This window comes from Odocoileus virginianus, unplaced genomic scaffold, assembly GCF_023699985.2.
Source record: "Odocoileus virginianus isolate 20LAN1187 ecotype Illinois unplaced genomic scaffold, Ovbor_1.2 Unplaced_Scaffold_6, whole genome shotgun sequence".
Lineage (NCBI taxonomy): Eukaryota > Metazoa > Chordata > Mammalia > Artiodactyla > Cervidae > Odocoileus > Odocoileus virginianus.
Genome location: NW_027224268.1, coordinates 1,530,710 through 1,819,067, shown reverse-complemented (window position 1 = coordinate 1,819,067; position 288,358 = coordinate 1,530,710). Strand labels below are relative to the sequence as shown.

The 288,358-nt window shown below is 40.3% G+C and overlaps 2 protein-coding genes, 1 non-coding gene and 1 pseudogene across 5 annotated transcripts; 1 reads left to right on the top strand and 3 right to left on the bottom strand.

The window, feature by feature from the left end:
- Positions 1–59,834: 59,834 nt before the first annotated feature.
- Positions 59,835–62,995, bottom strand: LOC110127420 (cardiotrophin-like cytokine factor 1 pseudogene; annotated as a pseudogene).
- Positions 62,996–63,898: 903 nt separating this feature from the next.
- On the bottom strand, positions 63,899–63,970 carry TRNAG-CCC (transfer RNA glycine (anticodon CCC)). Its single transcript has one exon. It is a non-coding gene; the product is annotated as a tRNA-Gly (tRNA).
- Positions 63,971–65,616: 1,646 nt separating this feature from the next.
- On the bottom strand, positions 65,617–95,901 carry FANCB (FA complementation group B). 2 transcript variants are annotated; one of them, XM_070462614.1, is made up of 10 exons: positions 95,723–95,901; positions 91,902–91,925; positions 84,455–85,519; positions 79,948–80,100; positions 78,740–78,829; positions 73,357–73,485; positions 70,306–70,472; positions 69,049–69,479; positions 68,693–68,930; positions 65,617–67,914 (listed from the first exon to the last, which is right to left on the bottom strand). In XM_070462614.1, exons 3-10 carry the CDS (start codon positions 85,385–85,387, stop codon positions 67,506–67,508), a joined length of 2,550 nt encoding a protein of 849 aa, XP_070318715.1. In that variant the 5' UTR covers positions 85,388–85,519; positions 91,902–91,925; positions 95,723–95,901; the 3' UTR covers positions 65,617–67,505. The 2 variants fall into 2 exon arrangements, with proteins under 2 accessions (XP_070318715.1, XP_070318716.1); XM_070462615.1 differs by lacking the exon at positions 91,902–91,925.
- Positions 95,902–95,991: 90 nt separating this feature from the next.
- MOSPD2 (motile sperm domain containing 2) lies at positions 95,992–178,395 on the top strand. Of its 2 annotated transcripts, none has more exons than XM_020877625.2 (15): positions 95,992–96,238; positions 96,399–96,468; positions 117,096–117,251; positions 119,170–119,256; positions 121,124–121,278; positions 125,532–125,592; positions 128,182–128,220; positions 137,505–137,629; positions 162,941–163,117; positions 163,910–164,022; positions 166,044–166,140; positions 166,917–167,013; positions 167,386–167,515; positions 175,212–175,314; positions 177,488–178,395. In XM_020877625.2, the coding sequence occupies exons 1-15, from the start codon at positions 96,212–96,214 to the stop codon at positions 177,527–177,529; spliced, it is 1,479 nt and encodes a 492-aa protein (XP_020733284.2). In that variant the 5' UTR covers positions 95,992–96,211; the 3' UTR covers positions 177,530–178,395. The 2 variants fall into 2 exon arrangements, with proteins under 2 accessions (XP_020733284.2, XP_020733283.2); XM_020877624.2 differs by lacking the exon at positions 177,488–178,395 and adding an exon at positions 175,870–177,301.
- The last annotated feature ends 109,963 nt before the right edge of the window (positions 178,396–288,358 follow it).

Sequence of the window (288,358 nt, the reverse complement as noted above, 5' to 3'; positions counted from 1 at the left end):
ATCCCACTCTTCCCCATCCTGCATGCCCCATCCCCTCACCCTTTTCTCCTGAGAGCACTTCCTTAAGAAATCACTTACACACAAATCCTTGTCTCCAAGTCTGCTGCTAGGGGCACCTAATGCGTAAGAAGAGATAGTGTGGAGGCCAGGGAGGTTGGAGATGCTTCTCAAAGTAAAAGGATGTTGAACTGGAGGATCATGGGAGATAAGCTCAGCAAGATAGGTGGCATCCAGGACCAACCAAGGAATCTGCATGCAGCCTGTGGGCAAGGGAAAACTATCCTCAATTGTTTTTTTTTTTTTTTAGTAATAAGGGTGAGCATTCTCCATGAAATGGAATCCACTACATTAATAAACCTTAGTTGATACTGAAAGTAAGTTATTGGATATTTTCCAAGTGTATTAGTAAGTAATGGGGAACTTGCAAGTACAGCAAAATGTAACAAAATAAAAAATTCTTACAAAGTGAAACACTTCTCTCTATAACGAGTTAAGTTTCTAACATCAAAGGAAAACTTTGGACACTTGGTCTCTCAGAAAAGTATGGTCATTTTTTGTTTGCTTTACTACTGACTATTCCCTACCTGCCTACTATGTGCCAAGCATTCAATAAGATTAGTTAATAAGTAAATCTTAAGGTTAAACACTGAAATCATTTTCTGGGTTTTTTAAGTCTATGTGCTATACATATAATGAGAAGAGAGGCATTACAACATTAAATTTTAGTCTGAGGCCTAAAAAGTTAGTTATTAATGATAATTGGATAGAAATAGGTCTAAACTTTTTAAATGCCTGAAATATTCTGAAATAATTGATTTTGATGTTACATAGAAGGTTAGATTTTAGTGTATACTTGATAGTGTTACAATTCGATTTTAGTAGAACATGTATTGCCCAGATTCATTGGTCAGCAAGCTTTTACCGTAAAGAGTTAGATAAGAATTATTTGAGGTTTTGTAGGTCAGATGGTTTTTGTTACAATTATTCAACATGGCTCTGCAGTGCAAAAGTAGCTGTAGATAATACAAAACTTAATGAGTGTAACCGTGTTCCAATAAAACTTTACACTGAAATGTGATGTTCATGTAATTCTCATAAGTCACAAAGTATTTTGATTTTTTAAAACCACTTAAAAACACGAAAATCATTCACAGCTCACGAGCGGGCTACAGAAAAACAGGCAGTGGGGTGGGTTTGCTTCAACAAACTAGGGTCCTAGTTTTGGGTGTCCCCAAAGTAGGGCTAAGGCAAAGGTTTGGGGGTGCAGGTAGTTTATTTGGGAGGTGACCCCAGGAAGTGGGAGTGAAGGAGTATGAAGAGAGAGAAAGACTGGAAAAGAGAAACAGCCAACAAAGGATGTGGAATCCTATCCATTACTGAGGGCAGCTGGACTCTGTCACTGGGGACTCTCTCAGAAACCAGTAAAATGTGCTCAGACATTCCCCTCTGAAGAATGGGAGGCTCCAGATGGCAGTGCCAAGCTGAAAGCATGGAGAACAAAAACCTCATATGCCTAAGCTTTCACCTTGAGGTACAGATTAAAATCAAAGACTCTCTGTAACATGGTTTAAAACATTCTCTCTTAGAGCAATAAAAATAAAATACCCAAAAATCTAACTCTGACTTTGAGTCTGATCACATTCAAGGTTGCCTGCTGAATCACAGTAGCAGTTGGATTCATAGCCCTGCCATGTCTTTAATGTGAGTGAAGACAGTGCTCTGGAATGAGTGCAATTTTAGCAATTCGAATGGAAATATCTAGAACACTTTGATGAATACTCTGAATCCCCAATTCCCCGGGAAGTGCTTCCCACTGGGCCTTGTGAGTCTGCAGAGCAGTTCTCCTACCCTTGCTTAGAGGAACTCTTACTACCTTGCCTGAGTGTGTGCCTTCATAGAACAAATTAATATTTTGTAGCCCACCAATCATTGTCACTCAGTCAATAACCATAATCAGAGTTCAGCATGCCCTGGGAGAGAGGCTGAGGATGGCATCAAACTTAAGAGAAGGTTTCAATAATGGAAGACCTTTAGGAATTTGTTAAATTATAGCAATGAAAATCAGAGGGATATTTTTGGGAACAGATCTTGAGGATTTTGAACCCAAAGGAAAGAATGTATAAAAGAAGAATAAAAAAGAATGTAATGCACAATAAAAAACAATACATATTTCAGGATGGGAATGCTGGGGCATAACTAGAGGAGTTATTGACTAGTATTCTGGAGTAGTCAGACACTTGTCTGTTCACTGTTCAGCTGTTTGCAGCAGCTTCAAATGCCCATGGATGCAGATGTTCTACGTTAGCAATACACGCGTGGGTCAGTATGAGTCTCCTATTGCTGCTGTAAGAAACTACTACAAACTCGGTGGCTTTTAAAAACACAAATCTATTCCCTTACAACTGTGGAGGTCAGAAATCTGAAATGGGTCTACTTGGGCTAAGATCAAAGTGTCCCCTGGAGCCTTCAGACGAGTGCTCCCAAATCAATACCCTCTCCTGGATCCAACCTTTTGCTCTCTCCTCCTGAAGCCAGCACTCTCAAGCTCCAATACCATAGTTCTCTTCTGGATCCTAACACCATATGTTGGCTGGCTCCTGCAGCAACTTTGGGACACAGTCCCCTTTCTCCCTTGGAAGGTCAGTCCTTCTGGCAGGGCTATGCTGTGACATCACCCCAATTTCACTCCTAACTGGCTGCAGGATATAAAAGCATTATATCCCTGTTTGCCACTTTTGAAAGTTTTAACAATCCCACCTTCCAAGTTGTTTTAGAGTGAGCTTCCTCAGATCATTTCTGGCACCAGATCTCTAGGTTGTAGGAGTGCTCTTGGGAACACACGTAAAGGTATGAGGAAAGCAGGTTTGGGCACAAACAGAAGTTAACTGCAATGTTTTCACAACCTTGGCCTCAGGCGAGCATATCTGAAGCAATCTGAAACTGAGACGGTCCCTTAAGTGGTCCTGCCTCGAATGGCTGCTATCCAAATGTCTACAAGCAATAAATGCTGGAGAGGGTGTGGAGAAAAGGGAACCCTCTTACACCGTTGGGAATGCAAACTAGTACAGCCACTATGGAGAACAGTGTGGAGATTCCTTAAAAAACTGGAAATAGAACTGCCATATGACCCAGCAATCCCACTGCTGGGCATACACACCGAGGAAACCAGATCTGAAAGAGACACATGTACCCCAGTGTTCATCACAGCACTGTTTATAATAGCCAGGACATGGAAGCAACCTAGATGCCCATCAGCAGACGAATGGATAAGGAAGCTGTGGTACATATACACCATGGAATATTACTCAGCCATTAAAAGGAATACATTTGAATCAGTTCTAATGAGATGGATGAAACTGGAGCCCATTATACAGAGTGAAGTAAGCCAAAAAGATAAAGACCAATACAGTATACTAACACATATATATGGAATTTAGAAAGATGGTAATGATAACCCTATATGCAGGACAGAAAAAGAGACACAGATGTATAGAACAGACTTTTGGACTCTGTGGGAGAAGGCGAGGGTGGGATGATCTGAGAGAACAGCATTGAAACATGTATATTATCAAGGGTGAAACAGATCACCAGCCCAGGTTGGATGCATGAGACAAGTGCTCAGGGCTGGTGCACTGGGAAGACCCAGAGGGATGGGATGGGGAGGGAGGTGGGAGGGGGGATCAGGATGGGGAACACATGTAAATCCATGGCTGATTCATGTCAATATATGGCAAAAACCACTACAATATTGTAAAGTAATTAGCCTCCAACTAATAAAAATAAATGGAAAAAAAAAAGGGTCCTGCCTCAAGGCAAGGGGGCCAGGGATTCCTACTGCATCAGCTAATCAACAGCTGTGGCTGTCCCTGAGGAAGGGCCGTGACCCTTGCGATGTGGCTCTCTTCAGAGAAGGGCAACCCCCGAAAAGGGACTTTGGCATTCAGCAGATGAGGGGATTGGTGCTTCAGTCCCCAAAGAAATCTGGGTGATAGATAGCATCTACTACCAGGAAATGGCAAACAAATGAACAACAACAAAAAAAAAAAAAACAAAAGTTTTTCAAAGCATTGCCCCGGCAGCTTTGATATGTTGAGAGGACTTTTCCTGGCCCCAAAGTGGAAGCTGTGGGGTCTTGGACCTAACATCGAACAGTGGTGGGATCTGGCCCTTCTCCTTGTCATTGCTTGCCAAGAATGGAACCTGACAAATCAAAGGACCTCCCCCAAAGGAAAGGAACTATTTTAAACTCCCATTTGTGCTAATGACTGTTTCATCTAGTCTCTCTCAGGCCCTTGTGGCAAGGGAAGGGAGCTGAGGAAAAGTGTACCTTGAATGAGCCTTATCAATGTCCCTCATAAGAAAGTGAGAACAAGGAGCTCCATAATTAGTAGGCAGGCAGCAGACTTGGGTAAAATTGTCCAAGAAGCAGCCACATAATCTATTATCGGGCTCCTACTGGCATCAAGTTCACGACCACCTGAGGACACCATGAGTTTATCCTTGCCCCGGTTGCCAACTCCTTAGCGCCAAGTTCTCCACGTTTGTGACACCAGAAGGCCTTGTCACGAATCCAATGATAATATATTTCATAGATAATGGATCTAGAGCCCAGTGAGTTGAATGATGAGAAAGGTTAGCATGCAAAATACTTCACTGAAGAAAATGGGTCAAAGGCAAAATGGGGGTTATGATTCTGAAGAGCGGTAACTTATATATGGCCTTGGTCAATGTATGGTGAATTTCTTGGGAGAACATGCCTCCCTGGGCTGGGAGTTCCATTAGGGAGAGTCAGAGAATTAAATGCACGGATGTGAGAGGGAGGAACACCTCCATTTCCTTCAGCATTTAAAGTAATCTCTCATCGGTGCCCTCTGACACTCCCTCAGTTCTTGCTTTCTTCATGAAAAGTCATTCAAAACATATATGAAACAGGACTTCCCTGGTGGTACAGTGGATAGGAATCCACCTGCCAATGCAGGGGACATGGGTTCAATCCCTGGTCCGGGAAGATTCCAAATGCCACGGAGCAACTAAGCCCTCTAGCCAAAACTACTGAACCCATATGCCACAACTACTGAGGCCTGGGCACCTAGAGCCTGTGTTCCACAAGAGAAGCCACTGCGGTGAGAAGCCCATGCGCTGCAATGGAGAGGACCCCTGCTCGCCACAGCTAGAGAAAGCCCGCGCACAACGACAAAGACTCGGTGCAGCCAGAAACAAATAAATAAAGCGTATGCGATGCACACTCCTGTTCACAGCAACATTATTCAGCACAGCTCAAATGTGGACTCAATTCATGTATCCAATGACAGAGCAATGGATACACACATTATGGAGTATTGTTCAGCCTGTAAAAAGAAGGAATTCTACAATCTGCAGGAACATGGATGGACCTGGAGAACACTATGCTAAGTGTAATAAGCCAGTCACAGAAACATAAATATTGTAAGATTCCATTTATACAAGGTACAGAAAGTAGTCAAAGCAATAACAATAGAAAGTATAATAGTGATTGTCCACAGCTGGGGGGAGGGGAGAATATGGGGTTATTGTTTAATGGGTATAGTTTCACCTTTTACAAGATGTTAAGAATTACAGGGGTGGGTAGTAGTGAAGGCTGCACAACAACGTGAATGCATTCAATACCACAGATCTGTGCACTTAAAAATGATTAAGATGGTAAATTTTACGTTGTATGTATTTTACTATGATATTCAAAAATAAAGCATATATGAAGCTGAGAACAGAGAAAAAGCATAGACAAATCGATAAATTAAAAATAAAAGAAAGTTAATTTGTTCATTTTAAAGCTTTTTTAAAATAAATCCACTCAAAATAAGTAACAGGAAGGATAAGTACATGAAATAGATGAGATTTTAAATGAGGAAGTCAAGAATAAGACAGGAGAAAATAAAAAGACAAAACAAAAATAGTAATAAGTAAAAACCCAATATAAAGAAAATGGAAAATTACTATGAATAACAAGCTGAGATCCAGTGAGAAAAGCAACAAAAACAGAAACTGAAGGTGGCATGGTTAAAATAAACCTTAAATTTTTTTGGTTAAAAGGCGAGGTTAAGAATTAGTAGAAAAAAAGGGGGAAATCTGGCTGGATTGTGTCAGAGGTGAAATTCCAGGTGAAGTCCCAGGGCTGGAGTTGCATTTAGCTGAAATAGCAGGAGTATGACCCACAGACTGAGATCCCAGAAGGCTGGTATCAGGCAAGGTGCATGCCAGGTATTTTAATAGAAAAGATTTAATCTAGAGAACTGACTGAACTGTTGTCAGAGAAACCATAAGAGAAAAGTAGGAAAGTAAAGCAGCAACCTGTCCTTATAGAAGAGGTTAGAGTTATTGGAATTTAAAGGTTTTGAGTCCCACGGAATTGGAACCCAGACCTGGGGGCATGGGTGGAAGGGGCGGGCACTGTCCAGCTGGTCCTGATGAGCTCTGAGGAGTCCAAACGGGCCTCCTACTAGGAGTGTGGCAAGTACTGAAACCAACTGCCACTGTCAGAGTGAAGAACCACTGCTGTGGTGACTAACTGACAGGAACAAGTGGACAGGAAAAAACAGGTGCCTTCTCCTCCCAACTTTGAAGTCTCCCTCTAGTGCCCCCTACTGGCAGAACCTGGCAAAGGTTTGCAAAGTCTCATCCCCAGCATATCGAAACACAGCGCGGTCCAGTCTGGTTGTCACTGGAAACAAGCAGCTATTTAAGTTTCAGTTTAAATCATGAAAATTAAGTGAAATTAAAAATTCAGTTCCTCAGTTGCACTAGCTGCATTTAGAGTGTTCAAGAGTCACGTGTGGCTAGTGGCTACCATGTTGTAGGAGATGGTGAGGCCCTAAATCACCTAAGAAGGAATGCAATTCATCTGGATTAGTTTCACTTCCTATGTTGTATCTTCAGACCCAGAGGAACCATTCATACTGTAGCAAAGGCACTCTTTCTTCAAAAAAAATAATGGTCTTATGTCACTGAAAAAGAACTTTTCTTCAATATGATGATGGTGGTGGCGGGGCAGTGGCAATATTTTATTAAGCATTTACATTTAAGAGCCAGGTCCTGTGCAAAGTATTTTGGTTTCAGGATTTCATTTAATAACACAGCACTAACAGCTGAGTACTTTTATGATACAGACATAGAAGAATTTAGGGTGGGTAAGGAACTTGTCAAAGCCACACAGTTGACAGCCAAACTCTTGACTTAATATCTGGAATATGTTTTCTCAGGCTATAAAATCGTCACAAGGAGATTTTATTTGCTTGCTATTGTTTGGTAGAACATTATTTTCTCAGAAAAAAAATAATTGGGCCAAGAAAACCAACAATTAATAGTGGTGTTTAATAACATAAGGAATTATGACAATGAAAGTAATTTTACTTTAATAAAATTCACTCCTAGCAGACTTACAACAACCCAGTGAGGAGAAATAAAGGCTCTTTCTGGTTTTTTGTTGAGTCATCACACTCCATCAGATTCAATGTTTAGAAATATCTTGGATTGAATCATACACCTTTCAATTGGGTTTCCCTAGTGTCTTAGATGGCAAAGAATCTGCCTGCAATGCGGGAAACCCATGTTTGATCCCTGGTTCAGCAAGATCTCCTGGAAAAGGGAATGATTTGTTTGCAAGATTTTTGCTTAATTTATGAATAGAGATTAAACCTCCTTATGTCCTCATTTTCTATTGCATTAACAACACAGTTATCTAAGTTACGTTAATCAGAGGCCACATGATCAAAACATGATTGGGTCAGTCATTAGTTTTGTGATATTAAATAGCTATGAAGTTTCTCTAAGCCTTAGTTTCATTATCTCATACAGATATTGTGAGGATTAAATTAGATCATAGATATATGTAAACAATGTTGAACATTCTTGGACATGTATGATAGTGCTATTATTAATGGATGTTAGGTGGTCCTGTAACAGAAGGCAAAAGAGACAGAAACAATTATTTCTTGTCTTTCAAGCATGTCTACAGGTATTTGTTCACTCAACAAATGTTTGTCAAATGCCTACTATGTGCCATACACTATCCCAGGTTCTTCGGACATATCAATGAACATATCAGACAAAAATCTGTGCCATTATGGGACTAACATTATATATAGTCACCATCCATTTTATAAACGACATTACCCCATTTGTCACAAATATAAATAGGAATCCTCCCTGTCTTTACAAATTTTATATTCCATTACGTTAAAAAGCATGTAAAACACCCTCTAAAAGGAACATTTATGAACATATGAAGTATTCCTGGCAACAGGAATTAAACATGTAGTGGGATATGAGAGTTGGACTATAAAGAAAGCTGAGTGCCGAAGAATTGATACTTCTGAACTGTGGTGTTGGAGAAGACTCTTGAGAGTCCCTTGGTCTGCAAGGAGATCAAACCAGTCCATCCTAAAGGAAATCATCCATGAATATTCACTGGGTGGACTGATGTTGAAGCTGAAGCTCTAATACTTTGGCTACCTGATGCGAAGAACTGACTCACTGGAAAAGACCCTGATGGGAAAGATTGAAGGCAGGAGGAGAAGGGGACGACAGAGGATGAGATGGTTGGATGGCATCACCGACTCAATGGACATGAGTTTGAGCAAGCTCCAGGAGTTGGTGATGGACAGGGAGGCCTGGTGTGCTGCAGTCCATGGGGTCACAAAGAGTCAGACATGACTGAGCAACTAACTAGGGAAAAGATGCTAATTTAGGTATCAGAGAAGCTAGGTTCTAGTCCTCTCTCTGCTTCTAGCTTCTTGTATTATCAATTACACTCTGTGAATTTCAATTTTTCTCACCTGCCAAAATGGGAGTAGGTATTATCAGCAATAAAGTTATTTCTACACATCTACAATAGTCATACTAGCAAGATGCCACATTTATGAAGGGTAGAAAAATATAGTTTTTAATAGTTAATATAATCAGAGGCACTGTTGTCGTTTTTCAGTCGCTAAGTCGTGTTTGACTCTTTGCAACTCCATGGACTGTAGCTCGCCAGGCTCCTCTGTCCATGGGATTTCCCAGGCAAGAATACTGGAGTGGGTTGCCATTTCCTTCTCCAGGGGATCTTCCCGACCCAGGGATCGAACCTGCATCTCCTGCATTGCAGGCAGATTCTTTACCGTTGAGCCACCTGAGAAGCTCCAATCAGAGGCACTACTATCATGCATAACTTGAGATGTAAGCTTTTAGGGGATTGCTTACTTTTTCTACTAAAGATTGAAAAAGCAGCTGTTTGGATAGTCCCCAAAGCAGAGTTTGAGACAAAGAGATCATGTCAGCAGAGTGTTGGTGATTTGTTTGAGGGAATCCCAAGAATTTAGAGTAAGAGAAAAGAACAGTGAGACAGGGGAGAAAGTCAGCGTCTGGGTGTGTTAATGAAGTTGCTGTTGTAGCAATTGGGACCCAGTCCTAAAAGGACTTTTGAGAAAAGATGGAATACCTGCCAGAATAATCCATCAAAATGAGAGGAGTCTGGTGCATTTTTTCACTGGGTCCTGTCCCTGACTGATTGAGGACTGCCCCAAGGGTGTCACCTTCTGAGCCCAGCAGCTTCCACAGCTTTAGCTCTGATAAGGCCATGAGACAGAAAGCAAGGTGTATTTAAGGTGTGATGCTGCTATGGGTTGAACTGTGTTCCCCAACAAACTCTGCATGTTGGAATTCTAACTCCCAGCACCTCAGAAGGTGACATTATTTGAAGACAGATTCTTCACAAAGATCATCAAATTAAAATGAGGTTATTAGGATACGCCCGAATACAACATGACTGGCATCCTTAGAAAAAGGAGGAAATTTGGACACAGACAGGGTTTCCCCGGTGGCTCAGTGGTAAAGAATCTGCCTGCCCATGCAGGAGATGCGGGTTTGATCCCTGATCAGGAAGATCCCCTGGAGGAGGGCATGGCAACCCACTCCAGGATTCTTGCCTGGAGAATCCCATGGACAGAGGAGCCTGGTGGGCTACAGTCCATGGGGTCCCAAAGAGTTGGACATGACTTAGCAACTAAACAACAACAATAAGCACACAAGGAAAATATCACGTGAAGAGGGAAGTTCTGCTGCCACAAGCCAAGGAGCTGCCAGATCCTGGGAGAGCAGCCAGGAACAGACAGACCTTCCCTAGCACCTCTGGAGGGGGCGTGGCCTGTCAACACCATGATCTGGAATTTCTAGCCTCCACAACTGTGAGCCAATTCATTTCTGTTGTGTAAGGCACTCAGCTCACGGGATTTTGTTACTGCAGCCTTAGCAAACTAATATAGGTGCTGCTGTGACACATCTGCACGCGCAAGGAATGGTGTGACACAGAAATGGCTGAAGTTAGAAGCAGGCGAGGGAAGTGACATGGGTGCTAAAAACATCTTGTAAAGAGTTCCTAGAAGGTGGACGTGCTGGAGCTGAGAGATGACCCTGTTGCTTTTCAGCTCCCCTTCAAGAAAGGGTGAGAAAACTACAACTTGCAATGGCTAAAACTATAACCCAGACTGTCAAAAGCTATGTTCTGTGTGTTCATTATACTTAAAGCAGTGATAAACCCTCCTATAATCCTCTCAGTTATTAATATAACTTTTGTTCCTAAGGCAGCTATTGAGATTCCATGTCCTCTTTTATATGAATGAATTACATTTGTTAACACATTCGACAAAGGGACATTTTAATAGCCTGGTTTCTAGAGCAGCCTCCATTCCTTCTAGGGTAAGAATGGCAAAAACAAAAAATGGATGACAACCATGTTACACCTAAAAATCTTACATTTATATTCATATTTTTTATTGGGAAAGGTTTAAAAATTGTAATGCATCCACTCAAATGTGTCATAGAACTGCCGAGGAAATTGGGAGCATGGATTTTTGCCCAAAATTTGAGTCTCTTTAACTGGGTCGGGAATATCCTGCTAAAACTGCTGTTCTCAGACACTGTCATTTTGTACTTTCCTTCCAAAAGCATCAATCTCAAAAGAAATATGTGCACAAATTAGTGAGAAGAGTTTTTCATGACACTGAATGTTTGATCTGAAGAAAAAGCAAGGCTATCCATGGAAGTCATCATGCCCTACTTTGGTTAGAACCTGACTCTCCCTCCCCACCTGGCTGACCTGTCCTTCCTGAAAGTAAGCCATTTTCTGGGATGAATATATACACTGAACCCTGCTGGCCAACAGAGATCAAGGGCTGGGTTTCAATATCAATGCCTCATTTAAAAAAAAATTAGACCTATTGCCTCATTGTAAAAGGAGTTCTAAAAAAAAAAAGGAGTTCTAATTTGTCAAGAGTTTAAAACACAAAAAGTAAGTTGGAAGTAATTTGGACACTTCATCATAAATAATACTTCCATTTGGAATACTGTAAATTAAAAAAAGGAAATGTGCCATTTAGGATCTATGTTGTTGGATAAGGAACTTAAAGTTCAGATTTTTCTTACATGAATTCATTTTTCTTTTCTGGCCACGCTCTGCTCACCATGTGGGATCTCAGTTCCCCAACCAACCAGGGGTCGAAATCACGCCCCCTACATTGGGAGCATGAAGTGTTAACCAGTGGACCACCAGGAAAGTCTCTCTAACATGAATTCTCATTCCTTCTTTTTTTCAGCTTTATTGAGATATAATTGATATATAACACTGTGTAAGTCTAAGGTGTATCATGTGATGATTTAACATGTATATATTAAAAAATGTTTACCACAATAAGGCAAGTCAACACATTCTTCACCTCACGCAATTACCATTTTGTTGTTGTTCTTACAGTGAGAACATTAAAGCTCTACTCTTGCACTTTCAAGTATAAAATACAGTATTTTTAACTATAGTTACAGTGCAGTATATTAGATCCCCATAACTGATTTATTTTATAAATGGAAGTTTGAATGCTTTGACCAACGTCTCTCAATTTCTTCTGCCCCTCAGCCCCTGATAACTTCCATTCCACATTGTTTCCATGTTTGTAGATTCCATATATATAAGTGAGATTGTACAGTATTTCTCTTTCTGTTTCACTTATTTCTCTTAGCATAATGTCCTTAAGATCTATCCATGTTATCACAAATGGCAAGATTTTCTTTTTTATGACTGATATTCCATTGTATACATATATACTACGTTTTGTTTATTCATTCATCTGTCAATGGACACTTAGGTTGTTTTGAAAGTAAGGTATTAAACTCTTATTATTTATCATTGCTTATTACTCCCTTCAGATATTACCACTTGCTCAACATATTTAGGTGCTCTGCTATTGGATTGATACATATTTACAATTGTTACATTCTCTTGCTGAATTGATCCCTGTATCATTATATAATGACCTCATCTCCTATTATAGTATTTGACTTAAAGTCTGTTTCACTTGATGTAAACATAGAGACTCTGTCCAATTTTAGCTTCTATTTTCATGGAATAACTTCTTCCATCCTCTCACTTTCAGCTTATCTGTGTCCTTGAAGATGAGTCTTTTGTAAGCAGCATATAGTTTGGTCTTATTTTTTATCCACTCAGCTGCTCTGCACCTTTTAATTGGAGAATTTAATCCACTTAAATTTTATTATTGATAGGTAAGGACTTACTATTGCCATCTTGTCAATTTATAAGCTTTCATTTTAGCTTGAAGAACTCCTTTCAGCATTAATATAGGGGGCTGTAGTGGTAAGTCTTTATATTACCTTCATTTCTTTTTTGTAAATTAATTTATTCATATTTAGTTGTGCTGGGTCATTGCTTTATGCAGGCTACTCTCTGGTTTCAGTGCTCTTGGGGTGGAGCACAAGCTCTACGGCACATGGGCTTCAATAGCTGCAGCATATTGGCTCATTAATTGTGGTTTCTGGGCTCTAGAGAACAAGTTCAGTAGTTGTGGTTCAGTTTGGTTCAGTTTAGTCACTCAGTCATGTCCAACTCTGTGTGACCCCATGGACTGCAGCACGCCAGGATTCCCTGTCCTTCACCAACTCCCAGAGCTCACTCAAACTCATGTTCATCGAGTCGGTGACGCCATTCAACAATGTCATCCTCTGTCATCCCTTCTCCTCCTGCCTTCAACCTTTCCCAGCATCGAGGTATTTTCCAATGAATCAGCTCTTTGCAGCAGGTGGCCAAAGTATTGGAACTTCAGCTTCAGCATCAGTCCTTCCAGTGAATATTCAGGACTGATTTCCTTTAGGATGGACTGGTTGGATCTCCTTGCTGTCCAAGGGACTCTCAAGAGTCTTCTCCAACACCACAGTTCAAAAGCATCAATTCTTCAGTGCTCAATTTTCTTTATAGTCCAACTCTCACATCCATACATGACTACTGGAAAAACCACAGCTTTGACTAGACGGACCTTTGTTGGCAAAGTAATGTCTCTGCTTTTTAATATGCTGTCTAGGTTGGTCATAGCTTTTCTTCCAAGAGCAAGCGTCTTTTAATTTCATGGCTGCAGTCACCATCTGCAGTGATTTTGGAGCCCCCCAAAATGAAGTCTCTCACTGTGTTTCCCCATCTACTGCCATGAAGTGATGGGACCAGATGCCATGATCTTAGTTTTCTGAATGCTGAATTTTAAGCCAACTTTTTCACTCTCCTCTTTCACTTTCATCAAGAGGCTCTTTAGTTCTTCACTTTCTGCCATAAGGGTGGTATCATCTGCATATCTGAGGTTATTTATTGATATTTCTCCCAGCAATCTTGATTCCAGCTTGTGCTTCATCCAGCCTGGCATTTCACATGATGTACTCTGCATATAAGTTAAATAAGCAGGGTGACAATATACAGCCTTGACATACTCCTTTCCCAATTTGGAACCAGTCTGTTGTTCCATGTCCAGTTCTAACTGTTGCTTCTTGACCTGCATACAGATTTCTCAGGAGGCAGGTCAGGTGGTCTGATATTCCCATCTCTTTAAGAATGTTCCACAGTTTGTTGTGACCCACACAGTCAAAGGCTTTGATGTAGTCAATAAAGCAGATGTTTTTTTCTGGAACTCTCTTGCTTTTTCGATGATCCAGTGGATGTTGGCAATTTGATCTCTGGTTCCTCTGCCTTTTCTAAATCCAGCTTGAATATCTGGAAGTTCTCAGTTCACGTACTGTTGAAGCCTCACTTGGAGAATTTTGAGCATTACTTTGCTAGCATGTGAGATGAGTGCAATTGTGTAGTTTGAACATTCTTTGGCATTGCCTTTCTTTGGGATTGGAATGAAAACTGACCTTTTCCAGTCCTGTGGCCACTGCTGAATTTTCCAAATTTGCTGGCATATTGAGTGCAGCACTTTCACAGCATCATCTTTTAGGATTTGAAATAGCTCAACTGGAATTCCATCACCTCCACTAGCTTTGTTTGTAGTGATGCTTCCTAAGGCCCACTTGACTTTGCATTCCAGAGATGTCTGGCTCTAGGTGAGTGATCACACCATCATGGTTATCTGGGTCATGAAGATCTTTTTTGTATAGTTCTTCTGTGTATTCTTGCCACCTCTTCTTAATATCTTCTGCTTCTGTTAGGTCCATACCATTTCTGTCCTTTATTGAGCCCATCTTTACATGAAATGTTCCCTTGGTATCTCTAATTTTCTTAAAGAGATCTCTAGTCTTTCCCATCCTATTGTTTTCCTCTATTTCTTTGCATTGATCACTGAGGAAGGCTTTCTTATCTCTCCTTGCTATTCTTTGGAACTCTGCATTCAAATGGGTATATCTTTCCTTTTCTCCTTTGCCTTTCACTTCTCTTCTTTTCTCAGCTATTTGTAAGGCCTCCTCAGACAGCCATTTTGCCTTTTTGCATTTCTTTTTCTTGGGGATGGTCTTGATCACTGCCTCCTTAACAATATCACGAACCTCCTGTCCATAGTTCTTCAGGCATTCTGTCTATCAGATACAATCCCTTGAATCTATTTGCCACTTCTACTGTATAATTGTAAGGGATTTGATTTAGGTCGTAGCTGAATGGTCTAGTGGTTTTCCCTTCTTTCTTCAATTTAAGTCTGAATTTGGCCTTAAGGAGTTGATGATCTGAGCCACAGTCAGCTCCCAGTCTTGTTTTTACTGACTGTATAGAGCATCTCCATCTTTGGCTGCAAAGAATATAATCAATCTGATTTCATGTTGACCATCTGGTGATGTCCATGTGTAGAGTCTTCTCTTGTGCTGTTGGAAGAGGGTGTTTACTATGACCAGTGTGTTCTCTTGGCAAAACTCTGTTAGCCTTTGCCCTGCTTCATTTTGTACTCCAAGGCCAAATTTGCCTGTTACTCCAGGTATCTCTTGACTTCCTACTTTTGCATTCCAATCCCCTATGATGAAAAGGACATCTTTTGGGGGTGTTAGTTCTAGAAGGTCTTGTAGGTCTTCATAGAACCATTCAACTTCAGCTTCTTCAGCATTTGACTGGTTGGGGCATAGACTTGGATTACTGTGATATTGAATGGTTTGCCTTGGAAATGAACAGAGATCATTCTGTCATTTTTGAGATTGCACCCAAGAACTACATTTTGGACTCTTTTTTGACTATGATGGCTACTCCATTTCTTCTAGGGGATTCTTGCCCACAGTAGTATACACAATGGTCATCTGAGTTACATTCACCCATTCTAGTCCATTTTAGTTCACTGATTCCTAAAATGTCGATGTTCACTCTTGCCATCTCCTGTTTGACCACTTCCAATTTACCTTGATTCATGGACCTAACATTCCAGGTTCCTATGCAGTATTGTTCTTTACAGCATCAGACTTTACTTCCATCACCAGTCACATCCACAACTGGGCATTGTTTTTGCTTTGGCTCCATCTCTTCATTCTTTCTGGAGTTATTTCTCCACTCTTCTCCAGTAGCATATTGGGCACCTACTGACCTGGGGAGTTCATCTTTCAGTGTCCTATCTTTTTGCCTTTTCATACTGTTCATGGGATTCTCAAGGCAAGAATACTGAAGTGGTTTGCCATTCCCTTCTCCAGTGGACCACATTTTGTCAGAACTCTCCACCATGACCCATCCATCTTGGGTGGCCCTACATGGCATGGCTCATAGTTTCATTGAGTTAGACAAGGCTGTGGTCCATGTGATCAGTTTGATTAGTTTTCTGTGACTGTGGTTTTCATTCTGTCTGCCCTCTGACAGATAAGGATAAGAGGCTTATGGAAGCTTCCTGATGGGAGAGACTGACTGTGGGGAAAACTGGGTCTTATTCTGATGGGCAGGGCCATGCTCAGTAAATCTTTAATCCAATTTTCTGTTGATGGGTGGGGCTGTGTTCCCTCCCTGTTGTTTGACCTGAGACAAAACTTATGGTGGAGGTAATGAAGAAAATGGTGACCTCCTTCAAAAGGTCCTATGCACACACTGCTGTACTCAGTGCCCCCAGCCCTGCAGCAGGCCACTGCTGACCCACACCTCTGCCAGACTCCTGGACACTCACAGGCAAGTCTGGGTCAGTCTCTTGTGGGGTCACTGCTCCTTTCTCCTGGGTCCTGGTGCACACAAGATTCTGTTTGTGCCCTCCAAGAGTCTGTTTCCCCAGTCCTGTGTAAGTTCTGGTGGCTCTATGGTGGGGTTAATGGTGACCTCCTCCAAGAGGGCTTATGCCACACCCAGGTCTGCTGCACCCAGAGCCCCTGCCCCTGCGGCAGGCCACTGCTGACCTGTACCTCTGCAGGAGACACTCAAACACTCAAAGGCAGGTCTGGCTCAGTCTCTGTGGGGTCTCCTGGTGCACACAAGGTTTTGTTTGAGCCCTCTGAGCATCTCTGGTGGGTATGGGGTTTGATTCTAAACATGATTTTGCCCCTCCTACTGTCTTGCTGGGGCTTCTCCTTTGCCCTTGGATGTGGGCTATCTTTTTTTGGTGGGATCCAACATTCTCCTGTTGATGGTTGTTCAGCAGTGAGTTGTAATTTTGGAGTTCTCGCAGGAGAAGAAGAGTATACATCCTTCTACTCTGCCATCTTTCTTTATCTTAGTAGTTTTGGTGCACAGACTTAATTGTTCTGTGGTATGTGGGATCTTCCCAGATTAAGGACTGAACCCCTGTCTCCTGCACTGGCAGGGGGATTTTTTTACCACTGAGCCACCAAGGAAGCCGTCACCTTCATTTCTTAAAGACAACTGTGCTGGGTAAACTATACTTGGCTGGTAGGGTTTTTTTTTCCTTTCAGTCCTTTTAATAGATTATTTCATTCTCTCTTGGTCTGCAAAGTTTCTACTGAATAATCCACTGATAGCCTTATGGGGGTTCACTTGCATGAGAGAATTTTTTTTCTTCTGCTGTTTAAAATCTGCCGTCTTTGACTTTAGACAGTTTTATTATAATGTATCTTGGAGAAGATCAATTTGGATTGAAATTTGAGGATTTCTGTTAGCTTCATGAGCTTCCCCCATGGCTCAGCAGGTAAAGAATCTGCCTGCAATGCAGGAGACACAGGTGACAAGGTTAGACCCCTGGGTCAGGAAGATTCCCCTGGAGAAGAAAATGGCAACACACTCCAGTGTTCTTGCCTGAAAAATACCATGGACAGAGGAGCCTGGTGGGCTATAGCCCACAGAGTTGCAAAGAATCGGACATGACAACAAATAAGCGTAACATTAGCTTCATGAATTTGAATTTCCAAGTCTCTCCCCAGGTTTGGGACCTTCTTGGCCATTATTTCTTTAAATAAGCTTTCTACCTCTTTCTCCTTCTCTTATTCTTTTAGGACTCCAATGATGCATAGATTATGTCTTTAATGGTGTCTCTAAGGACCATAGGCTTTCTTCACTTCTTTTCATTTTTTTTCTTTCTCACTGTTTTCTTTTTTCTGGTCACGCTGTGTGGCTTGTGGGATCTCAGTTTCCTGAGCAAGGTTTGAACTTGGGTCATGGCAATGAAAGCCTGGAATAATAACCACTAGGCAACCAGGGAAACTCCCTTTCTTTTTTCTTTTTGTTTCTTTGATTAGATAATTTCAAATGATTTGTCTTTAAACTGACTGATTCTTTCTCCTTTTGGTCCTATCTGCTGTTGAATCTCTCACTGAAGTTTGGTTCAGTCATTGATTTTTTAGCTCCAAAGGTTCTTTTCTTTTTTTCCAACTTTTCATTGAACTTCTAATTTTGTTCTTGTATTATTCTCTTGATTTCAGTAAATTAATCATTTATGTTGCTTTATAGTTCTCTGAACATGTTTAGAATAATAATTCAATTATTTAAAGAATTATTTCATTATTTATTGGGCAATTCCTGTATCTTCACATCTTTGGGGTCAGTTATTAGAGGTTTCCTATATTCCTTTGGTGGAGTAATCTTTCCCTGAATCTTTTTGATCTCAGTAGACTTCCACAGGTATCTACACATTTGAAGAAGCAGTCATGTCTCCCAGACTTTACTGGCTGCCCTTCGTAAGGAAAGACCTCTAATGTGGGTGGGGCATACTGGTGTATGCAATGACCCTGTGCCTTGTGGTAAAAGGTACCAGGTGCAGGCGTAAGCAGAGACTCTGTCTCTGGGGGGGCTGTGGTGACTTGGTGGTTCTGGGTACCAGGGACCACAGCATCAACTGAGATCCCACAAGCCACACAGTGTGACCAGAAAAAAGAAAAGAGTGAGAAAGAAAAAAAAATGAAAAGAAGTGAAGAAAGCCTATGGTCCTTAGAGACACCATTAAAGAAATAATCTATGCATCATTGGAGTCCTGGAAGAATAAGAGAAGGAGAAAGAGGTAAAAAGCTTATTTAAAGAAATAATGGCCAAGAAGCTCCCAAACCTGGGGAGAGACTTGGAAATTCAAATTCATGAAGCTAACATTACGCTTATTTGTTGGTCCTTGGTGAACAATGTAAAGGGACCACAGAAGTTACAGGAGACGTTGGGGTGCTTAAGGACACTGTTACAAATGTGTCTTGTGTGTAATCAAATGAGAGGCATGCTTTTGTTTACATAGAACCAGGCAATGGTCCAGGTTGAAGAATCCAGGGTCAGAATCAAGGCAGAAGCAGGGAGGAAGAGGACATGTTGTAATTTTAAAGGCTGAATCAACAGCTTCTTGACTGACAGATCCTGGGGATTAAGACTGAGCGAGAGGAAAATTAAAGCTAGAGGATAATGCAAAGGTTTTTAGATTGGATGACTGAGTGATGTTGCTGTTAATTAAACTAGAGAACAACAGAGGAGAAAGGATGAAAAGAAAGATAATGAGTTGAGTTACTGTGGTGAAGAGGCCTTTATGAGATACCTTTGAGATATGCAGTTACAATCATGGGTTTGGATGTAAGGAGAAAAGTGAGGCTATATAGATTTGTAAGTCATCTGTGAATATAGAAGGCAAAGAAATTGCCACCGTAATAAATGTTTTCAAAATTATTTCATTTAATGCCCATGACAACTCTGAGTTGTACATTATTTTTACTGATGAGGACACTGAAATTCTAAAAGACTAAATCACTTCCCCAAAGCTATGTAGCTAGTTAAGCAGCAGAACCAGGATTCAACTAACTCTTATTAAATACAAAGTTTACATTCTTTCCTCTGTGTCTTGCTGACCCTCTCTAAGTCACTGACTCTTCCATGAAAAGCCTATAGAGTGAGGAGAGAGTAGGTACAGTATTGGGTGTGATGGAAAAATCAAATGTAGCCAGTCTGTAGTTTACATTCCACAAGGAGAATGTAAGAAATGGTGTGATTGAAAGAGAGAGACGGTAGCCACCCTGATAAAGTGATTCTCACACCTATTAAGGGCTGTCACTCTACTTTCTAGGAAAAGTTTCATCAGGCTCTTTGAGTGAATGTAACTTTCAGACACTGCAAAGTAAAGAGAAATCAAGAACACTTAGGTAGCAATAAAAGAAAGAGTATCTTGGGTCTTCAGCTTCTCAGTTTCAATATGATCCTTTAAATGCTGTAGAGTGGCCATTAGATTGCCAAATTGGTAGCTGACCACCATCCAGACACATCTCTATTTTAATACCTTTCTAGCTTCCTTTACTATATCTCTGGAGAAGAGGCTATAACTTCCATCTTAGTTTTTCTTTCAAGAAAATGAAATACAAATTTTGGGGTAGACAATGAAAAAGAGTAACTATTATCTATTAAATGCTTCAGTATTTTCAAAATTAATACATTCACTCACGCATTCAATGACTCTTCATTAACAAGACACTGCTCTTGCCTTCTAGAATACTACAGTTCAGCTGCGGAAAGAGTTCAGTCTTCAATCACAAGTAGTTTCAATGAGAAGAAGGTACTAGAGAGGGAGCAATGAAGATGCAGACCTGCCCTTGAGACAGGGGGAGACAATGTGATGCACAGCACAGGTGGAAATATTAGCCTATGAAAAGAGGACATCTCTTTAAAAATAACAGCCAGAGGAGAAGAAAGATTGGGTACAAAAGCAGTTTGATGACAAGAAAATTAAAGGAATTTGTGTCTAGTGGCATCTATTATTTTTCTTGTGGAATTTTCTTCTGAAAATCAAGAAGAAAGTTTCAAATCAGCAGAAAATTTTAGAACAATATTAGGTCTTTCATAGGGCTTTTGCCCTGTCCCAAACACAAAGATGCCTACACCCAAACATGAGGTAACAGAATTACTGGAGCTGGGAAATCAATTCTGACTACAAAGAGACAAGGACCAAGGAATTGTAATATGGTCCAGGTATGAAGCTCACTGATGGGAGGGTTTGCTTGCACATAAGGATAAAAATGGAAAATATTGAGAAGCAAAGAAAAGTCAGCACTACAGATCTGTGGCTTTACCTAGACATTTGACAAGCCCCTTACAATATAAGTAAGTGCTCAAGATCCCTTTGAGTGCCTAAAAGGCAGGTATTTCGTGATTTTTACTGACAGAAGAGTAAGGTAGTGCTCCTTAAACTTGGCTGCATATTGGAATCACCTAGTGTGGTAGTCATCTATTGTCGTATAACAAATTACCACAACACTTAGTAGCCTAAAACAAAGAACATTTACTACCCCGTGCAGTTTCTGTGGATCAGGAATATGGGAATAGCTCAGGTGGGGGTTCTGCTTCAGCATCTCTCATGAGACCACAGTCAAGATGTCAGCTCAGGCTACAGTCATCTGAAGGCTTGACTGGGGCTTCCAACATGGTTCTCCCACATGGCTACTGGCAGAAGGCTGCACTATACAAGATTCTCCAGAGAGGAGCCAATAGGATATAATGTATATATAAAATGGAGGATTATCTTGCACAGTTACAGAGGCTGAGAAGTCTCAAGATCTGTAGTCGAAAAGTCAGAGATCCACAAGAGTCAGCGGCAGTTCCAGTTCAAGTACAAAAGCCCAAGACCCAGGAAAACTGAAGGTGTCAGTTACAGTCCAAAAGCCAGCACGCTTGAGACCCCAAAAGAACAACTGCTTCAGTTTGATTCTGAAGGCAGGAAGATGTATGTCCCAGCTCAAGGACTTAGGCAACAGGAGTTCCTTCTTAGTCTTTTTATTCTAGTCAGGTCTTTAGTTGATTGCATGAAGCCCATCCACATTAGGGAAGGCAATCTCCTTTCCTCTATTCAAATGTTAATCTCATCCTGAAACATCCTCACAGACACACCCGGAATAACTTTTGTCCAAATGTCTGAGCACCTGTGTCCCAGTCAAGCTGACACATAAAATTAACTATCACAAAGGCCCCAGTTCCTTGCTGGCTGTTGATAGAAGGTCTCATAACATGAGACTCTAGGGCTGCTTGGGTGTCCTCATGGCCGTGGTAGCTGGTTTCTCCAAAAGTATGTGATTCAAAAAAGAAAAAGCCAGGAGGAAGCTTCACAGTGTTTTATGACACAGTATTACTGGAAGTCACATACAGTCACTGTGGCCAAATATTCTTGGTAGAAGCAAGTCACTAAGTCCAGCTCACTCTCAATGAGCTGAAGGAATTAAGTTTTGCCTCTTGAAGAAAGGAGGGGTGACTACCTACCACCCCTAGGCCTTCTGATTTAATCAGCCTGGGATTTTTTTTTTAAGCTGTCCAGGTAATTCTAATGGGCAGCCAAGTGTTCCCTCTAGCATATGCAAACACCCTTCTGTCTCTTAATAGTAAGCCTTCAGCAAGCAAGCACACAACCCTGTGATTTGCACTTTACCAGCTCTAATGTTGCATAATATCATGCCAGTGGGTGCGAAAACTTCCTCTGATAAAGAACTCAATTTCATTAAATTTTTTTGAAATAATCAAAATACTTTCTTAATGAGAAAAACCAAGCAGTGTATTTTACATAGAGGCCTGATACTCAAGAGAAGAGCATTTAATAGCTAGAATTTTCAAAATCATATGTATCACAAAGGAAGGCTATAAAGTAAAACAAATATAAAGAGACTTCTGGTTAAGTATGAAGCCTCAAACTTATTGTTGTTATTCAGTCACTAAGTCATGTCCAACTCTTTGTGATCCCATGGACTGTAGCACCACCAGGCTTCCCTGTCCTTCACTATCTCCCGGAGTTTGCTCAAACTCATGTCCACTGAGTCAGTGATGCTATCTAACCATCTCATCCTCTGTCACCCCCTTCTCCTTCTGCCCTCAATCTTTCCCAGCATCAGGGTCTTTTCCAATGAGTCGGCTCTTCACATCAGGTGGCCAAAATATCAGAGCTTCAGCTTCAGCATCAGTCCTTCCAATGAATATTCAGGACTGATTTCCTTTAGGACTGACTGGTTTGATCTTGCAGTCCAAGGGACTCAAGAGTCTTCTCCAGCATCACAATTCAAAAGCATCAGTTCTTCAGTGCTCAGCCTTCTTTATGGTCCAACTCTCACATCTGTACATGACTACTGGAAAAATCATAGCTTTAACTATACAGACCTTTGTCAGCAAAGTGATGTCTCTGCTTTTTAAATACACTGTCTAGGTTTGTCAAAGCTTTTCCTTCCAAGGAGCAAGTGTCTTTTAATTTTGTGGCTGAAGTCACTCGTCTGCAGTGATTCTGGAGCCCAGGAAAATAAAATCTGTCACTGTTTCCACTTTTTTCCCTATCCATTTGCCATGAAGTGACAAATGTGCCATGAAGTGCCATGAAGCGATGACATCCAATAGATGCCATGATCTTAGTTTTTTGAATGCTGAGTTTTAAGCCAGTTTTTTCACTCTCCTCTTTCACCCTCATCAAGAGGCTCTTTAGTTCCTCTTTGCTTTCTCCCATAAATAAACATATTAGCAAATGACACTTCAAGTTTATAAAGGATCAGATACCTAGTGATAATTCATAACAGAATAAGACCAAGTCTGACTTTGGGGGTGTGATGGCTAGTTTTATTTATCAACTTGGCTAGGCTACAGTTATTTAATCAAACACTAATTTAGATGTTTCTGTGAAGGCATTTGTAGGTGTGACTAACATCTATCTATAATCACTTGACTTTAAGAAGGTTACCCTTCATAATGTGATTGAGTCTCATCTAATGGATTGAAGATCTTAAGAGCAAAAACTGAGGCTTCTTGAAGAAGAAATTCTGCCTCAAGACTGTAACATCAACTGCTGCCTGTGTTTCCATCCTGTGAAACTAGATAGATAGATATACATATATAGATGTGGATATTTGATATTTAGATACAGATTAACATATCTGCAGGCTTCCCAGGTGGTGCTAGTGGTAAAGAATCCACCTGCCAATGCAGGAGATGCAAGAGACTTGGGTTCAATCCCTGGGTCAGGAAGATCCCCTGGAGGAGGAAATGGCAGCTCTCTGTATCTTGCCTGGAAATCCCACAGACAGAGGAGCCTGGTGGGCTGCAGTCCATGGGCTCACAGAGTCGGGCATGACGGAGCACACGAACACACACGTAACTTATCTGTATATATCTTACTAGTTCTGTTTCTCTCCCTGACAGATATAAATTTTGGTATGTGGAAGTGGGGTGTTACTGTAACAAATACCTGAAAATGTGGAAACTGTTTGAAATTGGGGAATTTTGAGGAGCTGGACAGAAGAAGCCTAGACTGCCTTGAAGAGATGGTTGGTAGGAATCTGGACATTAAAGGTGATTCTGGTGAAGGCTCAGGTGGATGTGAGCAACACAGTAGAGAAAGCTTCTATGATCTCTGAGAATACAGTGTCATCATGAACAGAATGGTAATAGAAATATGAACAGTAAAGGTCCCTCTAGTGTGGTCACAGATGGAAATGAAGAAAATGTTATTGCACAGTGGAGAAAAGACATCTTTGTTCAAAAGAGGCAAAGAACTTGGGTGGATTGTGTCCTAGAGTTTTATAGAAAGAATTTGAAAGTGATCAACTTGGATATTTGGCTGAGGAGATATCTAAGCCAAGTGTGAAAGGTGCTCTCCTTGCTGCTTCTGATAAAATGCTAAAGAAAAGGGACAAGTTGAGAAGAACTGATCAGCAAAAAGCGACCAGCACTTGATTTGGAAATTGTTCAGCCAATTCAGAGAGCAGCAGAAAATGAGAAAGTGTGTAAGAACACCAAGAGTGTGGTCGGACAACAGTTTGTTAAAGGGACCGGACATATGATTTATGGATCCAATCAACCAACTCAGCAAAAGCCAGGAATAGAGGGGTTGTGATCCAGGAAAGGTCTGTGGAGGATTCTCATGTCTAATGGCTCAGACGCCTGTGATTTTCACCTGAAGGCTGACAAATTTTTGAGAATTTTATACCAGCAAAAACACTGTCACCCTGTGCTGAGAGGGACAGAGAGACGAATACCTTGGAGAGACAGAGATTCACAGGGGAATGGCACGTGAAGACAGGGGCAGATACTGGAGCAATGCATTTACAAGCCAAGGAAAGTCAAGGACTGCACAAACCACCAGAAGTCAGGAAGAGGCAAGGAAGGACCCTCCGCTAGGGACTGGCTGACACCTTGATTTCAGGCATCCCGCCTCCACAGTGCGACAGAACACATTTCTGCTGTTTTCAGCCACCTGGTTGGTAGTTTCTGGTTACAACAGCTCTAGGAAATGAATACAGGAAGCATGGAAAATAGATACTAACTAAAATTTCCTCTTTCACTGAACTTATATACATTCTGTACCTGCTTGGCAGAACAACAGATACATGTTCTGATCTAATAAATAGATTAACTAATGATTAACTAAGTTCATTTATGACTTGGCTTGAAAGTTCTACTACTTGTTATTTTGCACTGTTTGCCTCTGCTTTGATCTCTCATTTCCTTTTCCCCTCTCACGTTGTTGTGAAAATACCAAACAAGATTTCTGCAGGTGAAATCCAGTGGAATAAACAACAGTGTTCTCTTGACAAACATCACTGCTCATTAGTAAGGGGTTTAAATTCTGCCTGGGCTTTGTTTACATACTCAGACACTAATTGTCAGTCAGCCTGGTATGCACAGTGAACCACAGCAGTGGAAATTACCAAAACAGAGGCACAAGACTGATGACACTGATCCCCGCCCAGTGTGGCTGCTGGAAGCGGTCTCAACTGCCGGAGCCATAGAGGAGGCTTCCAGATCCCTAGGACCAAAGGGTCAGTCGTCGGCCGTTCCAGTGACTGAGCTCACGACCTGTTAATCAGGCAATTGTATTCTGCTCTGGGGAGAGCCAGAATTGAGCCGCACTGCATATTTCTTTCAGTTCTCTAAAACTGCAAGGAATTCTCATCCTCAGTTTGATACTGATGCCACCAACCATGCGTGGCTCCCTCCCACAAACAGCTGTTTGTCAGCAGGGCCTCTGGGAATGTGGCTGTCTTCATCTACATACAAGCAGGTACCTGAGTCAGAGAGAGGCTGCATTGGCAACAGGATTCCTCAGAATAGGCATCCCGACCCACTGGAGAATTGAAACATCACTTGCTAGGTCGTAACCAGAATGTTTAAAAGACAAAATAGACCAGGCTAGACTAATTAGAACTGAAACATCAGAATGCATGCCGTATAGGAAAGGTAAACATGTCTTCTTCACTTGTTTTTTTCAAAGTATGTTTGTGTATGTGTTTATGTGTATTAAATCATAACAAATCTGCGTATCCTTCTGATGGGGGGGGGATCATGTTTTTAAATGTTTGAAAAACAGAGCTAAAGCATAATCATGATTCTCAAATTCCCTTTCATCTAAAAGAGCACTAGCCCCTTGCACAGTTAACTGTGCATCTCCACTTCTTTTTAGTAACACTATGTCCCCAGGCCACTGGTGCCTGCTAGGGAAAATAAAGTGCAAAGACTCCAGTCCCTAAGAAACACAAAGAAAAGAGCATGATGGACAATAAGAAGAGCTTCGTGGCTTATTCTCCTTTCACAGCTTGGTAATTTGCTTGAAACCTTTGGACTGTGGCCACATGACCTGTCTTAGTCTCTTTTTGTGGCTATTTAGGTAAGAGGGTCAAAGAGAAATGGATCATGGCTTCTCCCGAAGGTGTTCCCAGGCTGACAGCAAAGCAGGAAATTTCAGATAGTACCACTGTAAGGTAATGTGAGTGCTTTCGAGAAAAACAAGGTAGTTGCTACCAAGGATAGGATGTTCTTAAAAGATAACTAGGAGTCTCCCCATCAGAGAGGAGGAGGAATGACCCTCCAGGCAGAGAATGGAATATGCAGGGTACATGAAAGGAATGGTGAGGCAATGGGGCCTGGCATGTCATAGGAGGGCATGGCATCATATGATGTGGCTGAAACGTTGGGTCACATGGCAGAATGTCAGACCATGGGGTAAGGAGTGAAGGCAGAGACCAGGTCATAGAGGAAAAGCCTTGGCAGTTACACTAGAGTTCAGACATACTCAGTCGTCATTGGAAACCATCGAGGGGTCTTAAGTTGTAATAAAACAATCAGATTTGCAACATAGAAGGGTCATTTTGTAAGGACCACAAGGCTGATTGCTGAGATCAGGGATGGTAAGCTTTTGGAAGCAGGAAAGTTTGACAGAACACTATTATCTTAGATCAGGTAAGACATGGTGGGGACTTTAATTACATTGGTGTGGGAAAGCAGAGGAGAAAATAAGAGATTAAAGAGACAGAATCAAGAGAATCTAGAGGACTTCCCTGGTGGTTCAGTGGTTAGGAATCTGCCTGCCAATGCAGGGGATCCCTGGTCTGGGAAGATCCCATATGCCATGGGGCAACTAAGCCCATATGCTACTACTACTGAAGCCCATATGCCCTAGAGCTCGTGCTCCACAACAAGAGAAGCCACCACGATGAGAAGCCTAAGCACTGCAAATAGAGAGTAGCCCCTAGCAGCAACAAAGCTCCAGCACATTCAAAAGTAAAAATAAACATTTTTTTTAATGAGAGAATTTGGAGACTGGTGAAGAAGCAAGCAGAGTCTCAGATAATTCCCATTCTTTCCCACTGGATACGTGCATGGGCGGCTGTACTATCTATTAGGACAGGAATTATGGGAGGAGAAGCAACACTGGAGAGAGATGACAAATTCTGTTTGGGCTAAAATCAATTCATGTGACTACAGGACATCCAAATGAATAAGGATATTAGATAATAGAATCTGGTACCCTCTTTTGCTTTCTAAGCTGAAATGCAATCAAACAACTCAAGAAATGTATAGGCGTTAAATCAATGAACGTTTTCCTTTAAAGTCGCCAGGCAGTGGTTCCTACTATAGCCCTTGAAAATATATTTCAGAAGAAGAAAAGATTTGGCGTGCACTGAATACAAAAAATTCTGGAAAAATTAGGGCACCAATGCTGTTATCTTCAGATCGAGGTCCTGCTAAGACTTGAATAAATTCTCTTCATTCCAGGATATGAAAACCAAGCTTCATTTTGAGAGCCAAGACATTTGCACTGGTGGAAAAGAGTCAGTCACGAATTTGTCTCTGACTCCAAGAAAACTACTATTTTGTACACACCAAAAGGACTGGGTTATGACTCATTCAGCCTTGAGCTCTCCCAAGGGGAGTGATATTTATTCCTAGGGACAAGATGTACAGGTCACCCAGCGATTTCGAGAACTGTCTGTTGATTAGCCATGAGCATGTACGGAGCTGAGACAAAACAAACATGCCACTGGGATTTCAGCAATAAACCTGGTCCCAGCAAATGTTATTGCAGAACAAGACTCCAGTTTAATCTGTTGTCTTAAAGACTTCAGGAATTCCTTTGCCACTCAATATTTTAAAATGATCACCATGTATTTCCTCATCAATGAAGAAATTACATTTTGAAATGCCTTTCTGAATTAAATTACCCAGTAATAACTTAGGATATGTGTAGGTAGGGTGGGGGTGTGGTTGGGGGCAGAAGAGTGTTGGAGAGGAGAAGAAACTCATGCAGAGTTGTTTTTTTTTTTTTTTGGTGGGGGGGTGGTGCTGAAGCGGAGGAAGGCACAGGGAATATTATGTAAATATTAGTAAAGTTAAAATCAGAAAAAGTGTCAGAAGTAAAAAAATTAATATGCTTCTGGCTTCAAACACAATGCTTGCTTTTCATCCTTGGCACACAGACATAACAGATATAGTTCTGCTGACTTGAATTAGATTTCATCCTCTTTTCCAAGTTCGTTACCTCAATCTCCCTGCAGATTGTTAAACAACTACCTGCCTCTGCCAATTGTGAGGAGTGCCTTGAAGAAAGGTAAGCAAACTCAAAAGGTGAGGGCCTGCTTCTTGGCTCCACACAGTTTAGCAGAGGTGAGAAATAAAGACATCAAAGGCTGCAGTCCGGCAAAAGGGATCCCACTTCTGTTTTGCTAACCTACAGCTCCAGTCTTGATACCACCCAAGCTCCAGTGCTGACTTTATAGTGGCTTTTCTATGTCACTCTGTCCACTCAGATTCCATAGGCTCAGATGGTATTTATTGTCTCCTCCTTCTCACTGTACTAGCCACCACTTCTGACTTTTCTCTCTGAACCCATCCTTCCTGAATTCTCCTGATCCCCCAAAAAGTAGATGTGTGAGTGTCACTCCAGGGCCACATGATTCACCCTTAAGCACCAGTGATTCACCCTTAAGCATCGCCCATCACTTTCTGATACATATCTGTGTTGTAGAGCAACGTCATGCTTGGTGGTGGTGGTGGTGGTGGTGGTGGTGGTTTGGCTGCTCAGTCGTGTCTGACTCTCTGTGACCCCATGGACTGTCACCCACCAGGCTCCTGTCCATGGGATTTCCCAGGCAAGAATACTGGAGTGGGTTGCCATTTCCTTCTCCAGGAGATCTTCCTGACCCAGGAATTGAACCTGGGTCTCCTGCATTGCAGGCAGATTCTTTACTGCCTGAGCCCCCAGGGAAGGCCTGTCATGCTCCTTAAGAACATTCAAAACCAAGCATACTAAGCCCATGGGCGCTAGTATCTGAGGGTCTACAGCTGCTGATTCAACATCTTTGAGAGGGTGGCACTGGTACCTCAAACATACCATGGGCATAACTGAATCCATGGATTCCCCCACCCCCGCCCCCCGCAGAGTGCTCCTCCTTCCATGTTACCTCACCTCAGAGAGGGCACCAGCACCCCTCTTCTGCTCAAGCCAGGTTCATCCTCTCACTGATTCATCTGCCCACACAGTTGCAGAGCCCCTTCAATCCCACTGCACAATAGCTCTCAAATCCACTTCACATCACTATCGTTGTCCTGCAACAGCCCTCTCATTTTATAGTTCATTCTTTTTTTAAAAAAAATTTACTTATTTATTTGGCTATACTGGGTCTTAGGTGCAGCACTCAGCGTCTTCAATCTTTGATCTTTGTTGCAGCATGGAGAATCTTCACTGAGCATGCAAACTCTTAGCTGTGGAACGTGGGACCTAGTTCTCTCGCAAGGAATCGAACCCAGGCCCCCTGCATCGGGAGCACAGAGTCTTAGTCACTGGACCACCAGGGAAGTCGCTGTAGCTCCTTCTGCGATCAAAGTCTTATAACTGTTTTCTCTGACTCGACACCGTGGCCCCCTGACCCAAGCCAGAGTGATCTTTCTAGAATGTAGTTTTGAGCATGGCATTCTGCTCCTTCACTTCTTTCAAAAGCTTTCTTCTGCCCACATGATACTTCCCAAGAGCCTCCATGCACTGGCCATTCTGACCACTCTGACCCCATAAACTACAGATCAACAAGCCTCTTGTGCTCTCACATGCTACTTTTTCTTGCCACCAAGTCCTCTACTCCTTCTCACGCTCCTCAAATGCCTGGAGGCCTCATATAGCTTTCTCCTTGTTCTAGAAATTAGGAACTTCCATTTCTAACAATGTGCTAGATAAAAGAAAACACTAATCTGAAAGCCTGTAGTTCCAAAGGGTGTATACACAGAGTAGAGGGCCTCTATTTGGCAGAATCTCTGGCTGAAGTTTAACAAATAAAGAAGCAGGAGAATTCCCTGGTCATGCAGTGGTTAAGCCTCATGCTTTCGAATTCATGAATTATCATCATATAATTAATAATGAGTATTATCATGATTATTATCAACATATCATTGTTATTAGCAGGATTCACCAAACTCTTCTGTATTCTATTCTTCAAGATGAACAGAGGATAAAATTAAAACACAATTTTGTAAAAGCAATTTTATGAAAGTCAGATAATATAGCATAAGAATGTAGCTTTCAGCAGTCAAGATATGAATTTCAAAACATCTAAAGGAATATCAATAAACTGCATGTTTTTGGACAATCCTTCTTAAATAAGGTTTATGATGAAGTTACAAGTTGGGGTTATATTTCCTGAATTCAGTTGGAAAATAGCTATTCTATGCTCCTATGAAGGATACAGCTCTATGCTTTGGTTCAACTAAGCTGGGTTAAGAATTAGAACAAGGAGTCGAAAAATCAGGTATTCCTGAAAATAAGTTTTGATACTTGCAGAGACAGGCCAAGAAATAAATCCCAACCAGAGCTAAGATTTTGCTCAGAAAGAGATTAGGTGCCATGTTAACATAAAGACATTTATATGATGTTGGTGCCAAAAGTATAGATCAATATCCCTAAAAGACTTTCACTTAGACAAAATTTAAAGCAGGACACCCAAATATTTACCTGATCCACATGATATTTTAGTAAGATTCCCACAAAGTAACATACCCTTTCAATATATTCTAATTACAAAATGTACCCTTAAATAAGCAAGTAATTAGCTTGCTAGATAGGGATGCTTTCCATAAGGAATTTAATATGGAGAGATGTTTACATATTTGAGTATATTAGTTTGATAAACAATGCTCTGTAGCAATTTTTCCTGAAACTATTATATAACAGAATCCATTGTCAATCCAAGTCAGTCCTGGTTGTTGATAATAAAACCATATACTGAGCATTGAAAAAAAAAATAAGACTCATGTTTTCACTCCTGAGAGCAGGGGTTCAGTCCCTGGTTGGGGAACTAAGACCCTGCAAGCTGTGTGGCCAAAAATAAACAGAATAAAAAATAAACTACAGAAGCTGGACTAGGGTTGAGTTAAAGGTTAGGAAAGTCAAAGTGCAGGACATACTAGAGGGGGGAGTCTGGGCTTCAAAGGAGTGGGGTGAGGCGAGCTTGAGAGAGATGGAGGGAGGGTCCTGAGAAGGAGCAGGGTAGAGACTGTGTTAGGAGAGTGTGAAGATGAAGGAGAGCCCAGTATCACAGTGACCTGCTAAGTCTGAAAAGAAGGACACCCACTGAGCAATTCCCGGTAATGCGGATGGCCCCTGCATGCTTCAGAAGCGGCGTGCCCGTGATGCAGTGTTGCATGGCTCGTCTTGACTGTCCTGATGGGTGTGTGCACAGACCGTGCTGCCCCGTCTGACCAGGTGTGACAGGGGAACAGGCCACAGTGTGGACCGACCACAAGAAAGTCGGGTGCACAGAAGAGTCTGGATGTCTTTAGTCAGCATGTTAGATTTTCTCCCACCCAAGGGACTGCAATTCAGGGCAGTTTACTTGACATCCAAGGAAAAGGAGGAGAAGAAACTCCTATAGGCAGTTGACCCTTATGTTACAGTTATAGCTCACAGTAAAGTTAAAGGAGTGCTACGAAGTACATAGATGCTTCTGAGCAGGTAAATAAATGCAATAATAAATATGTTAAATATAAGTGAAAATGGATAAACTTATAGAAGGAGGGTGGTAAAAAGCATGCTGGATCATAGATATAAAGTAACATTACAAAGGACTGACGATAACCTAAAAAGATTGGTCTTTGGTTTCTGAAGACTTACCTTACCAAAAAAAGGTAAACCGTTTCCAACAGGTGAGAGAAATAATGACATGGTTTTGATTCAAATTAGGGAGAAAGAGAGAAAGAAATGTGTGGAACAGAAGATGAGAGGTTGATTACCATTGTCCTAGAATTTTCACAATCTCTAATCTAGAAACTCGGGTAAACGAAATAAGGTTTTATATTCTAGCTTACATAACGGAATTTATATAATGAGTAGGTAAAAGCCATCAAGCTTGAGATGTCACAATTCAGGATATATTTTGATGTCAACAAAAATCATTTCAGACATAAAAATGTATTTTTCAAAGTCTAAAAAATATACTCTTTCACATGCAGTCCCAGAAACTATGTGAGAACATTTGGAGCTTACTGCAGACTCACTGGATTTTTATAAAGACTAACATCTTTCTAGGACTTCAACGCTAATTGGAATTTGAGAAAGCAATGTGAATGAATCCGTATGTAAAATATCAATACATCCTGAAACCCTAGGCAGAAGCAACACCCCAGAAATTTGGCGGGACTGGGGATGGGGTGGGGTTCAAGAATCCCAGAGTACTTGCTAATTAACTTGGATGTATTAGGATAAGTTAGAATACACTACAATAATAATTTCAAAATTCTCAGTAATATAGCACAAAAAAGATTGGTTCTTACTAATGCAAAGTCTAGCAGACCTGGAGACTGGGCGGGATTGCTGTTCTCCATTGGTGCAGTTTTCCACATCGCTTAGATATTATGATTTCTCCATACCAATATACACTTCCATGGTTGCTGTGGTCTAGGATGACAGCATGAAAAATCATGAACAGGCTTCCACCCATAATTCCCATTTCAGCCACATGACTACACCTAACTGCAAGAGGCATGTGCTGAACAGGCCCCCCACCCCTTAGCACAGCCCCAGAAAAGACCAGTAATCTCAGTGGCAAATATTAGTATTGTTTGCTACAGAAATGTAGCAGATCTTTAGATTTTACTCGTATTTCCATAGAAAAGATAAAATAAAAATGTGTCCAGGTATTTTCAAGCTCTTTTCCACCTTCCTCCTACTTGTTCCTTGCTTCAGTATGGTGTGACCAAGAAAAAAAAAAAGAAATAAAAACAGACTTCAAATAATTATTTGTTTTAATGCAATCCACAGTAGAGAAGGACTAAGCTTTCTTTCTACCTATTGCAAGTTTTCTCACCCTTGGCATTATTGATCTTTAGAGCTGGGCCATCCTTGGGAGCTGCCCTGTGTTGCAGAACATTTAGCAGCATCCCTGGTCTCGATCCACTGGATACCAATAGCATCTCTCCCACTTCAGTCTGGAGAACCAAAAATGTCTCTAGACACTGTTAAATGTCCCTGGGGGGTAAAATTACTACCGGTTGAGAACTGCTTTTCTATTTGCTTCTCTGGACCTCTGAAAATGTTCAGATCATTTAACATATAATAGGACTCAGTACTAAGGAAGGGGAGAAACAGACCAAAAATAATACACTTTCTCTCAGATCTACCATGGAGACTTTAGGCAAATCTCAGAACCTTTCTTTGTCTAATCTATGAAGTGGGGAGAATAGTGTTACCTGGTTCACAAGGTTTTTTTGTAGGAATTGAATGAGACACTAAATAGCCCATGCTTTTCTCTCTGTCTTGGGACACTACTTTTTTATATATCCAGTTCAAGCACATACATGGAACCTATCTTGACTTTCTGTTCTGTTCTGTCTCTTTGCATACTTCTGTGAGAGTTCCTCACTGTGTTGATTAACCATTATTATCATTAGGCCCTCTATTATCTATAGGTGACCTGTATGGGAAACTTAGCCATCAGGACAGGAGCTGGAAACTAACAAGTGAAGAAAAGGCCTACAAAACCCTCTGCACTGAAGTTCAGACACTTTTCTCACTGTGCAGATGGTTCACAAATGATTTCTTCTTCAGCCCCTGCACCATCTTGTACTTTGCACACAGGTACAAGGACCCAATAAATGGTTGTTGAGGGACTAAATTCCCAATTTCAGACAGAAGTCAAACAAGCTCCTCATGATCGGGTTTCCCAACATCACCTTAGGTTAGGAATCCCAAATTACATGGGATGAGGACAGGGAAGGTATTAATACAGGCAAGACCAGCGTTAGCAATAAGTGACAGGTGACAGTCTGACATTAAAAGAGGACATTAAAGGGCAGACATTAATTAACAAATACAAACCACTGCTCTGGAGAGTAAGCAGTCATACACATCACAATAACCCCTTAGCTGCATTACACTGTCAGTGTATAATAATTGACATCCCTAATAATGACTCTGACATTTTAAAAAATGCTAATTTCTGCTCAGCATGTTCTATTTTAAAAACTCAGAGTAGTATGCAAGGCATTTGAGAAAGATTTCCATCACAGACTTATAAAACATGCTATTTGCAATGTATCTTAGAGCTTATCTGTTTTCTATATGAAGAAAGTTCTGGAAAGGTGAAGTACACTTGTCCAAGGTCAGGTGCCCAGAGAGGCAGGAATAGAACTAAAATCTTAGCTTGCTGACTCCATGGCAAACTCCTTTTCCAGTACAGCGCATCTTCAAAATTATAAATATATTTCCTTAATTTATTATAATAGCCAAGTTTAATATTTGGCAACTCGGTAAGGGTACAATTCAACTATATGGAATATTCTTGCACTGGTCCTTATTGAGCCTTTGTGTTGCTCAAAACGGAAATCATAGTTTAAATCTGGTAGATGGGTCAAATGAAAGAGAAAGCATGATGCTTGACTCAGTGATTGAACTTTCTAGAAGAGAAGGGAAGTTTTACATGTAAGTCAGAACAATGCCAAGTGGTGTGGAGGGTGGCAATGAATCTGAGTGTGTAGAAACTAAATCTGGATGCTATGGGAATTAAGAGATAAGAGACATCAACCCATGGCATGTGGTCAAGGATGGTCAAGGTGAGGTGGGACAGGTCACCTAAGTTGGATGTTCCAGATGCAGAGAACAATGTTAGAAAACACTAGAAGGGGCTGGAAGCCTAGATCATATTTTCTAAATCATTCACTCGAACAGGTTATCTAACAGTTATGAATTATTTATGAAGATGGAGGGGGTGGCTACAGGAAATATTAAAAATTTAACCTGCCCTGGAAAATCTAAATTGAAGAGAGAATAAATAAAATGACCCAATTGTTCTAGACTAGCACTGTCTGATAGAAATATAATACATGTTATATGTATAATTTAAAATTTTCTAGCAGCCCTATTAAAAAAAAGTAAAAAACAGATTAAATTCACTTTTAAAATATATCTTATCTAACTCAATACATATAAAATATTATTTCAGTATGTACTCTCTATATAAAAATTATTAATGTCATATTTTACATTTTTTTTACTAAGTCTCTGAAATCTAACATGCAGTCCACACTTACAGCATACCTCAATTTGGATGTTAAACTCATCAGAAATAATCTGCACTTAGATTCTATAAAATTTACAATTGAAAAGAGGAATTCACCTACCCTAGCAGTTGCAAATACATATACATAAAAGTTTTCCCATAACTTAATCAAATACTAAAAATCATTTCCTGTTAATATTCCCATCCACATTGACAAAAGTGCTTCAGTTCTTAAATTTAAAAACAAATCAAATAAAACTAAATAAACTAAAATTGGCTATGCTTTAGGCTCTGCAGGTCTAGATGTGGGCGTCAGGAGTGGGAAGCAGAGCAGCCAGGTGACCCCGGGCCCTTGGATGGCTGACTCAGTGCCTGGAGGGAGACTCCGCCTATGAGTTAGCACAGCAAAGGGTGCCACCCTCTCCTCCTCGCCAAGAAGAAAGGAGATATCAAGATAAAAATAGATCTCCAGGGAGACTAATCTGCAACAGAACAGAGAAAACAAAAGAGAAAAAAGCAAAGTCAGGAAGACCAAGGAACAGTTCACTGTAATAAGTAAAATGTGAGATAATGAGGACTGGAGCTGGAAGTGGGAAGGAGTTGATCTGAGAGGCTGTTTGTTAAACACAAGAACTGACAGGACTGAAGAATAGATGGGACACAGAAGAAGGGCCACTGGCTGAAGAAGTCAGAGGGACCGGGGTTTTGTTTCCTGGTTTTGTGTTTTGTTTGGGTTTTTGTTCTGTGTTTTTTCTCTATTCTCTCTTCTATGAGGATTAGCAGGAAAAATTATAGTCCAGAGCAGTTCCTAGGAGTTCATGGATTCTTGAGATGGAACGCCGGGGAATGCAAAAGGGTCTATTGTTAGGAATGAAAGAGAAAAGAGGAGGGGAGGGGAGGAAAGGGGGGAGGAGACATAGAAGGAGAAGCGATGAATTCCGAATTTAGGATTTACCAACAAATAAATAGATCAAACCATCTGAGTGACAGAGATCAATTCATTTTCAGGGACAGAGAAGCCTTCAAAGGAATGTCTCCAATGTGGTAAGCGACTGAACCAGACAGGTTAGGGGTCTGTTCCAGGGCCTCATTCACTTGGTCAACATTTACTGAGACAAAGTACTCAGTGTGTGCATTCTAGATTCAAGTGAGGTGAACCACCCTGGGAGAGAGCCCTGTTAGGATCTCAGCCAGGACTAAAGCTCAGATACCCTCTGTCCACAGCAGAGTCATGCCCTGTGTCACTGGCAGGGTTCTGGCTTCAGAGATGGGTCATTCTAAATCATATTCTTTCCACTTGATGATTCATTTGCCACCTCTAACAATGCTCTTCAAGGAAGATCTTACTGTTACTACCAACAGTAAAGTAATTAGATTCATATCTTAAAGGGAAAAGAGAAGATGGGGCTGTGGAGAGGTGGGATGACGGAGAAATCTTCTTCATGGTGGAGATGGTGCTAAAGGCAGCACAGGACTTGGGAGAGGGAAGTTAGTGTTGGTCTCTCATCCATTAGCTGATACAAAAATATGGGTGTGGAGGTATAGAAATGACATAAATTTTGATGCAAGAAAATCCAGAGGACATCCAATTCAATATGAACAGATGGCATGTTATACCAGTTAATTTTGGAGAGGAATAGTGCTCAAACTGAATTAGGATAGAATGGTCTAACTTTGTAACTTCTCTTCGCATAGAAATGTCATAATATTTTTCCACTAAGGATCAACGGGACCACCATATTTTCACTTGCTCCAAATAGATTTCCATTCTACCCTGGTGAACAGTTGTGATTTTTTCATTTGTTAGTTATGAAACTTCTATTTCCTCTGCTTTGTAATTTGGAGGAATGTTTAGTATTCTGAGTTCAAACTGTGAAATACAATAGAGAAAATTACCCATCTTGGAAATGTAATTCCTTTTATTGCATAGCTGACATTTTAAAAAAGAACTTTAAAGGAACAATTTATTCATTAAATTTAACCATTTGCATAAAACAAGGCTTTACCTCAATTCAGTCCTTCTTTCCAAATTTTTCATAAAAGGTAAAATTCAGTCTCATTAACTCCACACTTTTCTCCGTGATATTCAAGATTCTGAAATCAGAGAACCATAGAGCATGCAGTAAGAAAAAGCAGTTGCCCAGCGTGTCTTTCTTCCCTCTTCATCTGACATCTCCTACAAATCACTCACGTGAACTCCTCTGCACCCTTACAAAACCTCTACTCTTTTGGAGAAATCTACTTGTGTTTTTCTTATGTATGAACACATCTGATTGTGCCAGACCTTCAGGGAAGGACCTTCATGCACATCTTTGTATCTCTGGAGAGTACCCGTAACTGGTCTAGGAAGCATCCAGTAAATATTTCTGTAAGAAATAAAGAATGGATGTATAAATGATCAAGCAAACGAACTGGAAGCACTGGATTCGATCTTCAGGTGGTAATATTCAGTTGGAATTCTTACCACCTTGAGCAACTCACTCCACCTCTCTGAGCTTCAATTTCCTTATCATAATAAAGAGAAATAGTGGACTGCCCAGTGAACTTGTAGGACACTGGAAAGCACCACATTTGATAATGTGTGAAAACTCTTGACAAATGGTAATGCACTATGCAAATATTAGTTACTAACTGGTGTCTGGATAGAGACATAAAAACCTAGCCAAGTACAGGACATAGATAGAAAGTAAATTCCACATGTCTGGGAATGGTGCCATTGTTGACTCAGATCCCAAAGCAAAATCCTAAGAAACATCCTTTATTCCTCCTTCTCCTTCACTCCTAACACCCAATTAGGACCAGTGTCACCTGTTTCACCATCATAGAAGACAATACAGACATGAACAATTATACATTCAAGGCTCTACCCCTGCTGGTAACAGCAAGTCCACTACCTCCCTCCATATCACATCTCCCCACAATTGACCACAGCCTCCAGGGCCTTACCCAATTCCAGAGGTGGGACCAGGACACAAAGTATGGTATTAATTTTTCATACAAACACTCTCTAGAGAAGCAAGTAGAGAACTGCTTTCTGTCAGAGTTCTCCCACAATTTTACAGTTGTAAACAAGTTCCGTACAGTTGACTTCTGCTGGAAAGTCTGGTCAACAGCCCATCTCAGGCTACAAGGATTGCCACATAATGGACCGTAATAGCTCGCGAGGTTAGGTCTGGAGGAGCCTCCAGCTAAAGCCATAGACTATGCCTAAACCAGCCCTTCTCCATAAACTCCAAAACCTGCCCTGGTCTCTGTTCACAAGCCCCCTTTCCTCACTCACTGTATTTATAGGGTCCCATTGTCTGTCTCTACCACTGGTTTGCAGAAGAGATCTTTCTGGCCCAAGTTAATAAGTCTTCCTAACTTTGAATCTTGGGAAGCACATATGCAGTTCCCACATGTCTTCCCACACAGAATAAAAGTGCTTTCTCCTCTTATATTTATATCACCAAAGGATTCAGTAGCTTTTACACAACAATGAACATCAGTTTCAAGGGTATCACCCACCTTGGGCACTCCATTCAACATCTGCCTTAACAGGCAATCTATTACACAAGCAATCACAAAGTTCTGCCCTTTTCAATGCCAAAATGTTTCCCATTTCCCTTCATTTGCGTCGCCACCACCTTGTTCAGGCCACATCTTTCACCTGGATTGTTGTGGTGGCTTCCTCACATTGCCTGCTTTGTAGTGCTAGGGTCCAATCTATATCCCAAAGAGTAACCAGAATACTCTTTCCAAATGCAAATCAGATCTTGTCACCTCCTGGTTCAACACAAGTCAGATGCTTCCCACTGACCTCCTAGTGAACCCCTTGACATGATTTTACAAGACCATCGTGATCTGGTCACTATGTATAATACTTCTTCAGAATTATGTGATATCTTCCTCTGCCTCCCCCACTGCTCACTAATCATCCCATTCCTTCTTTCCTAGCCCTATGCTCCCATTTCCCCAAAGGAGTTTCTTGTTGCCTCCTTGACCTCCCTGACCTAACTTTGAAGGAAGAGAGAAGAAAACAAAATATGTTAAGAAAACAAAAATATCAGGTTGTTCTCATTGCTTTTCATTTTGAGAAATCTCTAATTTTTCTAATAAGTCTCTCTGAGTTTCTCCTGAATAAGCTGGAGGTAGGAGGTGGGCACTGAACCAACCACTTATGTGATTCAGTCATCACCTGCCAAGAGAGTGACTAGACATTTGACACCTGTTGGTCTCAGCTCTGGGGGGCTTCATGGGACACCCCAGACAATAAGAAAAGCCCCCACTTAATATCACTTGACATTAGTTTAACATGGCCTGGTTATGTGACTACACGAATTTGTAGCAGACTAAAAGAGAACCTTCTGGAATAATCATCTGTTTAAATAATTAGGTCATATATGTCATATATCACATTCAATGTTTTATCTTATTCTGTTATGTTCTATGTCATGTCATGAAAGTGTAAGTGTTAGTCTCTCAGTAGTGTCTGACTCTTTGTGACCCCATGGACTGTGGCCCCCCAGGCTCCTTTGTTCACGGAATTCTCCCAGCAAGAATACTGGAGTGGGTAGCCATTCCCTTCTCTGGAGGATCTTCTGACCCAGGGATTGAACTCAGGTCTCCCACATTGCAGGTAGATTCTTTACCATCTGAGCCACCAGGGAAGTCCCATGTCATGTCAGATGTCATCATCATTTGTCAACTGTATGACAGAGGGTTAATTTGTTAGATGGCAGCATTTTTGGAATATACATATATATTGAAAACATGAAATTAGATAGATGTCTTTTCCCCTGTTTTACTGGCTTTTATCAAGCTTATACCCTCAGTATGGGGCTTCACTTTTCATGTGATTTTTTTTCCTCTATCAAGGGTTTTCTGTAATTGAGGCATATAACCTACTACTGGATTGTGGTAAAATTGTAGTATATTTCAACTAAATTGATGTGGCAGTTTCTTACCTAAATAATATTTTAGCCATTGTAGGCATTATGGAATTTTGAGACTTAAAGCTGCTTATGGTAAAAATATCAATTTTCTGTATATGCATTTATCTTTATAGCAATAAAAGAAATTTGTAACAGATCAAAACAATTATACTTTAGTAAAGCAATGAATAGAATATTTTAGGTACTTCAAATATCTATATCTGAATTGCTAGATCAGTATTAATTTTGAAAAATGTTCTTTTTTGTCTTGACGTATTTGTGGAATTCATTTTTTTGAAGGGGATTTCATAGCTAAGGAAAGAATGCATGCAAAAAAAGCATTTTAAAAACTTTTAAATTTGAGTTCCTGTATGTGCTTAGTCAATCAGTTGTGTCCAACTCTTTTGCAACCCCATGAACTGTAGCCCACCAGGCTCCTCTGTCCATGAAATTTTTCAGGCAAGAATATTGGAGTGGGTTGCCATTTCCTTCTCCAAGGGATCTTCCTGACCCAGGGATCAAACCCACATCTCCTGCATTGCAGGCAGATTCTTTACCATCTGAACCAGCCAGGGAAGCCCTGAGTTTCCATATAGAGTTCCTGTATACCAGTCCTCCAAACCCTTCTTAACATCTTATATAACTGTAACAAAATGCATTTTAGTAATAAAATACTATTTTATGTAAACATTTAGACAGCTGAGATTATTGCCATCTACTTTCTCAGTTGTCTTTTCTAGATTTAATCTTCAAGGAGGTAAAATCTAGGTCTAATTGGATTTGCACCCTAACAAATGCTATTTATTACCACTTCCTTGCATTGAATAGTTCAGTTAATTTTGATATTAAATTCTATTAGGTTTTATTCATGTATGTGACCTCCAATGATCACATTTTTATTCTGTACCTCCTATTGATTAAATTCTTAAAAGTCCATGCCCTCAGTGAGCTTCCTTTCTAGTTGGGAAACAAACAAACCGAAAAGAACAAATGAGATGGGAAATTATAATTCCCACATGATGGGTATTACAATACAATAAAATTAGTTCAATAGTTGTGGGAATATATAAAACATGACTCTAACCTAGTCTTGAGGGATCAGCAAAGACTTTTCCCATCAACTGGCTTTAAATTGTGACACAAAGAAGTAGGACGTATACCAGTAAGGAATGGAGGGAAGATTACGCCAGGCTAGGGAACAAGACGGGGGAAGGCTGGGAGGGGAGCCCGGATAGAGAGAGAGGAAGAAAGAGGTATTGATTGATTAGTATTTGCAAGAAAGGGAAAATAAATAAGAGGATAGGACTAGGAAAGAAGGAATGGGATGATTAGTGAACAGTGGGGGAAGCAGAGGAGGATGCCACATAATGCTGAAGAAGTATTATACATAGTGACCAGATCACGATGGTCTTGTAAAATCATGTCAAGGGGTTCACTAGGAGGTCAGTGGGAAGCATCTGACTTGTGTTGAACCAGGAGGTGACAAGATCTGATTTGCATTTGGAAAGAGTATTCTGGTTACTCTTTGGGATATAGATTGGACCCTAGCACTACAAAGCAGGCAATGTGAGGAAGCCACCACAACAATCCAGGTGAAAGATGTGGCCTGAACAAGGTGGTGGCGACGCAAATGAAGGGAATTGGGAAACATTTTGGCATTGAAAGGAATTGGGAAACATTTTGCCCTTTTTTTGGCATTGAAAAGGGCAGAACTTTGTGATTGCTTGTGTAATAGATCACCTGTTAAGGCAGATGTTGAATGGAGTGCCCAAGGTGGGTGATATACTCTTGAAACTCATTTTCATTGTTGTGTAAAAGCTACTGAACTCCTTTCGTGAGGTAAATATAAGAAGAGAAGGCAGCACTATTCAGCCTGAGAAGACTTGTGGGAACTGCATACCAGCTTTAAGATTCAAAGGGAAGGAGATATAGGGGAATCATAGGAAGTCATTTCTTACCTTGTCCTGGAATGTGGCAGGGCGAAGGCCTCCAAAGAGCTCATGCAAACAAGAGATGAGATGAAAAGCCTGTAGTTGGGCCAGCTGCCTGGACAGAGGTACCAATAGCCAGACTGTGCTAAAGCCAAGCTCTTTGTCTTGAATCTCCACGTCAGGAGCAAGCCAGCACAGCAGAGCAAGCGGAAGTCCAGAATACTGGCTACTCCCCTTCCTCACAGTGGTCTGCATGACTAGGTTCCCAGCCTGAGCTGTGAAGAGAGGAAATCTTTGAATTAAAGGAGAGATTGATGGTTTACATTTTAAATGTAAATGTACTCATCCTGTTTGACAAAATAGATACTATAAAAGGATCATCGATGAAAAAATCTTATTCCGAACTCTGTTTCAATCACCTAATTCTTCATAAGGGGTAATTTTATTAGTTTCTGAATGAGTTTCTTCTGGCTACTGAGTCATACTACCACAAACCTGGCTGCTGGAATCCTTTGACCTCGGCTGCATCACTCTATTCTCTGCCCTCGTGGCCACACTGCCTTCTCTTCTCTTCAGTGTCTGCAATCACTGAAACAGACACAGGTTCCAGAGATTAGGAACTAGCTCTATCTGTTGTTGCTGCTGTTTAGTCGCTAACTCCTATCCGACTCTTTTCCGACCCTATGGACTGTAGCCCACCAGGCTCCTCTGTCCATGGGATTTCCCAGGCAAGAGTACTGGAGTGGGTTGCCATTTCCTACTCCAAGAGATCTTCCCGACCCAGGGATGAAACCTGCATCTCCTGCATTAACAGGCGGATTGTTTACCACTGAGCCACCAGGGAGACTCAGGTTCAATCCCTGGGTGGGAAGATACCCTGGAGAAGGAAATGGCTACCCACTCCAGTATTCTTGCCTGGAGAAGCCCATGGACAGAGGAGCCTGGAGGGCTACGGTCCATGGGGTCACAAAGAGTCAGACACAACTGAGCGACTGAGCACACACACATAAGCAACTACAAGTCTCTTGGATTTTTGGACCCAATTTCAAAGTGTGGGGGGGGGTGGTTTCCACACACCTCCAAGAAACAATTCTCTGGACAACTACTGGGTGTCTTATACTGTGTCCTCCCACATCAGACACCAGTCACAAGCCCAAGTTATTAGACTTTCGTACAGAGAAGGAAATGGCAACCCACCCCAGTATTCTTGCCTGGAGAATCCCATGAACAGAGGAGCCCGGCAGGCTACAGTCCATGGGATTGCAAGAGTCAGACATGACTTAGTGACTAAACCAACAACAGAATTATTATTCCTCTTACCAACCAGTTATATATCAGATGTTCCCATGACCCCCTCCTTGGGTTCCATGAGTTTGCTAGAGCAGCTCACGGAACTCAGGAAACCCATTTACTCCCTGGTGGTTTAGTTGCTAAGTCATGTCCAACTCTTGCAACCCCATGGACTATAGCCTGCCAGGCTCCTCTGTCCACGGGATTCTCCAGGCAGAATATTGGAGTGGGCTGCCATTTCCTTCTCCAATTTACTCCCTAGCTTACCAATTCATTATAAAAGGATACAACTCAGGACCAGCCAGGTGAAGGAAACACATATGGCAAGGTATAGGGGAAGGGCACAGAGCTTCTCTGCTCTCTTCAGGTGCCACCTGCCCCAAATTTCCACATGTTCACCAACCTGCAAGCTCCCCAAACCCTGGAGTCTTCATTAGGTAGGCATGGTTGATATAATCACTGGCTACTGGCAAAGGAACTCAATCTCCAGCCCCTCCTCTACAGGGGAGGGGGTGTTGGAGGTAGGGCTGAACCTTCCAACCCTCCAATCACAAGGATGGCTGCACTGACAACCAGCCCCCATCCTTAAGTGCAGCCCAAAGGTCACCTCATTAACTTAGCAAAAGACACCACTGGATCTCTCTTTACAGGGAATTCCAAAGAATAGCAAGGAGAGATAAAAATAGCAAGGAGAGATAAGGAAGCCTTCTTCAGTGATCAGTGCAAAGAAACAGAGGAAAACAATAGAATGGGACAGACTAGAGATCTCTTCAAGAAAATTAGAGCTATCAAGAGAACATTTCATGCAAAGATGGGCACAATAAAGGACAGAAATGGTATGGACCTAACAGAAGGAGAAGATATTAAGAAGAGGTGGCAAGAATACACAGAAGAACTATACAAAAAAGATCTTCATGACCCAGATAACCATGATGGTGTGATCACCCACCTAGAGCCAGACATCCTGGAATGCAAAGTCAAGTGGGCCTTAGGAAGCATCACTATGAACAAAGCTAGTGGAGGTGATAGAATTCCAGCTGAGCTATTTCAAATCCTAAAAGATGATGCTGTGTGAAAGTGCTGCACTCAATATGCCAGCAAATTTGGAAAACTCAGCAGTGGTCACAGGACTGGAAAAGGTCAGTTTTCATTCCAATCCCAAAGAAAGGCAATGCCAAAGAATGTTCAAACTACCACACAATTGCACTCATCTCACATGCTAGCAAAGTAATGCTCAAAATTCTCCAAGCCAGGCTTCAACAGTACATGAACCATGAACTTCCAGATGTTCAAGCTGGATTTAGAAAAGGCAGAGGAACCAGAGATCAAATTGCCAACATCCATTGGATCATTGAAAAAGCAAAAGAGTTCCAGAAAAAAAAAATCTGTTTTATTGACGACACCAAAGCCTTTGACCATGTGAATCACAACAAACTGTGGAAAATTCTTAAAGAGATGGGAATACCAGACCACCTGACCTGCCTCTTGAGAAATCTGTATGCAGGTCAGGAAGCAACAGTTAGAACTGGACATAGAAAAACAGACTGGTTCCAAATTGGGAAAGGAGTACGTCAAGGCTGTATATTGTCACCCTGCTTATTTAACTTATATGCAGAGTACATCATGTGAAATGCCAGGCTGGATGAATCACAAGCTGGAATCAAGATTGCTGGGAGAAATATCAATAACCTCAGATACACAGATGACACCACCCTTATGGCAGAAAGCGAAGAACTAAAGAGCCTCTTGATGAAAGTGAAAAAGTTGGCTTAAAACTCAACATTCAGAAAACTAAGATCATGGCATCCGGTCCCATCAGTTCACTTCAGTTGCTCAGTTGTGTCCGACTCTTCACGACCCCGTGGACCACAGCACGGCAGGCCTCCCTGTCCATCACCAACTCCCAGAGTTTACTCAAACTCATGTCCATTGAGTCGGTGATGCCATCCAACCATCTCATCCTGTCATCCCCTTCTCCTCCTGCCCTCAATCTTTCCCAGCATCAGGGTCTTTTCAAATGAGTCAGCTCTTTGCATCAGGTAGCCGAAGTACTGGAGTTTCAGGACATCAGTCCTTCCAATGAACACTCAGGACTGATCTCCTTTAGGATGGACTGGTTGGATCTCCTTGCAGTCCAAGGGACTCTCAAGAGTCTTCTCCAACATCACAGTTCAAAAGCATCAATTCTTCAGTGCTCAGTTTTCTTTATAGTCCAACTCTCACATCCATACATGACTACTGGAAAAACCATAGCCTTGACTAGATGAACCTTTGTTGGCAAAGTAATGTCTCTGCTTTTTAACATGCTGTCTAAGTTGGTCATAACTTTCTTCCAAGGAGTGTCTTTTAATTTCATGGCTGCAGTCACCATCTGCAGTGATTTTGGAGCCCCCCCAAAATAAAGTCTGACACTGTTTCCACTGTTTCCTCATCTATTTGCCATGAAGTGATGGGACTGGATGCCATGATCTTAGTTTTCTGAATGTTGAGCTTTAAGCCAACTTTTTCACTCTCCTCTTTCACTTTCATCAAGAGGCTCTTTAGTTCTTCTTCACTTTCTGCCATAAGGGTGGTGTCATCTGCGTATCTGAGGTTATTGATATTTCTCCCAGCAATCTTGATTCCAGCTTGTGCTTCATCCAGTCCAGCATTTCTCATGATGTACTCTGCATATAAGTTAAATAAGCAGGGTGACAATATACAGCCTTGACGTACTCCTTTTCCTATTTGGAACCAGTCTGTTGTTCCATGTCCAGTTCTAACTATTGCTTCCTGACCTGCATATAGGTTTCTCAAGAGGCAGGTCAGGTGGTCTGGTGTTCCCATCTCTTTAAGAATTTTCCACAAATTTATTGTGATCCACACAGTCAAAGGCTTTGACATAGTCAATAAAGCAGAAATAGATGTTTTTCTGGAACTCTCTTGCTTCTTCTATGATCCAGCAGATGATGGCAATTTGATCTCTGGTTCCTCTGCCTTTTCTCATCACTTCATAGCAAGTAGATGGGTAAACAGTGGAAACAGTGAGAGACTTTATTTTGGGGGGCACCAAAGTCACTGAAGATGGTGATTGCAGTCATGAAATTAAAAGACGCTTGCTCCTTGGAAGAAAAGCTATGACCAACCTAGACAGCATATTAAAAAGCAGAGACATTACTTTGCCAACAAAGGTCCGTCTAGTCAAGGCTATGGTTTTCCAGTAGTCATGTATGTATGTGAGAATTGGACTATAAAGAAAACTGAGCACTGAAGAATTGATGCTTTTGAACTGTGGTGTTGGAGAAGACTCTTGAGAGTCCCTTGGACTGCAAGGAGATCCAACCAGTCCATCCTAGAGGAGATCAGTCCTAGAGTGTTCATTGGAAGGACTGATGTTGAAACTCCAATACTTTGGCTATCCGATGCAAAGAGGTGACACATTTGAAAAGACCCTGATGCTGGGAAAGATTGAGGGCAGGAGGAGAAGGGGATGACAGAGGATGAGATGGTTGGATGGCATCACTGACTCGATGGACATGAGTTTGAGCAAGCTCCAGGAGTTGGTGATGGACAGGGAAGCCTGGCATGCTGCAGTCCATGGGGTTGCAAAGAGTTGGATATAAGTGAACAACTGAACTGAACTTACAGGAAATCCCAAGGATTTTAGGAGCTCTGTGCCAGAAATGAGGCTTATGTTCATGCTAAATCACTTCATTCCCGTTCGACTCTTTGTGACTCAATGGACTGTAACCTGCCAGGCTCCTCTGTCCATGACATTCTCCAGGCAAGAATACTGGAGTGGGTTGTCATTTCCTTTTCCAAGGGATCTTCCCAACCCAGGGAGCAAACCCACATTTCATTATGTTTCCTGCATTAGCAGGTGGGTTCTTCACCATTAGCACCACCTGGGAAGCCCACCAGAAATAAGGATGAAGACAAAACACAGTTGACCCTTGAACAATGCAAGGGTTAGGGGCGCTAACTCTTCAAAGTAAAAAATCAGAGTGTAACTTATAGTCATCCTTCCATATCTTTGTTTCTGAATTCTCAGATTCAACCAATCAAGGATCACGTAATACTGCAGTGTTTACTATTGAAAAAAATCCTAGTATAAGTGGACCCTTGAGGTTCAAACCTATGTTGTTCAAAGGTCAAATGTACATATATACAAACACACACACATATATATTTATATATATATACATTTCTTATTATATATCACAACATCACAAGTAAGGAGTTTTAATTCAAGGGTAACACTAACAACACTAAAATAATAGACACTTAAGAATTTATCATGTACCAGGAGTTATCCTAAACATTTTATATGTATCATGCCATTTTTTTTTCTTCTTTGCTGGTCCATATATAGTGTAGGATCCCAACTACCCGACCAGAGATTGAACTCATGTCCCTTGCATTGGAATTGTGGAGTCCCAACCACTGTAGCGCTAGGGAAGTCCCAATCATTCCGTTTATGATCCCCCATTTTACAGTCAAAACTGAGGAGTCCAGCTTCTGGCCAAAAACCTACACGTGATTTTCCAGACCCAGCAGAGGCAGGCAGTCCTGATGTGTATCTGACTTCCTAGTCCAGGCGCCTTCATTCAAAGGCCTCCTTCTTATCTGGGGCCTTCCTCTGGTGTCTCCCCTAAGACCTCTTTATCAGAGGAAGAAGACAAGATCCTTGAACACACTTTCCTCCACTCTGACTCAGTCCTTTTCTACTCCTAGCCTTTCCCCTCTCCCTTCCCCTACTCCCAGGTCCATAGAGCAGCAGCAGCCGCTTGTGTGGGCCTCCCTCAGCAGGCAGGTGACCCGTCTGCCTGTGCTGACCCACCTAGAAGGCCCTCCCTCGGTGGGAAATGGAACCACGGGCCGCTGGTGCTCTCTCTCCTCTTGCTTATACTATCACCGTAGGTGAGTAAATGCTTGAACGCTACTTTTCTTTTGGCTGGCTGTCTTCATCAGCTATTCTGACACCTGGCAGCTCAGCTCTTCGTAGTTCAGCTGAGCTGCAGACAGAAACTTGGGCCCCTGGAGGCTAAATAACTAGCCTAACGTGCCTGGCTATAAAGTGGTGGGTCCCAGACTTGAATTTGGACTGTTTTCTAAAATCAGAATAACATACACGATTAGCTGAGAGTAAATAAAGCCACGATGAGCCATGCAGGGTTCACAAAAAATAGCAAACTTCACCACAAGGACAGAGAAGCGTGGTGGGCTGCAGTCATGGGGTCGCAAAGAGTCAGACATGATTTAGTAACTGAACAGCAACAACCATAAGACTTGATACTCATTGCAAATAATTCACAGGGTTCTGGCAGTATTAATTTTCGATCTGAGCCCTCCTAAAGCCAGGTGTGTGGTTGAGAGAAATGACTCTCCCAGTTCTACAAACTCTAGAAAATTCCCATTAACTATATTTCTAAGTTTGTTTCCCTCTAATGACTGCAAAACACTGCTTGCTCTTTTCACCTGAAAAGAATGCTCTCACAAATCTGACCCATGGTAGTTTTTCACTGTGAAAATGGGGATCACAAAATATTCGGTGTTAACTTTATATGTGGGTATATTCTACGGTTTCTAGACAACATGTAACCTGAAAAATTATTCTATTCTTACTGTCTGCAGATTAACATCACTATGCTAGCTTGCTTTGGCTTAATGTTGGCATGGTATATCTTTGTCCATACTTTTACTTTTCACCTTTCTGTATCTTACTATTTAAAGTGTATCTCTTATATGTAAGACAGACAAACCTAAACTAAGAAATATACAAATAACGATAACAACTTGTATCTTTTATCTGGAATACCCAATCCATTTACATTAAATGCAATTACTGATATTGTTGGATTTATATCTACTATCTTACTATACTATCTACAATATTTTGGCCACCTGACATGAAGTGCTGACTCACTGAAAAAGATTCTGATGCTTGGAAAGATTAAGGGCAGGAGAAGGGGGAGACAGAGGATGAGACGCTTGGATGGCATCACTCAATGAACATGAGTGTGAGCAAACTCCAGGAGATAGTGAAGGAAAGGGAAGCATGGCATGCTACAGTCCATGGGGTTGTAAAGAGTTGGACATAAATGAGCGACTGAACAACAACAAAATCTTACAACTCTATTTGTTTTCTATCTGGCCCATCTGGTTTATGTTCCTTCTTCCCTTTTCACTTGTGTTCTTTTTAATTAATAACATTTTGACAACTCTTTCCCTAGTTGTTTTAGCAATAATTTTTTATCAAGGTAAATTTACATAAAATAAAATTCACAGATTTTAAAGGTATAGTTTGATGGTTTCTAACAAATGTATATTACACACTTATGTAACCATCACTCTAATCAAGATTTACAACTTTTCTATCTTGCAAAGAGTTCATGCCCCTTTCTAGTTAACATCTTCCCCAGTCATAGATTAATTTTGTCTGTTCTAGAACTTCACATAGATAAAATCATAAAGTATTTACTCACTTACGTTTTTGTTCAATACAGTATTATGTTTATGAACTTAATCTATATCATTGTTCTTTTTTATTCCTGAATAGTATTTCATGGTAGGGATATAATACCACAATTTGTTTACCTGTTTTCCTCCTTTTTTTTCTCCTTTGGATTATTTATTTATTTATTTTCCCAATTATTTTTATTAGTTGGAGGCTAATTACTTTACAATATTGTAGTGGTTTTTGCCATACATTGACATGAATCAGCCATGGGTGTACACGTGTTCCCCATCCCAAACCCCCCTCCCACCTCCCTCCCCATCCCATCCCTCTGGGTCATCCCAGTGCACCAGCCCCGAGCACTTGTCTCATGCATCCAACCTGGGCTGGTGATCTGTTTCACACTTGATAATATACATGTTTCGATGCTGTTCTCTCAGATCATCCCACCCTCGCCTTCTCCCATAGAGTCCAAAAGTCTGTTCTATACATCTGTGTCTCTTTTTCTGTCTTGCATATAGGGTTCCTGTTTTCCTATTGAAGGACATGTGGGTTCTTTCCTTCAGGGGTTATTATAATGAAGCCACATAAACACTGGTGTACAAGACTTTTGAGGGATATATTTTTTAGTAAGTACCTAGAAGTGGAATTTCTGAGCCATCCAAACATCTATTAATCTTTAGTGTTTAACTTATAGATTATAAAATGCTTTTTTTTTTTGCTTACTATAGCCTAATGCAAACTATTATTTTTTCATTTTCCTGATATGTTTAGAACCTAATACTCATTCTTTAAAAAACTGGGAGTACAGTTGCTTCACATTGCTGTTTCAGTAGAACCTAACAGTCTTAAAATCCATTTCCCCTCCAGACTGCTTTGTAATTGTTGCAATGCATTTTATATTACTGTTTTAATCATTTATATACTTATTTTTCTCAAACGAAAATCATATTTTAAGATGTACAACATATTTTGATATATTGTGAAGTGATTACCACAATCTAACTAACATTTCCATCACCTCCCTGTAGTTAGTTTTTTCTTCTATGATCTACTCTTTTAGCAAATTTCAAACAGACATTAACTCCAGTCACCATGCTGTACACTAGGCTCCCAGGACTTATTCATCTTATAATAGAAAGTTTGTGCCCTTCGATCAACTACTTCTCTTTTTCCTCTATCCTTCAGGCTCTGATACACACCAATATACTCTCTGGTACTATGAGATCAATACTTATCTTTTTTTTTTCTTTAACAATTTTACATATAAGTTAGATCATGTGATATTTCTCTTTCTCTGTAGGCTTATTTCACTTGGCATAATGTCCTCCAGGTTCATCCATGTTACTGAAAATGGCAGGATTTCCTTCTTTATTAATGCTGAATAATATCTGATTGCATATATGTAACATTTTCTTTATTCATTCATCTATCAATGGACATATCTTGCCTGCTGTGAATAATGCTGAAATGAACATGAGATTGCAGATGTTTCTTCAAGAAACTGATTTTATGTCCTTTGGATATATACCCAGAAGTGAGAATTGATGGATAATATGAATTTTTTATTTTCAATTAAATTTCCATTTTGAATTTTTTGAGGAAAGTGACTGTATCAATTTACATTCTCACCAAGAATACACTGCTTTTCCAGTTAATGTTTTTGATGTGACAATTTACATCTTTTATATTGCATATCCAATAACAAATTATTTCAGCTATATTTTTAATTCTTTCATTATTTAACCTTTACACTAAAGTTATAAGTGAGCCAGATACTATCATTACAATATTAGTGTACTCTTAATTTGACTATATATTTACCTTGACAGGTAAGTTTTATACTTTCATATGATTTAATGTTACTACTTAGCATTCTTTCTTTTCAATTTGAAGAACTTCCTTTAGCATTTCTTGTAAGTATCCAGTTGTGATGAATTCCTTCAGCTTCTGTTTGCCTAAGAATGTAATTCTCTCTCCTTCATCTCCTTCATTGCTCTGTGTGTGTGTCTGACTCTTTGTGACCCCATGGACTGTAGCCCACCAGGCTCCTCTGTCCATGGGATTCTCCAGGCAAGAATACTGGAGTGGGTTGCCATTTCCTTCTCCAAGGGATCTTCCTGACCCAGGGATTGAACCTGAGTCTCCTGCATTGCAGGCAGATTCTTTACCATCTGAGCTATAGGGAAGTCCCTCAACTTTGCTGGGCAAAGTATTTGTGGCTGGCAAATTACTCTTTTACCAATTTGAATATATCATCCTGCTCTTCCCTGGCCTGCAAGATTTCTGCTGAGAAACCTACTTATGTTGAGGGCTGGGCGTTGGGATGTGGTTTTTCTTGTATGTAATTAGCTCCTTTTCTCTTGCTGATCTTGCTTTCTCTGGAAAGATGCTCTCTTTGTCTTTGATTTTGACAGTTTTATTACAATGTTTCAATGAAGTCTTGATTGGGTTGAACCTGATTGAGGACCTTTGACCTTTATATACCTGGACATCCATATCTTTCCCCAGATTTGGGGCATTTGGAGCCATTATTTCTTTAAATAAGCTTTCTACTCCTTTTTCTTTTTAGGATTTCAATAATATCATTTGGCTTGAGTTGTCCTGTAAGCTTTCTTCATTCCTTTTCATTCTTTTCTCTCCTCTGACTAGATAATTTCAAATGAAATGTCTTATAGTTCACTCCTCTTGATCAAGTCTGCTGTTGGAACTGTCTATTGCATTTTTAAATTTCAATCATTATATTCCTCAGCTCCAAAATGTGTTTGGTCTTTTTAATTTTTTTTTCTCTCTGTTGAACTTCATTTTGTTCTTGTATCTTTTTCTTGCTTTTGTTAAATTGTCCATCTATAGCTCTCTGAACTTTAGACCAATTATTTTGGACTACCTGTCAGGCAGGTTGTGGATCTCCATTTCTCTGGAATCAGTTACTGGAAGTTTACTGTATTCCTTTGGTGGTGTCATGTTTCTCAACTCATTGTGATCTGTGTAAACTTGTTTGTCTGTGTACTCAAAGTAGTCACCTCTTCCAGATATAACAAACTGATTTTGGTAAGGAAAAACCTTCACCTGTGAGTCAGGGCATGCCAGTGCATGCTGTGGCATTTGGTCTAGTGGTGTGAGGTGCCAAGTGTGGGGGCATGTGGTGTCTCTGGGTCTGGGGCGGTGCAAAGCTGCTCCTCGACTCAGTCAGTCATTGATCACAATGTTGACAACTCCAGGATCCACTGTGGTGAGAGCTGCAGGGTATCTGGTGGCTACAATGGATGCTGGGGTCCTTAGTGATACCTCCAGGTCCAGAAGGGAGGGTCTGGGGTTGGTATTAGTTCTGGCCAGAGCTGGTGGTGTGCACATGCTTGACTATGGACACTGGCTGTAGGTGCCTTTGTGGGAGTGGAGGCCAGCTGAGGGGACACATGCAGTGACAAGGGCCAATGTCAAGGGTTGGGGCCAATGGTGGACACAGAAGTACCTGCAGGCTTCCAGGCTATTTAATGTGCCCTCATGTGGCTGCAGGAGCTAGCTGCAAGTACACGCATGGCAGTAAGGTCCAGTCAAAGGAGGCAGGGCCAGCTCCAGGCATACAAGCAGCTGAGGTGCCTGGACTTTTGGCACACCCTCATGCATCTACTGGGGCTAGCTGCAGGTAGCCACAGGGTGGTACTGCATGGACCTAAGCTGGCATTATGCACCCATACAGTCACAAGTGTGTTAGTCGCTCAGTTGTGCCTGACTCTTTGTGACCCCATGGACTGCAGCCCACCAGGCTCCTCTGTCCATGCAATTTTCCAGGCAAGGATTACTGGACTGGGTTTTGTGGCTAATTGCCAGGGCAGATCCTGGGTCCTGGACATCCTGCAGCAAGTTCTGGGCGAAGACAGAGGAAAACAGAAAGGGACTCAGGCAGCTGGCGTCTGTCTGCAAAGGCAAAATGAGGCCCTCAGGAATAGAAGCCGCAGGGGGCCATGGTGGCTGTGCTGGCCATTGGTTTCCTTAATGTCGAAAGTTTTTGGGACCTTCTGTGGAGAGGTCTGCTGAGGCCTGTGACGAGGTCCTCAGTGATGAAAGCTGCAGGGATCTGCAGCATCCTCAAGGCTTGTCGAGGTCCTCAGTGGCAAAGGCTACTGGGGTCTTTTGCAGAGCAGGTCACTGGGAACCACATTCACTCCCACTGCATGGCTGATACTAGTAGCCCCTGCCCATCTTCCATATTCCTAGCCATCTCCAGATGTCACAACTATGCCAGTCTCTGGGTAGCGTGAAATGAAGTAGGTCTTTTGTGCAGTATCCTGAAAGGCTGGGTAAGCTGGTCACTCATCACTCGTTCCTTTCTTTTCCCAGCAAAGGGAACTATTTTGGGCCAGGAAGCTCCCTCCGGGCACTGACCAGTGTTCACTTGGGACTGGGATGATGCAGGCAAAATGGAGCTGTTCTTCCTACTCTTTTTTTTATACAGTTATTCTCAGGTTAGTGGTCCACTGTGTTGCTGAAGCTTCCTAAGTGGACTCCTGAATACTCCCAGAGCTATTTTTGTTTGTGGATTGCTCATTGTTGTTCTCTGGAGGGAGACAGAGGCTTGGGTGTCCTGCTCTGCCATCTTGCTAATATCACTTTTCTGTCATCATGTACTTTAATTCTACAAATAATTTGAAGACATAGCAATAACTGTTTTGTACAATATTGATTCATATATATTGACTATTTATCTTTTAATATGCTCTTCATTCTCTCCTGCAATTTTCATGTTTTCATACAGCATCATTTTGTTCTTGCCTGGGGAAATGCCCTTAATATTTTAGAGCAGGTCTGCTGGCAATGAATTCCCTTAGTCTTTGATTGAAAATGTATGTATGTTATCTTCATTTTTGAAGCATATTTTTACTACATCCATGGTTTTCAGCTCAGTTATTTTCTATAAGCAGTTTAAAGGTGAAATTCCGTTGCTTTCTGGGTTTCAATGTTCCTGATAAGACACTGACTGTTGGTTATACTCTTGTTCTTTCGAAGGCAATGTATTCTTCTCTAACCCTTTTTCAGATTTTACATTTGACTTTATCAGCTGTTTTTCCTTAATGCACATTAAGTGCAGTTTCCTATTTGTTTCCTGAGTCTCTGAGTTGATGTCTTGCATCAGTTTCAAACAAATTCTCAACTATGACCTCTTCGAATATTGCTTTTGCCTCATTCTCTTTTCCTATAGAATGTGAATTGCATGAATGTTAAACCATTTGAGTAGGTCTTACATGTCTTTTATACACTAATCTTTTTTCCATTCTTTCTTCCTCTGCTTCAGTTTGAGCATTTTCCATTGACCCATATCCCAGTTCACTAATCCTACGTCCTGCCATGTCCCCTCTGATGCCAAACTTATACATAATGCTTTAAATTTTAGATACTGCCTTTTTCAGTTCTAAACTTTCATTTTGATTATTTAGACATCCCAATCATTTTAAATTATCTGTTCTTTCATCTCTTTTGTCCTTATTCTCTATTTAGAATATATTCTATAACATATTTTAGAGTTCTTATAAGCTAGCTTCAGTATCAGCAACATCCATGGATACACATCTATTTTTTTTCCTCTTAATTGCCAGTCTTGCTTTTTGTTCATCTAGAAATTTAACTGTGTGCCAGATAGTGTGAATAGGAAAACCATAGAAGTTTCACAGAAAAGAGGGTTTCCCTTTTATTATGCAGTTAAGGTGAGTAGCTAATAAACTCAATCCAATCAGAAGTTCAGCTTGATCTGGAACATACTGCAAACTTTGTAAGGCCCTGTCTCCTGGTATATTTCTGTTCATAGGTTCTGGAAATACAGATCTCCTTGGCCCTAGAAGCTAACGGATAGTTCTGACTTTCAGAGGTTTTCAGCCTCCATTAGCCTCCTACTTAACGCAGCTTTAAAATTTGGGAAATATCTTTAAGGGGAAACTCACCATGTGTTTGAAGCAATGCTCCTCTCTGGCAGCACTGTACAATTGAAAGATATTTCAGGTATTTGTCTTTTAAAAGTTTTTGTGCTAGCTCCTCCATTTCTTGTACAGCCACCACTGATGAAAATATTTCAAGGTGAAAACTATGCGCCTTTAGAGCCCCTTAATATTTCAATGTCATTACAGTACTATGCAACTGCTAAAAGGCTGCTGGCTTCTCTGTCTTCAAGCGGAAGCCCTTTGCCTGGAACAAGCATGATCTACAGCCTGCCCCGAGATAAACAAAGGACCGGCAATTATTGAGTCATTTTGGAACAACTCTCCATTTTCTGTAATTTCAGGTCACCCATTTTGTTTCCACAGCTCTCTGAATCCTTTAAAATGTGACTTTTGTAGTGCATCCAGTTTTGTCTGGTGGGAGACTGGCAATGTATTTCATTTCACTGTTAAATGAAAGTCAGGGTTTGCTTTTTCGTCACTAAGTGTATTTGCTCTTTATTTTCATTTATGGACTTTGAATTTTAGGTACAAAACTTCCTACCAGTCTGAAAGCTTCTTCCAGCACGCATCTCAAGGTTTAGGCTTGCTGAAACAATCTGCAAAGTTTACCGAGATCACAGAGCTGAAAGTTGTTAGTGAAAGTCCAGTTTTATGTATGCATTTTTTTTTTTTTGCTTTAAGTTGCACATGTTGTTAAAATGTTTATTTGCATCTCCTTCTCCATTAGTTTTTTCTTTACCATTTTCCCTATTGACATGTTCCCTTTACCATTTGCAAGATATCTTCTCTGTATTGTAGGTGTTAGTCCTTATTTTAAGCCATATCACAAATAACATCTTTCCCATGTTGTCTTTTGACTTTATTTTTTAATAAAGATGTTTTGAGTTTTTCTTTTTATATGACTGAATGTTACAGCTTCTGGACGTTGTGAAATAAATTGATAATCTTTGGAAGTTATCCCTTATTTTCATCTAGTTCTTTGTTTCCTTTTTTTACACTTGAAACTTTGATCCTGGTAATGGGCACATTCTCACATGTCTTCTCCAGATGGCTCCTTGGATTTCCTAAGATCACCTTTTACTCGCTGAAGTGGAATGCTGTCAATGTACAAATTCTTATATGCATCTGATTCTATTTCTGAACTTTCTGTTCTATTCTGGTGTGTCTATGTGTACACCAGAAACACATTTTTGCTCATTGATATTTTACTACATGGGCTTCTCTGGTGGTTCAGTGGTAAAGACCTTGCCTGCAATGTAGGAAACACAGGTTTGATCCCTGGGTCATGAAGATTCCCCTGGAGAAGGAAATGACAATCCACTCCAGTATTCTTGCCTGGGAAATCCCATAGACAGAGGAGCCTGACAGGCTACAGTTCATAGGTTGCAAAAGAGTCAGACACAATTGAGTGACTGAACAACCGCAATTTTACTATACATCTGAATAACCAATAGGGTGACTCTGCACTTGCTTTTCTTTTTCAGAATCTTCAAGACTTTTCTGGCTTGCAGATTTTTCCACAAAAACTTTAGAATCAGGATGACTTATTTCAAAGAAAATCTATTGGTATTTTTATCAGAACTGGATTATATCCAATAACGAACATAGAGAGAACTGACAACTTAATGACATTGAGTTTCTATTTAAAAAGATTGTGTCACTATTGATTTTTTTGGAGGGGAGGGTCCTTTAGCAGTATTTGTTTCCTTCATTCTGGTCTTGCACCTTTCCTGTTAGGGGTACTTTTTTGTTCTTACTATAATTATGTTATATTTGCTTTCTTATATAGTCTCATTTTGTGGATAATGGATTGGAATGAATTTTTCAACACTTGAAAATGAGATTGCTCTTCAGTATTAGAAGTACCAAAGAAGCTATAGGGATGTTCCAGAAACAAGAAGACTGCCCACACTGAGTTCAGCCTATTCAATAAAATACTGTTTTCATAAAATAAAATAATTTTATTGAAGGAGTTCAAGCTATTCTTTTCCACGATTTCTATCATTGTTGTTGTTCAGTCACTCGGTCGTGTCCAACTCTTTGTGACCCCATAGACTGCAGCACACCAGGCTTCCCTGTCCTTCACCATCTCTTGGAGTTTGCTCAGATTCATGTCCATTCTATCATTAACTCAGAAACCTGGGAAGCACTCCTTGGCTACTCCCTCTCCTTTTGTTGACCATCTATGAATTGGTTTTTAACCAATGGTGAACATCGGACTCATACTTGTAGCTTTTAAAAATACATACAGCCAGGTTGACCCTTCTGATTCAGGTCTAGGGTAAGTCTAGGCATGTGTATATGTGTGTATACACACTCAACTCCAGTGATTGTGATGCCCCTGCTTTTAAGAATTATTAATAAATCAAAAACTAAGTCCTGTTGACCATACATTCTAAATATCTCTGCCACATACTTTTCCATTTTTACCTTTGCCAATGTTTTTTTCTGAGGCAAGCATTTTATTGGTTAATAATACAAGGATAGAAATTCGGCAATAAATATCACCTAATATATTTTACTCCTTGGAAGGAAAGTTATGACCAACCTAGATAGCATATTAAAAAGCAGAGACATTGCTTTGTCAACAAAGGTCCATCTAGTCAAAGCTATGGTTTTTCCAGTGGTCATGTATGGATGTGAGAGTTGGACTGTGAAGAAAGCTGAGCACTGAAGAATTGATGCTTTTGAACTGTGGTGTTGGAGAAGACTCTTGAGAGTCCCTTGGACTGCAAGGAGATCCAACCAGTCCATCCCAAAGGAGATCAGTCCTGGGTGTTCATTGGAAGGACTGATGCTGAAGCTGAAACTCCAATACTTTGGCCACCTCATGTGAAGAGTTGACTCATTGGAAAAGACCCTGATGCTTGGAGGGATTGGGGGCAGGAGGAGAAGGGGATGACAGAGGATGAGATGGCTGGATGGTATCAGCGACTCGATGGACATGAGTTTGAGTAAACTCCGGGAGTTGGTAATGGACAGGGAGGCCTGGCATGCTGTGATTCATGGGGTCGCAGAGTCAGACACGACTGAGTGACTGAACTGAACTGAATATATAACATCTTCAAATAAATAAACTGAAGAGTCATGAGTGGGTGGGGCTGAGGCCTAGGGCTTGGGGAGCTGCCCCCACACCTCAAATTGCTATTGCAATATAAACTTTGAGGAAATTCTGTGGCTATGGCTATGGTTGCCCTCCTCAGCCTTGACAACTCATATACTCTGGGAAAGAGGGTGGAGGGGAAGGGTCCTGAAGCTGGCAAGAAAATCCTTAGCAATGTCCTTTTGGTTGCCACCCTGTGACATTGACTGCCTTGGTGACCCCTGTGCCTGGTCTGCCCCTCCCATTCTGCTTTCAGTATTACCTCCAACGCAGACCCCAGCTCTTCCCTTTTTAATCCCATCTCTTCCTGTTTCGACTTGCTACCATGTGTGTTTCCTGAATTGGATGTGTTGAGTTATTTGGGGGTAAGCGGAGCAACACCCATCTAAGGAGAAGTTGGCAGCCAAAAGGTTTCAAGCCAGAAAGGTACAGGAGACGGTGGCCCACTCCCTACCTACAGGCATGCTTCCTGGAAGCGCCACTTGAGGGCTTGGGTGGGTGCTGGCAAGTAGTGGGCAGGAAGCATGAAGCTCTGAGAGCCTTGCACCAATCATTTTGGGCTCCTTTGAGGATCACATCAGGTGGAAATGGGATGGGGCCTACTGCACCTCTTCCCCAGGCCTGGAGGAGTCAGGAAGGCTGGGAGTGGATGGGTCTTATTGAATCACATCCTTTTCCAAGTCCAGGGAGGGCTAAAGGCTCATGGCTTCAGCCTCCTGGCTCAATGAGCGTTGGCGTATAGGTTTCTCCTTCCCAGCATGGGAGCAGGGTTTCAAGGGGGAGGGGAAAGAGAAGGTGGTAAAGGAAGGTCAGAGGTTACAAGTCACAGATCTCCAGGGGCAGGGTGACTACAGTGGCCGGAGGCTGCATCTTCTTTTTGAGCCCATTGAAGTCCTTGGCCGAGTGTCACAGGCAGATCTGCAGCCCCTTCAGCCGCCAGAAGCTGTCCATCTTCTGGAAAAAGTCACTGTGGGCAGGGCTGGGGGCCCAGGTGGGCTCAGTCCCAGGCAGAGGCTGGGCAGTGGGTAGCCCGGAGCTGCCACAACACCCACATGTCTCCCAGCACACCCTAGAGGCTGGTGCAGAGGTGGGCCCGGCTGTGGCACTGTTTCACAGTGATGGCCTTGGAGGTGGGGCCACTCAAGTAGCACAGGTGGTGGCTGTAGGTGTCATAGTTCTGGGTTAGCAGCAGTTTGTCCTTGAGGTTTTACCACACCTCCAGGATGACAGAGGGCCTGAGCAGAGTCTCTGCCCCCAGCTGAGGTGTGCTGAAGTCAGGCTCGTTGAAAGGGGGGGGCTCAGGTAGTTCAGACCAGTCCAGGCCAAGCTGTGGAGCTGGTATCCAGGTATCCGGTGAGATCACAGGTTTTCTAGATGGAGAGGCCAGGCCCTGGGTTTCCTATGCAGATGAGGGCTAGGTGGGGGTGGGGGTGGGGTGGGGGACGCGCCAGAGCAAGGTTCACAGGCTTGCGAGCATCCCCAATGAGTCCCCTGCCACCGGCTCCCCGACATGGACAGCTTGGCGGGCTCCAGCCAAGCACCAAGGAAGCAGCGACTCCAGCTGCCTGGCCCGGCCCAGCCCAGCCTGGCTCAGTTCTACTTATCCCAATTTAAACCAATACTTCATTATCTCATGCCTAGACCACTCCAGCAATCTCCTCATTGCGACTCTACAATCTACTCTTTGTCCCTTACAATCCAGCCTCTAAACAGCTAACAGGGCCATATATGTAAAAGAAAAAGCAGACTGTGCCACATGCTCACATAAATTCCTTCAAAACTTCCCATCTATGATTCTTAAACATTGACCCACTGACACGTGCCAGTCCCTAAGTTTCCATTGGTGTGTTGTACAATGAGATTGATAACAATTAAGACAACATGGTGATTTTTTTATGAAACTAAATTTATTCAGTTTAAATAATGTGCATTCTATGATTATATTCTTAGCATCAGTATATTCTGTTCTACAAAATGATGCAGGTGTGGGAGCCATTTTTAAAAACATTTTTACATGGTATAACAAAAATCTATCAATTCCATGCTAGTCTCCACAATTTAAAAAATTACACCCACTCACATGGAACAATGGACTAGTTCAAAACTGGGAAAGGAGTAGGTCAAGGCTGTATATTGTCACCCTGTTTATTTAACTTATATGCAGAGTACATCATGCAAAATGCCAAGCTGGATGAGCACAAGCTGGAATCAAGATTGCCGGGAGAAATATCAATAACCTCAGATATGCAGATGACACCAACTTATGGCAGAAAGCAAAGAGGAACTAAAGAGCCTCTTGATGAAAGTGAAAGAGGAGAGTGAAAAAGCTGGTTTAAAACTCAACATTCAAAAAACTAAGATCATGGCATCCGGTCCCATCACTTCATGGCAAATAGATGGGGAAACAATGAAAACAGTGACAGACTTTATTTTCTTGGGCTCCAAAATCACTGCAGATGGTGACTGCAGCCATGAAATTAAAAGATCCTTGCTCCTTGGAAGAAAAGCTATGACCAACCTAGACAACATATTAAAAAGCAGAGATGTTACTTTGCTGACAAAGGTCTGTTTAGTCAAAGCTATGGGTTTGGATGTGAGAGTTGGACCATAAAGAAAGCTGAGCAATGAAGAATTGATGCTTTTGAACTGTGGTGTTGGAGAAGACTCTTGAGAGTCCCTTGGACAGCAAGGAGATCTAACCAGTCAATCCTAAAGAAAATCAGTCCTGAATATTCATTGGAAGGACTGATGCTGAAGCTGAAGTTCCAATATTTTGGCCACCTGATGTGAAAAGCCAACTCATTGGAAAAGACCCTGATGCTGGGAAAGATTGAAGGTGGGAGGAGAAGGGATGACAGAGAATGAGATGGTTGGATGGCATCACTGACTCAATGGACATGAGTTTGAGCAAGCTCTGGAAGATGGTGATGGACAGGGAGGCCTGGTGTGCTGCAGTCCATGGGGTTTGAAAGAGTTGGACATGACTGAGCAACTGAACGACAATAACTAGTCACATCTGTAACAACTCTATTTCCAAACTAAGTCACAATCTGAGATACTAAGGATTAGGACCTCAATCTATCTTGGGGAGGGTGGGGGAGGTGAGGGGAGGACACAATTTAATCCATAACAAATGCCTACGTAAAAACATTTAAATAGTAGTAAACAGGAAGCAGGTAAGTCTCCTTTTCATAACCCATGCTTGAGCCAATCAATACAGGATATTCAAATGCCCACAGGCCATCTCAGGGCCGAATGTGGACAGCAAGACATGAGGGGAGATTATGCTTTGGAAAAGAAGGTTCCTCACTCTTCTGTACGCTTCCTCCTTCTGGATGGACTGGTGTGTGGAGACGTATACTGTAATATACTGCTGAGCTGCTGAATCAAGCCATCTCAAGCTTGCACACCTCTCACCAATTATAGTAACTATGACATCTCCTCCACTGGTAAGTTTGTTTTGTGTTGGATGTTCCTTTAATAGAAGACCTAATGGATAAAAGGTGTCATCTGGAATTGTACAATCATTGTCTTTCCATTGTTTCAGTATTTGGCATAAGTTTTCATTCTTTGGAATGAAAGAGAAGATACCCTTCCACAATGATTATGGATATAAGGCATTGAAGATAATCTAAATTGGGAAATGTCAAAGGAGAAAGTAAGAGTAAGCTAATGTATTCTTTGGTTTTCCTTTCATCACCAGAGCTGTTGAGACATAGACAATGCATGGCAACACTTTTGTGTAGAATCTGTACCAGTGGAAGCACAATGCGAGAGATGGATGACCTTGTAGTTAGCTAACCTCACGTTAGACTGTGAGGATTTTATGGAAGGAAAATAAGATATGTGAAAACTTCCATTTTCCCCAACACAAAAGTCCTGACTTTAACAATACCATAAAGTTGCTTATCACCTTGCCTTTCAGATTATGGTCATGAACCAGCAGCATCATGATCACCTGTGAGCTTGTTAGACATGCCGTCTCAGGCCCCACCCCCGCCCTGAGACCTGCCAAATCAGAATGTAGAGTTGAACAAGATCCTCAGATTATTTGGATGTATATGAAAGCATGAGAAACAATGGCATATTACATTACGAAGAGAAAGATGACAAAGAGAAATCTGTGAAGCCGTGCCCCCTGAAACGGTCAAGCTGACTTTCTGCTCGTTGTAAGGCACTGGCTCTGGCTGTATATCGGAATCACTGGGGGAGGTTTTAAACTGATGCCAAGGCCCAAGGCAGAACCCAGACCAACTGCATCAGAATCTTTGGAGTGAGGCTTACGAAGTCATTAGGTGGTTCTTATCAACAACCACGGCTGAGAAGTATTAGTGTAAAGCAAGGGCTAGGAAAAGGAGAACTGAGAATTCATACTTAATGAATAGAGTTTCAGTTTCACAAGATGAAAAAGTTCTAGTGATCAACTGTGCAACAACGTGGACATACTGAACATGACTGAACTGTATACTTAGAAATGACTGAGATGGCAAATTTAATATTATGCATTTACCACATAGGTAAATAATTCAGATAATCAATTTCAATTCATAAGTATTTCAAAACTGCATGATTTAAATGTTTTAGATCCCTTCTTACTGTGCCAAATGCTCTGGTTTGAACTTCTTTCTTTGTGTATATGTAACTCTCTGAGCATGTTCTTTTTCATATTTTTTTAAATAAAGTGTTTTTTTAATTATTATATTTATTTATTTACTTTTGGCTGTGCTGGGTCTTCACTGCTGCACAGGGCTTTCTCTAGTTGCAATGAGTGGGGGTTACTCTCTAGTTTGTTTATTCAGCTGCACCAGGTCTTAGCTGTGGCACGAGGGATTCTCTATCTTCCCTGCAGCATGGGAACTCTTAGTTGTGGCGGGATATAGTTCCCTGACCAGGATCGAACCTGGGTCCCCTGCATTGGGAGTGCAGAGTCCTGGCCACTGGGCCACCAGGGAAGTCCCTCTCTGGCCCTTTCTTAATGTGACAGCAACATGTCTGGAGGATGATCGCTGAATCATCAGGCACAATACCAGTATATGATAATACCACTTTAGTCCACAACCACCCCAACAAGAATATCCTTAATTTATCAGATCCCTAAAGAGTCCTGTCATGTAAAATGAAGAACTCGTGCTTTCAAACACTGTCCCTATTGGGTACAGTGCCCCAGAAGGGTATTCCCATAAGACCCCAGGAATACTTTTATGAATTAGTATAGCATAGAGCTCTGTGCCACTGTCTCTCCCATTAAGACTGCAAGTTTTTTTCAAGCTGCAGAGAGTCATATTTATCTTTAGATTCCTAGCAGCTACTTATACACTTGGGCAGGACATGTATTCGATGAAATATCAATAAACACTGAGTAGATGAAAGATCTCCACATCCTCCCTCTTCCACGTCATACACCATTGATATTTTGAAAGAGACAAAATGTTTTCTATAGGCACATCATTGGGAAGGATTAGCGCACACAAAGGATGAAAAAAGAAACCAGAATCCCACTCCTTTTCTTCTCAAGTGATGTACTAATGTGGAATAAAGACATTAAGTTTCTAAAAGAGCTAAGTTTTCCTGGAATTCCAAGCTCTACTGCAGTGACTACCAGCCAATGACAAACACTGCAGGGAATCTCAAGACTTTCTAGAGATGTTTCAAAGAGAAGTTATTTAAGGATTATCTAAAGAATTGACACTTTCATTTAAGAAACTCCCAAATATAAATTATTATCCAATAATTCTACACAGTTATGGTTCTAACAAAGATAAATGAAATGAAATAAGAAATAGACAGTCAAGTATTCAGATAGAACTGAAGGTAATAGTCAAGAGAGAAAACTTGGCTGGGACCAGCAATCACCTCTAAGAATTCACCTATTACAGGATTTAAGATAACGTGGCCCACAACAAAGGAAACCATGATAAAATGAAAAGACAACCTATTGAATAGGAGAAAATATTTGCAAATGATATGACTGATAAGGGGTTAATATCCAAAATATATAAACAGCTCATACAACTCAATAACAAGAAAACAAACCATCTAGTTAAAAAGTAGGCAGAAGACCTGAATAGACATTTTTCCAAAGAGGACATGCAGATGGCCAACAGACACTTGAAGAGATTGTCAAAATCATTAATCATTAGAGACATGCACATCAAAACCACAATGAGATTATCACCTCACATCTGTCATCACGTCTACCATCACCTCACGTCTACCATCATAAAGTACACAAATAATGTTGGTGAGGATGTAGAAAAAAGGGAACCCTTGTACACTGTTGGTGGGAATATAAATTGGTGCAGCCACTGTGGAAAACATTATGGAGGCTTCTCAAAAAATTAAAAATATTAATAGAACTACCATGTGAGCTGGGAATTTCACTCCTGGGTATGTATATCCGGGGAAAAACCAAAACAAACACCGGTTCAACAGATAACTGGATAAAGATGTGGTGTGTGTGTGTGTGTGTGTGTGTGTGTGTGTGTGTGTGGACTATTACTCAGCCATAAAAAAGAATGAAATAATGCCATCTGCAGCAACATGGATGGACCTGGAGGGCACTGTCCTAAGTGAAATAAGACATACAGAAAAGGACACATACTGTATGAAATCATTTATATGTGGAACCTAAAAAACACAACAAACTATATATATAACACAAAAGAAGCAGACTCACAGATACAGAAAACAAACTCATGGTTACCAGTGGGGCAAGGGAAGGGGGTAGGGGTGACATCGGAGTAGGGAATTAAGAAGGACAAACTATTATGCATAGAACAAGTTATAAGGATATATTGTACAATGCAGGGAATATAGCCAATATTTTATAACTATAAATGGAGTATAACTTTTAAAAATTGTGAATTACTATATCATATCCCTGTAACCTACATCATATTGTACATTAACTATATTTCAATAAAAATATTAAAAATAACATGTCCCACACTTCCCCTGATATTGCAATATTAATAAATTTATACTTTTATTGAACTGCACATTTGTAAATTTTTTAAACAGTAAGTGCATTTTGTTAATATAAAACTGTGAGAAGACACGGCACCATTTTGTTACAAACTGACTTTATTACAAACCGAGCTTTGCTCTTTCACTACAATGAGGATAGTGGTGAAAGAGCAAAAGTCCTAGAGCTACACTGGATTTCAATCTTGGCTCAGCTCCTTACTAGCCAGATGACCTTGGGTGTAGTACTAAACCTGTGTGAGTCTCAGTTTCTTGATTTGTACATAAGACACAGTTAATAGAGGATATCTTACAGTGTAGCATTGTTTAATAAAACTTTCTGAGACTATGGAAATGTCCTATTCTGTATGGTCCAAATGATAGCCACTAGCCACATGTAGCTATCAAGCATCTGAAATGTGGCTAGCACAACTAAGAAACTTTAGTTAGGATTTTACATTTTAGCTTTGCCAAGAGTTGGAATTTCAGATGGCTTAAAGGCATTTTCAACTTTTTGAAAATAGTGGCCTGTGAGGTATACTTAGCCTTTTAAAAGAGATGCTTTTCAGAGAAATGCCCCAAAATTTTCACATGCTTGTAGACTTACAGTTTCAGAGAGGTTTTCTAATAAAATTGAATTTAAAAAGGGTTTCCACCATTTTCATTTTAGTGCTATCACCTAGACACTCTGCCATTTAAATTTCCACAGGGGCTTGATATTTACAAAACCTTCTGAATCCTGAAAACCTTGTTTATCTGTTTGAAGTTGATTTTTATATGCTAGGTTTTACTAGGGTGCTTCCCTGGTGGCTCAGCAGTAAAGAATCCGCCTGCCAATGCAGGAGACCCGGGTTTGATCCCTGGGTTGGGAAGATCCCCTGGAGAAGGAAATGGCAACCCACTCCAGTATTCTTGCCTGGGAAATCCCATGGACAGAGAAGCCTGGTGGGCTACAGTCCATGGGGTTGCAAAGAGTTGGACACAACTTAGCAACTAAACAATAACAACAACAAGATTTCAGTAAGCAGAAAATAATAAAAGGACTATTTAAGTTTTTTTTGAAGATTTAAAACAAAATATCACTCCATCACTTGTGTGTTAAGTGGAAACGCTAAGGCAGGATTTCTCCACCCCAGCAGTACTCACATTTGGGCTGGATCATTCCTTGCTGTGGAGCTGTCCTGGGCAGAGTAGGAAGTTTAGCAGCATCTCTGGCCTCAACCCACTAGATTCGAATAGCACCCACCTCTTGCTCTCCCCACCCGCCACTGCTACTTTTGACACCCAAACAGTATCTCCAATTACAGCCAAATGTCCCTTTACCCATTTTGGGAGGCAAAATGAGCCCAGGTGAGAAGTGCTACTCTAAGGCAGGCTATTTTATGCATCTTCAAAACCAAAGACTCTACAGTGAGCCTCAATCCTCATTTTACAGAGGAGGCATATAATATAAAATGAAAAAGTAGGACCAAAGCACTATGGCAGGGAAAAATATTCTAAAATATAATCAAACTGAGAATATAATTATAAATCTGTCAGTTGCTTGGCAGCAAGGTCTGATTTCAGCTGAACTTCAGCTAATTTTAAAGTCATTTCTCTGTAAAGAGCAGCACTCACTTTTAAGTTCGTCCCCAACATTTGCTCCTTTTCTCTCTGAAGTTCTTTTCTGTAGAGATGGATGCTTTCCTCTGATAAAGCAGCCACATTATCACTACTCTTTTCTTTGCTTACTTCACAATTCTGCACCAAGCTCGTTTCAACCTTCACTAAGGCAGAAGAAGGAGAACCAAGGGTGACCAATTCCTTCTCCAAAGCTACTGCCAAATGACCAACTAGAAAATCCTCACTTTCTAACTCTAGATATTTGAAGAAACTGTTCACAGGGAGAACTGTGCTGAGATCATGAAGGCACTGGAACAAAACTGTTTGATTCCTGGAATGAATAAAAAAAAAAAAACAAACACAATATTACAAAACTTAGTGCAAAATGGTCATGTACAACATATTGTAATAATCAGTTACCACTCATTTCTACATCCTCTAGTAATGAATAGAACCTATAATGCATGCAGGTGGTCACTGATACAATTCAGACAGTAGTAATCAGATACAGCCAGCCCTGTGGTTGGTTGGATCTGTGGATATGGAACTCATGGATATGGAAGGCAGACTGTACTAAGCCAGCTTATAAAAGGAACTTCAGCATCCATGGATTTTGGTGTCCATCACAGTCCTGGAACCAATCATCTGTGGATACAGAGGAACAACTGTATACATATCCTAATCAACTCAGTTCAGTTCAGTCGCTCAGTCGTTTCCGACTCTTTGCGACCCCATGAACTGCAACATGCCAGGCCTCCCTACTGACTAATAACCTGATTAGGTTGCTTCCTGATTAAAGTTTTTCTCTGAGTCATGAAATCAAAATTATATTTGTAAAATTCCATTGTGGGGGAGCAAAGGCAAATCCTAAAATTATTAGGCCCTACCTAATCAACCCCACCAAAAAACCAAAAACAAACATAATTAAAACAGCTTCAGTTTCTAAATGAGACCACCTGTTTATTCACCTTGTACCAGGTGATGACCTGGACATGTCCTACAATGGCACAGAACACTACTAGAGGGATCCCTGTTGGAATACACACACACACACACACACACACACACACACACTCTTCCCTGGACCAATTCCAATTGATGTGAAATACCTGGAATAGACTACTAAAATTCCTTCAAATGGTGTCCTTTGTTTCCAATTGAAGAGTGTCCCATAGAAACTTCCCGGCCTTTTGCAAAAGCAAATTTCTGGAAATTCTTTGATGACTTCACACTTCATGTGTTCTAACAGCCATAGCCTCACTGAAGTAAGAACGAACATGGGTGATGTGATTTGAAAACCAGCTCTGTGCCATGCTGCAAGAAGTGTAAAGAGATCTTCCATGTGTTCTACGGCAAAAACATCACAAGCACTGTCATTAGACTCTGTCCAGGATCACATAAAAGGAGTTCTTAAAATTCTCTGATTCAATTAGGTATATGATTAAAAAGGACCCACAAAAATTACCTATAGGTTTCTTCTCTGGAAATGTCAGCACATATTTCCCACTTGAAAGATCTTCTACACTTAAAAAAATTCTGCCACATTGAACATAATGAGCTTCAGAAGAGTTACCATTCTCTCTCATTTGTAGCAGCACAATGCAACAAAAATTACTGAATGTTAAAAGTGGTGGAAGAGCTGTTACAGCTGTAATCATCTGTACATATTCTTTCTTCAAGGGTCGTTCACAAACAACGCTTTCCTCTTTCTCTTCTTTACTATCAACACTCAACTTGATTCTTTTTACCTCTGATCCTACTTCATATGGCACTGAGCTTAGTACTGGAGAAGAATTCCTAGTCAACTTAAATATCCTATTTTGACACTTAATAAGTGGAAAGGTAGAGTTAGGGCCTTGATCCACTGACAGCGATAAAGTCACATGATTCAGAGACCTGTAAAAAATACAGAGCTCAGTTAAGTCTAAAAGGTCATCAACCAGATGATTAAATGCCTTAAAACGGTAAAAAAAAAAATTGTTTATTCTCTCCTTCCCTCTCATTTCAAATGTAAAATAGATTTGAAAATTAAGTATAAAAGCAAGTATTTCCTCTCATTTCCTCTCATTTCAAATGTAAAATCATTTCAAATGTAAAACAGATTTGAAAATTAAGTATAAAAGCAAACATAGTTCCAAAGATCCTGTAATAGCACTTCTCTTGAAACCGGAAAGCAAAAACATTGTAAATATGCTGGACTTTACAAAGGGAATTTTTTTTTTAAGAGACAGGAAAGGTAAAATAACGTCAGTATTTTCTTTCTGGGGTAGATTTTTCACCTTTCTTCTTAAATAAGAAAAAAAAACCCTACTCTCTTAAAAAAACATTTATTTATTTTTGGCTGTGCTGGGTCTTTGTTGCTGCGCATGGGCTTTGCTCTAGTTTAGGCGAGCAGGGCTGCTCTCTAGTTGCAGTGGTGCACAAGCTTCTCATAGCACTGGCTTCTCTTGCTGCAGAAGACAGGCTATGATGCAGGCTCAAAATAGCTGTGGCTCACAGGCTTAGCTGCTTCCTGGCTTGTGGGGTCTTCCCAGATCAGGGATCAAACCCGTGTCTTCACTGGCAGGTGGATTCTTTATCACTGAGCCACAAGGAAAGCCCTCTATTTGTATTTAGTATGACGACAAGAACATTTAGATTACTATGTGGCATGCATTATACTTCTGTTGGACAGTGCTATTCCATAGAGCAAGATGACATTATCATGTTAGAATTTACTTACACCTTCAAAGAAGATGTGGGTTTCACTCCAACAACCAAGTTATCTTCTATTACCCGATACCATATCTTCTCTACTAGCTGCTCTAAATCTTGAAAATGGTCTGATAACTTTTCATCAAAGGTACAGACAGGATTTTCTTCTTCACCACAAAGAGTAACAAGACATTCCTTATGGAAAAATATGTTTAAATAACTGATTACAAAAATATACCAAATGTAGCAAAACAAAAATACAATGTAAACCAGTTTTTGGCTGGGCCTTATGGCTTACATATTTTAAAGTAAATTATTATCAATGAAATAGATAATACATAATTCACTAAAATAAAATTTAAAAAACATACAATTAACTATCTACTTGGAATTACCCTGAATATTCATTAGAAGGACTGACGCTGAAGCTGATGTTCCAATCCTTTGCCCCTGATCTGAAGAGCTGACTCACTAGAAAAGACCCTGATGCTGGGAAATATTGAAGACAGGAAGAGAAGGGGGTGACAGAGGATGAGATGGTTGGATGGCATCACCAACTCAATGGACATGAGTTTGAGCAAACTCCCGGGAGATAGTGAAGGGCAGGGAAGCCTGGCGTGCTGCAGTCCATGGGGTTGCAAAGAGTCGGACACAACTGACCGACTGAACAACCACCACCCTTGGATCAAGAAGCATGGCCTAACTGTAAATAAGGCTCTGGATACCCAATACAGAGCCAGCAGGGATGTAACCTTGAGTCCATTTTGAAAAATAATCTGACAATATGTGCCCAAGGCATGCTGAAGACAATGCAATCTTTATTTTATCAGTGACTAACACTAAACTTAGAACTGGAAATTTTTGTATGAATAACACTGATTAAACTATATTTGTGAAAATTTCCTTCATTTTTTTTCATTCAAGTATAGTTATTGCTAAAATTTTCTTCTTTTTCCTTTTTTTTTTAATTCAAGTACAGTTGATGATAAAGTTTTCTTCTTAAAAGTCCAGGCCACACTCACTCACTTCCACACACATATGGATTTATAACACAAATGTAAATAGGAGGAGGAGTAACGATAATAAAAAAAAAACCAAAACACTTACTGAATGCTTACTATATGTCAGGCACTGTTCTAAATGCCATTCACGTATAAATATGTTTAACCATCACAATAACTCTAGTACCCTAGGTTGGTAGTATTATTATCTACAGTTCCCAGATAAGGAAAAGTTGAGGCAGAGGGAGGTTAAGTACCTTGTCCCAGGTCACACAGTTGACAAGAGGCAGAGCTGGGGTCTGAACCGGAGCCAACTGCTTCCAGAGCCCATGGTGCATATTAACTATTACTCTATACTGCCCCTCTGCATGGTAATTACTGAAAAAAGATACGGGCATCTACATTCTAGTAAACTAAATGTGTTCCTAGGAATTTGATACTTCTGCCACTAGCTGTGAGATTTGAGGCAGGGTATTCACCTGAAACAGAAATTTTTATTACCTGCCAGAATAGATTTTAAAGATAACAGTGTTAAAGGGCTCAAAACAGTGCCTTACAGACAGTGATTTCACCGCATTAGTTTCCAACCTTTCTTCCCCTTTTCTAATACCAGCAAAATCACTGGGTTCAAGTAGGGAAGGGAAATGGGGAGACCGAACAATGGCTTTCAACAGCACTTACACGAGGGTCCCCAGGAGATGAGAATAGTAATACAGAAATGCAACATGATGTGCCTCTGTTTCTTACATTAATGGAAGCATTTGGGGCCAAAATCCTCATGTTGCTAAGACCGAAATACAGACAAAAGGCAAAGACCATTATAAGAATGGTAAATCTTAGAGGAAGTCAGAGTAAGGTGTTAAAGTCACCTGAGGAAAGAAAATCTGCAACTTCAAGTGTGCCTATGTCCAGCTTGTCTTGCTTTATCTGTAATTCTGTAATTCAACTATACTGTCTTTCTCTGTATGAAACAAATATGTATAAACACTATTTTTAATGAAGTCAAAGCAGTTTTTGCTAATATTTGACACTACCACACCAGCATAAGTAACTGCAAGGTACCTGAAGAGGTTCTTATGATGGTCAACCACAAGGAAAATAAGAATAAAATTATAAAAAGCAAATAGGAGGACTGAAAAGACATAGCAATTTAGGGACATTAACTAGAGGAATAAATATTCTTAGAAATGAATCATGCAACAGACTAAAAGAACAATCATTATATTAAAGATAAAATTAGGTCACCATTAACACAAAATAAAATAATTAATACATTCTGTTGAAGAAGTCAGAAAACATATACAGTTGTCCCTTGAACAAAAAGGGTTTGAACTGTGCAGGTCCACTTATATGTGAGGACTTCCCTGGTGGCTCAGCTGATAAAGAATCTGCCTGCAAAGCGGAAGACCCAGATTCAACCCCTGGATGGGGAAGATCCCCTGGAGGAGGGCATGGCAACCCACTCCGGTATTCTTGCCTGGAGAGTCCCATGGACAGAGGAGCCTGGCGGGCCACAGTCCACGGGGTAGCAAAGAGTTGGACCCGACTGAGTGACTATACTTTTCACTTTCACTTATGTGTGAATTTTTTTCAATAGTAAATATACGGCACTACACACTCCCCGGTTGGTTGAATCTGCAGATGGGGAACCAAGATTACAAAGGGTGCCGAGCAATGCTACTTGTGAATTTTCAACTGGACATAGGGTTGGAGCCCCTGACCCTGTTGTTCAAGGGTTAACTATAATTCACTTAAGAGTCATTTCTATTCAAACTATACAAATAAGACAGTTTCACAGTTACATCTTTAAAAAAAAAAAAAAAACTTGTTCCTCAAGGTGCCTGACAACTGAGATTTTAATATCTTACAGAATAATTTGCAAATTGGTTAAATATTGGTTTTTTAACCACTTTTCAATGTCATAAAAGCCCACCATTACATAATCCCTGCCATTGTGCTTCCTGATTCACTGAGCAGCACTTTCTAATACATTCCAATATTCCAATTTAAATAACTCTTAAATAGCTTTTAGATTTTCAATTCGTAAAATGAAAAAATGGTCACATTTTTAACTTTACCTCCTCTGCACTTAATGTACTATCATCTTTTCTTTGAAACAGGTTCATTAAAGCCTTGTAAGATTTTGATATAATTTTTTCCTTAAGCAAGAGATGCTGCTGTAATTCCCAAATAGAAATGAAACCAACCTATAAAGCATAAAGAAAAACCATTGTCAGAGATATAATTTCAAATGAAACCAAATATACTAATAATTCAGTAGGTATCTTCTCCAAATTTGCTTATTAATTCATTTTCCTATAGACAACAATGAATACTCAGAGCAAAACTATTTTATTAAAGAAAAATCTCTAATTACAAAGGAAAATAATACAGCAAATAAATGCAATAGCTTACATATCAAATTGAGACAATGTCAGTGTATTCACATGTTTCACAACTGAGTTAAGTATCGATATGAATATGAATGAATTTAATAAATATGCATAAAAAATAAGGACGACCCCAACAAGAAAACTTTTTCTTATTGAAATAATTTCTGCAAAAACAAGATGTATCATTATGAATAGAAATGCTTACTTTTGATTTAATATTTCTTGAAATCTTCTGTTTATATGACCTTCACAGCAAAATTTTAAAGGTAACACATAACAGATCCCAAACTGTCACATGCTTACTTTTGTGCAAATAAACTCGATGCTGGGGTTAACTCTTAACTAGTAAGGGGATAAAATGGCTCTCAATGGGCAAAGAGCAAACTGTTCCTGTTATTATACCAGATAAATAGATATCAGCACTAAGGATAAAACATTCATGAAATATATTTTACCTCTGAAAATTTAAAGAGTCACGCCATTGAACTTTTAGAAGCTGTTTCATTGCAGATGGTGATCTGAGACTGTTCAAGTATTAATTTGGCTTTTAATATAATATGTTTTTCTAGATTGAAAAAAACTAGATACACCCTGTATTTGCCTTTCTTTTAAATTACATTTTAAAACAGATAATTTTTTTTCTTCTATGAACGAATAGAAGTTGGAGAATGAAGACAGAACCCTATCTTACCTCACTGCACAAAATATGTTAAGTGTCTAGCTAACATTTTATTTTATTTTATTTTTCTAGCTAATATTTTAAAACTTCCTATGTTGGCCTAGTTCTGAGGGTTCCACATCACTCACACTCCATCACTCACTGGTTCAGTAATTCATGACTGAGGGGACGTGAGATGTACCTGTCCAAGGTGGAGAACCAAGTCTGAAAATGCTGGAGGGGCAGGGGGTGGAAGAAGAGGGACACACAGCAGGTTGACAATGAAGACCCCCTCAGAAATTTTCCGTGTTCTCTCTTCCTGACTCTTGTCAACATGATCCCAATACTCCAGGAATAAATCGTGAGTCATCAGACTACTGAAATGTTCTACATTGTTACAAGTTTTGTTATAAAACTATAAAATAAGCCCATGACAATGTATTGAAACAACATACAAAGACATCTCACTTTCCCTTCCTAGACCCTCAATCCCACTGGTAAAGACAAAAGACTGTTTACCTTTCCAGAACTTTCCCATGTGTATGTTAGGGATGTTTTCATTCTTCTCCCCAAAAACAAATAAAACCCACCCCAAACCAAATACAGGAGCACACTGTATTGTGTAACACTGAATCTTGCTTTCCTGTTTTTATTGTGACTGCTCTCATATACACAGAAAAGTACATAAGATAAATAAACAATTCACAGACCAAGGATGAAGTAGAAACCACTGGAACCACACTCAGGTCAAAAAAGCAGCACTTTTGGAGCAACCCATGGGCCTTCCCCAATCGAGAACCTCTCTCCACTGGAGGCAACACTACTCTCCCCTTTCAAGATAGCTTCTTTGCTGGTCTTCATCACTTTACCATCATCATATCAACTCCTAAAGAACATGTTTACTTTGCGTGTGTCTTTTGCTTCTGAACGTTTGCAGGTGGAGTCATTCTGTATGCACTCATTTTTCAGCTCATCCACTTCTCACTAGTAGCTGGAGCTCGGGCCTGCCACTGGTCTGCAGCACCCCATCAGCTCACTACCCCAGCTTCCCTCGCCCCCTCCTGCTGGCGGACGTCAGGATGCCCAGTCGTGGAGCATTCCCACCAACACTGTGAACCTTCCTGGACACGTGCACAATGGTCTCCAAGGTCCTGGCCTTGCCTTACCCCCTTCAACGAGTGGCTGGAAAATAAACTCGAGAGCGGAATGAACAGTGAGCCAAACTCCAGTTCCAGCTCCACAAACCACCTCATATTTCTGGCTCTCCATCAGCTTCCCTGTATGCAAAATGGTGGAGAGGGTAGATCTGTTCATCTCTAAAAGGCCTTCCAGCACTTAGAAATGTTTTTGACCACAATGAGAGCTAGTGGTAACATGTGGATACTTGTTTACAGAAATGGCAGTTGGTTATTTTCTGTGAATCATTAATCAGGATGCCTTGTTTCTTCATGTGCTCACTCACCCACTCATGTGGGGTGGCTCATTTTCTTTAAAAAAATTATTTGTGAGATTCAGAAGAGGCCTAGGATAAATGTGTGTTCCTGCAGAGGACTTTACGTTGGTTTTGCTGGGTGACTAGGGTTTGAACTATGGTGTTGGAGAAGACTCTTGAGTCCCTTGGACTGCAAGGAGATCCAACCAGTCCATCCTAAAGGAGATCAGTCCTCGGTGTTCATTGGAAGGACTGATGTTGAAGCTGAAACTCCAATACTTTGGCCACCTCGTGGGAAGAGTTGACTCATTGGAAAAGACCCTGATGCTGGGAAAGATTGAAGGGCAGGAGAAGGGGACGACAGAGGATGAGATGGTTGGATGGCATCACCAACTCAATGGACATGGGTTTGGGTGGACTCCGGGAGTTGGTGATGGACAGGGAGGCCTGGTGTGCTGTGGTTCATGGGGTTGCAAAGAGTCGGACACGACTGAGCAACTGAACTGAACTGAACTGAGGGTACTACTGCTTTAGTTTAAATACAGAATGCTTCCAGGGCAAAAATCGTGTTCTGCTTGTCTCTCTGGGTTCCAGCCTTTAGAGTTTGGTCTGCTAATCTACTCTTATATTAATATTTTCAGCTTTCTGAAGCTTAAAAAAATATATATTTCAACTACCATTTTAAGTTGTTTTTATTATTAGAATTGATTCAAAAAAATTAAGTGACATATTACCAGAAGTGGAATTTCTAAAAGCCATGCTTTCATAAATTAAATTATTTGGCATCACTTAAAGATTGTATTAAAAAGTACATTATCCTTTTTGACAGCTACATAGTATTCCATGATTCAGTTAAATCATAATTGATTTACCATACTCCTAATGATGGATGTTTAGATTTTGACTGAATTGTATTTACAAATACTACTTAACTATTCCTATAAAATCAGTTTTGCTTACATGTATAAGTACAACCTTAGAACACATTTCTAGAAGTGAAATTCTAAGAGTAAAAAGACATGCAATTCACATTTTAATAGCTATAACAAACTTCCTTTCAAAAGACTGGGCCACTTTATATACTCAACAATACTGTTTTAGAACACATTTTATATTAAGAAAATTAATCCTCTGTCAAATTTTACAATTTCCTTTTATAAAATTTGTCTTTTTATTTTACTTTGTTTGGAGCACAAAAGTTTTTAATGTAATCTACCTTTTCCTTTACGGTTCTTTGTCCATTATGATGCTTTATTTATCTACCATTCACATTTACATCTAATGTGTTCACTAAGTATTTAGTGAATTCACTTTAATATTAAAATACTTGCAAAAAAAATTTTTAAGGGCCTGCAAAGTGTAAATATTCACTATCTGGCCCTTCACCAAAAAACTTTGCCAGAGATACAGCAAAACATAAAGGACAACACAAGGAAACAGTCAGACAAACCCAAAAGGAGGGACAACTGGCTTGGCCCCAGCAGTGTCATTTTTTTCAAAAGGAGGGGAGGGCTTATTCTAGAGAAAAAGACCAATGAGACATATAATAATCAAGTGCAAACACTGACTGGATCCTGAAAAAAGCAGCCATATGAAACATTTCTGTGGCAACTGAAGCCCTCTGAATATGGACTGAAGAGTAAATAAAATTAAGAGATTATATTAACTTTCTAAGTGAATAATGGTATTGGGGTTACACAGGAGAATGTTCTTATTTTAGGAAATTCCTGCTAAAACACGTAAGAGTGAAATATTGAATATTTGAAACTTTCAAATACATGTACATACACACAAGTAGAAACACATGAGGCAAATATGATTTTTATAAAGTAACAACAGGGGAATCTACATGGGGACTAGAGATGATCACTGTATTATTCTATGAATTTTCTATATATTTGAAAATTTTTATGAATGAAAAAAGGCAGATTATGTGAGAACAAGCAACGTATAATCACATTTCCATGTAAACTTGTATATATTCATTAAAAACATCAATAAGAATATGCAAGTCAGAGTGTTAAAACTGGTTATATCACAGTAATAGAATTAAAGATAATTGTTAGTCTCTTTTTAATATTTCTTAGCATTAAAGTTTGAGTATTTTACAAGGAATATGCAGCACCTTTGTACACTTGGGAGAAAATCAAAACCTTTTTTAGAGAGCTTTGTATGGAAAACTTGAAGGTAAACTATTCATGTTTGGAACATGTCATCATTCATCATATTTGCTGCTCTTTTAAAAGAGTAACGGTATACTGATCCTAAAACTACAAAATACGTGTTTTCCAAAAGTCAGATGTTTATCTTTTATAAGTTTTATCAAATTTACACAATCTTACTCAAAAAACTATCATTTTAGATGATACGTTTATAAGTAATGTCTTAATAGCTTTTACAGAGGGACCGGAAAAGGAAATAGATCCTTTGAAATACAGGTTTTCCCCACTAACCAAGAAGAAACGGTGTAAAGCAAAGTAGCAATTACCCTAGGACACATCTTGGTTAGGGATGCACCAAATAAATCAAGATAGAGCCCAGGGGCTCACAGACCCAGGTGAAAGCCAAGGCGGCCGGCTGCTGAGAGGCTGAGATAAGGTCCGCAAAAGGAGCTTGGCGGGACTACTGTCGCTGCTTGGGATGTGCGCTGCGATGGCTTGTTGCAAAACAAATGCTGAACACTACTTTTCGCTTTCAACTTTTTTCATAAAAGCAAAACTCCTCTTCAGATTTCTTTTGGTTAGCAAAAAACAGTCTTTGCTAATGGGGGTCTTTCATAAAAGCAAAGTGGCGTAAAGCAAAATGGCATTGAGCAAAGTAGCATAAAGCAAAGTTTTGAAAAGCGGGAGATAACCTGTACCATTTCTTTTTTCCCCAATCACTGTGTTGCTTATACTTTAAGGACCTTTCGTTCAATGTCCTTTCCTTCATTTAGAACAGCACTAATCCAAAAAAAGCAAAAGGAAACAGACACTGACTTGCAATCTTCTTTCCAGAGGTAGGACCACCAAATAATTCTCCTCTTTGTCTTCAAACAGGTCATCTTTACTGCTATCCAATGTTTCACCCTAGTAAACAAAAAAGCACATTAAAACTGAAATTTTGAAATAAACTAAAAAATTCCTAAGATCAACAAAATACAATTAAAGTTTATCTGAAAAGCAGTGTGCCACAATATACACCATTTTCTCCTAACTAGGGAAAAAATGAATACCACTATTACCACCCATGGAACATTTGTATACTGCCTCAAAAAGTATCAGCTTACTAGGTTTTTATAAAATGTCCTAACTAGAGAAAATAAGAATTATTGTCATTTTACTAATAAAAAAACTGAGGCTCAGAGGTATTTAAGATAGGCCTGAAACTTTTGGGGTATTGTTTCTCTTAGGTTCAAGATCTTAACACATTGTGAACTGTTATTTCTTTTAATAAAGCACTTTCACTTGATTTTATTCCTTAATAAATCTAATATCACCATGCTTTATTGGCATAAAATGTGCTCTTCAGAAGCAATGATGACGTTAATTTACAGTATTGTCATGAGCAAATACCAGATACATTATATTTCAAATTTACACCAAAAAGAGTAATGGTATACTGTTGGTATAACATTTGGTTTACAATTGTATAACATTTGTTGAAAGGAAACTCAATATACTATTTAAAAGATTCAGTGTATGTATTTTTTTTTTTTTAGATGTAAGCTTATTTATTGAATAACATGGTGTTAGTTTCAATAAGCAGCAGAAAAAACATCAGTCTTAAACAGACAAACAACAGCAACAACAGCCTAAAATCCAGCTAGCAGATACATCCAATAGTTTGATGTTTGTGGGTATTGCCTTAGGCAAGATGGATGAAAAGTGAAACTATAGTAAAAGTTTGGTTTCTAATGGCTATACAAACTTAGTTCTTTTTGACTCTAGAAATTCTCTTTTTAGTAAACCTCTTTGTATCCGTGTTTTGGTGGTTGCTTTAGGTATTATTCGGAGAAGGCAATGGTAACCCACTCCAGTCAGTGTATGTATTTTTAAGTTCTCAAAGTTTTAAGTATGAAATCAAAATATTTAAAAGGTGGGTCAAAAGTATGAAATAAATATTTAAAGGTAAGTCAAAAGCTTTAAAGTATTCAAATTTTCTAAAATGTTTTTAAAGTAATGTATAAAAAGTAAACAGAACCTACTGAAGAGTTTAAGGTGTCAGGGCCTATTATTTCAAAGGAACTCCAGCAATCTGAATTCAAGGAGTCCTTAAAAAGTAGCAGTACTTGTTCCGTTCCACTTCCAAGGAAGTCATCTATCAGTATTGAACTAATTTTCTCCCACTTGGCAGCGATCTGAAAGAGAGCGGTAAAGAAGGAACAAAGAAAGGAACACATGAATACACATAAAGTGAGCTAAATCCTTTTGCTGCAAGTAGTTCTACTTTGTCATCTTCGATCTTACAAGTAAGTCATGAAAATGGTAGTGCAAACACTAAGAACCAAACTAAAATAAAGATATTGGGAGATCAGAAGACATAAGGAGTCACAAATTTGTAGAAAGCAAGATGCTTATATTTAATATTTTATCAACATTTGTCCAGGGGCTGCCACGTTCCTGATTCCTATATAAAAATTTTATTATAATTTATAAATGTTAACACTTCTCATGACTAACTCCAGTGAAGATTCTTTCTCTAACTGGTTAATTTAAGGATAACCCTCACTCCCATGAGCCTTGGTGGATATGTATTTATGATCAAACCAATTACACAAGGAATTCAGTTGCGTTAGGTAACTAGAAGGTACTAGCAAACACTTTTAAGAGCTCTCAAAGCAGAGTAAGAGTCCATATGAAATTATAATTAATTAATATATCCTGAATTCTGGTAGGAGAGAACATAGTGATTATGTGGGGCTCAGAAGGGAAGAGATCCTAATAGTGGGGCACCTAGAATCATCATAGCCTATTGGAATGATTTGTTAAATTTATACCAGAACGTGAAATCCCAAGTTTAAAATAGAAGACAAAAAATAAAATAAAATAAAATAGAAGACAACTTCTTAAAGATCCATAAAGCTGAAGGCTTCCAGATTGATCCCCTGGAAAACTAACACAGAAAAGGATCAGAAATTCCTTCTCCCTCAGGCAGAAAAGCTGAAACCCCCATGCAGAATCCCAGAAGCATGGATACATCATCTTCCAGGTAGAGGAGAACTTGCATTCAAGCAAGAATACATAAGACTCTTCAAGCTACATAAACAAATATCGATCTTTCCCCTATAAGGCTAATTCCAAAGCAGTGATGTTTCACTCAAAACAGTGAGTTTTCACTCATGCAGGGAGAAAGCTTATTTGTAAACCCATAGCCTCTCTTCTTCCCACCACCCCGCCACAAGTAGCATGCATTATAATGAACCATGCCAAGAGATACTGGTAATAAGAATGCTGTAACAAAAAAAAAAAGAATGTGCTCAGCACACAAACACCACAGAGCTATGCACACATGCATGTACATACACCTGCAATCTCTAGCTCCAGAAGAGGGTTGTCCAAAAGAAATATAGGTGAATCACCAACACAAGGCACATGCATGACTTTCAATTTTCCAGTAGCTAATCAAAGAAAATTCTCTAGTAGCAGTAAAAAGGTGATTTTACTTTTAAAAGGCATTTTAGTCTATCTAAAATGTTATCATTTCAATTCAACAGAATCAAGAAAAATTATTAATATTTTACTCCCACTTTATACTAAGCCTTTGAAATCTGCTGTGTATTTGACATGGACAGCACATCCTAAATCTGACCAGCCACACTGCAAATGCTGAATCACCACCTGGAGCCAGTGACTACTGACCATATCAGATATCACACCTCTAAACATACTGGCCTCTTTCTACCTGACAACACACCACTACCTGTTTCACACATACTTGACAAGGATCTCAATTTTGAAATGCCTGCTACAAAGATACTTGTCACAACTTGCAGAGATAATTTCTACTCAAAAGAAAAAGCCTAGGAGAAAAGCTAATCATGTTTTTCTCCACACTCAGCTCTCTCTTTCAAGCCCTATCACTGGATTAAGGACTAGGGCCTTCAAGAAGCATTGATCTCAGAACACAGTAACCTTGATTTTCACTATTTATTCTAATTTATGCTTATTTGTAGTTCACCTATCTTTGTAAGTTGCCTTAATTCCTGTTTGTAAAGAAGTAGTAAAAGGACAGATGGATGAAATCCATAGCCAACCCAAAGGAAGACTGCATCTGATGTTTTCTCCCATTTGGGGGCAAAACCATCCAAGGCACCATTTTATTACTCAATAATGTATTCATTTTACTATTTAAAACCTCTTGATACCACAAACAGGAAATTCCTTTCACTAGGCAATGAAAAAAATATTTTTCCCCTTACTAGTATGTTCCATTCAATTACAAAACCTTCTTTATTTACTTTATTTCTCTTAACTGCTAAACGAAGTGTAATTGCTCAAATGCAATTACTTCCCTTAACTCAGGTTTTCTGACACGATTATTCCCCCTTTTATCTGTAGATTCTTAACCTTTATTCTTGTTGCTAAAGTAATCAAGTATTTTACCATAAGCTACATCAAGTTTTCTTTTTAAGTAGGTATGTACAAATAAACACCATGATGGGGACAGGAGCTGTGAAACTCCCAGAGTGGCAAGGTATCAGAGACAATCTAGAAGCACTTAACTTGTAGGTATCAGCTCCCGAACATTCAGTACTGAGCACTTGAGAATAGCTTAGAAGTACGGAATCCCTGAAGAGGTAGCATAGCGATTGTCAGTAGAGACGAAGGTAAATAACCTGTGGAAAGGCTGGTGGTCTAGCGTAGAAAAAGAATCCTAGGATACGATTTCAAAGCAGGGAGCCCACAAGTTACAGGCCCATGTACAAACAGTGATGAAGTCTTCTGCCTTGGGTAATGTGTCGGTGGCAGAGCTCTATGGTGTCCGAGCAGGGGACCTATTTCAAGTAAGAGAGGACTATTCCACTGAGTGAAGGAGACAGGAAGTTACTACTCCTTAGCCAGGTGAAGAGGGAACCTTAGGTAAGCACCATTGCTGATGACAGCCCTAGCCCTCGTCCAACACAATAGTAGCTACCACTTTCTGGGCTTCTTTTGAGCACCAGGTGCTGTCCAAGTCACTTTACAATGTCATCTTATTGAATTCTCCCCTCTTCGAGGCAAGATGATCCCAAATTCATACAGACAGAAAATGAGTTCACAAAAAGCAAATACCTCCCTTAAGGTAACACTAGTATGGTGTTCATCTGGGATTGAAACCCAAGGTTAAGAGTATTCTTCCCACTACTCTGACCCCAATAAGGATTATAGGCTTCACTATTAACAGATGCTTTTCCCCACGACACTTCTTCAAATGAAGAGTAGAAAAAGACAGAAAATGCTACCTTCCCACAAAACCTTGAAATAACAGTGTGATGAGCTTTTAAAGATTGCTTTCAAAATAAAAACAGGACAGTTTTCAAATCATTTTCCTTTTGAGAATTTAAGTCCTTTGTGTGTTGCAGAGGTTGAACATGGTCAACCTGGCAATCAAGGTAATCTACAAGGAAAAGTCTCATAAAACACAATTTCAACCTATTTCCACACACACAAACACACGTATACACATTCAAATTAAAGAAAACAAGCCTTTCAAGCTTTCTGAAACACTTATCAATATTTCATATCAAGGTGATAATACAATGAGAGAAATTTTAACTGAGCTTCTAATGAAATGGACAGGGCACACCAACTAAGGCAGTATCTGCTTCTCATTTTCCAAAGTAGCACAAGAACTTAAAAAGTTGTATAATGTACTAAAAACTGCTTTGGAAGATCTCAAATTATTACCACTTCAGCACACATAACTGAATGTGCTGATAAACATCTTATGCCAGGAGGATGCAATGTTAACAAAACATCAGGGTCAGAGAGATATTATTGGAGACAAATAATTCCAATCCTCCAATTTCCTTTTCATTTTCTACACTTTTTTTACTTGTTATTGAACGTTCAATAACAGTGAGTATTTTAAAGCAATTTCAAACCTTACATTAAAAGACATGACTATTTATAGATAAAATGTGAATGCTTTTTCAGAGAACAACTCTGAGTTTCAAAATGTAACATAATGCAATTCTCTAAGCAACATTTTCTAGAAAAATTAACACGTTGCTTTTCTCTGGAGAACCATCATTTGTCTCTAAAGGGACAATGACAGGTTTCAAGGAACTCCTCTAGATTTCATTTTAAGTTTAAAACGACAACTACCAACTTTTTCTTTTTTTTTCCAACTTTTTCAAAGTTCAACAACTGATATGAGTTTTCCAGAAAGGCTTATGGTCTTGCTCTAAGTAAAAATACAAGTCCAATTATTATCATATTATGAAAATTAGAAACAGGGTAAAAGACAAATAGATAATAATTGTAGTTATGTATTCATGTATTTCCAAATACTCAAGGGTTTTATGACTCAAAATGGCAAGGCAAAACTTATCAAATAACATTCAGATAATCATTTTAAGAAAAAGGAATGCTGTTAACATACATGATTTCCTTTTAAGTGCAGGACTAAAAATCAATTTGGACAATAAGACTCTAGGATGAATCCTATGAAGCTTAGGGATGCTTAGTAGGTCTAAGATGATGCCAACTGAATGATTATAAGTACCATACCTGAAAGCTCTTTTCCAAAACAGCACAAGCATCGTTGGACCTAAAGGATATGATGAAAAGGAGGCCTTCTTCACCTGAATCCACAAGTTGAACTGCACAAGGATCTCCAAATGGAAGCTGGCACACACTTGTAGGAGTCCCATTTAGGAATGAAATCAGCTGATTTTTTCGAGTAAGGGCAATCAGTGACATTCTTAAGTGGTCATTGACAATCTCAGTTGAATAGACATGCACAAATGTTATCATGCTGGTATAAGCAGGAGGGATAATGTATGTATCACTTATTACTTCTGCCCTTTCAAGAGAGTATGCACAAAAGTGGGTATTCCAAGTTTCATAATCAGATTTTGAACACTTTGGAGTGCATTCTTCTGCAGATAAGTAACATCTCTTTGGTCCTAACAAAACTATACCTAGATTTTCAATCTCCCCTGCCCACTCAACAGAGGAAAAGTTCATAGACACAGTGACAACTTTGCCAGTTTGAGAAGAGATATAAAAGAATGTCTGATCATGTCTCCATAAAACTAAAGGGCCATTAAGGACCCTTATACTGTCCTTCATCTCATAGCCTAGTCTAAAACTCAAACACTTTTCAAATTTATTGGTACCATGAAGAAACAGTAGAAAATATTTGAAAATGTTCTCTTCTTTAATGCACTGTATCATAACATAAGGCAGATTAATTCCAGTTCTGAAATCTGAAACACAGTCGCAGCACATAATTTTTAAATGAGAGTATTCTTCTTTTATGCTAAAGAATCCAGTGGATTTCTGAACAAATCCCTCTGGTCCTCTTCCAAACACCATTCTTCTGACATGTAACACAGGTATTGTTTTAGGCCCTACATCTACAAACTTTCCTTCAGACAAACGAAAAATAAGGACTTCTCCATTATAACAGCAGAACCTTTCTTGTTCATTAGATGACATTGCTTGTTTGCCAGTGAATCTACAGTATCAAGTTCAATTTGTGTTGGTCCAGTTTTTGAAAGTAAGTCAATTCCAGTTGATGCTTTTAAACCTAAAAATGAAATGAGGAAAACTGCCACTAAGTAGGCAGAGCTGAAAAGAAAACACATGTTTTAGTTAGAGAACTGTTACACAGGTAACTGTAAACGTTGTCAACATTTTTTAGCTTTTTATGCGAGGTTAACAATGTCACAGTTATGAAAAACTGTCTCATTAGCGCGATCTGCAGCAACATGGATGGACCTAGAGACTGTCATACTGAGTGAAGTCAGACAGAGAAAGGAGAAATATCATATGACATCCCTTATATGTGGAATCTAAAAAGAAATGATACAAATGAACTTATTTACAAAACAGAAACAGACTCACAGACTTAGAGAATGAACTTACAGTTGCAGGGCAGGGAAAGGATGGGGAGAAAGGATAGTTAGGGGGTTGGGGACAGACATGTAGACATGAAAATGGATAACCAACAAGGACCTACTGTATAGCACAGGGAACTCTGCTGAATGTTATGTGGCAGCCTGGATGGAAGGGGGCTTAGGGGAGAATGGATACATGTATCCTCTGCATGGATCCCTGTCTTGTTGTGACAAAGGGGCTTGCATAATTCAATGAAGCTATGAGCCATGTCGTGCAGGGCCATTCAAGACAGACAGGTCATAGCAAAGCGTTCTGACAAAACATGATCCACTGGAGGAGGGAATGGCAAACCACCCCAGTATACTTGCCGTGAGAACCCCATGAACTGTATAAAAGGCCAAAAGATATGACACTGAAAGACAAGTCTCTCAGGTTGGAAAGGTGTCCAATATGCTACTCGAGAAGAGCGGAGGACAACTACTAATAGGCCCAGAAAGAACGAAGCGGATACATGTATATGTGGGGCTGAGTCCCTTAGTTGTCCACCCGAAACCATCACAGCATTATTAATCAACTATGTGCTCAGTCGTTTCAGTCGTGTCTGACTCTTTGCAACCCTATGGACTGTAGCCCGCCAGGCTCCTCTGTCCATGGGATTCTCCAGGCAGGAATACTGGAGTGGGTTGCCACACCCTCCTCCAGGGGATCTTCCCAGCCCAGAGATCAAACCCATGTCTCTTGCATTACAGGGGGATTCTTTACCCGCTAAGCCACCAGGGAAGCCCGATGTGTCCTGCAATTCATATTAATTCTTGCATACTCCAATATAAAATAAAAAGTTTAAAAAAATCTGTAGCCCAAATATCATTTCTGTAGAGCCCTTAAAAAACACAGTTTGCAAAGAAGGCAAATAAGTACATCACAGAAGATAAGTGAATTTGTTAACAGCCTCTATTAAAAGGTACAAGTGCTCCATTATAAAGAACTGCAAACTTTCCGGCTCAGGGAATTTCAAACATACAGTCCTAACCTGGTTTCTCCCTCTATGTCTTAGCCCCTCTGCAATGGCATCTCAGTCAGTCAAGGATTCATATTAGATTGCTCCCATAGCCCAGGCACTTGGGTTTCTGTCTCCCTGAGAAAGGAGCATCTACAGACTTGATGGCCAAAATGAAAGAGCAGTGAGGTGGGGGACTGGGGCGGGGGGTGGTAGAAACCAGGAAATGCTGTAACATGACTTTTAAAAAAATCTTCATAGGAGTAATAGAAATAAAATTTAAATCTTATTTTGCAAAAGCAATGCAGTTTTACATCCTAAGGAAGTCACTATTCTTATTCAAAGTAGAAAAAAACAGAGGATTAGATATTGTAATGAACACAAGGATTAAAAAATTGCCATAAATTGTTCATGCTTATTATATGCCAGGTACAATACATGCATTATTTAATACTCACGAATATTCTTTTAAAGTAAGTATTCTTAATATCCCATCTTTTAATTTTTAAAATTTATTTTAATTGGAGGATAATTACTTTACAATATTGTGATGGTTTTTGCCATACATCAACATGAATCAGCCACAGGTATACATGTGTCCCCCATCCTGAAATCCCCCCTCCCACCTCCCTCCCCACCCTATCCCTCTGGGTTGTCCCAGAGCACTGGCTTTGGGTGCCCTGCTTCTTAAATGAGAAAACTGTATTTTAATGAAGGTCAGAAAATTTTCCAAGGTTACAAAGCTAATCAGCAATAGCACTAGATTTAGAAGACGGGCCCTCTGGCTCCTGACCCTATACTTCTAACCACTACATTGTCCTGGCACGTATTCCCTTGCTCTGAAGACTGGTTGTAAGAAAGGCAACTTGAGATAATTAATAAGGCAGAATAAAGAACAAAGGAACACCCCCCTCCATTGAATCCATGTGAGAAAACACGTAAGTAAAAGATGGTGAAGTCTCTTCATTCACTGGTTATATATGCTGAGTCACTCCTGTCACTTCAATTCACTTGTGTCCGACTCTTTGCGACCCCATGGACTGCAGCATGCCAGGCCTCCCTGTCCATCACCAACTCCTGGAGTTTACTCAAATTCATGTCCATTGAGTCAGTGATGCCATCCAACCATCTCATCCTCTGTCGTCCCCTTCTCCTCCTGCCTTCAATCTTTCTCAGCATCAGGGTCTTTTCAAATGAGTCAGCTCTTTGCATCAGGTGGCCAAAGTATTGGAGTTTCAGCTTCAGCATCAGTCCTTCCAATGAATATTCAGGACTGATTTCCTTTAGGATGGACTGGTTGGATCTCCTTGCAGTCCAAGGGACTCTCAAGAGTCTTTTCCAACACCACAGTTCAAAAGCATCAATTCTTCAGCACTCAGCTTTCTTTATAGTCCAACTCTCACATCCATACATGACCACTGGAAAAACCATAGCTTTGACTAGACGGACCTTTGTTGGCAAAGTAATGTCTCTGCTTTTTAATATGCTGTCTAGGTTGGTCATAGCTTTTCTTCCAAGAGCAAGCATCTTTTAATTTCATGACTGCAGTCACCATCTGCAGTGATTTCTGAGCCCCCCAAAATAAAGTCTGCCACTGTTTCCACTGTTTACCCATCTATTTGCCATGAAGTGATGGGACCAGATGAAGCGGCGGCTGCGTGGCTCTCGAGCAACTGTGAGGAGATACCCCATGTCCAAGAACAAAGGAGAAGCCCCAGCAAGGTGGTAGGAGGGGCAAAATCATGTTTAGAATCAAACCCCATACCCACCAGAGACGCTCAGAGGGCTCAAACAAACTTTGTGCACACCAGGACCCAGAGACCCCACAGAGACTGAGCCAGAACTGTGTTTGAGTGTCTCCTGCAGAGGTACAGGTCAGCAGTGGCCTACCACATGGGCAGGGGCTCTGGATGCAGTAGACCTGGGTGTGGCATAAGCTCTCTTGGAGGAGGTCGCCATTAACCCCACCATAGAGCCACCAGAACTTACACAGGACTGGGGAAACAGACTCTTGGAGGGCACAAACAAAACCTTGTGTGCACCAGGACCCAGGAGAAAGGAGCAGTGACCCCACAAGAGACTGACCCAGACTTGCCCATGAGTGTCCAGGAGTCTCTGGCAGAGGCGTGGGTCAGCAGTGGCCTGCTGCAGGGTTGGGGGCACTGAGTGTAGCAGTGCATGCATGGGACCTTTTGAAGGAGGTCACCATTATCTTCATCACCTCCACCATAGTTTGGCCCCAGGAGTCACTACTGTAACAGTTACTAAATGCTTAGCATATGCTAAGAACCATCAGAGCACCCTCTGAATGGTGGGCCTGCTTTTCCTTAGATGCGTGATTTATTTTATTTTTTTTAGATGTGTGATTTAGAGCAAGTTACTTAGTCCCTTTATGCCATCTGACATCCACATCTGTGTAACAGGGTACGGTAACAGTGCCAAACCTACAAGGTACTAGAATTAATGAATAGAACTCGCTTGAAATAGAACCTGGCCCATAGAAAGTGCTAGAAAAGGCTAGCTACTATCATTCTCATCATCATGGCTAGCTGTGGTTCATACAGCACCTAATCTTAGAAACATCAGAGCAACTGTATACTTAATGGTTTGTGAATGCTGAAAGGTCTCTTGTCACTTTAAATAACTCTAACTCATACTCTCTCTCTTCTCTTATTGTGGATCATTTACACCAGGAAAATAAAGTACTTTAGAAATAAATGAAAATGAGGTCATGTACAAGTAAGTAATATAGTTTTCCTCTTTTGAATGAGAAGCAAACTCCAAAGGCTTAGGTTTTTTCTTTTATTATAAAAATCTACCAACAATCCAATTAGAAAAAAAGTATCACTGAACCATAATCTATTGATTTAACTTAATGTAGCCTGCATTTTATTAAAATGACTTGATTTACAGGCAATTCTACTTAAAAGTATATTAGATCATTCAAATTGGAGATGCTGCACCTTATTGTCGAACTTCCAAAATACATCACTTGTGGTTTTAAAAGACCCTCACAAATTTCTTTGAAACTGCTGTCATCAAGAAGTGGCACTTTAAATCTCCTCTCCTTCAGTGAGGCCTGGTCATCATGACTCATTTTGAGGCACAGAATACAGGCACAGAAGAAGACTGGGTTACAGAGCATGGTGGCTTCCTCAGTGATCTCTTCCTTGGATTATTTGCACTGGGGAAAATCCCCTGCCATATCGTTAAGACACTTGGGCAGCCCCGCGGAGATGCACACGCAGCAAAGAACTGTGGCTTCCTTCCAACAGCTAGCAAGGGACTGGGGCCTTTTGCCAAGAGCCGTGTGAGTGAGCCTTCCTGGGATCACATCTCCCAGCTCCAGTCCAGCCTTCCTGAGCCAGAACCACCCCTAAGCTGTTCCCAAAAACCTGGTCCTCAGAAATTTTAAGATAATGAATGCTTGCTGTTTTACATTGCTAAATTTGGGAGTAATCTGTTACACAACATTTCTTTTCACATCAAATTTATGATATTGTTTTTGAGAATTTCTAGAAGAATTACTGAAGCAACTGGAGATACTGGCTAGTACAAGCTAGCAAAAGCCAAATGACTTCCTGGCTTGTTAGGCAACTCATGCAAAGATCTGGGGAAACAGGTATCCCAGAGCAGCTTCAGCTTTATCAGTAAAGCAGACAGGCAGTGAAACCAAAAGTGTAGCTTTTACTTGTGAAACTATGTTTTACTTGAAATTGGTTACATTACATGAAAATGTATGACTAATACTTTCTTTTTTTCAAATTTCCCACAGACATCTCAGACCTCTTAGGAGACTTCTAACAGAGTTTCCTATTTTGGCACTAAATGATACTTTTAAACATTATATGTTCTGAGGTAAAGATCCAAGAACTCATCGTCTTTTACTACCTACTCACTTCAACAGGTCTTGACTTCCTAATACTAAAAATAAACAAAAATAACTTGCATCCAGAAAAGGATTTTGTAATTTTAATTTTAAATGTCACAACTAATGGGTCATCAACACAATGCTCTGGTTTACCCACACCCAAGTGTGGCAGGAGTAAAGAGGACCTTAGTGCTAAAAGGTCAGTAGAATCATCCCCTTCAATAAACTTGAGAGTATGTATTGTTGCCCCTTCATAAAGTGAAGAGTTAGGAAAATCGGGCACCTTATGTTGTATTCTCTTAATGCTATCACTAAGTTCCTTAACTTAGAAACTTCTTCCTTACAATTTTCTGTCCCAGTTGTGTCTGTGATGGTTCAAGCTTTCATCCTTGATTTAGGCTGCAGCAAACGCCCTTTAATCAGCCTTCCTTACTCTAGTCTCTCTCTCCTCCAATATTTCCATTCATTTATGCTACCTCGGTTATTGTTGTAAAACACAAACTTATCTGGTCCCTAATTCAAAAGTTTTGCATGCACCTATTGTGCTACTCCCCCACCCCCGCCCCAACCAGCCCCCAAATCTATGATTTGTGTCCCTGAACTACGACCTGGAAAGATAGAAGCTGAGTAATAATAGAGATAAAAAGTTGCAAACCACTGCTGCAAGCTTTCAGAGTGAGCTCCAGGCAAAAAGCAAACTTATTCTCATGGACTTAGATTCAAATAGATTTAAAAACACAACTGTTATATGAAAGGCTATTTTTCATTTTTAAGTACTACTGCAAAAACATGCACATTTTGAAGATAAGCTATTTTACATGGATCGTCTTCAGAGCTAAAAATCAGACGCTAAACTACTAATTTATAAAGATAAGTTTTTTTTCCTTCAAACTTTCTATAATAATCTCAATGCTACTGAATTCACATATCTGTGAATATGTTTTATTTTATACTAATGCAACATCTACATTAAAGGTAAAAGTTCTGAGCATATGTTCACAAGACAGAACTTTAAAGCTATGGAATAAGTGGTAATATTCATTTTTAAGATGTAAATAATTTGGAAACAAGTGAAACTAAGGTTCAATGTAGAGGTTCTTAAACCAATATAAACAAGTCTTGATTAATCAAATCAGGACACCAGGCTTAGTATTCTAGCCTATTAGTCATTTGACTTTTTACTTAGTACTCTTACAATAGTGGCTGCAGAAAAAAACAGGTAACTCAAACCAGTTAAGTTTTACCTTCAGTCACAGCTCTGGAGGAGGCTGGGGGAAAGAAAGAAGCAGGAAGTAAGATTTGGATGCAGATTATTTATAAAATACTAGGCAGTTAATTTGAGCTTTTCCTGTTCTGTATCACCACACATCAAAGTTGACTGTATATTTTACACATAAAATGAAAACAGATGTATATTAGAAAAATGATACATGCTAACCTAAACATAGGCAACAAATTATCACCCTTATCCATCCTTTTGTCTTAGTCTCCCAACAAATAAACAATGTTACTGTTAAATGTTAGTAAATACATTTGGCATTATAAGTTTCAGAACCAGGTCTGGTACAGGAAAATCCTAAAAGAGCACTATATTATATATATATGAAAGCTATAAAATTCTCTAAGAAACCAATCGATAGACTGTGACCAGTGGAAAGTGTCTTTGGAATTCTACCTTTGGGAAAAAGGTAGAATTACGACACTCAACTGTAAACTTCACCTAATAATATTAAACATAATAGTATGAGCATAATACACAGAGATAATCATTTTTCCAACATACAGGACATTGTTTACCTAGTAAATTAACTTGGCTACAGAAGAGGTTCACTGTTAAAACTTCTTCTACCTATGTAACTAAAAGTCATTTGTTGAGGCCTGCCCAGAGTCAAATCTCCCCTTTCCCAGAAACACTTAGTGTGTCTGAAATGTGGATGAATGTGATCCACTAAGAGAATCAGGAAAGATTAAAGGTTCTTGATGCCATACTAAGGACTTCTAACTTTCTCTAAGGAATGTTAAACCACTGAAAGATTTCAAAAATAGAAACCACAGGAGTGTACTTCTGAGTAATAAAGATCCTGGTGACAGTGTTGAAGGCAGGGGAGTGAAGTGACACTGGGGGTGGAATCATAATTAGGAAATAATTACAAGGACTTAATTAAAGGGAGACTTTGGAAGGCAGTGAACAGAAATGCATACACCTAGAAATTTCATTTCTAGATATGAACCCAGAGAAATAATCCTACATAATAATGAAGACTTTTTTCTGGAATGTTCACCATGCTATTTTTTTTTTCCAAAAGCAAAAACTTCAATGACCACCAATAGGGGAATGAATAGATATGGATGGAATAGCATACTATAGCTAAAAGGAATGAATTATATGTGTATCATTGAGCCTCTTGATGGAAGGTGAAAGAGGAGAGCAAAAACGCTGGCTTAAAACTCAACATTCAAAAAACTAAGATCATGGCATCTGGTCCCATCACTTCATGGCAAACAGATGGGGAAAAAAATGGAAGCAGTGACAGATTTTATTTTCTTGAGCTCCAAAATCACTGTGGATGGTGACTGCAGCCATGAAATTAAAAGACGCTTGCTCCTTGGAAGAAAATCTATGACAAACCTAGACAGCATATTAAAAAGCAGAGATGTTACTTTGCCGACAAAGGTCCATCTCGTCAAAGCTATGTTTTTTTCAGTAGTCGTGCATGGATATGACAGTTGGACCATAAAGAAGGCTGAGCGCCAAAGAACTGATGCTTTCAAATTGTGGTGTTGGAGAAGACTCTTGAGAGTCCCTTGGACAGCAAGGAGATCAAACCAATCAATCCTAAAGGAAATCAACCCTGAATATTCATTGGAAAGACTGATGCTGAAGCTGCAATACTTTGGCCACCTGATGCAAAGAGATGACTCACTGGAAAAGATCCTGATGCTGGGAAAGACTGAAGGCAAAAGGAGAAGGGGGAGGCAGAGGATGAGATGGTTAGATAGCATCACCACTCAATGGACATGAATTTGAGCAAACTCAGGGAGATAGTGAAGGACAGGGAAGCCTGGTGTGCTGTAGTCCATGGGGTTGCAAAGAGTCAGACACAACTTAGCGACTAAACAGCAACGTTGTGGCTTGATTTCAAAAATCAAATGAAAAAAGTTGCAGAAATATGTATACTATAGTATATTATGCATCAAAATCAAAACAGATACAACAGCATGATATACTTTGTTTACCTACAATGGCTACATTCCCTGACTGCTTTTTCTGCGCCAGACACTGTTCTAAGCAGTTTGGACTAATGCACTTATTCCTCAGAACATCCTTATGCTATAGGTACTATTATCCTCAGATGGGGAAACTGAGACATGAAATTTAAGGATCTTCACAAAGGCCTGCAGATTGGAAATGACAGAGACAGGATTCAAACATAGGCAGCCTGGTCCAAAATGAAAAAGCAAAGGTGTAAGGATTCATGACAAATCCCAGTGACTGTCTATTCTGGAGAAGAAGGATATCAGAGTAGGGGAGTAGAGCCATACAGAGACTTTAACCATACTTGAGATACTGTTTCAAGGATATATTCAAACACAATATTACAAATAAAATGAACACAATGTTCATTTTCCCCCATAAAAAAGTAAAGATACAAAAAAAGTTTGGGGAAAAAGATGCTCAAGTGTCCATCCTGTTTGACTATACCTGGTGGGAGTATGGGGACTGTTCTTTTCTTCTTATAATTTCTTTGCAGTTTTCTGTTGCAACAAGCAAAAATATCTCCAGACATGGTCAAAAAGTCCCCTGGGGGGCAAAACTGCCTCAGGTGAGAACTATCTTAATACATCATGCAAAATGCCAGGCTGGATGAAGCACAAGCTGGAATCAAGATTGCCGGGAGAAATATCAATAACCTCAGATACACAGATGACACCACCCTTATGGCAGAAAGTGAAGAAGAACTAAAGAGCCTCTTGATGAAAGTGAAAGAGGAGAGTGAAAAAGTTGGCTTAAAACAACATTCAGAAAACTAAGATCATGGCATCCGGTCCCATCACTTCATGGCAAATAGATGGGGAAACAATGGAAACAGTGAGAGACTTTATTTTCTTGGGCTCCAAAATCACTGCAGATGGTGACTGCAGCCATGAAATTAAAAGACACTTGCTCCTTGGAAGAAAAGCTATGACCAACCTAGACAGCATATTAAAAAGCAGAGACATTACTTTGCCAACAAAGGTCCTGTCAAAGCTATGGTTTTTCCAGTGGTCATGTATGGATATAAGAGTTGGACTATAAAGAAGCTGAGAGCCGAAGAATTGATACTTTTGAACTGTGGTGTTGGAGAAGACTCTTGAGAGTCCCTTGAACTACAAGGAGATCCAACCAGTCAATCCTAAAGGAAATCAGTCCTGAATATTCATTGGAAGGACTGATGCTGAAGCTGAAGCTCCAATACTTTGGCCTCCTGATGCAAAGAACTGACTCATTGGAAAAGACCCTGATGCTAGGCAAGATTGAAGGCGGCAGGAGAAGGGAACTACAGAGGATGAGATGGTTGGACGGCATCACAGACTCAATGGACAGGAGTTTGAGTAAACTCCAGGAATTGGTGATGGACAGGGAGGCCTGGTGTGCTGCAGTCCACGGGGTTGCAAAGAGTCGGACACGACTGAGCGACTGAACTGAACTGAACACGCTTTATATCTTTAAACTTTATATAACTGTTTCAAAGATTTCAAAGTTAAATCTTTTAAGTATCTCACACTCCAAGTGAGAAAGATGCTGCAGAAGTGAAGGAAGTTGCAAGTGAAGTAATTACCAAATAGAGAAAGCACTAGGAATAATCTAGTTGTCATTCCAGAGAAAGCGGTGAACAGGCCTGGGGATGCCCACTTCCTAACCGCTCTTCCGCAATAACGGCGGAATAGGGGAGCCAAGCCCAGCCCCGCTACCTCTAGGCAAAGATCGGGTCAGGGAACAAGCCACCAGCCCTACCTCTATGCGTGAGGCCCTCGCTCAACACAATAGGAACAGCCCGGCAGCAGCAACGCCAGAAATACTTACAGTGTCCTGCAGCTCCAAACCTCCCGCCTGCGCGCTGCATCTTGGGAGGTCCAGGCCGGAGGCTGCGTCCAGCGCAGAGGAGGCGGAGCCTGCCCCAAGGGCCAGAACTCGGTTGCCATGGGAGCCTGAGGAGGCGGGGCCTCCGGGGAATGTTGTAAAAGTGAATGGCAGGCGGAGCTCGCACGGGCGGACCTCTGCAAGGGAAGAGCCCGAGATTCGCGGGCTGGCAGGGGAGGGTCCGCAGTTCAGGGGACGTCGGGGACGGGGCCCGAACATAAAGCGAATGGGAAGCCAGGTTGAAGGCCTGGTCCAGCCTCCAGACCCGAGCGGACGCACCAGATTGGGCGGCGTGGCGACGCTTCCGCCCTCCTTCCGTTGTCACGCGACCGCCTCCACCTCCCGCCCTTCCCTCTTTACCTCCTGGCCAGCTTGCCCAGTGCTGAGCTATTGGGACCGCAGCTGTGGAAAGGGGCGACGCCAACTCTGATCATGTCCACGACCGCGACTATCGCCGAGGTGAGGCGCTGACCGCATCACTGCCGGGCCCCTCCATCCCGGACCCCGAAGCAGCCTCTGAGGCTAGGGGGCCGCGCGCCCAGGTGCGGGTGGGCTGGGCTGAGGGGCATTGGGATGATGCCCTGTAACATCTAAGCGTCCCCTCGTGTCTCTCTTCTAGTATCAAGCCCAGAATAAAGCCAAGCTCATCTCTGAGGTCCGACGGAGGTTTGAAGCTGAGTATGTGACAGGTGGGTACCGCGATCTTGGTGTTGAGGCAGGTGTGCCATGAGCGGCCCCAACTTTGCTCAGATGTTTGCTTGGGTCTCTGTGGAAGCCTTTAGGGGCCATTTCGATCCTCACGAGGACCATGCCTTCCACGTTTTCTAGGTTTTCTCTCCGTAGTATGGCAAGGATACTGCTCCAGTTGGGCAAGTGACGTGTCTCTTGCTTCCTAAAGGGTTAATGTGAGTTGGAAATTCGTGTTTCGAGTGTCTCGAGTTTATGGAACTTTCAGGACACTTGTTAGGCCCTCAGCTCAGGTGACGCCATTCCTCTGCTGACCTGTCAGGAACAACAATCGAGATAATGAACCTGGAAATTGCCGAAATTCTATTCACGGGTGCTTAATTGGGTATCTGAATCCCTAGGTTAGTTTGCCTAATTCCCCTTTATACAACCCAGCAGGTGCCCGCGAAGTAGGCCCCCCTTTGCTGGAGCAGCTTCTTTTCATCTCACAGTGTACCTAGCAAAGTACCCGTGGCACCCCAAATTGATTTATTGGGTGAACTTCTCTGTCCACATGTCACAGATAACTGGAGTTGTCCAATATTTAACTGATGATTTAATACCTGTACAGTAATTTTCAAAATCCTGCAGGATAATTTACTGTAAGTAGGGACTAAAATCCAATCCTGACCCTGCCTCTTAATAGCTTACTTGTCTTTTCTGAGCCCCTGATTCCATATTTGTGAAGTTTGACTAACGAGGAGGATTAAATGAAAATATGTATAGCAAACTGTGTAGCATGGGGTTAGCATATAGTAGGCTCTCAGGAAGTAGTTTTCCTCAGTAGTCTTTTTGGTTACATGAAAGAAGTTCAGCTTCTACATCCTGACTTCAGTGCTGAGGGTTCCCTGCAGCTTTAGATGCCACTAGCTTGTATGTCAGTTGATGACCTAGAACAAATAAAGAAATCTGTTCCAAATAACCTGGTCAGTAAATCTTTTCATCCCTCCCTGTCAATTTTCTTCACACCCCAAATCTTGTACCAGAGAGTTGCAAAAGCATTTAATTCACTTTTAGCCCAATGAGATAGGTGGTTCCAGTAAAGAGAGAATTCTAAAATTGATTTCTATGGAAACATAATTCTTAGCTGTATAGTTTATAATATTGTCAGAAGTAACCCGGAACTTGACCTAATGTGCTAGTACTCACCAATAGTTGTTTACTTAGGCCCAAGGGAGGAAGCAGGATATAGCCAGGAGAATTTAGTAATAGATAAAAATCTTAAAGGTCATCTCCGTCCAGCCTTCTCATTTTTACAATGAAGAAAGTGAACTCTGGAGAGAGTAAATGATTTGCTCAGATTCCTTGGTAGCTAAGATGGGGCTGGGTCTTCTGAATTCACTGTAGTAATCTTTCGGCAACACCAGCATATCTAGTTAGATCATGGCCCTCCCCAGTTTGAAACCCTTTAGTACCATTCTACTGTGTTTAGAAAAAAAAAAATCTCAGATTATTTTTGGTGACCTGCAACACCATCCTCATGTTACTACTTATCTTGGTCAGTGCAGATTTCACCACTGCCCACAGTAAGAAATGTATTATATATTGCAGTCTAGTACACACATTACCTAAGCAACAGTTCATTAAAGAATACTTATGTTGAAAACCTATGACTCCCTGGTACGCTGATGCACAAAATTAACATCATAACCTACAAATGTGACCCACAGAATAGTGTGACCAGCTTCTTTTATGCCCTTTAAACTGACTTGAGTCTGTTTCCATCTTGGGACTTTTCCATTTCTCTGCCTGGAAGACTCTACCAAGCATAGCTAGGTTCTGCTTCTCCATCTTGGTTTAAATGGATCTGAGAGGCCTTTGCTGTTTATTAAATGGCCTCCCTGTCTTGTCTTCTTTATGGTTATCACCTGTAACCTTCCTCGTTCATTTGTTGACTTGTTGTTTATTTCCTTCAGCAAAATGTGGGTCTGGGGCAACCTGTGGGCCTTGAGGGCAGGGTCTGACTCATGTCTATATACTTAGCATAGTTCTCAATACATAGTCATTGACTGAATATAGCAACACTTAAATATAAATATATGTATTCATATGAAGATGAATCCAAGTCTGTATGAAGAGCTGTCCTGTCTCCTCTCCCCCACAAAAATCTGGCAAAGAGCAGCCCTCACAAAATGTCTCATAAAGACCAGTGTTATTTCAAAGTAAAGCACTGTCTGGTATTAAGTATAAGGAGGATTTTGTCACACCTGGGTATGTGTGAATGAGTTATCTGCACAGCCATGGCAAATACTGATTGAATTAATTTAAAGACTTGCATTGGTAAGGAAAAGAAAAATTCTTGAGATTTTCTCCCCTTAAAGTTTCCGTTGTTTCGTGAAATAGAGCATTGGGTATAGGTACAGTAGGAAACTGGGACAAAGGGTTGTATGATTTGCCTGTGTTCTCCCTTTCAAGTTTACTTTTTAAAAGTTAGGTGTTGAGAACAACCACTTTCCTCCTTCCTCTTTGATTTTCCCCTTTCTCTCACCATTAACAATATTTTGTTTCAGAAGTGGCTTTAGGTAGACTTAAGCAAACATGTTTTTCCTAAAGGAAAATATTATCTGCAGTGTATCAGTTTACACACTGGCTGAACTCCAACAGCTCTTTTGGGGGTGGGTTCTTGGAAACTCCAAGCATGTTTTTGTTTCCACAGAAATTGTTAACCAATTATGGATAGATTTGTAGCTGCAGAAAGAACAAATTTGAAGGTCATAATTGTAGCACTGCTAATTGTCCTTTTTATCCCTCATTGTTTCTCTGAGAAGTTTCATGCTGAGTCTCAAATGAGAAACTTTTCCCATTCTCTCTTCCTCCTTCTTGTGTCCAGGGCAAGAGACTAGTCTCTTGTGACAAAAATTTATTCAGTTCCTGTTTAATTCTGGGAAGCAGTGTGCCAATATTAGAGATAGAGCCCCTTCCTGAACTACTACTACAATCTAGTAAAGGCGTTAAGACAGAAATACTAAAGGCAAATGCTGCCCAGAGGAATAGGAATGCTAAAATCATTTCTGTAGGAGTCCAAGACCAGGAAAAATCACATCTAATTTGGGTGACCGGGTTAGCCCAGAGTTGGAAAAACCTTCTCAGAAAAGGCAGTGTTTCTCAAGAACTTTGGAAGATGCTAGAACTCGGCCAGCCAGATAGCGAATGTGATTCAGGTGGATCAAATAGTCCAGGTTGAGATGCTTAAGTGAGAAGGTATGGGGCATGTTTGAGAAGCCAGAGGAAGTCCACTTTGATGATCCTTAAAGAGAGTATTGGGAGTATAGTGTGGAGATCCATGGCCCCTGAAACAATACATTTGTACTTTAGTGAGTTTGAAAAACAACTGAGGTTTGTGGGTTTTATTGTTTTAGGTTTGTTGTCTGATTCTACAAGTATGTAAATTTATTTAAATAAATTTGTGTTGTACCAAAAACTGTCCAGAGGATCTCCCATAAACTTATCGTAAAGAGATATAGCTCTTACAACAGTGAACGAACTTTTTTCTGTACATTAAAACAAACACTTAAAAGATCATTCTGTATGTGGTTTTCTGTGTTCTATTTTTTATTGCCATGATTTTATTTCCCCATATTAGGAAGTAACCAACATTTAATATTACTTAATATTCAGTTCTGTAAATAAAAGAGAATTTTCTTTTATCTGAAATAGCCTCTTTTGGACACTTAGATTTTTTCCTGTTGTTTTTTTTTGTTGTTATTGTTTGTTTGTTAATATGATATTTTGTGCAGTAGTTCAGTTTGTTTCCTGAAGAGTCATGTCTAGAAGTAGAATTATTGGTTTGAAGAGTGAATAGTTTAGGACACTTGACATGTGTGTTTAATTCTCCTCCATATAAATTGCACCAAGCTTAATTCCCACCAGTACATAGGAAATTGTTAGGGTCACTACAGCCTTACCCAGATTAGGATCATTTCTTAATGCTTTTTCTTGGTTTTAATTTGCATTTGATTACTAGTGAGAATAAACTTCATATATTTATATCCATTTGTAGTTTAAAATTCTTTTTTTCATTAGTGTGTGGCTTTTAAAATTGGTTTGGCCTTTTCTTGTTTGTCACTCTGACTTTTTTTCATTTTTTGAATGAATGTATTCAAAATTACCCACTCCTTTGTGGTTTCTTCCATTGCTGTTACATTAAATAATTGTCTTTCATTCAGTAACTTTGTCTAGTGCTGTTGTTTTGTGTTGGTCTCTTATTTCTTAATTTTGAAGTATATTTTACATACAAAATATATAAAACATAAAATAAACACCCATATACTCACTACTCAGAAATTTCTGTGTATCCCTGACCCTGCCATTCACAGGGTAGTTGCTGGTCCTGCATTTGCTGTTACTCAGTCTCTTGCTTTTCATTAGCTTTGCCACCTGTGATGTATTCCTGACCACTACTTTATTAAGTTTACCTCTTTTTTGAACTTGAAATAAAAGCTGAATATATTTCTCCATGACTTGCTTCTGTTGCTCAAGAGTCATTCTTATTGTAGTTGATTCCTTTTTACAGTCATGGTGTATCAACAGTTCACAGAATGAAAATACCAATTGATGAATTTGGGGTTCTTTCTAGATTTTACTACTATGTACAATGCTGCTATAAACATTCTTAAACATATGTGATGCCTAGATTTTGTCTAGAGCAGTGGTTCTCAAAATTGGTCTAGGAACTATAGTTTCTTGAGACAATTTCAAAGAGCTTCAGAGTCCAAACTAGTTCCATAACAACACTTTAAGACATCATTTTCCTTTTTCACTGGCATTCTCTCACAAGCATACAGTGGGGTTTCCCAGAGGTTACATGGCATGTGATGATATTACTCTGACAGATGATAGAATACGGTGCTTGTGTGTCATTATATTTAAATTTTTTCTCAGTTATGAGAAAATGTAGTAACTACCAGTTACCAGTTACCTAATGTAGTAACTACCAGTAAATACAACCCACAGAAACAAAAAAGTCTTTAGAGGCGTCAGTTATTTTTTAAAACTCATTATTTTATATTGAAGTATAGTTGATTTACAAAGTTGTAATAGTTTCAGGTGTACAGCAAAGGGACTCATCCATACATATACATGTATCCATTTCCCCCCAAACTCCCCTTTCACCAAGCTGCCGCATAGCACTGAGCAGAGTTCCCTGTGCTATACGGTAGGACCTTATTGGCTGTCCATTTTAAATAGAGCACTTTGTACTTGTCATTCCCAAACTCCTGACCATCCCTTAACCTCATCTTCCCCCCTGGCAACCATAAGTTCATTCTCTAAGTCTGTGAGTCTCTTTCTGTTTTGTAAGTAAGTTCATTTGTATCATTTCTTTTTAGATTCCACATATAAGGGATGTCATATGGTATTTCTTCTTGTCTGATGTAACTCAGTGCGACTATCTCTGGGTCTATTCATGTTGCTACAAGGGGCATTATTTCACCCTCTTTTATGGCTGGGTAATATTCCATTGTGTATATGTGTTGCATCTTCTTTATGTATGCCTCTGTCAGTGGACATTTAGGTTGCTTCCATGTCTTGGCTATTGTAAACAGTGCTGCAATGAACATTGGGGTGCATGTATCCTTTCAGATCATGTTTTTCTCTGGATATATGCCCAGGAGTGGGATTGCAGGGTCATATGGTAGCTCTATTTTTAGTTTTTTAAGGAACCTCCATACTGTTCTCCATAACGCTTGTAGAAACTTAACATTCCTACCAACAACGTAGGAAGGTTCCCTTCTCTCCACATCCTCTCTTGCATTTGTTGTTTGGATTTTTTGATGATAGCCATCTTGAGTGGTGTGAGATGATATCTCATTGTAGTTTTATTTGCATTTCTCTAATAATTAGTGATGTTGAACATCTTTTCATGTGCCTCTTGGCCATCTGTATGTCTTCTTTGGAGAAATGTCTCTTTAGGTCTTCTGCCCATTTTTTGATTGGATTGTTTTGATGATGTTAAGCATCATGAGCTGTTTGTAAATTTTGGAGACTAATCCCTTGTCATCACATCATTTGCAAATATTTTCTCCTAATCTGTGGGTTAGAAGAATTGATGCTTTTGAACTGTGGTGTTGGAGAAGACTCTTGAGAGTCCCTTGGACTGCAAGGAGATCAAACCAGTCCATCCTAAAGGAAATAGTCCTGAATATTCATTGGAAGGACTGATGCTGAAGCTCTAATACTTTGGCCACCCAATTCGAAGAATTGACTCATTGGAAGAGACCCTGATGCTGGAAAAGATTGAAGATGGGAGGAGAAGGAGACGACAGAGGATGAGATGGTTGGATGGCATCACCAACTCAAAGGACATGAGTTTGAGTAAACTCTGGGAGTTGGTGATGGACAGGGAGGCCTGGCGTGCTGCAGTCCATGGGGTCGCAAAGAGTCTGACATGACTGAGCAACTGAACTGACTGAACTGGGTTATCTTTTTATTTTATTAATTGTTTCCTTTGCTGTGCAAAAGCTTTTGAGTTTAAGTAGGTCCCATTTGTTTATTTTTGTTTTTATTTCCATTATTCTGGGAGACAGATTGAAAAAGATATTGCTGCAATTTATGTCAGAGAGTGTTCTGCCTATGTTTTCCTCTAGGAGTTTTATAGTGTCTGGTCTCACATTTAGGTCTTTAATCCATTTTGAGCTTATTTTTGTGTATTGTGTCTAAAAATGATCTGATTTCATTTTTTTACATGTAGCTGTCCAGCTTTCCCAGCACCATTTGTTGAAGAGATTGTCTTTCCAACATTGTGTAGTCTTGCCTCCTTTGTCATAGATTAATTGGCCATAGGTGCATGGGTTTATTTCTAGGCTTTCCATCTTGTTCCATTGATCTATATTTCTGTTTTTGTGCCAGTACCATACTGTTTTGATGACTATAGCTTTGTAGTATAGTCTGAAGTCAGGGAGCCCTGATTCCTCCAGCTCCATTTTTCTTTCTCAAGATTGCTTTGGCTATTTGGGTCTTTTGTGTCTCCATACAAATTTTTTTTTTGTTCTAGTTCTGTGAAAAATGCCATTGGTAATTTGATAGGATTGCAATCTGTAGATTGCCTTCAGTAGTAGAGTCAGTTACACGATACTGATTCTTCCCATCCATGAACATGATATGATATTTCTTTCCATCCGTCTGCATCTTCTTGAATTTCTTTCATTGTCTTACAGTTTTCAGAGCACAGATCTCTTCTTTCCTTAGGTAGGTTTATTCCTAAGTATTTTATTCTTTTTGATGATGGTAAATGGAATTGTTTCTTGAATTTCTCTTTCTGATCTTTTGTTGTTAGTGTATAGAAATGCAACAGATTTCTGTGTATTAATTTTGTAACCTGCAACTTTACCAAATTCATTGATGAGTTCTAGTAGTTTTCTGGTAGCATCTTTAGGATTTTCTATGTATAGTATCATGTCATCTGCAAACAGTGACAGTTTAACTTCTTTTCCAATTTGGATTCCCTTTATTTCTTTTTCTTCTCTGATTGCTATAGCTAGGACTTCCAAAACTATTTTGAATAAAAGTGGTGAGAGTGGACATCCTTGTCTTGTTCCTGATCTTAGAGGAAATGCTTTCAGCTTTTCACCATTGAGTATGATGTCAGCTGTAGGTTTGTCATATATGGACTTTATTATGTTGAGGTAGGTTCCCTCTATGCCCACTTTCTAGAGAGTTTTTCATTGTAAATGGCTGCTGAATATTGTCAGAAACTTTTTTGGAGTCTATTGAGATGGTTATATGATTTTTATTCTTCAATTTGTTGATGTAGTATATCATACTGATTGATTTGCAGATACTGAAAAATTCTTACATCCCTGGGATAACTCACAATTGATCCTGGTGTAAGATTCTTTTAATCTATTGTTGGATTCCAATAGCTAATATTTTATTGAGGATGTTTGCATCTGTGTTCATCAATGACATTGGCCTGTAATTTTCCTTTTTGTGGTATCTTTATGTGATTTTGGTATCAGGGTGATTGTGGCCTCATAGAATGAATTTGGGAGCTTTCCGTCCACTGCAATTTTTTGGAAGAGTTTTAGAAGGATATCTAAATGTTTGATAGAATTTGCCTGTGAAGCCATCTGGTCCTGGACTTTTGTTTGTTGGGAGTTTTTAAATCATCAGTTTCAATTTCAGTGCTTGTGATTGGTCTGTTCATATTTTCTATTTCTTCCTGGTTCAGTCTTGGGAGACTGTACCTTTCTAAGAATTTGTCCATTTCTTCCAGGTTGTCCATTTTATTGGCATATAGTTGCTTGTAGTAGTCTCTTATGATGATCCTTTGTATTTCTGTGGTGTCAGTTGTAACTTCTTTTTTCATTTCTAATTTTATTGATTTGAGTTCTCTCCATTTTTTTCTTAATGAGCCTAGCTAAAGGTTTAGCAATTGCATTTCTTTTCAAAGAACCAGGCTTTAGTTTTCATTGACCTTTTCTATTGTTTTCTTCATTTTTCATTTATTTCTGCTCTTATCTTTATGATTTCTTTCCTTCTACTAACTTTGGATTTTGTTTGTTCTTCTTTCTCTAGTTGTTTTAGGTGTAAGTTTAGGCTGTTTGAGATTTTTCTTGTTTCTTGAAGTAAAATTGCATTGCTCTGAATTTCCCTCCTAGAACTGCTTTTGCTGCATCCCATAGGTTTTTTATCATTGTGCTTTTTTTCATTTGTATCTAGGCTATTTTTTGGTTTCCTCTTTGATTTCTTCAGTGATCCATTGGTGGTTTAGTACCATGTTGTTTAGCATCCACCTGTTTGTATTTTTTAATAGTTGTTGTTCTTATAGTTGTTCTTATATGGTTGCTTGTAGCATTGTGATGGAAGAGATGCTTGATATGATTTTAGTTTTCTTAAATTTACCAAGACTCAACTTGTGGACCAGCATGTGGTCAGTCCTGGAGAACGTTACATATGCATTTGGAAATAGTGTGTATTCTGCTGGGTTGGTTTTTTTTTTTTTGGTATTGGGGTATAGCCAATTAACAATGTGATAGTTTCAGGTGAACAGCAAAGAGTCTCAGGCATTCCTATACATGTATCCATTCTCCCCACATTCCCCTTCTGCTGCTTTAAACAACATTACTTAATTTTGACTGTACTGGGTCTTTGCCACTGCATGCAGGCTTTCTCTAGTTGTGGTGAGTGGGATCTACTCTCTGTTGCCGTGCATGGGGTTCTTATTGCAGAGCACAGGCTCTAGGGCTCATGGGCTTCAGTAGTTGTGGTACACAGGCTTAGTTGCCCCACTGCATGTGCAGTCTTCCCTGAGCAGGGATTGAACCCATGTCTCCTGCATTGGAAGGCAGATTGTTAACTACCAGAGAAGTCCTATTCTGTTGCCTGGGATGGAATGGAGAGCCCTCAGTGTAAAAGGGGTCCAGAGACCAAGAAGTTTGAAAACTGCGTCTCTAGTCTGTAGTCAACTGTGAACTGAGTGGGTGGTAGAAGAGATACTCAGTCCACTTTACTAGATAATGCCAAACTAGTTTCCAAAGTGATTTCACCTGCTTTTATTTTAACCAGCAATTTTTGAATGTCCTTGTTTTTCCACACCTTAAAAACTCGCATTGTTAGTGTTTTGTTTTAATTTTTTCCCATCTGATGCCATTGTTAGAATGTCTTATTGTGGTTTTAGTTTGCATTTCTTTGAGTACAAGTGAGATTGAGCATCTCTTCATATCTTTATGGGCCATTTGGTTTCTGCTTATGAAAATCACTTCTTCAGATTCTTCTTGGCTCTTTGTTCTTACGTATAAATTTTAGAATCAGTTTATTATGGTTTTGCAATCCCCCCCCCAAAAAAAGAACCCCTTTGGGGATTTTGAGTGGAATTGTGTTAAATCAGAAGATCAATTTTGGGAAACGACATAACAATGGTTAGATCTTTGGAGAACTTGGTATACCCATCAGCCAAACTCTTCCTTATGGAAAAATTTATAATTTTGTCCATAAAGGTTAACCCACTTTTATTCAGTTTATTTCCGCATACTTTATATGTTTTATTTTTGTGGTGCTTTAAACAGTATCTCTTCAGAATGCATTTTCTAGATGATTGTTGCTGGTTTATAGAAAGTATGTTTGACTTTTTATATTAATATTGGACTCAAGAACCTTATTCATATTCATTTCAATTAATTTATCTCTAGATAAGTTGGCAATTTCTTTGTATATTGTAGTATCACCTTGAAATAATGATAGTTTTCTTTCTAACTTTTTAGAAAGAAAACTAATTGTCATTAACAATTTTTACAACTTTAAGTGCTTTTGCTTTATACTGGCTGGAACCTTTAAGAACACTGTTGAATCAGTCATAAAAGCCTACTTGTCTTATTCCTGATCTTGGATAGCCCCAAACAAGATCTCTATAGATGTCTTTTATCAGAATGAATAGGTTTCCTTCTGTTCCTACTTTGCTAGTTTTGGTTTTTGTTCATTGTTTTGTTTTGTTCCCATCACAATTAAGGGGTGAATTTTACTAAATACATTTTCTTCATCTGTTGAATACATTTATTGTATCTGAAATGTTTGCTTGGTTTTTCTCTTTTAATCTGTTAATATAGTTTATTGTATTAATTGGATTTTAAAATATTTATTTTGCTATAGTCAGTTGATATTTTCAGTAGCTGATATTTTCTTTGGAAATTTTGCATCTGTATTCAAAAATTTGTCTGTAAATTTCCTTTCTTGTATTTTTCTTGTGTGACTTTGATGTCAGAATTATTCAGCCTTCATAAAATCAGTTAGGAGTGTTTCCTCTTTTCTCTTCCCTGAAAGAAATGGTCATTGTGTAGTTCTAACTTGGTTCCTCATAAATTAACTGCTCTTCCAATTTCTTGTTGTTGTCTTACATTAGTGTTTGCTTTTATACCATGTATTTGCCAATATCTTTATTTATCATTTCTTCTTAAGTTTCAGATCTTTTATCTGGTATCATTATTGTTTCATCTTGAGTATAATCTTTAGATTTTCCCTTGGTGCGATCTTCGTGGTAAATTTAATTTTGAAAGTGTCTTTATTTTCACTGCCTTTTTAATTACACAGTTAACCTTGAAGAATGCCTTCACCTTACTAGGCTGAAGGAGAGAAAGTGGTTAGAGAAGTAGAAGAACCGGGAAACTTTAGTATCATAGATGATCGCTGAGAGGAGAATTTCAGGGACAGGAAGGTAAGTAGTGAATAGAAGGAACCTCTGTGGGTAAAAGTACATAAAACTGGAATTTTTCATATCAACTGCCCTCTCTGGAAAGGAAGAGTGGGAGGAAAATGACTTTTAAAGTGTAATTACACTCCTGGATATTTTACATAAACTCTCTCTATTATGAACCACCCAGGCTTTGTTCATTTTGCATCTGCAATTCCTAGCTCTCTTTTGAGCTAACATATGATGCTCATAACTATTGAATTATGTTTTATCCCCAAGAGAGGAAGCCTTTAGAAGATAGGTAGATAGACAGACACTTTGATTTCCTTAAATTGTGCTCTGACATTTTCCAGGTCAACTTTTTAAAGTTGTCATGGTCACAATTAAGAGGAAAAGATGTTAAGAGTTTATCAATTTTTGTCCTTATTGCATATCTACAGACCATGTAATATGATTTAGTAACTTTGTATGTAAAATATATAGTTGTGCTTTGAGAACTTTTGTAAACAGTCCCCACATATTAAGTCATAAAGGAAGTCTCAGAAATTCCAAAGCAACTAGATAATACAGACCATGGTCTCACCCCAGGAAGCAACTGTATGAGAAGTCATAATCAAAAGGTACTTAAAAGTAAATTGAATGTTAGGAAATTAAAATAACACCTCTAAATAACCATGGATTAACAACTTCCTAGCAATGCATGTAATTCTGCTAAATAACCCAGAGAGTAAAGAGGATATCACAGTGGAAATTACAAAATACTTAAAGCTGACCAAGAGAATGTCTGTGGTCTTTCCATTCATTTCTTAGGAATCAAGGCCAATAAAATTCAACTAAAGATTGAATTCAAGAAACTAAAAAATGAACATGGGTAAATAAAGAGAAAGTAGAAGAGAATAAGAGCAGATAATTATGGTGTAGGAGAAAAGATAGTAGATGTAATCAACCTAAGCTGATTTTTTGAAAGGACTAGTAAAATAGACAAACCTAGGATGACCGAATAGGAAGAAAAGGAGAAGGCAAAAACATACACTAGGAACAAAAAGCAGATAGAATTATAGATGTGGTAGAGATTTTAAAAATCATAAAAGAGAATATAATGACAAGCTTTATCACACTAAGTTAGAAAACTTAGATTAAATGGAAAACTTTACAGAGAAAAGTAAAATCATCTAAAATTGTCTCAAGAAAAAGTAAAAAGCCTAAATATATCAATGACTGTTAAAGGAGATTGAATTGATAGCCATAGTCCTCTCCACTGTCCCTGCCCTACCACCACAGAGGCGCACACACACATATGGCCCAAGTAAGCACTTTTGTTAGCCCCAGGAATGTAAAGATAATTCATGACTAGAAAATGCAGGGGAGGAACTTACTATGTTCACAAAATGCTTCTCAGTGAAATTTTAATGGGCACAGTTCAACCACCAAAACTATTTAGAAGGGTAAGTATTGAGAAATGTCTTTCATCTCTTGTGTCTCTTCATTCCCTTTCCTTGTTGCCTTTTTAGCTAGCCACATCTGTTCTCTTTTTTTTCTATATTTGTTGAAGCAAAGATGAACATATTTGCAGTAACAGGATTAAATAAGGGAAAATGTGTATTTCAACAAAGAGAGAAACCACATTGGCTGTAATTCACCTTTATGAAAAGCAAACAGAACTTTTACTGAACAAGGTAACTTGTTTTCTTAACTCTTCTAGAAATCCTACAGCAGAAGTCATGATTAATCATGAAATTTCAAAATGATTACCAGAAAGTCAGGCAAAAGACAATGATCTCCAATATTATTTCTATAATTCTGCAGGATATAGAACAACCTAGTTATCAATGTGGCAAGGAGAATAAGAGGTGTAAGGTTTTCAAGTCTTGTCATTATTGGCTCATGATAGCAGCACAAAAATCTCTAAACTTTCTAATGAATTGTTCTTAAAGAACATTGAAAGTAGACTCCAACAGATAGAGAGGTAAGTCACCAAGATATAATGTCTTGTACATATTGAGCATATGAATTCAGTTCTTGAAGGATAGGAGCTGAAGCAGAAAGCCCCTTCCCTCTCTACAACAGACCAGAAGTCAGCAAAGTTCTGTTGTGTGTTGTGTCTTATTTATTTTTGCTTGCGCTGGCTCTTCTTTCCTGCGTCCAGGCTTTCTCTAGTTGCAGCAAGTGGGAGCTATGGTTGTGGTGTGCAGGCTTATCATTGTGGTGGTCCCTCTTGTTGCAGAGCACAGGCTCTCGGGCACACAGACTTCAGTAGCTGCAGCGCTTAGGCTCATTCGTTCCAGCATGTGGGCTCGAGGGCGCACAGACTTGAGTAGCTGCAGCGCTTAGGCTCGGTCGTTCCAGCATGTGGGCTCTAGGGCACACAGACTTGAGTAGTTGCAGCGCTTAGGCTCGGTCGTTCCAGCATGTGGGCTCTAGGGCACACAGACTTGAGTAGCTGCAGCGCTTAGGCTCGGTCGTTCCAGCATGTGGGCTCGAGGGCGCACAGACTTGAGTAGCTGCAGCGCTTAGGCTCGGTCGTTCCAGCATGTGGGCTCGAGGGCGCACAGATTTGAGTAGCTGCAGCGCTTAGGCTCGGTCGTTCCAGCATGTGGCTCTATGGCGCACAGACTTGAGTAGTTGCAGCGCTTAGGCTCGGTCGTTCCAGCATGTGGGCTCGAGGGCGCACAGACTTGAGTAGTTGCAGCGCTTAGGCTCGGTCGTTCCAGCATGTGGCTCTATGGCGCACAGACTTGAGTAGTTGCAGCGCTTAGGCTCGGTCGTTCCAGCATGTGGGCTCGAGGGCGCACAGACTTGAGTAGTTGCAGCGCTTAGGCTCGGTCGTTCCAGCATGTGGGCTCTAGGGCACACAGACTTGAGTAGTTGCAGCGCTTAGGCTCGGTCGTTCCAGCATGTGGGCTCTAGGGCGCACAGACTTGAGTAGCTGCAGCACTTAGGCTCGGTCGTTCCAGCATGTGGGCTCGAGGGCGCACAGACTTGAGTAGCTGCAGCACTTAGGCTCGGTCGTTCCAGCATGTGGGCTCTAGGGCGCACAGACTTGAGTAGTTGCAGCGCTTAGGCTCGGTCATTCCAGCATGTGGGCTCTAGGGCACACAGACTTGAGTAGTTGCAGCGCTTAGGCTCGGTTGTTCCAGCATGTGGGCTCTAGGGCACACAGACTTGAGTAGTTGCAGCGCTTAGGCTCGGTTGTTCCAGCATGTGGGCTCTAGGGCGCACAGACTTGAGTAGTTGCAGCGCTTAGGCTCGGTCATTCCAGCATGTGGGCTCTAGGGCACACAGACTTGAGTAGTTGCAGCGCTTAGGCTCGGTTGTTCCAGCATGTGGGCTCGAGGGCGCACAGACTTGAGTAGTTGCAGCGCTTAGGCTCGGTCGTTCCAGCATGTGGGCTCTAGGGCGCACAGACTTGAGTAGTTGCAGCGCTTAGGCTCGGTCGTTCCAGCATGTGGGCTCTAGGGCACACAGACTTGAGTAGCTGCAGCGCTTAGGCTCGGTCGTTCCAGCATGTGGGCTCTAGGGCGCACAGACTTGAGTAGTTGCAGCGCTTAGGCTCGGTCGTTCCAGCATGTGGGCTCTAGGGCACACTGACTTGAGTAGTTGCAGCGCTTAGGCTCGGTCGTTCCAGCATGTGGGCTCTAGGGCGCACAGACTTCAATGGCTGTGGCTCTTGGGCTTAGTTGGCTCTGCAGCATGTGGAATTTTCCCAGACGAGAGATCGAACCCGTGTGCCCTGCATTGCCAAGTGGACTCTTATCCACCGGACCACCAGGGAAGTCCCTGGGTTGTTTTTAATAGCCCTTGAACTCAGAATGGTTTTTCTATTTGTAAAGCGTTGCTAAGAAAAAGAATCAGCAACAGAGGCCATTATGTGGCCGTCAGAGTCTAAGATCCTTAGATGTTTATCCTCAGGCTCTTTACCAATTTTGCCAACCCCTGTAGTAGCCCCAGAGTTTTCAAAGTGTGGTCTCTGAAGCAGCAGCATTGTAGGAACTTGCTGCAAGTGCAGATTCTGAGATGTCACCCACAAATTACTGGGCCCCATGAATTCAGAGGTAGGGCCCCAGTCACCCCTGTTTTAGCATGCCTTCCTGGTGACTCGGATAGGTGTTAAAGTTTGAGAATCACTGCTGATGGCCAGTGGCTTAATCCCACCATAGACAGCCGCCTGCTTGTCAGTCTCTTCACCTGAAAGCTTCACAGGAAAGGGGAGATTCAGGGTAGGCTGTGGCCAATCATCAGAGGATGCCCTTAAGGGAATATTTGTTCTTTCAGCCTGATCACTCCCATTGTTGACATATACAGGCTCCAGCCAATGGAAGTCGTCCATCCAGTACAAATGTTCTTCCAGGGCCCCACCAGGACTTTAAGTGGATCATGCTCAGAGTCTTGGAGAAATAACAGATGCTAAGAGGTTTTAAGGGCTTCCCTGGTGGCTCAGCGGTAAAGAATCTGCCTGCTAATGCAGGAGACTCGGGTTTGATGGGTCAGGAAGATCCACTGGAGAAGGAAATGGCAACCCACTCCAGTATTCTTGCCTGGAGAATCCCATGGACAGAGGAGCCTGGTGGGCTACAGTCCATGGGGTTGCAAAGAGTTGGACGTGACTTAGTGACTAAACACACACGCACCCACACACACATGAGATTTCACACTACTGTAATGTTTGGGTTGTATATTTGCTACTTTTTGACATTACGACACCCAGTTGATAACTGTTCTCTGTTTTTCATTATCAAAATACTGTTGCATTTTTTAACCTTTTATATGCATTCTAGGCACATTTATAATAACTGCAATATAATTTCAAGATTTTCTCAACTGACTAATAGGTCAATTAGAATTTAGTTTTCTGTTCATGGGTAGCATTCTACCTTATATTAATAAAAATTCATTGGTATTGTGTTAAAAGTTTTCAAAGTGTCCTTGATCTTCATAAGACTGAAAAGGCAGACTTTATCTACATTTTACAGAGAAGAAAAGTCAGGCCTGGAGTGACTTGCTCAGTCTCCCTGAACATAGTTAATAGCAGGGGTCTTCTGATTCCATCACTGTCCCACATCCTGAATCTGGCTATGAATTTTTTTTTCATATTTGTTAACCTTAAAACATAGTTTCTGGCTGGCTTGTAATTTCACCAGCCAACAAATACAAGAGAGAAAGTTAGTAATGGATTAGTTAATTAGTAATTTGCTGTTTTATGAGTAAGCACTGTGTTCTCTTTATCTTGCAACATTTAAAAGTGTGTATGTGAGAGAGCTCAAAGGAAGTGTGCATGTGCACGTGGGGGAAGAAAGAGAGTTGAGAGGAGTCATCTTTTCTCTGGAACAGTTAGTCCTGTTTGACTCAAAGGTTAATCACCATTTCTACTTATCTGCTTCTTAGCAAAATTAGGAGTGTCCAGTTGGCTTGGTGATATACTGTATAAATATAAGACCAATTTATAGAGCAAAATTCATATAAGGAGAAATAGTAGAAAGAGACAGTAAACCATAGTAAGTGTGGCAATAGTTCATTAAGGTTTCTTAACAGAGGAGTGGCCAGAAATGAGCTTTGAACTGTTTTGAACAAGTGCAAGGATGAGGTTTAAAAGTCTGCTACTTGAGATTCACGTTGGTTTGTGATGCAGTTTTCACTGGTCCTCAGCAAGATGAAAGTAATAAGGACAAGGTATTGACAGTGTACACATATATCTCTGTATGAGACTGATCTCTTCTTTATCTCTCTGCTTTAGTCACTGAGAAGTAAAGTGATGTCTTAGGTGGGGAGTGGGAAAGGTTTTGATATCTTCAGATACCTTCTGGGTGTACATCTTTAGCTTTTCCCTGTAACATCTAGATTTACCAAGGGACAGGTTTTCAGAAAACTGCCTAACACTTGAGGGTTCTGTGGAAGTTCCTTCTACTCTTCTAGGTTCTTTAACTGGACTCATAAATTGATAAAAGGCAGATGAACAGGAGAAAAACAAACATGTTCAATAATATGTATACCTCCTATATACATTGAGAGAGACCCAGGAGAACTGAGTCACTCTTCAAAGTGGCCCAAGCCACCACCTTCACTACCATCTCAAGCTAAAGGCAAAAGAAAATGTTGGGGTGGGGAGTCAGGTATTAGAGATGACCAGGAAGAGCTCAGTAAACGAGGGTATGGTTGTACAGATTTAAGTTATTGCCTTCTGTGTTGATAGAGTTTCAGGAGATTTCTCATCATTCTTCTCTTCCTGTTACAGAGAGGGCGGCATCCTTACAAATGGAGACTTCCCTTATAAAAGGATGACTTTTTAGAAAAGGATAACTTTTTCTTATAAAAGGATGACTTCTGCTCACCTTATAGAGATTTTCCTGTATCTGCTGTTTATTAAAAATAGCTCAAAATAATCAGTATACCAGAGAAGCATGTTTGGGGCTGTGTATTTTGCCTCCCCTCAGCCCAGTTGTCTGGGAGCTGTGTTGCAGCAGACTGATGTCATAAACAGTATTGCACTTGCTCTTGTGGTCCAGGTCAAGTGTTCCTTACCTCGAATGCTCAGTTTTCTGTTTCTCTGTCTCCTTCCTTCTCTCCGTCTCCTTACCGTAGCCCTCTTCTCAGTCCTCTTCTGCCCCCACTTGTCTCGCCTCTCTCCCTCCACCTACAGAACCTTCTCCCTAGTCCTCTCTTGCTCTCTCTTTTCTAGCGCTCTATTTCCATTTCTTTGTATCTAGGGATAATGTCTAGCAACAGGCATCTCATGTGTTTAAGTACATGTTTTATTAATAACAATCATTTTCATCTAAATGGAGATTTCTGATTGCAAAAATCTTCATTCCTAAAAGCTCTCCAGGAGCAGTAAGCTTTACATTTCTTGGTAAGGGACACTGTAGTGGTAATACCAACAGGGGTAGGAATAATGATAATAACAGCAAATATGTTTGATTCTTCTGCTTATGGCAAATAATTTTCTGAGTCTTCACCACTTAAACCACATGTTGTCCTGGGGTTCTCAGAGTTTAGTCCCTGCATCCTTGGAGGTGCCAAGGGCTCTTCAGGAACCCATGAGGTCAGAGCTGTTTTCACAGTGATGCTAAGAAGCTTTCTGCACTTTTCATTTGCTTTGATTACACGGAAGCATTGGTACGCAAAGCTGTCGCCTCCTCAGCCTGAATCAAGGTGAACGGCCAATATAGTCTTCATTGTCAGCACTCTCAGTTAAAACTTTTTTTTAAGTCAATGTTATTTTTTTTTCAATGTTATTTTAAAAAGCCCCTAATGAAGCAGTAAGTTTTATTAAATCTTGACCCTTGAGTGCATGTTCTTTAAGTGTCCTGGATAACAAAATCGAGAAGTATGCATAAAATACTTTTGTGCATTTGAATTGCCAACTAAATTAGTCATATTTTTCATGGACCACCCTTTTTATTTGAAAGAACAACTGTTAAGTAAACTGTGGTTATTCAGACTTGGGTTTTTGGGAGACATTTTCTTGAAGGCAAACAGTAATTTCAAGGAAAACACCATATTGGTCCATTGGAGAAAGTTGTCCAGTGGCCAAACTGGATGGTCCTTCTGGAGGGGCAGGTGTTCCCAGGGGCCTTTTTGCTTTGAATATTGATGAATGTTTGAATAGCAGAGCTAAAATACCATTTTCCATGGTTTACCTACAGCAGAGTATACGTTAGAAAAGTAGAGACCAGATATTGAAAGCCACATCCAAGCTAACACTCTACAATACATGACTTATGGCCTCATCTTATATTTTATAGTTCTTTAAACTTTCAACTACTTTTATATATATACATTTTCATCTGGTCCTCACACAACTCTGTGAGTATCTAATGCAATTTAAAGATATGGAAATTGGGTCTCAAAGAAGATAATTCCATGAGTGCACTTTATATTCCCCTGCCCTTTCATCTGTTATCCATGAGGGCCTGAAATAAGTCAGAACAAATGGAGAGGAGATAGAATCTATACAATTTGGTAACTAACTAGGGGCAAAAAAATAAATGGAGATGAAGGCGATTTTCTGAAATATTTTCCTTGGGGCCCTGGGAGGGTACCATTGCCCAAGAAAGTAAAAATAGGAAAGGAAAAGATTCCGTCCACAAATATTTCCTAAAAGTCTTTTCATTGGCTCTGCTGTAATCCGCTCTGGGGGCGTCTTAGGATGTATAGACTGTGCTGTTAAGATTTCTGTACAGGAAGATATGGCATAAATGCCAGTAACTCGGATTCAAGGGGAAATGCGCTAAGTGCCTTAAGAAAGGCATAGTTTAGGTCCACTAGCTATTCACAGGGAAGGAATTACTTCTGGGCCTAGGGAAAATTTTATGGGAGAGGAAGCATTTGAAACGAGTCTTAGAGAATGGTAGAATTTGGATGTGCAGAGGTGGTTGTAAGGAGACAAGGAAACTTCAGTTACAGGAGAACAGAGTGGGGCGTGGAAGGAGGATATAGAGGTATGTAGAGGTTGATGCAGAGAAGGCAATGGCACCCCACTCCAGTACTCTTGCCTGGAAAATCCCATGGATGGAGGAGCCTGGTAGGCTGCAGTCCACGGGGTCACGAAGAGTCAGACATGACTGAGCGACTTCACTTTCACTTTTCACTTTCATGCATTGGAGAAGGAAATGGCAGCCCACTCCAGTGTTCTTGCCTGGAGAATCCCAGGGACGGGGGAGCCTGGTGGGCTGCCGTCTATGGGGTCGCACAGAGTCGGACACGACTGAAGCGACTTAGCAGCAGCAGCAGCAGCAGCAGCAACTAGGGCTTCCCTGGTGGCTCAGGTGGTAAAGAATCTGCCTGCAATGTGGGAGACCTGGGTTCAATCCCTGGGTTGGGAAGATCCCTGGAGAAGGAAATGGCAACCCACTCCAGTATTCTTGCCTGGAGAATTCCATGGACCTCTGTCCATGAATGTAGCCTGGCAGGCTACAGTCCAGAGGGTTGCAAAGAGTCGGATATGACTGAGCAACTAACGCAACACGCACACACATTCCAGTGAACTATGGGAAATGTTGACTGCTACATATATCATTTCCATTTTGGATTTAGTTCCTTTTCAAAAAAGACATATGTCAAATACATGTCTTTTTAAGTACAACTTAGTTATTTCTTTACACAAAAGTTCATTTTTCATTGACTAGTGTGAGGACTTCAAGTTCTGATAATGTAATTGCTCTTCCCAGATCTTCATTTATGGTTTTAGAGAGGGTTATGCAAAATATTTTACTATGTTCTTTTTTTTTTTTTTACACCTGTGGTGGCTTGTCTTGAAATAAAGCTGCAATTTTTAGGTAACTTTATTTTAGTCACACTTAGAAATTCCATCAATCCTTTAAATTGCATTTTCATCTGAACTGCATCCCTGTGTCTATCTTCAAATAGCTTAGCTTTATCCTTCGGGTCTTTCTTCTCCTTTGGTATTAGTATTGGTTATCATTCACTGCAGAATTTATCTGACATGGATATTTATTACTGTTTTTCCCCTAGATAAGTCAGATAAGTATGATTCACGTGATGTTGAAAGACTACAGCAAGATGATAACTGGGTTGAAAGTTACTTGACTTGGAGGCATAATGTCGTAGATGAAACACTGAAGATGCTTGATGAGAGTTTTCAGTGGAGGAAAGAAATGGCTGTCAATGGTAAGCTGTTCAATTTAACCTTGACTGTGTACTGTATCCCTTCCCTGAATAAATGTTACTATTTTTACATTTATCAAATAGCATATTTGGAAATATTCTTGGCAGTCACCATAAATATCAGGGTACAAGGTTTTATAAAGACCCAGTAATGCTTTGAGAGAAGCATCTTATAAATAAGTCTTAAATGTAGGATTATTCACAAGGAAATCAGATTGCCAAGGAGCCGAATCACACTCAAGTTCTTCACTAACAGCACAGCCTCCTATTCTGTAGCTTTTTGGTTTAGAACCTTAATTAAACTAGCAGCTCAGCATCTTCACCACCAGGCCTGGAGAGAGATACTATTTGCCTGTTTTTCTCAGTTGTTGCCTGGTGTCTGCCTCTATTCCCAGGGTTGCTTGTGCTAATAGGTGCTCCATGTGGAATTACTAGACGAATGGGAATCCCCCAAATGCAAGCTTATCCCCAAGGATGCCTGTAGCTGCCTCCTCTTAACATCTTGATTTCAAGGTCCAATTCTAGATTGAAATTGTGCCCCCCCCCAAAAAAAAAAGAGTTTTAGATCTTAGAGGGGATTATGTAGTAGTCTTTAAGTAAGTGAAGATCTCTTTTCAGGAAAAGTTACCCATTATCTCTCTCCTCCTAAAAAATTTAACAGGAAGAAACAGGCATAACTACTGGTTTCAGTTCAGTTGCTCAGTCGTGTCCAACTCTTTGCAACCCCATGGACTGCAGCACACCAGGCCTCCCTGTCCATCACCAACTCCTGGAGCTTACTCAAACTCATGTCCATCGAGTTGGTGATGCCATCCAACCATCTCATCCTCTGTTGTCCCCTTCTCCTCCTGCCTTCAATCTTTCCCAGCATCAGGGTCTTTTCAAATGAGTCATTGAAACTACTGGTTTTAATGAGGTTTAAAGAAGGGTTTCCTGACTATAAGGATTATAAACTCTGGAGTGACCGAGTCTGGAGATTTAATACAAAATAGTCAACAAATAAATCCAGAGCAGATACTCTTTCCAGTCATCATATTTGGAGAAGGAATCTATCAGAAGGAGGGTATTTAAAAAATCACTTGATTGGAAATATAAAAACTGTAGGTAATTTGAACAGTGAGCATTTATTAATCAAGCAAGAAATATAAACCTGATATTCCTAAATCGTTTAAGTACAGGATAAACCTAAACTCAGCAATAGTTTTCTCTTACATAGAATTGCTAGTTTCTAGTGGCCAGTGGCAGAGATATGATGAAAGAGGGGTGGGGAAAGATAAAGACATCTTTGAGAGTTCTTAGGGAAGTGTACTGATGAATGACACAAAAGCCTTGGCATTTGCTGCCTTGCTGTGTTGGTTCTTGACCTTGCTAGAGAGGAGGCCTCCTGCTAAAGGATCTAGCATTTTTCTTGAAGTATTTCCCACCTGTGCCAAGATTATAAATGTGTTAGACTCTGCTGGTTATCAGACTTTGTAGAAAAATAGACTTTGTAGAAAAACATTTTACTAGAGAAACCATAGTGATTTCTTACATCACCTCCAAGACTATGATGTGGATATTTACTGCCATGTTCTTCCGAAATTGTCCAATAGTGATATTTGTTTGCAAGTCATTATGAGGAATAAAATCAGAACATGAAAATGTGTCCATATCATAATGGCTGACATGTAAAAGGAAATGGATTTTTTCCATTTTTCTCATCTCTGTCTTTATGTAGTTTCTTCCTACTTATTAAGAAACACTATTCTTTTTATCATCAGAGGTACTTTCCGGATGTTTGCAAAAGCTGTATCTTTTTAAAAAAATAGCCTTATCTTTTTCTGTACCAGAACCACTATGTAATAGTAACCTTTACTTTGTAAGTATTCTCTTTAAAAGACCTCTGAGTTAGAATTACTCATTAAAGTTTGTCACCTTTTAGACCTGACGGAAGCCTCCATTCCCAGGTGGCTATTGGAAATTGGTGGCATTTATCTCCACGGTTATGACAAAGAAGGCAACAAGTTGTGTGAGTATATTTAATATATGTACTGGCTTTTCAGGATTTTGAGACATCATCCATCTCAAGTGAATTGATTATAGGCATAACCTTCTGTGTATGAACCATATGTCAGGTTTCCTACAGTGGGAGTGGTTAGGGCCAGGTGGACCAAGTAGTTGAATGTGCCATTTGCATTATAATAAAGCAGGCTGTAAAGGCCCAAATGCCGCATCCCATCACACAGCTGAAATTGTAACTCAAAGTCATTTTCTTCTTTCTAATTTACTGATATGAAAATTCAACCCGGTATCCTGATGGAGAATGTTTTTGACAGTCACTGAGGATGGCTAAATGGACTTTTTTCTTCTCGAGTTTCCCACAGTCTTCTCCCCTTGCTTCTTCCTAAATCAGTGTGTTGAGTGAGGCGACCGGCAGCCTGCCGGTCTCCCTCGTCAGTCCTCTCTTCCCTTTGCCCAAAACGCAGCTCGGTTGGCACCATGGCTGGGCCTCGGTGGCCACGGCGGAGCCCCCATCCTGGGCCGTCAGCCTGCCGAAGCAGGGTGCTGCACGCTCCGTGCCCGCCTCGCACGCCCGGTCTGCGGCCTCTCGGAGCGTTTTCCTCCCCGTGCTGGCTCCTCCTGCTCAGGCTTCCTTTCCCGTTTCTCTTCTTCCACTTGGTGCCTCACATGTGTTTCCCAGGCTTTGTTCCTTTCCTGGCCTCTTTTCCTTTCCAGCTGATGCTGCCTCCTTGGATGATGTCAAGTACCCGGGCTCCTTCAGCCCCCGTCCACCACACCGCAGTGACCCCAGGCTGGCCCCCAGGCCACATGCACATACATGGCCAGCTGCGCACCGGCTCGGCGGTGGGCGCCTTCAACGCAACACCCAGTGCGCCACACACGTCCCGCCACCGCCTTCCCTGTGCTGCCCAGCTCAGGTCCACAAGCCATCGGCTCTTCCCTGGACAGAGCTTCACTTGAGCCCCTTCTCTGATTTCAGCAGCACTTCCTCACTTCAGTCCCAGCCCCTCCCCAGCCCAGGATGCAGCCTGCTGGGCCTCCCTCTCTGCCTGGGGCTGCCTCCCCTCTGTGCTGCTGCCTAGAGATGTTTGAAATAGGAAAGTCAAAACGCCTTAGCACTTAACGCAGAGCCCTTTGAGCCCAGCTCTGCCTCTGTTCAGCTACTCCTCCCACTGCTCGTCACACTTTGTCCTAGCTGCCACCACTCTCAACACGCGCCATGCTCTGACCCCACGCACGACACCCGCTTTTGCCACCATTGTGCCTCTGTCTGGGCTTTTCCTCTGGATAGCATGTTTCTCTAGTGCTTTCTTTATTGTTAAGCACAGGGCAGAGTACTTGCAAATATTACTTGTTCACCTGTATTGTCTTTCTTCCCTTGCTTACCAAGGAGGAAAGTGTATTTTCCTTTTTTTTTTTCCATTTATTTTTATTAGTTGGAGGCTAATTACTTTACATCATTGCAGTGGTTTTTGTCATACATTGAAATGAATTAGCCATGGATTTACATGTATTCCCCATCCCGGTCCCCCCTCCCACCTCCCTCTCCACCCGATCCCTCTGGGTGCACCCTCCAGTGCACCAGGCCCGAGCACTTGTCTCATGCACCCAACCTGGGCTGGTGATCTGTTTCACCCTAGATAATATACATGTTTTTCTAAGGGGGCGGAAATGCCTTTCTGTGACTCTTTAAGAGTAAGAGAAACAAGTATACACTGTTTCTCATTTAAAAGAAGGAAGAGATGTTTTTAATCTGAGAAACAAAATGAAATATAAATTTAACAATGTCAAGGGAAAGGAATGATATATGCATAAAATAGTATTAAAATGCTCTAAATATTTTTTCTTCTTTTTATCTTATGTTCTGCTCAAAGTCTGGATCAGGGTGAAGTACCATATAAAAGACCATAAGACCATGTTGGACAAAAAGAAGCTTATTGCATTCTGGTTGGAACGGTATGCTAAGAGAGAAAATGGGAAGCCTGTTACAGTGATGTTTGACCTGTCAGAGACTGGACTGAATAGCATAGTAAGCATTTTTCATTAATTCTGAATCATTGTTTATCATGGTGTCGTCCTCCTCTCCTGTCCTTCCCATCACCGGCCACTCAACCAAAGAATCCTATAAAATTGAGCTAATCAAGTCATGTTTGGACTTTATTCCCCCTGCCCAGAATTGTGATTGAAGTCAAACATGGAATAGGATTTGCAAAAAAACTAAACCTATTTGGCATTGAAACTGTCTATTTCCTAGAAATGTTCCTTGCCCGATATGCAGGATATTGGATGTCAAGGCTGGCAGGGTAATGAGTAGATGTGGTAACAGTGAACTTTTCTATCAGAGCCAACATCCTCTATAGCACCTCCCCTGTGCCTGGCACAGAGGAATGCACTCCGAAAATGAGAAGCACGGTAGTGGAGGCTCTCCAGCATACCATTACCTGCCTGCCGTGATTTTGCAGTGGCAGGATGTTCACTTGCGTTTTTGCATATCCAGCACTTTGTGATTTTGTTGGTTTCTTGTTTGCTCCTTTAAATTCGCTTTCTGTTTGATTTGGTTAGTTTTCAAACCCAGTTTCCTTCAGGTGATTCTTGCCAATCTTAAAAAATAAATAAAACTTACCAGTCTTTCATTTGAGCCCTTAGTGCTGACTGCAAACCCTTCAGCAGTGATGGGGATTTGTTGTCTGTTTATTAGAGCTGTTGTCTCTAACCCTCAAACCTGGGCTAATGCTGGTGGCAGTGAAGTGGCGTTTGGGGACCCGCCTGCATCAGTGTTGAAATCTTTTTGAAAATCCAGTTGGCAAAGTATGTTAATATCTTTCAAGTGTTCGTATTCATACTCTTTGCCTGGTAATTAACTTCTGGAAATCTATTCTAAAGAAATAAACCTTGGTACAAAAAATAAACCTTTGTACATCAGAATTTTTTTTTTCAGAGTGTCATTTAAAATGGTGAAAAATTAGAAAAAATGTAAATGTCAACACAGTGAAGTGGTGAATCATGGTATATCTAACTGATGGCGTATGTGTAGCTATGTACAATGCTGTTTATAAAGAATTTGCAGTAATACTGGAAAATAGCTTTTTTTTTTATATGAAAAAGGTGAAAAAATTATATCATAGTGATATCTCACCCCAAAAAGGGAAACTTTAGACATTTAAAAAAAAAACCTAAAGTATTTTTAGGCAGTAAGCCCACATTTTTTTCATCTTTCTGTATCTCTGAGTCATTTGGCCTTGATTCATTTTTCAATCTAGTTTCCATGTCAGTGAGTTCTAGATTACAGAGTAAATCATTTTATATCTCAAATCTAAACCAAAATGCCTAGATAAATAGATATTCCATGAAAATAAATTATGATTCTGTTATCCTTTATGTATGATAGTATTCTAATAATTAGTATTTTAATTAACCCAGAATCATAAAAAAAGTTAATGTTTTTTATTAACAAATACAGGGGCAGAGAGTTGAGCTGTCTGATAATTTTTCAAACTACCTATACTTTATTTCATTAACTTTAATTTATAAATAAGATTTATTTGCATTACTTAATATGTAAATCATTAATATTTCCAAGTACTAGAATCTTACTGAATTATGTTTATATAATGTTTATATATTTCTATGTTTATACATAGTAATGTTTATATATATATAAAATTATATATAATCCTCACAATTCACAAAAGATTTAAGCTGGCCTATAAAGATGTATACAGAATTGTAAGTCAAAAATTTTTACAATTATTTATTAGAGTTAGGCCACTAATTTGGCTTTAAGCTTGCCTGAAAGAAATGGAAACATTTAAAATTATTCAGTGGACATACTTTAAAACCTGTGTCTTAAGAGAAGTTCATCCATTCCTGATACTTGAACTAGAAGAAAAGTCTTTCATGGGTCTTCAGAGGGAAGACGTTTTACAGGATAATGACTAGCATCCTTGAAAATATCCTCACAGATTGCAGAGCAATGGGTTTCATGGAACTTCTTTATGTAGTACCTACCAATATACATACACCAGTGGCATCCTATTAAATCGACTTGAATTAGCAGTAATTTGGGATTTTATAAGCCAGGTGATTCAGTTAAATAAATGGTGAAAACAAGAATATTGGACAAGAACTTTTTAGGCAAAGTCTGGGGGCCACAGATCATGTACTAGATAGTTAAATATATAAATTTTGAGTTATTCTCTTTGACTCTTACTTTACTACAGATTATTAAACGCTGTGTACAGTAGATATAATGACTAGTTATAAAAGTAGTATTATATGCTAGGGTTTATTCCATAGTAAATACTTAGGATACTTAAGGATGCTTATTTTCAGTTTATTGGAGTTAAAAGATGCTATAACTTGCATGCTAGGAATAATTTTATAGACTCAGATCTCCGGGACAGCTCACCTTTTAGTAATTGATGCCTTTAAGTTTACATGGTTGTATTTTTCATCCTACAGTCCTTACAAGTCATTAGTAAGTCATCCCATGGCCAGTGGAAACATACAAAATGAAATGATCCATGTAAATAGTATCCTTGATAATCTAATTTCATGTTGCTGTGTTTGGTGCAGTAGAACCAACAGTCAGCTATATCTCCCAGAAATTGAAGTCAATGAACAGTATTTAAACATACACTAACAAAATTCTTATTCTTGATTCCTACATAAGAGGAATAAAGGTAGAAGTCGATCCATTGAGCTGGTATGATCAGATTAACTGCTGTGTAAAAGATTAATAAAATATATCTTACTGACTATTATGAGGTATAGAAATTAGGTTTAAAAAAGAGACATATCAGAATTTATATACATATATATTGCCATTCCCAATAGTCAGGCTGTAGTCTGTATATTTGTTCTAAATAATTCTTTTTTTTTTTTAGTTTTGTTTTTTTTAATTTATTTTTTTCCATTTATTTTTATTAGTTGGAGGCTAATTACTTTACAATATTGTAGTGGTTTTTGCCATACATTGACATGAATCAGCCATGGATTTACATGTATTCCCCATCCCGATCCCCCCTCCCACCTCCCTCCCCACCCCATCCCTCTGGGTCTTCCCAGTGCACCAGGCCCAAGCACTTGTCTCATGCACCCAACCTGGGCTGGTGATCTGTTTCACCCTAGATAATATACATGTTTCGATGCTATTCTCTTGAAACATCCCACCCTCGCCTTCTCCCACAGAGTCCCAAAGTCTGTTCTGTACATCTGTGTCTCTTTTTCTCTTTTGCATATAGGGTTATGGTTACCATCTTTCTAAATTCCATATATATGCGTTAGTATACTGTAATGGTCTTTATCTTTCTGGCTTACTTCACTCTGTATGATGGGCTCCAGTTTCATCCATCTCATTAGAATTGATTCAAATGAATTCTTTTTAATGGCTGAGTAATATTCCATGGTGTATATGTACCACAGCTTCCTTATCCATTCGTCTGCTAATGGGCATCTAGGTTGCTTCCATGTCCTGGCTATTATAAACAGTGCTGCGATGAACATTGGGGTGCACGTGTCTCTTTCAGATCTGGTTTCCTCGGTGTGTATGCCCAGAAGTGGGATTGCTGGGTCATATGGCAGTTCTATTTCCAGTTTTTTAAGGAATCTCCACACCTGTTCTCCATAGCGGCTGTACTAGTTTGCATTCCCACCAACAGTGTAAGAGGGTTCCCTTTTCTCCACACCCTCTCCAGCATTTATTGCTTGTAGACTTTTGGATAGCAGCCATCCTGACTGGCGTGTAATGGTACCTCATTGTGGTTTTGATTTGCATTTCTCTGATAACGAGTGATGTTGTAAATAATTCTTTAATTGTTCAACAGATTTTTAGAACTTTTCTATGAGAGTTCCTTTTTAAATCCATTTTATAATGCCACATTACCTTAGCAGCCTGAAGTATCTAACTAGTTTGAAGTAAGATGAATGATGTGTAAGCATTTAATTTCTTTAACTCTATTTTTTTTAACTTTTTATTTTGTATTGGGGTATAGCTGATTAACAATGTTGTGATAGTTTCAGGTGAACAGCAAAGGGACTCAGCCATATATTTAATTCAGTTTTAAGATTGATTATTTTAAGTATCTTTTTTTTTTTTTTATTTTAAGTATCTTAATGACTTAAAACCAAATTCTGGGAATATAGATACTTATTTTATGAGCTTTTTTTAAAGAATTTAATAATTACCTCATTTTTATTTAATTGATCACCCTTAGAAATACGCAATTTAAAATTTTCTAATGTGGATATTATGTAAATTTAAATGTATATTCTTTATTTTAGGACATGGACTTTGTACGCTTTATCATCAACTGCTTTAAGGTTTATTACCCTAAATACCTCTGTAAGTAACTTTCTTGTTTATAAAAATATAGTGAAACCATAGACAACGACAGTTGTGAGCTTTATATTATTATAGCCTTTAAAACCTGAGACATTACTTTTTGGTGAAGAGCTTTAAATGTGTTAATAGAATTTTAAGTGCATATCCTAGTAGGTCCAGGAGAAAATTTTCATAAATAAATAATCACTGTCCTTTATAGTTTTAAGAGTATAAGTTATAATCTGTGTATTTGTCATCCTGTAACACGCACATGCACACACATGTAGAGACATAAAAACATATGTATATTTCTAAGATTGTACCATTTTTACTAATATTTTCAACTGAGAAATTAATTTTAAGTATTATTTGTAGCTTCTTACATTGCAAGAAACAGATGAGCAGTAATGATAAGTATACTGTGTGCAATACTCAAACATAAAATGCACTGTTTCTATCAATTTGATATTTTTAAATTGTAACTAAGAAAACATTTGACTAGTTGGCATTTAGATTTTGTTTTTTAATTGTGAGTCTTCTGTTAATTACCTAAATGAGGCACTCCTACATGTTATATATTCATGTTTGATTGATTAGATTTATATGATGGTTTCCCCCTGAAGACTCAAGATGCCATCCTCCATAGATAGTTAAAAACTTTTAACCCCTGTAGGATGAAAGTAAAGAGACAGGAGAGATGCAACAGGGATATCAGAAAAAAACTGAGGTCTGGTTGGATACACCCCTGGCAAATTCTACAGTTGGGATCTTTTGGGACTTGTAACTCAGGTGACACTAAAGCATGAAATCCCTAAGTCATTATATATTTTTTTTAGGTCAAGCTTTTTTTTTTTTTTGGTGGGTTTTTTAAATTAAATTATTTATTTTAATTGGAGGCTAATAACTTTACAGTACTGTGGTGGTTATTGCTGACATGCTTTCACATTAGTGTTAATGTGAAGTGAAGAGCAGACAGAAAGCATGATGGATATCAAGGATCCGTGCCACTCGTAGCCCTGTGCTCTCATGTTTTCAGAGAGAGCATTCATGAACATTTTTAGGTAAAAGGAATGTTTGGTTTGGGGAACCTATTCATGTTCCTTCTGAATTCTTCCTGGATCTGGCATGTACCCTGATTCATTAAGACCTGCTGAGTGGTGCCAGTCATTGGTCAGTTGGGAAACACTACCCCATACTATTAGGTTTTCTTTCTTTTATGTACAAGATGAAAGAAAAATCTCTACTCGTTTATTGAAATATCCAAAGCAGTTTGTGAAGAGCCATTTTGAAGAGCACAAATATTATTACTACTTTATAAAATACATCTAAGATTCTTTTGAGGAAACTGTTAATAAATTCATGGGTCTATATGAAGATGAATTGAACACTATCATTCCAAATAACTATATAATGTATATATTCTAGCTGCATAATGCTTTGCAGACATTGAATTTTATCGAATCTTAGATTCAGTTCAGTTCAGTCCCTCAGTCGTGTCCGACTCTTTGCAACCCCATGAATCGCAGCACTCCAGGCCTCCCTGTCCATCACCACCTCCTGGAGTTTACTCAAACTCATGTCCATCGAGTAAGTGATGCCATTCAGCCATCCCATTCTCTCTCGTCCCCTTCTCCTGCCCACAATCCCTCCCAGCATCAGGGTCTTTTCCAGTGAGTCAACTCTTCACATGAGGTGGCCAGGGTATTGGAGTTTCAGCTTCAGCATCATTCCTTCCAGTGAACACCCAGGCTTTAAAATTTGTCATGAAATGTAACTATTATTTCTTAAACTATTGAATCCAGATCTTTTGAGGCATATCAGATGAAGACTGAGGTATCAAGTACCAGGGTACCTGTTTCCATGTACCTTCTGCCCTACATGTACTTTACTTGTCCTACATTAATTATTCTAGGAGGTTCCCTTTTCAGAGAAGAATGAAATTGTCTTTTATCTGAAATAGAATGAATTTTATATCAAAAGTCCATTTTGTGAGTTCTGATTCTTTGTCACAATTGTTAATAGAGCTGTTTAATATCTTCGTCTAAGTATACAACTAATATTTCTGTATACTTTGGAATTATTGGCTTCCTAGGGCTGATAATATTAAGAAAAGTTGAAACAAGTTTTGTTTCTTAAAACATGACTTACTAAAAATGAGGACAACTGTCAAGAGTGGGTTTAACAATATAATCTCTATAAAATTATAATTGAAACTATAAATTAGACATTGAAATCATTTTAAAGGTCAGTGGACTTTAGCACTAATACCACATGCCACATCCATAGTCTCCACTTACCCACTTAACTATTTTTTGTACTTTCCTGCAAAAAACAAAAGCTATAAATGAATAAAGGAACAGGGTATTTGCCAGTGGGCAGTGATAGTGCATTTTTCATTACACATAAGCCATCCGCCTGGGTGAACCCCTCACCATTGTGAGAAGTTAGTTTACTTTTAGCACTACTCATACTTCACGGGATTAAACCTGAGTCATATATCTCAGCTTTTAGTTACATTTATGTTACTAGTTTTTTCTTGATCAGGTGTGAGTGATACTACTATTGCAGCACTGAGTTACAGTCAATGAATTTTTTCCCCCCATCTTTCAGCAAAAATTGTGATCTTCGATATGCCTTGGATAATGAACGGTGAGTATATTACTTATACTTTCATAATACAAAATGTCCAATTCCTTTTTTGCTTCCCAGTTTAGCAATATTTCTATACTTGTTTTTTAAAAAAATGTTTGTATTGTGCTTGGTGTGTACTTTTAACAGGCTGGAGCTGGAATAGTCAAAGGCTGTTCCTAGGCAAACTGGGCTAACATTCTGTTCACAGACTCTGGGGACACCTTTTAGTCATGCCTAAAGACAGCTTTTAAATATTGAACCGTTCAGGTAAAACTGGAGCCGATGCCTCAGTTTGTCACCTTCAGATGAGGTGTATCACAGAATGCAGGCCTTAGCTAGGTTTTCTCCTGGGCTTCAAGAGTTGAGCAAGAAGATGGGATGAATCTAATACTTACTCAAATCTCTATTGTCACATGATCCTTATGACAGTCATGATATGTTCTTTGACAAAAAAAAAGTTTAAACCATTGAAAAACTTTCTTTACCAGTTTCAGTGTGGTTGTAAATTTAATGTTATTTTTAGAATGTGCGTTTTCATTCGTGTTTGCCAAAGTCAGTTGTTACATAGAAAGAAGTACAGAAAAGCAATGAAATCAAAACGTGGTTCTTTGCAAAGTTCAACAAAATTAACAAAACTTTGGTTAAACTGATGAATGAAAAAAAGACCGCTCAAATTATTAAAGTCAGGAATAAAAGAAGAGACATCACTGTAGACCTTAGAGAAATGTAAAGGATTGTAAGGGAATATTGTGAATAATTGCATGCCAAGAAATTAGACAACCTTGATGAAATGGACAAATTCCTAGAAAGACACAAACTATGAAAATGGACTCAAGATTCTGAATAAGTATAACAAAAGAACTTGAATTATTAATTTTAAAAAATCATAAAAAATAGCCAAGACCCAAAATGGCTTCCCTAGTTGTTCTTCAGTCGCTAAATCGTGTCCAACTCTTTGTGACCCCATGGACTGCAGCATGCCAGCCTTCCCTGTCCTTCACTATCTCCCAGAGTTTTCTCAAACTCATGTCCATTGAGTTGGTGATGCCATCCAACCATCTCATCCTCTGTCACCCCTTTCTCTTGCCCTCAATCTTTCCCACCATTGAGGTCTTTTCCAGTGAGTTGACTTTTCCCATCAGATGGCCAAAATATTGGAGCTTCAGTTTCAGCATCAGTCCTTCCAATGAATATTCAGGGTTGATTTCCTTTAGGATTGACTGGTTTGATCTCCTTGCTGTCCAAGGGACTCTCAAGAGTCTTCTCCAGCACCACAATTCAAAAGCATCAATTCTTCAGCGCTCAGCCTTCTTTATGGTCCAACTCTCACATCCATACATGACTACTGGAAAAATCATATCTTTGACTCTGTGGACCTTTGTTGGCAAAGTGATGTCTCTCCTTTTTAATATGCTGTCTAGGTTTGTCATAGCTTTCTTTCCAAGGAGCAAGTGTCTTTTAATTTCATGGCTGCAGTCACCATCCACAGTAATTTTGGAGCCCAAGAAAATAAAATCTGTCATTGCTTCCACTTTTCTCTCCTCTTTGCCATGAAGTGATGGGACAGATTCCATGGTCTTAGCTTTTTAAATGTTGAGTGTTTTTGTTTGTGTACTTAAAAATAAGTCTTTTATTTGGCAGAGTATTTAATTTTAAATTAGTCAAATATAACCATTTGAATGTTGAGTTTTAAGCCAGCTTTTTCACTCTCTTCTTTCACCCTCATCAAGAGGCTCTTTAGTTCCTCTTTGCTTTCTGCCATTAGGGTGGTATCATCCCATATCTGAGGTTGTTGATATTTCTCCCAGTAATCTTGATTCCAACTTGTGATTCATCCAGCCCAGCATTTCGCATGATGTACTCTGCATATAAGTTAAATAAGTAGGGTAACAATATACATTCTTGTTATACCCCTTTTCCAATTTAAAGCAGTCTGTTGTTTTCATGTCCGATTCTAATTATTACTTCTTAACCCACTTACAGGTTTCTCAGGAGGCAGATGAGGTGATCTGGTATTCTCATCTCTAAGAATTTACCATAATTTGATTTGATCCACACAAAAGCTTTAGTGTAGTCAGTGAAGCAGAAGTAGATGTTTTTTGGAATTCCTTGCTTTTTCTATGATCCAGTGGATGTTGGCAATTTGATCTCTGGTTCCCTTTGCCTTTTCTAAACCCAGCTTGTGCATCTGGAAGTTCTAGGTTCACATACTGCTGAAGCCTAGCTTGAAGGATTTTGAGCATAACCTTACTAGCATGTGAAATGAGCACAGTTGTATGGTAGTTTGAACATTCTTTGGCATTGCCTTTCTTTGAGATTGGAATGAAAACTGACCTTTTCCAGTCCTATGGCCACCAGTGTTTTTCTGATTTTGAGATATTGAGTGCAGCACTTTAACAGCATCATCTTTTACTATTTTGGATAGCTAAGCTGTAAATCCACTGTAAAGCCACTAGCTTTATTCTTTTGTAGTGCTTCCTGAGGCCTACTTCACACTATAGGATGTCTGACTCTAGGTGAGTGACCACACCATCATGGTTATCTGGGTCATTAAGACCTTTTTTGTACAGTTCTTCTGTGTATTCTTGCCACCTCTTCTTAATCTCTTCTGCTTCTATTAGGTCCTTACTGTTTCTGTCCTTTATCATGCTCATCCTTGTGTGAAATGTTCCCTTAATATCTCCAGTTTTCTTGAAGAAATCTCTAGTCTTTCCCATTTGATTGTTTTCCTCTGTTTCTTTGCATTGTTCATTTAAGAAGGCCTTCTTATCTCTCCTTGCTATTCTCTGGAACTCTGCATTCAGTTGGGTATATCTTTCCCTTTCTCCCTTGCCTTTCACTTCTCTTCTTTCCTCAGCTATTTGTAAAGCCTCCTCAGATAACCACTTTGCCTTCTTGCATTTCTTTTTCTTGGGGATGGTTTTGGTCACTGCCTCCTGTACAGTGTTACAAACCTCCATCCATAGTTCTTCAGGCACTCTGTCTACCAGATCTAATCCCTTGAATCTATTCATCACCTCCACTGTATAATCATAAGGAATTTGATTTAGGTCATACCTGAATGGCCTAGTGGTTTTCCCTACTTTCTTCAATTTAAGCCTGAATTTTGCAATAAGGAGCTCATGATCTGAGCCACAGTCAGTTCCAGGTCTTGTTTCTGTTGACTCTATAGAGCTTCTCCTCTTTGGCTGCAAAGACTATAAATCAGTCTGATTTCAGTATTGACCATTTGGTGATGTCCTTGTGTAGAGTTGTCTCTTGGGTTGTTAGAACAAGGTATTTGCTTCACTAGTAAATTCTACTAGACCTATATAGAAGAAGAAAATACCAACTCTTCTGAAACTCTTCCAGAAAATATAAAACATGTCCCAACTCATTTTATGAGGCAAGTATATCCCTAATATCAAACATCACAGGAAAAGAAAACTAGAGACTAATATTCCTTATGAATATAAATGAACCAACCCTCAAGAAAGTATTAACAAACTGAATCTAGCAAGCATGTGAATGGTATTATATGCTGTGATCAAGTGGGATTTATTTCAGGAATGCAAAATCGGTTCAACATATGAAAATTAACCAGGTATTCAACATATTAATAAAGGGAAAAAAACCACATGATAATTTTAATAGACACAAGAAAAATTTGAGAAAATCCACTACACTCTCCTGATAAAAGTACCCAAGAAACTAGGAACAGAAGGCAGAAAGAGTTGGAATGTCTGAATAGTTAGTGGTGATCACAGTAGTTCACACAAGACTACTCTCACTTCTGATACCAACTGTAATGTAACAGGGTTTCCAAAGCCACCCTTAGGTTTACTATGGTCACTCACAGAATTCACTGAAAGGTATTATACTCAGCTATGATTTATTGCTGAGAAAGGATTCAGATTAAAATCAGCCAAGGAAGAAAAACATATGGCAGAAACCAGGAAAGTATCAAATGTGAAGTGCATTACTTTCCCACCATCAGTATGTGACAGTGCTCGTAGAGTATTGCCAACCAGGAAAGCTCACCCAAACACTGATGTTCAAAGTTTTTATTGGGGCTCCATTACTTAGGCCTGACCAGTTTATCACATGGTTCATCTCAGTCTCCAGTCTCTCCAGAGGTCTACGGATACTGTGTGACCCAAAGCCCCCAAACTAAATCATACTGTTCCAGTGTGACTCAAGCATATAGGCAAACAAAGACACTCCAACAGACATGAAGATTACTTCTGAAAACTGAGGATAAAGGCCAGACCTTTCTTTGGGTAAAGTTAATTCTTCACAGAAGAGAATTTCCTCACCCTGATAAAGGACATCTGTGTAAAACTTCATCTTTGAAAACCCCCAGTTAACATCATGCTTAGTAAAAGAATGAATACTTTCCCCCTAAGATCAGGAGCCAGATAAAGTTGTCAGCTCTTACCATTTAGATTGTCAGGGCACTTAGGCAAGAAAAAGAAAAACCATCCAGATTGGAAAAGAAGTCATACTGTTCATATTTGCAGCTGACATCTATATGGAAAATTTTAAGAAATACAGACCATACATACACAGAAGCCTGTTAGAACCAGTAAACAAGTTCAGCAAGGTGACCTGATGCAAAGTCAACACATGAAACCAATTGTGTCTCTATGCATTAGCAATGAATAACCCCAAATGATATTATATAATCATTCCAGTTGTAATAGCATCACAAAGAATAAAATACTTAGAAATAAAAATAATAAAAAGTTGAAGACTCATACACTGAAAACTATAAAACACCACTGAAGGGAATTCAAGATCTGGGTAAATATTCATGTCTTGTTCATGGATTAGAAGACTTATTAATTACCAAGATGGCAGTGCTTCAAAGTTGATTTACAGATTCAATGCAGTTTCTGTCAAAATTCCAACTGCTGCCCCCACTTTTTTTTTTTTTTAAACAGATTCAGACAAGTTTGTCCTTAAATCATATGGAGATGCAAGAGACCCAGAGTAATAAAAATAGTCTTGAGTAAGAACAGTGAAATTGAGGGACTCAACACCTCTTGATTTTTTTAATTTTTAAACTATTTTTGACTGATTTTTTAAAATAATTTTATTTATTTATTTTTGGCTATGCTGGGTCTTCACTGCTGTGTGGGCTTTTCTCTAGTTGTGGGGAATGCGGGATACCCTTCAGTTGCAGTGTGTGAGCCTCTCATTGTGGTGACCCCTTATGTTGCAGAACACTGGCTCTAGATAAGCGGCCTTCAGTAATCATGGCACACAGGCTCAGTAGTCTCAGCTCACAAACTCTAGAGCACTGGCTCAGTAGCTGCAGCACACGGGCCCAGTTTCTCCGTGGCATGTGGAATCCTTCCAGGCCAGAAATTGAACCTATGTCCCCTTCATTGGCAGGTGGATTCTTACCCACTGCACCACTAGGAAAGTCCACCTCTTGATTTTAAAATTCACTATAAAGCATTAAGACATTGTGGTGTGAACACTGTAATAGAAATAAAGATCAGTAAAATAGAATTGAGAGTCCAGAAACAAATCCTAACATTTATGATTGATTTCTTGACAATGGTGCCAAGACAATTAAGTGGAGAAAGATTAGCCTTCTAAACAAATGATACTGGGACAACTGAATATCAGCATTCAAAAGAATGAAGTTGGACCTCTACCTTCCATCATCTACAAAAATGAACTCTAAATGGATCAGAGTTAAAACTATAAACCTGTTAGAAAAACCATAGGGGTAAATCAGTGTGACCTTGGAGTAGACAGTGGTTTCTTAGGTATGACCCAAAAAGCACAAGCAACAAAGGAATAGATTATATTGTACTTCGTTAATATTGAAAACTTTTTTACCTTAAAGGACACCATCAAGAAGGTAAAAAGACAATTCTCAGAATGGAAGAAAATATTTACAAATCAGACATCAGAAAAGGGACTTGTGAGTAGGATATATAAATGACTTTTATAATGCAACAATAAAATGACAAGTGGCCCAGTTGAAAAGGACAAAAGATTTTAATAGATATTTTGCCAAAGAAAATATGCAAATGGATGATAAACTATAAAAGCTGCTCAACATCATTAAAGAAATGCAAATTAAGACCAAATGAGATACTACTTCACATCTACTAGGATGGCTGTAATCAAAAAGACAGAATAAAGTAACAAGTGTCCATAATGATGTAGAGAATTTGGAACCCTCATACATTGTGGGTGAGAATGTTAAATAGTGCAGCCACTGGAAAAACAGTTGGCCATTCCTCAAAAAATTAAATACAGAGTTATCATGTGACCTAGCAATTTCTCTCCTAGGTATATGTCCCAGAGAATTGAAAACGTGTGTTTACACAAAGAGTTCTACACAATGGTTCATAGTAGCATTATTCATAGTAGTGAAAAGTGGAAATAATCCAAAGTTCATCAGTTGATGAATGGACAAACGTTCAGTTCAGTTGCTCAGTCGTGTCTGACTCTTGGCAACCCCATGGACTGCAGCACGCCAGGCTTCCCTGTCCATCACCAACTCCTGGAGCTTGCTCAAACTCATGTCCATTGAGTCAGTGATGCCATCCACCATCTCATCCTCTGTTGTCCCCTTCTCCTCCCACCTTCAATCTTTCCTGGCATCAGGGTCTTTTCCAGTGAGTCAGTTCTTTGCATCAGGTGGCCAAAGTATTGGAGTTTCAGCTTCAGCATCAGTCCTTCCAATGAATATTCAGGACTGATTTCCTTTAGGATGGACTGGTTTGATCTCCTTGCAGTCCAAGGGACTCTCAAGAGTCTTTTCCAACACCACAGTTCAAAAGCATCAATTCTTCAGCATTCAGCTTTCTTTATAGTCCAATTCTCACATCCATACTTGACTACTGGAAAAACCACAGCTTGGACTAGAGATCTTTGTCGGCAAGTAATGTCTCTCTGCTTTTTAATATGTTGTCTAGGTTGGTTATAGCTTTTCTTCCAAGGAGCAAGCATCTTTTAATTTCATGGCTGCAGTCACCATCTGCAGGTGATTTTGGAGCCCAAGAAAATAAAGTCTGTCACTGTTTCCATTGTTTCCCCATCTATTTGCCATGAAGTGATGGGACCAGATGCCATGATCTTTGTTTTTTGAATATTGAGTTTTAAGCCAGCTTTTTCACTCTCCTCTTTCACTTTCATCAAGAGGCTCTTTAGTTTCTCTTCACTTTCTGCCATAAGGGTGGTATCATCTGTGTATCTGAGGTTATTGATAATAACAAATGCTAATAAACAGCAAATAAGCAGATGTTATATAACCATGAAATGAAAAATTATTCAGCCATAAAAAGGAATTAAATATGATACATGCTCCATTACAGATGATCCTTAAAAACATGCTGAGTGAACAAAGCTAGTAGGAAATAAAAACACGTATTTATAAAAACACAGTTATAAAAATGGGCAAATCCATAAAGACAGAAACTAGATTAATGGTTGTCAGGGAGAAAGGAAGATAAGGAGAGATTGCCCATGGGTGGAGATTTCTTTTTGGATGATGAAAATGTTCCAAAATTAGATAGTGGTGATGAGTTCCACAACTCTGTGAATATACTAAAGAAAAATCATTGATGAGTATACATTAAAAAAGTGAATTTTATGGTATGTAAATTTTATCTCAATAAAAGCTGTTATAAAAAGTCAACTTTAGCACTTCACTTACTTTCAAGTACCATAGCTTCAAACATGCCAACTCAGACTTTTTAAATTGAAATTAATGAAAATGTAAATGTTATGTAGAAAATTTTAAACATAATTAGCCAAAGTAAAAATGCAATTTTCTGAACTACTGTTTAATGTTCGTTATCATGCTGTTTTATTTCCTGACTTTTTCATTGATGCTTTGCAAATTAATTCAGGATTTCTCTTTTAATTCCATTAAAATGTGCTTAGGAAGTCATGATGGAAAGAAGGTTAAAAAGTTTATCAAAATGGCATGATAGAACAAAATTGTAGTTACTAAATAGCTGTGTTTGAGAATTTTATTCTTGGAGATTATATAATATCATCATAACTCTAAGCTGCAGGGCTTAGAAGAAAGGCACAGAAGTTTAAGGTTAGGGTGGAAAGTCTGGGTCTGGCTCACATACATAAGGGAAGTGCTTTTTCTTTCTCTTCCTGACTTCCCATTTTAGAAGATTTTTCAGATTGGGGATTTATCAGAGAAGCATAAGGCAAATGACTCTTCCCATACTATTGTACAGATAGTGAATCACAATGCAGTTTGATTCATTGTCTGGAAATCTTAGAAGTCGGGATCATTGATGGATTTGTTCACAGGCCAAAACCATAAGTTTGTTAATGAACATCAAGGTAATTTAATCCTCCAGAATCTTCCTGGAACATTTGAAATCCATAAGGCACAGTTAAAGTATAAATGCCTACAGGGATTCAGTGCAGTTCAGTTGCTCAGTCGTGTCCAACTTTGCAACCCCATGGACTGTAGCACTCCAGGCTTCCCTGTCCATCACCAACTCCTGGAGCTTGCTCAAACTCATGTCCATTGAGTCAGTGATGCCATCCAATCATCTCATCCTCTGTCGTCCCCTTCTCCTCCCACCTTCAATCTTTCCCAGCATTAGGGTCTTTTCCAATGAGTCAGTTCTTTGCATCAGGTGGCCAAAGTATTGGAGTTTCAGCTTTAGCATCAGTCCTTCCAATGAATATTCAGGACTGATTTCCTTTAGAATGGACTGGTTGGATCTCCTTGCAGTCCAAGGGACTCTCAAGAGTCTCCTCCAACACCACAGTTCAAAAGCATCAATTCTTCAGTGCTCAGCTTTCTTTATGGTTCAGCTCTCACATCCATACATGACTACTGGAAAAACCACAGCTTTGACTAGAGACCTTTTTCAGCAAGTAATGTCTCTGCTTTTTAATATGCTAAGTTGGTCATAACTTTTCTTCCAAGGAGCAAGCATCTTTTAATTTCCTGACTGCAGTCACCATCTGCAGTGATTTTGGAGCCCCTAAAAATAGTCTCTCACTGTTCCCATTGTTTCCCCATCTATCTGCCATGAAGTGATGGGACCAGATGTCATGATCTTAGTTTTCTGAATGTTTAGCTTTAAGCCAACTTTTTCACTCTCCTCTTTCACTTTCATCATCAACAGGCTCTTTAGTTCTTCTTCACTTTCTGCCATAAGGGGTTAGAGAATGTGAATATAACTATCATGCCATGGAAAAATACATATTAACAGATTATAGCCCAAACTAATCTCAGAGGACCTACGTTGGCACATATGGTAAGTAAATCAAGAAAGAGAATGAAAGGAATTTAATACAGTGATTGTCTTTTTCTTCAGCTGCTTTCAAAATTGTGAAAACTTGGCTTGGTCCAGAAGCAGTGAGTTTGTTGAAGTTTACGAGTAAAAATGACATCCAAGACTATGTCAGTGTAGAATACCTGCCTCCTCACATGGGTGGAACTGTGAGTACAGTACCTAAAACCTGTTTTTAAAATAAGACTGGGTCGTGACACATGAGGCTGTATTCTTTCCTCAACAGAAACAGAAAAGCAATATCTTAACATCCTAAGAAAAATTAGATACTCTAAAATAGCAACCAGAGTTATAGACATTTTTTATTAAAAATTTTGAGTTTTTAAATAACCCTATATGCAAAACAGAAAAAGAGACTCAGATGTATAGAACAGACTTGTGGACTCTGGGAGAAGGCGAGGGTGGGATGTTTCAAGAGAACAGCATTGAAACATGTATATTATGTAGGGTGAAACAGATCACCAGCCCAGGTTGGGTGCATGAGACAAGTGCTCGGGCCTGGTGCACTGGGAAGACCCAGAGAGATTGGATGGAGAGGGAGGTGGGAGGGGGGACTGGGATGGGGAATACATGTAAATCCATGGCTAATTCATTTCAATGCATGACAAAAACCACTGCAATGATGTAAAGTAATTAGCCTCCAACTAATAAAAGTAAATGGAAAAAAAAAAACTCAACATCCAAAAACTAAATAAATAAATAAATAAATAAAAATATTGGCAAAAATAAATAAATAAATTATTTTTGAATAGGTCATGGTTTTATATGATTTTAAACTAAAAGATACTCAGTAAAAGTATTCAGAAACAAATATTCAGTAAAAATTCTTTGTACTGCAATGGCTACCTCCTGTTCTCCTCTCTAGTTTAATTTCTTTTTTTTTATTTCCAGGGATCTGTGTTACCTATATTATATAAAAAACTATACTAAATATGTAATATATAAACAACTATAGTATTCATATATATATATATATAATTCTTTTTCCCTCACATCATGGTTTTAACCAAGTAGTGTATTTATACACTATTCTGTGAGCTGCTTTTTACTTCACAAAATCTCTTAGAAATCATTCAAAATCATTATGTGATAAGCTGTCTTATTCTTGTTCGTGGCTGCATAGTATTCCACTGTCTAGAGATGACCCATAAATTGTTTAATGAATGACTATAAATCACTTAATTGCCTTTTGATGTCACTTTAGTTTGATTTCGGCTATTTACTGTTGAACAGTTTTTAGTTTAAAAGTTAATATATGCTATAATATTTTTTGGAAATGATCTTACTACTTACAAATAAGAGACCAGAAGTAAGTAGTTATGTGTTAAATTTTTAGTACTCCATAGCAATGAACATAATTGGATAAGGACTTTTTTGAAAAATAAACTGTTAAACCTATGGATTTTGTATGCTTTGGGTTAATTTGATTGATAATACTTCAGTTATTTGACTTTTGCAATCTACTTTGTACTGGCAAAATTACATTCAACTAGAATCAAAGGAGTAGCAAAATGAAAAGTTTTTGTGTATCATTTTCTGTGTTTTCTTTCATTGGAAAAAAACCTTGAATTGTTAATTTTGGGGGGAAGTTGTCAACCTTTTGTTTGTACAATACATCTGGAACCTATGAAAGACTGGATAAAATATCTGAACCACAATTGACTCTTCACCAGAGTGGTGTATTATACAGAAAGTTCTCAGCCGCTTTTGACAACCAGCTAAGGATGATTTTAAGAAAAGAAAGGAAGAATAGTATGAGGTCCCTAGATAATACTTATGAACTGAGACTTAGATTTATTTTAAAAGATATAAAATATATATATCCTTATGTCTGAGACTGTTTCTGGGCTTATCACAACGTAATCCTACAGAGAACTCTACAACACTTCAACTCACTGCATAAGAAACTGGGTTGGATGAGGGTAACAAAAATAGAAATTTTTTCATATAGAGACATGCACATTATTTCTTCAGCCAAACTGAACCTTAAACTGATTATGAGTATCTTGATTCCTAGCATCTGAAAAACCAAATGAAAAGACTCTTATTACTGAATGATGGTCATTAAAGATGATTTCAAAGATGTTTCTTTTTCTTCCCCTAAATATTGAATTATTTCTAATTTTTTTTAACTTTTATTGTCAGTTTCAGGTGTACATCAAAATGAATGAATCAGTTGTACATATATCCATTCTGTTTCAGATTCTTTTCCCATATAGGTTATTGTAGAGTGTTGAGTTCCCCGTTGTATATAGTAGGTTGTTATTAGGTTGGTGCAAAAGTAATTGCAGTTTTGCATTGTTGAACTTTGCCATTTTTTTAATATATATATTTTATTGAAGTATAGTTGACTTACAGTGTTTCAGGTGCACAGCAAGGTGATTCAGTTATACAAATACACATATATATATTTTTGAAATTATTTTCCATCATAGGTTATTACAAGATATTGACTATAGTTCCCTATGCTATACAGTAAACCTTTGTTGCTTGTTGCATATCTATTTTTTAATTAGAAATCTAGCATTCTATTCATACTAAGTCAAACAAGTGGAATCAAAATGTCATAATTTTTTAGTTAGGCAAAAATTCATAAGTTTTCTAAAATATATATTATACATTATTTATATATATGTATACAAAAGTTTTTCTACTACACTTGATAAAGGCTTGAGAAAGAACATCAAAAAAAAGAAGAGATGGAGAAATTGGAGAACATAAACTAAATGAAATGGGAGCCCTGAATATGAAATAGAAAAAATGAAATAAACTAGATAAAAGTAAAAGATCATCATATAGTCCAGTTGTTTTTAAACATGACTGCTCATTAGAAACATATCTGGAGCTCTGGAGAAAAAAAGCAATACCTGAGCATTTGTATTTTTCAAAAAGTTTCAAGATAATTCTGATATGCATCTGGATTTTAAAAAGTGATTACAGGTTTTTCTATTAGATCCTAGTTTTGGTGATATAGAGTTCTATTATTTTTCTGTTGACCAATCATGATACAGTGGTATTAAGTGAGTAATAGTTACATAATCACAATAGTAAAAGATGTTTATCAGTTTTCACAATCAATAGCCAGACAAAAAATAAAAGATAATTACAATTGCAAGCCATAATGGGAACATGATTAACTTAACAATATAAAATAATTACATACAATTTGGGGGGGGGTCAAGCAGAGTGATGTGGTAAGTGGAAGTGCATACATGCACATGTTTTCATCCACCCAGCCAGTCTATGTCTTTTGGTTGGTGCATTTAATCCATTTACATTTAAAGTAATATCAATATGCATGATGTTGTCAAAAGCTTTTTCTGCATCTACAAAGATAATTATGTGGTTTTTATTCTTCTGTTTGTTAATATGATATATCACACTAATTAATTGGCTTGCATTGAAGAATCCCTGCATCCCTGGGATAAATCCCACTTGATCATGATGTATTGTTGGATTTGGTTTGCTAGTATTTTGTTGAGGATTTTTGCATCTGTTTATCAGTGATATTGGCCTATAATTTTCTTTTTTTGTGCTTTGTCTGATTTTGATACCAGGGTGATGATAACCTTTTAGAAGGTGTTTGGGAGTTTTCCTTCCTCTGCAAGAGTTTCAGAAAAATAGGTGATAAGTTTTCTCTAAATGTGAGATATAATTCACCTTTGAAGCCATGTGGTTTAAAATCACAGTTTCAATATCACTTGTTATTGGTCTGTTCACATTTTCTAGTTTGTCCTGGTTCAGTCTTGGAAGGTTGTGCCTTTCTAAGAATTTGTCCATTTCTTCTAGATTGTCTGTTTTATTGGCACGTTTAGTAGTGTAGTAGTAGTCTCTCATGATCCTTTGTATTTCTGTGGTGCTTATAGTAATTTCTTTTTCATTTGTAATTGTACTGATTTGAGTCCTCCCTTTTTTTCATGATGAGTCTGGCTAAAGGTTTATCAATTTTGTTTCTTTTCAAAGAACCAGCTTTTAGTTTCATTCATCTTTTCTATTGTTTTGTCTCCATTTCATTTATTTCTGCTCTGATCTTTATGATTTCTTTCCTTCTACTAACTTTGGGTTTTGTTTGTTCTTCTTTCTCTAGTTGCTTTAGGTGTAAGGTTAGGTTGTTTATTTGAGATTTTTCTTGTTTCCTGAGGTAAGATTGTATTGGTATAAACTTCCCTCTTAGAACTGTTTTTGTTGCTTCGCATAGGTTTTAGATTGTCATGTTTTGTCATTAGTCTCTAGGTATGTTTTTATTCTCTCTTTGATTTCTTTAGTGATCCATTGGTTTAGTAACATATTGTTTAGCCTTCACATGATTGTGTGTGTGTGTGTGTTTTCTTTACAGTTGTTACATGTAATTTAATTCTAATCTTACAGTGTTGTGGTCAGAAAAGATGCTTGATATGATTTCAGTTTTCTTAAATTTACCAAGGCTTGATTTGTGGCCCAAGATGTGATCTATCCTGGAGAATGTTCCATGTGCACTTGAGAAGAAAGTGTATCTGCTGCTTTTAGATGGAATGTTTTGTAAATATCAGTTGGGTTTATCTGGTCTAATGAGTCATTTAAGGCCTATGTTCCTTATTGAATTTCTGTCTAGATGATTTGTCCATTGGTGGAAGTGGGATGTCAAGTCCCCCATTATTTTCTGTTTATTCTCTATTTTTTGTTAAAGTTTTTTTTTTTACTGGGATATAGCCAACTAACAGTATTGTGATAGTGTCAGGTGAACAGTGAAGGGCAAAATCTCCCATTATTGGGTTACTGTTGATTTCCCTTAGCATTTGCCTTGTATATTGAGGGTCTCTATGTTGAGTGCATATATATTTATATTGTTATATCTTCTTCTTGATTAATCCCTTGATCATTATGTAATGTCTTTTTGTCTTTTATAACAGTCTTTATTTTAAAGTCTGTTTTGTCTGATATGAGTATTGCTACTCCAGCTTTCTTTTGATTTCCATTTGCATGGAATATCTTTTTCCATCCCCTCACTTTCAGTCTGTATGTGTCCCTAGGTCTGAAGTGGGTCTCTTGTAGACAGCATATATATGAGTCTTATTTTTGCATCCATTCAGGCAGTTTGTGTCTTTTAGTTGGAGCATTTAACCTATTTACATTTAAGGTAATTATTGATATGTATCTTCTTATTGCCATTTTTAAAAATTCTTTTGAAGTTGTTTTTGTAGGTCTTTTTCCCTCTTTTTTTGTTCTCTTCTCATGATTTAGTGTTTGTATTGCTTTTTATTTTGTGTGTGTATCTATAGTGTATCTGTTGTGGTTTTTTGGTTCACATTTCCCATAATGTTTCTTAATATTACTTAGTTTTTATTGCCCTGCGTCTTCATTGCTGCTCACAGGCTTTCTCTAGGTGCAGAGAGTGCGGGCTACTCTGTAGTTTCACATGCAAGCTTCTCACTGCCGTGGCTTCTCTTCTTGCAGAGCATGGGCTCTGGAGTGCACGGCTTCAGTAGTTGAGGCATGTGGGCTCAATAGTTACAGCTCATGGGCTCTAGAGCACAGAGTGGTTGTGGCACATGGGCATTAGTTGCCAGAGGCATGTGGAATGTTCCTGGGCCAGGGATTGAACCTGTGTTTCCTGCATTGGCAGGCAGATTTTTATCTACTGCACCACCAGGGAAGTCTTCCCATAAGGTTTTGATATAGCAATCTATCTATCTATATGTATATATACACAACATTGTTTTAAGTTGCTGTTCACTTAATTTCAAATGCATTGCCCATTTTCTGCATTTGTACTCTCCTCACAGTTGCTGGTTTTGATACCATATTTGTGTGTGGATGATTTCCTACTTTTACTGTATGTTTACTGGTAAGCTTTCCCATGTGGATTCTCATATTTCTAGGTGTGGCCTTTTGTTTTTAACACCTAAAGAAGTTCCTTTAGCATTTGTTGCAAAGCTGGTCTGGTGATGCTGAATTCTCTTAGCTTTTACTTGTCTGTAATGCTTTTCGTTTCTTTGTGGAGTCTGAACAAGAGCGTTGCTGGTTAGAGTGGTTTTGGCTGGAGATTTTCTCCCTTTTTTCAGTTTGAATGTATCATGCTACTCTCTTCTGGCCTGCAGAGTTTCTGCTGAAAAATCAGCTGATAACCTTATGGGATTCCCTTGTATGTTATTTGTTGCTTTTCCCTTGTTGCTTTTAATATTTTTTCTTTGTCTTTAATTTTTGTCAGTTTGATTAATATGTATCTCATTGTGTTCCTCCTTAGATTTATCCTGCCAGGGACTCTCTACACTTCCTGCTCTTGGGTGACTATTTCCTTTTTCAAGGGAAATTTCGGCTGTAATCTCTTCAAATAGCTTCTCAGGCCCTTTCCCTCTTTCTTTCTCATTTCTTATTGTTTTTCATTCTATTTTTGTTTGTTCTGCAGCCGTGATTTCCACCACTCTTCCAGTTCATTTATTCATTCTTTGCCTTAGTTTTTCCTGCTATTAATTCCTTCCAGTAAATTTTTAGTTTGCATTGTTTTTTGATTTTTAGATTTTAGAAAAATATATATTTTTGGCTGCACTGAACCTTTGTTGCTGTGTGTGGGCTTTCTCTAGTTGCAGCAAGCGGGGGCTACTCTTCATTGCAGTGCATGGCTTCTCCTTGTGGTGGCTTCTCTTGTTGCAGAGCACAGGCTCTAGGGCACACAGGCTTCAGTAGTTGTGGCTCATGGGCTCAGGACTTGTTGCTCGCAGGCTCTAGAGTGCACCAGCTTCAGTAGTTGTGGCACATGGGCTTAGTTGCTCCCTGGCACGTGGCATCTTCCCCAACCAGGGATTGAACTCATATTGTCTCCGTTGGCAGGTGGAGTCCTATCCACTATGCCATTAGGGAAGTCCCAATTATTGAATTGTTTATCTCTAATTCTTCATTCTCTAAATCTTTTGTCTCTTTGTTAAACATTTCTTAAATCTTCTCGGCATGTGCCTCCATTCTTTTCCCAAGATTTTGGATCATCTTTACTATCATTACTCTGAATTCTTTTTCAGGTAGATTGCCTATTTCCTCTTCATTTAGTTGTTCTTGTGGGTTTTTATCTTGTTCCTTCATCTGAAACATATTTGTGTCATCTTACTTTGTCTAACCTTCTGTGCTTGTCGTCATCTTTGTGCAGGATACAGGATCCTAGTTCTTGTTTCTGGTGCCTGCCCTCAGTGGGCAGGGCCATGCCAAGGGATGTGTTTAGAGGCATCTTTGAGCTCAGTAAGGGCTTCCCTTGTGGCTCAGCTGGTAAAGAATCTACCTGCAATGTGGGAGACCTGGGTTTGATCCCTGGGTTGGGAAGATCCCCTGGAGAAGGGAACAGCTACCACTCCAGTATTCTGGCCTGGAGAATTCCATGGACTATATAGTCCATGGGGTCGCAAAGAGTCGGACACGACTGACTGAGCGACTTTCACTTCACTTCACTTGAGCTCAGAATGACTTGAGGCAGCCTGTCTGATGCTGGATGGCGCTGTGTTCCTGTCTTGTTGATTGTTTGGCCTGAAGTATTTCAGCTCTGGAACCTGCAGACTGTTGGATGGGGCCAGGTCTTGGTGCCAAAACGGGGACCTCCATCTGGGAAAGCTCATATCCATCAATATTCTGAGGTCTCTGCCACCAGTATTCTTGCCTCCATAGGGAGCCACAGCCCACCTGCACCTGGCGAGACTATCCATGACCCATAAGTAGGTCTAGACTCTCATGGAGTCATTGCTTTGCCCTGGGGCCCAGTTTTTGAGACCTTGTGTGTACTCTCCAAGAGTGAAGGATCTGTCTCGCCCCAGCCCTGTGGAGCCTGCTCAGGCAGTAGACCACTGGGGCAGTGGTCAGGGTGTGTGGACCACCGAGGAGGTAGCCCCTCCTGGAGCCCACCAAGGCAAAGGTCAACACATGTTGAAAGAGCCTGCAGTGATGGCCTCACCCTTTACATGCCTCTGAACAATGGCACTTTGCTTCTTTGGTGTCCCAGGCTTCTTCCATAAATATTCCTGGTTGTAGAGCTCCACCCGCCCATCCCTTCAGGCTTTCCCCCCACCACGGGCCGCAGGCTTTCCCCAGGTCTGCTCTCTCCAGACCCAACACTGCAGCATCCAGCCCGTTTGCATCTGCAGACACATCTCGGGCTGGGGTGCACAGGTTGTGGCATGGACCACCTGTGGAGGTCTCACTCTGCTGCCCGCCACACACTGGTTGCTGCGTTCTCTGAGCCCCTGCAACTCCTTTTCTGTCCCAGCTGATATCCCTGCCAATGAGGGGGCTTCCCCAGGCTCAGGAGTCTCTCCTCTCTTGCCCCTCCCTCCTTGGGGTGCAAGATCCCATTCAGCTTCCTGTTTCTTCTTTCTTTCTTTCATTCTACCTGGTTATGCAGAGATCTTTGTTGTCCTTTCAGCTGTCCAAAGTCCTCTTCTAGTGTTCAGCATGTACTCTGAGAATTGTTCCATTTGTAGGCGTATTCTTGATCTATTTGTGGGAAGAGGTGAGCTCCATGTCCTCCTAGTCTGCCATCTTGACTCCTCCCCCGAAGCACTATTTTAAACTTCATGTTTCCTCCGTTCCTCTTCTGAGGCTTTACATTTCACTTCTAAACCTAGAAAAACAAAGTATGGTTCATTTCAAAAAGTACGTTTCATTTCAGATACTACCCTTGGTTAAAATAAGTATTTGATTGGTTTGTTCTGTTAAATAATTTGCCAATACAGGTATTGTTTCTTAAAAGTAGTTTTCACTACATGCTATTAATTTTATTTTTATGGGTAGAAAAAGGTATTTTATTTCCCTTCTCTGTTGTTGGAGATTTATTTCCTCAGAATTGTAGTTACAATAGTAATAGGACTACTGTTCATTAAAGTACATTTTTCCCCTAAATACATACACACTTCCTTAAATAAAGGAAACAATACCAAGGACTGAAAATTACAGCAGCACAATGAAAATTAAAAGTATGTTTACTTTTCCAAATCACTGCCACTGCAATTCCCCCAAGCAGCCGCTGTTTCAGAGTTTTTTCTTCGAGAAATACTCAGTCCATTGTTGTTTTTTTAATGTAGTCATTATATGCTATTTAGTGTATTATTCTGTTGTGGTTTTTTTCATATTTATTTTTTGGTCATACCATATTGATTGCTAGAGATCTGATAGATTCTTTAAACCATTGCAGAATACTCCATTGTCTGGATCTAATGATGTATTATTATTCTGTTCTCTTTTAAAGTACCATTAATTTTCTAATCTTTTACCATTACTAACACTGATTCAGTGAATATTCTCATAATGAATTCTTAATACATGGACGCAGCAGTATCTGTAGCAGATAAACTCCTTGAATTGAAATCATTAGGTCAGTCGTTACATTTAGTTTAAACTTCAATAGCTGATTTGTGATACCTGTTACCAATTTCCCTGTAAAGAGATTGTACCTATTTAATGTGTGAGAATGCTTGAATCACATCCTTGCCAACACCTATTTTGCTTATTTTAATCTTTGTCAGTCTCAGGTGAAAAATACTTAACTAAGGTTTGAATTTGCATTTTTTTAGTGTAAGTGATGTTGAGCATTTTTTAATGGTTTAAAAGGCAATCTACTTTTTTCTATGAACTCTCCATCATTCCTTTATTCCTTATTTTGTTGAGTTGTTACTCTTTTCTTGCTGATTTTTCTATAATAAGAAAAAGTGGTTTTTGTTTCTATTATATGTAATACATATTTTCCCAGTTATGGACTTTTTAAAAATGCTTTGTTTTTAAAGTATTTTTTTTAATTTGTGGTTGGTTGATTTATTGGTTAGATTTTGTTTGTGTTGCCATTCAGAAATATTTCCCTTTATTGTTTATTTTCTATTGGAGTATAGTTGATTTACAATGCTTATTGAGAGTGAAAATGAAAGTTGCTCAGTTGTGTCTGACTCTTTACCAGCTGAGCCACAAGGGAAGCCCAAGAATACTAGAGTGGGTAGCCTATCCCTTCTCCAGGGATCTTCCCGACCCAGGAATCAAACTGGGGTCTCCTGCATTGCAGGCAGATTCTTAACCAGCTGAGCTACCAGGGAAGCCCTAAACTGCTGCTCCCCCCACCCCCAAACTAGAGACTAGTTGTTGTTGTTTAGTAGCTAAGTCATGTCTGACTCTTTGAGACCCCATGGACTGTAGCCCACCAGGCTCCTCTGTCCATAGGATTCTCCAGGCAAGAATACTGGAATGGGTTGCCATTCCCTTCTCCAGGGGATCTTCCCAACCCAGGGATCAAACCTGGGTCTCCTACATTAGAGGCGGATTATCTTCCACTGAGCCACAGTTCAGGTATACAACAAAGTGACTCAGTTATACATATACGTGTATCTATTCTTCAAGTTATTACAGAATATTGAGTGGAGTTCCCTGTGCTATACAGTAGATCTTTGTTCATTATTTATGGTATTTTATTAAATTTATTTATTTTTTAATTAAAGGATAATTGCTTTACAGAATTTTGTTGTTTTCTGTCAAACATCAACATGAAATCAGCCATAGGTGTACATATGTCCCCTCGCTGCTGAAACTCCAATACTTTGTCCACCTCATGCGAAGAGTTGACTCATGGAAAAAGACCCTGATGCTGGGAGGCATTGGGGGCGGGAGGAGAAGGGAACGACAGAGGATGAGATGGCTGGATGGCATCACCGACTCGATGGACATGAGTTTGAGTAAACTCCAGGAGTTGGTGATGGACAGGGAGGCCTGGCATGCTGCAATTCATGGGGTCGCAAAGAGTCGGACACGACTGAGCAACTGAACTGAACTGAGTGTATGGATGTCAGTCCCAAACTTCCAATTTATTCCTCCCCTCCCAGCTTTTCCCTTTTGTTACCATAAGTTTGATTTCTAAGTCTATGAGCTTGTTTCTGTTTTGTAAATAAATTCAATTGTACCATTTTTTATTAGATTTTGTATATAAGTGATATCATGAGATATTTATCTTTGACTTCACTTAGTATGATCATCCCAGGTCCATCCATACTTCTGCAAATGGCATAATTTCCTTATTTTTAATGGCTGAGTAATACTGAGCAACTAGACTCAACTCTCAACTTACTATCTCACAATTTTCCTTTCTCTGCTCCTCTAAGCCTAGGTGTTGAGAAGTAAAATTTCTACTGTGCCTCTCATTGATTATCTGGAGAAATAGCCTGCTATCCAAATTTCAGTATTACAAAGAACATGAAAGGTGACATAGAAATCCAGAATCCTTTCCTTTTAGAAAGTGGACAGAGAGTTCCAGTTTCTGGTTTTTCACATTAGATGCTTGGAAGTTGCTACTTTGTCCTAAAAGGAAAAAGCTGAAGAGAGTGGCAACAGCAACAGCTCTTCATGAATTCATAAGAGAGGGGTAGACACAAGGCAGACTACTTAGACAGTCAAGTCTATGTAGGGAGTCTAGGTTTTCCAGAGTGGAGACTCACAAAGCAGAAACTACTGCAGGAGTTAAAAACCTAAATGACAATTGGTGGATTGCTGGAGGCTCACTGGAAAATTCTCAGTTAACAACTCCAAGGGATCCAATCACAAGAGGGACCCCACAACACTGTGACATTTACCTCCAAGAGCTCCACCAGATTCCCACAGTAAATACTAGGGAAAAATCTCCTAGAACTTCCTGCAGGGGAAGCTGAAACAAGAACCATTTTGAAATACACCAGAGGAATCAGTTCTGCATCAGGGGAAGCCAGTTAACCAGAGCCTACCTTCCTGTGGCATTATTATCAGAACCTAACTGACCTAGACAGCATATTAAAAAGCAGAGACATTACCAACAAAGGTCTGTCTAGTCAAAGCCATGGTTTTTCCAGTAGTCATGTATGGATGTGAGAATTGGACTGTAAAGAAAGCTGAGGGCTGAAGAATTGATGCTTTTGAACTGTGGTGTGTCTGGAGAAGACTCTTGAGAGTTCCTTGGACTGCAAGGAGATCCAACCAGTCCATCCTAAAGGAAATCAGTCCTGAATATTCATTGGAAGGACTGATGCTGAAGCTGAAACTCCAATACTTTGGCCACCTGATGCGAAGAGCTGGCTCATTGGAAAAGACCCTGATGCTGGGAAATCAATCAAAGGCAGGAGGAGAAGGGGACAACAGAAGATAAGATGGTTGGGTGGCATCACCAACTCAACGGACATGAGTTTGAGCAAGCTCCAGGAGTTGGTGATGGACAGGGAAGCCTAGTGTGCTGCAGTCCATGGGGTCGCAAAGAGTTAGACATGACTGAGCAACTGAACTGACTGAATATTCTATTGTATATTTGTACCACATCTTCTTTATCCATTTCTCTGTCAATGGACATTTAGGTTGCTTCCAGGTCTTGGCTATTGTAAACAGTGCTTTGGTGAATATTGAGGTGCAGGTAACCTTTTGAACATGGTTTTCTCCTAATATATGCTCAGCAGTGGGATTGCTGGATCATATGGTAGCTGTTTTTTTTTGTTGTTTTTTTTTTTTTTAAGGAGCCTCTGTACTGTTCTCCATAGTGGCTATCCCAATTTACATTCCCACCAGCAATTCGTGGGGATTCCCTTTTCTTCACACCCACTCCAGCATTTATTGTTTGCAGACTTTTTGATGATGGCCATTTTGATTGGTGTGAGGTGATAGTCCATAGTTTTTTTGTTAATTTATTTTTTAATTGGAGGATAATTTCTTTACAGGGTTGTGTTGGCTTCTGCCATACAACAATGCAAATCAGTCATAACTACACATGCACACACACACATATATACACATATGCCCTCCCTCTTGAACCTCCCTCCCACCCCCTCACCCCACCCCTCTAGGTTGTCACAGAACACCAGGCTGGGCTCCCTATGTTATATAGCAGCTTCCCACTAGCTATCTGTTTTACACATGGTAGTGTATATATGTCAGTGCTATTTTCTCAATTCATTCCACCCTCTCCTTCCCCCACTGTGTCCACAAGTCCATTCTCTACATCTGCATCTCCATTCCTTCCCTGCAAATAGGTTCATCAGTACCATTTTTCTAGATTCCATATATATGTGTTAATATATGGTATTTGTTTTTCTCTGTCTGACTTCACTCTGTATACAAGCTTCAGGTTCATCCACTTCAGGTCAATTGATTCACATTTGTTCTGTATTATGGCTGAGTAATATTCCTTTGTATATGTGTACTGCAACTTCTTTACCAATTCATCTGTCAATGGACATCTAGGTTGCTTCCATGTCCTAGCTTTTGTAAATAGTGCTGCAGTGAACATTGGGGTATGCATGTGTCTTTTTGAATTGTAGTTTTCTCAGGGTGTATGCTCAGTAGTGAGATTGCTGGGTCATATGGTACTTTTATTCCTAGTTTGTTTATTTTAAAGGAATCTCCATATTGTTCTCCATAGTGGCTGCATCAGTTTACATTCCCACCAACAGTGTAGGAGGATTCCTTTTTCTCCACACCCTCTCCAACATTTTTGTAGACTTTTTGATGATAGCCATTCTGACCAGTGTGAGGTGATACCTCATTATAGTTTTGATTTGCATTTCTCTAATATTTGATGATCTTGAACACCTTTTAATGTGTTTATTGGTCATGTGTCTGCCTTCTTTGGAGAAATATCTGTTTAGGTCTTCTGCCCTTTTCTTGATTGGGTCATTTTTTTTATAATGAACTGCATGAGCAGCTTTTATATTTTGGAGATTAATCCTTTGTCAGTTGCTTCATTTGCAATTATTTTCTCCCATTCTGAGAGTTGTCTTTTCATCTGTTTTATAGTTTCCTTTGCTGTGTAAAAGCTTTTTGGTTCAATTATGTCCCATTTGTTTATTTTGTTTTCCTATCCATTACTCTAGAGGTGGGTCAAAGAGGATCTTGCTGCAATTTATGTCAGAGTGTTCTGCCTATGTTTTCCTCTAAGAGTTTTATAGTTTCTGGCCTTACATTTAAGTCTTTAATCCATTTTGAGTTTTTTTGTGTATGGTGTTAGGAAGTGTTCTAATTTCATTCTTTTACATGTGGCTGTCCAGTTTTCCCATCACCATTTATTGAAGAGGCTGTCTTTCTCCATTGTATATTCTTGCCTCCTTTGTCAAAGATAAACTCAGGCACCTATGGGCACTTTATTTCTGGGATTTCTGCTTATTCCATTTGTCTCTATTTCTGTTTTTGTACCAGTACCATGCTGTCTTAATGACTGTAGCTTTGTAGAATAGTCTGTAAAGTCAGAAAGGATTATTCTTCCACCCCTGTTTTACTTTCTCAAGATTGCTTTGGCTATTCAGGGGTCTTTTGTGTTTCCATACAAACTGTAAAATTTTTTATTCTAGTTCTGTGAAAAAATGCCATTGGTAATTTGATAGGGATTGCACTGAATCTTGACAATTTGGTAATTTGCATTGGTAATTTGATAGTGGATTGTTTTGAGTAGTATAGTCATTTGCACAATACAGATTCTTCCAGGAACACGGTGTATCTCCCCATCTGTGTCATCTTTGATTTCTTTCATCAGTGTTTTAGTTTTCTGCTTATAGATCTTTTGTTTCTTTAGATAGGTTTATACCTAGGTATTTTATTTTTGTTGCAGTGGTGAAGGAGATTGTTTCCTTAATTTCTTTTTCTATTTTTTCATTGTTAGTGTATAGGAATGCAAGAATTTTCTGTGATGTTTACCTCTAGGAGTTTAATAGTACTCATTAAATAGTACCATTAAATGGTCTGTAATCCATTTCAAGTTTATTTTTGTGTATGGTTTTAAAGAATGTTCTAATTTCATTCTTTTACATGTAACTGTCCAGTTTTCCCAGCACCATTTGTTGAAGAGATTGTTTTCCCCAACTTTTAGTCTTACATCCTTTGTTGTAGATTAATTGACTCTACATGTGTGGGTTTATTTCTGTACTTCTGTTCTATTGATCTGTATTTCTCTTTTTGTGCCAGTATGATGCTATTTTGATAACTGGTAGCTTTGTAGTATAGTCTCATGATTGATTTGGCTATTGGGGTCTTTTCTGTCTCCACACAGATTTTCAAATTTTTGTTCTAGGTTGCAAAAAAATACCATTGGCAATTTGTTAGGGATTGCATTGAATCTGTAGACTACCTTGGGTAGTATAGTCATTTTGACAGGATTGATTATTCCAATCAAAGAATATGCTATATTTTTCCTTCTGTTTGATTTCTTTCATCAGCATCTTACAGTTTTCAGAGTCTTTTCTAATGAGTCAGCTCTTTGCATCAGGTGGCCAAAGTATTGGAGCTTCAGCATCAGTCCTTCCAATGAATATTCAGGATTGATTTCCTTTAGGATTGACTGGTTTGATCTCCTTGCAGTCCAAGGGACTCTCAAGAGTCTTCTCCAACACCACAGTTCAAAAGCATCAATTCTTTGGTGCTCAGCTTTCTTTATGGTCCAACTCTCACATCCATACATGACTACTGGAAAAACCATAGCTTTGACTAGACAGATCTTTGTCAGCAAAGTAATGTCTCTGTTTTTTAATATGCTGTCTAGGTTTGTTAGACCTTTTCTTCGGAGGATCAAGTATCTTAATTTCATGGCTGCAGTAACCATCTGCAGTGATTTTGGAGCCCAAGAAAATAAAGTCTGTCACTGTTTCCATTGTTTCCCCATCTATTTGCCATGAAGTGATGGGACTGGATGCCATGATCTTAATTTTTTGAATGTTGAGTTTTAAGCAGCTTTTTCACTCTCCTCTTTTACCTTCATCAAGAGGCTCTTTAGTTCCTCTTCACTTTCTTCTGTAAGAGTGCTGGATCATATGGTAGTTTTATTCCTAGTTTTTCAAGGAATCTACATAGTGTTCTTCATGGGTATTTTGTCAAGACCTTCTTTGCATATATTGAGATCATCATATGATTTTTATTCTTAGTTTGTCAGTGTGGTATATCACACTGATTTGCAAATATTGAAAAATCCTTGTGTCCTTAAGGATAAACGCTACTTGATTTTGGTGTATGATCCTTCTTATGTATTGTTGAATATGGTCTGCTAGTATTTTGTTGAGGATTTTTGCATCAGTGTTCATCAGTGATACTGGCCTGTGATTTTTTTGGGGTGTGTGTGATATGTGTCTGGTTTTGATATCAGGATGATGCTGTCCTCATAGAATGAGTTTAGGAGTGATTTTTCCTCGGTGGTTTTTTTGAAGATTTTCAGAAGGATTCACCTGTGGAGCCATCTGGTCCTGGAGTTTTGTTTGTTATGAATTTTTCTAACATAGTTTCAAGTTTAGTACTTGTGATTGGTTGGTTCATATTTTCTGTTTCTTACTGGTTCATTTTTGGGAGATTGTAACTTCCTAAGAATTTGTTTCTTCTACATTGTTCATTTTATTAGCTTATAGTTTATAATAGTCTCCTGTGATCCTTTGTATTTCTGTGGTATTTATTGTAATTTCTCTTTTTTTATTTGTAATTTTATTGACTGGAACCCTCCACCTTTTTGTCTTATTCATTTATTTTTGGCAGCAGTAGGTATTTGTTGCTGTTAAGGCTTTCTCTAGTTACTGTGAGCAGGGACTACTCTCTAGTTGTGGTGTGCTGGCTTCTTATTGTGGTGGCTTCTCTTATGTGTGGAGTATGGGCTCTTGAGCATTCAGGCATCAATAGTTGTGGTACATGGGCTCAGTTGCCCTGCAGCTTGTTGTATCTTCGTGGCCCAGGGATCAAAGCTGTATCCCCTGCATTATCAGGCAGATTCTTAAAGACTGGACCATCAGGGAAGTCCTCACTTTCTTTCTTTTTTTTTTTTTTTTAACTGATGCTGCTGCTAAGTCCCTTCAGTCGTGTCTGACTCTCTGCAACCCCATAGACGGCAGCCCACCAGGCTCCACCGTCCCTGGGATTCTCCAGACAAGAACACTGGAGTGGGTTGCCATTTCCTTCTCCAATGCATGAAAGTGAAAGTGAAGTCACTCAGTCATGTCCGACTCTTCACGACCCCATGGACTGCAGCCTACCAGGCTCCTCCGTCCACAGGATTTTCCAGGCAAGAGTACTGGAGTGGGTTGCCATTGCCTTCTCCTTTTTACTGATGAGTCTTGCTAAAAGGTTTATCAGTTTTGTGTATCATCTAAAAGAACCAGCTTTTAGTTTCATTGATCGTTTCTATTGTTCATCTCTATTTCATTTCTTTCTGCTCTGATATTTATGATTTCTTTCCTTCTATTTGCTTTGGGGTTTGCTGCTGCTGCTTTCTCTATTTGCTTTAGGTGATGTTGTTCAGTTCTTAAGTCGTGTCCGACTCTTTGCAACCCACCAGGCTCCACTGTCCCTGGGATTCTCCAGGCAAGAACACTGGGGTGGGTTGCCATTTCCTTCTCCAGAGCATGAAAGTGAAAAGTGAAAGTGAAGTCACTCAGTCATGTCCGACTACAGCATGCCAGGCTTCCCTGTCCTTCAGTATCTCCCAGAGTTAGCTCAAACTCATGTCCATTGACTCAGTGATGCCATCAAACCATCTCATCCTCTGTCTCCTCCTGCCCTCAATCTTTCCCAGCATCAGGGTCTTTTCCAGTGAGTCACCTCTTCACATCAGGTGGCCAAAGTATTGGAGCTTCAGCATCAGTCCTTCCAGTGAATATTCAGGGTTGATTTCCTTTAGGATTGACTAGTTTGATCTCCTTGCTGTCCAAGGGACTCTCAAGAGTCTTCTCCAACACCACAGTTCGAAAGCATCAATTCTTTGGTGCTCAGCCTTCTTTATGGTCCAACTCTCACATCTGTACATGACTACTGGAAAAACCATAGCTTTGACTATACAGACCTTTGTTGGCAAAGTGATGTCTCTGCTTTTTAATACACTCTTTAGGTTTGTCATAGCTTTTCCATTTTTTCCCCATCTATTTGCCATGAAGTGATGGGACCAGATGCCATGACCTTAGTTTTTTGAATGTTGAGTTTTAAGCCAGTTTTTTCACTTTCCTCTTTCACCTTCATCAAGAGGCTCTTTAGTTCCTCTTTACTTTCTGCCATTAGGGTGGTATCATCTGCATATCTGAGGTTGTTGATATTTTCCCTGGCAAGTCTTGATTCCAGCTTGTGATTCATCCAGCCTGGCATTTCACATGATGTACTCTGCATAGATTAAGCAGGGTGACAATATACAGCCTTGACGTACTCCTTTCCCAACTTGGAACCAGTCCATTGTTCCATGTCCAATTCTAACTGTTGCTTCTTGACCTGCATACAGGTTTCTCAGGAGACAGGTAAGGTGGTCTGTATTCCCATCTTTTAAAGAATTTTCCACAGTTTGTTGTGACCTCCACAGTCAAAGGCTTGGGCATGGTCAATGAAGCAGAAGTAGATGTTTATCTGGAATTCTCTTGCTTTTTCTAGCATGTGAGATGAGCACAGTTGTCAGTAGTTTGAACATTATTTGGCATTGCCCTTCTTTGGGATTGGAATAAAAATGGACCTTTTCCAGTCCTGTGGCCACTGCTGAGTTTTCCATATTTGCTGGCATATTGAGTGCAACACTTTAACAGTGTCATCTTTTAGGATTTGAAATAGCTCAGCTGGAATTCCATCACCTCCACTAGCTTTGTTCATAGTAATGCTTCTTAAGGCCCACACTCACTTGCTTTCACACTCCAGGATGTCTGGCTCTATGTGAGTGACCATACCATCATGGTTATCTGAGTCATTAAGACCTTTTTTGTATAGTTCTTCTGTGTCACCTCTTCTAAATCTCCCCTGCTTCTATTAGGTCCTTGCCATTTCTGTACTTTATTGTGCCCATCTTTGTATGGAATGTTCCCTTGGTATCTCTAATTTTCTTGAAGAAATCTCTAGACTTTCACATTCAGTCGTTTTCCGCTATTTCTTTGCATTGTCCTCCTAAGAAGGCTTTCTTTTCACTCTTTGCTTTTCTCTGGAACTCCACGTTCATTTGGGTATATCTTTCCTTTCCTGCTCTGCCTTTTGCTTCTCTTCTTTTTTCAGCTATTTGTAAGGCCTCCTCAGACAACCATTTTGCCTTGTTGCATTTCTTTTTCTTGGGGATGGTTTTGGTCACCAATTCCTGTACCATATGTTATGAATCTCCATCCATAGTTCTTCAAGGACTCTGTCTATCAGATCTAAATCCCTTGAATCTGTTTGTCATTTCCACTGTATAATCATAAGGGATTTGATTTAGGCCATACCTGAATGGCCTAGTGGTTTTCCCTACTTTCTTCAATTTAAGCCTGAATTTTGCAGTAAGGAGTTCATGATCTGAGCCACAGTCAGCTCCCAGTCTTGTTTGTGCTGACTGTATAGAGCTTCTCCATCTTTGGCTGCAAATAATATAAGCAGTCTGATTTTCGTATTGACCATATGGTGATGTCCATGTGTAGAGTCGTCTCTTGTGTTGTTGGAAGAGGGTGTTTGCTATGACTGGTGCATTCTCTTGGCAAAACTCTGTTAGCTTTGCCCTGCTTCATTTTGTACTCCAAGGCCAAACTTGCCTGTTACTCCAGGTATCTCTTGACTTCCTACTTTTGCATTTCAATCCCCTATGATGAAAAGGACATCTTTTTTGGTGTTAGTTCTAGAAGGTATTCATAGAACCGTTCAGCGTCTTCCCTATTAGTGGTTGGGGCATAGACTTGGATTACTGTGATGTTGAATGGTTTGCCTTGGAAATGAACCAAGATCATTCTGTCATTTTGAGATTGCACCCAAGTACTGCATTTCAGAGTCTTTTGTTGACTATGAGGGCTACTCCAATTTCTAAGGGATTCTTGCCCACAGTAGTAGATATAATGGTCATCTGAATTAAATTCGCCCATTCCAGTCCATTTTAGTTCACTGATTCCTAAAATGTTGATGTTCACTCTTGCCATCATCCTGTTTGACCACTTCCAATTTACCTTGATTCATGGACCTAACATTCCAGGTTCCTATGCAGTATTGTTCTTTATAGCATCGGACTTTACTTCCATCACCAGTCACATCCACAACTGGGCATTGTTTTCACTTTGGCTCTGTCTCTTCATTCTTTCTGGAGTTATTTCTCCACTCTTCTCCAGTAGCATATTGGGCACCTACCAACCTGGGGAGTTCATCTTTCAGTGTCATATCTTTTTGCTTTTTCATACTGTTCATGGGGTTCTCAAGGCAAGAATACTGAAGTGGTTTGCCATTCCCTCTCCAGTGGACCATGTTTTGTCAGAACTCAGTTTAGGTTTTTTTATTAGAGATTTTTCTTGTTTCCCAAGGTAAGATTGTATTGCTGTACGCTTCCTTCTTAGAATTGCTTTTGCTGTTTCCCATAGGTTTTGGATCTTTATGTTTTCATTGTCATTTGTCACTAGGTATTTTTTAATTTACTCTGATTTCTTCAGTGACTCACTGAGTGTTTCTTAGCATATTGTTTAGCTTTTACAAGTTTGTGTTTCTTACTTTTTTCCTTTTAGTTGATTTCTATCTCATAGCATTGTGGTCAGAAAAGATAGTTGATGTGATTTCAGTTTTCGTCAATGTACCAAGCCTTACTTTGTGGTCTTACTTGTGATCAATCCTAGAAAATGTTCCATGTGCACTTGAAGAATGTGTATTCTGCTGCTTTCAGATGGAATGCTCTATAAATATTAAGTTGATCTATTTTAATGTGTCATATAAGATCTGTTTTTCCTGATTGACTTTTGGTCTGGGTGATATTTCCATTGATGAAAGTGGGGTGTTAATGTCCCACACTATTAGTTTGTTACTGTAGATTTCTCATTTTATGGCTCTAGCCTTTAGTACCAGCTTTATATATTGAGCTGCTCCTATATTGGGTGCAAGTATATTTACAGTTGTTTTATCTTCTTGGATTGATCCCTTGATCATTGTATAGTGTCCTTTCTCTCTTAAAACAGTCTGTATGTATTTTAAAGTGTATTTTGTTTGATACGAGTATTGACATTGCAGCTTTCTTTTGATTTCTATTTACATGGAATACCTTTTTCAGTCCCCTGACTTGCAGTCTGTGTCTCTAGATTTGAAGTGGGTCTTTTGTAGACAGCATATGTATGTATGAGTTTGCATCCATTCAACCAGTCTGTCTTTTGGATAGAGCATTAAATCCATTTACATTTAAGGTAATTATTGATATGTTTTTGTTTTACTGTCTTTTCTTTTTTGGCCTTGCTGCATGGCTTGCAGATCTTAGTTCCCTGACCAGGGATAGAATCCAGGCCATGGCAGTAAAAGCACCAAATCCTACCCACGCTACTGCCAGGAAACTCCCTTGTCATTGCCAGTTTATTAATTATTAAATTTGATTTTGTAGGTCTTTTTCCCCACTTCCTCTTTTTTTCTGTCATGATTTGATGCCTAACTTTAGTGTTGTGTTTGATTTCATTTTTCCTTTTGTGTGTGTGTATTTATTATTGATTTTCAGTTTGCCATTATTGTGTTTTGATATAGTAGTCTATAAATGAGATTGTTTTTAGCATTTGTTGCATAGTTTGTTTGGTGGTGGTGTATTCTCTTAACTTTCGCATGACATCATTTGATTCCTTCATGAACTATGAATTAGAGCCTTTATGGGAAGGGTATCTTGGTTATGGGTTCTTTTCCTCTCATCACTGTAAATATATCATGCCATTCCCTTCTAGTCTGTAGAGTTTCTGCTCAGCTGATAATGTTTCATGAATTCCCTTGTACATTATTTTTTGCTTTTAATATTTTCTCTTTAATTTTTGTCAGTTTGATTAATATGTGTCTTGGCATGTTCCTCCTTGTGTTTATCCTGCCTGGGACTCTCTGCACTTCCTGGACCTGGGTGATTATTTCCTTTGCCATGTTATGGAAGTTTACAGCTATTATCTCTTCAAACATTTTCCCAGCTCCTTTATTTCTTCTCCTTCTGACACCCCTTTAATGTGAATATTGGTGCTTTAAATGTAATCTCAGAGGTGTCTTAGACTGTCCTCATTTCTTTTCTTTTTTTCTCTATTCTCTTCTGTGGCAGTGATTTCCACCATTGTGTCTTCCCACTCACTCATCTGTTCTCTCATTTATTCTGCTATTGGTTTAATCTAGTGTGTTTTTCATTTCACTTACTGTAGTTTGTCTCTATTTGTTCTTTAGATATTTTAGGTGTTTATTAAACATTTTTTCTTTCTTCTCAGTCTTTGCCTCCATTCTTTTTCCAAGACCTTGGATCATCTTTACTGTCCGTACTCTGCATTCTTTTTCAGGTAGATTGCCTGTCTCCACTAAACATAGTTGTTGTTCTTAGATTTTATCTTTTTCCTTCATCTGGGACTTATTCCTCTGCTGGTCTCATTTTGTCTGACTTCCTGTGATTGCGATTTCCATCCTGCAGGCTGCAGGGTTCATTTTTGCTTCTGCTCTCTGTCCCCTTGTGGATGAGGCCAGTCTAAGAGGCTTGTCCTGGGAATTCCCTGGTGGTCCAGTGGTTAGGAGTTCACACTTTTACTATTGAGTACACGTGTTAAGTTCCTGGTTAGGAAACAGATTCCACGAGCTATACAGCATTGTTAAAAAAGAAAAACTATTTAACAGGCTTGTGCAGGCTTCCTGTTAGGAGGGACTGGTTGCTGCCAACTTGTGGGCAGAGCTGAGTCTTGTGTCTCTTTTACCGAGTCCAAGTTTGCTCTGGTTGCTATGACAGGCCAGTTAACCGAGAGATGAGGTGTTGAGGCAAGGAATATGAGTTTATTTGGAAAGCTGGCAGACCGAGATGACAGACTAGTGTCTCCAAAGCCATCTTATCAGGGTCTGGATGCCAGGTTCTTTTTATAGAACAGGGACGGGAAAAGGCGAGGAAGTCAAGTAAAAGTTCCATTAATCTTGCAAATATCTCCTGGAATGGCCAGCCTCGGGGAGAGGATGTGTTAATTTCTTCCTTCCTGTAGCCATCCACAGGTGGACAGGGTCCTGAACAAAGGCATTTTGGTTTAACATTCAGGCAGAGGGGCAGGGTTCCCCAAGGCAGGCCACTATGTATGGACAGTATCCTTTTAGTGAACAAAAGCAATGGGAAGCAAAGGTTAAAGTAAAAGAAACAGATCCAACGTGGAGTCAGTTCTTCCCACTAACAGTTGCGCACTGTCGATGTCCACTCCACAGTCTTGTAGAAAGGGGGCCATGACCATTCTAATTGCTTCCTGCTGTGTCTTGTCAGACAGATGTCTGTGGGAATGTCTGCCATCAGTGCCAGTGTTCCAAATGTTGCTTCTTTTGTTCCTATATGGGAAGTGTATACCTTACACCTGTACACTTAAAAAATATTCACAACCTAAAAGTTAAGAATTATGTTCTTTTCCGTGGGAACTTTAAGGACTTAAGGCCTGAGAGGCAGCCCCTCAGGTAAGGAATTTAGCAACTTTTCTGTGTATGTGAAGATGCAAGAGTCAGGGCTCATTGAAATCATTTCCTTAACATGTACCTCAGGTATCTGGGGCCTATAATCCTGTATTCTCATATCCCGATTTTCCTCAGGACTCACCATAGCAAGTGGCTGAAGTCTGATGGCTGCTAGATAGGAGATATTCTTCTCCTTCCTGAGTGTCCTATGGCTCACCAGGTCATGTTGGGCAGGGGGCTGCAATCGCTGATGGCTGATATGGCAGGAAACAATTCCATTTCTCAGATCCTCCCCTCTTGGTCAGAAATTTAACCAATAGTTGGGAGACATTTTATGATGAAATTTTGTCCGATGACACTGGGAGGCCCCTCCCAGATCAGGCAAAAGTACTTAATATGCCACTCCAGGTGCTAATTTTTGGATTCAGTTCAGTCGCTCAGTCGTGTGCAACTCTTTGTGACCCCATGGACTGCAGCACACCAGGCTTCCCTGTCCATCACCAACTCCCAGAGCTTGCTCACACTCAACATCTATCAAGTCGGTAGACCCCCATCAATAATTAATGATTCTCTAGATCTGTCTAATTATGATCCAGGAGACGTTTTCAATTATTATCTCTTCCCATACCTAGAACCACACTATTACAGTTATTTTATGTTATTAATGTGATGTATTCCCCTAAGATGTTTAGCCAGAGAAGTTTCTTTGGAGGCCTGTTTGCACACTTGGTACTGTGATAGACAACTCATCTTATAAATGAGATAGGATATAAATAATGCAGCAAGCAACATTTACAAAGACATAATGCAGCAGGGAGACACAAAGCACAAACATTTTGGAGACAAGAAACAAAACAGTGATTCATGGAACTAGTTGTAGTCCAGTTGCAATAATCCGGCAGCGGTCAAAAGTCAAACAAAGATCAGACATGGAGTCACTTCTGTCCTGGAAGACCTCTAGTGGGTAAGATCATGTGAATGGGTGTGTTTAGTGGGCACCTGTGGGCTCAGGAAGACTTCATGCAGACTGTCTTCTGATGGGCAGGACTGTGTTCCCACCCCGTTAGTTGTTTGGTTTGAGGCATCCCAGCATTGGAACCTATAGGCTGTTGGGAGGGACCAGGTTTCAGTGAGGAAATGGTGGCCTGCAGGAGGGCTCACACCCATGAATACTCTCCAGAACTACCGCTACTGGTGTCTTTGACCCCACAGTGAGCCATAACCACCTCCTGCCTTAGCAGGAGTTCCTCCAGTATTAGCAGGTAGGTCTAGCCCAGGCTCCTATGAGGTCACTGCTTTTCTGCTGGGTCCTGGTGGTCACAAGATTTTGTGTGTCCCCGCTGAGAGTGGAGTTTCTGTTTGCCCCAGTATTGTGGAATTCTTGCAATCAAATCCCATTGGCCTTCACAGCCCGATGCTCTGGGAGTTCCTACTCCCAATACCAGACCCCCAGGCCAGGGAACCTGATGTCGGCCTCTGAAGTTTCACTCCTGTGGGAGAACCTCTGTGATACAGTTATTTTCATTTGTGGGTCACCCACTTGGCAGGTTTGGGATTTGATTTTATTATTCTTGTGCTCATCCTACTGTCTCCTTATGACTTCTTGTTTGTCTTTGGATATAGAGTATCTTTTTTGGTCGGTTCCACTGTTTTATTCTCAGTGGTTATTCAGCAATTAGTTGTGATTTCAGTGTTTTCATGAGCAGAGATGAGCTCACATCCTTCTGCTCTGCCATCTTGTCTCAGCCCTCAATCAGAAATGTTTCCTTTTTTATAAATATTTTTTATGCCTTCTAGGTTTTGTGTTATACTTAGAAAAGCCTTTCCTTACTCAACTTTTGTGTTTCTTGGTTTTGTTGTTGTTTTTAATCCCCCTATTCCTGAAACTTACATGGTTTTTAAAAAATACACACATTTAAAGCTCTTACCCATCTGAAATTCTTTTTGGTATGAAGAATGAGCTGAAGATCCAACTTGGTTCTTTTACAGATGGCTGGCCAGTTGTCCCACACCACTTATTGCATTTTCCCATGCTGTTTTGAAATGCTTGCTTTGTTTTAAATTTCACTATCTAATTAACTCTGTTTCCTTGGCCAGAGGAATGGATTTTAACTTTACTAAGAGAATTATTTCTCCACCCACCTCTCAGCAAGCTGATACAAAATTCTTTTTCTCAGGATCCTTTCAAGTATAGCTATCCACCACTTGTAGATGATGATTTCCAAACACCGTTGTGTGAAAATGGGCCTATTGCCAGTGAGGATGAAGCATCAAGTAAAGAAGATATAGAAAGTGATGGCAAAGATACCTTGGAGACAATTTCTAATGAAGAACAAACAACTCTTCCTAAAAAGGTAATTTTAACAAAAAAATTTAATAGAGACAAAAGATGTGATCTTGTCCCACCAGCTGGCTATGTGAGTTTAGATAATTCACTAAACTTGCTGCCCTTCTATATCTTGAAATGTAAAAAGAGGAAGGATGGCACTAGCTGACTGTTAGTACCACTACATTATATAAAAGGCTGATTCCATGCTTTGTATAAAAAATGGCAAAACACACCTTGGAAGAATCCTTTTATCCAAAAAATTTTTTATCTAAAATAAAAGTATCTTAAAACGTACCCTTGATCTACCCCCGCTTTGTCATTTTTAAAGCACACTGAGTTGTTATGTTTTTATATCAGGAACTTGATAGGATATAAATATATTCTATGTAGAAAAGATTTTAACATACATAAGGGAGGGGAATTTCCTGGTGGTCCAGTGGTTAGGACTCAGTGCTCTCACTGCCCAGGGCCCAGGTTTAATCCCTGGTTGGGGAATTAAGATCCTACAAGCCATGCAGTGTGGCCAAAAAAACTAAAAAAGACTCTTAAGAGAAAGACCATGTTACATTTTCTAAAGGGGCTTCTTTATATAGTAGGCACTCAAATACAGGTTAATGATCTGATTATTATATCTAAATTATATATTTAACATATAGTAAACCTAGCTTAAAGAGTATAATTTGGATCAAGTCACTGTAATGCTTACTTTGTGACCTAATGAACTGCCTGTCACTGCCTGTGTGAAACTGAATTTTTTTTATCTTTCTTCATATATATGTATATATATATATGACATATATATATAATTTGTCTTTAGGGTAACATAATGGAACCTATTTCCAAAGCAGATGAGAATGAAAAAGTTGATTCCAAAATGAAAACTTTCAAGAAACCATTGAGTGTGTTTAAAGGGCCCTTATTACACATCAGGTAATGACTGAGGATTTTATTCAGTATGCTTTTGTAACATATCTTGATTGTTTTGAGAGAACTACAAAGTTAAGAAAATTTCTGGACTTTTTTTGAAACTGTGGAAATATAAAATTAAGGGGTATCTGAAGTCTCACCTTGGTTTTCAAACATAGTGGATATTTGTAGCTACCTTTTTATTATTTATTCTGTTGAGTTTGTTTAAAAGGCCTTTATCCCACATCAGGTAATAATGAATACTCCTGTACTAACAACAAATCTGAATGACTTACATTTTTCTCATTTTACTGATTGTGTTTGACTTGCATAAGTTTGAGATTGCCAGAAATGACACTGAAGTAGCCCTTTCCTGATTTAACCTTCCAAAACTAAAACTGAACCAGAAAAATAGAATTGTTACCAAAGCCAGATTTCAGCACATCTCTATTTTTCTCTCCAGGGTGTTCAGTCCACAAAATTCAGTATCATTTCTTTATCACTATGTAGAGAGCTTTCTCACTAATGATGCTTTTGGTTGGTAAATCTATATAGCTTTATTTAACAGTGCTTTATCAACTATCTTTAGTAATGGCCTACTGTATCATTTTCTATCCTTTTACTTGAAACCTTTCTATATAACTGTTAAAGACTCATGAACAGTAGAGCCAGACATTTTAAAGATCGAATTTGAAATTCTCTTAACTGACAAGATTGATTTGTTGACACATATTTTGATTACTGTTATATTTGGATTTATCTTCCCCATCTGCATGAGTGTGTATGTGGGGGCTGCAGGGAGGGAAACACACGTGCCTGTTCTCCTTTCCATGATTTTGCTTTGTCGTTTTCCCTGCTTCAGAATTTTTTTCCCCATTTTCCCCTCTACTAGTTTGCAAACTAGTTTTTTTTTCCCCTCTGGAGGCCTGTCACAGCCTTAGTTCCTGGGCTACAACTATCCTGATATGGCTGGAAGAGCCAGCTAGGGAGAAAGCCAACTCTGCAGTGCCCAGCAGAAAATCACAGTGCTTCTCCTCCATAGACCCAGGGACCTAACCAGCTTCTGTCTCCCCAGAACTTTTCATGGTTTTTGTTCTGGGTACTGAGAGCAGTTGAAGACAGAAACTTCCTATCTTTTCTGTGGTATATTTCACATGGGTTTTTAAAGGAAGCCTGCAGTCATGCCAATTTATGTCTTGTCCAAAGCTAGGCACAGCTCTCCAGGGAGAGCTCTTATTTAACAATGTGTGTTCTCTACATGAATAAATATCTGATATGCAGACATTCCTGATATAAAATGAGCCTGTTTAAAGATGGAGCTCAAAGTCAAGGGCTGTCTGGCGAATTCACCTTTTTATTTAAAAATCATAGTCCTTTGCACTGTTTGGAGAGGCACCTGATGCAATTTAAATTTAGCTCATGTAATTAAATTACACAAACTTTGCTTGAGTCTTTACATTTTTATTTTAGATCCTGGGCATTACAGTGGCTAACAGTAAAAATTGCATTTTGAAGCTTAGTGATTTTTTGGCCAATTTTCCTGTAGTTCCCACAGCAAATCTTATGTTATACTCCTTCCATGTTGCTTAGAAAAAAACTATATATAGTCAGGAATTATTCTGTTACTTAAATATATCTCTGACTTTTTTAAGTTGGTGTATAGAATGGTGCCCCATTCTAATGTTTGTAATTAGGTAAAGTTGAAGTGGCAATTTCTTTTCTGGTTCTTACCTGTCACCTGCCAAAGAGTTTCAGTAAATAAACCTGAAGATGGTGCTGGTTATGGGACTAATTTAGAATCCTCCTAATTCTCCCTTCTGTTCCTGCCTATTTTTCTTTTAGATCTTGGGGGGAAACCATAGGACTTTTCAAATAGCATGCATTCATTCAGTCAGTAAGATTAAAATACAAAATGTATTAGGTAATTGTTTTGTAATCTTCTTTGATACAAATGGGCATAACCAGATATTTTTCTTCAAGCTGATGATTAGGTTTGTCATTTCTTCTGAACAATACCAATGCCTTATGCTTTTATTACCACATAGCCCAGCGGAAGAACTGTATTTTGGAAGTACAGACTCAGGAGAGAAGAAGGCTTTGATAGTGTTGACAAATGTAACAAAAAACATAGTGGCATTTAAGGTAAATATCTGAAAGATAATTTATAAGTTATGTGTGGAAATTGAAAGATTGATAATTTTAAGCTTGCATGTTTTTATTTATGATATTTTTAGGCTTGTTAAACTGCCTTTTAGCTCTGAGCTTATCTAAAATGTTCCCTTGAGGTCTGTATCTGTCTTTCATATGCAGTAATAGGGTACTGTCCAAATTAGTCCCAGGGTTTAATGTTTGTTATTTTAAAAAAAATCCTTTTTTCATTATATGAATAATAAGTAAGAGTGAAAAATAAAGCTATAAAATCAAAAGTGCATTTCCCCCCAAATGTGGTATATTCTGGAGTGTAGTTTATACTGGATACTAACCTGATGCTGAGCAGTAAGGAGAACAGGACTGAGCCCACTATTACCCATATGGTAGGTTTTACTTCCTTAAATCATCTTCTTTCTGGATATCCTTTGATTATCTAATGTTTTTAAATTTCTAAACACTGTTGTAACATGTATTCTAACGTAGGATGTGTTTTTGAATATGAAATATTTATCCTGTTAACCACCTGAATTTAATAATTAACAGTTGGGCTCATTTTTTTAATTTAAGAGGAAGGCTCAGTGACAGTTGGACTGATGAATGTTTCTTCCCAATAAATTGAGGTGCTTTTTACCTGTTGATGGGAAGAGATACATTTTAACCACCAAGGTGGTTTTATGGACTTTATTAACTGGTTTTTAAAAGTCATTTTTAAACCATTTCCCCCCAAAGAGCATGAAAGTTATTGTGACTACTGTCTTTATAAACAGGTGAGAACAACTGCTCCAGAAAAGTACAGAGTCAAGCCCAGCAATAGCAGCTGTGACCCTGGTGCATCAGTTGATATAGTTGTGTCTCCCCATGGCGGTGAGTTGTCGCCTGAGTGGCCGCAGCAGGGTATTGATGGGGGACCTAGGGCTGGGCGATCAGCAGAGCTCAACTGGAATCCCCAAACTGGACTGTCAGCAAGTCACCTCACCGTACTCCGGTCAACTGTAAAACCAGATGGGTGAATGAGTCTCATTAAAAAATTGAACAACTAAACTTGTTGAAACTAATGCCAGCTGAAATTGAATTTCAAACCACAGAAGTCCTCATCTTTATAGGAGAGCTGCCTGTTTTACAATAGTTCCATATTCTTTTTCCTTAGTGTTGTTTTCTAGAACAATGCCTAAACCACATGCCCAACCCTTTGTAAAGGTCCCTGTTTATGTATTAACTTGCCCTTTTGGAATGCAGGTTTAACAGTCTCTGCCCAAGACCGTTTTCTGGTAATGGCTGCAGAAATGGAACAGACATCTGGCACGGGTCCAGCAGAATTAACTCAGTTCTGGAAGGAAGTTCCTAGAAACAAAGTGATGGAGCACAGGTATACTTTTTGATTCATAAGCTCTCAAACTGCAATGGGAAAAATCCCAAAGAGGGGTGTGTCTACCTGGGCTAGGCAGGCATTCCTTCCTTCTTGCGCTTGGCAGACACTAGGCTTACACTGTGGGCCCCAACTGCTGAAAGGCTCTAAGGTGCCCAGGTGAATGGGACCTGGAGTGGCTCTAGGATTGCTAATAGCAGAGACTTGCTGGCAAGCTAGTGCAAGATTCTGGATGTGTCAAAATTACAAGCACAGGTATTTCTCTTCCAGCAGTTAACCTTTATAGGAATGCTTACCTCATGTACCAGAATGTTTGCTGCAGCATTGTTTGTACTAGTGAAAAATGAAAAAGAGCCTAAATGATCATCAGGAAAGTAACAGTGAAATGCATTTGAGAATAGCCACACTGAGGAGTACTCTGCAGCCATTCAAAAGACTGTAGTATGTCTATTTGTTCTGACACAGGAAAAAGACATCTGAAATAGTATTAGGAAAAGAAAATAACCTGCTCACAGAAAAATATGTGTGACAATTAGCCTATTTAAGAGGAGAAAACCCCGTGACTGTATAGGCATATTACACATGTACATCTGTGCGTGCATGCATGCAAGTCTTTTACATCTTAAAAAGATGTATAGGAAAGAGAAGGTTGGTTATGGGTCTTTTTTTCCCCCCGTGTGCCCAGTTTTGCCCCCCAAGGGACAGTTGTTTGTCATACTGGAGACACTGTTGAAGTCATAACTGGACAGTGGGATGCTGTGGGCATCTAGCAGGTAGACAGACACCAGGGATGCCACTCAGTGTTACCCCTCTGCACCCACCCCCCCACCCACTGCTGAAGAATGGTGCAGCCCAGAAGGTATTGAGGAAGCTCAGTTGAGGATAGTTAAGATGGCCACCCTGATGACATTTGAGTAGGATATGAAGGAAATGAGAGAAAGCCACATAGATAACTGGGACAAGAGCTTTCCAGGTAGAGAGACCCACAAATGAAAAAAGCTGTGTTCCTGGCCTGTGTGAGGAACAGTAAAGTCATTGGAGCCTGGATCAAGTAAGGGGGCAGCAAGGAGCCAAATCATTCCCATAGTGAGAACGGCTGATTCTGAGAGGAGAGACCATTACCTGGTGCTGAGCAGAGGCATGAGGCGAGTGACTTCCGTAAAGGATTACTCTGGGAGGCTGTATAGAAAATAGACTGTGGGCAGACATCATATTAACGCTTGAATAGAACCTCCTATATGCTAGTACTGGTGTAAGTGTGTTACTCATATTTATTCATTTAGTTCCTAGGACAACTCTGCGTGCATGCTTAGTCACTTCCATCGTGTCCAACTCTTTGTGACCCCTATAGACTGTAGCCCACCAGGCTCCTCTGTCCATGGGATTCTCCAGGCAAGAATACTGGAGTGGGTTGCCATTTCCTTCTCCAGAGGGTCTTCCTGACCCAGGGATTGAACCCGTGTCTCTTAATGTCTCCTACATTGGCAGCTGGGTTCTTAACCACTAGCACCACCTGGGAAAGTTAGGTATAGGTAATTATTTTTCTCACTTTATAGACAAGAAGCTGGGAAGTCTATTAATGGTTGTGGTTGATTTAAATCTACAAAAATAGAGGAGGTTATATAACACACATGGCGGGAACAGAATGTGAGAGGACCCATACTAAGAAAGACTGTTGGAGAGGAAGCAGGGCCCAGAGGAGGAGTCTGGTCACCTTTGTAAAACCACAGGGAGAACACTGACCTGATGTGAAATGCCTTGGACGAGATTACCATTTTCAGGTCATTCATAGGTAAGAGAGCAAGAAAAATAAGAAAGGGTCTAGAAAGACAAGCTGTATTTCCACTAGGCTAGGTCTGACTTTTCCCCAGTGAAAGAGGGTAAAAGTTACAGTTAGACCTAGCCTAGAGGAATATTTAGTGGCCAAACAAAGGAGGACAATACACGGAGTCAGGAGGGAAACCAGTAAGTGAGCTGCGCCCTCAAAACCCAGGTTAGAGTATGTTTCATGAAGGAGCAAACTGCTACCAGTGTCTGTCAAAGATGACGCGTGAGTGGCGGCCACTCACTATGATGTCACTGTTGACATCATAGAGGTCCTTGATGTGATGTGTTTTTAAATGGAATATTTATATATTTAAATTTCAAGTTATATGAGGCCTACTTTTGAAATGCTTATGAAACCATACCTTAAAATTACTGGGTTTTTTCCCTAGTCTTGTTACATATGAGTTGTTTTGTTATCTTATTTTGTAAATCAGTTCCTAATGGCTTGCTGTTCTATAACTGTCAAAAGACAATCCATCACTTACAGAAACAGGGAGACTTGGTGGTTTAGTACTGAAGGCCAGGTGAGAGCACTGCTTCCCATGTAGAAAGGGTGGTTTCCTTCAGATCCTAAGATTGGGTGAATTCTATTGAATACTTTATATAAAAGAAAACTTCTCATAGGTTATTGAGGACTGTGTGTAATTGTGTTCTTTGATTATGCAATAAAGCTAGAAGATGTAGGAAAGGAAAAATAATTTCCCCTCTACCCTTCTAAGTTCTTGGCTGAGACCCACTATATAAAAGACAGATGAACAGGAGAGAAACAGAAGTTTCATAACATGGATACCTCCTGTATATGTGGGAGAAACCGAGGAAAACTAAGTAACTCAGCCAAATGGCTCAGGCCATCACCACCTCCAGCTGAAGACCAAAGAAAGCCAGTTCTGAGATGCTGTCAGGGAAAGCACAGTAAACATGGGTAAGTAAGGTTATTGTGCCAATTGAGGCAAATTCCTCTCTTCTTGAGGTCCCCAAAGTATCCTGAGGTTCCTGAGCTTGCCAGGAAGTGACTTTCCTTACCTAGTAAGGCTCTCTGAAAACAAGGTACCAGGTGAGTTTTTTCCCCAAGTGTCTTTAGTTCCTTACAGCCATCTGGTCATACCTGCTTTATGCATTTCATTTTCAATAGGACATTTGAGTCATCAACCTTGATAATATAACCATGTCTCCAATTGTGCCCTGTTACAAGGGGAACAGATTCTCATTGAACTTACGCAAATAACTGTATCACCATAAAAATGAGAATACCACTAAGTGTTTCCAGATTTTGGAGGGATCAGGTAGGAAAAAACATTGTCTCAAGTCTGCTTACAAAGGCAGAATCCACCAAATTGCAGTAAATCACAGATACCTTAAGAGAAAAAGTTTTCCTTAAGTCTGGAGAAACAAAACATTCTATTTCTAACCAAAAGTCATAAAAATTATAATCATTTACATCAGCTTCATTCAATTCTGTGTTATTAATTTTTGTTCTGCTTGAGTCCAATTTTTCCATTAGTTTTGGAAATTCCTACCCAGTTCAGTTTTATAATCTTCAAGTTATCAGAAACCTGAATCCTACAGTATTTGTCAGAGTCCTTTTTGTGGGTCTCTTTGAAGATGAAACATGTATCTCTACAAATACAATCAAGAGGGTTTAGTATTCTTATTTGACAATGTGTCTCACGTAATTTGGGGCTTCCCTGGTGGCTCAGATGGTAAAGAACCTGTCTGCAATGCGGAAGACCTGGGTTTGATTCCTGGGTCAGAAAGAGCCCCTGGAGAAGGAATGGGTAACCCACTCCAGTATTCTTGCCTGGGAAATTCCATGGAGAGAGGAGCCTGGCAGGCTACAATCCATGGGATCACACACAGTCGGATAGGACTGAGCAACTAACACAGCAACCAACACTTTCACTCACATAATTTATCAAATAAGCCTAAGTGGTTTAATATATTTTTATAATGAGAGAAAACACATCTTTCCACAGAGGCCCTGTGGAAAATCCCAAAGTTAGTTAGAGGTCAAAAAGATTTCATTTAGAATTTGATGTTGGGAAGTTTGTCAAAAAATATCAAAAGGTTTTGGACACTTGACTAAATAGAATCATAAATTAATATGGAACAATACTTTAGTATCCAATTAACCAAAATGACAGTTAAATTTCGAAGGCAAATACAGATGGTCACATAGTTGTGACCAAAACTTAGCTCTTAATCTTTAAAAGACTGTTTGCTAAAGTAACCAAAGACCTGATGATAAAGATAACTAGAAGTACAGGAAATCATTTTAATACAATCTAAAATCTTTGATTTCTAGGCAGATTACTTAGAAAGGGTAAAGAAAAACCTTTCACAATCTCCTATCAGGGGCAGACCAGTAGTCTAATAAAACTGTCCTTTAACCAATAAATGAAAGAAAATTTTGTTTTATGTAATTAGACTATTGACATTAAGCTTATTTTTAAAACTCTTAAAACAGTTCTTCAATTTTAGCCCTCTTGACTACACAAGGTAACATTTTCTGTTCCTCTCTCTTCCCAGCTTTCTACAAGCCTTTAATTTGTCCTTTATTCTCCTACTTTCTATTCTGAAATAACTAGTTTTACTTTAGCATATAACTACTTTCACTTCTCCTGGTCAAAAATATCCTAACTCTTGCATATAGTTATTATGCTTATTTCTAGTATTATAATTTTCATAACTCTTGGAAACTAATTTCTAGTGAAAACAAGCACTTGTAATCTGTTACACCAGCATTCTTTAAACTGGAAAATTTATGAATATAGTTCATAATTTCTAAAAATAGATGTTTCCTCCTAGTATAGCTTTTTAACATGGCACAAGATATGACTATGTCTTACATATCCAAATATCTTTCATTCTGTACTAAGAAGCCCAAAGTAGATAAACCTATGTTTAGTAATGTTTCAGTATTTTATCTTATTTGGAAATGACCTAGATACTCAATTAATTCCCTATCATTTAACTTAGCAAAACTCTAAACTTTCAAGTAATCAAAGATATTTAGAAAACTATCTTTAAGAGATATAAAACATCCTCAGTGCTGAAAAGCTCACCTACAAACTTTTATCCCTGTGACTTGTTAGGTCAAGTGATTTAGATAGAATTGTTCAGTTTACTCATAAAAACATCAAGGCACAGTGTCAGCCATCATCCCAAGGTGTTTTTCTTGCTGACAGATTTTGCAACAGAGCTAACATGAGCTTTTTTGAGAAGGAAGTTCAGGTAGAATAAAAGTTGCATCTCTCATTGTATTCATCTTGGTAACTCTGAAGATCTGCCTGTTGAATTAAACCAACAAACTTAACCCAGCTTTTTATTTACCAAAAATTATCCCAGATCATGTGAACTTGAAAAACAAATTGGGGTTAGTTTCTATATTTGAGAGTTCTAGGAATATTTAATTTGAAAAGCACTTCTTTTTCTTTATGCCAATTAAATGTAACTTTTATGAATTAGTTTTTACAGTACCATTCAGAGATAGAAAAATACCACACATTTGTTAACACATATATAAACACATGTAAACATACAGATGCAAACAGACCTTAAAGCTTTGGTTCCAAAATTTTAGCCCTGATTTTTGGTACAGTAACAAAAATCCCACTAGCTTATAAAAGAACAGGTGAATCCAAATTGTGTTTCTGGCAGTTGGAGTAAGTTTGCCTGCTCAGGGTGCTAAGATATTTTTTTTAACTAATATATATATATACATGTTTCTTCATTTGTCCAGTTTCAAAATAGCTCCTTTTTTGCCTTCTGATGAGAATCATTTTTCGAGAATTTTCATTTCTAAGAGCTGGCTATCAGGTCCTAAAGAAGGTGGGGATAGAAAATTTACATCACAAAGGCACAGAGAAAGTGTCTTAAGTTTTTTGCCTGGAGTTTTGGAGGTACTTTGCCTAATATCAGAGGTTTAGAGTAATTACCATTTAAAGTTTTTCCAAATGCAGAACAGTTCCATTTCCAGTGTCCTGGTCTTTTACAATGCCTACAGGTATTTTGAGATAGTAATAAATAGGGCAGGTTTTCCAACTGGTTAGGATAGGTGAACACTGAATTGCTTCTAGAGCTGAATTTCTAGCTTTGTAAAGATTTGCAGGACAAAGACAGTTGCTTTTAATGCCTCAAAAAATTGGATTGAAGCCTGAATGATATCAAGGGACTGACCTGCCCATCCAACTACATTTTCTTCAATTTGCTTTATATCAGGGAGAAGATTTCCAATTAAGATGGAAATCAAATGATTTCTATGTTCTGGAGTTTCAGGGCTTAATGCTTTACAGAGTTCAGATAAAGCATTCAACAAAGGCCTTTGAATGCTCTTTTTTTCTGAGTGTACGATTCAGCCTTGGACCAATTCACCTTCAGGGAGCGGGTAGGGGAAGCCCTTACTATTGCTTCTAACAGCCTCTGAATATTGGTTTATCCATTTCCTGATACTTTGGGAGGAATTGTGGTCATATTTCCTGTGTGAGTGTGCCTATTTCCCTCCGGGGGCCATCTGGTGTATCTGACAACTACAGTATAATTGTCGATGTTAAGTGCTCGGGCCTAGTGCACTGGGAAGACCCAGAGGGATTGGGTGGAGAGGGAGGTGGGAGGGGAGACTGGGATGGGGAATACATGTAAATCCATGGCTAATTCACTTCAATGTATAACAAAAACTACTGTAATGATGTAAAGTAATTAGCCTCCAACTAATAAAAAAAAAAAAAAAAAAAGAACAGCCAATCAAGGTCCCTGGGAGCGGGGAACTGATCTTTTTAACTCTTCTCTAAATTTGATAGATTTGTTCTAAAAGTGGAGGTAAAAAGAATTTTGTCATTTCATCTTGCTAAGGATGTCCTTAAGGCTGACTACCATACTCCTTCATGTCCTCCTTTCAAGTTAGTCTTTCCCTAGATAGCAAAGAAGGTAATTGTTTAGGATGAGAGCTCTGAAATATGTTAAACACAAAAGTTTCTCCAATTCAGAAGATCCATCATTTGGCCATTGACAAGTAACATCTTATATTACTTTCAATAGCAACCCACACCAATAAGCCTCTTGATGACTTAACCATGGATGCAAGATGCAGCCCTCACAAAATTCAGAAAGCTCACTTGCAGAGTTAGCTTCAGGAAGCCAAGACGTTCACTGTCACAGGTGCTAAGGACAGTGTCATAAGAAGTGTCTCCAGTTTCCCACAAGAATGTGATAATGCTTTCAGTTACAAACCTCCTCATCTGTGACACCGGCTGGGCGCTATAGGAACAGGACTTTTCCCACACTAAAGGATGCAAGGTTGTGAGGACAAGGGCCCTTTATGCCAAACTCCCACAACAGCTGGAAGGATCAGAGAAGGCTGCTTATCACTTTGTGTCTCGGATCCCCGGCCTATGCAGTTGGTCGTGAGATGCATGTAGATAAGAGCATCATTTAGCTGGCAGCGACCAGAGAGAATACTCTCAGTGGTCAAAGCCAAGCTCTCAGGACAGAATGAAACAAAAGCAAAGTCTCACCTGTCCTGTGGTTCTCCTTATGCCGAACACCACAAAAGACAGAGAGAAAACAAGGACCATCTCTGGGAGGAAAGAGGACCAGTAGAAAACAAACGTCTCTATCAGAGTGATGACACCTAAGGAACCAGCTCAAGATAAACCTCGTGTGCCACAGAGGCATGTTTTGAGGGGGTGACAGATTCTGCTGCCCTTCGAAGATACACACCAAGCGGCTCCCTTAGGTATCTCTGGGCAGACAAGTGAATGCTTTCACCACTGTGACACACACTTCTGTGTTTAATTTTTGTCACCTTATATTTTACTTTTTAAAAAATTCATTAACAGCTTCAAGAAGTTGTGTTTCCTTTGGATTTTCATAGGTTAAGATGCCATATTGTTGAGAGCTGTAAACCATCCAGTCTTACATTGAAAGATCACGCCTTTAACATGTCAGATAAAACCGGCGAAGACTTCTACCATCAGGTAAGTGTTCTTTCTTCCCAACTAAAACAAAGTCCTTAATGTTAATCAATATTAGAAATCCATTTTTTCCCCACTGACATAAGGAAACCTTTTGTCATAGACATGACAGAAACGCTCTTCTCTTTGTGAAGGGAAGCCAGATCAGAAATGGTAAGCAGTGAGTTACTTTCAGAGAGCTGTTTCTTTCTGAAAGCTCTGTACTTTCTGAAAGCTCATCGAAAAACATGATCTCTGGGAAACGGTACCATGTAGTGCATTTACATTTGAAAAAGGTAGAGGGCCTCTTTCTGAAGAGTTGGTTTCAGTACCTCCAGGAAATGATAGTGTCGCTCCTTTCTCAACTTGAAAATTAGACCTTTTCAAAACAAGAATAAAGAGAGGCACGTCTCCTCACCAGCCAAGTCTAACTCCTCATTGCCTTTCCATCCCAGCCTCTCAGAGTGCATGGACTCTCTCCCGTACATGTTTGTGGGGTTGCTAATATTCGTTTGGCATGCACATGATTAATGTACTGTTGTATTGATACAAACCTTTCATCCTCTCTTCCCTCTTCAGCTCAATCGTTTGGTAGAGAGCACTAGGAAGCTTGAAGACCAAGTCCAACGATGTATCTGGTTCCAGCAGCTGCTGCTTGCCCTAACTGTGCTCTCGCTTGCTTTTATGGTTTCTTTTTTCTATCTGTTGTACAGTTAAAGAAGTGGGCCTTAGTGGGAGAAAGTAAGACTCAGAACTTCACCACCATGCTCCAAGTGTCGCACATCTGTGCTCCCACCAAGATGTACGGCATTTAGGGGCAGAACTGAAACATTCTTGAAATAAACTAGTAGAATAAGCAAACACTGCAGAGACTGATTATGAGAGTCTATAGGTACTCAAGTAAGTAAAGGCATATCTGTTGTGTGACTTAATAGTTTAGAGATAATTTATTTTCCCCTCCTGATCTGAATACTTTTAAAGCTCATTTTATTGTGTGTGTATATATATATATATATATATATACACACACATATTAGCTGAACAGAAAAGTACCATGCTTTGTTGCAGCCAAAAAAGTCATCTGCTTTTTTTTTTTTTAACACAGTTGTTATAGCTGAGCCAACTTAGTTTTTCTATACTGTGTATATAGAACAATGTATATTGGGGAAAAAAAAAAGACGTACTTATACAGAGTCATTTCTGTAACCAGGACTTTGTCATTTTGAGAACTACTAACACATGCTAGTTGATGTTCTTTTGGAATGTACAACTACTTAATGCCAAACCACCTTCAGCCTTTGTTTCCTATCCGTCTTCCTTAAAGGCCTGCCTGCCTTTTATTAATCTCAGACTTTGTATTGAACAATCACACTCTCATTGTGGTAGGACTGTGGAACTAAGTCTGGTTGGATTTTCTCTGAAATCTGTCAGTAACATCAGGAAGGCGAACTCTCCAGTCTTTTTTATGCAGTTTCATGTTGCTCTCTGGCTGGACACACACCTTTTTGCTTCACCTATTATAAAGGCCTAATCCTCCATTGGACCATCTTCACCTTCTTTTCTAAATGAAATGAGTTAGATAAACATATTTTTTGAAAAGTTATTTTTGAAAAAGATGCCTAGCAGTATAATTCATTTACATTTCAGTTTCTTGTTAAAATCAGGCATGAGAGGGGAACTTGACAAAAGACTGGAGTATTTAAGAGGGTGGGGAAAAAAATGAAACCTAGGTTGTCAGTTCTCTGTTTAAGAGTGAAAAATATTACTTGATGATCAACTGTGCAACCTTCAGACCAAGGTTAACTGACTTGATCTTCCACCTTTGTCACAGCAATACTGAGGACAGTTCCTCAATTCCTAACATGAAACACCTCGCAGGAGCGGAGCCTAATGCAAGTAGTTTGTTTTCTCATCAATATAACCAGTTCGGGTCCCTGTTGGTTCACATGTAAATCTACTTTATATGAAAGACAAAAAATAGTCTGTAAAATAAATTTTGAGTTGTGATTGAGCCACGTTTGGAGAATGTTTTATTCTGAAGTTGTAGTGTTGGCGGCTTTCATCTTGAGAATTTGATGAATCCAAAGTGGCATTATGAAGAATGAAGAGAGACTGCCTTCAAAATTGGCCTAGGAAATAAAGCCTTGAATGGACTCTGGTCTGATACTTTGTCTTAATTTGGGTTTTTCTGTTTCAGTTTGCCACCTCCAGAAGTGAAAGTGACCGCAGTCCACCCTGAGTACTGTTCATAGTTTCTCCCTGTGTGTCCACAGCGGTTTCCCCTTACATGGTAGATCTCTGGCTTTACCATAATCTAATTGTCTGTGTTTTGTTCTTCGGCAAATAAATGTGGAAATAATTAGTCAAAATTGGAAATGTACTGTCCTAACGGTGTCCCTTTAATGTTTCACGTGAAAATTACATCAACTCACTAAAATGTTTTTGCCTGATGTCTGGCCAGTTGAATTTAATAACATATCTTGTTAACATTTGTGTGTCTATTAAATGTGACTAAGCAAAATGTACTGAAAATTAACCATAAAATCAAAGGCATCTAAACTTTTGTACTTGTCTTGATTGGTTACATATATTTATATTTGATTTTATTCTGTCTTCCTTTGATTTTATTTAATCACATTTGTATGATTATTTTGAGTACTCTATAATTATTTTTAATATGTCATTACCTGTTTATGACCAGATTACCAAGGACCAACATTTAGATTGTTTTCACTTGGGAATGGAAATTCATAGAGTTTCCATGAAAACATTAATGAAGTATCATTATAGGCAAGTAGCCTAAAAATACAATTGCTGGTAAACCTAGCCTCAAATTTCATAATATACCATAACTGTTTTTATATCTTGCCACTAATTTTGACTGGATTTAATAGCACTTTATTGTACAATTGCGAAAAAAAATATATTCCTAGAATTGTTGCCAGTGTAATTTCTCTAATGTTCTGGTGCTTTTCATATATTTTCAGTATTTTTATTACTATATTGGTATTTTCTTTGTATAAATTGATCAAAAGAACATGCTTTCTATTTTAATATGTTTTAGAAAAATAATTACATTTATGCAATAAATATCATCAGGAAAAACCTCTGGTCTCTAATTCATAAAGCATCTTAAAAAATCAATGCTCAGGCTCACACTGACCTTTCAAAGATCACATTAATTTCTCCTGGACCTGCTTACCTTTTTATTAAGGAGGGTACTGCAGAATTCCAAAGACAATTGTGTTTTCAGGAGAACCCGACATCACTGTATCCTGTTTCTTGTCGCCCAGGGTCAGGGTCTGCTCCTTGGGGCCGCTCTCCATTTTCCTGCCTCAGCATTGGCCTCACTGTCACAGCTGGGGCTCCATCATGGAATCTACCACTAGAGCGGCCACCCAAATCACAACTGCCCCACATCCCCGGTCCTAGTACCCACACACCTGCCTGGCTGCCAGGGCACATGGCAGAAAGTCCCTGCGAGAAGGCATCAGAGTGGCTGGGGGTGGGGGATAGCCCTGGATGGGAACCACAAAGGCCTTGGGGAGTGTGTGGGCTCCTCGCCATTGGAAAACACAACTCCCAAGTGCAGCTCCATAAAATAGAACCAAAAGAACAGGTCCATCTTCTAAACTGTAAAAGAGATGGAGATAGAAAACCACCTGTGAAATTAAAAATAGAGCCACTAAGACCAGTAGTAACCCACGAGGGAGCCCCATACCTACCTGGGACAGTGAGGGTGTGACCTTTCCCAAAAGACACAGTTTTCTAGGGAACAGAAGAGCTAGAAAAGGATCGGTTACTTTACAGCAACCCAGCTCTCTCTAGATTTTCACTAGCAACTTGAGGTTTCTTGATGTCAGCACCACATGGGTCCCCAGAAGCACAGGGCTCCCCTTTTTCTCCCTGGACCAAGAGCACAGAACGGAAATCCCATCTGTCTCGACGGGGGCAGGGGTAGCCAGGAGTGAGGGTTCTGAACCAAGACCACCTGGGTTCCAGTCCCCTCACTGTCATTTGATCCCTGTGTGACTCAGGAATATTCATTAACCTTTCCGCCTCAGTTTCCTCATCCCCAAGTGACTGTGATCATCAAAGCACTACTTCCCAAGAGGAGTGTGAGAGGGAGGAGATCTTGCATTTAAAGCTGCCCTGGAGAGGCTTGCCTGGCTCTGCTGATGCTGCCTCCACCGCCTTCCTTCCCTGCCCCCAGAGCTTTTCACAATGGGGTTGGTCTTTCTGAATATCCCATCTCACTCAAAGCCACACATCAGTGCCCCAGACTTTTTCCCTGTTTTGTTCTATCCCTTTCTTGCTCCATCACTGAATTCTGCTTTCCAGGTGAAGGGACACATGGAGCAAGCCAGTGAAGATCGGCTGCCTTGAACCCCGTGAAGGAGTATCCCCCACCAGTCAGGAAGACTTGTTTTGATGCTTCCTTCCACCATGGCACCCAGACCCCTCAAAACACCACACCCACACCCTAAACTGATACCACAATATTCCACCCAGAACAGTTTCCCCCTGTATTTATAACAGTTCCATAAATATATCACATAGGATCTTTTATATCTTCATGACAATTCCATCTTTAACACTGACTATAATTACTTCCCCATAATGTCCGAAGATCCTCTTCCTTACCCCTCTCAGGTCCCCTACCACACTAATCTCTGGCACATGTTAAAATATTAGAGACAACCGGTTCAGCTGGCAAGAATATAAAGGAACATCTCCCTGACCCACAGAAATGAGATCATGCACACTTGGCTGAGCTTTCTTTCAAGTCTTTCTAGACTTGAGAATTTGAGTGATGCTTGAAACTACCAGTTGTTCATGTTCCTTTGTTTGAACAGTGTGAGAAGACATGATAAGATCTTGTGTTTTACAGATATGGAAACCAAAGGCCTGAGAAATCACCCTTTTTCCCAAGGTCACAGGCTAGTTGGTTTCAGAGCCAAGAGTTGAACTAGTCTCCCAAGTCCACTGCTTGTTGCAACCACTCAAAACTGTCTTGACTGAGTAACAGGTTACCATATCGAAGGACAGGTCTGAGAATTCCACATTCCCTAAACAGCAAGAGAGGAAAATGAGAGAAGATAGCTAACTTGAGAAGCAAAGTTGACAAAACACAAATAACCACTCAAGACCCTTGGCTGGAAAAGTTTCTTGGTATTCTAAGCTACAGACAGACCTTATTGGAAAAGATTTGAAAGGTACAGGTTAGTGTCCTGTTTACTTTGATGGAGGGCACTGCTGTGTCTCATGAACTTTCAGAGAGGTTTATCCATCAGTCTATAGAAGGGCATCTAACAGGGTTTAGCTACTAGTTGTCTCAGCCATAGTCTAGTCACCTCAATGAAATCAAATCATGTAAGTTTTCTATTAAAAGTAAAGTGAAAGTGTTAGTCACTCAGTCATGTCCGACTCTGTGACCCCATGGACTGTAGCCAGCCCACCAGGCTCTTCTGTCCATGGGATTCTCCAGGCAAGAGTGCTGGAGTGGGTAGCCATTCCGTTCTTCAGAGGATCTTTCCAACCCAGGGATCAAACCTGGGTCTCACATTGCAGGCAGATTCTTTACCATCTGAGCTATGGCCATGTAACAAATTATGATAAACTCAGCATCTTAAAGCAACCCAGATTATTTCCTAGTTCACATGGCCGAGTCTGGTACACCCTGGCTAGGTTCTCTGGATAACGTCTCACAAGACTAAAATCAAACTGTCAAGTCACCTGCATCCTCCGTGGAGGCTCAGCTGGATAAAGGTCCCCTTCCAAGGGCTCACCTGATTAGATCAGACCCACCCGGACAATCTCTTTTCTGATGAACTCAAAGGTAACTGATTAGAAACATCACATCAGGGGACTTTCCTGGTGGTCCAGTGGCTAAGACTCTGTGCTCCCAGTGCAGGGGGCCTGGGTTTGATTCCTGGTCAGAGAACTAGATCCCACATACTGCAATGAAGATTGAAGATCCTGAGTGCCACAACTAAGACCTGGTGCAGCCAAATTAATATTTTTTTAAAGAAAGAAACATCACAGATGCAAAATCCCTTCCTCTATGTAAGCTTGGGATAAGTGTTATTCCATCACATTCACGAGCCCCAGCCCCCTCTCAAGGAGAAAGGGTTATATAGGGTGTGTGTTGGGTGGAATCAGCAAGCTCAACCAATACGGTCCCCTCACTTTACAGATCAGGAAACAGGATCAGAAAGCTGACCCAATCTTACCCAGTCTGAGTGCTCTGAATTCACAGACGTCCTGCACATGAAAAGAAACAGGCTAGAACTTCTGTGTTAGGCACCGAATGACAGGTGTGGAGGACAGTATGTCTCTATCCCAGCTGGTTTCCTCGCCTCATAACTTCACTGCACACAACAATTCAAACTTTTGTAAATAATCTGGTAAGGGAAAGAATGCCACCACTATGTCAAATGTTGATTAAGTCGTTAAAAAAAAAAAAAAACACCCAAGAAACATTCTCACAATGAGTTCATGTGCTGGGGCAAAAAGGACTTCCAGTAATTGTGTGCTTTTGTCAAAATAGCTCCAGTGAAAAACAGTTTGGTTTTTTTTAACTTTCCCTTTTCTTTCAGAATAATCCATTTCAGTTAGTTTTTTTAAGTTAGTTTTCTTAGACCTATATATACTCTCTTAAGGTAACTACAAGAAAAGGTTAAAACAAAGGAAGGAAAAAAACTCCTTTCCTTATGGAGACTTGCCTTGTGACACTCAGCATAATTAGTCTAATTTACTTTGGATCAAAGTCCAGTGCCTTGAGTTCTATTATGCCAGAAAGTCCTCTGCAAATTTCCAGATCCTTCTAGAGCTGTGTATGTACATGTGAGTGTCAAAAAGTCTCAGTAGTTTCTGGAAGCCACCCCAAACTCCTTCTACGTGGATTTGCGACTGCCCCATAAATTCTAACTTGATGTTCCCCTCTATGTAAGTATGTAGTCTTGTTTCTTTCTGACTGCAAGAAACTTTAAAACCACTAATATTATGACTATCTCCTTTTGCAGAATCTGGGACTATAACAAATTAAGAAGTGAATCATTTGTCTTTCTCACGCCAATACTCCTCTGTTTTCTGCAGCAAACCCTCACCCTAATACTGTCACAGAGATTCATTCAGTAGAACTTCCTATTTGTAGTTCAATTTTCCCTGAACCGCTTTCGCCCACTAACAGGCAAGTGTGCTTGAGTCAAATACCAAATCACTGTTCTCGGTCATAAAATATATGCCAGAAATGTGTTCTGGGTACTTTTCCAACTCTGTAACTCCAGTGACTTCTTTTTAGGGAGGTGGAGAGGGAGAAAGTTATAATTAGGGGGAATAACAATCATATGATGCAGTCTACCCAAACTTAAATTTTTTTCATGCAACTGAACTAATAAGTTGCTTAAAAGGAAACTGATATAAAAAGCAAAGCTTCCTTGCAAACCAGTATTTACTGCTCTGAGATCTCTTAAATCACTTAAGATCTTAGTCATCAGAGGTGGAGGTATGTCTTATAGAGACTGGAATTATAAAGTCAGTGCTTAGGGTAGAATTTAGTATAGTCAAATTTGCTAGGAAGATCCCAAAACAGAGGAGATATAGCAACCATATCCTGATGAGTCCAAACCTTTTTAACAGCAGATAAAGCATTTGGTTTGCTTCATTTTGTGGTAGTGGTGGAGGTCATGTAGTATAATAAATACATGCAATCAGTCCTAAAACTAGAATCACCATCAACAAGATTCTGTTGAGAGACACAAGAAAATTGCAAATGACTGAAAGGAAAACATATTTACCATTCTATACACAGTGAAGTACAATCATCTTGATTCTAAGGGTTGAGAGCCAGATATAAGTGAGGTTGCTTATATAGTTAGGGCCAAAGTCAGAAATGAAATATGGTCTTCCTCTTAGACAAGCCTCTTTAGGAAGGGTCCTCACCATATCTTCTACTTCCATCTTGCTCCATGCTGTCTCACTCCATCCTAGTGTCTATTACTGTCACTCCAGCAAAACAATACTTGCTGAGGTCAAGCAATGACCTCCTTATTAGGTCATCCATTGCACGTGTTTTAGTCTGAATCAGAAGTGAATTCATGCAGCAGCACTTGACTGTATTAACCACAAGGTTTCTGACACAGCAAACTCCTGCTTTTCTTTCCTCCCTGCCTCCTCTTCCTCCACCACGTCTTTAAGGCATTCAAGTTAGAAGTGGGCTCTCTTTCCTTTCTCTCTGAAGGTGACCTCCTCTATACCCAGACCTACAGTTAGCATCAGCCAGCCATTAACCTTCTGATGAGTCTAACCCTAACTCCCCCTCTAGGTCTTAGACATATGTGAGTGAAAGTCGCTCAGTTGTGTCTGACTCTCCGTGACCCATGGACTGTTTATGGAATTCTCCAGACCAGAATACTGGAGTGGGTAGCCTTTCCCTTCTCCAGGGGATCTTCCCAACCCAGGAATCGAACCAGGGTCTCCCACATTGCAGGTGGATTCTTCACCAACTGAGCTATCAGGGAAGCCCAAGCGAGCACAAGGAGCCTGGCATGCCGGGAGCCGGGCCCAGGGTGATGCACGGTGGCGTGGAGGAATGAGGGGTGTAACCCCCCTACCCCATCACCCCAACTCAGCAGTTCCAGGTGTCCATCAGAAAATGTCAAAAACAACTCATGATCCTCCCCCATACCCAGTCCTCCAGGTCTTATATCTCAATGGAAGGTATCACCCTCCATACATGTAAAACCAAGTATCCCTAAAACCGAGTTTATGATTAACCTCTCTACCCCAAACCTTATTCCCTTTCTTGTTCTACACCTATTCCCCCTCAAGATTGAGGAGTATCAAGGAAAAGGGAGGGTTGTAACCGAGCAGGACCCTGTGGGGACTTCCCAAGAGAGACCCTCTCCCCACCACATCCTCTGCCTGCCTCTTGTTTATAGAAAAACTTAGCCTTTTAGGCCTTCCCCGAATTCCAACAAGCAAATTTAATCAGAGAAGTGAGAAAATGCAAAAACAAAGGAAAACAAGTCAAGCGAGACAAAATGACAATAGTTTAGTCACTGAACAATGTCAAGGACCTTTAGTTCCCCCTCAGGGACTATAGATAATATTATGACCATAGCCTTGAGCTATTTTGCAAATACTGAAACTCCCATCAGCTGGAAGAAGTTAACTGTATGTGAACCACAAGCACATAGACCCTAGATCAGTTGGAACCAGAAGATTGATGATGCTGAGGCCAGGTTACTTTACCACCACCAAATCAGAACGCCCACAAGCTGATCATGTACCCTAGAGCCCTACGTTTAAAAACCTTTCACTGAAAGCCAACAGGTCTTTTGAGCATTAACCACTCATATTCCCTGCTTGTTGCCTGCACGTTCCTTCACCACAACCTGGTATCAATAGACTGGCTTCACTGGATGTGAGCGGGGAAAACTCAGTCTGGTTTGGCAACACATTTACACCAGCTAGAAACCTGACCTTCACCCTTGACCCTACAGGGCCCCTCCCCTCCCCACTGCAAACTCCCTCCTTCAATCCTCCATGTCTCTCACGTGACTTCTGCAACAATCTTAGGCAGTGTCTGGGCTTTTCTTCTGACTCTCAGCAGTCATTTCCATAGTCAGGGACACTGAGGACCCTTGAAAATGAACATCTTATCACCAGCCCAGGTTGGATGCATGAGACAAGTGCTCGGGCCTGGTGCACTGGGAAGAGCCAGAGGGATCGGGTGGAGAGGGAGGTGGGAGGGGGGACCGGGATGGGGAATACATGTAAATCCATGGCTAATTCATTTCAATGTATGACAAAAACCACTGAAATGTTGTAAAGTAATTAGCCTCCAACTAATAAAAATAAATGAAAAAAAAAAAAAGAAAATGAACATCTTATTATACCCAGGTTAAAACTTTATGTGGCTTCCATGGCTCTCAGCCCATGATTAAATTCCCTAACTTGGCCTACAAGCTGCTGAATGAGCTGGCCTTTGCTACCTTCCCAGCCTCATTTCCCCCTCTCTCTTGCTCTAAAAAGTCTGGTTTCATGTCTCTGCCTGGAACTTCCTCCCATCCCAACCTCCCATTCTCACTTCTTCAAGATGGTTCTCAGCTCCTCATTTGTTCATAAAAGGTACCTCTCTGCCCACTCTCACCACTTTTCTTCAGTATGGTATTGGAAGTCCTCGCCAGAGCAACTAGGCAAAGATAAATAAAAGGCATCTAAATTGTAAATGAGGAATAAAACTGGCAGATGATATAATATACATAGAAATACATAGAAAACTAAAGACCTCACCAAAAAATGTAGACTATATGAATTCAATAAAGTGACAGGATACAAAAATCAATATACAAAAATCTGTTGCATTTCTACACACTAATAATGACCTATCAGAGAAATTAAGAAGATAATCTCATACACAAGTGCATCAAAAAGACTAACATACCTAAGAATAAGTTCAACCAAGGAGTTGAAAGACACATACAGTGAAGCAATAAGTCATTGAATGAAAGAAATTAAAGAAGACACAAATAAATGGAAAGATATTCTGTGCTCATGGATTGGAAGAATTAATATTGTTAAAATGGCCCAATGGCCCAAAGCAACCTACATATTTAATATAATCCCTACCAAAATTCCACTGCCATTTTTCATAGAAATTGAACAAACAATCTTAAAATTTGTATGGAGCCACAAAGGCCTTGAGTAGCCAAAGCAATACTGAGAAAGAAGAACAAAGCTGGAGGCATCATGCTTCCTGATTCCAAACTCTACCATAAAGCTATAGTAATCAAAACAGTACGGTAAATAGCATAAAAACAGACTTACAGATCAAAAGAACAGAATAGAGAGCCCAGAAAGAAACCCATGCACATATATGGTCAATTTGTTTATGACAAGCTAAAAATATACAATGGGAAAAGGGTAGTCTCTTCAGTAAATGGTGTTGGGAAAATTGGATAGGCACATGCAAAAGAATGAAACTGGACCACTATCTTACACCATACACAAAAATTAACTCAAAATGGATTAAAGACTTGAATGTAAGACCTGAAATCATAAAACTCCTAGAATATATGAGGGTAAGTAAGCTCCTTGTCAGTGGTCTAGGCTATGATTTCTTGGATTCAACTCCCAATTCAAAGGCAATAAAAGTAAAAATAAGCAAGAGGGACAATATCAAGCTAAAAAGCACAACAACAACAAAAAAAGAAAGAAAAGACAACCAGCAGAATGGGAGAAAATGTTTTCAGATCATATATCTGATGATGGGCTAATATCCAAAATCCATAAAGAACTCATATAGCCAAATGGCAACAACAACAAAAATACAATTTAAAAAATCGGCAAAAAGTCTGAAGAAATTTTTTTTTAATGACATATAGATGGTTGGTAAGCAAGGTAAAGGATATAAGGCATATGAAAAGATGTTCAACATTACTAATCATCAAGGACATGCAAATCAAAACCACAAGAAGATATCACCTCACATCTGTCAGTCAGAATGTCTATAATCAAAAAGACAAGAAATAACAAGAAAAAATGAGTATTCAGAGAAAACAGAACACTTGTGCACTGCTGGTGGGAATATGAATTGTTCCAACCACTATGGAAAACAGTATAGAGGTTCCTCAGAAAACTAAAAACAAAACTACCGTATGATCCTCTCCTAGGTATATATCCAAAGAAAACAAAATTACTAATTCAAAAAGATACATGCACCCCCATGTTCACTGCAACATTATTTACAATAGCCTAGACACGGAAACAACCTGTGTCCAGTGATGAACGGATAAATACATAATATATACACAACACAGTATTAGTCATAAAAAACAAGAAATGTTGCTATTAATGACAACATGGATGAATCTTGAGGACATTATGCTAAGTGAAATAAATCAGACAGAGAAAGCCAAATACCATATGATCTCACTTATTTGTGGGCTCAAAAAATAATCACCGAAAAAAATGAACTCATAGCTACAGAGCATGGAGGCAGAGGGGGGTGGTGGGCTAAACAGTACAAAGTACTAGTTATAAAATAAACAAGTTCTGGGGATGTACAGGATGGTGACTATAGTCAATATACTGTATTAGATATTTGAAAGTTGCTAAGAGAGTAGATCTTAAAAGTTTTCAACATAAGAAAAGAAATTCTATTAACTACATGTGGTGATAGACATTAACTAGATTTGTTGTGATCATTTTGCAATATATACCTATTCTGAATCCTTATGTTTACAACTGAAACTAATATAACGTTCTATATCAGTGATATCTCAAAAAGAAAAGGCCTCTCTTTCCAAGGATGTGATTGTGACTGGTCAATTTCCCCTATCAGATGTCCTCTGATAGTACCATGTTTTCTTCACAGCATTCATTGCTACTTATATTTAGATATTTGTGTGATGTCACACAAATACAACTGAAGTATAGTTAATTTACAATGCTGTGTTAGTTTCAAATGTACAGCAAAGTGATTCAGTTATGCTGTGTTATTGTTGTTTAGTCGCTCAGTCGCATTTGTGACCCCATGGACTGTAGCCCACCAGGCTCCTCTGTTTTATACTTATGGTTAACTCATGTTGATGTATGACAGAAATCAAACCAATACTGTAAAGCAATCATCAATCAATTTAAAATAATAAAAACAGACTATCCAGAAGTCCAAGGCTAGCCTTCCCCTTCCTCTTTTCTAGCCTTTTCCCCCAAGTATGTCAATTAACTAACATTAACCAAGCCCAGCTTTACACAAAGCATGTAACTTAGCGGCCGAGAAAAAGGAGCGAGTGAAAGAGTCAGTGGCTGCTCTCAAAGAACCGAGAATAGCTGGTTTGCAGCCCTGATGGGAAGTATAGGTCAGCAGGGCCATTCATTGTCTTTCCAAGACTCACATTGATGGAATTCCTTCCATCTTCGTTTGTCATGGGCTCACGGGGGTAGGATGGTGTTTGGGCTCACCCACAATTTGTGCAAGGAGCCCCCCCCCGCCCCAGCTTTTCTTACCCTACTCACATCACAGCAGAGATAACTTTGGCTTCATTGAGATCATGCCTGAACAGTTGCTCAAGTGCTGCCTTCTCTTTCCATAGGCCTGCATTTCCACCCCCCATCCCAGGAGATCCTCCAGAGTACTAATTCTATAGTTTATTCTGGGCCAAAAGGTTTCCATCATCATACAATTTTGAGAAACCCTGTATTAAACAAAATTGTAGTTTTCTCCCATAGATTTTCTCAGAATTTTAGTGTATTAATGTGCATGACAAATCTCTGAGATTATTGTGTATTTCCCCAATTTTTATAACCATGGAATCCCCTTTTCAAGCAATATATTTTGGGGCTAAGGATCCTGAGCCTACACTTGGGAAAACATTGTGTTAGTATTAACACTCAAAGGGTCCTGTATGCCAGTAAGAAGTGTATTAAGGCCAAAGTGATGCTTCAAAGTTAAAATGCCATGACACTTGTAAACATAAAGCTCTATACTGTTCAGCCTGCTACAGCTCTTTTGACTCTCATTCTTTAAATTTCATTTGTAAAATTAACTGAATATGGCTGAAAGAGTGTTTTAACTCAAAGCAACCTGCACTCTCCAAGACTTTCCACGGATTTCCTTTTCCACATCTGATTTCCTCCCTATAGCTAGTTTATATTTTAGTCATGGCCAGACTACAGATGTCTAACTCTCCCTTCCTTCCTATCCCTATCTGGACCAATACTGTCTGTTATCTTTCTGTGGATCAAACATGTGAAATGTATTTGTGACTCCCTTAGATAGAAGCTTATCATGAAAGCCAGCCATCATTGCTCTCTGCTCAGCAGGATTTCAGCCAACCTGTACATGACTTTGGAACCCAGCTCATAGGCCACAGGCAGGTATTACTTCCAGGAAACATCCCTAATTTTGTTGGCTTTCCTTCATTAAGGGCAAATCCAAACAGACCTCAAGGGCTTTATCAGAATCTTAACTTAGGGGATTTCATTATAGCCACTAAATGTAAGTATGTTTCAAGTTAATTGCATTTTCAAAGTATTGGCTGACTTGGATATAACTGCATATAATGCTTTCACCTCACCCTGCCTCTCCCTCTGCGTTAAGGGCATTTCCTTTTTGAGCCTTCTTTCCCATCTCGATGTTTCTCTGAAGACTGAAATTCTGCTGAGAGCTCTACTTAAAGCCAGTTGTATTTTCTTCTTCACTTACATCCATGAATTTCAATGTTTCTGGCTCCGATCTTTGGCTACTTGTACCTATTAACCCTTCCATTTCATGGTTTAAAAATCACGATACAGTTTTTAGGAATTCTCCGATGGTCCAGCGGTTAAGACTCCACGCTTCCACTGCAGGGGTAGCAGATTCGATCCCTGGTTGGGGGAAAAGAGACGCCACATGCCACACAGTGCTGCCAAAAAATAATAAAAATTTATTTTTAAAAAAATCCAGGGACTTCCCTGGTGGTCCAGAGGTTGGGACTGTGCTCCCAATGCAAGGGGTCTGGGTTCGGTCCCTGGTCAAGCAGCTGAAGCCCACATGCCTCAACTAAGAGTTTACATGCCATAACTAAGACCTGGTGTGCCAAATAAATTAATAAATAACATTTTTTTAAAAACCATATACATTTTTTGTTAAAGGTTCAGGGGAGGGGGAAAAAAAGGTGACTGACTCTGTGAGGTACCTAAATACAAATGCATTTTATTTACCTCAGGTATATCCTTCCCTAGTTATTGCATCTAATGTTCTTTGACTCAATTATAGGTAAAATTTCCACATGCCTTTTCCTGTTCACAGGACTCATTATTCAATATTGGATTTTCCTGCCCTCCAGTAAATAGCACACATTAGACTGTTTGATTACACTGCTTCTGCTTCTTGGACACCTTTCACAGTTTTGAACCAGTTTGCTTTTATTTAAAAACACTATTAGACTGTTTGCCAGGCAGCCCCTAAACAAAACATGGTTTCAAATGGATTGCAAGTTCAAAGTTTTATGGTTTCAGAAAGTTATGAGAGATAGAAATCTGCTTTGTTGCCCCTCAACTGTAAGCTTGGAAAAGCCAATCAATTATAAAGGAGCTATAGTAGATATATCATTATAATATAGTGATATAAGAAGAAAATATCACTTCTCAAGAAGGACCTGTTGACCTGAAAGCGAGAGAGAGCACACAGTAAAGAGTTCTTGGCCCTTTGCAAAGAGTGAATTCAGAGGAATCAAGAACCTATGAAAAAAGGAGCCAGAATCTGATTAAGAAAGGCTGGGCAGGGCCAAAGATTCTGCATTTCTAATAGGCACCTAGGTCAGGCTGATACTGCAGCTCCTGACCACAAGTTGACTAACAGGGCTTTAGAAATGTTAGGAAAGACCATCTCAGAGTCCACTGCAGATCTCTTGCATTAGAAGATGCATAGAGGGACTTCCCTGGTGCAGCTCAGTGGTGAAGACTCCCCACTTCCACTGCAGGAAGCACAGGCTCGATCCCTCGTCAGGGACTAAGATCCCATATGATGTGTGGCACAGCCGAAAAGTTAAAAAAAAAAAAAGACATGAAAGAAGAAGAAGCTACATATAGACAGGATCCCAAGTAGTTCACATGCGCATTAAAGTTTAAAAAGCACCTATCAAAACAACTTCTACCTTTCACTCCAAAGTCCTTTTACCTAAGGCCCTTTCCATTTTATTTGACTTTTCATCATTCCCTTGGTCGCAACAGTTTTGGTGAGATGTTATGCTCTTCTTGTGCCTTAGTTGATAAAGAATCCACCTGCAATGAGGGAGACCTGGATTCGATCCCTGGGTTGGGAAGATGCCCTGGAGAAGGGAAAGGCTATCCACTCCAGTATTCTGGCCTGGAGAATTCCATGGACTGTATAGTCCATGGGGTCGCAAAGAGTTGGACATGACTGAGAGACTTTCACTTCACTTTATACTGTTCTTACAGATTTTGCTAGTTAAATAGTTTGTGGCCATTTATAAGTGGTTATATTCCATGCTTAAAGTTAAACATCTAATGAGTGTTCTCTAGGTACTGGTACTGTGCTGGGCATAGTCTTACAAAGAGGAATAAGTGGTTTCTATCCTCAGGGAATCACAGCCTTGGGATGGGGTGGCCCTGACCCAGATTTAACATACAGGGTATCAGTAGTCATGTAAGGATGTGAGAATTGGACCATAAAGAAGGCTGAGCACCGAAGAATGATGCTTTCAAACTGTGGTGCTGGAGAAGACTCTTGAGAGTCCCTTGGACAGCAAGGAGATAAAATCAGCTAATTCTAAAGGAAATAAGCCTTAATTATGCACTGGAAGGACTGATGCTGAAGCTGAAGCTTGTCCTTTGGCCACTTGATGCAAAGAGCAGATTCACTGGAAAAGACCCTGATGCTGGGAAAGATTGAGGGCAGGAGGAGAAGGGGACAACAGAGGATGAGATGGTTGGATGGCATCACTGACTCAATGGACATGAGTTTGAGCAAACTCCAGGAGATAGTGAAGGACAGGGACAGCCTGGCGTGCTGCAGTCCATGGGGTTGCAAAGAGTCAGACACAACTTAGTGACTGAACAACAGCAATCACTTATACAAAATGAGCTATTTTTGTCATGAAACTTAATAATTTTATATTCTGATAACTAAAAGGAAGACAATGACATTTTCCAGCTGGCCATGAAACCCACAAACTCCAGGGACATTTACTATAAGTAATCCTATAGAAATCTGGTATATCCTGACAAAAACATTCCATCAGTAAGGATACCCCATTAGCAAATACCATCACGAAGTCCAGCAAACACATCTACATGATCTGCTCAGGTCATTGTTCCCTGATGTGACCCCAGGGATTGCAGATCAGCTGTTAACTCTTTCCTTCCTACTTGCACAGATGTGTCAGGCGAGGAGCTGGCTGACGAAGTTCACTGTTTAGAGTGTGGGCTTTTCAGAGGCAGGACAGGAGAGGCAAATTGTATGTGGAAAACAGTTTACCTTATTTGTAACAAAACATCCTGGAAATGTAGCATCTGAAGCAGGCGAGGCCCTCAAGAAATATTTGCTGAAGGAAAGAAAATGTAAATCTGCCTTAGGTCAAATAGCTTAGAATACTTACCCCAATACATCCCTGCACTGCTCTCGAGGAAACTGATGATTACGCTCTTCCATACCAGTGGGAGCACACCTCTTGGTCAGTGTTCATCTTGCACAGTAGAACAAAAGAAGGCAGGGTATGGCCTGATCTCTACTTGGCAGGGTCAAGTTGTTAGAACCATTGGTGGGATCACTAGTGATAAATGGCTCTAGGTTTAGTCTCATTTCAAAAACTACTTTGATATTCAGCCTTGCAAAACGAATTCTGATGTATAATGTTCCCCTGAGAATTAAGGGATTCATTTAATGTTCGAAACCCATTAGCAAAACAGAGTTTATTCTGGGGACCAATTATTCAATATGGTGAGGCTCTCCAAACCGCCTATAAAAGAGACACTTCAACAGGTGTCATTTACAACTTTCTCCCCCCTAAGATGGTCCTTAGAAACAGAAAATGCCATGGAAACTCTCTCCTGGCAATGGTTCCTATTAAGCATGTTTCCTTTGGGTGCTAATGAAATGGATCTTGGCTTTGCTAGATCTGTGAAATGACTCCGTTTCTTGTTTAGCTCCTTTAGAAAACCTATAACTCCACGACTTTGTCTCCTTTGCTTTCTTTATATTAAAAAAGGACTCCTGAATCTAGGACTAGCTACCAAGTATTTCCAGGGCTGGCAAGAAGGGTGGGGTTTTAGATTAAGATTAATGCCAAGGAATGTCACTGGAAGGTAGATGGGGAAAGAAGAGTTGTTTTGGGTGGGAGAGCAACCCTGTCTGTCGCTCAAAAGGCAAGAGCAAAAGAGCAAGTTTGCATCTACAAACAGGTTCTACAAATACCACTGAACAAAAGCAGTGACTCGAAGGCTTTGCTACCAACTTGACAATCAGATGCCTTCTTCACAAGTGAGGAAAGTGCTTGTTGTACTGGAAAGGGCTCTTGGCTCAAAAAGCCCTCTAAGTAGTTGGTGGGGTGTTCAGGATATCAGGGCTTTCCTGATAGCTCAACTGGTAAAGAATCTGCCTGCAATGTGGGAGGCCTGGGTTCGATCCCTGGGTTGGGAAGATCCCCTGGAGAAGGGAAAGGCTACCCACTCCAGTATTCTGGCCTGGAGAATTCCATGGACTGTATAGTCCATGGGGTCACAAAGAGTCAGACATGACTGAGCAACTTTCACTTTCACTTCTCAGGTTATCAAGTCGGGGGGCTTATCTCTCCAGGTGAGGAAATAGGGGACCTTTGAAATTCACTCGTCTGTGCAAATCCAGGCACCTCCAAGACATGCTCAGAATGGTTTTTAACTGTTTAAAACCTAACAGCAGGCCCCAAGCAGAGCTGCTTATGCTAAACCCCATGTCATCAAACCAAGATATAATTACAGTTTCAACTTTTCCAGAAACAGAATCTTAAACCAGTTGGTAAGAAAATCACCTGATCAGCACTAGTTAGGTGATCCACTTGATAGACCCCTCCCATCTCAGGTGGCGCTAGAGATAAAGAACCTGTCTGCCAATGCAGGAGACGAAAGAGAGGCGGGTTCAATCCCTGTGTTGGGAAGATCCCCTGGAGGAGGGCATGGCAACCCACTCCAGTATTTTTTTTCCAGTATTTTATGTTTCCAAGGACCCTCTTAGGGGGTAGAAAGTTGTAAATGCACCTGTTGAGGTGTCTCTTTTATAGGTGATTTGGAGAGCCTCTCAATGTTGAATCCCATGGACAGAGGAGCCTGGAGGGCTACAGTCCAGGGGATTGCAAAGAGTCGGATGTGACTTAGCGCGCACACACACACACACACACACACACATCCCCCGAGGAAAGTAACTTTGCACTAACCAACCTGGTTTTTTGCCCAGAACAACTTCCTGTTCCTGCTGCCTTCTGCCTAAGTGAAAAGTCTTCGCTCAGTACAGCTCCTCAGAGCTTCTTTCTTCCTGATAGAGTGGGTGCTGCCCTTCATGAATACCTGAATAAAGCCAAAAGATCTTTCAAATTTACTCAGATGAGTTTTACTTTTTTAACAGAACCCAAAATGAGGCAAAGATCATACAGTGACAAAGAATAAAGACAAAACAAAAACAAATTTTGACTTATGTTAGTTAAATAATTTTTTGACACTTTAAAAATGACATTCAAAAACGTTAACTGTCAATCATCAAAAACTCCAATGAAAAAGAGCTGTCACTGGTATTAACAAGCAGCATAAACACAACTCTAGCACAGACTCTGACGTGTTGTAGACACTCCGTGTTTCCACGGCTGTTCTCTTTCCTTTTCAAACAAGCACAAGTGCCCTTTCATTTTTTATTCATTATAGCCAAGATCTCAAAACCTGAATTACTATTTTGTTTCCTTAGTTAATGGAGCATAAATAATGATACACATGAAGTCTCAGAAGTACCCATACCTGTAAACTTGCATTTGCTAGGTCAGTGATCTGGGTATGGTTTAAGATTTCCAGAATATTCTGCCTACTCCAGGAAGAGCTCCAGTCTGCCTCTGATTCCCCACATCCAACTCTCACCCACTCTTTACACCTCCCTGATGACTTCTGGAGGATGTTCACTTTCTCCAGCTCTACATGATACTCCTCTAGAGCAAGACTCGGCAAAGTTTGTCTGTCAAAGGCCAGATGATGAAAGTTTAGGGTAAGTTCCCACGGCCTCTGTTGAAACTACTCAACACTGAGAGGAAACAGAGAAAGCAGCTGAAGGGGAGCAGGATATGCTGCCCCAAAATGGGCCTCTTGGGCCCGAGGATTATTTTAAGCTGGGCATTTTTGAGGCCTAAAATAATCAGCAGACACAGGACATTCTGTGCAAACATCACAGAAGCTACTCTTGTAACGTGGCTTTACAAGTAAAGAACATTCCCATTTATAAAGGAAATCTCCATTTGTCTCCCTCTTGCACCAGGAAGAGAAGGATGACAAAATCTCCACAAACTCTCCTCCGTGAAGAAGGCACTCACTTGAATCCACTTAACCTGACCTTTGTTCACCATGCTTCATTTCCTGCTAACCTTCCATAACTGGTTTGCCCCCCTCTCCAACATCTGTGTTTTGTCTTTAACCAAATAGAAGACACCTAAAGCGTTGGCTTGTGCCATTTGGGGGAGTTTTTCTCAGTTTTTCTGGGTCTCTCCCATGTATACTGGAAGTATAGATGTTATTAAAGTATCTTTGATGACAAGGTTCCCAGCCAAGAAATCAGAAGGATACACAGAAACAATGACTGCTCCCCCTCCACACAGCCACAGACAATATCTAAGTGTGTGACCTCACTCTGCTACAATGAAACTTTAAAACAAGCAGGAGGCCAAATTCAGCTTATGGTCAGTAGTTTGTCCAGAGAAGGCAATGGCACCCCGCTCCAGTACTCTTGCCTGGAAAATCCCATGGACGGAGGAGCCTGGTAGGCTGCAGTCCATGGGGTTGTGAAGAGTGGACACGACTGAGCGACTTCACTTTCACTTTCCACTTCCATGCATTGGAGAAGGAAATGGCAACCCACTCCAGTGTTCTTGCCTGGAGAATCCCAGGGACGGGGGAGCCTGGTGGGCTGCCGTCTATGGGGTCACACAGAGTTGGACACGACTGAAGCGACTTAGCAGCAGCAGCAGCAGTTTGTCACACCCCTGTCTTTGAGTATTCCACTGCCTCACCCACTGGTCTGCCTACCTTCAGTCTTCTTTCTCTAGAACCTGCCCTCCACACTGCTATCTGAATCATCTTCCTGAAATACAAACCTGACTGTGATGGAATTTTCCACAGAGATATGGCTATCAAGCATCTTTTTCCTCCCTCTTACTCTGTCATGGAGTTCTAGTCTTTAGTTTCGTACATGGCCACCCAGAAAAACAAATATTAATAAATCACCTAGGACTTTCCTAGTGGTCCAGAGGTTAAAAATCTGCCTGCCAATGCAGGGGGCACAGGTTCGATCCCTGGGACAGGAAGATTCCACACGCTGCAGAGCAACAGGCTCGTGCCCCGCAATGAGAGAAGCTCCCACAATGAGGGGCCTGCTCATCACAACTAGAGAGTAGCCCCCACTTGCTGCAACTAGAGAAAAGCCTGAGCAGCAATGAAGACCCAGCACAGTCCAAATAAATAAATACATCACCAGGTGTCCTTCACAGCAAAGTGCAAATATGTAACATAGTCCTAATCACTGAACTTTATGTAGGAGTATGATGTGAGACTTCAAGGGTGACTCCTGGCAAATTAAGAACTAGTCCATTGACCTGGGGGGCAGTTGTGATGGGTGGAAGTTCAGCAAATATCATGATGATAGAAGTCAAGCAGTGAAAAGGACAAAGAGAGAAAACAGAATTCCTGGGGTTTTATGGGCAGGAACTGCATACTAGCCTAGACTGCACATTGCTGAATTTTCTCTGTGACAGTGGTGAATGTATTTATCTTGTTTAAGCAAATATTGTTTTGGATTTCGTGTATGTACAGACACAACACTGACTGATACATTAATGATATGCCATTCTGGGCTAGTCACAGGAGTGCTTTCAGCCCAGGGAACACAGCCTCATTCAAGGCAGAAAGAAACAGCCAAGAGAGCTGCCGGCCACATGTTTTATTTTCATCTGGGAAACAGTAGTTTTCTCAAACATTACTACAGTGCATCTCCAGTGAGGGGCTCTACCCTTCCTCCAGCCACAAAGGAGTCTGGGAAAGTCGATACTGAGCTCCGTGCACATCTACCTGTGGTACCTGCGACAAAGGCAGTGCCTAGGGATACCAGCTTAGCCAACCTCCAGTGCCTAAAACCCTTGTAATGGTTATCTGCACCCCACAAGATTAGTGTTAGTCGCTCAGTTGTGTACGACTCTTTGTGACCCCATGGACTGTAGCCCTCCAGGCTCCTCTGTCCACGGGATTTCCCAGGCAAGAACACTGGAATGAGTTGCCATTTCCTCCTCCAGGGGATCTTCCTGACCCAGGGATCTAACCTGCATCTCCTGCATTGCAGGCAGATCCTTTATCATCTGAGCCACCAGGGAAGGCCCATGCCTTTATCCTGAGGGATACAGGTAACAAAAAACCTTGTAATCTTTTCCTGTATCGCTCAGGATAAAAGCACCATAAACAATCCAGCCTTCCTAAGTCTCAGAACAGACCCTGATTCAGCAGATCTAGGGGTAGGGCCAGAAAGTCTGCATTTCCAACAAGTTCCCCAGTTGATACTAGTGCTTGTCCCAGGCACCGGAGCTGGCATAGCAAGGGCCGACCAGGACTTCATGATCTGACCCTTGCTCTACTTCTACGGCATCATCTTTTTGCCTTTTCCCCTTCTTCTCTCAGCTCCAGTCATATTTTACTTTCAGTTCCCTGGAAGGGTCGTGACTAAGTGCTGACTGCCTTACACACAGTACCCTCTGCCTGAAATTCACACTCTGCCCGCTCTGCTTCTTCCTGTCAATTGTTACTCCTGTCTTGGGACCTGCTGGGTATCACTTCCTCCAGGAAGGTTCTCTGGATGCCACACCCTCCCCTCAGGGGTGGAATCTCTTCCTCACTCATCTTCGATCCCCAGTCCCCAGTCCAAAGCCTGGTACACTGTGGGGGTGTTGAACAAATGCATGTTGAATTAATGAACCAATGAATGAATCACAGAAATGAGTACAGAAAGGGAGAATAAGAACTGGGAAACCTGTCTGTGAACTTTACAGAGTTATTTTATCTCATTTGAACCTAACCATAACAAATTGCTTTCTATTTTATGTTCTTTTGTTACTTCACTTTTTTACAGTGATTAATTTTTATTGTGTTTCAAAATATATTGGTTCACAATGGATGGGAAATTTTTTCACAACTGGTTTTTCCTACAGATCATTAGGGGACCACTGCTCAAATTTCTCTCATCTGGGTCAGATCTAAAGCAGTGGTTCTCAACTGGGGTGGGGATCATCCTGCCTTCCAGGGGACCCCAGTCACCAACTGGAGGCATTTGTGACCCTCACAACTGCAGAGGAGGGGTAGGTTCTACTAGTATGTAGTGGGGAGACATCAGGGGCGCTGCTCAACAGCCTACCATGCCCAGGAGAGCACCCCCCACCAAGAATGATCTGGCCCTAAATGTCAATACTGCGAGGGTGAGAAACCCTGATCTAAAGATCTAAGCCCACAATCTGAAGCCAGTTTAGGGCCTCAGACTTTTTATTTCTTTTGCCTCTTCTTAGCTGGTGAGTTGCTTCTGCCCATGGTAAGCACCAACGGGAGAGTCTGGTCAACCTGCTCACAGGGTGAGATTTGATAAGAATTCCCCTGGTTTTGTTTTCTTCTTTGGGTCAAAGAGTCTTCCTCCTGACACCCCTGATTTCTCTAAGGCAGAGCAAAAAGAGAAGCACAACCTGATGATTTTGCAGTGACAGGGTCTCATGACTCTTTCCCCCCTCTCATCACTTTCTCTGAGAGCCGGTTCTTTGGTTTCTCAATCATGTACTTAGAATATATGTGAACTCGAATGTGAAAGCAATGCTTAGATGTTCATGTTCCAAAGAGCTCTCTGCTGACCGTTCTGGCAACCATCTTGAAGGGGACTAAATGAAAACTCTTTTCATGCTGGACTTGAAATTACTGTTCAAAGTTCTTGGAACAGAACTTCTCAAACACATGTCCACAGGCTCTCTCAAGGTTTGCTGAAGAAAATAGAAAGTACTGGATCTAAAGTTGTTCATGCTTATTTGCACTGCTCTAAAAAATAATTTCATCTCAGTTTTCTTTCAGTGACCTGATCCTTTTCCTTCACGTTGGCAGGGTCAATGACTCATCGGAGATAAACATACTCATTGGCCACTGGGCCAATGCATGTGAACAACTGGACCCTACAGATTTCCTGAAGTTTTTGGAAATGAGGTCTTTGCAATCTTGACTGAGGCGCTTTGGAAAAATAGTCTGTCCTCTGCTGTTGTCTGGTATTTTTTAAATAGAGAATGTGGTTGATTTTACATTGCTTATTTATTAAAATGCTGTTTATAAAGCTTACATTCCACTGGGATGACCCAGACGGATGGGATGGGGAGGGAGGTGGGAAGGGGGTTCAAGATGGGGAACACATGTTATCCATGGCTGATTCATATCAATGTATGGCAAAAACCACTACAATATTGTAAAGTAATTAGCCTCCAACTAATAAAAATAAATGAAAACACACACACACACACACACAAAACAAATCTTATATTCCATAATAAGAGTTCTGATTGGGCTGCTATAACCATAAGAGCTAATACTTTTGGAAGGCTCACTTTGTGTAGGCTGGTCACAATGATTAAGTGAGATAAGTGCTTAGGGCTTTAAATGTATTATCTCAATCATTGTGACCAACCTACACAATATATACTACCATTGTTCCCACTTTATTGTTGACGAAAGTGAGGCACGCAGAGGTGACAAGACTAGGCCAAGCTTATAAAAGTAGTGAGCAAATGGGCTAAGATCGCAACTCAAGCACACTGGATCCCAAACTGTGATCCTACCCATCCTCCCTCTCTTACAAGACTGTTGTTGTTTAGTTGCTGTGTCCGATCCTTTGTGACCCCATGGACTGTAGCCTGCCAGGCTCCTCTGTCCATGGGATTTCCCAGGCAAGAATACTGGAGTGGGTTGCCATGCCCTTCTCCAGGGGATCTTCCCAACCCAGGGACTGAACCCATGTCTCCTGCATTGGCAGGTGGATTCTTTACCACTGAGCCACCAGGGAAACTCCCTTGAAAGATTAAAGTCATATAAGTAAGAAATGCCATAGAGGAGGAAATTGAAGGTTATGGTTTATGTGCTCTCAGACTGGTCAGGAGAAGCATCATGAAGAAACTAATGTAAATAAGTTCTGTACCTTAAGGAACTGCATCTTACCCATCTTTGTTTCTCCTAGGCTTGTTGGGTACCATGAGAGTGCTTCTCACAGAAGGAACCAGTGGTCAGTATTAGGGGCTCTGACCCACACTAGAAGCTGGTCACCCACATCCTTGCTTTCCACTCACTTCATCTTTATCCCTCTGTAATGTGCAAGTCTTGTCTGGAAACAGTAGCTATGAAACCATGCATTCCTTCCCTGGGAAGCCCTCAATGATAACCCATGAGACATAGTCACACATCTGTGCTACAGACTATCACTATCTCTAGCTGCCTGTTCGTTCTTGGAAGGGATCATGGGAAGTGATGTTCAAGGTAGATTAAAAGACAAAATCTTCAGCAGCTTTGCTATTTATCCCTGGGATGGAATGCCTCAAACTCCTTTCCAAAGTGAGGGGGGGTGTTAATAGTTAGGACCAACTCCCGCCTCTCCTTCAAATCAACGTATCTAAAACTTCCTTTTTGGGGGGGTCTTTTATTAAAAATGCTTTTTAAATTTTACATTGGAGTATAGATGATTAACAATGTTCTCTTAGTTTCAGGTATACAGCGAAGTGATTCACTTATACATATAGATGCTGTTGTTGCTCAGTCACTCAGTTGTTTCCGACTCTTTGCGACCCCATGGACTGTAGCATGTCAGGCTTCCCTGTCCTTCACCAGCTCCTGGAGCTTGCTCAAACTCATGTGCATTGAGTCAGTGATGCCATCCAACCATCTTGTCCTCTGTCATCCCCTTCTCCTCCTTTCTTTCCCAGTTATCAGGGCTTTTTCCAATGAGTCAGTTCTCCTTATCAGGTGGTCAAAGTATTGGAGCTTCAGTTTCAGCATCACTCCTTCCAATGAATATTCAGGGTTGACTTCCTTTAGGATTACTGGTTTGATCTCCTTGTTGTCCAAGGGACTCTCAAGAGTCTTCTCCAACACCACAGTTCAAAAGCATCAATTCTTTGGCACTCATCCTTCTTTATGATCCAACTCTCACATCATACACGACTACTGGAAAAATCATAGCTTTGACTATACTGAACTTTGTTGGCAAAGTAATGTCTCTGCTTTTTAATACACTGTCTAAGTTTGTCATAGCTTTTCTTCCAAGGAGCAAGTGTCTTTCAATTTCATGGCTGCAGTCACCATCTGTAGTGATTTTGGAGCCCAAGAAAATAAAGTCTGTTACTGTTTCCATTGTTTCCCCATCTATTTGCCATGAAGTGATGGGACCAGATGCCATGATCTTAGTTTTTTGAATGTTGAGTTTTAAGCCAGCTTTTTTCACTCTCCTCTTTTACCTTCATCAAGAGGCTCTTTAGTTCTTTGCTTTCTGCCATTATGTCATCTGCATATCTGAGGTTATTGATATTTCTTCTGGCAATCTTGATTCCAGCTTGTGCTTCATCCAGCCTGGCATTTTGCATGATGTACTCTGCATATAAGTTAAATAAGCAGGGTGACAATATACAGCCTTGATGTACTCCTTTCCCAATTTTGAACCAGTCTGTTGTTCCATGTCCAGTTTTAACTGTTGCTTCTTGACCTGCATATAGGTTTTGCAGGAGGAAGGTAAGGTGGTCTGGTATTCCCATTTCATAGATATACATGTATCTATTCTTTTTCAAATTCTTCTCCCATTTAGGTTATTACAGAGTACTGAGCAGAGTTCCCTGCTTATTTAAAAAGCAGATTATTAAGCCCCAACAGGCCATCTGGATCAGAATCCTCCAGGAAATCAGGCAGCTTGTTACTGTCTAACATTCTGAAGTAGCTTCAAGTTGGAGGGCCACTGAATCGAATATTTCTTCTTAAAGGTAGATCAAACTGGACATTGGAATCGTGTTATTGATCACACCTAGAAGTGAACTGACTCACGTTTCTTCCCAATATTCCAGTTTAGTCAGACAGACCCACTTGCAGATTTTTGCCATCTCCCTGATGCTCAGGGAGCAAAAGTAAAACTATAAAGTCTCCACATAGTGACGGAAGTGTCATGTTTTGTGTAAATGAGTTATTTCAGCATCTGCACAATAACTTTTTCTAGGGATTCTTGACTCTAAAAGACATTTACTGTGAGTGTTGATTCAGACGTCTTGAGAGTCACAAATTATAGGGCAGAGAAGTTTGCAACATGGATTCCAGTTTACCGAAGGGGATGAACAGCATTGACGACCATTTTTCTTAGCTACCCTGGCCTTGGGTGTTCTCTGGAGGGAGACTATCACTCTTCTTTATTTATTTTGTAATATTTTTGGAGAGCTGCTCGACCATGCTCTAAGGATGCATCTACTTCTGATTGCTTTTGCTCTCTCCATGTGTGTATATGAAGTGTGCTTCTTGGTTTATTAAGAGTTGGCTGTGATCGATCCATAATGTCACTTGACATCATTCCTTTATTCACTCACCATGAAGGGATGTCTGTAGGAATGAACAGATGCCTTTAGCCTAGCTTCAACAAAAAGCAAGGAGACTTCTGACAAAGGTACCATTTTTCTTGGAAAATTAGCAAAGACTTCACAAATGAGGTGGTATTTGGGCTGGCCTTACAGGATGAGTGAGAATTTGTCAAGCAGGGAATAGAGGTCTTTTTCAAAGATAAATCATATACTGAAGATTAGATGAGAATATGTCGTATTTCTGTGTCTAAATGAGCCATAGTACCACAGCCCGGAACTAAGGGTACCATTTTCTCAGTGATTAAAGTCTGCTATAGCTTCCCTGGTGGTTTAGACGGTAAAGAGTCTGCCTGCAGTGTGGGTGACCTGGGTTTGATCCCTGGGTTGGGAAGATCCCCTGGAGAAGGAAATGGCAACCCACTCCAGTATCCTTGCCTGGAAAATTCCATGGATGGAGGAGCCTGGCAGGCTACAGTCCATGGGGTCACAAAGAGTTGGACATGACTGAGCAACTTCACTTTACAGGCACATTTAGAAATGTAGGTTCCCCCAAAGAAGACAAACTGATGAATGAAATATTCCATGAAATGAAGTGTTACCAAACCAGACCACAAGTCCCAAATGAAGTGGCTTAGACTAAGCCCCACGTCACCAAAGCAAGACTTAATTAGTCTTAGCTCTCCCCCAAGTGGAATCTTAAACCAATCCATCAGGAGTCACCCCATTAGCACTAGTTATGTTATCTGCCTGATAGGAAGTCACCCTGCAATAACCAACCTGCTCTTTCCCCCTATATTACTGCTTCATTTCCACTGCCTTCCTTCCATGAGTCTTTCATTTTTTTTTTCATTTTGTACAGCTCCTCAGAGCTCTTTTCTATCTGCTAAATTGGATGATTGGTTGGAACCACTTTTGCTCCAATAAACTAAAATTCTTTAACAGGCTTCAGTTTATCTTTTTTTTTTCTGAACCATATCTTCATCACTTTATTTTTTTTGTTTTTTTTTTTTTTCATTTATTTTTACTAGTTGGAGGCTAATTACTTTACAATATTGTAGTGGTTTTTGCCATACAGTGACATGAATCAGCCATGGATTTACATGTATTCCCCATCCCGATCCCTCCTCCCACCTCCCTCCCCACCCCATCCCTCTGGGTCTTCCCAGTGCACCAGCCCTGAGCACTTGTCTCATGCATCCAACCTGGGCTGGTGATCTGTTTCACCCTTGATAATATACATGTTTCGATGCTGTTCTCTCAAAACATCCCACCCTTGCCTTCTCCCACAGAGTCCAAAAGTCTGTTCTGTACATCTGTGTCTCTTTTTCTGTCTTGCATATAGGGTTATCGTTACCATCTTTTTAAATTCCATATATATGCATTAGTATACTGTATTGGTGTTTATCTTTCTGGCTTACTTCCAGAGACACTGCTAAACATCCTCCGGTGCACACAACAGCCCCGCCCCCCGACAAAGAGTGGTCCAATCCAAAATATCCACAGCGCGGAGGATGAGAAACTCTGTTCTGCTTGATGCCACATGACTAAGGGGACATTCAAGAAGCTGGTGTGTGCTTCCACTGGTGGAATGGAAATCAGTGCTGCTCTGCTCTTTCTTCCTTAGACAGTTTAAAGGATGACATGTAAGATTTACCTTGTCCTGCCCTCACTGCTGCATGGCTCCATGTATAAACAGGGTCCTCATGAATTTAGAACACTGTGCACACTCATGTAAATTTAATAACTTGAGTTGAGGGGAAATTGTATAAGAATCCAAGTGTGGGGGAAGACCATCATGACTCCAAGGCCGGGGGCCCATTACTGGCAGTGCAACATAAATATTTATGAAAGCACATTCCACCCAGAGTGCATCTGTCTAGAAGAGAAGTGTGTTATCAGGCTATAAGCAGAAGCAAGGTTTTCTAAATACAGCCCGTATTATTTGAAATGAGTAGCGCTACATTTGCTCCAGGGAGGTGAACCGCAAGAATTTAACATTCAGTCAGCAAACATGCAAAGAACAGTGGGTGGGGAACAAGACTATTTTGGTTTAAAACTATTTATCAATTTGGTGGCTACTAACCACATGTGGCTGTTGAGTATGTGAAATGTACTCAATGAAATGGTGAGTCCAGCTGACATGTTCTATTAATATAAAATACATAGGACTTCCCTGGTGGTCCAGTGGACAGGAATCTGCCTGTCAATGCAGGGGACATGGGTTTGATCCCTGGTCCAGGAAGATCTCACATGCTGCAGGGCAACTAAGCCCATGTGCCACAACTACTGAAGCCCGTGTGCCCTAGAGCCCACGCTCTGCAACGAGAGAAGCCACCGCAATGAGAAGCCCGCACCCCACAACTAGAGAGTAGCCCCTGCTCATTGCAACTAGAGAAAGCCTGTGTGCAGCAACAAAAACCCAGCACAGCCAAAAATAAAGACGCAAACTAACTAAAAAAAACAAACCATACTGCCTTGCAAGGACCTATTATACAAAAAAGGAAAGCAAAATGTCTCCACAATTTCTAGCTTGGTTATGAGTTGAAGTAATTTTTCAATATACTGAGCTAAATAAAATATATTTTCAAAATTAATTGTACCTAACTTTTAATTTTATAGTAGAAAGTTTAAAATTTTGTATGTGTATATAATATATAGTCATATATATTATGTATTTCTACCGGACAACATTGTTCTAAAAGCACACATTTCTGTTGTTCTTTTTAAATTTTATTATGATGCTCCTGAAAAATCTGAGGAAATTACACTGGAGACCTGTTAAAAAATACTGATGCTTGGACATCCATCAGCAAAACAAACCAAAAATCCCCCTAGACCTAAATCCCACATCTTAGACAAAAATTAATTCAAAACAGATCATGGATTTAAGTGCAAAATATCAAACTATAAACTTGTAGAAAAGAAAAACAGAGGGGAAGCGCTTCAGGTTCTAGGTCTAGTCAGCAAATTCTTAGACTTTCATATAAGTACCATCCATAAAGGAAAAAAATGGATAAAACTCCATGAAATTTAAAATCTTCTGTTCAAATGACACCAAAACAAAAACACACACCAAAAATCCCATATCAGTTCAGTTCAGTTGCTTAGTCATGTCTGACTCTTTGCGACCCCATAGACTGCAGCATGCCAGGCTTCCTGTCCATCACCAACTCTCGGAGCTTGCTCAAACTCATGTCCATCAAGTCGGTGATGCCATCCAACCATCTCATCCTCTATCGTCCCCTTCTCTTTCCACCTTCAATCTTTCCCAGCATCAGGGTCTTTTCCAGAGTCAGTTCTTCGTATCAGGTAAAGTATTGGAGCTTCAGCATCAGTCCTTCCAATAAATATTCAGGGTTGATTTCCTTTAGGATGGACTGGTTTGATCTCGTTGCAGCCCAAGGGACTCTCAAGAGTCTTCTCCAACACCACTGTTCAAAAGCATCAATTCTTTGACACAATGCAGGAGACCTGGGTTCGATCCCTAGGTTGGGAAGATCCCCTGGAGAAGGGAAAAGCTACCCACTCCAGTATTCTGGCCTGGAGAATTCCATGGGATTGCAGAGTCAGAGACGACTGAGCAACTTTCACTTTCAAAATCCCATATATGACTAAGAACTTCATTTCACTGGAGTGAATCTCAATTGTGGGCAACCCCCAATAAGCTTCTTCAAAGTCCATTGAGGAAGACAGACTACAGACTAGGAGAAAATACTGAGAAGCCGCATATGTAAGAAAGTATCTAGACTACCCAGAGAGGGTTCAAAGTCAACAGGAAACATACAAATCATCTAATGAGAGGATGGGCAAAAGACATGGACAGATATTTCACTGAATGAGCATACAGAGATGGCACATTAGCACGTGGGAAGACGTTTGACATCATTAGTGAGATGCAAATTAAAACACCACATTGGAATCCACAATGATCTCAATACAAATTTCAGTTTTCAAAAGTACTATGACCCCCCCCTTCCCATGCTCCCATTCCTCTAGCCTCTGATTTAAGTGGTCCAGAGTATGGCCTGGGCATTGAGAGTTTAAAAATCGCCCCCCCCCCCGCCACCATGATTTTTATGCACAGCCGAGGTTGAGGACAATTCTTTGGGGATAAAGAGCATAGCTTAATAGGAATTTATAACATAAAGCCTGAAGGCAGGTGAGGGAAGCAACTGACTTGGGGCTTTTGGATTGAGGGTTATCTTCACACTCAGCCCCCAAATAGGAGAATGCAGCTTATTCTCAGGAGGTTTTATGTTCTAGCATAATGTCACACCAGAGGTCCAGCTATTTCTAACCCCTGGAAAGAACAGGATTTGGGCAAATTTAAGGTGGATTAAACACTGTGAGCTCTTCTTATAGGAAGAGCAGCTTTTAAAAATGTGGATACCTGGGTCCTGCTCCTGGCAATCCTCATTTCCTAGGTGTGGAGTGTGAGCAGGGCATCTCCCCTGGGGACTCTAATACAGAGAAGGGGAGCAGAATATGCCAACCCAAAATCTGCCTGCTCAGCACAAAGATTATTTTGAGAGACAGCAGGAACAGGGGAAGTTCTGAGAACAGAGTAGAAGTTACCCTCTTGGGAGGGATATTTACAAGGGAAAGCTCCATTTATCAGGGGGTCTCCCTCACTGTACTGGGAAGAGGAAGATGACTAAATCAACCAGAAAGTCATCCACAGAGAAGGCACCAGCTTAGTCTTCATAACAAGCCTTACCCTGTTTACCCTGCTTTTCCTGGTCACTTCGTCTCCCCACTTTTCTTTTGTCTTTAGGGGAAGATGGTATTTAAGGTGGTAACCTAGGCCATCTTGAGGCCACTTTAATGAGTTACTCATTTCCCCTGGGTATTTCCCATGTATACATGAGGTAAACATGTTAAAAAAACTCTCATTGTATTTCTCTTGTTAATCTTTCATCACAGGGGTCTCAGCTAAGAACTCGGAAGGGTTGAGGAAAATTACTTTTCCTCGCCTTCAGCAAGGACTTTTGAGGACCACTGTTTTAGGCCACTGGCTCTCAACCTCGCCTGCAAGGTAGAATTACCTAGGGGAACTTTCCTATCTCCTGAGGCCTGATAGCCAAAGACCCTGATTGCTCTGGGGTGTGGCCAGGTCAGCAGATTTTTAAAGCTCCCCAATTGCTTCCAACATGGAGTCAAGATTGAAAACCACTGGTTTAGGTACTCACCTTCCCTAATCTTCTACAGCAATGTTGATACGAAGGGGCTGTTGGGCACAAAAGCCTTTCTGTGTCCCCCAGTTCTTGATTATAGGAAATAGGCTTCATTCAGCCTCCATGACCTTCCCTGAGCTCCAAGGGGCAGGTTCAAACGGATGCTTATTACGGAAGAGAGAGGATGAGGTAACAAGGGAATAACAGTCAAAAGAAACAACAGTGCAGCCTTGGGCAGGTCCTGGTCCACCCTCTCAAGGCATATACAGAAAATATTTGAGCTGTTTCACAGATACTGAAAGCCCCACCAGGTGGGAGAAGTTAACTGAGTGCTGCCCACAAGCACTAGACCCCAGACCTGTTGGAACCAGAAGGTTGATGATGCTGACTCCCACTTACCTCACCACCAGACCAATCAGAAGAGTGTCCACAAGTTGATCATGCCCTCTTTGGACCATTGCTATAAAACTCCTCACTACCCTCTCCAGGTCTGGACACACAGTTTTCAGGACAGGAGCCTGCTGAGGCCCTCTTTGCCTGGCAAAGCGGTAAAATTATTATTTTCTGTTTCACCCAGAACTCTGCCTCAGAGATCTGATTCAGTGTCAAGGAACAGAAGCTGAATTCAGCTGCAATATCAGTTGTGTTTTGGCACACAGGATTCAACAGTGAATGTTTCCATAGGAAGGAGAAAACTTTACAGGTTGGGGGGCGGTGGCTAGAACCCCATCTGTTTCTCCAAAATCACTGATTACTTTACTTGTTTTCAAGGCTGGTAAACTTGCCACTTACTCTCATTACCAGGGCATAGCTCAGTATCTCCTTTCCCTTGTGAAATGGATTCATCTATCCTGAGCCCCCAAGACTCTTCTTAACCACCGATTCAACAGCCATGTCAATTGTCCAACTCAGTGGTTCTCAGTTTGCTGTGTGTTAAAATTTCCTGGACACTTTTTAAAAAATATAAATGCCTGGGCCCCACCCAGATGGTCTGATGTAAATGGTCCAGGGTGCAACCTGGGTCTTGGGATTTTTTTTTGTCAAGCCATGGGGCTTGTGGGATCTTAGTTCCCCGACCAGGGGTTGAACCCATGTCCTGGCAGTGGAGCGTGGAGTCCTAACCACTGGACCACCAGGGAATTCCCAGGGCCTTGGGATTTTTAAGAGTCTCTGCAGATCCTAATGTTCAGCTGTTTGAAAACCACTGGTCCCAGTGCGATTTGATTTAGTGTTGAGAAACTGACTTTTGCACCAAAAGATTCTAACAAAAATAGTCTATGAGACAAGCAGCTGTGCAGAATTGTCATATTTTCAAACTAAGAACTCCTATACAATGCGATGAAGTGCTGTAAATGCAACAGAGAATGCTTGGAGATGAATCATTATTGGGAACACTGTATTCCAAATCTAAATTGCCCCTTCCCACAGCTAAGACCCCTACAGTGTCTTGGAGTCTCTGGCATGATCTACGCAGAGTTCATGGGCATGCCAGTTCTACAGATGTGAAGGCAAAGTACTTCTGCATAACAGCATCTCTCAACTCATCAACTCTCTACCTCCTGGTGGGCCAACGTTATACCAACATCAAATGCAAATTACAGATAAACTAATTTAAGTCCTAACTGCCTCTACCTCATCTCCCAAGGGGGCTGCTGTTTGTGATCACACCTCCAAAGCAATGTGCCACCTGCGGACTGTCATTTTCATCAGATGTGCCTAATTACACAGCCTCATTCTGAAACTATCCGCCTGCATTCATTCCCAGGATCCCCAGTGGTGGAAGACATTTTCCCCAGTTTAAAATATCCTCTCTGCACATTTGCAAAGGACACTCTCAGTGTCCAGACGAGCATCTGAGAGGAGTTGCCACTCTTGGCAACAATCTTTAGGGAGCTTTGGAAGAGGAGTTTAAATAAATGTCAGAAGAGAGAAGTGGATGCTTTGTTCTGTGGTGAAAAGTCCATCCTCTGGCTGAAAGGGATGCATGCCAGACGATGAGTCACGCCGAGTGGGATGGAATGTGAAAAGCAAGGAACAGTACATAACAGGAGCCTTCTGAACCGTGGCTGAAGGCAGACAAGTGGGAGGAAAGCTTGTGGCCTCAGATTTTCTTAGGCTAAGCGATCTGGAAGCGAACACACAAAACATCTGGGAGACGCTGGTTTGGCCTGGCGGATCCCCCTGGGAGTTCTCGCCACATGCAGATGGAGATACGAATTCAAGAAAATTGTGGGTTAAAAGGGAAACTGCTATTTGTCAACAACGCCCTGGTTAGACATGGTCCTCTTCCCACACCAAGGGCAGTCTGTCTGGTGAAGAGATGACTCAACCAGGAAGAAAAACCACTCTGTTAGGGAAGCGCAGGAGATTCTGCCCCCAAAGCTCTCTCTCCAGGTCACGGCCAGAAACAGAAATGAGAAGCAGTTGTGTTTCATTAAACCCACTGGCTTTTCCAGACTGAGTTTCAAATTCCAGTAAAAATACAATTCTGTACAAGTGGTTTTCACACTTCAGTCTGCATCAGAATTCCCTGGGGAGCCTGTGAAGAAACATCCCCCTCCCCCCAGCGTTTCCGTGTCTCTGGTCCTGCAGAGTTGCGTGAGGGTCGGAGAATCTCCATCTCCAATCGGTTCCCAGGGGACTCCAATGGGCCAGGGGTCATGTTCTGAGAGCCACTGCTTTGAGGATGATGCTGAGGGTGTTTAACCATAAAGGATGACTTACACGTGACTTTGAGCACTCATACCCAAGGACCTCTGTGTAAATATCTAGGTCCCCAGTAGGTCAAGTAAGCACCGGACTAGGAGTCACATGCAAGATGCTGACTGTGGCTGCCCAGGATGTGACTGGTGTGACAGCCACTTCTGGTTTCATATACTAAATAGCAGCTGAATGTCAAACAAGAAAAATACCATTAAAACACTGGTGGGAGCATAAAGGGAAATACCACATCCCACGCACAGAAAGCAGTGTGTGGGTGGGATGGAGGGGGGAGGGGGGAGCAGCGCGGTGAGAGACTCAGAAGATGAAGGAATGTTATTTTGTGGATGAGATGCTCATCTTTTATATGGAAGACAGACCAGCCTTCAGGGAAGGAGCAGGAGGGTGTTGGTTATTTATTTACTAATCTCATGACTATTAATGTCCACAGGGTGCATGGGCTTGTGGTGAGCTATACATCTGAAAGAATATCCTAGTCTGGAGGTCTGTGATGTTGGGGTAAGGAGCCAGTGAAAGCGGAGTTTGTCTTCCCTGAAGACTTAAATTTGGTACTCAACCATTGTTTATCGGGCAGCCAGGGCTGGTTTTAGTTAGACTCTCCTAGATGCAGAAGAATGGATATAATGATATCTCAAGTGCTGTTTCTTCTTTAGGTAAAGAAAGCATATAAAGAAAAGTCAGTGCTTCAGTGGGAAGCTATGCACTGTCTATAGTTCACCCTTCCCTGTGACCTCATTCTGAGTCTATGAAAGCTATTTAACAACTCTGCAAGCTGGAGATAATTGATAGCAAAGTAATTATTGCCTGTAGACATGCAAATGGACGGCCCAGCACCTTCCCTCTCTCACGGGAAGAACGAAGAAGCAGGTTTCATCTCCACCATCCTGCAATACCACTGTGATGCCAGCCTGGAGGTAGGGCAGACTCAGCAGGCTAAGGGTACAGTCCGCAATGAGATCACCCTCATTTCAGATGCCAGCTGCAAGTTTGGGGGTCCTCAAGCTACCAGCACTTCTGACCAACTGGCCACTAACTCAGGGGAGCCCATTACTCCTTTATGCTTGAGAATTCATGAGAATGACTCACAGAACTCAGGAAGTCTCTATAGTTATGATTGCAATTTTGTAATATACGGTACAAATGAGGATGGGTCAGGTGAAAAGACATGCGGGGTGAGGTCCAGAAGGGTCTCAAACACAGAGCTGCCGCATCCTCTTCCCGTGGAATCAGGGCATGTAAAACTCAGCACACGGGTGCTCACTAACCGGGAAGCTCTCTGGAGCCCACTGTTCAGAGTTTGTACAGGGGTCTCATTACATAGGTATGATCAGATGGATAATCGGCTACATGATGGAACTCAATATCCAGCACCCCCCCACTCCTTCCTGGCTCATAGCCACAAACCTCTAATGACAAGGTTGTCTAATCACATGACTGGCCCCCATCCTGAGTTGTCTGCTAAGCATGAACACCGATGTGGTACAAGGACCCACCATGAATAATAATCCTTCTATCACTCGGGGCTTCCCTGGTTGTTTAGACTGTAAAGAATCCGCCTGCAATGCAGGAGACCTTGGGTTCGATCTCTGGGTCAGGAAGATCTCCTGGAGAAGGAAATGGCAACCCACTCCCACATTCTTGCCTGGGAAACCCCATGGACAGAGGAGTCTAGAGGGCTACAGTCTATGGGGTGGCAAAGAGTCGGACGTGACTGAGTGACTAACACTCGCTTTCTATCACTCAGGAAATTCCAAGGATTTAACATTTCCCTCCCAGGAGCTACAGAGACAAAAGCCAACCAATTCTTTATTATACGTCAGTCCCCATTTTGAATATAAAAATATATGTTTTTGTATTCTCGATCCATATACATGTCTGTTTTTTGGATGGATCGTTTAACTGGTTACAACATCACTGGGTTCCTTGGTTTTTATTTTTAAAACCAAGGTATAGAAAAGCTAGGACTGCTCTTGGATAACCCCATCATTTTGTGGTTAAGAAGACAATGCCAAGAGATGAGGGATGTGCCCTGGAGTCTCATAGCCCGGTGGAGCCCACTTGGGATTGGAATTCGCGCTTCCAGACTACGTTGTGTTTGTAGCAGAGAAAAATCATTTTCCCTCTACCTTTTCAGGTACTTGGCTGAGATGCCCATAATCAAAGAACAAAAGTTTAACAACATGAATACCTCCTGCATGTGTGGGAGAGACCCAGCAGAACTTAAAAGTGAAGTGTTAGTCACTCAGTCGTGTCCAACTCTTCACAACCCATGAACTGTAGCCCGCCAGGCTCCTCTGTCCACGGATTTCTCCAGGCAAGAACGCTGGAGTGGGTTGCCATTTCCTTCTCCAGGGGATCTTCCTGACTCAGGGATCGAACCTGGGTCTCCTGCATTGCAGGCAGATTCTTTACCATCTGAGCCACCAGGGAAGCCCTAGCAGAATTCAGTATCTCCCCCAAAAGGTCCAAGACACCACTGTAAATACCATCTTCAGCTAAAGACAAAAGATGTTGGGTGGAGGGAAGCGGGTTCAGGCAAGGTTTTCAGGCAAAGCACAGTAAACAAGGGTAAGAATATTAACCAGATTTAAACCGATGCCTTTACCACAGGTAGAATTTCTAGACATTAAGAATCATCCTTCTTTTCCTGGCACAGAGACGGAGTGTGCATGCATGCTCAGTCATGTCTGACTCTTTGTAACCCCATGGACTGTAGCCTGCCAGGCTCCTCTGTCCATGGGATTCTCCAGGCAAGAACACTGCAGTGGGTTGCCATTTCCTTCTCCAGGGGATCTTCCTGACCCAAATATCAAACCGCGTTTCCTTTATCTCCTGTATTGGTAGGCATTCTTTACCACTGAGCCACCTGGGAAGCCCATGGAGAGGGAGACGCCCTTACAAGGAGATTTCCCTTATAACAAAAGGGTAACTTCTTTTCTGTTTTCAGAGCTTCTCCTGTATAGGCTGTTTCTTAACAATAATCAGCTCAGAATAATCCGTATGCCAAAGAGGCATATTTGGAGAGGGGGGGCGTGTCCTGCTCGCCTTCATGTTCCTCACCAACATGTATACCACATAGCCAAACACTCTGTTCTCCTCCCTTCCCTGCCCTCGACTCCTGAAGAGCGCAGCATCCAAGCCCTGATTCACTCCCATTAGGAACTCTCCGCTTATCCTGTCTGACTCTTCCTTTATATCAGGATTTCCCTGGTGGCCCAGTGGTTGACTCTGCTCTCCAGTGCAGGGGCCCTGGGTTCAATCCCTGGTCAGGGAACTAGATCCCATGTGCTGCAACTAAGACCTGGCACAGCCAAATAAACAAATACTGAAAAAAAAAAGAACTCCTTGTGGTTGAGTGTAGAGCTTTGGCCCAACTAGCACCTACATTACCTAAGACAATTCCACTGGCATGTGCAATGTACTTACAACTGTTGGCAAATACATAAATGATACTTAGTGCAAAAGTATGTAAGTGAATAATAGCAAACAATGATGATTAACATTCATAGGACATTGACTTTCTGCCTGCAAATTACTTTCCTTGCACACATGTAAAACTCACATCAGCTCCACAGATTAGGTATTATTATTATTGCTACTTTACAGCTGAGGAAAATGAAGTTTATAAAGGTTGAAAACAGACAAGAAGATGGCACAAGACAGAAGACAGCAGAGTAAGGTCTGTTTGCTTATTGAGTTGAAGTCAATCCCTAGGCCAGCTTTTCTCAAACTTGAGTGTGCATCAGGATCAGTTCCTGGAGGGCTTGCTAAAACACCTGGGGTGGGATTGTGGAATTAGCATTTCTAGCAAGTTCTCAGGGGACAAGGATGATACAGGCTTTGAGTCCACAGGCCCACCACTGCTCTAGGCTTTGCTGGCCGACAGTGAACAGAAATAAACACAGGTCAACACAACCTAAGGAGAAATGTAGGCCACATTTTATACACTGAGAGCAATCTGGTACATTTTTCATTTTTATCAGGAAGACATGAGTGACCCAGCTTTACTCTTTCACTGTTTATTAAGCATATGATGGGATTGGGGCAGAGTGTGAAATGAAAGGAAGGGATGTCTTCTGGCAGTCTTAGGATCTTTCAAGAAATGGGGGGCGGGGGGGAATGCCAGTAAAGTTATCTATTTCTGTGCAGATTCCAAACTGAAATACAGTTTGAAAACTGTCTCCAAATCAGAATATTGTATCAACTAGTGTGTTCTGAGAAAATGATACAGGGGAACAGAAAACAATTTTGTGAAACTCTTTTTCTTTTTTTATCTAACCAAGCCTGTGCCAGCCAGGAAGAAGGTGGTGGTGGTAGGTACCTGCAGTGGCCTTTAGGGGAAAAAATACATTCATTGTTCATCAGGCCAGGCCTTCTGCAAGAACACAGCCCCTAGCTGTGACATCGTGGTCAGCTGCTGCTCTGCTGACCAAGACCCACACAATACCCCTTGTCTTTCTCAGTTTAAGGTGAATGGATCTGGACTGTTGGATTGGCCATCAAACACGCATTGGAACAATCCATTCAAGAAGCACCCACACTGATCAAGGAAGAATCTTTGGTGAGAAAGAATAGGCCATTTAAAGCAGAGGTTTTCAAAATTCACTGCAAAATGACATCACTTGGGGGAGCTTTTATAAATCTGAAGTCCAGGCCTTGGTTCAGACCCATTACAACAGAATCTGCAAGTAGATCCAAGCACTGGCATCTTTGAAGTTGCCCAGGAGATGCCAACGTGCAACTAAGCATGAGTCAGGGTCCTGAGAATTCCCTGGATGCTGAGTGGTGAGGACTCTGCACTTCCACAGATGACAGCATGGGTTTAATCCCAGGCTGGGGAACTAAGATCCCACAAGGTGTGCAGAGTGGCCAAAAAAACCCAAACAGTCAGTGTCTTGAAGAACTTCTGATCTATTAAGTTGAATAAGATACCCCAGGGGATCTTGCTAAAAGGCAGACTCCTCTGACTTAGTAAGCCTAGAGTGGGGCCTAAGACACTGCATTTCTAACAAGCTCCTAGACGGAATGTATCTCAAGCATAAGAATAGCAGCAAAATGCCTAGCAAAGTTGTGCTCCACTGAATGCAAAGATATCCGGCTGCTGAGACCTTCTGGTTTGGCTGGAGTCAGAGCAAGCACCAGATCAAATCAAGACATCAGCCATTCAGCCCCATTGAGAGTGTTATATCCTGTCTCTGGTGAGGCAACAGCTGAAATCCTAATTTCTCTTACCGGGCCTCACTACATGAAATGCTCAGCATTTCCTAGCATAGAATATTGTGCCCTCTGGACAGACTGTTGGATTCGATGAACCCTCAGTAATCCCATGTTTACCAGCACTGCTCAGTGAAATCAGATTTCAGAGGACAACATATTCTTCCATATGGTATGCATGGGACTAAGCCTTGCCAATAATTTTCTAAGTCATCAGGCATTCCCTGCTCCCTCCACCACCAGAATTCTGATTTGCACCAGGCATATGTTATTCAATGACATCCTCCCCTCTTCCTGACCATGCTAGCAATTCACCAAACCCCACCATCTTCTTCCTTACTGGTCTACCAATCATAGCCTCCTGTGCTATTAGGTGTGGTCACATGACTGGATTGTAGCCAATGGAATGTAAGTAGAAATAATGTGTGTGGCATGCAGACCAGGCCCATAAAAATCTCTCTCCATGTGATCTTCTATGTGCTTTCCCCTCTGCCAACTTTGTGCAAATATGCTCAGCAACTTGGAAGCCATGTGCTACAGATGGTAGAGCCACAAGATGGAGAGGGAGCTTCCTGCCAATTAGGAACACTTCTTTTTTGACTTTATGGAGAAATACAGTTCTTTTGTGTTTGAATCATTCCACCATTTGTAAGTTTTGGTTTTTTTTTAACAGCTGCTAAACATATTTTAATTACTATACCTTGTAACCATCACAATCTACCTTCCATGGGCAAGCAGAACTTGGGGATATGGAGAGGGAACCATGAGTTACCCAGTTGACAGCACAGCCTGCACCCCATCCTAGACAGCAAAGTGTTTGTTGGAGGAATGAAAGAGTCTCTCTTCTTCTTCATGGATCCCTCTTACTATGCCTCTCTGCTGCTAGACTGTTGCAAGAGGGTTTGGAGAGTCTCTCTATGAAGAGAAGAGATATGGTGAGCCAAAGAAGGAACAAGGAGCAGCTGACTGCTGAGATCTACTTTTTGTGTTGGTTTTAAGAATGAGAATGATGAGACATGCACCTCAGTGTTCAGAGAAGCACTATTTACAATAGGCAAGACATGGAGGCAACCTAAATGTCCATCGACAGAGGAATGGATAAAGAAGATGTGGTACATATATACAATGTAATATTACTCAGCCATGAAAAAGAATGAAACCATGCCATTTGCAGCAGCATGGATGGACCTACAGATTATCATATGAAGTGAAGTAAGACAAAGAAAGACAAATATATGCTATCACTTCTAGGCGGAATCTAAAAGAAATGATAGAAATGAACTTATTTACAAACAGAAATAGACCCACAGACATAGAAACCAAACTTATGGTTACCAAAAGGGAAAGGGGAGGACAAATTAGGAGTTTGGGATTAGCAGATACAAACTAGTATATATAAAACAGATAAGCAACAAGGCCCTCTTGAAACATCCCACCCTCGCCTTCTCCCACAGAGTCCAAAAGTCTGTTCTATACATCTGTGTCTCTTTCTCTGTTTTGCATATAGGGGAACACATGTAAATCCATGGCTAATTCATGTCAATGTATGATAAAAACCACTACAATATTGTAAAGTAATTAGCCTCCAACTAATAAAAATAAATGAAAAAAAAAAGAAAAAAAAAAATAAATAAACAAGGCCCTACTGTATAGCACAGGGAACTATATTCAATATCTTGTAATAACTATAATGGAAAAGAATCTGAAAAAGAATATATATAACTGAATCATTTTGCTGTACACTTGAAAGGAGAGAAGCTAGGGAGAATAAATGATGGTGATGATAAATAACACGAATAGCAATTTAACACATGCCATCACTGTTACACAATTTTATACACACTACCTCATTCATTCTGCAGAACAATCCAATTATTAAGTACTATTAATATTATCCTTCCACAAAGGCAAAAACAGAGGCCCAGAGAGATGAACTTGATACTATGTTAGAGGCAGAGCCAAGAGGCAAACCCAGGCAGCCTGCCTCCAGTTCTCTCACTGGTATCCACTGTACTGGACAGTTTCAGGGTCTGGGAAAGATCCAACCACCAGTGAAAGGTAATGTGTGTGTCTGTAGTTTCTTTGCTGTCTTAAGAGTGAAACTGCGGCTGGACAGAGAAAGAACCTGGCAGAATCAGGGAAGCCTAACAACTGGAGAACCCTCAATACATGTGGCATAGTCATATGAAGAAGCCTTTTAGGTAGCTCACATTTTGGCCAACTACATAGTCTATTTTTCACCATTGCTCCTGGTTGAGACCCAAAATAACGCATTCAAACACAACCTCATGGGGACCTTAAATGAATGAATACATGCAAGCATGATGATAGGCTCCATTTCTTTATTCTTTTTTTGCCACACTAGCGGTATGTGGGATCTTAGGTCCCCGACCAGGGATCAAACCCACATCCCTAGCATTGTCTTAACCACTGGCCCACGAGGGAAGTCCCTCAGTTCTTCCATGCCTATTTTCTTACATGTATAACTTATTTGCATCCTCATAATTTTTAATTATCTTGAAAAAATTATACAGCCAAAAAGGGTATGCAGTATATAAGTATATTGGAGGATAATAAAATGTACATCTCTGCATGTACAACCAAGCTGAAGATAAAAAACATTCTAGGATCTTTGAAGTGCCCTGTGTACTCCTTCTTAGTCTCGTATTTTTACTCCCCCACCTCCAAAAGGTATTCAAAATCATTTTAATTATCCACTTGCTATCTTTTTCGCCTTACCCCAGAGTTCCTCAATAGTGGCACTACTGATGTTTTTGATGGGATAATCTTTTGTTGTGAGGGGCTGTCCTATGCTGTTGTGAGTTGAATTATACTCCCCCCACCCCAAGATGTAGTGAAGTCCTAACTCCCAGTATCTCAGATCTGACCTTATCTGAAAAATAGAGTGGTACTAGAGTAATTAGTTAAGATGAGGTTATACTGGAGTAGGATGGGTCTTTAATCCAATATGACTTGTGTCACATAACTCTATATATTAATACATGGAATTGCACATGTGTCCTTCTATGACTTGCTGTCTTTTTGATCAGTGTTATGTGTCTGAGGTTTACCCAGGTTGGTGCATGGAGCTGGTATGTATTCATTTTCTCTGCTGTATGGTATTCCATGCTGCCAATATGCCTAGTTCCCTACTCCTTCCATCCAGGGAAAAGATAGAGACAGGGAAGTTTCTCAGCTGTCTCCTCTGTGTTGTGGATACATTTCTTGTTCACCCTAACACCAAAGGTAAAACACTTCAGGATCATCGCCTTATGGAGGGTACTCCTATTAAGATCTCTACCTTAATGTTCCCTAGGCTTTATTGTCTCCCAACCCTTGTCCCCAGCCCCATGAAGCCTCTAAAACAACTTGAGGGTCACTTTCCCTTCCCCTTTGACCTTTGTAGATGTCCTTCCTGCTTGCCAGTTTAGGAAGTGCATTTGAAAAACTTATTTTTCCAGAACTCTTATCAGGACTCTTAGAACTGAAGAAATGTGTATTTCTCTTCCAAGAAAGAAGAGAATAAGTTATTGGAAATGAACTGATTAGTCTGGTAAATCTTAAGAAGTCTTAGAGTTGAACACTGAAACACCTCAAGAAACAGCATATTTACAGCTAACCACCATCTTTCATGAAGCATAAGGAGATCTTGAACCATCTATGGAAGACTGCCCCTCCAGCATTTCACTCATCCACCACATTACTATTCATTACCTAACTGAATAATTTCACCATTAAGCACACATCCATCCCTGAGCCTAGTTCCAGGAGAATCCACTTTGATTTATGTACAGAATCAGAAACACTGAGCTTAGAAGCATGATCTGCATTCTTACTCCAAATTTATAGAGGTCATGTGCCCCCTCCTCTGCATTTCGTTGAGCTTTCTAGGGCTGTTCCATAATTTTAGGGTGCAGTCATTTTCCTGCAGAAATTTCACTACTATGATTATGAGGCTTGCCTTGTAGAAGCTGCACAATCATGCCAGAAGCCACCTCTGGGGCATCCTTTCCTATCAAGAGATTTAAATCCAAAGCGAGAGGCGAACTTTTATGCAAAATGAATAAAACAAAACCAGGCTGGGGAGGAGGGGAATACTGCAAATATTCTGACATATTCCAAATGCCAAAAGCCCACAAGTCTATTTTCATGCATGCATGTATTCATTCATTTAAGGTCCCCACAAGGTTGTTTGAATGTGCTATTTTGGGTCTCAGTCAGAAGCAATGGTAAAAAATAGACTATGTATTCGACCAAGTGTGGGCTACTCCTTGTCAATTGCTTCCACCCCTGTCATTTGTCTCTCTCAATACCTTAACCCTGATTTATTGTCCTGTACTTAAAATTACATTGTTTACTTATTTTTATAATCTTATAGTAAAAATATTATATTAATCTTGATAATATATAAATGATTTATTTTAGCCTAATTACATTCTTTCTTCTTAACAAGAAGATATTAGTTACCTCTGTATCCAAGCTTCTCTCAGAGTTTGGCATACAGTACATGCTCAATAAATATTTGCTGAATAGTGAATGGATATATGAATGCAGAATTGAAATTTGAAAGAAAAATAAATATATATATATTTTTACTTGAAAGTATGTGCTGTTATTTAACTATTTCAACTCATTTTCTGCATTCATAATTAGGGACCAGGTAACATTAATCTAGCATTTGGTAGGACCAGTACTCCCCACATGAACAAGACAGTATTAACATTAGAATACAGCTGACTTTTGAGCAAAGAACTTTTCTATTAGGTTTTGATCATGATCAAGTCTCCTTCATCTAGATAAAAAGAAAGAAAACCTCCTTCGAGTTCATTTTTACCCCATCTCCCACCCCCAGAAAATGCTCCCCTTTCTCTCTCCCTTTAAACTCACTCCATGTCTGAACTTTCAGCATGTTTTCACTTCCCAACAAGCCTTTCATCAAATAGCTTTCACTCATGTCATCATGACCTCTAAGCCACTAAAACGCACAGAAACTCTTCTGCTCCCAACCTTCCTGAGCTCTTGGCATCATTAAATGCATCCCTTCCAAAAGCATCCTCAGGACTTCCCTGGTGCTCCAGTGGCTAAGATGCTGCACTCCCAATGCAGGGGGCCTGGGTTTGATTCTCTGGTCAGGGAACTAGATCCCATGCTACAACTACAAAATTCTGCATAATGCAATTAAAAGACCTCGTGTGCTGCAACTAAACATCTTGCATGCTGCAAGTAAGACTCGGGGCAGTCAAATAAATACGTAAATAAGTATTTTAAAAAAACAGAAGCATCTTGTTTATGGTGCTAGCATGACACCAGTTTTTCTGCTTGTCTCCCTAAGGTTCTGAATGCTCCCTCAGAATCCCCTCATCTCTTCTATTTCACCTTGAAGTCTAGTTCTTCCCATTTGTTTCTCCCCTTTCTTCTTCCTCCTAATTTTCTACCCATGTCATTCATTCTCTGGCCTGTTTTAGCCATTGCACCTCCCTCGGCCATGAGTAGAAGACCTGTATGCCTAACTCTTAACTCTCCATCTTCGTCCAGTTGTGGCAGAAGCACCTCCATCTTAACATGTTGCAAACCAGATGTGCACTCTTTCTCCCATCCTAGGGATTCCTCTCTTTGGGGATGGCCCCACCACCTACCCACACAGTTTATCAGGAATCATTTCTGATACTCCTTCTTCATGTCCACATCCCAACCAGGCAGTTAAACATCTGACACTGTATTTCACTCCGTTCCCATGGCCCCATTCTAGTCCTCACTTGCTATAACAATCTAAGCTTCGTTAAAAGCAATTTGTCCCCATAAATTAGTTTACTAAAGATATCATTTTAAAACCCAAATCTGCTCATGTATAAGCATTTCAATTTCTTCCAACTACTCTTAGTATAAGACTCAAAATTCTTCCCTCCAATCCTCCGCCCATACCTGACATAGAAAACTCTCATTATGAAACTCTCAGTTTAAGTATATTTTCCACCATAAACCCCTATCCTGATTCCCAGATAGGTAAGAGCTCCATTATTTTCTTTCTTAGCATCTAGTACTTCTTAGCACTTGTCACAAAGGTAATAAAGTGATTATAAATAATAACTGTACAAATTATTATGTTATGTATGTATGTCCTTGTAGGAGGATGAAAATTCAATGAGGTCAGGGGTTTGCCTATGGTTTTTAATTTTCCTAACCCTTTTCTGCATCAAAGCATGAGGAGAAAAACGATATTTACAAGAGAAACTGGAATAATGAGGGCAAGAGGCTACTTCCAGCCAAAGGCCACCAACCTGTGGTCTCTGGTTGGCTGAGGCTCTGCCCTCCACCTTGGGCCAGAGTAATAAATGTGTCCGCACACATGGCTACTGAGCTAGTTGGGAAACTCACCTTTCCGCTGACATTATATCCCTAGGGCTTGCATAGTTTTTCTACTCTAACATATTGCTTCCCAACAGAGCTTTTCTCCCCCATTGCTAGAGATATTTAAGATGAGTCTAAAGGAAATGTATTCCAAGTCTAAAGTTTACCCAGTGATCATCCAGCAAGGCCTTGGAGACTTCACTAGTTTAGGAGATGAACCAGGGGATGGTAAGTACAAGCCCGCCTGGGAAGAGAGGAGGAGGGCAGTCACAGAAATGTCAGTGAGGGCTTTCCTGGTGGTTCAGTGGGAAAGAATCTGCTTGCCAATGCAGAGGACAAGGGTTCAATCCCTGGTCTGGGAAGATCCCACATGCCACAAAGGAACTAAGTTCGAGAGCTGCAATTACTGAGCCTGTGTGCTAGAGCCTGGGAGCTACAACCACTGAAGCCCAAATGCCCTAGAGGCCTGCGCTCCACAAGAGGAGCCACCGCAATGAGACGCCTGTGTGCAGCAGCAAAGAGGACCGCTCACCACAACTAGGGAAAAGCAATGAAGACCCAGCACAGCCGAAAATAGTTAAGCAATTAATAAACTTTTGAATAACTCCAGTGAACACAGGCATTACAAAAGGAGCTCCAGCATACAGAAGCCTGGACTTATGGTGCCTGGTTTTGATGTACTGCAGACTGCTCTAAGGGGAAATAAAAGGAAATGTAAGTACCCACCTACTGTTACATGCTTGGTTGTATATTTTTAAATTATATACATATATTATAGTTCTGATACAGTTCATACATTGTAAAAGAAAGCAAAATTGCAAACTTAACATGATACAGATGAACTAAAACAGATCTTAAGTCTCGCTAATTAGGATGCTTCCTATTTTTATTTACCAATAGCTTAAACACAACAAAGAGTAGGTACATAAAGAAGGCTGAGCACTGAAGAATTGATGCTTTCAAACTTGTGGTGCTGGAGAAGATTCTTGAGAGTCTCTTGGACTGCAAGGAGATCAAACCAGTCAATCCTAAAGGAAATCAACAAGAATATTCATTGGAAGGACTGATGCTAAAGCTCCAATACTTTGGCCACCTGATGCAAAGAGCCAACTCATTGGAAAAGACCCTGATGCTGGGAAAGATTGAAGGCAAAAGGAGAAGGGGGTGGCAGAGGATGAGATGGTTGGATGGCATCACCAACTCAATGGACATGAATTTGAGCAAACTCTGGGAGATAGTGGAGGACAGAGGAGCCTGGTGTGCTGCAGTCCATGGGGTCACAAAGAGTTGGACACAACTTAGCAACTGAACAACAAAAACTTTTTCTTGAGTCTATACTCTATATGTTTTGGTAGGGCTATAGTTAAAATATTTGGATGCATATGAATTTGAGCTTGGCACCAGCAGACTTTTGAGCTAGTCCCAACTCACTGTGAAGAATTAAACAGGGGTCAGTGTACAGGGGTATATTTGGCTCACATATATAAAAATGAATCAAAATAAAACTACCCTTTTCCTGCTTTTCCAGAATGGTTCTTTTCCACAAATGGTTATATTTCCACATCTGATGGTATGGAAAGACACTCTGGATTCTTTTCCAGCCATGAGACCGTGGGCAAGGTATGTATTAATAAATAGCTTACATTTCATTTTCCTTAACAGGAAAATGTAAATACTGATAGTGACCTTAGAGGTTTGATAAGTAAAAGACTGTATGCATAATAGGGGCCCAGTGTCAAGAATGTAGTAAGCACTCAGTAAAACCTAATCATTATTATTTATATTTCTGCACATATGTATTAATATATAAATATATATATATATAAGTACAACGATAGGATGCTGCCATCTTTGCTTGCCAATAATGGTCAACTCAGTGAATTCTCTAGTGATCCAGTGGTTAGGACTACACATTTTCACTGCTCAGGAGCTGGGTTCGATCCCTGGTCAGTGAACTAAAAACACACAAGCCACGCTGCATGGCCAAAAAAAAAAAGTCAACTATCAGCACTTTCATACAGTCCAACATAACACACACCATGAGAGCCCCTCTGATCTTGGGACCCAGTGGTTTACCCTCTAAGACTTTGATTCAATGACCTATAAAGTTGGCACCTGCTTTCCTAACCTTAACCTATATTTAGAATTCTTGGAACCTAAAAGTATTTATCACCTTGTACTATTTCTTGGGAGGAAGCCTCTTTGTGTCAAATTCCCTTTGTGAGAGCCTGAGTTTTGACTGCCCTCATCAAGAGGGTGGGCAAATTACAGCCACAGGCCAAATAGGCTGCCATGTGTTATCGTAAATAAAGTTTTACTGGAGCAGAGCTAAGCTCATTGACTGATGTATTTTCTGCTTCTTCTCTGTAAGAGCAGAGTTGTGTAGATGTGAACACTGATTCACAAAGCAAAGAATATTTACTCTTTGCCCTTTTATAGAGGAAGCTCACTACCCCCTGGTTGAAATTTGTTTTTGTTGCTTAGTCGTTTAGTCATATCTGACTCTTTGCGATCCCATGGACTGTAGCCTGCCAGGCTCCTCTGTCCCTGGAATTCTCCAAGCAAGAACACTGGAGTTGGTTGCCATTCCCTTCTCCAGGGGAGCTTCCTGACCCAGGGATCAAACCCAGGTCTCCTGCATTGATATGGATTCTCATACTGCTGAGAGACCAGGGAAGCCGCCAGTCGAGACTAGAGATCTGCAAAACAGAGTCCACTAGTGTAGGGCAGAGGAAAGAAAACTTTTCGTGATGGTCATTTTTCTCATTATCACACAAGGGAACAATTAGATCAGCAAGGAGGAGTGGCCAGTGGCTCCTCCGCCTTCATTTTCTGGCTGTCAACATATCGTGAAATAGCGCACTTTATGAATGCCTATGCAGTGTGTCTCCAGATTGTGTTACTGAGCGGTAACTAACTTGAATCCCCCAAATGGACAAGTGACTTTAAAAGATACCAGTAAACAACAATAGTATCAATAATACTAATAATGCAAGCATGGGGCTGGGGTAGGAGGGATGAGATGTTTATCAGTCTTGTTAGAAATGAAAATCAATCAAATTTTTTAAAAAAAGGTTAGCTAAGAGAAATTAAAAATGATCAAGAAGTTTACTTGAAATAAAGTTTTCATGCAGCACAAGTAAGAATAAAATTCACCTGAAACTAACACAACACTGCAAATCAACTATACTTCAATAAAAAATTTTTTAAAAAAGAAAAAAGTTCACAAGGGTGAAAGAGGAGAGTGAAAAAGCTGGCTTAAAACTCAACATTCAGAAAACTAAGATCATGGCATCCGGTCCCATCACTTCATGGCAAATAGATGGGGAAACAGTGGAAACAGTGACAGACTTTATTTTCTTGGGCTCCAAAATCACTGCAGATGGTGACTATAGCCATGAAATTAAAAGATGCTTGCTCCTTGGAAGGAAAGCTATGACAAACCTAGACAGTGTATTAAAAAGCAGAGACATTGCTGACAAAGGTCCAACAACAGGATATACATCCAAATCTTTTAAGCAGCTACATCTGAAGAGGGAGGAAGAGCATCGGCCTAGAGAAGGGAACAGAGGAGATTTCAACTTCTATCTCCATAATTTCATTTATATTAAAACAATGCACAAATTAACATATGTTTATGTTGAGAAATAAGTGGATGATATTTTAATATTATTTTAAACATCTTTATATTTTTGATATAGTCTTCAAAAGGAAAGTTTTTCCTCCTTTTTTTTTAAAAGATGTGGATACTTGCAAGCATGTTTTATAGTGCCTCTCTGTGCTTTTTAGTAAAAAGGACCTTGATATATGCCTGTAGTAGTCAGCAGTGTAGCTGAGTTATTTACCATGAAATATCAAATTTTTGTTTTGCTTTTTTTAAAAAGCACCCCCACTTATATCAATAATCTTAGGATTTCATTTCCATGTTCATTTGGTAATTCATGAAGCTATGGGCAGAATGTACTTGGGTCATTACATTTTTTTCCCATTATTAAAACATCATACCTATACCTAGAATAGTAATGCAAATTCAGCAGAGATATTTTCTCACAGTTGAGGCATTTTTTAATAGATGGTCTGTATCCTATTAGAGTTTGGCCCAATACAATCATCGTATACAGACTCCAGCTCCAAGCAGAAATATAGATTATGCTGCTGACATCCAGTTTCATCAGGTTGATGAATGGATCCAATCAATTCCTAAGCTTTCAAAGACTCTCTATACATTTTCTGTCGTGCTGAATTCGTATGAGAACATTATATTTAAATCCATTATAAAATGCGTTCTCTGAAAAGAAAGAGAAATAAAAAATCCGGTGCCCTAGAGCTACAGCAGTAAGTCAGAAGAAGTTACAAAAGCATTTCAGGTGTTAGCCTTACGGGTCCTCATGTTGAGGATGGTGAACCTTCGATTTTCAAAGACCATTTATGATGAAAGGCTCCTGTAGGGCTCTAAGAGTGAGGGCATCTATCAAAGCACTGAGCATTTACATTTTGTAAAATACCTAACGGGGTCACTTAGGCTGTAACTACTGAAGAGGCAGGTTCTGGAGCCCTTAAGTTTCCTACAGCACAGTTTCAAATGATGCCAAGGAGACATCAATCGCTGGAGCCCGTGGTGTCTTTCTGTCCAAGTGGGTTCTAAAGCAAACAGAAATTCTTCAGAAAGGATCAGAATAAATATGTTTCTCTGTTAGAACTCTTTTTCTTCAGGGATAGTTGCCAGAAATTGCTTTCCACAGCTAATACTAAAAATTTCTCATTTAGTCTTATAAGTTTCAGGCCTGATGAGTTGCAACATGATTAGAAATTTGTAATTTATTGCAATTGGAGTTATGTTTTCATTTATGCAAATATCTTTTTGCAATTTGTTATGTAGCCACAGGAGGCAGAGTTCCATATTAAACTGAGCCCTCTAGAGAACTGATAATGTTCTTAGATAAATGCTTCCTCTTTTGGTAGAGCTCAGAAGGAGGAAAAACAGAAAGAATGTTTGCAAAGATATAGGATAGTTGAAGGTGCATTAAAATAAAATATTGTAAGTTAGATATAAAACACTAAGTATTTTTCTTTTTTAGATTTCAAATGGTATGTGCTTATGCAATATTTCAGATGAAATAAAGTATTCTGGTTAATCAAAGCTCTGGTTCCTAAAACTTTCACAAGATATAGATTATCTCCTTTTAAGGAATCAAGATTCAGGAAGGTAATATTAAGATTATTCTTTTTTTTAAAATTTTTTAAAAAGATCATTAGAATTTTATTTTTTTTGTTTTTTTTTTCCATTTATTTTTATTAGTTGGAGGCTAATTATTTTACAGCATTGCAGTGGTTTTTGTCATACATTGAAAGCGAAGTAAGATTATTCTTAAATACAATCTTATAACTAGTGTAATTGAGCTTTTAATGTGTGCTAATCACTTTAGAATACTATCTCTTTCAATTTATTACTACACATATTGTTAAACATGACTCCACTGGAAAAAATAATTTGTCCTTTACTTGGGAAAAATAAGACTGATTGGTAGAGATTTTCAAGTGATTGAATGGTTGCTAAGTAAACCATTTCATTATAAATAATGAAAATGAAAGGAAAATATTAACAATTGAACTGCAAAGAACTTAGAACCATGTTGAATATTAAGCAATCCTAGCTTAATTATCTTAATCTTTTTCAACTTTACAGGTAGCCCACTATGAACCATCAAGGAAATTGATACCATCAAGTACATACAGATAAAATGTATACATTAGCAACTCCAGTGCCTGGTGAAAGCAACCTTCCTATTGATATATAAAGACCTTTTATAAATGAATAAGAAAAAGACAATGCTAGGGGAAAATAGGAAAACCACCTGAACAGGCACATTCCAATAGAGGAAATTCAAATGGTCAGCATCATATGAGAAGGTGTTCAACCTCATTGGCAACTAAGTAAACACAAGTTGAAACTATAAGACGCCACTACATACACATCAGAGTGGCATCTGCTATTACTCGTGTATCAGAATGGCAAGATCTTTTTACAAATATAGCTTTGATAGATATTAACAAGGATGGAGAGCAATGAGAACCCACACACTGCTGATGGGAGTAAATACTATAAAATCACTTTTGAGTGTGTCTGGCAATACAGCTGGAAATGTGTACAGTCTATGACCTAGTGATTCCAGTTCTGGCTCCTTAAACCCCACAGAAATGCATTCTTATGTGCACTAGAAAACATGCCCTTGAATGTCCCCAGTAGTATTGTTAACAGATGTTCCAAACAAAAGCACCAAATAGGAGGACTGGTAAGCAAGTAGAGGTAGGTCCACACCACACTCTAGAGCAAGAAAATGAATGAACTACACCACCATACAACAGCAGAGAGAAATTTTAAGCACTGAAGACTGAGCTAAGGAAGCCAGATGACATGTTGTATGATTCCATTAACATATATTTCAAATGTAAGCCAAATTAAATTAAACCATTATTATACAGTGGGCTTTCCAGGTGGCTCAGTGGTAAAGAATCCGCCTGCCAATGCAGGAGACATGGGTTTGATCCCTGGGTCAGGAAGATCCCCTGGAGGAGGGCATAGCAATCCACTCCAATATTCTTGCCTGGAGAATCCCATGGACAGAGGAGCCTAGCAGGGTACAGTCCATAGGGTCACAAAGAGTCAGACACGACTGAGCACAGACACACATACAATACGTTAATTATAATATAGTTATATGATAATTATGCGTAACTCCAAAGGATGCAAAAATAATACAGAGGAAGTCAGGACAGTGGTCTCTGGCAGGAGGTTGGGTGGGTTTAGGATTGGGAAGAGCCAGGTGAAGGCCTTCTCAGGGGCAGATGCCATTCTATGTTTTGACCTGCAGGGAAGACACACTGATGCTTTTCAATAATTTATTAAATTAAATCTTTACATCTTATGCACATTTTGTATGTTGTCTCACAAGATAAAACAGTAAACTTATTTTACTGGTATTTCAGAAAGACAAGTTTATTTCTGCCATAAATATTTAGTGAATGCCTAGGGTACTCTGGGCTTGTGCTTGAGATAGTTCATGAATTAAACCAAGCGAGGCAAAAGAGAACCAAGAGAGACCAAGGGAATATCGTTGATCTTATTTCATTAGAGTTATCAACCAGAGTATGACTGGAAGATGCTGCAGTTAAGAAGGAAAGGAACAGAAAAACTGGTGACTGAATAGAACCAACAGACTGTCAATGGTTCCAGGAATCTCTTACTCCTGGGAGGAACTTTATCCTCTAATGAATTTCCTCCTCTGCTTTGAGCACTGTCCTCGAATTGATTTGAAAACTGCATGACCTCTCCCTCTGGTTCTTTGTGCTCTTTCCGTATTGCCTGTAAGGATGTCTTTTTCTTTTTATTAATTTCCCTGAACTACTGACCATGCACTTATACCATTCATTATTTGGAGGAAAAGCAAAGAAATCAACTTCAATCCATTTGAAAGCCCCCATCTAAGTGTTGGAGCCTATGGGGTAAACACAAAAATCAAACTTGAGAACTTTTGACCTTCTTCTTACTGATATATGTTGAAAGCAATTACATGAATGTCTATTTCTGCCCTGGAAAAAGAACAAAACAAAACACGCAGCCAGGACTAAAGTTCCCACAAACAGCTAACTGAGCCGTTTTTTGACAGCTTTCTCTACTACCATAATTTAAAACCTTGAGTGTGATAAGAGAGTTTTCAACAAAGGTTGTGACTCTTGAGTTAAGCAGTTTAGAAGTTGAACTCTGAACAAAGGAGTGGGCCTTTAGTCAGAACGCACTTGTGCGTCAACCAGTATAGTGGCTAGAAGAACAGTATTGTAATAGATAACAACTTCCTAACATTTCATTGTGAGCAGCAAAGGAGACCAAATTTCAACGCAAATCCCTTAATTAAAGCAAGCAAATGTGTGTTCTACCACTGCAGCTGGGTAAGAGTGGGGAGTGAAGAAACGGAATAGATTTGTCATGAAGATGATGAATAAGGGATGACTACTGAGATGAAAGTACTCTTATCTCTGTTAAAATACCTTGCTATATCCTGTTTAAATACATTTCAAAAACACTCTCTGGGAAGCTTAGACAGTAACTTCAAATCTTTCCAGAAAAGCACATCTACTATCCACGCTAAATGTGTGAATCAGCTATGGTTGCTAAGAGACCAGAGCTTTTAAATTAGCTCTACCTTCAAAGGGCAAGGTTAGGAGGAAAAAAAATTCATTTTCTCCTAATTGGGGAAAAGAAGTATGTAGTTTCATGTTTAACACTATAGAATGTCTCTATTTGTCTCAGAATTCATTTGCATGTTGCTGGAAATCATTTAGAACCATGTGTCCACTAACTCCTGGCAAAACAGTTTGCACCAAGGGAATGTTAATTAAGAAAAATAATGTTTGTTTCTGATTAAATGTGTGCAGAGAGTTAAGCTTTTTCTAGAATGATGTAGAAACTTCCAACATGTTAATGTCAAAGCTGTCTTAACCTTCTCAGTCTATGATCTTCACTTCCCCATCCACTTAAGACTTCTACACTCCTAGTCATCTTTTAGAACATAACACTGCCTAAAAATTTTCCACCTCTAAAATCTTGGACTCTGAAGTATTGCTCACAGTTCACAACCTTGTCTGGTATGGTTAGCGCATTCTTTGACTCTCAGGTTTCTGCCTTTAGAATTTGGCAACATTGTGGAAGGATTGTTACTAAGGTACAACACACTGAAGGATAAGCAGATTTTGGAGGTGAAAATGATGAGTTCAAGTTTCGATACAATTAGCCTAATGTGCCCTTGAGACAATAAATGTATCTGGACCTCAGGAGAGAGAGACAGAACCAGTCTGAAGCCACTGACACACAGACAACAATGAGGTCATGGCAAGTGGTAAGATCATTCAGGTAGAGAGGAAGGATGAAGAAGAGAAGAGGGTTTAGAGTCTGTGTCTCAAGAACTCCAGCATTTAAGAGATGATTAAAAGGAGAGAGCCTTAGAGTGGCCAGAAAAGCATGGTACATATAAGCTAAAGAAACATAAGCATTGAAACATGTACATCATCATATGTAAAACAGATGACCAGTGCAAGTTCGATGCATCAAGCAGGGCATCCAAAGCCGGTGCCCTGGGACCACCCCAAGGGATGCGGTGGGGGAGGGAGCTGGGAGGGGGGCTCAGGATGGGGGTGTACACATGTGCACCTGTGGCCAATTCATGTTGAGGTATGACAAAAGTTATTACAATATTGTAAAGTGATCATCTTCCAATTAAAATCAATAAATAAAAAATAATTTTTGTAATTTAAAGAAAGAGTACAACATCATCAAAGGTAGGAAGTGAGATATTAAGTCAGAAGTATGAAGACTGTCCATTGGATTTAGCAGCATGGAGGTCACCAATGATCTTGGTAAAAAGTAGTTTTGATGACATGGAAGTTGTAGAATAAAATGTGGAGTGAGAGAGGACAGTGAAGAAATGGAAAGTACTGAGCATCCTTTTGAGAAGTTTGTGTGAGAAGGGGAAGAAAAATAAAGCATCCATTAGACAAAAATTGGCTAGCAAGAGGGATTTTGAATTGGGAGAGGTGTGAGTGAGTTTGAATGCTAACAGAAAGAGAGAAAGACCTGGATCCAGAGCATGGGTGACACCTAGGCTTAGAAAGGAAAAGACATTTTGCCACTGTAAATTTGGCTTGCAAATTTGGTGATGGGCTGTCTAATAATTTCGATTTGCTCCTTGAAATAAAAGGAAAATTATCTGTTGAGTTTACAGCAGAGAGCTCACTGGACTAAATGTCACGCTTTAGGTGTGGTCTGAGCAGTGCTCTGGCTCCATTTCTCGGTCATCTCCTCAGCTCTTCCCTTTTTCAAGAGTCGGCTTTCTTCCAAGACAGGCTTTCCCCATAATGGTAAGATGCAGAAGAAGTTCCAGTCTTCACATTTGCATACCACAGTATCCATAAGGAGAGGTTTGTGTTTCAGATTTCCCCCAAAGAAGTCCTGAGATGCACTCAGATTGGACAGGCATAGGTGATACACCCACCCACGAGTAGATGGCCAGAAAGATGACTTGTTTTGACTAGCTTGTCTGAATTCATTTTTGACTCATGGGCACGTGAGAAAAATAAGGGCACCTCAGTTCAGTTCAGTTCAGTCACTCAGTCGTGTCCAACTCTTTGCGACCTCATGGACTGCAGCATGCCAGGCCTCCCTGTCCATCACCAACTCCCAGAGTTTACTCAAACTCATGTCCACTGAGTCGGTGATGCCATCCAACCATCTCATCCTCTGTCATCCCTTCTCCTCCCGCCTTCAATCTTTCCCAGCATCAGGGTCTTTTCAAATGAGTCAGTTCTTCACATCAGGTGGCCAAAGTATTGGAGTTTCAGCTTCAGCATCAGTCCTTCCAATGAATATTCAGGACTGATTTCCTTTAGGATGGACTGGTTGGATCTCCTTGCTGGTCCAAGGGACTCTCAAGAGCCTTCTCCAACACCACAGTTCAAAAGCATCAATTCTTCAGCACTCAGCTTTCTTTATAGTCCAACTCTCACATCCATACATGACTACTGGAAAAACTATAGCTTTGACTAGATGGATCTTTGTTGGCAAAGTAATGTCTCTGCTTTTTAATATGCTATCTAGGTTTGTCATAGCTTTTCTTCAAGGAGCAAGCGTCTTTTAATTTTATGGCTGCAATCACCATGTGCAGCGATTTTGGAGCCAAAAAAAAGAAAGTCTGTCACTGTTTCCATTGCTTCCCCATCTATTTGCCATGAAGTGATGGGACCAGATGCCATGATCTTAGTTTCCTGAATGTTGAGTTTTAAGCCAACTTTTTCACTCTCCTCTTTCACTTTCCTCAAGAGGCTCTTTAGTTCTTCTGAAATGCACCTAAAACCTGTGAATCTCCAAGGAAACAGAGGGTTGTTTGAAAGGTGGGAAGCAGAGGTAGAAGGAATGTCCTTGTGACCTGAGTGCTCTCTTGGATCAACTCTCCTACACTGGGTTGACAAAAGGGGCACCATCTAACAGAGTCTCAGAATCATCCATGGAACCCTGAATCATCCCCATCAATATTCAAGTCAGAGAAGATAACTGTCAACAGGCGATGTTAAACCGGAGCAAGGACAAGAATGGGTGTGCGAAACAGGTAACTAATAAGGACCTACTGTAGAGCACAGGGAACTCTACTACGCTCTGTAATGACCTATGTGGAGAAAGAATCCAAAAGCAGAGTGGATATATGTATAACAGAGTCACTTTGCTGTAAGCAGAAACTAATGACATTGTAAATCAACTGTATTCCAGTAAAAATTGATTAAAAAAAAAAAAAGAATGGGCCTGTGGTCAGCTAGCTGCATAGGCTTGCACCAAATGATTCATTCATAATGCGGTAACACAATTCAGCTTTTTGGACTCACTTATCGCTTTATGCTGGGGAGAAGTTCCCGTATTTTTTTATCCTTGGCTGTAATTGTGTGTCCTTCTCATAAATACTGTGATTTGTACTGCATCTTAAGATTGATATGCTATGCTTAATTGACTCCCCCTCTTACTCAAATATCCCAACTCCCCCATATTATTCCCTTCCTTCCTCCACCAGTTAGTATACATTTTTCTATGAGAAGTTTTGCCTTTTTAGATGGTAAGATATTGTTACCTACCTGTTCAAAGTATAGTCCTGATACAGGTAAAATACATACACAGAAATAGCTTGCACCAAATGACTGCACCATAAATCAGTGTTTATGCAAATTTAAATCTTCAAAGCAAAAGGAAATTCTATTCTATTACCAGTCCCGGCCTTAGTAGGGCTTAACCTTACTCTTCTCTCATCTCTTCCACTTTATGAGTATCCATGGTTACTGGAATAAAACTCCTATCAGGTGTGAAAGTGGAGGCTGAATGTGCTGGAACTCACATTTCTACATCTTAAGACTTTTACAGCTTGGACTTGTCTCTACTGTTCTGCTTTATGTGACTTTCATCATCATTTGAAAAGCGTGTACTTCTTCATCTGAAGTACCTGCTGGTTCAATACTCGTCACACTTCCTTGATATCATATTTAGAGAAGATTCTCCTCCTGCCCTATTGTCTGATGTTTCTCCCCACCCCCATCCCCTGGAATCTATTTCCAAGTAAATAGAATAAGAAATAGTTTTACGAGCATTAAACAAGTAATTCTCTGGCACATTAATTTTGAAAGCTTTGGATGGTAGCAACTCTGGAGAAAGAACAAATCTCAAGGTTGACATTTTCTACTCTGGGGAAAAGAATGCTTTTATTCATAGATTACCTAAAGCAGGTAGCTGGACATTCAATGATTTAATAAAAATATGAACAAAAATATGATTATTGAGTGCCAGATAGTATATTAGACAAGGGAAAGAAATTTTCTCATTTCTAACATAACAACCTTGCAAAAAAGAATTTATCATCTCTATTAAACATCCTAACAAATAAGTCCCAGAGGCTGGAGTCCAAGACCAAAAATCCCACCCTCACCATGCATCATTTACTGTTTTTGAAAAATGATTACTAAAAGTCAATTTTTATGCTAGGTACTTTTAAGGCACTGTGATCTTTTGTTTTACAAAACTTATCCTTTAGAGATTCCATCTCTTATCTCACCATGTTATGGTAGACCTTTGCATCACAATGACTTTTTAAATTCCCACTTCTGAAATGTGGGTAAAATCATAATAAATGGCCACTATTAATCTTGATTTTATTTCATCTTCTATTTCCATAATAAATTCATGAATGTTTGTTGTCATTTTGATGAAAGTGGCATATCTAAAAAGAATGAATTAATATGTTGTATGTGTCAAAGCAATGATTATTGACATATTGCCAAGATTTTGCCTTACTACAATTTTCTCTCTTTAAGGACTCAAGGTAACATGAAATGATGGGATCTTAGCTTAGCCCACAACTAGTTGAGTGAACTTGAGTCATTTCTTCACTTGTAAAAAGAAAGGTAATAATACCAACTCACTGGGTTTTTGTGAGACTTGGAAGAAAACATGAATAAGAATATTTTGGAAATGGAAATGCCCTTTACAAATTTTACATTTATTACAATTGCTGCTACATTTGGAAATGCCTTTCTTCAGTTTGATTATTTTCAGATCATAGTACAATGGAATCAAGAATCCAAGTGGTAATTTTCTCATTTAAGAGATTCAACTCACTTTCCATGAAAACTCAAGAAAGCCTGAGATATTAATGTGTTTTTAAAAGGAAATATGATCACCATTAGTAATCCCCATTTTCTTTGAGTCAGTCTAAATACACCACCAGGGGATATAGTTTCAAGGTTTAAAAAAAAATCTTAACAGCATTCCCAAAGGCTGTAAATCTTTCAAGTCATTTTTCCATTTTAAAATGAAATATTTTGAAGAGGACAACAACTGGTGATGATCAATATTATTGTCCAACTACGGAGAACATATATTAAGGTAACACTCCCAAGGGTGCCAAATGATACTAAGTACAAAGTCAGTGTAAGTAAAGGTAACCTCAAGGATGGACAAAGGTCAAGAACTATCGGGACACTATCTGTAAAGCCTAAGGAATTTTGAACTGCCATAAGCTCTGAGACAATCATGGGAATCCTGTTGGGCAACTAAACCAGCGACAAAATTTTTCTCTCTATTCAACTTTCAACCTGGGACCACAAATAGGTACAATTTATTAATAGACGTCTTACCTGTTTTTGAGCTATTGAGGCTGAGTGAAAGTCAAAGAATTATCTTCTTTTCCACTTGATTTATTCAGTCGTTTACTGATAACAGTGTGGATGCACGCCTGTTTATCTCACACTTGGGGTTAGAATCTAATACTACTTTATTTTGTTTTCAAATGGTTCCTGTTTTGACCATTGAGAGTTCAGATTAGCTCCTGATATTCAAAGTTTCGCTGAGCTTTGGGAAAGGAGAAATGACTGTGGATTGCGGTGTGGAAATAGGGATAAAGCATTGCACTGGAAACGAAGAGACTTCGATTCTAGTCTCAGTCCTGAAAGAACTGGTTTTGTGACTTTGAGCCAATCACTTAGTCTCTATGAGCCCCAAAGACTTAAAACACTATAGCTTAGTGGTTATGGGCAAGTCTTGGAGCCAACCACTTCTGCTCATAGTCAGGCTTCTCCACTCACTGTGTTACCTTGGGCAAGTCAATTAACCTCTCTGTGCCATAGAGTCCTCCTCTGGAAAACGGATGAAAACTGAAACTATCCTATAGGGTTGTCATAAGGATTAAACAAGTAACATGATGTTCTAATTGAATCTGTTTAGGACTGTGCCCAGTAAATTGCGAGCATTGAATTATATGGTAAATTGGGGCCAATATAACCTGCCTTACTTCACTTCTTCCGGTGCTGTGACACATAGGAAAGGCCAATATACTCCATCAAATTGTTGCTGTTTTGTAATAAAGAATAAACAGTAACACAGTGTTTTATAACCACGGTTCATCTTTCTTCAGATCACCACCCCACATACCCTCTCATTTTGCTTTCTTTTTTTTAAATTTGGATTTCCCCAGTGTTTGGCTAATGTCTTTTTTTGCATTCCAGGATCCTGTCCAATATACCACATTGAATTAGCTGTCATGTCTCCCTAGGCTCTTTGGTCTGTTTCTCACACTTTCCTTGCTCTTAATCCTCAATTTCAGTTTGTCTGTTTTCTCATAATTTGAACAAGAGATATAGATTCTGGAGGAAAGGACCACACAGGTGAAGTACCCTTCTCATCACATCACATCAGGGCATACATAATTCCACATGGCTTATCATGGGTGATGTTAACTTTGACCACTTGGATAAGGTGCTGTTCACCAGCATTCTCCACTGTACAGTTATCACTTTTCCCTTTCCATCCTCCATACATTAGAATGAGTCACTACACCTAGTCCACACTGGGGTAGGGGTCGGGGATTAAACTACACCTCCAGGAGGGGGTGGGTATTTAAAAATATTATTTGAAACCCTTCTATAAGGAAGGTATGTCCTTTCTCCTCTATATATTTATTTGATCATTTCTTTCTATTTGTTTGGGTGCTTGGCTGTTTAATTTCTACCTTGGGTTATAACCCAATACGACTTTATTTAGTGGCTCAAATCTTTCCAGCTTTGGCCATCGAGAACATGTTCAGCTTGGCTCCTATGTCCCTTCACATGCCACCATCTTTGTTTTTGAGTACTTCCTTGCTCTGTGGCACTGCAAGACGCTCCAGGCTCATCTTGTCTTACCTGGTCTTCCCTGCTCCAGTTCTACAACCAGCAGTTTCTCTAAGAGGCTCTGGTGCCTTTTAATGGAGAACAGTAGAGCTCTGATTCTTAACAGGATGGGAACAATACAGGGTCTGAGGTCCAGATCTGAGTCCTGACTCCCAGCACATAACAGCTGTGTAGCTGGGGACAAGCTCCCTGATTGTAACATGGGGTAAGGAGACAGGACACCTCCTAGCACTTAGCACAGTGCCCGGCACACAGGGCACACCCAGTAAATGGTGCTTATTATATTAGTTTTTAAGGCTGCTGTAATAAATGGTTACAAATTTCTGTGGCTTAAAACAACACAAATGTATTATCTTATACTTCGCAGGTCAGAAGTCTGAAATGAGTTTAAAGGAGCAAAATGAAAGTGCTGACAGGGCTGGGACCTTCTGGAGGCTCCAGGGAGGAATCTGCTCCTTGCCTCTTTCTTACACCTTCTGGGAGCGCTTTCCTCTTTTCCTTGGTTCCTGGTTGCATCTCTCCTATCTCTGCCTCCTCCTTCACAGAACCTTGATCTCCCCGTGTCCCCCTTATAGGAACCTTTGTGGATCACACTGAGTCCATCTGTCTAATCCAGGATGCTCTCCACACTCAAGAGTTTAAACTTAATCACACCTGTCCAATCCCTTTCTAATGTAAGCTGTTTCCAGGGATTCAGATAAGGACACCTTTGGAAGCTATTATTCAGCTTGCTGTCTTTGAAAGTGAAAGTTGCTCAGTCATGTCTGACTCTTTGCGACCCCATGGACTATATAGTCCATGGAATTCTCCAGGTCAGAATACTGGAGTGGGTAGCCTTTCCCTCTCCAGGGGATCTTCCCAACTCAGGGATCGAACCCAGGTCTCCTGCATTGCAGGTGGATTCTTACCAGCTGAACATTATTCTTGTTATTTCAGGCCTTGATTTGTTAAATTAAGGGTGTAGGAGAAGAGGACACTGAAAAGAAAGAGTGAAAATATCAGATATTGATTTTCATGACAAAATTAATGATGGTTAATAATTGTTACTATCTTAGCTAATAATTAGTTTGGGATCTTGCCCCATAGAGCTTAGAAATGCATTTTTGAAGTTACTAGCCACACTTGGCATTCTCTTCAGCATTAGAGGTCCCTCAGCTAGAATGAACTCCCGCCTACTTAGGAAATGTTCTTTTGTAGCTAACCCCTCTCTTTTTGTCTTCATAATGGTTTTTCTTCTTTTCCACCAAAAAGTCACTTGTCTTTTCCATGATGCTCTCTGAATATCTCCTCTGGCTCTGACCTGATCTCATTTTTCTCTCTGCCAAGCCCTGACAAAGAGCTGCACACACCAGCTGCCGAGTTATTACTTTTTAATAGTTTACTGTAATAAATACATAAATTATTATAATGCTATATAATGTGATAAGTGCTTATTATTTACTAATAAATTAATACTTTAAAAGAATTCTAGTAACTACCTAAAATCTTATTTTGGTCTCCTCTTTTCTGGTACAAATACATGCTTGAAGGTAATCAGTAGCATCTTAAACCAGCAAGCACAATAGCTATGTCTTTGTTTTCTCTAGACATTTGTTACTATTCATTTTGAGGCTCTTCAATCTTTTCCTTGCTTGGAAAGAGTGTGTGGGAAATGCCATTACTGTTGACCAGGTAGTCGCCTCCTCTGCCTCCTGCTCTATTTCCATGGGAGAAGTGGTATGCTTCCCATTCCCCTATAAGTACTGAACTTGACCACTGAAGAATAGGCCAGAGGGACAGGGAGTGAATTCAAAGGTTAGGCCCTAAACGGCCTGGCGAGCTTTCTCCCACCCCTCTGGGAGTCTGTACCTCCTGCCCTGGGAAGAATGTGTCCACCAAGCCACGTCCCTCTCAACTGAGTCAGGGAGTGAGGCATGTGTCACAGCTCAAGCCTGAAGCAGTGCAGTCGCCATTGTGGACCGTATGGGGATGAGATTGGAGATGGTGCCATGAAGGGCATCACCAACTTCTACCTCTGTGGCTCTTTGCCAAAGAGCTTCCTCTGGCCACTGGAGTACAACCTGCCATGCTCACAGGGGCCAAAGATGCTGTGAAGTTTACATCTGTGAGAATAATTCTCAACTCATCACTGACGAGGATGCCTACAGAGCACTCATTTCCCCTCCCTCACGAGCAGGAAAACTCTAAGGCCCATATTCTACACTGGCTGGAAACTGAGCTCCAGCTGGCTTCGTTGCTCCATCTCACTTCCTACTCCTTTTCTGCATTTCTCATCTAAGAGTATGTTTTTGGGGACCTATACTAAGGCAGTAAGGGGATTGGACCCATTCTGTTGGTATGCCAGACAAGCACTCAGGGGGTGACCTCAGGAACACCTGGGGTGGGGGGATGAGAGGCTGAACAGGGCTAAAGTTGAATGTGTCAACCTTTTCAGGGTTTTGGGCAGTGAGACTTTATCCCCTGAACTTTATCCCCAAGATCTCATACCCTTGAACTCCCAGTCCACCAGAGAGCCAGGATCCGTCTCCTTTGAATGTCTACCACAGGGTTATCAATGATCAGAGATATCTAGTGACGTTATGAGAGCCAGAGAGCATGACAACAGCCATCTTAAGTCAAGAGCACTTGTCTCCTTCCTTGTCTCTCCTCCCATCTCTCTCTAGTTAGTTCTGGAAGGTTGAGTGGGGAAAACCATGTCTTCAGAGCTGATTAAGTTCCTATCCACTGGTTGTAATCATGATGCTGAAGGAGATGAGCTATATAAATGATGTCTGAGATTGAAGCTTTAACCTGGGCTGGTCTTAAAGTAACTGAAAGGCCCCAGAAGGTAATTGCCCAGCCTACCAATAAGTGATTCATTATGTTCCAGGGAAGGGAGATATTACAGGACGTGGTTGAAAGTAGCGACTAGAGGGAAAATAATCCAGTTGTATTTAAACCCTCTTCTCAAACTGGTTATGAGAGTAATTTCAGAGATGAATAAAACCCAAGTGCCTATGTCGGAATGGTTTTTACCTCAAGAAAAAAACTGTCTGGCAGAAACTTATCTAATAATATTGAAACATAAAGCCAGCTTGTGTCTCCCCATACACCATCCCTAAGTGAAACTGAAAATGTTTGCCAGTGAAAATGTTCCCTGTCACATTGCCTGATGAAGACTCTGTACTGAGGAAAACCGTCTGTGGCATAGAGAAGTAGTTACTATGAAATCCTCAACATTTTATTGTTGAGTTACTCCAACTCCTGTGGGTCAAGAATAAAATCCTCTAGGAAAAACAAGATGGGAGAGTGTCCACAGGGGTATTCAGAGTTCTTAACTCCACAGAACAATATTAAGCCGAGAAAGCTTAGAATTATAGGGTTTAGTCAACTTAATGTTCACACTATTCCTGGAAGAAGAGGGGTGTAATGGATGGATTGAAGGGAAGGGCCTTATGTTCTATAAAATGGGGGGGGGGGGCTCACAAAAGTCTTTTCGCAAAATGAGGATTTTTTTCCCCCCTTCAAAACTGAGAATAAGAAGAGAGAAAATTCCTCCAAGAGGGCACAGCTATATTGATCTAAAACATAAAATGTTACAGCTGGGAAAGACCTTACAATGATCTAATCTAAATTTTATAAATCCAGAGGCACAACCTCTTGATGCCAAGGCTATTCTTTTTATTAACCACCACATGGTCACTTCACAGGCAATAGAGACTTAGATCATAGCCTTATGATCATGTAACCAGAAACCCTCTGCCTCTGGGCCACCAGGCACCATGACAGTGACATTGTATAGATGAATCTGCTTCTTTTGCACAGCCAGATTTCATGACACTGTGTTTTCTAAAGATAAGAAATTTCACATTGCTTTATAGATCCAACTCTATAACACTCTTTCACTAGCTAGAAGGATAAGAAGGTGTAAATTTTAAAGAAATGCATCATTGTGGGTAGAAGGAGGTAGTTCCCAGAATCCTTGGGAAAAGGTAAAGGAAACTTTTAGACTGGGTTTGTCTCCATTATTAACATTTTGTCTGTGCTCATGTATCATTCTTCATTTGTTTCATTGTAGTGATACTACTAAGTTGTTCTTAAATTAAGATGCATATCCATTTGCCTCCAGATGAAATGACTGAAAAGTCAACAAGTATTTTAAAAATCAGACAAGGCTCAAAGAAAAAATAATCAGACTGGGTTTAGCCAGGGAGTCATATTTTTGGAGAGATGGAAAAGAGAAATATTTAAAATGGAAAAATGCACCAAACATAAAAAGAAAAAAGTGGCATGAAGTCATACAAAAAAGACAGAGGAGTGGGAGGGGAGACAGGCAAGGGCTGAAGGGTCCCCTTGGGACTTAACCTTCAGGTGGTGATGTTTGAGGGGTGCCTGGTCCTTTTCTTCAGAATCTCTAAATGCATTGCCTCTTTTTGGTGACACTCAGTTCCTTATTTAAAAATTCTGACCCTATAAGCAACTCCTGGCTCTGAGATAAGAGCCTATTTCTTTTTTTTTCATTTATTTTTATTAGTTGGAGGCTAATTACTTTACAATATTGTAGTGGTTTTTGTCATACATTGACATGAAGATAAGAGCCTATTTCTTGCTTTTTCGATACTTACTGTAGAGCATGAAACAATGAATGATCGTCTCTTTTTCCTCCAGTCCCAGGACCATGTGAGCATGCCCAGAGGCTCACATGTGATGGAATCAACTAGTAAAGATGATAAACACCATCTTTCCAGTGTGTTCAGAATCAGGAAGGCTGATTAAACAAATCACTAAGAATATTTTTGACAGGAAAAACTGTTTCCAAGTAAAATCAGTCATTATTATGTGGCTTCTTTTTATGGACAGAAAATGCATCAGGCCCTGTGGACAGAGAAGTGTGAGCCACTCTCCACTGCTTTCCACAGCAACCTGATTTTGTAAGAACATGAAGTTTATGAGAGCTATCTTTAGAAGCCCTGGGAAGCTAAAGATATTTCATATTCAGACATGGCTCAAGAAAAAAAAAGTATGATTATGATATTCTCAGTTCTCATTTCTCTTAGAGGAATCTAAACTGGAATTTGGGAAACAACAGATAGACTTCTCAAATTGAGAAGTTGGCTTGTTACTATTTTATACTGAGACCTTAGAACATTTTCTGATATTCAGTTAATGAATGCTCAGTGAATATTCTTTGAATCAATAAAGAGTTTGTATACAAAAAAAGAGAGAGAGAGAGAGGTTATCCACTTATCTGCTAAAAAGAGTAACTGAAAACTGTGCAATAAATATGAGTTTTAAAGTGGTAATATCAAAACAGTTGAACCCAGTAAATAAGGACATTATAAATAAGGAACATTTGCCCTATTCTCACAAACAAGCCAAATGAGGAAACACTCCAAGAAAAAGAGGCATTAATACACATGCCATCATGAGGAAATCAGTAAGAATGAAAAATAAGTAATCAGTGAATAATCTTGGGCACAATTTCTCCCTATTTAGTAGCCAGGCAGTGAATGAGACCTTTGAGAAAGAGGTAGCCGCCCTCAGAGGAAATGTGAATCTATCATCATTGTTACTTGCAGATGGTATTTTTGTGTCTGTTCCCATATAGTCATTCTCACTGTTGCTATATTGGACAGTGGATGACATACTAGTACTCAGAGGGTATATAAGCCATTATGAGAAAGCTGAAGTGAAATGATGAATAGTTGATGACCCTTTGCATATGTAGGTGGCATAAATTGTATTATTTTCAGGCAGACAGAGAAACATGGTGAAACACATTGTATCTGTAAAAAAAATTCCAGTTCAAAGTCATAGAAATCCAACTCAGAATAATTTAAGCAAGAAAAAACTCATGGGGGTACAGTAACTAAAGTTAGGGAGGAGTAAAAAGATATGTAATTAATCAGATCCAGGGCTGCGAGTGATGTCATCTACATTCTGTCTCCCCATCTCTTGAGATCTCTCTCTATGCATGGGTCAAGATGGCACCAGCAAATCAAAATTCACATCCTTCTAGCTTAGTAACACTGGGAATGCAGAGTCATTTTTCCTAATCCTCAAGAGAATACACATCAACCCAGCCTAAGACAATATGCTCATCCCTGAATTAATCACTCATCCAGGGGGATGAGAGACTCTGATTGGCCAGAGCTTCTAATAAGTAACATACTTAATCTCACAATCTTAAGTATGAGCATATATAAAGAATTACCAGATATCTGAGGAAAGTCTCTAACACACAATATTGAGACCAATACACCTACCAGAGAAAATGCCACCTAGATATGACAGTGGCTTTATATGGAGAGGACAAATCAGAAAACCAAAAACCTTAAAAGTCTATTGTTAATACCACCAGAGAAGATATTGCAAGCATGAAACAAGAACAAGCTATCATAAAAATACAACATTAAGAAGGTAACTATGCCTCTTGGAAAAAAAATTGTTTTTAAATGACAGCACAAATGAAAACCTTGAAAGTTGGGTTGGGAGTCATATTTCAAGAAGTCTTCCAGAAAGTAGCTTTAAAAAGTAATGAGACAGGAAAATAAGAAAATGAAAAGAGCAGTTCAGCACATCAAAAAGCCAAATCAGAGGTGCTCCAAAAGATAAAAACAGAGCCAAAAACCCCATCAAAGACATAATTAAAGAAAATGTTTAGAATCAAAGGACATATGCTTCTAAATGGAAAAAATTGACAGAGCAAATAGGGTCATGGATAAAAATAAACACACGAGGACCCATCATCAAGAAATTCAGAATCCTGAGTATAAAAAGATCCTAGATACATGCTGAGAGAAACAGAGACAGACTGAGAGCAAGAGAGAGAATAAACAGGTCACATTCCACTACTCAGAAACTGGGATAATTTCAGACTGTTTAACAGCATTACTGGAAGCTCAAAAACAAAGGCACAATGCTTGAAAAACAATTTCCCACCGAGAATTCTGTACTCAGCCAAATTTATTAGTCAAATGAAAAGGTCTCAAAGACTTACCATCTCATCTTCATAATTTGGAAGCCACTTCAGGGTATGCTTTCCTGATGAAGAAATCTCTGAATACATGCCCTAGGAGATTGGTACAGGGCAGAGGCAGCAATGTAGAAGGTGCAGAAGGCAACACAACCGGAGAAGCACAGACGAGAAAGCTTCAGGAGAGATTTCTAGAAGAAAAATGAACAGTGTAGAACGATGGGTGTGACTGGACCTCTTGAAAAGAGATTCAGACAGTTGCTAAAAAGTATGGTGTTTAATTAATATTTAATGCTAAGGACACAGAAAACTTAGCATGCCTATGCAAATTCCTATGCAATTACCAATCACAGGAGAATCAGAAGTATACACAAGGAAAAGTAACCATGTTTTACAACAAAGCTCACCACTGTATGGTATTTATATAGCCATAATAAAGGAGAACACTGGGGAAAGGGAGGATGTTAAATGCTCATTTTCCACAGTGGGAAGTCAGTTAATTATGCCTGAGCCAAAAAATCAAGAAGCAGCAATTACTGAAAGAAACATGCTATTTAGAGAAATAGAATAGTTAAATAAAAATAAATCAGCTAAGAAAAGGAGAAAGTAATTTTTCTCAAAGGGAGCAAATGGCAGGGGAGACATTTGGTTTTTATATAAATCTGTAAAAATATTATATGTGCATTTTATGCTCATTATAACTTTGCACACAGAAATATAACTTTGATAAATACAGAAGTTAAAGAAACAAAAACAAATCTTGCATTCTACCTAGCTCATATTCTTTTCTTAGAAAGCCTAAGCTCTAAATGTCTTTGGAACAGCATCGAAACATGTATATCTAGGGTGAAACAGATCACCAGCCCAGGTTGGATGCATGAGACAAGTGCTCAGGCCTGGTGCACTGGGAAGACCCAGAGGGATGGGGTGGAGAGGGAGGTGGGAGGGGGGACCGGGATGGGGAATACATGCAAATCCATGGCTAATTCATTTCAATGTATGACAAAAACCACTGCAATGTTGTAAAGTAATTAGCCTCCAACTAATAAAAATAAATGGAAAAAAAAAGTGATTAGGATAGTAAACTTTGCAAAATTAAGCTCTTCTAGAGATGGTGAGGCTGAGACAGCAGCCTCTCCTATTAGAAGGATCATAAGAGACATTCTAATATGGGACTGGGTAATCTCTGAGGTCTCTTCCACTTCTAAGATTCCATGACACTTAAAATTGCAGTTTGGAAATCAATATTTTGTGGCAGTTTAATAATTATAGCCAATGATATGGTATCTACATTACATAAAATATATATCGGAAAACTAAGTATTAAATTTACTCTCGTGGCTCTCGAATACCTCTATCTGTTTAAATAAAGGGTCTGCAAAAAAATAAAATAAAATAAATGTCTTTGGAATTGTCATGTCAACAATAAGCTAAAAGAAGGTGACAACAAATAGATTTGGGGTTGTTTCTTTTTTGGTGATATAAATTTAGTAAAAGTGACATGAATAAAAAAGAGACTGAATAAGGCATGTTGACAGTAAAATCATTTTTATGCCACAGTCCATTTATTTACACTAACATTTTTATTTTTTTAAAAGATCTATTTTCCCATAGTAGATAAGTATTGGAAGACTATCACACTTTTCCCTTGGGGGCAATCAATAGAATTGTCTTATAGCAACTATTTAATAACTTTTATATTTATATCATATATAAAATCAGAACAATGCCTTCTGAAATTGGTATGTGCTTAATCAATAACAAACCAATTTTTTTTCAGAATCAACTAACTTTTATCAGGATGATCAAAAACTGTGAAATTCAAAATAAGCTCTGCTATCACAGAAAGAGGGATTCCCAGTTGGCACAGTGGTAAAGAATCATGCAGGAGACAAGAGAGACGCAGGTTTGATCCCTGGGTCAGGAAGATCCCCTGGAGAAGGAAATGGCAACCCACTCCAGTATTCTTGCTGGGAAAATTCCATGGACAGAGAAGCCTGGCGGGCTATAGTCCATGAGGTCACAAAGAGTCAGACACGAATGAGCACATACACACGTCATAGATAGAAAAATAAAATAACTTTCTAGCCCAACTATATACTAGTTGCAGCCCTCAAGTTGCTCACACTGAGGTATTGGCTGAAGAGACAGAAATGTAAGCAGACACAATGTGAAACGGACAATTATAAGATAACGTGGCGAGGGTCCAAATGGGGTTGTGGGAACAAAAGAGAGGGTATGTCTAACTTCCTGAAGATCAGGAGGGCACATTTCAGGCTGAGAACTCCTTCTGAAAGACTATGGGGCTGGAAGCACCAAAGCATGCGTGGCTGGTAGCCTCTGGTTCAGACACAGAGGATCGCCTGGATGAGGGAGGTCCCACTCAAAGTAGATGCCAGCCCAAGGGGAGGCCGTTCACCAGGGAGTGAACACATTTACTGGGGTGCAGAGGAGTAAGGTAGTCCTGAGAAATGGAATAAGAACAGTTGAAGTATGGGCTTGGGGATCAAGGTCAGAAGATTAGGAAGAAGACTGGGTCTGGGAGAAAGGAGCCACTCAGAACAAGGAGGTTTTCTCTATAGCCCTCCTGCAGCAGCAGTCAGCAGGTCATTTGCTACCTCATGCTTGGTGTTAATCGTATTCATAGTTGTGTAACAGACCCTAGAACTTTACAACTGGCAAAACGGAAACCGTCACCCATCTGGTTCTCTTCTTAGATTTTTCCCTCCATGCTGGGAGACCCACCAGATACTGGAAGGACCAGCATCTCTCACTTGACTTCTCCCACTTGGAGGAGTTCAGAACCCCAAGTCAGGTACTTTGAAGCTGCAAGTGTTGGGATTTTCCAAAATGTGTTAATGTACTAGGAAGGAATTTTCAAGATTATTCCTTTTTTTTTTTTTAAATAAGCACTTCAGCAAAGATCTGCAAGGGGTAGCATCTGGTTTGAATCCACATCTGGTCTGAAAAATCAATATAGCTTAGAGTTTTCAATAAAATAAAAACTGAGAGCCAATTTAATTATTATGCATCTGCTGAGTTTTCTATCCTCAGAGCTAATTATTTCTTGGTAAGGATCTCCACCTTGATTACAGCCCATGTCATACAAAATTTATAATTCAATCATGTTGTACCCGGCTTTAGGGAGTCAGGCTCAGTAAACACATTTTTATTAGTTAAAAATTCTGGCAAAGGCAGAAACCTTGACAAAGAGAAAGACAAATGTCATATGATATCACTTATATGTGGAATCTTAAAAAAAGATACAAATGAACTTATTTACAAAACAGAAAGAGACTCACAGACATAGGAAACAAATTTATGGTTGGTGGGGGAGGATAAATTAGGAGGTCAGGATTAACAAATACATACTACTACATATAAAACAGATAATCAACAAGTACCTATTAAATGGCAAAGGGAACTCTACCCAATATTCTGTAATAACCTAAATAGGAAAAGAATCTGAAAAAGAACAGATATATGAAAATGTATAATTGAATCATTTAGTTGTACATCTGAAAGTAACATGATATTGTAAACCAACTATACTCCAAAATAAAATAAAATTTTTTGGAAAAGAAAAAGGAAGGTGGCGGTGGGGGGAGACAGACAGACAGACTAGACTTTGGGGTAGAGAGTCTTTAAGAATTTATTTCAATATGAACACATTTCCCCACAAGTTAAAATTAACAGTGTGCATTATAGCACAAGTTATTAATAACTTTACTCCACTCTGCTTCAGATACTGTGACTTCATCTCTGACAAATATATTTCAACTACTGGAGATGCTGAGTGAGTTCTGTATCTGGCTGTGATCCCTGTTAGCTTCATTTTGTCCATCCACTTTGGCACCATCTCTCCGGACTCATCCAATGAGTCTTTCAGCAGGTGAGGGAAAAAGGGTTAATTGCAGGAGGTGGCATTCTCGTCCAGCAGTTCCCCTAGTCTGGGGTGTCACAGGTGTTAGGGAAAACCTGACAGGTTCTAAGAAAAGCCTCAACAGCAGACTCTGAGATAGGGATCAACTTGAGGGAAATTTATTAGGAAATGGCCTAGAAATCAACACTTATGAGGGAAGGGAAGGGAAGGAAGCAGGTGGTGGGCAGGAGAAGATGGACCTCAGACTGTCTCAGACAGAGACAGGGGGATCTCTTAGGGTGATCAACTTGTCCCAGTTTGCTCAAGTCTTAGCACTTCAAGTCTTGAGTCCTGGGAAACTCTTCAGGCCCAGGCAAGCCAGGGATGGCTGGTCACCCTAGGACCTCCAGATCTGGGATGACCTGGCAGAAATATCCTGATTGCGACCAGGAGTCTGGGCCTTTATGCCCTGGCAGCAACCAGTCATTGGTTAGGGGATGTCCTCCTAAATCCCAAAGAGGCATAAGCCTTGGATAAAGTGTCTCTCTCCAGTCAAGGGCAATTTCTGGAGAAGGACACAGCTGTGAGCTGTCCCTGACCAACTTTTCACCATCTGGGAGAAGGTATGTTTAAGTCCTGAAGGGGGGCAGTATTGGGAGACACTTGATTTTGCAATATGTTACTTTCTGGGCTCTGAGAAAGTCCCTGAAAATTGATGGACCCAAATGTGGGTCCAGTTGGTCCCTTACAGAGCAGTCATCCTAATCTGGAGGACCAAGGGCCCAACACTAAATGACACTTGGGGAAATTCTGGCCAATCTTCCGTCAATTTGAGGAGCTATTCCAGCCCTTTGGTGTGGGGACATTATCATTTAGGTGCTATGAATCCCGGTGGCCTCAACTCATCTTCCCCATTCATTTCAGCCATTTCGGAGAGGGGTTCTGGCCAGGTCAAGAGCTGCCAATGAGCCCTGGGAGGACAATGGCTGGTCTTACCTGCTGAAGCAAACATAATCTTTTATACACCAGGAGCATGTATTCAGGAATCAGCCAGCCTGCATTCCCATCCGACCCTGACCTGGTGGGCAAGTTGCTCATATTTCTAAACTTCAGCTGACTCATCTATAGATGAGGCTAATAATGCTTACTTTTTAAGGTTCTCGGGAAGATTAAATGGAATTTAGATAGATACAGAGCGTTTCCCAGGTGGCTCAGTGGTAAAGACTCTGCCTGCCAATGCAGGAGACACGGGTTCAATCCCTGGGTCAGGAAGATCCCCTGGAGAAGGGAACAGCTACCCACTCCAGTATTCTTGCCTGGAGAATCCCATGGACAGAAGGGCCTGGCAGGCTATGTCCATGGGATCACAAAGAGTCAGACATGACTTAAGCAACTAAACAAGATACATAGACATAGGCGTATGTTGAAAGGTACTATATCTTAATGGTTAAGATCTCACATTTTCTTAGTTTCATATTTTTGGCTCCACTATTTACCAGCTATATATCATATGTCTCTGCACAAGTTATCAGCATCTATATACCTCAGTTTCCTCATCTGTAAAATGAACTCTAGTGAAAATCAAATGACCATTGAAATGACCATGACTATAGCTTAACCCACAGGCAAGCGCTCAGTGTATGTTAACTCATTATTATTCAAAGTCCACCACAGTGTTTGGCATATAGTAAGTGTTCAACAAGTAGTCAGTTATTAGGATGGAGATACAAGTCCTTCAGTTAGTGATGAAGCCATAATAGAAGACCTCCACCTTCTGAGTATGCTTCTCTTTTCCTTTTCAAATGGGGATCTTGGGTGGTGACATGTGGAGGAGGTTCATGTGCCTTCTTGGGAGGTACCTTTGGGAACACAAGAGCTGAGAGGGCCTGGAATGGTATGTGGAGAATAACAGGGTTCTGGTTGCTTGGGGCTATGTCTTGGCCCAGTGGTTCTAGAAGTCCGGATCTGAGGCCAACAGACCAACTGAGAATATGTTTAAAATGCAAATTCTCAGGCCTCGCCCCCAAACGACTGAATCTAAAACTCTAGGGCTGCGGCCCAGTAATCTGTTTTTAACAAGTCCTTCAGGGGATTCTGATGCACAAGTTTTAAAGCTCATCTCCAAAAAAAAAAAAATAATAAATAAAGCTCATCTCCTAGTCTTCAGAAAAGAGAGGAAAGGGACCTTAATTTTTTTCATGCTAAATTGGGAGCAGTGCCTCTGGAGACAAGTAACTTCCAGAAAGTGCCTTCATGGATGCCCATAAATGGACATCAACCCCTACAGCTGGCCTTCCACGGAGCAAGCAGTAAGAGAGGACCACAGCCTCTGTCCACTACATCATAATATGGAGATGCAGCGCAGGTACTCTCTGTGTGTGCTCGGCCCATGGGCCCACAGTAGGTGTTCAACAAATAGTTACCGAACTGAGGAATAAGGGAGGATATGCAGAGGACCCCACACCTGTGTACCTCAGCATAGCTGTTGAACTGAAAAAGCATATGATTTGTTTGAGACTAGAGATATGGCCGTCTAGCACCTTAACAACCCATGCGGCCAGGCCCTCTGCCCCCACGCTCAACTTTCTAAAATATCAGAGATTTATGGAATCAGAAGAAAAACCACTGAAAAATCTCCCTCCATCCAGAGGTTTTGATGTTCAGTATAAACCCCTTGCTATTAACCACAGAAACGGAACCTCACTGTAATCATACACATGAAAACTGCGATAGCTGAGAAAAAGCTGAAACACTTGTTACTGTATTTTTAAGATAGGAAAGCATATGGGAGTCCTGTTGGCTACAAATGGCTCCATATTTTCTAAATCTCTAAAACAAAATGTGTAAGTTAGACTCTTCTGCTCTAAGTTCCATATGGCTTTAATTAATTCACAATGTGAGTAAATGTATTTCCATTTAATGGAAAAGCCTTTTGGCAGTAGGACCACTTACTTTGCAGTAGTTAATGGAGCATTAAGAAAAAGACAGAAATATTAATCACATTTGAAAACATGGCTAGCTTTGGGGTTAGGCTATTAACCACGTATAGTGCCACTTATAGAAATGATACAAAATGTTCAAGGAAATGATTATCCTATTATTAATAGAATCTTACAAAAATTAATAAACCAAGAAGTAATATTCTCTAAAAATAAGCAAGTAGAAACCATTTTATTTCCTGCAACTGAAGAAATGCCTTTTTCCCAGTTAAATGTCTTATTATTTCAAACATGAGACTTTATCATTTGTCAGATCTACTCTAAGAAAAATGAATAGAAGGAGTAGACATATTAGAAATTTTGGTCACAAGATTTGTAGGAAATGGGATTTCCCTGATGGTACAGTGGGTAACAATCTACCTCCCAATGCAAGGGACAAGGGTTTGATCCCTGGTCCAGGAAGATTCCACATGCCATGGGGCAACTAAGCCCATGCATCACAGCTACTGAGCCCATATTCTAGAGATCAAGAGCTTCAACTACTGAGTCCATGCACCTTAGAGCCCATGCTCCGCAACAAGAAGCCTGCACACCACAACTAGAGAGTAGCCTCCCCGCTCCGCAACTGGAGAAAGCCCACAGGCAGCAACGAAGACCCAGTGCCACCAAAAGTAAAACAAATACATAATTTGCAAAAAAAAAAAGGGTCCACAGGAAATGTTGTTCTTAAAAAAGATAGACTTCCCTGGCAGTCCAGTGGTTAAGACACTGTGCTATCAACATAGGGGGTGCATGTCCAATCTCTGGTCAGGGAACTAAGATCCCACATACTGCATGGCATGGTCAGGAAAGAAATACAATGATATAAAATAAAGAGACGGAAACTGTAAATTCCTCAACAACAAAGGTGCCATGAAAATCTCAAGAGCAGCTACCTTAAAAAGCACTGCCTTTTCCTTCCAAAAAGGCTGTCTTTCATATTATTGATTTCTACCCTCGGAATGAGGGCACTGACTGAGCGATTGAGCATGTATGCACACAGAACACCAAGGTCATTTCATTCCCCAATTTATAAAAATTGGCTTTCAGGCTGAGCACATGGGACAATGATGAATGCTGCTTCATTTAGAGCAGACAGAACATCCTGGCAGCATCAAAAACTGTATTTGGTAAAGTGGCAAAGTATGTGAGCACAGTTTTTGAGGAATAAGATGGTGCTGGATGTACTCCAAGATAGTAGACACCAGCCCATTGAGACAGCCAAGATGTATTAGTTTGCTAGGGCTGCGACAACAGAATACCACAGACTGGGTGGCTTTAACAACAGAAATTAATTTTATGACACTTCTGGAGGCTGGAAGTGCAAGATCAAGGAGCAAGCAGGTTTAGCCTCTTCTGAGGCTTCCCTCCTTGGCTTGCAGACAGCTGCCTTCTTGTTGTGTCTTCACATGGCCGTCCTTTTGTTTGCATTTTCTGGGTCCTAATCTACTCTTCTTATAAGGACACCAGTCATATTGGAATGAAAGTGATGAAAAGTGAAAATCACTCAGTCGTGTCTGACTCTTTGTGACCCCATGGACTATACAGTCCATGGAATTCTCCAGGCCAGAATACTGGAGTGGGTAGCTGTTTCCTTCTCCAGGGGATCTTCCCAACCCAGGGATCAAACCCAGGTCTCCCACATTGCAGGTGGATTCTTTACCAGCTGAGCCACCAGGGAATAGGGTGGCTATTCATATTGGAATAGGGTTACCCAAATGATCCAATTTTAACTAAATTACATCTTCAAAAGTTCCATTTCCAAATACAGTCACATTCTGAGGTACTGGGGGTTAGGACTTCAGTACACGAATTTTGAGGGGAGAACACAATTCAGCCCGTAACAGGAGACAACACAATCCTTCCACTTTGAGACTGGAGCTTTTCTTCCAGTCTTCACTTAGTGAGCAAATAACTGTTGTGAATCTCAACTGTAATCATTGTAATTCAAGAGGGACATGTGGAGTAAACAAAGTTTATATTAGGGGGAATTAGCTTGGCAAGAGAGGTGAATGAAAACCATCCCTAAGCAAGTAACAATTTAATCAAGATCTGAAAAATTATTATTAGTTATGGAGCGAATGAAGGAGAGATGGAGGTGTTTTAGAACACAGTGTATACAAAGAAACCCATGTTAGGCCACAATGTGTGAAGAAGGGGAAGTCTGGGACAAGACAAGGCTGGAGAAACAGGTAGAAGCCAGACAGGAAGGATCTAATGCTTTTGTGTCTAGTTGATGAGTACTGATGTTAAGGTGTTTTAAACTTAGGGAGGAGGACAAGGGTGGAAATGATCCTACCACTTTGATTACAGTGTGAAGAATGGATCATAGGCAGCAGTAGAGAGGAAGTGGGCAAGCAAGTGAGGAGGTGTTTGTAAAGGTTCAGGGGATGGTGGAGAGGCAAAAGAAGCAGACAGGTTTTTCTTCTGTTTTAAAATTTTTTGGACAGGCTAAAAACTATTTAAGAAGTAAAATCAAAAGGATCCAACTGATGATAGATGGGACGTGTGTTGGGGAATGGTGATGAAGAAGAGAGATGAACTGAGAATGATTACTAGGATTCGGCCTTTGAAAGCTGGATGAACAGTGTTAACATTCCCTGAAATAGAGATCAATAGGATAGTACAGGGTGTTGGAGGAAAGGTCACATTTTCCTCTGGATACAGTTGAGTTTGAGTTGCCTTCAAGAGATCAAATAACTATGAAGTAGACAATTAGATATGCATGTCCAGAGTACAGGCTAAAGGTTTGGGCTAAATGCACAAATGTGTCAGTTATTTCCTTTCGATGGCAACTGAAAATGAACACATAGATGAAATTATCCAGAGAGAGTGTATAGAGTGAGAAGCGGAGTAGGTGTAGAAGCAAGCCATGAAGAACTTTAATATTTGTTAGTTGGAGACTGTGAGCAAGACCAGGCAGCAGAGAAATAAAAGGAGAAAAAATGGTACATAGTGTCAAGGTGTCAAAAGAGTATTGCAAGAGGTTTACGCAGTCAATTTGTGTAATGTCACTGGGAGATTAAGATGAAAATGCCCTTTGTATTCACTGACACGGACGTCTTCAGCGACGTGATGGGGCAGAATCCACATGGGAATGGTTGGAGAGTGATAAAAGGTGATGAAACAGAAATGAGTTGCTTCAGCCTAGCTCCCCCAGAAACAGATCCTGAGACTAGGATCTGACTTAAAGTGTTTTATTTGGGAGAAATCCCAGGAAGCACCTGGGAAGGAAGGCGGCAAGTGAGAAGGAAAGGGAAGGAAGCATGCAAAGGGTAAGGTACTGAGCACGTTAATGCTGCGAGCGATTGCCGTTCAGCCCTACTGGGGATCTCGGGCAGAAATGCAGAAAATAACTCAGTCATGCTCATCCCACCAGATGCTGGGATGTTGCATTTGTCCTCCAACTCCCAGCCATTGATGGCTGAGGGATATTCCCTAGGGCATGAGAGAGGGCTGAGAGAAGCCTCAACGGGATACACAGGGTGCTTAAAATAGGATGCCACTGGCCTGTACCATGAGCTGAGTGGAGGTAAGGGGGTCACTGACTGCATATGCCTCAGGGTACTATGGATAACTCAAGATATTTGGGGATGACGAATAGGAGGGAGATACTGAGTCGGCTAGAGTGAGATAGAAGGTTAAGAGATTCTTTCGTTGTTTTAAATGGAGAGATTTAAGAGCTCGTGGTTGGATGGCATCACCTACTCAATGGACATGAGTTTGGGTGGACTCTGGGAGTTGGTGATGGACAGGGAGGCTTGGTGTGCTGCAGTTCATGGGGTCACAAAGAGTCAGACATGACTGAGTGACTGAACTGAACTGAAAAAGTACTAGACATTACCGTTAGTCATTAAAGATGATTTGAATCAATGGAAAAGTAAAAAAAAAAGAGCTCATGGGAAGGGAATAATGACAGGGAGGGAGTAAACATATTTTTTTTAAAGGATAATCATCTAGATAAAGTGACTCTTTACTGTTTGCACCATTGTGGACAGATATGTCAACTTGCGTATTCCATATTTTATTTATTTTCATACCATGTGTAATCACGATTACTGCCTATACTGAAAGGTTGCCGCTATGCACCGTGAACAACACTGCGATTCTTGGCCTCCAGAGAAGAGGAATTCAATCTGGGGCCAGTGATGAGGCTTGATCACTCAGAGCTTTTGTGTAATAAAGTTTTATTAAAGTATAAAAGAGATAGAGAAAGCTTCTGACATAGACATCAGAAGGGGGCAGAAAGAGTGCCCCTCTTGCTAGTTTTTAGCAAGGAGTTATATACCTATTAGCAAGCTGCTAATTAGAGAAAGGAAATGCCTCAAAACTGAGAGAGTGGCACCAGGCCCCTCACCCACAACATGCATTTTGAGATAGCATTGGCACAAGGTGAGTCATCCCCTGCCATGAAACAACTGGCATGAATCTTGAAAAAGGCAGATCTTCAAGCAAATACATAGTTTCACTAACATAGCTTAAGAAAAACATTTCCATAAGAAAAACACAATGGTTAGCTCAAGAAAGGTTAAGGTGGAACCAGGTGTTGTCGTGGCAATACAGAATTTTTTTTTTCATTTGTTTTTATTAGTTGGAGGCTAATTACTTTACAATATTGTAGTGGTTTTTGCCATATATTGACATGAATCAGCCATGGATTTACATGTGTTCCCCATCCCGATCCCCCCTCCCACCTCCCTCCCCATCCCATCCCTCTGGGTCTTCCCAGTGCACCAGCCCTGAGCACTTATCTCATGCATCCAACCTGGGCTGGTGAGCTTCTTCACCCTTTATAGTATATACTTGTTTCAATGCTGTTCTCTCAGAACAGCCCACCCTCGCCTTCTCCCAGAGTCTAAAACTCTGTTCTGTACATCTGTGTCTCTTTTTCTGCTTTGCATATAGGGTTATTGTTACCATCTTTTTAAATTCCATATATATGCGTTAGTATACTGTATTGGTCTTTATCTTTCTGGCTTACTTCACTCTGTATAATGGGCTCCAGTTTCATCCATCTCATTAGAACTGATTCAAATTAATTCTTTTTAATGGCTGAGTAATATTCCATGGTGTATATGTACCACAGCTTCCTTATCCATTCGTCTGCTGATGGGCATCTAGGTTGCTTCCATGTCCTGGCTATTATAAACAGTGCTGAGATGAACACGGCTACACATGTCTCTTTCAGATCTGGTTTCCTCAGTGTGTATGCCTAGGGGTGGGACTGCTGGGTCATATGGCAGTTCTATTTCCAGTTTTTTAAGGAATCGCCACACTGTTCTCCATAGCGGCTGTACTAGTTTGCATTCCCACCAACAGTGTAAGAGGGTTCCCTTTTCTCCACACCCTCTCCAGCATTTATTGCTTGTAGACTTTTGGATAGCAGCCATCCTGACTGGCGTGTAATGGTACCTCATTGTGGCTTTGATTTGCATTTCTCTGATAATGAGTGATGTTGAGCATCTTTTCATGTGTTTGTTAGCCATCTGTATGTCTTCTTTGGAGAAATGTCTGTTTAGTTCTTTGGCCCATTTTTTGATTGGGTCATTTATTTTTCTGGAATTGAGCTTCAGGAGTTGCTTGTATATTTTTGAGATTAATCCTTTGTCTGTTTCTTCATTTGCTATTATTTTCTCCCATTCTGAAGGCTGTCTTTTCACCTTGCTTATAGTTTCCTTTGTTATGCAAAAGCTTTTAAGCTTCATTAGGTCCCATTTGTTTATTTTTGCTTTTATTTCCAATATTCTGGGAGGTGGGTCATAGAGGATCTTGCTGTGATTTATGTCGGAGACTGGCAACACAGAATTTTAAAAGAAACCTTTTAATTTTGTATACTTCAGTTCAGTCCACTCTTTGCGGCCCCACGGGCAGCAGTACGCCAGGCCTCCCTGTCCATCACCAACTCCTGGAGCCTACTCAAACTCATGTCCATTGAGCTGGTGATGCCATCCAACCATCTCATCCTCTGTCATCCCCTTCTCCTCCTGCCTTCAATCTTTCCCAGCATCAGGGTCTTTTCCAATGAGTCAGTTCTTCACATCAGTGGCCAAAGTATTGGAGTTCAGCTTCAGCATCAGTCTTTCCAATGAATATATAGGACTGATTTCTTTTTTCTTTTTTCATTTATTTTTATTATTTGGAGGCTAATTACTTTACGATATTGTACTGATTTCTTTTAGGATGGACTGGTTGGATCTCTTTACAGTCCAAGGGACTCTCAAGAGTCTTCTCCAACACCATAGTTCAAAAGCATCAATTCTTCAGTGCTCAGCTTTCTTTATGGTCCAACTCTCACATCCATACATGACTACTGGAAAAACCACAGCTTTGACTAGATGGACCTTTGTCAGCAAAGTAATGTCTCTGCTTTTTAATATGCTGTCTAGGTTGGTCATAGCTTTTCTTCCAAGGAGCAAGCATCTTNTTAATTTCATGGCTGCAGTCACCATCTGCAGTGATTTTGGAGCCCAAGAAAATAAAGTCTGTCACTGTTTTCATTGTTTCCCCATCTATTTGCCATGAAGTGATGGGACCAGATGCCATGATCTTAGTTTTTTGAATGTTGAGTTTTAAGCCAACTTTTTCACTCTCCTCTTTCACTTTCATCAAGAGGCTCTTCAGTTCCTCTTCACTTTCTGCCATAAGGGTGGTGTCATCTGCATATCTGAGGTTATTGATATTTCTCCCAGCAATCTTGATTCCAGCTTGTGCTTCATTCAGCCTGGCATTTTGCATGATGTACTCTGCATATAAGTTAAATAAGCAGGGTGACAATATACAGCCTTGACGTACTCCTTTCCTGATTTGGAACCAGTCTGTTGTTCCATGTCTGGTTCTAACTGTTGCTTCTTGACCTGCATACAGATTTCTCAGGAGGCAGGTCAGGTGGTCTGGTATTCCCATCTCTTTAAGAATTTTCCACTGGATTTTTTTGTGATCCACACAGTCAAAGGCTTTGGCAAAATCAATAAAGCACAAATATGTTTTTCTGGAATTCTCTTGCTTTTTCGATGATCCAACGGATGCTAGCAATTTGATCTCTGGTTCCTCTGCCTTTTCTAAATCCAGCTTGAACATCTGGCAGTTCACGGTTCATGTACTGTCGAAGCCTGGCTTGGAGATTTTGTATAGAGATTTTGTACAGAGAAGGGGGAAAAAAGGTCTGACACTTGTAGTTTGTTTCCTCCTGCTGATTAACAGAGAGAAAAAAAAAAGCGTCTGACACTTGCAGTCTATTTCCTCCGCTTGGGGACCCCTAACCTTCCTGCCTGTTACCCTCTCAATACTTATCAGCTGGCATAAATCTCTGTAAATAAGATCAAAATCATGACCTGTATTAAATGACTTCCTGTATAGTTTCTAATCTAAGAGAATCTGCTAAGAGGCTAACTGGGAAGGACTAAATGAAGAAGCACATTGGGCTGCTTTAGGGGGTATTAAAGTGGCACCATTGTGGGAGAATTTCATTTTCAAATGGGAGTTATAGATCAACATATTCCTCAGAATGCTATATATATATATTCTTCTGGGTAACTGAAATATATTAAAAGATGATGTAAGCTGAATTTTTAGATGAGTCTCTTCAATTTACACCAAATTCTTCATTCTAGTTCCACTATTGAGTTTTTTCCCCTGCCAAAGTACCTTATATCAGAGCCAGGAAAAGCTTTTAGTCTCTGCTTATTTGCATTCCATTTCCTAAATTTAGCATATATCTAACCAAATCAAATATGCGTTTGGCAATTTGCAACATCTCTGACTACTCGTGGAGCTCAGGCATTAAGATACACAGTTTTACAGAACCATCAAAGTATGTCCACTAAGGTTTATCTTGGAATTTGATTTTTAAATTTTCATTTCCATTTATTATTCATTTATTCAATAATTTTAATAATTATTTGTTCAGCACTAGTCCAAATAGTGTCTGCTTTGGATATGATAATAAATGATAACAAAATAGAATAAGTGATTCAGGTATTCATTCACTTCACTCATTATGTCTTTTTTATGTGATGCAAACAACCGAAAACCTATTAACATAAAGACATTTATGGTTACCACATGAAGTCTGTTGGTAGTTGATATAGGATTAGCTCAGAAGTGCAATGGTGTCACCAAGGACCCTGAGTCTTTACCTTCCTTGTTTTTATTGGCCCAGCTCTAGAGAACATCTTCCCAAAGCAGAGTTCAAAGCACTAAGTGGAGGAAGAGGCTAAAAGGTTTTTTTCTTTGTGAGACTTTAATGTTTTTGCTTCTCCAGAATCTCCCCTACAAGGCTGCCATTCCATCTCTTCTGCTAGAACTGGGTCACACACTCACCCATCAACCAACCACTAACCGAAAGAGAAGAGGACTGCTCTTATGGTTTCGTTAATCATGGTTCACCCTCTAGTGCTGGATCCAGTTTTTCCCAAGTAAAACTAGGGTTTTGATAGGTGTGAATAAGAGGGAATGGTCCTTGGTAGGCAGCCAAAGATGTCTATCACAAGTTTAGTGTCATACATATTTTTCTAAACATAATAGTCAATATTTACTGAAAACATTCTAAGTACACACACAGGAGGTTCCATGAAGAGATTATTTGTGTGACTGCCATGGATGGTGTCAGTTTCTATCAGCCAAGGAATAGGACATTGGCTGCCTCCTTATTAAGATCACCCTCTTGGGAATACAGTCCTGTTGTTGATTACATTGAACAGTATTTTCAATGCTAAATCACTGATATGAACAGTACAGTTCAGTCAAATATCTAGAATATAAGGTCCATTTGACCACAGGGTAAGGAATCTTTGTCTACAAAATGTATACTGAACAACTATACAATATCATTAGGTGGCAGAAGGACTTAAAAATCCCCTTTTCTCTGCAGTCTTTGACTCTTTGAGAAACCTTGTGGAGTCATCACCTCGCTGCATCCTCTGTCATTTCTATGGTTATGACAGTGTGTACACATTTAATTCTCTAATCATCTTTCTTCATTTTAGTTTGTCCCCAGGTATCCCCCCTGTACATTAATGTAAGGAGATATTCTCTAATCATCTTTCTTCATTTTAGTTTGTCTCCAGTCATTTCTTCCTTGCTCATCCTTGCATTTTTCTCATTTTTTATCAACCATCTTGGAGCTCCATTTTATGCCTCATATCTTTTTTCACTTTGTATTTGCCAACTTCTAATATGTCAAAAAACAGTAAGTACAAACACCCACATACATGCTGAATGCAAGGGGGTTGTATTTTTCTAGCCAACAGTAGATTGGATGGGAAAAGTGAGAACAGAGGAGAAAAATACACTGGCTCTTCTGATCTGGGTTAGATCAGAAGATACTAATTATAGCCTCTCTATGGTTAATGTATTTGGTTTTTTTTTTTGAAGATTGCTATTCAGTATTGAGTATGTGCAAAATAATTTATAAAATACATGTGTATAATAAAGAATCCCAAAACTATAAGCATGTATTAACACTTGCTTCTTTAGTAGTCCCCAGTAACCCATTCTCATTTGCATCCCATTCTGCCCCTCTGAGATAACCATGGTCTTGAATTCTGTGGTTAACTTTCTCTTGCTTTTCTTTATAATTATTTTTTTCTTTATAATTGTTTAATTTCATGTGTTTGTGAACTTTAAAAATACAATCATCATACTGTGTACGTTCTCCTGGCACCAACATTTTCACTGAACATTATGTTTTGAGATTCATTCACACTTTTATGTGTGGCTGTAACTAATTTTCCTTCAACAGCTGTACAGTGATCCAAACAAGTGTTAATTGTATGGGTGCTCACTCTGCAAAACTTTTTCTAAAAAAAGTTCTGTATTTGCATTTTGGCCTAATTTCCTGGATGTCTTACATCTCACAATGAGAAGTTTAAACGGTTTGGGGGTAACAAAAAACAGAACCCAGAGAAATGGGCAGGAGGCACTGGGGAAGGAGGGGTGGAGGGAAGTGGGGGGTGCAGCTGTGGCTTGTGCGGTGGGAGGACCCAGTGCAGCTCTCCCTGATTTGGACCTAGCTGCCTCAAGCTTCCTGGGTACCCAAGGCTAGGGGGAGAAACTGCTTCAACAGAGAACCCCAGCAATAATCAGCTGGTCCTTCTTAGGACAGTGACCCATGCCGGGCTTTTGGTGGTCTTATTTGGTGGTCCCCAGTTTTCTGCAGGATGGAGAGCTATAGCAGCCTAGGCTCAAGCACCAAGGGGCCCTGGGAGGCTCCCATTGACAGAGGGTGAAAATAAGCTCTAAGCTGGGAAAGTAGCATCGTCAGATATGGAAACATATTAGAGGCAGCAATTGATGGACAACATCTCCCTGATATGGAAATCTAGAGGTATGAGTGGTGCTAGTGGGTAAAACTAGAAGGGAGAGATGCAATAACAATGCAAGACTCAAATCCCAGACTCTTGCTTTTGTAATTTTTTTTTACCACACCCTCCTTCTATAATTGTCCTTCGTCTAGTTTCTGGCCTGGAAAGCATCTTTTCCTGGTATTGTGGTTTTCCAGCCCACAGTATAATGAAAGTGAATATACCACTATGTGTGGTACTGACCAATCACCTGATATTTCACAAAAAGGTAGAAAATGAAAGGTCAGAGCATTCCCTGCGTGGAATGACATGGGGCCACCATCACCTGTATCAATATTCCTGGGAGTTATCTCTTTTTATTACACAGCATAAAGATAGGTGTTCTGACTGAAACTGGCCCTAAAGGGAAGCTTAAACCATACTTGCTATAGTCTAAAAAGGAAGATAAGAAAATTTATGTACCTTATTTTATTGATCCCAAGATGTATATATTCCCTCTCACTTCACATCTCTGAACCTGGATGTAACTGTCCGTTTGTGACCTAGTTTTACGTGTCTGAGCATGCTCAGATTTGGTCATGACTACTGATACTGCTATCATTTCAACAGTCATATACATTCATTGTTTGGCTTCCTTGGTGGCTCAGTGGCAAAAAAAACCCGCCTGCCAATGCAGGAGATGAGGGTTCAATTCCTGGGTTGGAAGATCCCCTGGAAGAGGAAATGGCAACCCACTCCATTATTCTTGCCTGGGAAATCCCATGGACAGAGGAGCCTGGTGGGCTACAGTCCATGGGGTTGCAAAAGAGTCAGACACGACAGTAACTAAACAACAACAATAAGGTGCATTGTTGGCATCTCACTTGTTGAGTTTAGTCGCCATTTTTAAAATGGCTTCCTAAGTGTACAGTGATTTGGGATTGAAATAAAATGCTACTGGGTACATAGAAAGGCATAAAACAGTATACTGACATGACTTGGATGGGCAAACGCCCATCACCACTGGAGGAATGCCTGTTCCATGCCTCACACAGAGCAATAGCCAAGTGCTCTGTGGGGTCAAAAAGGAAGATACTCACAAATGAGTGAAAATGCACTACATTTTGCTGTTGAAATACATGGAAAAGTATTGTTTACTGACACCAAACCTTGAGACAGAGACTGAAGAAACTGCCAAATTTCGAAAAAGGTGAAAAAGGTTTCAAAAGAAAAAGAGGCCATTGTGACCAATTCATGCAGCACTATCATGAAGGAGCAGAATATCAAAGTATCAGAAACTTCCTGCTGACATTGACCAGAAGCTGATGCTAAACTTCCAGCTATGTTGCTCAATCACTACAGTTGTGTCAGACTCTTTGCGACTCCATGGACTGTAGCCCGCCAGGCTCCTCTGTCCGTGGAATTCTCCAGGCAAGAACACTGGAGTGCATTGCCATGCCCTCCTCCAGGGGATCTTCCCGACCCAGGAATTGAACCCTCATTCCTTCATTACAGAAGGATTCTTTACCACTGAGCTACCAGGGAAGCCCAAACTTCCAGCTATATATAGTTTAATAAGGAAATATAAGACAATGAAGCAAGTAGGCAGGAGTAACAAAACCAGTGTTCCTCAATGTGCTACAAAACTATACTGTCAATATTAAAGACTGATAAAAGTCCCCACTGCAAACACAAGGTTAAATTCATGAGAAAGCACCATAGCGATTTAATTGACAGGTTGTTTCCTTCTTAGTGGTATGTAACAGCGAGTGTTGGCATCTTTGATTTATCACAATACAGTACATCCAGAAAATGTTCCATAAAACTTCTATATTATAAAAAAATTTTAACAAGTTTTGATAGACAAAGAAGAGACTTGAAAAAATATTTGTAACAGAGAACAGACAGTAGGCTAGTATAAATAATACACAAAGCACTCTTAAAAATTGCCCAAAAGGGAAAATCAACCTACCAAAACAAAGGGATAAAGAATCTGGAGATAGTTTCTGGAAGGATAAATCCTTTTGGCCAATGAACAAAAATACTAATCAGGATAATATTTTTTAAACTAGTAAGACATCATGTTCCATTTACCAGACTGGCAAAACTTTGAAAGAATCATAACATTCATTGCTAATAGGAGAAAGAGTAATTTCAAAATCTACTGGTAGAAATGTGAATTATGACATTTCTTTTGGAAAGCAATTAGGTAGCATCTATTGTAACTGATAAAAATATACATTTTAACCCAGTGGTCCCTTTAATAAAAGACTCTCCTGCAGAACTAAGAGTATTACAAATAAAGAAAAATGTATTTGTCAAGGACTGCAGCAGCTTGTCAGCACTGTCCAGCCCCTATATGCTCACTTAATTGCATGACTGCCCACCAGTTTGCCTTCCAACCAGACAGTACATACATTTCTTTGAGAGCATTGCTGGAGCCTGCTTGGCCATACTTACAAAGTACTAGGGAGTGAATGCTCCCAAGCCCACAGTCAATCACTGGTGTGCAATGATATAAACACCTTGGTTCTCTCACCCTTGGATAAAAAAAATCCAGAAGCACATTTTCTATTACTGTCTCTGAGAGCTCTCCAATGGAATTAAGTTCCAATTGTCCACAGAGACAGCAGTTTGGATAACACACCATTCATGGGCTGTCTTCCCGCCCCTATCTCACTTTCCCACTTCCCTGCTGGGAGTTCCATCTCACTCTCAAAATAAATGGCTACACTGAAATCCTAAGGAAGCACACCATTTTGATCACGTTATGTGCATGGCGGCCAGCATTTTCATATACATGCAACCTGACAGCACTTGTCTACATGTCACACCTCTTACTTCTTCTCCCTGCCCCAAGGCTTCCTCAACACCACAGCATGGGCCACTCAGAGGAATCCACGTGACCTTCATGCAAATACAAGCAGAAAGCATGTGTGGGGATGAACATGTGTAGATTGGTATACCATCGGTCATTGGGGCTGGGACCTGAAGAGTACATGTTCCTTCCTTTGTGCCCTGGGCAGACAGCTCTGAGATGCATCTCCTAACTCTCCTGGGAGGGGTCTGGGTCATCCAGCATGAGTAGCCTAGAGTAGGAAAATCCATGGTGGCTCAGTGGTAAAGAATCCCCCTGCCAATGCAGGGAGACTTGGGTTCGATCCCTGGATTGGGAAGATCCCCTGGAGAAGGAAATAGTGATCCAGTATAGTAGCTCTAGTATTCTTGTCTGGGAAATCCTATGAATAGAGGAGACTGGCAGGCTACAGTTCATGGGGTCGAAAAAGAGTTGGAGACGACAACAAGCTTAGAGTAGGAGCTGACTCCACGACACATCTTTGCATTGGCTTTCCTACTTCCCAAATTCACCAACTGATCCTCCTCATCCCAGCTTGAAGCTTCTTCTCCTACATCCTTGAATTGGGTCTCAAATAAACTCTCTGCACACAAGCCATTTTCTCAGGCTGTTTTTGGAAAACCACAGGCTAAGAAATACAGATACTTGTAAACTGTGCACACTCACTCTGTGATAACTCCATACTGTCTTTGCACACCTCCTATAAAATGGTTTCACAGCACTGCTATAGCACTGAGAAGAAAAAAGAAAATCCACAGTAGCACTCTGACTTTAACCTTGAAGAGGGGAGGAATTAACTAGAAAGGGTGTAAAAGGTGCCTGTTGCAGTATTAGGGAGAGGTCTCTGCCACTGGCGCTGAGGCTAACTCAGTGATGCAACACTCTCCTGCATGACTGGACTTCCGGTGAAGCAGAGCATTCAAAGGGAAAATGCAAGTTCTGATAGGGAGCCTGGGGAAAGGCCCCCAGGAAACTCGAAAGCTTGTTCATGAGGACATACAGTGTGGATACATCAGGCTATTGATTTTTACTAAATATAAGGAGGCTTCAGACAGCTAGATTTGCTTTGATGGATGCATTTGGGAATGAAATGTGTGTTCCCAGGCATGCAGTCTCTCCCCCAACTGAAAATCATACTCAGGCCAGCTTCATGAAACCTTCCTTCTCATCTGAAAGGCATGCCTCCAGTCAACTGCTAAGTGCCAGGGATGTGACTGTGACTCAGTATGGGTGAGTGCTCCAAAAAGGGAGAGGGGAGTTAGAAACTCCGACCTTGCCTATTTTGCAGGGTCCTGCAAATTCTGCTGGTCTAAACTCAGTAAGTCAAGCTCTGTACGGTGGGGGGTGGGGGGGTGGGGGGGGAGGTGGCACTGGTTGTGGAGCAGGAGAGCAAGAGACTGGTCTTTTCCCTTCTGTAACTACAGACGTGCATGCTGGGGGTCAGGACAAAGAGGGAATGCTGGCCCATTCTGAATTTCCCAGATCCAACAGAAGCTGCCAGATGAACTCAGAACAACTCCATCCTGCTGGGAGGATCTCACTGACATTATGTCGTTATAACCAGGTCTCAAGATGGCATAAGTCTACAGTTATCTCTCACCTAAATGTATTTCGTTTTCCCAGATATTAGAGAGTAGTTTTGGGTGCATACACAACATACCAGTAAGGGTAAATTTCAACGGTACTCTTCATTTCAAAGAAATCGAAACAAAAATTCTTTTTGTTTTAAATCCCAAATCATCATTCCATGGATGTTAGAGCAGATTTCATAAAAGCCCAAATTTGTTTCTATTCCTACCTTATCATTTCAAATTCAGAAAAAATGTAAAGTATTTAATAGATATAATGCTTAGGTTGGGAAGAATTAGAATAGTTCATACAAATATATGAAAAATTTAAATCTTAAAAATGAATTTAAAAGTGGCACTCCTTAAAGAGTAGACTTATTGGAGCCATGGTAATAGAAAATATATTTCTCTCTTTTCAATTAAGTATATTGTATATGTTCAGGTTATAAGAGAAAAACTGGTAGAAAACAGTAAACATATATTTGATTCCTTTTAAGTAGTTATTTCCTCTGGAGGGAGATAATTTGGAGGAGATATTTCTGGAAATTTTCATTAAACCAGCATGGTATATGTCTTCCTATATAATATTATCAGAAGAAAATTTTCAATTTAAATGAAATAAGGTAACACTATACTTCCTTCCTGGAAAGGTATAAATACAACCAACAAAATCAAAACTAATTTTTTTCTATGTTTTGTAGACTATAGGTAAGAAAACAAATGTTCCTATTGAGGGCTGAATGAAACTATAATTAAAATGAATGAAAATTACAATTATACTATATGTTTGCACACCTAATTTGGTTCTCCATAAAACTTTAATTGAGAAGTTGAATACAGGTCTCAAAGCTGAATATTTGTACATAAATGCAAAACCCTAAACAGCTATATTGTGAAAGAAATGCCACAATTTTTCAACCCTCTCAAAATTCAGAGTAACACAAAGATTATCATGGAATGATACTTTTAACTCAGAATAGAGAGCAATTCTTTTCCAAGTGACTTCAAAGCTGCCACAGGCTTCCCAGGTGGCTCAGTGGTAAAGAATTCACCTGCAATGCAGGAGACCTGAGTTCAATCCCTGGGTCAGGAAGATCCTCTGGAGAAGGAAATGGCAACCCACTCCAGTATTCTTGCCTAAGGGATCCCATGGACACAGGGCTACAGGCCATAGGATCTCAAAGAGTTGGACTGAACTGAATACACATGCACTCATCACTTAAAGCTGCCACAGCCTTCTGGAATATTCTGAGGGCTTCGCCACAAAAGGCTCTTGGAAGCATCTATGTATTTCCAACAGATATATTGGAGAGCAGAGAGCAGACAGAGAGGAGATGACTAATATATTTTTATTTGATCCCTAGGGCCAGAGACAGAATTCACCCAATACCTGCAGTTCAGTAGGATTCCTGCTCATCTTGAATCCCTGCCATTTTCCCAGTGACCCCCAGGTCATGACTATCAGGGTCTCTCTCTTCCTTGCCCACCACTGTCAGGGTGTCAACTTTCAAAACCACCTAATGAAGCCTGCGGGTTGACACAAACCACACCATGCCTGTTTTGTGGCAGGGGTAGAAGCTGGGGCCCGCAATAAACCTGACCATGCACATGAGTGCTCAACAGAGATGTCGGAAGAGATCCAGCCATCAGGCATGGATGGTGTTCGGGGCAAGGTGGCCTCCTCTTCAGTTCAGGCAAATGCTCATACTCAGGGAAGAGCTCGTCCTGGAGGGTGGAGCCTTTCCTGTGTGACCCTGACCCTTGGTCTGTGGAAGATGCCACGGCCAAGCATCTGAGAGTCTGTGCATGGGCAACTGTGCCTTATCCAATGATGAGAAACTTGGTTTAATGAGTACTGTCCGAGAGGATGAGACCAGGCTCTGGTTTTTAAAGAAAAGCTGAGAACCAGACAGACTGCTGGCAGAGGAATTGTAAATGGAGAGCAATGCAGAAGCACAGCCCTGCTCTGGGATGTGGGGAACATAAGAGGCTGGGGGGATGCAGGGGAGGATGAGCTCAGGTCGGGAACTCAGTTGCCAGTGGGCAGGAGGAATGAACCCCCACCAAGAGGAAGGGCCACTGTGATCTGCACTCATTCAATGACAGAGGCTTTTACAGAGGCAATGATGGACTTCCAGCTCAGCCTCATGACTGAGGTGCCTAAGTATTTATTTCCGCTCTGAGCCTGGATTACTGTGCTAAGTGGAACCTAGATGATCAACCTACAGACCAGGGAGTTGGGGACGACAACAGCAGATCACCAGTTATACTTCAATGCCGCCCCATGTTAAAGCTTTTCACATATGTCTCATCTACCAAGATGAGTTCGTGGAGAGAGGGAGGAGCACCCCACCGAACCCACATGTGCATCCCTCCATGGCACCTGCCATGGTACGGGCTGTATGGACAATAGGTGCCTAAAGGACATTTATAGTTGCAGACTTCATTCTGAGTGGGATTACACAGATTCCTTGTCTTTAGCAGCTCCTCAGTTGGGACAACAGGTGTTAAGATCAAGGAGCAGGAAGAAGGTTCTTAGGACCAGCCCCTCTTCCACCCAGCGGAGTATTCAGGAGACTGTCCACCCTAGCATGCACTGGGGTCAGTGCTCAGCGGCCACAAGGAAGCTCCTTCTATGTCACTAACATCTATTGTGCAGCAATGACAACTAACAGACCCTTCTCTCAATACATGTTGACCTGGCTAAATTCTAGGGCTTCAGCAGTGGCAGAGACAAAATCCTGCTCTTGTAGAGCTTAGTCTAATGAAAGGAAATAAGCACATTGAAAATAATCATGAAATAATTGATGGCACTTGTAAAAACGGCTACAAAGCAAGGATGCGAGGTCAAATGGAATTTTGCACAGGGCATTGCCTGAAGCTGTGAGAGGTTGCTTGGCACAAATAGGGGCGTGCTGCAGAGTCAGCTTCCCAGGGGCAACCTTTAAAAGGGACGCTCCAGTCTCACTGACCCTGGAAAAGGCAATGGTGAGCCTTATTCTGCATTGTCCCTCCGAAGGTCTGAGCCCCACTGGCCTCCCCGCGGTCTAAAGACTCATTCTCATGCTCTTCAGGTTTTCTTCCTTCTATGTCTCACTGCTCTTTTTTTCCATGGTGCCACCTGGAATAGGGTTGTCAGATTAAACACAGGAAAGTTCAATTTTTTTTCTCTTTTATTAAAAATACTTTTAAAAGTATGCATTGTTTAAACTGAAATGCAACATGAATGGGGCATTCTATATTTATTTGCTAACTCTGGAAACCCTAACCTGGGAACCCATCTCCATCAACATCTTTCTCAAGTTCCTGTTCTGAGCTCTATTTTGAGTAGGAAGGGGGACATAAACGAAGATAAGCATTGATATTCACATACACGTCAGCAAAAGAAACAGAGTGGCCAGGCAGCCGGGAGGACACACAGGAGAGTGATGCTCTGGAAGCAAAGTGGACACTGCTGCAGGGAAGCTTGCTTATCCTTTGCCAGCATTTGTCAGTGATGCGGGCCTCTGCCAGAATGCTAAGAATTTTCAGGGCCTGTCTCATTTCCTCCCACACAGCCCCACCAGATAGGTAATGTTCTCACCACCCCTTCTTCAGAGGTGAGGACAGAAGTGCAGAGAGGTTCATTAGCTCTGCTCAAGGTGCCTAGCTGTGTGGTACAGAAAAACCACCCTGCCCGCCACCCCCTCCCCGATCTAAGCCAACATCCCTCCACTGTGCTCCTGGGCAGCCCCGGCCTTTGTTAAGGATTCATCCCTCTAGTCTCCACCTCTATACTCACTGTATGAAGGAGTTCACATAGGGGAATATGGAGGCAACATGACTTGCGACAACAATATAATTAAGAAAAGTCAACCTCAGAATTGGCTTCCCTGGTGGCTCAGTGGGTAAAGAATCCGCCTGCAATGCAGGAGACACAGGAGATGTGGGTTCAGTCCCTGGGTTGGGAAGATCCCCTGGAGAAGGGAATTATGCACTTGCAAAAATATGAAAAAGGTATATGCACAAAACTATTTGCTAAAGCGTTATTTATAATAGCAAAAGACTTAGAAACATCCAAATGCCCATCACTAGGAGACTGGTTGAGTAAACTAGGGTACACTCACATAACAGAACAGTATAGCTGTGAAAACTTATGTGGTATATCTCTAATATTACTTTGGAATGATTGCCAGGATATATTATCAAGTGAACAAGCAAGATGTTAATACACACACACAGGTGTGCATGCACACAGATACATATGCACAACACACACACTATTCTATTATGTAACTAAAAAGAAGCATAAGAGTATCTACACTTATTTATAATAAGAAAAACAGAGTGTAAACCAAACTTTTATAAAGGAAGTTACCTATAGGAAGAGTGGGGGGAAAGGTGATAGGGGCAGAAATATAAGCTTGACTCCTATAAGTATGCCTACTAGTTTCAAACCACAGCAAAACCTGGGCTTACACTGTTCTATATTTTAAAAATTCTATTAAAAAGATTTGTGTTCAGCAATAAATGCTGGAGAGGGTGTGGAGAAAAGGGAACCCTCTTACACTGTTGGTGGGAATGCAAATTAGTACAGCCACTATGGAAAACAGTGTGGAGATTTCTTAAAAAGCTAGAAATAGAACTGCCATATGACCCAGCAATCCCACTTCTGGGCATACACACCAAGGAAACCAGATCTGAAAGAGACACGTGCACCCCAATGTTCATCGCAGCACTGTTTATAATAGCCAGGACATGGAAGCAACCTAGATGCCCATCAGCAGACAAATGGATAAGGAAGCTGTGGTACATATACACCATGGAATATTACTCAGCCATTAAAAAGAATTCATTTGAATCAGTTCTAATGAGATGGATGAAACTGGAGCCCATTATACAGAGCGAAGTAAGCCAGAAAGATAAAGACCATTACAGTATACTAACACATATATATGGAATTTAGAAAGATGGTAACGATAACCCTATCTGCAAAACAGAAAAAGAGACTCAGATGTATAGAACAGACTTGTGGACTCTGGGAGAAGGCGAGGGTGGGATGTTTCAAGAGAACAGCATCAAAACATGTATATTATCTAGGGTGAAACAGATCACCAGCCCAGGTTGGGTGCATGAGACAAGTGCTCGGGCCTGGTGCACTGGGAAGACCCAGAGGGATCGGGTAGAGAGGGAGGTGGGAGGGGGGACCAGGATGGGGAATACATGTAAATCCATGGCTAATTCATTTCAATGTATGACAAAAACCACTGCAATGATGTAAAGTAATTAGCCTCCAACTAATAAAAATAAATGGAAAAAAAAAAGAGTTGTGTTCATTAGTGATGGTGCTGGCCATTCCAAGAATCACCTATCACTGAGACTTTGGGTTTTGAATTTTCCAAGGACACCATGAATTTACTTTGACTTGTTTCTTCTGGAAAAGACAGAATATCCTGGTATTAGGAGCTGATCTCAAGTTCTGCAGGAATTCCCTGGCAGTCCAGTGGTTAGGACTACCTATTTTCACTGCCAAGGGTCCAAGTTTTGTCCTTGGCTAGACCAAGGACCAAAGACACACAAGCTGTGCAGAGGAAAAAAAAAAACACTTCTGCTCCCATTGTCGGTCACTCTCTTCCACATGCATATCTTTGAATTTAAATAACAACAAATAAAGCTCTAAGAGCATTTCTATCACCTCCAATAAGTAGCACTTAAATAAAGTCTGAGCTGTCTTCATTCCTTGTTTATTCTTGTGGCTATACAACTCATTAGCCTACCTCTTCACATTATTTCTTTTCTAGAAACAGAAAACATCTCATTCCTTTAAAACTCTCAGGTATACAACTGCACAGACAACAAAAGTACCATAATCATGTATTATTCAGATGACATTCAAAGGGACGCTAGAGTAAAACCATCCTACTAGCCCATGAACGAGTGGAGCAAATTCACCTTTGAGCAACATGCATATTTACAAGTTACTCTGAGAACACTGTGTTCTCATTCCTCACCTTTATGAGCAATAGCTATGAGCTCTTTCAAATCACATTGTTAATTCTCATCATCTGCCTGCACAGGTTTGGCAGGTGAAAATTACACCATTGAAATTTCCCAGATGGAGACAGACAAATGCCCATGACATTTACCACACAAGATAGATTAGATTTCAACGTCGTCGTAATGACTGAGACTCTGCCAACAGCTTAGAAAAAAAGAAAAAATTTCCTCACTTCCATGCTTCCCTAAACTAACTTCACAAGGCTGGTATTTCAGTGCCTAACACAGCTTTCTGTGCTGTTCCAGGCTGAAGTAGTGAGTGATCAACCATCCTCTTTGCACCTAAGTGATGATAGAATAATATAAGAAGCCATTTACCAGTATAATTATTCAGCTGTTTAAAAATCTATTTTATGCTAACACTTTGGCCTGAATCATTTCATTCAAAGCATGCTAATTAGAAGGGGTGAAGTCCCATGGTTAAAAGGAAGGGCTTGGAGTCTGTCCAACCAAGGCTGGAATGTAACCCTATCAGAATTTCTGAGTCCCTGCCACATTCCCCAAACTCTCTGAGTGTATACTGTATGCACAAATCAGGGCCAAGAGGGCTCACCTCACAGGATTTAATGATAAAACCCAAGATTAAATAATACAATGCATGTAAAAGTCTTAACTCTAGGCATCACACTTGGTAAGCACTCAATATGTGAGAGTGCTTCATGCTGTTATTCATATTTGTAATTTGCAGACCTGAGAATTAAAGTAGTTTAAAGAATTTGGTTAGGCCCCCCCTGTGTAGTTAAGAGTTAACCTTACCCAAAAAGATGTTTTGCCTCTTTCCTTGGCTACTGGGACATGACTTCTATCCCCTGGAATATCATGTTTGATTGGAACATCTTTGCTTGCTTTGGGACGTTGACCACAAGATGTGTGTGTATGTGTGTGTGTGTGTGTGTGCGCGTGCACACACATGTGCACATACACGTGTGTTTGTGCATTTAATCACATTTAGTCCGGCTCTTTGTGTGACCCTTTGGAATGTAGCCCGCCAGGCTCCTCTGTCAATGGGATTTTCCAGACAACAATACCACAGTGGATGCCATTTCCTTCTCCAAGGGATCTTTCCCACCCAGGGATTGCATCTGTGTTTCCTGTGTCTCCTGCACTGCAGGTGGATTCCTTAACCATGGATCTATCAGGGAAGCCCTGACCACAAGATAGTCAAATAATACAATTGATGATGGGACCTTTGGACAAAGAGATATCAGTTCTGCCTCTGGAAGGGCTCTCAAAAATAAGGACAGCCCCATGGGTAGTGTGTGATCAAGCCCCAGTAAAAACCCTGGGGACTTCCCTGGTCCAGTGGCTGAGGCTCCACACTCCCAATGCAGGGTGCGTGGGATCTATCCCTGATCAGGGAACTAGATTCCATATGCTGCAACTAAGACCCAGTGCAGCCAAATAAACTTAAAAAATAGAAACAACAAATTCTGGACATGAAAGCTCGAGTGAGCTTCCCTGGTTGGCAATAACTTCCTATGTATTGTTACACATTAATGTCATAGCAGTAACACTGTCAACGACTCCATGGGGAGAGAACAATGGAAACTCTACCTTTCGTACTTTCCTATATAAACCACAATGAACTATCACCTCACATCTGTTAGGACAGCTATTATAAAAAGACAATGAGTGTTGGCAAGGATGTAGAGAAACTGGAACTCTTGCACAGTCTTAGTGGGAATGCAAAATGATGTGACCATTACAGAAAACAGTATGGAGGCTCTGCAAAAAATTAAAAATAGAACTACTGTATGATCTACCAATTCCACTTTCAGGTAAATATCCAAAAGACTTGAAATCAGGATCTCAGAGAGATATTAATACTCTCATATTCATTGCAGCACTATTCACAACAGCCAAGAGGCAGAAAAAACCTAAATGTTCACTGACAGATGAATAGATTTTATTAAAATGTGGCTGATACATACAATGGAATATTCTTCAATCTTTAAAAAGAAGATTCTGTAATATGTGACAATATGGATGATCTTTGAGGTCATTATGCTAAGTGAAGTAAGCTAGTCACAGAAGGACACATACAGTATGATTCCACTTATATGAGGAATAGAAAATAACTGTTGCCTGGTTGCCTGGGGCTGAGGGGAATTGAGGAATTGCTAATCAATGGGCATAAAGCTTCAGTGATGCAAAATGAGTTAAGTTCTAGAGATCTGCAGTACCGCATTGTGCCTATGGTTAACAATACTGTATTGTACTCTTAAAGTTTTGTTGGAAGTATAGATTTTAGTTAGGTGTTCTTACTATAATAAAATACTATTAAAAAATAGGAAAATACTGTGTTTCTTTTTTTTTTTTTTACTGTCATTCTTTTTCTTTTTTTTTCCATTTATTTTTATTAGTTGGAGGCTAATTACTTTACATCATTACAGTAGTTTTTGTCATACACTGAAATGAATTAGCCATGAATTTACATGTATTCCCCATCCCAGTCCCCCCTCCCCCCTCCCTCTCCACCCGATCCCTCTGGGTCTTCCCAGTGCACCAGGCCCGAGCACTTGTCTCATGCACCCAACCTGGGCTGGTGATCTGTTTCACCCTAGATAATACCCAGCAATCCCACTTCTGGGCATACACACCAAGGAAACCAGATCTGAAAGAGACACGTGCACCCCAATGTTCATCACAGCACTGTTTATAACAGCCAGGACATGGAAGCAACCCAGATGCCCATCAGCAGACGAATGGATGAGGAAGCTGTGGTACATATACACCATGGAATATTACTCAGCCATTAAAAAGAATTCATTTGAATCAGTTCTAATGAGATGGATGAAACTGGAGCCTATTATACAGAGCGAAGTAAGCCAGAAAGATAAAGACCATTACAGTATACTAACACATATATATGGACTTTAGAAAGATGGTAACGATAACCCTATATGCAAAACAGAAAAAGAGGCTCAGATGTATAGAACAGACTTGTGGACTCTGGGAGAAGGCGAGGGTGGGATGTTTCAAGAGAACAGCAATACTGTGTTTCAATGAGGAACTATGCATTGTCTAGAGCTTTCCCTGCCCAGATATCAGATTCAAGCTTTTCACTGTCTTTGAACTATTTCACAATTCTGTAGTTAAGTGATACCAATGCAAAGTAATTCTTATAGACATGTGAATTCTGTCCTCTCAATAGAGGTCTGACTTCTTTGTCCCTTGTGGAAAAACCGTTTTGTGTCTATTTGCATACTCTATTAAATGTTCCTTTTTCGCATCTAAATTTGTGCTTTTTAAAATTTTTCCCTTGAACTAGCTTCCTCATGAGTTAAATATCTTAAGCACAGACTTATCTGTGTCAGAGTCAGGTTTTTAGCTTATTCTGAAAATTATCTTTGAGTATGCAGAGTATACTCTTGGGGAGGGGCACCCCTAAAGGTGAGTGACTATCATTCTTATTGATGTTAACACATACATTATGGCATGTTGATTTGGGAAAAATGAGAACTATTGCTTTAGCAAAGTATTATGGCTTGCTAAAGTGGAAATTTACTGATTACAGTTGGTGGCCATCCATTTTCAATTCTGTGATAACAATTTCTGACATTTTCTGTGATGAGTACTCTTTTTCTAGTCCAAGTCCACTGTGAAGGTGACTCCACCCCAGTCCCAGAGGTGGACACGGGGTACAGGTCTAAGCTAAACAGAGGACAAGAGTGTGGGGGTTTATACTGGGGGCTGGAGCAAAACTACAAGTTTGACTTCCCATTCTACCAGTCATTAGCTCTGGGACATAGTCTATGTCTCACTGGTCTCTTCAGTGAAACAGACAAAATAACAATGTCTATCACGTGGGAAGAGTCCTTGGAACCAAGTCTGACACAAACTGTGTGTGCATGCTCAGGCATGTCTGACTCTCTGTGACCCCATGGACTGTAGTCCAGGCTTCTTTGTCCACTGAATTTTCCAGGCAAGGTTACTGGAGCAGGTTGCCATCCCATAGTCTGACACAAAGTGAGTACTCAATAAATGTTCATTTTCATTATTCTTCCACCAACCTGCTAGCATCAGGAAGTTGAGTCAGTGAGAATGAGGGCTAAGGCTTTGGTTAACGCTTTTGGACAAGACACTCCCTTTTTCTTGCTCATCTTGAAACAGAAGGATGTCGATCTGAAGCCTACATCTTGGTTCCCTATGGGAACCTGAGCCAATAACAGAGAAGAACAGATCGAAGAGACACAGGAAGCATGACCCTTGCTGGGAAGGCTGGGGTTCCTGTATTTACCAGCTGGCTGACTTTGGGAGCCAAACTGACCTTTGCCCTTTTCAGTTTAGTCCCTTTTTGGTACTAAGCCAGTTTAACTTGGGTTTTCTACCACTTGTAGCACAGGAGCCAAAGATGACATATCTCTGGGACCCACACAGCAAAATATTCTCCAATCTCTCTGCAACTGCATTAATGAGGTGACTATTCACATGTGCAGCCCGGTCCACTCACCACTTTTCATCACTGGGCAGCAAGGAGGGAGCAAGACTGTATCAATGACCCAACAGGAAACCCAGCTCTCCATTTAGGATAACTTGAGAAAATCTGCTTACAAAGAGTTTATTTATGAAGCTGTGGAGAGAGTGTCACAGGACCACAAGGAATTAGCAGCGCACAGGGCTGGGTATGAGGTGGCCATTGCCACTCCAAGGCCTAGGGGATGAGTGAAATTTAGAACACAGAAAGCTGAGGGAGTCATACAGAAAAAGGCGACTATCAAAGAACAATGGCTTTCAGTGGAGGTTCAGGAGGGAACCAGAAGCAAAACAAAGCAAGACCCTGATTCCATTCTCCTCCTTCCCTCAGCTTCTGGTCAAGCTCCTCATTAGCTAAATTGGAACAAAGATGGCAGAAAGCAGAGGGTTAAAAGGATGGAGTTTGGATATAGAGAGGCAAGGAGATGCTTCAGTCCAAGGATCCTGGTGCTGGTGTGGACTCTCAACAACTCCAACAATGTTAAGCTCTACCATATTTGACTCTTGTAAGATTTCCTAATGGGTTCTTCCAAACTGCCAACTTGGGGGGCCTACAGGGATCATGCTTTAGACAAATCAAACCCTAGAAAACAATGGTGAACCTGAAACTGTTCAAAGAGAAATCATGATCATAAAACCAACTTCAGAAAATAAAAAGCTTTATCCCTGCAAATGCTTTATAAGGAAACTGGTTAAATTAAGTGTTGTATGTAAGCAAAACCGAATCGCATGCAGCCATGCAGAACACTGGGATGGATTTATGTACTGATGGCACTCTTTCTAAAGTATGCTGTTGTGTGTAAAAGCTATGTACCTAATAATCTATATAGTATGGTCCCTTTGGTGTAAAAAACAAAGAATAAAAAAGAATCCAATATATTTTCATTGCAAGTTCTTTAGTCCTATTTGAAGTTTTTACTATGTACAAGTACTCCTACTTCTACAAACTAAAACAAACAAAAGACATGAAAAAAAAAAGAAACCTTAACAACTGCTAAGAACCAACTGTGAGTCATTAAAAGATCATTTCTAAATCCGTTCTATTCAAATATAAAAGTTCATACGAATTACCTGGGGATCCTGCTAAAATGCAGATTCTGATTTAGTAGGTCTGAGATGGGACCCACAGTTTTATGTTTCTAACAAGCATGACACTGACTCTAGGCCAAGAATCAGGCAACTTCCTCTGTCAAGGGCCAGAGAGGGAATACTTCAGGCTTTGCAAACTACACAGTCTCTGTCACAATCTGCCTTTGCAGCACAAAAGCAGCCATAGACAATATGGAAATGAAGAAGCGGCAGGTGGATCTGGCCCATGCTCCATAGTTTGTCAAATCCTGCTCTAGACTATTAATAATAGCAATCATGAGTATTTATTGTGTGGTGGGTTTTCTGCAAAATGACTGTTCTGGGTTGAATTCTGTCCTCTCTAAAATATACCTTGAATTTCTAATCCTGGCACAGTACCTCTGAATGTGAACTGATTAAGAATCAGGGTCTTTGCAGAGGTCATCAGGTTGGGATGAAGTCATACTAAATCAGAGTGGGCCCTATCCATTATGACTGGTGTCCTTACAAGAAGAGGGAAATCTGGACACAGACACAGATGGAAGATGACCGTGTGGAGGCAGAGGCAGAGATCAGGGTTCCATTGCTGTAAGCTGAGGAATGCCTGTGGCAACCAGAAGCTGGAAGAGGCAAGGAAGGATGCTTCTCTAGAAGCTTTGGGAATAGGGAGCATGGCCCTACCAACAGCCTGATTTCAGACTTCCAGCCTCAGAAATGTGACAATAAATTTGTTGCTTTAAGCCTTCCAGTACCCTTGTAATACTTTGTTGCTGTAGCCCTAGGAAACCGAAACAATGCTTAACACAAGTTATTTAAAGCTTACAAGGGCAGGTGGCTCAGAGGTAAAGAATCAGCCAGTCAGTGCAGGAGATGTGAGACCTGGGTTCAATCCCTGGGTCAGGAAGATCCCCAGGAGAAGGAAATGGCAACCCACTCCAGTATTCTTGCCTGGAGAATTCCATGGACAGTGGAATCAGCCTGGGCTATAGTCCATAGGGTCACAAGAGTCAGACACAACTGAGTGCACGTTCGAACATGCAAGCACACACACACACATGCACACACACACATGTCCTATACAGTTATGACCTCTATTTTAAAGATGAAGAAACTAGGACTCGGTGAGATTATTTCACTCTTTTAGGATAGGACTACCATCTGAATCTTCTTCAATTCAAGAAGGACCACCACGTATCTATTTATGTATGTAAGCCATTACAATGGAAGATACAACCTGAGTAAGCTATTCAGGACTTGAGAGCATCCAATGACACGGTGGGGTAGGTAAAAGAGAGACCATGAATTGATTCAGAAAGGGCAGCAACTTTCCCATGGCCATAGAACTTCCTAGAGAATTACAGTCAAGAGGGAGTAGAACTCAGGTCTCCTAATCACTAATCCAATGATCTTTCCCCAGCTTCTTCAAACATGAGTGAGGTACTGACCCACTTTTTCTTCCTCTAAGATTCTTGAAGGGTGCCCTAGTTTTATTAGGCATAGATTTATTTATGTAGGTAAATGTTTATGATTCATTATACATAAATCAACATTAGGATCAATTCACTTTCCTCTCCCACTGTGGAAGAATGACTGCTACATAAATCAAAGCTAGGATCAACTGCTTATCTCTAATGTGTTTGCTCAGTTTAAAAAACCTTGGAGATAGCCTTTTTACCCTTTTGCAGTTAAAAACCTACTTGCCATTCTTTAGCACGCATTGTCTAATAGGAAAATGTGAGCATATAAGTAATTTTTAAATTTCTAGTAGCCACGTCAAAAAGGAATAAGAGAAAATGGGTGAAATTAATTTTACTGAGAAGATACAAAATACTATCATTTCAAAATATAATCCATAAAAGCAACTATTAATGAGATGTTTTACTTTTTTCTTACTATGTCCTCGAAATCCTATGTGTATTTTACATTTATGGCACATCTCATTTTGAATTATCCACATTTCAAGTACTTGATACCCACATGTATTTGGAGGCTACCAAATTGGCCAGCATGGCTTCAGCAAGCCCTCTTGGTGAAAATATCACGATCTACCACCTTGATTTGAACAGTTCTCCCCATTTTGATCACTACTTCCTGGGTCCAAACCACCATTCTCTCTTCTTTGCATCATTTTGAAAGCTTGGTTTCTGATGAACTCTTAATCCAATATACTCTCTGCTGTGCTAAGTCACTTCAGTCATGTCCGACTCTTTGCGACCCTGTGGACTGTAGCCCACCAGGCTCCTCTGTCCATGGGATTTCCCAGGCAAGAATACTGAAATGGGTTGCCATTCCCTTCTCCAGGGATCTTCCTGACCCAGGGATCAAACCTATGTCTCCTGTGTCTCCTGCATTGGCAGGGAGGTTCTTTACCACTGAGCCACCTGGGAAGCCACAATATATTCTAATATTATCTTAATAAATTCTAATCCTTAAAGATCCACAAGGATCTTTGGAAAATGGAAATTATTTCAAGACTCTCCCCTGATTTTCAGCCAGTCTGTGGCTGAGAATTATCACACATAGTGTAAAACATGAAGTCCTCACCAGTGATTCCAAGGCCCTCATTACTTGGCCCCCAACTGTCTCTCTGATTCAATCTTCTACCGGCTCCTCCTTCATTTGCCCTGTTCCACACTCTCCCTTCCTGTGGTTCTCAAAAGAGCCGAGGTTACACTTCACAGTTTTTATACTTACTTATGCTAAATTTGCTTGTGTTGAAGGACAATTTTCAAAAGAAGGTAAAACCATGACTCTCACAGAGACATAAAACGAACATGTGTTACTGATTTCATTCAACTTATTATCAGTGAAGGAATCAGTAAGATGTTACAGTCAATTCGAAGGTGAATCCAAAGGACAGACCCATTTATAGATTAGAGACACTGAAATGAATGTGCAAATGGGAGCCAGTGCAGCCTCTTCCCAGTGAGGGGAGGGAAGTTAACTGAACACCCAAGGGAAAGAATTTATTAGATATCCACAGAGCAGTATTGTTCTGCATTCTCATCAGCTACCTGCAAATTACTGAGTTGTACAATAACTCACAGAGCCCTACAGAAGTGGAGTCAAATAACCTGGAAGCGTGTGCTTTAAACCAGGATTTCTCAGCCTCAGCACTACTGACATTATAGGCTAGATAGTTAATTCTTGTTAGGGTGGGAGGGAACTTTCTTGCACACCATGGGATGCTGAACAGCATCTCTGGCATCTACGGATGTGGTGCTAACACCACCTTTCTCCCCAATTTTTGACAACTGAAAATATCTGGGTTGGCGGGTGGGGGAGGGGGTTCAGGCTAATCGCCACCAGCATTGCTGATTCATGTTTTATGCAGGGCAGAAACCAACACAATATTGTAAAGCAATTACCCTCCTATTAAAAATAAAGAAAATTAAATTTAAAAAAAAAACATCATTGCTCTAAACAACGTATAGCTTTCCAATGAAATGAGATTTCCCCTACTCTTGTTCCTCTATCTGGCATGTTCCTCCCGTGTGTTTTCTTGACTCTTTCACTTAAATCTTTGCTCAAATGTCATCTCTTCCAAGAGGCTACCTTCTACCCTGTGCTACCCTCTCTGAAACAGAAGCTGTCTCCCAGCCACCCTCTGCCTTATTCTTCTACTGAGTCCACTTCTTTCTCATCAGTGTTCTTGTTTGTTGCTTGGCTTACCTGCTCTAGAGCGTTAAGTCCTGTGAGGACAGAAACTCTGTCTAGCTTGTTCATGTATGTTCTTCCTGCTCCTAGTCCAGTGCCTGGCACACAGATATTTCTGGAACTAATCAATCATTCAGTGCATGACAGAACCAAGACCAATTTACCCCCCAAAACAAAAAATATTAAAACATCAATGTAATAGCTATATGGAATTTTTCCATTTTTAGATGAAATAAAATAGCCACTGGAAACACAAATAAGGGATAAACTCTCAGGGTACCAATTCTTTTGAGTTGGGCCCTCCTCTTTTTCCATGCGACTGCTGAAGCAAACTTCTTTGAACAAGTTAATCTAAGCATGTCAAAGTCTATTACTTATTACTGAGGTAATGAACAGACAGAGAATGCCAGTTTGAAAGCAAAGAGCTGGGGGAAACAGACATATGTTCTCAATGAGGGGCTCTATGAGCTCGGTTGCTAAGTGATGCCACATGGAGTGCTCATCTTATCACAGCCCCAAACGGACCATTTCTTTACCTAGTGGCACGAGTTAATATTTAGGGCACAGGGTCCTTAGGATCATCTTTCCATAACTGCTAGACATGTCAGAAATAACAGGTATTATGCCTGAGACTAAACAATAATCCAGCTGTCTGTGGTATCACTTAGATCTATCAGGCAATAGTATCGTGTCCCCCGACGGAGGCAGTCATTACAATGGTACCAAACACTCCCAGGAGAAAATCAATCAGTGGAAACAAAGGTCCTGCTCTGCCTTCAACCAGCTATTAGCAGATTTCTCCAGCCATCAAAGACACTGAACACACAGTCCTCAATTTGGGGCTTTTTCTCTGAGGATTCACTAAATTTTCCACTGCACACTGGGACCTAACCAGCCTTTATTGAAGTGTAGTTGATTTATGTTATGAAGTCACTGTTTTGGCTCATTACTCTGAGACAAATTGAAGATGGCACTAAAACATTGTTGAGGTTAGGTTACTAATGGTGCCTCCTCCTTTTACTAACACAAAGCAGGTTAATTCACCTCTCTGTGCAAACCTTACTTACCTTCAAAATGGGGACAAAAATCACTGAAATTCAATGAGTACTGAAATAAAGTAACTCTAAATAGTAAGAACTCAACACATTTCCTAAAGATCATCGTCTTGATAACCTGTATTGTGCCTAAACTATTTTTCAGATTTTCACTGAAGATAGAGCTAAAGTTTAATAACTTAATAACTGAATCACTTTGCTGTACACCAGAAACTAACACAATATTGTAAATCAACTATACTTCAATTAAATAATAAAATTCCCCAAAATAAAAATCTCAACTAGAAAAATAACGGTTTTTATTCTTCAAAATGCCATGCCATGGATATAGTGCTGATAGCTGAACATAAAAAGGAAAATGCCATAATTATAATCAGTTTAATGTAAAGGTAGAACTAGAGATTTAATAGCACATTCCTAAGACTCCTTCAACAAGAGAAATCACTGCTTCCAAGCATCACTGCTCAGACATTTTTAAGCACCTTTTCCATGTGCTGCAGTGGAAAAAGCAGTGCTTATGCTGGGTTTGTAACGTCACTGCCTAGCAGTGACCTTTCTCTCAAAACATACCACAAATCTCTGCAGGCATGCTCCCTAAAAAGCCTCCTCAGAGAACACAGAACACTGCTTCGCCTGGCAGTGGGAGCCCCAGAGGGCTTCCCGGTGGCGCTAGTGGTAAAGAACCCGTCTGCTAATGCAGGAGACATAAGAGATGCAGGTTCAACCCACGGATCGAGAGGATCCTTTGGCAACACGCTCCAGTATTCTTGCCTGGGAAATTCCATGGACAGCTACAGTCCATGGGGTTGCAAAGAGTTGGACAGGACTGAAGTGACTTAACACAAATGGGAGCCCCAGGGAACAGGCCACCCGGAAGAGCAGCTGTTGCCACTGGAGTGAGCACTGGGTCTGAAGCCATCTCATCTCCATCTCACGTTCCTTCAGTACTCCCATCACCCCTGTTCCCCTAGCGGTTTGCTTTCCACATTGGAGCAGCCCTCCGCCATCAGCTGGACCGGAACCGCACTTCACAGTGATGCAGCATCTGCTTCCGGTCCTGGCTCCATCACAGGCGATGCCAGTTCAGCTCTGGGAACGTCAGCCGCTGATGGGTTAAGGGTTCACTCTTACTCTAGACACTTGCATTTTCCCTGCTCATTTTTGAAGGCTGACAAGGGAGTGGTAGACCCAAGGCACCAAAGCAAGGAAATTTTGTTTTAGAGATGATCCTGCCTAAGGAGGCAAGATTATACAATGGGGTAAAGACAGCCTTTTCAGTAAATGGTGTTTGGAAAACTGGACAGCTGTATGCAAAAGAACCAGACTGAACTACTTTCTCACAGCATAGACAAAAATGAAATCAAAATGGACCAAAGACTTCAATGCAAGGCTGTGAAACCACAGAAGTTCTAGAATAAAACGTCATCAGTATACTCTATGACATGGGTGTTAGCAATATTTGGGGGAATCTGTTTCCTCAGACAAGGCAAATAACAACAAATTCACAGGTATAGTCACAGACCCAAATGGAGATGAGGGAATTAGGAGTCTTGAGTATGGGTTTTTCTACCCTAGGTAAATATACTGAAATCAACTGAAAGATTTAGAAGACAACCTGCTGTGTACACTACATCCAGAGTTAAGGTTTTCAACTCTTAGCTACCCACTAGAATCACCTTTACAAAACTTAAAAAAAAATACTGGAGTGCTAACTCCGGAGATTCTGATACAATTGGTTTAGATGCGGCCTGGGCATGGGGATCTGTCAAACCTCTCCAGGAGAGCCTCATGTTCACTCGAGGTTGAGAACACCTTGTCCAAATCAAGACTGTTCATGACACATCAATCACCACCTCCGGCCAAGCTTCTAAAATCCCCCAGGGATTCTAAGACACAGCGGGGCTGAGCATGGCTACTTTACATGGGAAAACAATCAACCACCAAATAACAAAAGAGCAGTCACAATATTATGACAATTATACAATTTTCTTAAAGTGTATGTCTGCATAGGGGGAGAAAAGGCTGAAATGATAGGCTCCAAAAGGAAAGATTGAAGGCAGGAGGAGAAGGGGACAACAGAGGATGAGATGGTTGGATGGCATCACCAACTTGATGGACATGAGTTTGAGTAAACTCCGGGAGTTGGTGATGGACAGGGAAGCCTGGTGTGCTGTAGTCCATGGGGTCACAAAGAGTCAGACATGACTGAATGACTGAACAACAAAATGTGAATAGAATTCATTTCGGGGGGTGGGATTACAAGTCATTTTCTATTTATGCTTTCCTTGATGCTCCAAAATTTTCCAGATAATTATTCTTGAAATCAGTGAGGAAAATATCCCAGCACAACTGTTTTCTATTCAACACCAGAATATCAAAATGGAAAAATATGGCACCATATTTTTGCCCAAAGTAATGAATCTCTAAGCATACAACCTCCTCAGGATATTAAATTAAATCCTATAAAACTGACTCACTGCTTGACACATAAGGCTGACTTCATTTGCTATCTCTGTCTTCTTTCTTAGACCCTTCAACACTATTCTGTTGATCACGCCTTTCTTCTGCAGAGATTCTCTAAAGACGATTACTTGAAGGCATGCATCCTCAGTCACCTACTGTTAAGGGGCTTTCTGACATGACATAAATGTGCATTTCCTTGCAAAGATAGACATTTACCTCTGAAATCTAAGCATCCTCACTTCCCAGAAGGGCCCAGCTAATGCAGGGATTTTACAAATGGCATTTCCTTTATGTCCATACAACCTCCAGCTGCCTTTTCTGAAAGATAGTCTAAGCTCCAAGCTGAAAGTGGGCAGAGCTCTCAGACTGACTTCAGTACGGATTTTTTATGGTTTCATGCTAAGGAATTTTAATGAGAGAAATTGAAATCAAACCATTTTCTCCCTCTTGATTATAAAAACTACACAATAGAGCTCAAATAAATATGTAAATCAATGACTCCAGACAACACAATGTATTGGCTCCTTGGTGATTCTAGATAAGAATTTTTTTAATTCTATAATGTTTTTCTTTTTATTGAAATAGAAAGCAATCTTCTTTCATCAACAGGAACTGGTCATGGAAAGCTGGATACCTTCTATTTTGTACCTGCATTTAGAAAGAAGGAAACTTTGCTTTGCTCTAACTCCAGGCCTCAGAAAACATTCTACATATTGCCATACTTTTAGTGGTGTGGATTTTGTTATTGTCTTGGTCCTTACTACCAGAAACAGCTACATGAAGTTAGGCCATTTCAACGATATGTGTTAGAGTTTAATTCAACTACTTAGCACGTGTCAGGGACTGAGCCAGTCTAAGGTTCTTAGTCTAAGAATTCCCTGAGATAGAGGAATCCAGAAGTCATTTTTAAGGAATTTATAGTGCAAGCGAGATGGATATGTTGACACATCACTAGAAATGCAAATCGTTGAATTAGAAACCCTAAGAGGCCACGATATACAAACAAAACTGCTATGCAAACACACACACACACACACACACACACACACACACACACACACACACACAAATGGATAAAGTAATCTAAGCCAGAGAGAAACGCAGAGCTGCAGGGACAGGTCCCGCAGCTCTGGGGCTCTCTCTAAAGGAAAAACTGGATATCCACAGTTGAGAAAGGGGGCGGGGCGAGGAGATCAGGCAGGAAGACATCCCACTGAGACAGGAGGGCAAATGATGGCTCATGGCAGAAAAGTCCAAGACTCACTCAGACCTATGCGGATAGTTAGACAGAGCTGGAGGGGTCTGGAACAGCCTGTGGATGGTGTTCAGGAGTGAGAGGGGAGGCGGAGTGCTAATTTGTGCGCCTTGGGGAGCTGCCGAGGGTTTCTGAGCGTGAAGAGGGTGTGATCAGAACAGCTGCATGCGCAGCGCTCCAGCAGGGGTGTGAAGGCTGGGCTGGCGTGAGGAGAGGCAGGAGGACCAGGTAAGAAGCTTCTGCCACAGACGGATGTGAGGTGACGAGGCTCTGGGTCTGGGAAAAGCAATGGAGATGTCACGGACATGAAGTCAGAGATGGCCACAACTGACTCTGTGACATTTGCAGGCGGCTGCTTCATTTCTTGCCTTTTCTCACTTCCTGCTTCCCTTACTTTTCCCCTTCATTCTTGCTACCCTGATATTGCACCCCACACAGACTGTTATACTGTCTAAGACATGCAGCTCACAGACTATTTTCTGGAGAACCTGAGCTGAAACGAGTAGCTTTGTGACTACTATTTCTATATTACATCTACATCAGTTCAGTTCAGTTCAGTCGTTCAGTCATGTCCGACTCTTTGCAACCCCATGAATCGCAGCACGCCAGGCCTCCCTGTCCATCACCAACTCCCGGAGTTTACTCAAACTCATGTCCATCAAGTCAGTGATGCCATCCAGCCTACATAACAGCTTCTAAATCTCATCTCAGTGCAAAAAAAAATTCAAGTTGATAAAATAATAGAGACTTACTGTATGGCACAAGAAACTACATTCAATATCTTATAATACCCTATATAGAATAGAATCTGAAAAAGAACAGGTATATAGATACACATTTCTATAAACAAATTAATTTGCTCACCTATGCTGCAAAAAAAAAAAATTCAAGTTGAAAAATTTGACCCAAAGGTATACAGAAATCAAAAAAAAGGTAAAAAGATACACTCATTAGAAAAGATGCTGATGCTGGGAAAGACTGATGCCAATGGGAAAAAGGGGCGGCAGAAGATGAGATGGTTAGATAGCATCACTGACTCAATGGGCATGAATTTGAGCAAACTCTGGGAGGTGGCAGAGGACAGAAGAGCCTGACTTCCCTGATGGCTCAGTGGGTAAGAATCCACCTACAATGCAGGAGACACAGGAGACATGCGTTTGATCCCTGGGTCAGGAAACGGAAATCCACTCCTGCATTCTTGCTGGGGAAATCCCATGGACAGAGGAGCCTGGAAGGCTACACTCCATGGGGTCACAGAGAGTCAGACATGACTTACAAGAAAATTACAACAATGCACAGAAATGTCTCTTTTAGGATAAAGAACACATCACATGATTTTTTACACTGTTAAAACTTAATTGGCAAGGGAAACTGAGAGGGACCTGGGACATGAGGCAGACATGATGGCCTTCAGCCTCTCCCTTAGGTTCTTAGCCGAGGACCAGCAACACAGATGGGTCAAGAGAAAGTGGGGAGGTACATAAATCGGCTGAGATACATCACCTTTCACCCCAAAATAACATTTTAGCCCAGAATCTTAACTCTGTACCAAATTTTATGCTGTCCTCAAATAATCCAAAAATCAATGATCAAAATTCTGCTTGGTCAGAGCAAAAGAAACTGTAGAAGATTTTAGATCTTGGGCGACCTTGTGGAAACTGAATACATCATGTACCACTCCAAACTGTTCATCCATCTTTTCTCTGACGCACACCTAATGATGCTTACATTTTAACATTAGCATATCCTAATTAATTGTCAAATACTACCAACTGTAATTCATGGAAGACCAAACAACACAGAGAAATTACTTATTCATTTGGAAAGGTCAGTCCAATTACAGTAGACAAAGGCTTGTACTATCTTCTGCTTGCAGTTAATGTCAGGACTCTGCCATTCCACTGGTTCAATAAAAATGTGTTGACTGTCCACCATGTGCCAGGCATACAAGAAATACAAAGAAAATTAATCGAAGCCTTTGACCTTGAGGAATTCACAGTCCAATGGGTGCAGAACAACATGTAAATAAAGAATCTTAATGCGTAGAGATAAAATAAAGGCATTTGTTAATTTACTGGCATATTTTCTCATTTGAGAAAGCAAGGCTTAATGCCTATACAGAACATGGAACTTCTTCTCCAGGAAGGCAAAATGAAGCTTAGCAATTTCAGCAATGGTTTTCTAATCCATTGCTTGCAGTACCTGTTCTACATGGTAAAAAGTGAGGATTGAGCTGCTAAGGTACACTCTGGGCCTATCACATTTCACAGAATCTGGACTGCATGCACAAACATAGCCACTTACTTTGGGTCAGCAGCAAACACTTTACGTGTATGTATCCAAATCCTTCACATACCCCAATGTTAGGTACTGTTATCATTTCTATTTTACAGATGAGAAAATTGAGGTCTAAGGTGATTAAGAAACATATGCAAAGTCACAGAATAAGTAGCATAGGAAACATGTGAACTCAGATTATATTATTCCAAAGCCTGTCTATTCTGCAGATTGGTT

Coding starts and splice junctions, on each gene's coding strand:
- FANCB (XM_070462614.1), bottom strand. CDS start 85,387: ATGTCATCTAATGAACAAGAAAGGTTCTGCTGTTATAATGGAGAAGTC. Junction 73,486..78,739: donor CTCTGGAAAGAAGATTGCAA/GTCAGTGTCTGT, acceptor TATGCTTTATAG/GTTGGTTTCATTTCTATTTG. Junction 69,480..70,305: donor CCCACATCTTCTTTGAAGGT/GTAAGTAAATTC, acceptor TATTTTTTACAG/GTCTCTGAATCATGTGACTT.
- MOSPD2 (XM_020877624.2), top strand. CDS start 96,212: ATGTCCACGACCGCGACTATCGCCGAG. Junction 96,239..96,398: donor CGACCGCGACTATCGCCGAG/GTGAGGCGCTGA, acceptor TCTCTCTTCTAG/TATCAAGCCCAGAATAAAGC. Junction 164,023..166,043: donor GGGCCCTTATTACACATCAG/GTAATGACTGAG, acceptor ATTACCACATAG/CCCAGCGGAAGAACTGTATT.